Source organism: Sturnus vulgaris, chromosome Z (assembly GCF_052056855.1).
Source record: "Sturnus vulgaris isolate bStuVul1 chromosome Z, bStuVul1.hap1, whole genome shotgun sequence".
In the NCBI taxonomy this organism is placed as follows: domain Eukaryota; kingdom Metazoa; phylum Chordata; class Aves; order Passeriformes; family Sturnidae; genus Sturnus; species Sturnus vulgaris.
Genome location: NC_142283.1, coordinates 849,479 through 1,103,735, shown reverse-complemented (window position 1 = coordinate 1,103,735; position 254,257 = coordinate 849,479). Strand labels below are relative to the sequence as shown.

The window sequence follows — 254,257 nt, the reverse complement described above, 5'->3', positions numbered from 1 at the left end:
TGGAGGGATGCAGGGAGTGAAGGGGATGAGCGAAATGAGGGGGTGAAGGAATTAATTGCTTCCACCAAGCAATAGCAGGCCTAGCCACCTTCCTCTCCCTGCTGCATAAATATATAATGTTGTTACCTTTTGAGGAGGAGGTGCATTGGGGTTAATACGGTCACCTGTGCACTGTTCTTCCTAGGCCATTTCCAGGAGGTGTATTCCAGTGTTCTTTTCAATTACCCAGCTGCAATGTTTCTGTAATTCCCTGTAAGTCTGAGAATTTGGGAGGGGCGCCGAAGCTGTTCTGCTATGCAAATTATTTTTTAATTTAAAGAGTCTATTCAACCATACATTCTTCAGCGGTAAAGTCCTGTCAGGCGCAGCTAAGCCATCCAAGGTAGTGCGTGCAGAATGCACTGCAGCAGGGCGTAAAATCTTTGTTTTAGCTATAAACTGCTGTTTTAAATAGTTCTAGGACTGTTGTGCTTATAGTAAATCACAGCTACTCCACCAGTCTGGAGACCACACTACTCAGGGAGAGCTTCTGTATGCAAATGGTGTGTTGTGATGTGACATTTTCCCAACTGTGCACTTCTTAATTTCCTTGTAATTTGCTGGGTGTGGAGAACTCAGGAGAACCAAAGCTTTTTTTTTTTTTTTTTCCCCTGAAATATTCCTGAGGTAAAGCATTTCTCTTTGTACTTAAAATTCCTGTTAGCAGCCAAGTCTTTCAAATAAATACCAGAGTTCATGTGTAAAGATGATTTTCAGCACTTGTGATCAATTAAATGTTCCATCTAAGTTTGCAGTTTTAAACATTAGGTGTATATATAAGCAAAGTTTTGCTTCATTAAGTTATTCTGGAGAACTCTTAATTGTATTATGTGCTTTGGACAGATTATGGTGCCTTCATAGATTGGTATTTTCACTGCATACATAATTTTTAAAATCAGCTGCACAGTTTGGATGATGCCATTACAGCTACAGGCTGTGATGCTATAGCTCTTATTTAATCACCAGAATAAATAATTTATATAATTCTTTACTGCCTTTTTTAATTTTATTTTTATTTTGGTGATTAAAGCATCGTGTTGTCACCCACCCCTGAGTTTTAGGGGAGGGTTTTTGCACTGTGGAGTGTTCTCTCTAGGCCATTTTTTGCTAACAGTAAATGCATGTGGTAATGAAAAAACGTCACGTAATGTGCATTTCCTTGGAAGCTACAGCTCCTGATTTCTAATTTTAGCTTTGTTTCTGTCTCTCTGGATTATCTTAGGGAAGAATCGTTGGTTTTGAGACATGGCTCATACAAAAAGTGGCTGAGAGGGCCCTGATTTTGCATCAAAGTTGGCAAAGGAGTTACCATGGCTGAAAAAATAAGGCTGAGCAGAGTGAAATTCTGTTCTTGCAGCACCTGGTATCAGCTTGGTCATCTCCAGTCCTGTTGCCAGGGCACTGCAGTAGATTGCAGTGTATGCCTCTTTATCAAGGGAAATGCATCTGCTGAGGCTCTGAAATTACTGGACAAGAAGTCCCAAAGTGAGGGAGTTCTCTCCTCTCTCTCCCTCCCTTTACCTGAAAAAATGCCTCGGGTTTCCAGCTCATCTCTGCCATTCAACAGCATTAATAGACCCGCTCTCTCTGTCACTGCTTAGATGTTTATACACTTAAATGCATTAAAAGGTCATTAGACCATTTAATTTTCTTCTAAAGATATCATTATGCATTTAGAATATATACAGTTTTCATCCGTTGTCATTGATGATGATGAACGACCTAAATCATTGACACAAATACCATGTTTTTATCAAATATCAAAAGGAAAAAATTTTCAGAGTAAATTACTGTTGTTGTAGGAACTTTGTTGATTGGGAATTTTAGAACTAAACTAAATGGAGATCATGGAAAATAATCCTTTGTCAGCAAGACTGAATGACCTCTGAAATGTCTTTTTCATCTCTTCATCCTGCAATCTTTTGTCCCAGGAAATGCGGCTCCAGCCCAAACCCCTTGATCAGTCGAGCAGTTCATGCAGCACTCCACTCTCCAAAGGAGAAAAGGTGACATTACAGCTCTCAGGCTGACAGAATTAACACCATGTACCCTTCATTCCGTGAATCTTCCTCGGTGTGCTTCATCTCCTGACAAAGTAATTCTTCACAGCAACCCTAATGCTACTTCTTACACTTTGTTCTTTTATTACTCTTAATTTCTGACACTGAGTGATGTTGCTAGGACAAAAAGAGATAAGAATTTGTTATTGCCAGTGCCTGGCAGTACCTGTGTTGCAAAGTTTTATAAAAAAAAAAAATAATATTGCCAGGTGGGCCAAATCAGGAATAATGGTGTAGCCAAAGCAAAGTGCTTCTGGGAATGTCATGTGAGACTGCTGGACATCATGCTCAAACCATTTCACTTGTGCTATAATACACAGTTTCTTCATTTTCTGCACTAATATGTAATAAGAATTAAAAATAAGATATTCTACATTTTTCTGTTGTTTGTTCAGGAGACTCAATAGTCAAAATTCTGCCTCCTGATACAACTTGGTAAGTGGGCAGTTACTCCTTTGAAATTGTTAACAAACCCTATTTTCCAGTAATCACTGTAATACCACTCTTCTTTTGTGAGGTACACAAGAAGTGTTATTTTTCCTTTTGCTGGCAGAAAAGGAGGATTGAAGTGACCTGTTGAAGACTGTGGTAACAGCTGGTGAATGGAGATGAATTTTGTCAACTCGTATTGACAGCTCTGTGCCTTCAGCTGTTTGAGCTCTTGGGCCCTGTGACTGTGCTGAAAGTTCAAAAGGAAATAAACTGCGAGGTACACAAACGGCATCCATTTTTCATGAAGGTTTTTGTTCCACTCTAGTGGCAAAACTTTCCAATCAACACTGAAGGAAGTACAGGCACAAGGCAGCAGTTGTTTCCTTCTTTTTTTAGCAATTTTCCCTGCCTTTTTCATTTTACATAAAAGCTGAATAAATCTTTCAGAGTTCAGATTAATTTTTTTCATTTCATTCTCTTCCAGTTACTGTTATTCGTGTTCCTTTTTTTTTTTTTTTTTGTCTCCTATTAGCCCAATGTATATCAAACTTTACTTGAGACAGACTATCTGGGCAATACTGATGCCATTCATACAAAAGGTAGCAACAGCTGAAAGTCTCAAAAGTGTTGCTCCTGGGCAGGGAAATTGAATCTGGGGGGTGTTGCAGCTAATGAGAAGGACTGCTTGATGCAGAAAGATTTTTTTTTTTTTTTTTTTAATTAGCTCACAAGTTCTTGGTAAAAACAGCATTAAAATATCTGTGGACAATGGAGCAAAGGTCATTATTACATCAAATTACAGTAAGAGAATATACTTAGAACTACAGTAAATATATATAATTCCAATAAATAAGCAAGTTAGTCTTTCTCTCTTGTTTTATTAAACCACCAAACTACAATAGCAGTGTCAAGTTTGCAAAAAATTCAGAAACAAGTTCAAAGTGCAGTGTGTGAAATATTTTTGTAGGTGGATCAGAACTAGCATTAATTTTATGCAAATAACATAAATGAAGCCTACTGCTAAGCTCCAGAGTAAATTAGTCTTCTGGTACCTGTCTAAAAAATTCTTCTATCTAAGAAGACTGATCCAGTTGAAGATTGAGAGGGAAATTCCTCACAGGTGAAAGGGTTTTTTTTCTTTTTTTTTAATAAAATAAAGTAGTTCAACAACAGAAACTATCCAGAATCCAAGCAAGAAGTAAAAAAATATTTCTGCATAGATTTTTTTATAGCATTTACATATGCAGTACATGTTGTGTCCCAGCAGGTTGGGCTTAACACGTGCTCTTGATGTCACAGCACTGCATGCACACAACACCCTGCCCACCAGGGATGTATGGGATCTATAGGTTTGACCCCAGGATTTCTGAGGATCACCACAGGCATCATTCCAAGAGTTAGATTTGGTTTCATTTTAATTTCTTCCCTGTTTTCCCCCTTGCCTGTGACACCAACGTGACAAGCCCTGGAGCTTAAGCTCATAGCCCAACTGAGGCCCTTCACAGAAAGGTTGTTGCCCAGGGGGTGTTATCACTCCCTGTTATTTTAGTAACAGCTAATTTCTCTTATTAAAGACCATGAAATCCTTCTCTGACTGCTCAGATCCCAGGAGGAAATGCCAGCTACACACCTAGCAGTGGATTAGCACAGCTGCAGTGTGCTTTTGGCACACTGGAGACACGCCAGAGCTGTGAAAACACCTCCCGATGGCAGCTGGGTGAAAACGGGGGAGGATTCATGGGTTTGGGGGGTCTGGGGAGGGACACAAGGGGGTTTGGGGAGCTTTTGGGGTGTCTGAGGGGGATATAGGGGAATTATCATGGGTTTAGGAGATCTGGGGAGGGGTACAAAGGGGCTAGGGTGAGATTTGGGGCTGTCACAGGGGCTAGAGGGGAATTATCATGGGTTTGGGAGGTCTGGGGAGGGGTACAAGGGGGCTGGAGGAAAATTTGGGGGTGTCAGAGGGGGCTACAGGGGAATTACCATGGGTTTGAGGGGTCTGGGGAGGTGTATAAGGGGGTTAAGGGGAGATTTGGGGGTGTCGGAGGGGGCTACAGGGGAATTATCATGGGTTTGGGGGGGTGTTATGGAGTTTTTGGGGTAGCTGTAGGGGGTGTTTCATGGGTTTAGGGAGGTCTGGGGGGCTGTGGAGTGTTTGGGGTAGCTGTAGGGCGGTTCATGGGTTTGTGGGGGTCTGAGGAGGGCACAAGGGGATGTGGGGTGCTCCGTGGTGTTATGGATATGGGGCACTGTAGGGGATCTGGTAGGGGCTTTAGAGGAATTAGGGGTGCTCCGTGGTGTTATGGATATGGGGCACTGTAGGGGATCTGGTAGGGGCTTTAGAGGAATTATGGGGTCTTTGGGGAGGTCTGGGGAGGCTATAGGGGTTAGTGGGGTTTATCATGGATTTGTGGTGGTCTGGGAAGGTCTGGGGGTGCTATCGGGGAGTCATGGAGGTTCTGGCAGAAGTTCTGAAGGGAATTTTCTTGGGTTTTTGGGAGTGCAGAGGAGTTGGGGGTCTCTGTGATGTTATAGATACAAAGGGGCTCTAGAGAGGTCTGGGGGTGCTATAGGGGGCTAGTGGGGTTCTAGAGGGACAAGAGGGTTAACAGAGAAGTTAAATGGATTGGGGGGCTCTCGAGGAGCTGTGATGGGTTCTGGGAATTTAGCATGGATTTGGGGGGTCTGGGGGGCTCAGGAGGAGTCTGTGGGGCTACAAGGGCTTATCACAGATATGGGGCAGCTCTGGGGGTCCTCAGGGGGCTATAGGGCAGTTATCATGGATTTGGGGAGATTTGAGGGGCTACAGGGGGGCTTATCATGGGTTGAGGTGGTCTTTGGAAGTTATGAGGGGGTTATGATGTGACTCTGGGCTCCTGTACCTTGGAAAATATCCCATGGGCTACGTACATGGAGTTACAATAATGATATTAAACTGCTTTGTGCTGTCAGAGGGCATGCCCTTAACTCTAGTGGGAGTTTATGAATCGCAGGTTGGAACTGCTTCTGTAAGAAATTTGCAAGTTTACTTGGACAAAAATTGTTATTAAATATCTCTTAAGCACAAGTGAATAGCTTGGTGATGGCCTCTCTAGGAGCATTTCAAAGGCACTTGTTAAAATATGAGTTAAATGGGTGCAGAGACTGAGTAACCTGAATCAGGGGATTGTGCAGTTCTCCTTCAGGCCTCTCTTCCCCGCGGAATTCTTGACGTTTTACTACTCTCTAGCATTCTTAATACAACAGTTGTGGCACTGAGAAAATCCCTGTGTTTTAATGTCCTCACCAACATAAGATCATGCCCTGTAACCATACGTTTTTAATATACCTCTTTCTCCCATTTGTTAATAGTAAGAATTTTCTTAACATCACAGAAAATACCTACTGCCTACAGTGGAGAGGCTAGCATGTGCTAAAATATCACCTCTATCCTAGACTTCACCAAATACTCTGTTAAATAACATAAGTTTATTTATTAAACACTCACGCTTTTGTTTTTCATTATTTGGACAAGGCCAAGGACTTTTTGTCCTTCTTTTGAATTACAGAGTCCAGGAATTTACCAGAACCTCCAAAAGTCATATCAGCAATTAAATTAGGGGTATCATCAAGTCCAGATTTGTTTGGGTTTGGTGGGTTTTTTTCCCCATAACAGCTGTATATTTATCCAGATAAAGTTTGAATCCTGCAGCATGCTGCATAACCACTGCATGTATCAAGCAAGATGATCCTTTGAATGTCTCTGGAATACTTTCCTAACCCTGAAACTGCTGACAATTTCCACTGCAGAAGTGTGTGCAAAAGAAAAATTAAAAAACAAGGATTTGTTGGGGTCCAACCCTCCAATCTGTGTTTCAACACTTGCGGTATCAGTACTCTTGTTCCCCCCCGCTAATAATTACCTCAGAATCTCTTACTTTTAGTCCGTGATTCCCAAATGCACTGGCCCACTTGACCAAATTTACCCTGGCACAAGGGTTCGCTGAAGTATTTACCTACAGCACAGTTATACCACACGGGAAGATTTCAGGCAGGGCAGGGGGTAGAGGTTATCCAAACCACTTCCAATCCGCAGCCCCAGCCATTGTGCAGCACTTTCACCAGGTAAATAGTACAGCAGGAATCAAAGGAAGCCAGGCAGGGAAGAGCCTTGGAGCAATCTGACACCGAAATTTGAATGATTTATTTAATAACACTGTGAAATAGCACACTTTAGCTTCAGCAGCTCATCAGCTTTAGCTCCCCTGATCTGTGCACGGCGCTGGCAGCTCCTTAACATAACAATGGGATCCAGGGGCCAAACTCAGCCCCGGCGCGGCTCTGCTCAACTCAGCGAGGCTGTGTCAGAATTCATTCAGCCCAGCAATCACTCTGCATTATCCGAGCTGCTCGTGGGGCTGCAACACCTGAGGAATGCAAACCCAGGTAAGTCCTGCGCAGGACTCAGACTAAGCCTGAAGAGATTTCTCTTCCCCGAGAATTTTCAGCAGCCAAATTCGAGAGACAAAGCCAAAATAAGATGTAAAACTGAACGGTGGATGGCTGGTGTACACTGTGTAGAGCCGTGCGTGATTTGTAGAGGCCGGAGAGGTGGTTATTCTGCATGTAGGAATAGTGGAATGTGCCCCCGAGCACCAATTCAAAGGAGACCCACCCAGCAGCAGCGATCCCGAGCACTGCTTTACCAGCCACGCGTCTTTTGTCTGCCGTCCCGACGCTTTACCCAAATCCCGGTCACTTTCTGCTTAAATCCCTTCTATCCCAACTCCTGGTAACTTCTTCTGTCCCCTCACCTGCTCACAGTCAAGCAACGTGGCTTTATGGATAGGCGTATTTCGTTCATGTAAAAACACACGTCGGTGTTTGTTTGCAACAGCACCTGCAAATGTTGTCTGTCTGGTAAACTATCTTGCCTTTTTTAGGGAAATGTTTACACGCAGAGGTGGCTAAAAGCACCTAGGGAGATGACAGCTCGTCGTGGGTTTCCAGAAGCTGAGGAACAGCTGCTGTATTCTGCTTTATCAACCGGGGAGTTGCTGGGGGCTAATGGTGAGGCTGGTGTCACCCGTTTTCGGCTCTCACCTCCTTCCGTCCCTGCCCCTGCTCTCTCTGTTGCCTTTGGCCGGTCACTGGCTCCTTGCTGCTGTTCCCACCCACCTGCGGAATGAGGATGAGGAGGATAATGGAAGAGGTGTTTTGAAGATCAATTCAGTAGTACTTAAGGCCCTTTCAGACGCTCAAGTGAGAGCATGGGTGTATAGAAAATCAAAGTATAATTATTATGAAAATGTACAGTATTGTTCAGAGTAAAAGGGAAGGGAAGGCAGGATGATGAGATAATCAGACCACTGGAACTGAAGGATTTGGAGACATGATATTAAGTAAGTAAAGAGAAGCATTTTTAATTGAGCTTAGGGAGTGTGTTCCCAGCAAGAAATGTTCATTTCTTTAATTTTTTTTTTCATGTTAACCTTTGAGGTTGGACAAGCCTCTAAGAGCATCAAGTACAACCTTTAACCCAGCACCACATGTTCACCACTAAACTGTGTCCCCAGGTGCCACAATGTTGGTGCCTGAAAGAGAAACGGCAGTGTGGCTGGGAATGGGAAGCTGTGAAATGGTGTTTTAAGGGCTCAAGCCTGTAACCACATTCACCATATCAGTAAATACAACATTACCAAGTCTAGATTTAGGTCCTTACTGTTTTGTTATTACTGGTTGTATTATCAGATAAAGGCTTACTAGAGATAATATAAGTTAGTTATAATTGTGAGTCTTTTCTTAAGAACTGTGTCATCAAAAAGCACCTGAAGATTCACCGTGTTTGAATTTATTAGATATGGAAGGTTCAAAGTGACCCACATTGCCCTCAATTCCTTGGCTGCTCCTAAGGAGCCAATGTTACTTCTGCAACCAGTATTCCTTTTCAGGGGACATGAAATGGAGCTCAACACTGAAAAGGCTAAAGGGTGGCATTTACAAATCTCACATTGCCTCAAATCACATCAGCTCTAACTGTTCTGTACATGATGTAAAGTCAGGCACAAGTGAGATACAACACTCAGAGTGTGGAACTCGTGTTACCCTGCATTTCATTTCTTGAACTTTGTCTGCTTGCTTGGATTCCACAGTATCATGAACATTCCAGTGGCAGCCCTCTTGTTGGGGTTTCTATCTATAGCATTCTCTCTCTTCACTGGATGCCCCTCCACGTTACTTCCAAAGAGGCAGTAATTAGAGTCTTAAAGCAGAATTCATATATCTTTAATAATTTAATTTAGATACAAAATATACTCAATAATCTTGCAAAAGACAGTATTTTTTTAATAACTCTTTACTGTACTGTGAAAGAGGGTGCATTTCTAAACGTTCCTTTTTCACATTTTCTCCTGTTTTCCTCTTATGTATTTGGGGGCTAACAGCCACCATCTCCACAAATTCCAGATTTCACACATGCACATATTTAGCCATAAGGCAATTCTGAACTTTCAAAATTAAGCATACAGCTATTCCCCGTAGGATACAAGATTTCTTTTGCATTCTAAATAATTTCTGTCTTCATAGCAGAACTACTTAGATCTGTGTAGACTCAGACTTTGGCACTGAATTGGAGAGACAGGTTTGAAGGAGGGACTCTTGGATGGATAAGGACCTGGCTGGATGGCTGCATCCAAAAAGTTACAGGAAATCACTCAGCATCCAAGTGGGAACCAGTAACCAGTGGCATAATAAATTAATATCAGGACCTCAAAGGGAGCTGGAGAGGGAATTTGGGCAAGGACCTGGAGTGACTGGACACAGGGAATGGCTTCCCACTGCCAGAGGGCAGGGCTGGATGGGATATTGGGCAGGAATTGTTCCCTGGGAGGGTGGGCAGGGCTGGGATGGGATGGAATTCCCTGAGCAGCTGTGGCTGCCCCTGGATCCCTGGCAGTGCCCAAGGCCAGGCTGGACACTGGGGCTGGAGCAGCCTGGGACAGTGGGAGGTGTCCCTGCCATGGCAGGGGTGGCACTGGATGGGCTTTAAAGTCCTTTCCAACCCAAACCAACCTGTGATTCCATGATTCTACAACTTTGAAGGAAAAGATCAAAGCCAGGGAATATTCAGCAGCCTTAATCCCGAGCAGTGCAGCCCTTAGTGCAGATCTCACTATTGCAGCCGGTGCTGTTGGGAACACCAGCAGTGGCACTACAGAGAAATATTTCTTCCTTCCCATCTCTTGTCGGGCATTAACTCAGGCACCAGTTAATGAACTCGGTGCTGTAATTCTCACTCTGCAACACCCCACAGTTGCTGTGCTCCTCAACAACCCCTGGCTGCCTGTGCTGTGGTGTCCCTGCTCACAAGAGGTGCAGCTTAGAAAGCTTAGAAAGGAAAACTGCAAGTGAGAAGGGGTTGGAATAACAGAGCTGAGTATTTCTTTCTTCTGACTATTCGAGTTTTTTTTTCATTGTGGAAACTTTACTCCAAAATTACCTTTTCAGTGTGTGGGAATCAGACAGATAGCAATTTTGAGAATGTCTTGAGGGAGCAAGGTGATTTGAGTGATGAGACTCATAAGCCTTGTAATTACCGTAATTATGAGACCATACCTCTACAGGTAAGAACTCATAAGTAAAAACATTAGCATGACCATTTAAGAAGCTCAGTAATTTATTCCAGGGCATGTGGTTGCAGTGCAATGCTTAACATAAACTTCATGGCTCTGCTGGCACTTGGCCTTGCCTCTGGAGCATGTATCCATCCTGCAAGTGTGGGTCCCTTTGTCCCGTGCTATTTGTGTGCAATTTTCTAAACACAAGTCTACAGCATCAGCAGTTACAGATGGTCAGACCTTACCCAGACATTGTTTGAGCTGCAGGTTTATAAAGAAGTAGTGGAAACACTGGAGTGTTCTGGCTCATGCAGATTTCACTCTGAGAAATCCATGTTCGAAAGGAGCCCCAGAAACAGGACTTTTCTGTCCTGCGTGTGCTTTACTCCAATCCCGACCTGCTGCCTGGGATGGATAAGCAAGAAAAGCTTGGCAGTGTGAGGAAATGCCTCATTCTTGTCCATTCTGTGCTCTTTTTTTTGTTTGTTTGTTTGTTTGTTTGTTTGTCTGCTCAGCACTTCAGTGCCAGGTTATATCTTCTGTCAGCACGAACGTCACAAACCCTCTCGGTGAGACAAGGCTGGTAGGAAGAAGAAAGTCTCTCCCTGAGCAGACATGCCGAGGCAGAGAGTGTGAAAAACACAGGGCCATTAGACGGGATATTGTTAATATTCTTCAAAGTTTGTATCCATGAGCTATAGCGTGAACTGCCAGCCACAAAGTGATGCTATCGTATGGAAACTGCAGACGATCCTTTTGATCACAATATTTCTTGGAGGTGTGTGCAGGACAAGTTTGTACGAATCAGAGCTTGTTTGGGTTTTTATTTATACTCATTTCCCTGAGTTTTATTTCATGGGGGAATACCTGCATTGCTCACCACTTGCATTTTTAATGCTAAAAAGAATATTTTATCATCCAATGGTTTCTCCATTTCAGTGTCACAATTTTGTTTGGACTTTGAGCCATTCTAGTCACACAAAGTTCCTACTCCATGCTAAAATCACTTTTAGTATCAATCGGTTTCAGTTACCACTGAAATTCATTATTTATTTAACACTTTATCGATGAGGAGTCAGTATAATACTTGCAATCCAATTAAAACATGCTTGGAAAGTTAAAACAAGCTGAAGTTTTCAATCAAATAATAATAAAAAAAATCACTGCATCTGTCCTCCCACAGTCCACCCTACAAAGCAAAACCAGCCTCGTAACCCTTGCATAATCTGTGTCTTTGTATTTGTGCTGATCCTGCATTAAAAGGTTGCAATACCTACTTTCCAGATAAGGTAAGAATTTAGGGGTTGAGATGAACATATTTTCAAGCATTTTCTCTGTTCTGGTCTTCTTTTTGTGTTTTGTTTGGTTTTCGTTTGTTTGTTTTGTGGGGTTCTTTGTTTTTTGTTGGTTTTGTTTGGTTTTTTTTTTTTTTGCTTTTTGGGTTTTTTTTGTTTGGTTGGTTTTTTATTTTGGGGGTTTTTTTGTTTGTTTATGTGCAATAAAACAACTCCCCCAAAATTTTGCATTCCTTACACCCCGAAATACGTTTTCAAGGACATTAAAAGAAAAAAATAAATCCTGAAATGCATTGTTTTGAGACCAGGCTGAAAATTCATTTTGGTTTTATTTTGACTGAACTTTTCTCTGGAATCTTCACTCTGATTTTGGTTCTCCTATTAAGGAGAAGTGCTCTTTAGGATTTTAGGGAAAATGTTAAGGGATTAAAATTATGTTTATTATTTCTTTGCTGCCATAAAATGGAAATTTTCCAGGATTTTAGGTGACCTTCCCTCTAGAAAAGGGGTCCTCTGAAAAGCACCATTTGTATTAGCAAAACTGTCTGTATTTTATACATACTGTACATAAAATAATGTGTTCAATACTCTTACATTTGCAAAGCCTGGTACTCAAAAGTGTCAGAACAGAGAATTTAGCTTTAATTTGTTCATCTTACACATCAGCATTCCGGTGTGGTAATTAGTGGTTCATCTGTTTTGTGCTTGCCCACCTTTTTGAGGGCACAGATTAGATTAAACTCTTTTAATGAGCAGACGTGTATTTTTTAATGCTCTTTTACTCAGTCTCTAATCTGTTGTTGCTGGTCTTACTTAAACCCTGGCTGGAAAATAGAATTATTAAATTGCTTTTAAGGGTGTCAAAGAAAGCTTCCCACTCAGCCAGAGGAGCCTTCACTGTGGGGTTCCCTCACAGGGATGGAGGGAGCATTCCCAGTGTTACTTTGGGAATTGCTTTGTCCTCCCTTAAAAAATAACAAAAAAATCCTTAAATTAACCGATATCTCCTTTTTTTCTTCATCCCTCCTCTTTATTTCTTCCTTCAGACAAAAAGCAGAGGTTGCTCAGGCATTTTCTTGCTCCAAAATTCCTCTCACAGCCTGTTTTAAAAAACAGCAGCACGAGCTCTGTTCCGGTTTCACTCCTTCCCCCTCAACTCCCAGGAACCAGCCAGTGCTCATTACACCCTGCTCAGTTAATTTCTTCAGAGGGAATACAACTGTACAGCCAAGTAACCTGCTGCTCTAACTCCGGCTCCCAGGCTCCCATTATTCCAGTTTACAAAGGTACATTTTTAGAATCTTTTCAAAGATTAATGCAAGCCTGGTGATGTTATATCCAAAAGTGCTGGTATCAAGGTTTAGAAGTGAAACACAGCAAACATCTTCCCCCCCAAAACAGGAAACGTGAAGGACACACAAAACAGCATCTGGACTTTGGAAAGTGTCAGAGTGTTTTTGTAAGAAACTCACCAAAATAAACTTGTTTGTTTAGCCAAGATCCCTATTCTTCTCTTATCAAACTCAACCCTGTGACTACAGATTTAATCTTTCTCATGAGCAGGCAAAAAGCTCTTTATTTTGGGGCACTTTCTACTAGAAAGGTTACCCTTACACAAGGACTGTGCAGCTCAGGTCTGCGCCACTAGTGAGATATAAATACAGACTTCAGTTTACCACTGAGTTCCTCTGCTGGCCATATTCACATTTTGGAGAGCCACTGAAATGCTAAATCCACATTTCACACGCCCGTGTATTCTTACTGCACGTACTGAAGAATTAAGCCACGTGCTAAATGGGTGCTTGGCCTATTATTTAAGTAATTTCCTAATATTGTAAATTCTGCCACAAGAAGGGAAGATTTAAGATTTTGTCCACGGGAGTAACTGAAACTCGGTGTCATGACTCATGACAAGAAGATTGGTAGCCACTGTACCAATAAATAAACAGCTGCCCAAACCAAAACAATTCAAAAGATAATAACCATCAATTGCAGGGGTAAAAAAATTCAGCAATTGTTCCTTCTAGCCTAAGAAATTTCTCTAATGATTGGACAACACAGTGCGACTTTTTGCAGAAAAAGAAGTACACATTGAGTATTTATTGTAGTCTAATCCATTAGGAACTGTTTAACTGCTTATCCAGATCTCATTAATCTAGTTTTTAGCACCTTCATTTTCAAACCTAAATCTATGTTTCAGCTAACCATAAAACCAGCACACCCTCTCTGCTCCATGCCTTCATTAGCACTCTGCTGCTCAGCATGTAAAAACACGACAGAGACACCATAGACCAGATTCCAATTGCAGGAAAGGCATTCTCGGGTTAAAATTGGCATCAGCACCAACGTGAAATTGCTCCTGCACAGAATATCACAGAGATGGTTATCAACTGCACTGGGGAAGAAACAAAAACTTACCATGGAAACTTCAGAAAAACGTGAATTTCGTCGGCATTCGCCATGGAAGAGTTTGCTTTCCCAACTGCTTACTGTTCTCCTCTTTCATTATTCTTTCTGTTTATTTGCACTAGCATAATACTTTTAGAAAAGTAATCCCATACCCATGAGATCTCCGGGACTTCATCACCAGCTCCTGTGGAAGCAGCTGAAGGGTCCTGCAAAGAAGCCTCATGCTTACAGAATATGGCTATTACAAATTTGCCCAGATACCACCCTCTTAATGATAAATGGTAAATGCTGCATCTGGATTAAGAATATGCACTCAGAATGCAGTTAAAATAACAGTAATCTTTGTGTAAGGTATGGAGCAGATTGAAGTTCTGACTAGATTTAGGAAAAAAACTCCTGCTGCACCAGATTTGTCTCTAGTCTCAGTGCAACACCTTCTCTACACTTGCCTTGCTATTAAACTTGCATGGAACAACCCTGCAGGACACACATATACATGTAATATTTGATATTATAGCCATATATAATGCATTTTACATGCAATATATGTTTATATATAATATGTATTACTTGCTTTGTATTATCTGGAAACTTGTCCTCCATCATGGTTGCTGAAGTCTCACCTGCATTCACAGCTGGCAAAGGAGCAAATGTTCAGCAAATTATTACAGGGATTCCAATTAATTTTCCCCAAAACACAAATGTAGAAAATGTAAAGACAACAAAAAGAAGGAGAAAAAGAAAGAAAGAGAGAAAAACAGAAAAAAGAAGCACAACTTAGGCACTAGCACAGTATTTTCCAGAAAGTTTGTAAAATTATTCTTGAAAGGGCAGTGAGAGATTCCTGCTTTGTGCTCAGGCAGCTCAACATTCCAAGACACACCAGTGAGCTTTCACTGCTGTAGTCATGACTTTTATTTTAAAACCCCAAAACACAAGTTACTCACCAGCTGCAACCAAATTAAGTTTAGAGGAACTCAAAATATATCTGACCACCTCAAGGTAAGGAGGTTTGTATGGACCTAAGGAGTCACAGGTACTCCCACTCCACCAAAAGGGAAAGAGTATTCCCTGCTAGTTTAAGACGAATATCTTTCGATCAATCTATAACACGTGTGTTCAGGGTTTTTATTTTTCCTATGGCTAGGATACAATGCACAACTACTATTCCATTCACCGAGCTGGTCAGGATGAGTCTCCTGCTGTCCACAGCCGGTGGGGCTGGTCATGCTGGACCCTGGAGCCTTCAGAGCACTCCTCCTCCTCCTCCTCACACGGCATACACACCCACGGGCGCGTTCCCTCCAGCATCCATCCATCCATCCATCCATCCATCCATCCATCCATCCATCCATCCATCCATCCATCCATCCATCCATCCCTTCAGAGTCGCTTTTCCCGGCTCGGGGACGCTGGAGAGGACGGAGCGGCCGCGGCAGGCAGCGGGAGAAGGGCGCGGAGGGATGCTCGGCTCGGCTGGGAGCAGGCAGGGAGAGATTCCTGCGGAATTCCTGCGGAATCCCTCCAGCACCGCGGAGCCGAGCGAGGAGCAGGAGCATCGCCTGCGGTCCCCAGGCTCTGCCTTCCTCCCGTTCTTCCCTCGGCCGTGACCCCGGGGCTGTGTCCGGCCGTGGCTTGAGGGTCCCGCTGTTTTCCAGCCGGGCAGGGCTGTGCGTGCTGAGCCCTGCCAAGAGTTAACGCTCCTTCCACAAAGCCTTCCGAGGGCTCGGGGGGCACGGAGGGCACCAAGCCAACGGGAAACCACTCAAACCTCTACCCCCCGAAACCTCCCAAACCCTTCGGATTGCGTGTGGAAGCAACTTCAGGGGCGAGCGGGGAGCGCAGCCCCGGCCTGCCCAGCGCTGCAGGTGTGGGCACACCTGCCCGCCCACCCTGTGCCTCCCCGCTCCTGCCCTGCCCGCCTCCCAGCGCACAAGGACGGGCATTTTTAGCACCTCGCTCCCTTCCAAGGTGCCTCCAGTGAAAAGCCCCGAGTGACACATCGCGGCGAGTGACACCCCCTTCCCACACGCGTCCCAGTGTGGAACCAAACCCCTCTAAACAACAACCACAACCACAAAGCGGCTCCAGGAGCCGGCTCCTCCGCGGGCACCGCTCATCCCCATCCCCAGCAGGACCTCCGGGGGGGTGCGGTGGCGGTGTGCCGGGGGAGCCGCGGGGGTTTCGGGGAGCTCGGGGGGCAGCGCCGGCGGAGCCGCAGCCGGCGGCAGCGCCTGTGTCAGCACAAGCCGAGCGGGAGCAGAGCCGCGCCAGGCGCCGGGAGGCGGCGGGAGGCGGCGCGGGGACGGAACAGCAAATGCTATTCAGCCCCAGCAGTTTCAAGCCGCCCATGCTGGGGAATTGCCGGAGCTGCTGCGGGCGCCCCAGCGCCGGCTCCGCGCGGCAGCGCCGGTGCGGGACCGCGGGGGCGCGCCCGGCGTGGGAGCGCGCACGGGGAGCGCGCCCCGCGCGGGAAGGGACGCGGTGGGGATGGGGGGGGGGGATGCCCATGGAACCCCCAAAACTTCGCCTGCCTGTGGGTGCGTGCACATGGTTGGGTTCTCCGAATATGGGAATTTTTATTTTTTTTTTATTAATTTTTTCTTTTTCTTTTTCTTTTTTTTTCTTTTCTTTAAGCAATAAAAAATAAACAAGAGCAGAAACCCAAGCGCACCCCGTTCTGGGGCAGGGCTGACAGCCGGGGTCAAGAAACAGCTGCTGGAGTTAATGTTTCTTCCTCCCACTCCGGCTGATGGCGGTGCCCGGCCAAGGCGAAGTGGGAGCGGCAGCGATGCTCGGGCTCAACCCGAGGGATGCAGGACGGGCCGGGGGCAGCGATGTCCCCAAAGCGGGGTCCGTGTGCCACTCCCGCGGCCGGGCGGGGTTCCGCTGTGAGTCCTGCCCGGGCTCGGGCGGTCCCGGCGGGTTCTGCCCGGGAACCCGCTCCGCTGACCCGGACCCAGAGCCCGGAGCCCGGCCCAGCCCCTTCCCGCTGAGCTGGGTCCGGTCCCGGCGGGAGGCTGTGCTGGCCCTCCTCGAACGCACGGCACTCTTCGGATTCCGAAAATGCTTCCCTGGGTAGATGCTCAGAGGCATGTTTGTGTCTCAAGGAATGCCTGATTCCCAGAATTCCCACTGACACAGCTGCTTGTCTCCTAGTCGGGATGGAAGGACCTCCCTGGGAGCGCCCGTTTTTTAGGAAGTCGGGCAGTATTTCATTTTCTGGGAGGAGAAATAACACGAGTCACTCCTGTTTTTCCCGCGACAAACAAGGCTGCCCCTCGGCTCACGTTTGGTGCACATGGGATCATCCCTGACACCAGCAGAGCCACTTTTGTCAGGAACTGCAATATCCCAATGTCCATCCCCACCTCAGGACTGTTGTGACATGTTCCACCATGTCGTGACACGGCTTCATCCTGTGCAGGTGCTGCACGGACAGTTTGGGATATTTCTGCCTTTGCCATTGCCACAGAGAACCCGTCTATTCATAAATAAAATAAATGCAGTATGAGCACTATTGACACCCTGCAAGTGTGGCTTACGAGGGGCTCATTAAAAACAGAGCTGTCCAGTAAGCCCTGCAGCCTCCTGGCTAGCTGGCCTGTTTCATTCCTTGCTTAATTCCCTGTTCAGGATGGTTCACTATTCCAGTCTGTTGCTTTACATCACTCGGTGGACTCTGCTCAGCCTCCTCCTTTTTCCAGGTCGGTCCACTCTGCTCCTTCAGCTGTATTCCCCACACGGCTCTCTGCCCAACTCCACTACTTCCTGCTAATTAATGCCTGATTTTTTGCTGTCTAAAAAAGATAACACTTTGATTAGACACACACACGCACACACACGCACACACACATATGAGAATTAACTCTTCTCTTTCTGAAGAATAAGTGACTTGAAATCCAGATGCTGAAGAATCGACTCAGAATTCCCAAGGAGTTCAGTGAGATGGGGGTTTCCCATGTTAATACCAGACTTAATATCTCTAACCCAGGTTCATCAAACAGATTGCCCTAATTCAGACTTCCTATTTCAGATCCACCATTGCCCTAACTCAGATTCCCTGTTAAATTCTGTAGTTCTGATGAAACACCTATATGCATATTTTGTTTAGGGTTTTTCTGAGCCAAATCCTTGCTACTGCAACCTATAAAAGACTGAATTACGTTTATCTTTCCAAGTTTTTCTACCACCTGAGGAGAATTAACATGCTTGGTCTTGCTGTTTAGAGAATTGCTTCAGGTTGCAGCTCACAAGAATCAGCTCCTTGTCTTTTTTCAGCCATCTTCTCCTTCTTTCCAGTCAAGCAGCTTCAAGCATTTGCCATCTTCTGTCGAAGGTTTTCTCATGCACTAATAACATGGAACTTGGAAAAATTGCATGGAGTTCGGATATGGAAGAGTTTTGGTTCAGAAACTCCAAGGATCTCTCCAAGATTTCCAAAGGTCATGAAAGTCATGAGAAGAAATCATTCACTTCTAAGCATCGGACCCTTTTCAGATCTTTATTCCAGAGGTTTTTGGTTTTTTTTCCCTGAGCTTCTAAAAGTTAATCCTAACTAAAAATCAATACTTTGAAGGTACTGTTTCCAAAAAATACATGATCTTGTTGATGCACTGGCAGGGCATTTTGGGCAGCGTGTCTGCATAAGGATCACTCTGCCCTGACTTGCCATGCCAATGCTGATTTCATGGTTTGTTGCAGAATAAAAAAATATTGACAGCTTCTGCTCCCACTGTTTCATACAAAGGGAGAGTGGAACATCAGTATTTACAAACTCACCACCAATGAAAGAAAACATTTTATCAAACCGCATGACTTCAGATGAGAGGACACATTGCCACAGCAGATAACTGAGGTCAAGCAGTTTCCAAGCTACAAAAGAAAGCAGAGGGTTTTTTATGAGCAGCCAGAACATTTGAAATCAGAGCAGATAAACTAAAGCAAACATGTAGAGAGGGAGATATAGAACCTTAGGTTCCAAATCTCCCCTCAATCTTAGAACAAACAAGTCAGATAGGGACAGATACTGGGCAGATCGCTGCACATCTCTACTGAGGGCTCCTTCAACTTTTATTGGAAACATCTGATTCCAGCAGCTACTGAAACAGAATAAACACCAGAGAGACCAGGAGACCAGGTCCATGAATGATACACCTATGTTTGCTTTGTACTGAGGAGAATTTGCAAATTAATTAGTTGCTCCAAACTGCGGGGTCATTTCTCTTCAGCTGGGGAATGCCCACAGTGGAGGCACACTTTTAAATTACATTTGTGGCTGCATTTGTTGTTGGTCATTTGTTGGATTTCTGGGGCTGGGAGACTGGGTTTAACCCACTGTACAGGCACCAACAGCAGCACAACCCTGTCCTGTGAAACTGTCTCTCACTTTGCTGGCTGGGAGGGATCATTCTGCTGTTTTGGGACAGCAGCTCCCTCTGGGGCACTTTGCCAAGCCAGGATAAGATATGGACAAGTGACTGTGGGCTGAGTTGGGCTGTGAATTTGCTGCAGTTTTTGGGTTTCCACCAACTCAGAACTGACACTGGTGTCTGTGTGTCATGGTGTCACCCCAGCAATAAGCCAAGTCCCTCATGGACACTCGCTCAGTGGGACTGGGGAGAGAACTGAGTGGGTAAAACACAGAGAACTCGTGGGCTGAGATAAACAGTTCCATAGGGAAGGCAAAAACCATGCACATGAACAAAGGAATACAAGGAATTAATTCCCTGCTTCCCCTTCAGCACCTCCTGGGTGAACCTCACCTGTACCAGTGACTTGGGAAGACGAACCCCAGCACTGCCAGCACCCACTCTCACTCCCAGCTTGATGCCACCTGGTCTGGAAGGTGTCTCTGGTCAGTTCTGGTCACCTGTCCAGGCCACACCAGGGGCAGGAAAACAAAAACATCTCTGAGTTATCAACCCCGGGCTCAACACAAACACGAACACAGCCCCACTGGGAGGCAATTCCCTGTGCCCCAGTTGGAGCCAGCACACCCTGGGAGATTTATCAACCACCAGCCTCGGTCCAGTGGCTTTTTGGACTTGAATTAATCCACAGCTTGGGCTGGTGGTGGCACAGGAGTCACGGCTGGGCACAGGCTGCTGCACTCTGCCTCTCCCTGGGGCTGTTCTCATCATCCATCATCCATCCATCATCCATCCTCCATCCATCATCCATCATCCATCATCCATCCATCCATCCATCCATCATCCATCCATCATCCATCATCCATCCATCCATCCATCATCCATCATCCATCCATCCATCCATCATCCATCCATCCATCATCCATCCATCCATCATCCATCATCCATCCATCCATCCATCCATCCATCCATCATCCATCATCCATCCAAACATCCATCCAAACATCCATCCAAACATCCATCCATCCATCATCCATCATCCATCCATCATCCATCCATCCATCATCCATCATCCATCATCCATCCATCATCCATCATCCATCCATCATCCATCCATCCATCCATCCATCATCCATCATCCATCATCCATCCATCATCCATCCATCCATCATCCATCCATCATCCATCCATCATCCATCCATCCATCCATCATCCATCATCCATCCATCATCCATCATCCATCCATCATCCATCATCCATCATCCATCCATCATCCATCATCCATCCATCATCCATCATCCATCCATCCATCCATCCATCATCCATCCATCCATCATCCATCATCCATCCATCATCCATCATCCATCATCCATCCATCATCCATCCATCCATCATCCATCCATCATCCATCCATCCATCCATCATCCATCATCCATCATCCATCCATCATCCATCATCCATCCATCCATCCATCCATCATCCATCCATCCATCATCCATCATCCATCCATCATCCATCATCCATCATCCATCCATCATCCATCCATCCATCATCCATCATCCATCCATCATCCATCCATCATCCATCATCCATCCATCCATCCATCATCCATCATCCATCCATCCATCCATCATCCATCCATCCATCATCCATCCATCCATCCATCCATCCATCCATCCATCCATCATCCATCCATCCATCATCCATCCATCATCCATCCATCCATCCATCATCCATCATCCATCCATCATCCATCATCCATCCATCATCCATCCATCATCCATCCATCATCCATAATCCATCCATCCATCATCCATCCATCATCCATCCATCCATCATCCATCATCCATCCATCCATCCATCATCCATCATCCATCATCCATCCATCCATCATCCATCCATCATCCATCCATCCATCATCCATCATCCATCCATCATCCATCATCCATCCATCATCCATCCATCATCCATCATCCATCCATCCATCATCCATCATCCATCATCCATCCATCCATCATCCATCATCCATCATCCATCCATCCATCATCCATCATCCATCCATCATCCATCATCCATCCATCATCCATCATCCATCATCCATCATCCATCCATCCATCATCCATCATCCATCCATCCATCCATCATCCATCATCCATCCATCATCCATCCATCATCCATCATCCATCCATCCATCCATCATCCATCATCCATCCATCCATCCATCATCCATCCATCCATCCATCATCCATCATCCATCCATCATCCATCATCCATCCATCATCCATCATCCATCATCCATCATCCATCCATCCATCATCCATCATCCATCATCCATCATCCATCCATCCATCATCCATCCATCATCCATCATCCATCATCCATCCATCATCCATCATCCATCCATCCATCCATCCATCATCCATCCATCCATCATCCATCATCCATCCATCATCCATCATCCATCCATCCATCCATCCATCATCCATCCATCATCCATCCATCCATCATCCATCATCCATCCATCATCCATCATCCATCCATCATCCATCATCCATCCATCCATCCATCCATCCATCATCCATCCATCCATCCATCCATCCATCCATCATCCATCATCCATCCATCCATCCATCATCCATCCATCATCCATCCATCCATCATCCATCCATCCATCATCCATCCATCCATCCATCCATCCATCCATCATCCATCCATCATCCATCATCCATCCATCCATCCATCATCCATCCATCATCCATCATCCATCATCCATCCATCATCCATCCATCCATCATCCATCCATCCATCCATCCATCCATCCATCCATCATCCATCCATCCATCATCCATCCATCCATCCATCCATCATCCATCCATCATCCATCATCCATCCATCATCCATCATCCATCCATCATCCATCCATCCATCCATCATCCATCCATCATCCATCATCCATCCATCCATCCATCATCCATCCATCATCCATCATCCATCATCCATCATCCATCCATCATCCATCATCCATCCATCCATCCATCATCCATCCATCCATCATCCATCCATCCATCCATCCATCATCCATCATCCATCATCCATCATCCATCCATCCATCCATCCATCCATCATCCATCCATCCATCCATCCATCCATCCATCCATCCATCCATCCATCATCCATCCATCATCCATCCATCATCCATCATCCATCATCCATCCATCCATCCCTGCTGGTCCCCAGTCCTTGTGCTGGCCCAGCTGTGCCTTTCCCTAGGGTGAGGAGGAACATCTGGAGTGGTGGGAGAGCCGCTGGAGCTGCTCAGGAGAGACCCCCAGGGCACCCCGAGGCACCCACCCCTGCCTGTGTCCTGGGGGTTTGGTGGCTGCAGTGTCCCAAGTGCCATTGCTGTGTGCTGGCCACTGCCAGGTGATGGTTTTGTGACAAACTGGGAGGTGTTGGAAAACTGCAGCAGCAATTAGGGGTGTGATCATCCCAGAGAGTTTGGGAATCGTGCTTCAGCCAAGCCTGAGCAGAGAGAGAGCAGATTCCTCCACAGGAATGTGATGTTTCTGCTTTTATTGAGTTGTGGTAATTATCCTTGGCATTAAAATAGCTTATTTTGATACTTTTTTCACGTGGTTTTGTGATAGGAAGAGCTCTGCCTTATAAACAACGTCTTCTGCTGGTATTAAAAACTCCACCACTCTCCAGTTAATAATGTGCTGGAATAACTAAAAACAACAGAATATAAGAACCTGTCTCCCAAACCGTCAGAAAATTTCCTGAGGAAGTTCCAAACCCAAACTCTGTCATCTACTGAAAAAAAAAATGGTATTAATTAATGAAAGTTTCTCTTAATATTTGATCCAGAGAAAGTGCTTAAGGGGCTTTCAGAAGACAAAGATTCTCATGCAGCTGATGATTCAATGGAATCAAAATATGCTTTTTTTTCCCCTTTCTTTACAAACATCTGGTAGAAAATGTGCTTTCACAAGATGCTGAAAGACTCTCCTAAATCCCGCCAAATTTTCCCTAATAGCTCCTCTAAGTATCTCCGGAGCTTCAGTATAACCCGGGGAATTTTAATATTATTAAATAGCAGAAAATTTCACATTTTGCATAACTTCATCAAAACTGGGCTTTATTTTAAAAAGCATTTAGAAAACCACCTTACAATTTAGCCCCTAGCTCGGATTTTTTCAGTAGAGCTCTTGATGACTTCTGCTAACATCACATTATTTTTGTAGGAGTCTTTGTGATTATTTCCTTTTGCAAACACCAGAAAAAAAAATTAAAGGCAAGAAGCAACGTCCATCTTCAAAAATGTAGAAGAAAAGGCAATGCCAGAATTCAGGATTTTTTACCTGCCTGGCAGCAGCTGTGGCAGGACAGAACAGTGGCACTGGGGAAGTTCTGCTCACAGGGCTACAAGTGGAATATCTGGGGGTATTTATCAAAAATTATTAAATTTGTGGTTAGTGGAGAGACAAGCAGGAGGGTGAAGCCACCTACTCAATATCTTGCAATTTTGTGCAGCAAGAAGTGGGGGGGAAATTAACAGGAACGGCTGAAAGTCTTGGTGCACGATCAAAACTGCAAGTTAATAAGCATAGCAGGCACTTGTTCAAGTGATTTGCATGACTGGAATATTAATTTGTGAGGGGATAACTTTCCCTGGAAGGGTGGGGAGGGCAGCAGAAAGTGTTCTCTTAAACACCACGAGGATACAAGGTTCATCCCAAGGGAATGAGGATGGGTGGGTTATAACCTGGTGGGTGAAAGTAACAGGAAAAATCACAGATTTTGTGCACTGCTGAAGTAAACTATGCTTTTGTAAACAGACAGAATTGTGTGAAAACACTGGAATTTGGGGAAATGCAGAAATTTAACTGCATCAGAGGTGGGGTAGGAGACCAGGAAAAAAGAAGAAAAAACAGCTTGAAGTTTGAAGCAAAATAAAACAAATGGTCGTCAAGAAGCAATTGTTCAGAAATACACAGAAATGGAGCAGGTCTGAGATATCCAATAAATTTGACAGCTCCTTTAAAATACAATATTAAAAGCAGAACCATAAAGTTTGCCAATACAGAAGCAGGCTAGAAATGAATGTAGCTAAATCAGGCGTGTTTCAATGGCTTAGAACACAAGAAGAGAGTACAGGAAGTTGGAAAGTAGGTCAAACTACCAAAAAAAACAAAACTAAAAGAGAAAAAAAAAAAAAAGGGTAAGTCAGGACAAAAAAAAAATACTAAATACAACTAGGCATTTCAAAGGCATTGTGGTATGAATAAAAAAATCAAGGGAGAAATTTGCGGACCAATTAATAAAAATATTTATAGTCTTCTAGAAGACGACGCTGAGACAAGCAGCAGCCAAGATGGATTTGTCAAGAGCAGATGATGTCAAAACAAACTAATTTTGTTCCAGGAGCAGGGGGAAGCCGTGGACATGGTCGAAGCCTGGACTCAGTGGGTTTGTGTCACGGTGCCACAGAGCTCTGGTGTGCGAGGTAGGGGAAACATGAAATTACTAACCAGCTTACTGAAAACGTGCTTGGAGAGCACAGGTGTCATATCCTCCGAGTAGAAACAGATTATCAAATGGGATTTCACACCGGGGGTTCTTCTCCAGCACTGTACAGCAGGTTTTAGCAACGGCTTGGCTGATAGATGACAAAAGGTTTCTCTCCTCTGAAGGTGACAGCAAGCGGAGGTCAAGTTCAAGGGCGGGGTGATAATTCAAAATTTTGTTGAAAATTAGAGAAACTCTGAAAATCCCCTTGAAATCCAGTTGGTAAACTGAAAATTACACCCCGAGGAAGTACAGAGGGACTGTGCTGGAGCTGTGGAAATCCAAAGTGAAACAAAACTCCAAAAACCTCAGGGTGCTGTAAGAGGAGGTGGACATTATTCAAGGATGCAGAGGAAATGTAGAGTGGCACAGCACAAGACCTCAAATGCCAAAAAGTAGCTGTGAAACTCCTTTCACTGCATCATTCTGCTTTGATTAAACTAATATAATAATAATAATAATATTATATTATAATAATATAATACACAAAGTGCTGTAGTAAGTGGATAAACCCTCTCCAACAGACCAGCAAGTGCTGTAAGTCAAAAAACTCAGGAGTTGTGCAGTTATTTTTCCCCACACACAGATCGTAAGGTTTTAATAAATTTGACTAAAAAAACCACAGGAACTTTTTATTTAAGCTGCTTTTATCAGGCTCAGATGCGTGCTGCAGATCTCTACATCTCATTGACTGTGGTATTTGTAGTAATCAATAAAAACGGTGATGGTATAATGAATAAATATAATAATAAAAATGAAAATATAATGAATAAAAATGAATGAATGAGCCTCTTCCCCTCTCCCACCAGCAACTCAGCAACTCAACCAGTGAGCTACAGAAAATTTACTGGGAGACAAAAACTCTCACATCAGCACCTGCCAGTGTGGCAGAGTATAAAACACATGGACAGGCTGGAGGACTGAAAAAAATATTAAAAATACCCAGGTGCAGGGGATCCACACAAGGGCAAAAGCTTGTTTGCTGTTGGGAAAACGTGATTTTTAATATTTGGAATTTGTGGTACTTCACTGAGTTTTGGCATTAAAATGCATTTAGTCACTGGTGCCTACCGAGCAAGATGGGAGTGAGATTATTTGTGCAGAGGCACTTCCCACCCATATTTAGTCTTGCTGCCTTTCTGGAGCCAGGTAGCAGCTAAAAGTTCATAACCCTGCGAGTTTTGTCTGTCAGGAGGGAGCAGGAGCAGGGGCTGCCAGCAGCTGCCGTGTGAATTGCTTTATTTACCAAGGGTATACACAGGATGAATGGGGAAAAAATAAAAAATTAAAAAAAAAAAAACAAACAAAATACTGTTTCTTCAATCGTTTCAAGTTCGTGATGCTGTGCCTGGCACTTCCTTGCTCGCAGCTCCCCTGACTTCCTGCCCAAAACAGAAATCAGGGATTTCTAATCCCACCTCCACCATCCCTGGGCTACAAGAACATCCCGCCTGGGATTTTCCCTCTCCCTGCTCCTCGTTGTTAAAATTACCCGGCTGCTCAGCCACAGCCGGTGACTTTTGCAGCTTTTTTGGGTCTGCACCAGGTGATTTTTGCTTTTTTGGGTTGCAGCACGCGGGGGATGCTCGGGGCCAGCTGCGCTGCAGTGAGCTGGAGCATCCCCTGCTCCTCATCCCCGCGATTCCGGGAAAATCTTTGGAATTGTGGGGTTCGCTCGGGCTGCCCCAGACCCCTCTGGAGGGTGGGGAAATGTCCCCTCCGAGGGGCTCTGGAGCCTTTCCCCCGGCACAGCTCCGGTTGGAGCCGGGATTATTCCCCGGCACAATAGAGCTCGCTGTCAGGAAGATTTTAATGATATTCAACCTGCGTTTCCCACGTCTTCTGATCACCCCATTATCCCAACTTACGGCTCGTTATCTCCTTTTTTTCCCGGCCCTAGCCCCTTCCCCAAGCCAGCCTTGCCTTGGCTGGGATGAAGGAAAGGATCTCGCTGTCACCCCCGCTATTCAGAGGATGCTGCTGCTACGCCCCCCGTGATGTCATAATTCAGGTAAAAATTAAAAAAAAAAAAATTAAAAAACAAAAAAACCCACCCCACATTCCTCTGTTTTTATTTCTGGCTGCAAAGACCACAGAGCTGAGCCTATGGCCACGCTGAAGGAAAATGAAAAGGCCTGCCAGCACAATTCCAAGGCATAAAGCATGATAAAAATACGAATTTTTAAATAACATTTGATCTTCCAAAAACATTTTTATCATCTTTCCGACTGACGTACGTCTTCATAGCTATATAAAAACCTGCAGCAAAATTATTGGAAGTAGTTTTCTTTGATTAAGAACTCAACATTTGTGGTTTAGAATAGCTTTATAATTTGCTGTGGACAAGACAGATAACGTGATACCTCTTCCTCGACGATCTTTTATTATGTATAGTTTGGCCTTTCTGGATGGTTGGATTGGAATGCGTCCTAAATTACCAGAAGTTAAATCCTTTTATTATACATGCTGAAAAATTGTATTTCCTTTAGAATTGTATTAAAGCTTGGGGTTTATTTAGAATCAAGACAAATCTCCCATCACGTTGGGACAAGAGTTCTGTTTTCACCTCTGATTTCACAGCTCTGTCATGGAGTGGGGAGGATTTCGGGGCCGTCCAGTAACACTGTATATTGAATTTATTTAATTTATAGTATTTATAGTCATAAAATAACACCAGGTTAAAGGAAGAGCATGTGGGCACTACACAATACGTGTAGAATAATCCAAAATATGCAGAATTCAGTGCAGGCATCAGCCCTCCTTGTGCTGATCCCACTCCTGTACTGCCCTTTGCATCTTTTCCACATCAATCCATGGTTATTCCACCTGGTCCTTCCCTGACTGATGGTGCAGCTTTCCCAATGAAACGGATTAGAGAAATAATCAGGGTTTAAGGAGCAGGGCTTGTCCCCAGAGTCCAGCACAGAGCCAAAACAGAGAATGGGGGTGAAATTGTCCCGTGTGAGGAGCCTGTAAATTAATTAATGAATTAATTAATCATTAATTATGGCCACTGAAATCAGACTGTCATGTTAACCATCGGATGACTATTTATTCCTATTATATTATTTATTCTTTACTATTTATTTATTTATATTTTTCTATATTATTTATATATATTTATTATATGAATTTATTATATATATTATAATTACTATCCCTATTATACTATTTATTCTTATAAATATTATTTATTTATACATCACAGTCTTTAGTGATACATATATTTTTTTAAAAATCGATATATGCTGGTTATATTCAGGTATGTTTGAAAAACTGCTGGTTTTTGCAGTCAGTGTGACATGAGCACTGTTTTTATCTGATATTGCATGGTTCCACAGATTAAATGCAGGGCTGTCATCACCTCCTCTTGCCATTAGCCTTGTTTTCCTCATTAATAACTGGCCTGGAGCAGTAAGAGCCACCCCTGAGTTCAAGCATACAAACCAATTCCCTTCCCCAGGCTTTGGGGCTGAGCAGAGTGGGCAGAGACATTTCTGCTGGGAACTGTTTACAGCTCCACAAACAGCAGCTTTTTACTGCATTTCCTTGATTTCACCCCCTCGGCCATTCCAATCCTAACACAATAACCTCATCCATGCCTACCAAAAAACACCGGTATAGCCAAAAATATATATTAAATAAAAAAAAAATAAAAAAAATAAAACCACAAAAATATCCTGGACCTGGAAAATTAGCCAAAAATCCATGGAAAGATAAGCATAATGGAGTGCAGATGATTAAAATTTACATTTAGCAGAACAGATCCCAGCAGCAGCATCTCCTGTTTATTCCCCCCAATTCAGTCCAGTTTTGTGCATCTCATGTTGGGTTATATCTGATGAAAGAGCAAAGCTACAGAGAAGAAACAATGCACAAAGAAATGTTTGTAATGTAATATGAAAATGGTGTTCACAATTTTAATACACTGTAATTTACCGCAGTGACTTTTTTTTCCTGTGAAAAGATAATTTGGTATGAAAATCGTGCAGTACTTAAATAATGTAATTTTGATAATGACAGTAAAATACAATTTCTGTAAGGCAAGTGAATCATAAACTTTTTCTCATTCAAATGAAGTCTGTAATATGTCTGAATGCTGTCACTATTATACATTTTAAAAATAACTCTGCCATGAACTATTATCGAATATTATTACATTTCAAATACATAACAAAAGCTAGCGAAGTCACAATACAAACACGTTGAAATGCCATGTTGCATTTATTGGGGAAGTAATGAATCCTGCAGGAGCGAGTCAAACTTCTTCCTCCAGACAATTTTATTACAGTTGTATTTTTTTTTTTTAGGAGCTTAATCTTAGCAGCTCCCTCCCCACGTTCAGCTGAAAACTGAAACTGGGGTAGGTTTTGACCTTCTGAAGTTAAATTTGAATTCCTATGGATACTCGAGGTTCCCATTGCTCCTCGTGCTGTGCCAGGATTCGCAGACAGAGGGGTTTGATCTGTTCAGGGTCTGCCCAGAGAGGAATTGAACTGCTGGTAAAAATGGATATTTTTTTTAGGTAAAAAAGCAGTTTATTGGTGGTGCTCCTGCTCGTTTTCCACCGCAGCTTGTGGAGGATGCGCCGCTCGTGGGAGATCTCGGAGGAATCGGGACACGCGGAGTGCTCAGAACTGGCCAGAACACAAGAAAGCGTTCCAGCACTTTCTGCAAGTCAGGCTTTTAGAGTCCCAACATTCCTGCTTTCCTTTCCCCTCGGGGCTCGCCCGACAAAGAGCTCCGGAGAGGCTCTGAGGTGTGCCAGGTGAGGATGCTCCAGGTGAGGCTGAGCTCCCCCATCCCCTGCCCACGGCTGCCGCCGACCCGGGGCATCCTCTGCTGTTTCCTCGAGTGTTCCCTGGAAATGGAATATATAGAAAATGTTCCCTCGCGCGGCTCCGTTTCGCCCCCAACGATATGTTTGGTGTCCCGTAAATTCCGCTCCTTCCCGAAAATCCCGGGCTGGGAGCAAGCTGAGGAGGGCTGAGGTGACCCTAATGCCTTTGCCGTCGTGTGAGGTGTGAAATTCGCTCGACTCTTCTTGAAATCCTCTCCACTGGGAGGTTTGGAAGGGTGGGAGATTAAAAAAAAAAATGTTTTTACTTCTGCCAAGAGAGCGAGGGGAAGCAAAGACGATGGATCTCATCTCTGGGACGAGGAGGGAGGAGTTGTGGTTCCAAAAAACATTCCCAGGAGAAAAAGAAAAGGAGTTTGGACAAATATTTTCCTTCTTTTCTCGTCCTATATGTGATGCAGAGGGTAATGGTTTGTTGCACCCCAAAACCTAAAACAAATGGTTGGCTGAGCTAAACTAGATTTTGAAGTAACACAAAAGCCCATGCAGGTTGTCCCCCGCACAAACTTCATAAAGCAGGTGTTTCACTCATGATGGAAACCAGGAACAACAGTTTTTGTGGTGGTGGGTAAAACCATCTTTTTAAGATTTTTAATTTTTTTTTTTTAGGTGGACTTAGGGTAATTTCACTCTCTATTTGAAAATTAGATCCACTCATAGAGGCAGGCATTAAATGTCCCTGGGGTGTGGGATCCACACAGGTGAAACACCTGCCCTGATGCTGGTGGTTTCTGGTGGTTTCTCAGTCATTTCCTGAGCGTGGCACTAGGAGGCAATCTGCCATTGGAGGTGTCCTCCCTCACACACCACAGCCGGGAAAATCGAGATTTTTGGCACCGAAAGGTGACCAGCTCTCTGTCTGCCCTCCCATCCGTCACCTCCTTGTCTCCCATAAACCGCTGTAAAACGGGAGGCTGGTGATGACAAAACACCTTCCTGACACTCCAGACACACATTTGCCCAATAATTCCAATTTCTGACGTGCCCAATATAGCAGCAAGGTGAAATTCAGGCTCCCGCTGCCAGCCTGGCTGAGTGGACACAAGATTTGTTTCCAGGTACACCCAAGAGCAAAGACCAGCTCAGGTAACCTGCACAAGGAATATTTGTGCACCTCCCTCTGCTGCGGGCATCTCTGGGGGAGAAAGCAGCCAAAAAAAGGGGCTGGGGTTGAGAAATGATAGTTTCAAAAATGAGAGTCCAAAGGGCAGGACTCAAGCTTGACTTTGGTGCTTTGCATCCTTTTATTTTTATGGAAGCTCTTCTGCTGTTGTCTGGGAGCAAAGTTACTTTTACATACTTTTATTAATTCCTTAAAGACCAGTGTTTGGAAGTTCTGAGAAACCGAGGCAGAACTAGAAATGTGCTTCTAAAAACGCTCCCGCAAGTGTTTACTGAGACAGAAAGTTGAATTTGACTTGGCTACGTCTGTGCTCCTTTTGTTTACTTTGTGTGAATATTTCAGCTAATAGGTTTACTGTTGGGATTGTTTACAGAAGCTGCACAATTTAAGCAAATAATTCAAAAATTTCACGTGTATTTCAGACTGTCAGACGCAAATGTTCTCACCAGACCCCTAAATAACAAGTCTGGCTGTTTTTTATGTATGTTTTATTACGCAATCATGACGTCAGGAAGGGCGTCTGTGCACACCTGGGTTTATGTTTAGTTAGGAGCTACCAGCTCCTGGTTAAACAACAACTGCTCAGAGGGCACCACAAATCTCCCCCCATCACTCTCAGGAATTCCAGACACTCAGCATTTCCAGCAAAAACACTCAGATCCCCAGATCCGTCCATTCCTTGGGATGCTGCCCTTTTGCAAAAGCTGCTCCCAGGGTCCGTATTCCAGCCACAGGGAAGAGTTGTGATATTGTCGGGCAGATCAAGTGATGCAAGGAAACAGACATTGCACAGTTTCCGAAGAAAACAGAGAAGTTCGGATTGTGGCAGAGGAAAAACCTGTAATTATGTCATTGTTAGTCTGCTTAGTGCAATCCTTTATGTGCAAATTCTCTCTTGCAGCCTTGAAATCTTATCTAGGATTTTGCCTTTTGGAGCCACTCCCCCCCCTCTCCTCACATTTTGGAGAAAAAATTATTAATCCTGTCTGCGTGTCTATAACATAAACACAATTAACAGTGGTGGTATATGGAATTAACGCTGCCTGTGAGCAGAGAGGCTCACAGTGAAATCACAGATTTGCTGCTGTGCAGGTTGAAGATGTGAGCTTGGCTCAGCAGACAGTGGGTTTTTTCCATGGTCCACAGATTGTCATTCCATGTCTTGTGTCAGCACTACTGCATTAGGCAACCTCACCACTTGCATCAGCTCACATTAATATTATTTTTTAAGACAAAATGGTCCTTGTTGTGATGCTGCCACTCATCATCAGAAACAATTGTGCTGCAGAACGGTAATATTAAAGTTAATATATGATAACATTGCCATTTGTTTCAATAATTTCCAATGGAAACAACTACTGTTTCAGTGAGTCATTTTATTTTCTTGCATTTCCTGGCAAGTGCTGCAGGACTGTTTAAGGAACAGAAAAACAAGTTGGCTGCAGCTCAGAGGAGAGGCTGCTTCCATGGGCTGTGCTCGTTGGAGATTTCCACTGAAACCAGTGGTCTACAGTGCCTGGGTGTACAGGATGGGCTCCCTTTATCAGCTGCTAAACTATGCCCTCTTACATTGAAGCACTAATTAAACACGTTAATTAAAACTTCACATTCAACCCAAAGCTCTCAGTGAATATATGCATTTCCAGATCATTCCACATTATGTAATATCTGAAATGTTGAAGCTTACTTAGAAAAGGGAAGTCATGGAAAATGTAATCGTGTTGGTGTATCTTGGGATGCACATCAGATTTTGTTAATAGAAGAAAATTGTAAACTGAAGTATGCAGAAGGAGTTCTAATTACTACCCTATCAAGGATATGTCAGGATAAAAGAATTCAAACTTTCGTAAGTAATTTTGGGCCAGTTTAATGTCTTTATTATTGGCCACTGTGATTTGGGACACTAAACATTTTCACTACTATCTCTTTTCAGAAGGAAGCAAAAACTGACTAAAAATGGATAGTTGTTACTCCCTTCAGACCCTAGTGAGAACCTGAAACCTTTTTTTTCTTTCAGCTCGTCTGGTCTGTGTTTCCACCTAAAACAGAGAAATTCTCCAGCCATTTAAACCCACCCAACCCCATCGACCTCGGCCATACCCTTACCCTGATTTACAGCCTCATTAGGATTTTAATGATGTAAACCCAGGCAGAGTTGGCTCCTAAATCTTCCCCCTGGACCCAGCGGAGTGCTCACCTCAGGGTGCAGGGTGTGGGAGCTCTGTGCCTGGGAGAGAGAGCTCGGGCTGGGCAGGACAGGGAGGGTTTTTGGTGGTTTTTGGTGGGGTTTTTTTTGTGGGTTTTTGGGTCCCTCCTGGCCCCAGATAAGCGGCGGCGCATTCCCGCGCACCTTGTAAAACCTTTAACAGCCCCACGCATGCATGCACAAGTGTAGCACTGTTTTTACAAGATAGACAACAATTCCTGCTCACATATCTTTGTGGTGAGGGCATCGAGTCATCAGTCTAAATATATTTTGGGGTTGTGAGGCTGCAGGAGGAGCAGGCGCTGCCCAGCTCCTGGTACCTGGTGAACAACAGCGGCTCCAGCCCTAAAAAATCTCAAAAACGGGCAGCAAATGAGACAGGAGAGGCTTCATCTATCTATTTGTTTATTTATTTATAAGTCTTTCCTTAAAGCCTCATCCAGAGCTCACAAAGGGGAAAATCTCATTAACGTCAGCAGTCCGAATCAGCTCCTGAGAGAGAAAACACCACGAGTCACTTTCAGCATCTCCTATGATTTTAAACCAGAAAACCTTTATGACTTCTAACACCCTGTATATTAAACACTGCTATGAAGGATTTAATGTTTATATTACACAAATCCCACTGTGTTTAAATGTGTTTGAAGGTGCCATAAGCAGCACGTTTACTCAGCCCCGATGCTCGTTGTGGCTTGGATGTGTTTGCAACTCCTCACACCCATGTCCCCCAAAATCATTTGCCTCCCACCTTCAAAACTGCAGCAGAAAAAAAACCCCAAAACCCAAAAGACATTTGCCACAACTTGCCCCTGGAGGTTAATTTCCTGGAGGTTAATATAATCTTTTCTATGAAAAAAAATATTAGAAATGTAAAGGATGGGGGAACCAGAATGACCCTGGGCAGTTGGTTTGGTGAGTTGAGCCTGGAGTTTACCCAGCCCTCATCATTCCAATGCCAATGAAATTTTAAGTGTCATGGTTCCTATAAATCACTAATGGATAATGATACATATTTATATATATATATATGTAAATGTCATATATTAAGGCACCATGATTGGGGAGTGACAGTCAACGGACACAGATCCCCAAAATCATTACTCCATTACTGCATTCCATACAGGTTTGCATAATCCTGCACAAGAGGAAGGAGTTAATAATTTCTTGCTTCCATTAAATTAGGGCTGCTTGGGTTCTGAGTTTATTTTAAAGCACATTGAAGCTTGATGACTTTTAGTCATAGGTGAAGTGCCGCAGAGTCAAGAAGCAGAAGGATTTTTAAATATCTTACATAACTCCAGTGATATTTTTAAGCATATTAATTGGCAGGTGCTTCACACAAACATGGAGGTGACTTTCTGAAAATACAGATCTGCCCCTTGAGTACAGGAATTTTATCTGGCTGCTTCCATCAACAACTGAACTCACCACCTGTAAAAATGAAGAAGAAGGTGGCACTCATTTTTAGAAAGAAGTAATCAAGAGGAAGTTCTGCTCCCCAAAACAAAAGCTGTGAGTAGGGCAGGGATCAGGAAGGGAGCAGGACCAAAATTAGGCAGATTTCAAGCTCTCAGTGCCCAGGTACCCAGCAAATCCATGGGTGGTGGGCAGCTCCATCCCTCACAGCTGGGAAAGACGTGAAAAAAAAAAAAAAAATCCAAATGCTCAACAGCAGTGCTGAGAGTAGCTGGCTTTTATTAATTTCCACTGTTTTTATGGGCAGAGCCACCTTCAACATGCAACAGAGAGAAACACCCACCCTGCCAGGAGGAGCTGCCCACCTTGAGGGTGCCAGGCACTGTCCCTGTTTATGCCTTAAAAATGCAGAAACCTGCCTTGGCAGAGCTTTTTTTTTTTTTTTTCTTTTTATTTCCCCTTTTTTTTTTTTTTTTTTTTTTTTTTGCTTCTTTTTCTGGGTATCTTAATTCTGCTGATGCAAAGCTGGAGTGAAATTACAGGTGCCCGTCTGTGGAGCAGGATGCTGATAAACAACTCGCCACTTCGCAGTGGCTGGTCACATCTGGAGCCTTTTGGGAAGCAAAAAGTACTGGAGGATTATTGCAAAACTTAGAGGCACTTGCGTTTCCATAACTTTTTTGTTTTTAACCTAAATTTGTGGATTTTTCCCCCCTCCCCTTTACCCTCTGTTAAAGGATTTTTTTTTTTGGGTTGTATTATACTTAAGCATCTACCCAGCTCAGTCAGCAGCGAGGCAGACCTACAGCTCTTGTCAGGAAACTTTTCCAGTTTGACCTTAGACTGAGACAGGCTGGTATAAAACCATGGAACGGTGGATTCTGTGTCGTTAATTCCAGCATATTTTGGAACCCCACAACCCACAGCAGTCCCCAGCTCTGGCTAAGTTTAGCACACACGGTGTTCAGCAGCTCTGTGCTGCCTTGAGAAAATAAAAACCCACCAGAAAAACCCCAAAAAACCAAAATAAACCAAAACAACCCCCCCCAAAAAAACCCAACAAAACAAAAAGCCATGATAAATTTGAATTTTTCCAGCTTTACATTGTCATAATTCTCCCATAACACAGGAAGTCAACACACACAGAGATGGGTGGATGGTGAAGGCTGTGTGGATGGGGGCAGCCAGAGTCACTCTGGCTTTTCCTTCCCTGGGTGATATTCCTGCATGGAATGGATGGATACAACACCCAACCTGATGCAGCCTTCTACCATTTCCAAGGCACTCAGCTGCCCCCTTTGCAGGGGGCTGTGGTGAATTAACACCCACCCATGACATTATTTACCATCCCTGCTCCCATCCAGCATGAGAGGGGGAACAAAAAAAAAAAAACAAAACCAAAAAAAACACCAAACAAAACAAAACAACAGAAAAACCCACAAAACAAACAAACAAACAAACAAAAAACCCCAAACAAACAAACAAAAAAAAAAAAAAAAAAGAGAGAGAGAAAAGGGGCTGGGGGAAGGTTCCGCTCCTCGCACGCAGCGTTTTGAAATCCCTGCAAAATTTCCATCGGGTCACAGTGGTAATAATTATGCATGTATGCAGTTAATGTTCCCTGACTGCCTCTGATCCTCGGTGCCTGTTCCCTCCCTGTGCTCTCCCGTGGAGATCACACGGGCAGGATGGAACACACAGGCCGGTCAGGACTCCACGCCCTGGAAAATCTCTCAGCCCCTGCTCCTGGAGGAAATATTCCAACCAGCTCCAAATAAAAAAGGAGAGCCTACAACCCTCGACGATAATATGCACATTTATTTCCAAACCCACCCCCCCAACCCTCCCCCCAAATAACATTTAGTACATGTTGTGTTAGGAATATCTGAAATGGCTTTGATGTATTTTCTGTGATTATCCACAATTTCCTGTTATGTAAGGTATCTCTCAGGAGACTTCAGGCTCAGGAATAGGTTGCACTGGGAATTATCACTAAGATCTGGCCCAGTCTGGTTTTTTAGCTCACTGAGCATTGCTGTTGTGCACAGCACTGTATTTTTCCTATACTGTTTAGTCTGTTTATATAAAATATTCACTCTGAATCTGAGAATGCTCCAAATTTATCCTCTTGTGGCACACGTGATCTTTCATGAGAATCCAGTTAAATATAGTGGGTTTTGGTCAGGGTTTGTTTGGGTGGTGTTTTTTTTGTTTTGGTTTGGGTTTGGTTTTTTTTTTTTCAGAGAAGATATTGTCAAGTTGGGTCTGGCTTTCTTCCCCCTCCCGTTTGAAGGTCAGTGATCATTGCAGACAGATTTCTGTCATGCACTTGAGGTGCCAGGGCAGTGTCTGCAGCAGGAGACATGCCATAATTCACCAAGCTGCTCTCCATCCCTGTCCTGGTGAGGTGGTGCAGGGAAGCCTGGTTCCATCAGCATTCCCACTGGATGATGATGATGATGGTGAGCACTCATTTCTGTGTGATTTCAGTCTCCAGCCCTGCACACTCCTCCAGACCCACCAGGAATGATTTGCTGTGATCCTTCTTGGCCACGTGCTGGTGTCACCTTTGGGAGCAGCCCTGGGGAAGGAGCTGGACGTGTGCCTTGGAGCCACCTCCTCCTTCCAAGCATAACACAGGACTGAAGATCATCCTCCTTGCACTCCCCTGTGCTTATTGCAGCATCTCCTCCTCGGCTCCACACCTGGCAGTGTCCTTGACTTTGTGCTCTCCTCTCCCTGTCCTCTGACAGCTGCTGCATTCCAAGCCTGCTCTCCCAGCTCCATCCTGCACAAAACAGCCTTCAGCAAAAAGAGTGTGTCTGTCTGTTTGCAAGTATAAGTGCTTCTACAAAGAATTATCAGCATATTCAGGGCTTTTCCCCCATTATTTCCCATACCTTTTTCCCTTTCTTGACATTTTCTATGCACATGAGGCAACTCCTTCACAGCTCTTGGCTCGGTGCAGAAATACCTATGGCTTTCAGATTTTGCCAGTAAAGTGTTTTAAGACATATTTAAACCATTAAATGTGTCAATCACGTTAGATTTCTGTTAACCAAGCTGGCTAATCACACACAGACTTCCTTTGTGATTTCTGCCCTACCTGTCTGGAGACAAGAGGACTCAGTTAATCCCTGCTTTTAGTGCTTTCCTTGTCCCCATCCTCGCACTCCAAAAGGCAGCAGGGATGCCTTCACACTCAAGTTAAAACCGACTAAAATTCCTGTGCTCTCTGACTGAGGCACGCAGAGCAGCACCGAGACGTGGGCACCTTGCAGGGGAGCCAGGCACCCGTGCTGTCAGGCTGCTGGCCACTGCCACACACCCAGACACACCTTCGCATGATGTCACATCAGATTTTACCTGGCCAGTGAGTTTTTTGGCTCTGCTGGCAGCAGTCCAGAGCTCCTCCAGCAGAGCCCTGGCTCAACACGTCCCCAGCACGGAGCGCGGCCCCGTCCTGCACTGTCAGCAGGCAGGGAGCAGGAACCACCAGGATTTACAGCTCTCCAGATCCTGCTGATTCATGGGCAAAGCCAGAATTAAACTGTGCCATATCAGAGCTGTTCACAGCCCTGCCACCCCTGCTGCAGGCTGCAATGTTTCCAGGCTCCTCTCGTGGTGACAGGGGCTGAATGTCACCTGTGCTGCTCGCTGGACACCCCTGGAGCCACCAGCAGCTTCTGACCCACAGCTTCACTCCTGTTTCTGGCTGGGATTCTGCCATGGAAAACTCAGTGAGGGGTGTGGCATCCAGATTTATAGACGCATTTCAGGGAAAAAAAAAAGGTAGGAACTAAGGGCTGCTGTTGAACCAGGATTCATCACGGACTGGCGTGGTGGTGCAGGAACTGCATCCCAGCAGATGAATTTACCTACCTGAATTTTGCTGCTCACTCAGGCAGCTCTGGGATGCTACACTTGACCCTGAAGTCTTTCCTGACAGTGCCTGTGGTACCTCTGTGGACTGGTAAATGATATCATGAACACGGTAAAAGGAGGGGATGCAAGGGTTAATGAGCTGCTGGCACTTCTCCTCTTGGTGGTCTGCTGAATGCACAAAACAACTTGGTGCCAAATTCAGCACGTTCAGGAGCCCTTTTCAGAAAGGAATCTCAACTTGGGCGTGGAAGACTTATGGCCAAGTGGGGATCCCTCCAAAAAGATGTGACTGCAAAGGGCTCAGAGGTGCTGAGACTGTTTGTGGCAGGGACACAAACACCTCTGTGGCTTCCCAGCTCCATGGAGGGGAGCCTGGCACCCATGGCCTGCAGCTGGCAGGGGACACCTTACCCAAACCCTTCCTTTTGGGTACCACCACCAATCGAGCCCGTGAAGTTTGCACAACACTTTGAAGAATTAAAGTGCTCTGCAGTTAGTGCTGGTGTTGGATTGCTCAGGCAGGGTCAGGGCTGTGCTGTGCTAAGCCCTTCCAGACGGGTGGATAAAAAGTCTCTGATCCACAAAGTATACAAGGCATTAGTAGAAATACAAGAGATGAGGCTGAAAAAACACGAGAGAGCTGGGACAGCAGCTCCCAGGTTTTTGCAGGCTGAGGGGCTGGCAGTCATGTCACATGGACAGAGAAGGGGACAAGGAGAGGTGGCTCTCACAGAGCACTAACTGCTACTACAACCACTATCAAAGCTGGAGGAAATTGCTTCCATTTTACTGTTGAGACATACAGAACGTACAAAGCTTCCCCAGCATCCATAAACAGTTAAATATATTAGAAAACAGAGGACAAGAGCTTGCTGTTGTTCTTCAGCCTAAACTTGTATTGCTTCCAGTGGCCACTTCACCTCAATAAAGACAGAAGGATCCGGGCACAATGTTTTTAATTACAAGTGGCATTTCTAAGCCCTCTGTGGTCGGTGCCTAATCCAAAAAAGTGACTTCACTTTGGGCTCTGCCTTTGTGGACGCTCCTTGTAGAAGGCAGGCTGCAAACTGGTTCCCATCCTGCCTTAATAATAGGTTCACCATCCAAAAAGGAACTTTAAACACTTTACTTCAATATTCAGACTTGAAGTTTTCCCTCTGTAAAGGGTTTTATAACCCAGCAATAAAAGACTGCCTTTGAAAGTTGACTTGAAAGGTCTTAGGGAAGCTGGGGTTTTTTTAGATTTGAAGCTTCCAGTACTTAGCTGTTGAACAAGAGGTAAACTAATTGGCAGCTTGCAGGAGCAAATCTGCTCTGACCAGGTGAGAGGAGTCAAAATAGAGTCAGCTTTGCCCAGCCAGAGCATGCAGGATGCTCACACTTCCAGCTGTGCTTGCTGCAGGGTGGAGCAGTGGGGAGGGGAGATCCTGGGATGGGGTTTGCTGGGGCACAGGGCACCAGAACCAGGGGGAAAGGAGAGGCAGAGCACAAGGAATGCCAAGAAAAGGACCAAGAGGAACGCTGAGGTCTGGTTTCTGGTGGCAGATGGCCAGGAGAAATATTTCTCTACTGGGTGGATAAGGGCTCGTCCTCTGCTGAGGTGTAACCAAACCCCACTGAGGCTCCCAGGAGCTTTCAAGGAATTGGCAGAGAGCGGGGGAATCCATGTGGAAAAAATCCCAGTTTTTATCCAAATGAGATGTAAATGTTCTGATGGATGAGCTATTCACCATTTCCTTTGAGAACATTGTTGGACGTTCGCTGTGAGGAGTTTTCCCTTTATTTCAATGACTTATGTATATTATTGATTTCCACACAGTTTGCCTAGTTATGCCATTTTCTCTGCAGTCAGCTATTCTGTGTAAGCCCCAAGGACCTGTCTTTCCCTCAGGAAGCTCCTACTGGAGTCAGCTGCAATATCCCTGAATTGACTGGTAAAAGCCATTTGTGTTTGTATTCTCATGGCCTCTAAATCCTGGGACCTTGCCAAAGCCTCATGGTCGCCTTTTAACCAAGCTATTTTTACTGTATATATGTAAAAACATTAATCCTCTCACGTCAGCATCTGGACATTCTGCTTTGCTCCTTCTCTAAAATTACCTCTGTTTGTCAATACTTTTTTTTTCCAGGATGATGCCTCCAGAACAAGATGTCAAACCACAGCAGAATATTTTATGTAATGCTTCAGTGTCACTTTTTCTGGACGTGGGGGAACAAACCAGCCTTAGCACAGTCTGGAATTTGAGATTTAGTGAGAGTCCTTGAAGAATGTATTGCTCAGAGAAAGGAATTCTTAGGAACTGTTGGGAACTTGGACACTGAACATCCATAAAATATTATTTCTATAGGAATGGAAGAGTTTCCTCACTGCCAAAGAGAAGAGCAGGGCAGAAACAAAAATTTAACCTGAGAGAGGTTTGAAAAGAAGGAATACAAAGTGAGTTATGGAGTGAGGTAGGAGTCACCTCAGAGATGAGGGAGGTGCATGGAGGAGCTGCCTGCCCTGCCTGCTCCTCCCAGGATGGGTCTGGTCAGCCTGGATGGCAGCTCCTTTTTCCTCCACACATCCTGGGAAGTGAGGGGAAGGTGTCTGCCTCGCCCTGGAATCATTCCTCAGTGCCTTGGAGAGCCACTGTGTCCCTCCCCAGACACGCAGGCAGCCCTTGTGTGGAGAAACGGGAACGTAATTGTATAATCATTTCTATGGTGACAAGGAGGGAGAACATAACTTGGAGATGTTTAGAATAATAATGTGCCTAAGCAAGTGCATATTTTAAAACCTCCTGCTCGTGCATGCAAAGGTCCTGGGCAACTTCTGGCAGCAAGGAGAGACAGTCTGCCATAAACCTCGTCACAGCAGCCTGGAAATTAATTTCCAGAAACACAACTGACCACGCAGCAATTTTAGCAGTAGTTTTTGCTGAACCCTCTGTGGTAAACAACACTGTTAGCCCAGCACGGAGTGGCTGAGACTCCAAATGAGGAGCCAGGTCTGCAGGCAAAGGTGGGAACACCACAGTGCCCGTGGTGGGCTCCAGCATCCCTCATTCCAGGGTGCACTGACCCCTGAATTCCCACTCCAGGTGCAGCTCTTGGAAAAGCAGGACAGGTTGTACTCATTCACATTCACTTGCTTGCCTGGACTCTTTCTGAAAAATAAGCCCTAAGATATTTCCAATATGTCCATTTAGAAAGGGGCTCCCAGTCCTCTGTCAACAGATAATGATTGTTTGCCAGCAATAAACAAATGCTTTTGGCAATTTGGGTCTGGATGCAAGTCTTCCTTGGGAAATGCAGTTGATGGGATTCAAATTCAAATTGCAAGAACCAAGACTACATATGTATGTATGTGCATATATATATATATATACATATATATAGACATGTGTATATATATCTGTGTGTTCCAGGAAAGATGCACCAGGTTATTTTTAAAAGGAATAGGAATAGGAATAGGAATAGATGGGAAAGAAATAGAAACAAATAGGAAGGCATGGGGTGAGTCTTGCCTTCCCTGAGTTTCTACACGGCCCTGTATGAACTGACTTTCCTCTTAAACCTTTAAAATAAAGATAATACCATCGCAGAACATGTTAACAGCTTCAGGAGATAGTGAATTCTGTGAAATATTGGCTATTCCTACGCCTTTTGCTTTGCCCTTTGCGTTTTGGTCATTTTAACTGAAGTCTTGACGTGGCTGTCTTCCAATGACCACTGGAACAAGGGATGTAGCACACGCCTTTAACTCCAGTTAAAGTGCTAGTTAAAGTTCTTCTCACTCTGTAAGACATTCTCTGTGTTTCAGATAGCTTGGACAACGCCACCAAGCTTGTCAGATTCCCCTTCTGTTTCTCATAAAATCACACAATACTGCAGAGCTAGGCTTCATCCTCACGCGGAGAAATATCCAGACCCATCCAAAAGATTGTTTACATTGACATCAGAGAGGGTGGAAAACAAATTATGACATTTGTGTTTGTGCTAGGAGCCAGATACCGCTGGAACCATGGAAATCAGGGACAACATTCAGATTGGATGCTAGTATCTATAAATCTATTTTTAATTTCCAAGCAGAACCTAATCTGGGAACCTTGAAACAGTTTATTAGTCCCCTACTGTTCTGACATCCATCTGTCCAAGTACTTCTCAAATGAGGAGAGGGCTGGGGAGTGACTGTTGAAAATCTATAGGTATACCTGAGGTAGGTTCACTGGAAGGGTTTAAAAGAAAGATTTTCTTCACTGTTTCCCTCATGGCCTCCAAAAAAAATTTGAGGTTTGCTGTTTCCTTACTCCTTAGCAGCAATTCCCAGTCCTACACTATTCCAAACTATCCTGGTTTCAATGGGAATCTCACTCCTGAGTAGACAACATGATCAGACTTGCTACAGCTGAATTTAGCATGTGTTGTTTCCCCAGACATAACAACCACCTGTGGAGGCGAAAGAGGATTCATAAAACTCATTGAAAGAAAAAATTCCCATTGTTAAAAGAAAAAAAAAGGAATTTCAAAAAATTGACTTTAAAAATCAGCATGTAGGGAGAAATAGAAATAAAACATACATTGAATTTCCTTATTATTATGCATTTCTTTGTTGGATTATTTTGTCATTTCCATCAATATGCAAGTTACCTTTAATACTGACAGCATTTTTTTAAGACAAGGACTGTGTCTGTCAGGCTTAAATGTGCTCAACCTACAGTGTCAAACCCAGAACAATCCTCAGGAGCAGCCACTGACTGATGATGGAAAAGTGGAGTGCTTGGGAAGCCACATCACTCCTGATTCCCCTTGAGTCAGCAAGAAATCAGAGCCAAACTCTTTAAGGAATGGTAAAAAAGGAAGACCAGGGAGCAAGCTGGCACATGGAACATGAGCTGGCAGATGGAAATGAACTGGTTCCCTGATTCCTTGGAATTCCAGGCAATTTCTCCCAGTAAAGCATTTTTGCCCCCACGATCTTAAATAACAATTTTTTTTTTCCATTCTAAGGTGGGACACTTTTGGGCTTATGAGAAATTTGAATATACTGAGCAGGGAATGCTTAAAATCCAAAGTATGACCCAGGCTCTTGCCAGGGACACACCAAATAATGTCTCCAAAACCACAAATACACATGTCAGGATGCTGGAAAAGCCTGGGTATTGGGGCAGGCTGAGAAATGGGATTGGAAGGGCCAGCTGTGCAGGGAAACCAGGGTGGAGTCTTTGAGAGAAGGTTCATGATCAGGCAGAGATGCCAGCCCCAGGATTGCTACAAGAGTTTTGTGCTGGGCAAGGAGAGCAATAACAAACTGAAGAACTTTTGGCATTTCAACTTTATTGAAAAAGGGTACAAAGGAACCACCTCTGGATATTGTAAAACTCACAAATAAATTCTTTACAGCTGCACGAGGCAAGATAACAATGAGAGCCTGATATTTCATTCCTGGCACAGTAAAAAATCCTATTATGGCCAATGCAGTTAGGGGTGCACCAGCTGCCTCCTGGGAATCCTATATAACTCCTGCCTCTTTCTGCACCAAAACCCCCCCAGGCCAAGGAGGGAGATTAAAAATCCCTCCTCTCCCTTGCCCTTCCACATCCCTGTTTGCTGGTCAGGGTCTGGAATGGAGTGAGATGCCACCATGGGTCAGGATGCCCTCCCAGGCCAGGGAGCAGACTTCCCAGACCTGCCTCCCTGCCCTCAACTCCTAGCAACAGCCACATAAAAAATGCACATCTTCCTCCCTCACTAAAATCCATGCCTTGGGGTGCACTGGTCAGGCGTATCTTGTGCTGCTGGAAGAATATTTTGGGTTTTGTGGGAGTTTTTTTTTTTTTGTAAGCAGAAGAGAACGAAGGGGGGGAAGAAAAAGATGAGAACATGAAAGGAAATGGAAGGAATTAAAACATCTCTGCTTCTCCAGGCCACTTTTAAATCACCAGGGGGAAAAGGGTACCACAGGTCAGGCAAGCATCATGAAGCTGGGCCATAAATTTCGGCCATAAAAGAAGGATATTTTAAATAACACAATTCGCCTTGGATTTCAGGCTCCTCCTCGCTCAGATATCCCAGGAAAACGCCGTGCCAGGCAGCAAGTGTGTGCAGAACTCCAGAGGAGAGAACAGATGGGAGAGGGCTCTGTTTGTTCCACAGCCCCAAGGCATCCTTGTGCCCTGGCTCAGGATTTGTGGCCATCCCTGCCTGGACCAGGGCTGGGCTCTGCTCTCAGACCCACGGCACCACATTCCCAGGGGCAGAGAGGCCACCTGGGCAGAAACCCGGCGGGCTCAGCCCCAAGGACACCTCTGCCTCGGTGATCAGGTCTCCCAGGCACCAAACAAGAGGTCGGAGGAGCTGCCTGGGCTCAGCTTCCCTAAAAAACAGCCCCAGGAATAGACAGGGGAGGGACAGCTCAAAAACCAGCAGAGAAGGCATCAGCAAGGGTTTTATTGTTTTGGTTTTTTCGAAGTATACAATTTATACTCAGAAATGGAGAACCAAGAAACCTTTTGGAGCTCTCAGTTCAGTCCCATGACTTCTGCAGGCTCTCAACAGGATTCCACAACTTTCTGGGTGCCTCCTTTGAGCCAGAAATCCCAAAAAGGGTTAAATTTAAGTTTACCTTAGACCCAGCAGTCTCTGGAGACCCATTTGGGGTTGTCCTCTCTTATCCATCATACTAAATTCCCAGCACTTGGCCGAAATGAAAAATGGTATGAATAAGTCTTTTAATGTAAAATAAATAAATAAATAAATAAATAAATAAATAAATAAAGGCAATGTGCTTAACCTCGGTATTTAACTTCAATTTTTAACTTCAATTTCTCACTGAACTTGTCTGGAACTGGAGCCAGCATGGACCTGAAGTGGATGTACACCACGATACAGACTGGTGGTGCTGGTTATTTCTATTCAGTCATTTGTGCCAAGTAATTCTCCACAAACATTTAGGATTTTTCTTCTCTTAGAAGCCAGGAGGGATTATTTCCATATTCCCATACCTCCCCCTGGCACGCTGGTATCAGGGCACTTAACAAATATTTCAGAAGGGAAGTCTGCAGATTCATGTCATATGAGTTTCTTAGTTAAATAAATAATTGCAGACACATCAATGAAGTGGATTTTTTCCATCCTGAATGTTCACAAGTTGGTGTCATTTGACTCTCACTGCAGTCATTTAGTGAAAAATTGAAAAATTGGGCTCTACTCCTGGTTTGTAGTTCATCCTGGACTTCCACAAAGGCAGTTTCAGGACAGGGACCTAAGCAAAGGAAATGATGAAGCAGAAGTGCAGAGAAGAAAGGAGAGAGAAAGGAGAAGAGTTTGTTCTTTCCATTAATATTAAACTGTCCATTTCCCAGCTGCAGGCTCATGAAAAGGAGACTTCTTGGTTATTACCCAGTAATTCAAACCTTACAAACCCACCTCAGAACACACAAAGACAAGGTAAAAAAGGATTTTTTTTATTGCAGTTTCATGAAATCTGATCCCCAGCAGAGCTCAGAGAATTTGCTAAGCTTTTGAACACATATGCAGACTGGTATCAATTTCTTTTTTTTTTTATTTCTTCCTTACCAGATGAACAATATATATGAACAATATCACGTGTGTGTGTGTTGAGAGAAACAAAACATACATAAGAATAAATTAATGAATAATGCTGTGATTTCCTTTCTTACTTTTAACGCTGCTCTGGGCCAGCTGTTAAACAATCAGTCAGACCTGGCACCACTTTGATTTGACATGTGCCAGTGCTTTTTATCATCACCACCCCCTCCTTGGGCCACAGGTCCAAAACAGTGAAATTTTCTCAGTTTTCAATATATTCTTAGCTGAACACAAAAGCCCCAAGTGGTTCATAAAAAGCAGAAGAAGCTCAAATCTTGGTGTGGAAAACCAGCAGAGGCACACTCAGTTATCAGAGTCCACTGGCACATTTTGTGCTTGCTGAAAAGCAGATCGAGCTCACAGGCAATTGTTTTATTTTCTGTGATTCTGGAGACCCGGAGAAGTTAGCTCCTTGGAATACTGAGCCCACAAAAGAGGCTGGGATGATCTCCACCACACATGGATGGAGGCAGGGAAGCTGCAGAGGGGCTGGATGTGCTGATAGAGGTGGCTGGTGTGGAACAGCACGGGGATGGCACTTAATTCACCAGTATGTGCTCAGTAAATATGTGGAGAGAGAGAGACAGAGAGAACCATTTTATTCATCTTCTGGGGTAGGTATGAACTTCTAATGCAAAGACCTACCCAGAGAATAGAACATCACGCGTGTTTGTTTTATAAAACTGTGCAAAGGTTTGCCAAAGCTGTCACAGTGCAATAGCTTTGGCCATTTATTCTTCCAGATCTTCACTCTGAGCGCCACTGCTTGCTTTGGAGTCTCTTTTTTATGAGCAGGCTTTAATAAATGTAAAAATCCTGAGCGTTCTGAGGAGGTTTTTTTGCCCTATCTTTGGTTAACTGCAGGCTGAAGGGGAAGACTTTCTGCTGTCATACTTGTGCAACACGAGTCCTGCCAGGCCCAGAGCCCACTGCAGGCAACCTCATCAGTGCAGCTTCACAAAATTGCATTTTGACTAATCCTAAACCCAAAAGAAACAAATGTGTTAAATAAGCCCGTTGAAGTCGACAGCAGCCTGCATATGTCAAACCAACTCGGGAATTATCAGCAACTCCATACTGGGATCAACCTTTTCCTGCAACATATTGCTGAGGGTACTGACCCTGAAAATAAAAGCAATTTTGATGCTGCTAATGTGATTTCTGGCTGGGCTTTTTTTTTTTTTTTTTTTTTTTTTTTTAGCACGGCACTAACTGCTAAAAGTGGCAGCTATGGCATTACAGCAGCAAAGTCCTTTGTCACAAATCCCTGCACCCACAGAGTGGATCCTGGATCCACAGAGATGGATCTGCCCATGTGGAGCTCCATGCACGACCAGGGTCCCATTGGGGCTCACATCCACCCGTATCCCCAGTTTTTGTGGTGTTTTTCTTCTGTTTGTTGCCACACGCAGCACAAGGAGACACATTCCTGATGTGACACATCACTGAGCCAGCAATGCTGACTTTCTACTATCCTTCAAATGATTAATAACTAAGGCAACGCACCTTTTTTCATACTTCTTTTTTTTTCCTGCAGACTGAGTTGTCTGGAAAAATATTCTTGCCATCAAATGGCTTAAAACAACCAATGAAATCAGGGAGATCTCACATACTAAGGGTGTTTAGGCAACTATCACCACAAAAAAAAATCATCAATTCCCATTCTAGAAGTAAAAAATATGTGACTGGGGAGAAGAGCAAGACTGGTTTTGAACTTTTCTTCATGAGAGGCAGCACAAGCTCAGTCCTTAGCCATGAGAGTCTGTGTGAGAGAGAGAGGCTCTGACAGCCCCTCCAGTGGAAACTGCACCAGGGGAGGGCTGAAACCACATGAAACACCAGGAAAAGAAGTCGTGGAGGGAACCAGTGCACACAAACGTGTCTTTTTTTTTTTTTTTTTTTTTTTTTTCCATTGCACGGTTCACACCGTGTGGCACTGGGTGCCCTGTACAGATAATTTCCCCATTCTGAGCTGCACATGTGTGCAGGCACAGCAGAGTGAGAGCAACAAACCCATGGAAGGTTTGTTCTGAGCAGGTTTTGCCCCCAAGTGATGGTGTTTGTGCTGCCTCTGGCCCCTTCATGGGTGCACTGTGTGACTGAATCATCCTGGCTCCTCCTGCACAGACAGGAGGGAATTTCTGGAAGCAGAAAGTGCAAGGGGATATTGGGTTATTGGTAAGCCTTTCTCTGAGACCCAGAATCTCAGAGTATCTCAGGCTGGAAGGGACCCACAAGGATTATCCCTCCCTACCCCTGAGCTACCATTACTTTTTTTTTTTTCCCTCCGGGGTGGAGAAGAGAGGCAAATAAAGATTTTGTTTTGACCTGCTCTCTCCATCCTCCAGTAACGATTTAGGACTCATTCAATCACCTGAGCAACCCCTGCTCATCTGTATGGCACGAGAATGAAAGTCTGCAGAACCAGCCCCGTAGTTAGACACTCCACAGGAAGATTAAACATTCTACAGAAGGACGAAGGATTCCTCAGAAAAGGCTTCAAAGCTGCCTCGGTCACGTATCTGTTGAAAAAGACTAAACAAAAGAGTCTCTCTCCCATGATATCTTGCCCAAAAAATCTTCCCAGCTACACAGCAATAAGTATAGATAACTGGAATTAAAATAAGGGAGTAGCATTTACTGAGTTAATTTCCTGAATAGCCCTTTGTTAGGGGCTGTGTGAGACCTGCCAGTTAGATTAATCAATGGTTTTTGAGGATCTACAGAATGGGCAGAAATGCAAAGTAATTGTACATATTACTGTACCAGTAAAACTGAGATCCTGTAAGGTGACATTGTTTAAGTCAGTCTTGCACAGGCACACGAGCAATGTTTCACTGCAGATATCCTTAACATTAATCCATAACGTAACTAGCTGCAGAAAGAGAGAGGGGGGAAAAAAAAAGCCAAACAACCCACCCAGTTTGGAGCTATCCTATATCTCAGACAGGGTGATATAACATAACATATGTTTTAAAATGATAAAGACTTCCAAGAATAAGACACAGTTTCCAGAATAATATTCATACACGCCCAAACAAAAGCAAAATCCTGTAATAATTGAATAATTGCAGCTTTCTGTATCCCAGAAAAAGTTAAAGGAAAAAACAAATCCAGCCCAAACCAGCCCTTTTCAGTGGCTTAGCTGGTCAACACTCTTATACACAAAGCCCAGTGCTCTTCCCTAAAACCGAAGAATTAATCAGCATTATGTAAGAGATTTTTATAACACTCTAAAAATACATTGTGAATTCCTTTCCAGTGTCGGACTGAGAAGCTTTAAAGTACTGCCACCCCTCACTCCCCCTTTTGCAACAAAGGCTGGATCTTCATTTCTGATATTGGAAACTCGAGTTTTGTCTCGGTGCTTGCGCCTCAAATCTCATTAATTACAGCGTCGGCCCCGTGAGATGCGTCTGCTCCTGCTGGGAGCTGTGTTTGTGCTGGGAATGACTCTGGAGCAAGGGCAGGGATGCTCGGGGAGCATCACCACTCCCAGCGAGAATTCCTGGCACACCGCACTTGGGAGCACCTCTTGGGTGTTTTTTTCCGGGGTTAATCTCCCTGCTGGCCAAGCGGAGGTTTTGTCCCCAGTTTTGTGGCGGGGTTTTGGTGTGTGTGACACCCCGGGACAGCGTCCATCCCAAGGCAGGGGTGGCATCACCCTGCCAGCGCCGCTGGCTCCTCTCCCTGCTCGGCTTTCCACACGACGAATTAAGGGCTCGCACCATTCCTGCCTTTTCCACTGAAGGATCTCTACGCAAAAAAATTACAAAGTCATCACCTGCATGCTAATGGTAGCTTGGGAAGCAGAACTGGGGGGGAGAATGAGTTTTAGCATTTCACATTTTTACATTTACCGGGGCCGTCCTGCTCGTGTCCCAGAGCCATCCCCTTCCTCCCCAAATTCATCCCAAACCACAATTTGATCTTCGAACACACAACCCACTGGCGGTCCTTGAGGCCAAAATAAACCACAGGGATGCAAATAAATCACACGGGAAACGGGAACAAAGCATTTTCAGCTGAAAAAGTCCTGTCCTGGGATGCATATCCAAAGGGCATTGCAGCTATCTCCCCATCACATTTTTAGGGAAACACCTCAACATTGTCCTTTCCAAGAGGAAAAATTCTCCCCTTACAGGGCTGGCGCAACAGCCGCCTTCTCGAAATATCCCCCACCCTAAAACCACAAACAAATCAGCCCAAACCATTGAGGCAAACAAAAGGCGAGTTTTGGGAGGGCTGTGTCTCCCGGGGAGGGTTTCGCCACCGTTATCGGTGTGGTGTGAGAGCCGTGCTGATAGCAGGGCAGCCTCGGAGGCGAGTTGCTCGTCGTGTCGGATGGGTGATCCCGGCCCTGCCCCGAGGGCGAGCCAGCATTCCCATGGAGGCTCCGCTCGCCCAGATTCCAAAGTCTTCCAGCTACCTCTGACCAAGGATGTCCACGCTCGTTTTTTCTCCTTTTCTCAGCAACCTTCTTCTTTCCAGCCTCACCCTGGCAGAGCCCTCCTTTGTTCCCTGCCCTGGTTCTCCCTGTCTGTCTGTCTGTCTGTCTGCGCCACGTCCCGCTGCCCGTGCTCGCCCCGGGGGCCACCAGCCCCGTTTGGTGGCCACCTCAGCTCCGAGGTGAGGTGTGAGGATTGCTCTGCCCCAACTCGGGCGGAACGCCTCCCTTTGGTTCGCTCTGCAGCAACTTTCCAGGCTATCCCCCCAATCTTTTACCGCCCAAATTCACCCCGCATTGTGCTTTTCCTTTGCCTCCTCGTTTTCGCGTCCTTCATCTCCTCTGCCGGCTTCTCCTTCCCTTCCACTCGCTCCTTCCTCCCTCTTTTTCTCCTTTCCCACTTTCTCCTCACGCCATAACCCGCTTCCTCTCTTTTCCTGGGTGTAACTCGGGAGCAGGAGCCCCAGTCCCGACCAGGGTGAATGATGTCAGCCTAATTTACTTCCTTCCCTAGATCCACTCCAACCACACTCTCACGCTGTTAATAAATTTTTTTTTTAAAAAAAAGAAAGAAAGGAAAAAAAATCATATAATGGGGGTGAAAGCCCAAGACAGCCAACTTTGGCACGAAATGTCTTTTGTTGCCGCGTGCTTTAATCTGATGAATTATTGCGGTGGGTTCCAAGAGCACGCACATCCCACGCCGGGCAGGGAACTGCCACAAGCACCTCGGATCCTCCAGCCTCTCTCGCTCCTTCCTGTTGTCTCTGCCTACTCCCTCGCTAATTTGTTCCAGCCGCTCATTAATACTCTCCTAATCCCCCCCTCTCCCCAGCTTCACCTCACCAACCATTCCCTTCGCTCCGGCAGCTCAGGATCCAGAGGATGTTTTTTTCCCCCCCTTGCAGCTCCAACAATGATAAACAGATGCTGGTGGTCTACGTCTGGCACAACTTCCCTGCTCGGATTTTGGTCGTTTTGGTTTTTTTTATTTTTTTTTTCATGGCCCTGCTTGTTCCTGACATTTGCCTGCCAACACGGCGGGCAGACAGATGTTGGGTGCGTTTGACCAAAAGAAAAAGAGGGCTTGGCATTGAACACTTAAAACACCCAAATACCGTAAGCCGCCTTCCCACGGGTCACACACGGGAGTGGGTTTACAAGGTTAGGCGTAGCTTAAACATGAGCAGAAATCAATATCTGCAAAATTTGGGACTGGTGGTTGAGGACGAAGAGCGGAAAAATTCCAGAGCTTCGGGTACTTAAGAAAAAAGAGAAATCAAGTAACAAATGGCCCCAGTGGCTGCTGCTCTCTCTCTGCGGAGCACGCAGTTATTGCCATGTAACTTAAAAAAAATAAAAAAAAATTAAAACAAATCAAAGCATTTCCTTTAATTTTTCTTCAGACTGAGGGTGAGGGTTTTTTTCTTTTATTATTATTTTTTTTAATTTTATATTTTTAATTTTTTAAGCTACTCTAAGACACGCTGTTACGGTTCAGGAAATGTTCCCTCCCCACCTCCATCCAGCCCGGTCCGGGCTCTCGCCGTCCTCCGTCGCTGCCTTCCCCTAGGGGGTGTGCAGAGACCCTCGGGGATGCATTTGGGGGTGCGGAGAGGTTCGGTACCGCTCCGGCTGCGGGGTGACACGCAGAGCACCCCGCAAGCCGGCAGCGCTCGGGCCGGGCCGGCGCCACCCGCCAAGTCCGGTCCGGAGTTTGCGTCTCTCCGGCGCGCTCCCCGCTCGGCGGCGCGGCGGCGGGGGGCGCGGCGGGCGCCGGGAACAGCCGGTTGTTTAAAATCCTTCTCGAACCGTTTCTAATTCCCCCTCGCGCGGGGAGGGCGGGCAGGGCGGGAGCGGCGCGCGCGGGGGGGAGGGCGGGAAAGGGAAAAAAAAAAAAAAAAAAAAAAAAGAAGAAAAAAAAAAAAAAAAAAAAAAAAAAAAAAAAAGAAGAAGAAGAAAAAAAATAAAAAAAAAAGGGGGAGTGGCCGCGCCCGGGCCGGATGCGCGCCCCGTCCATCACCGCGCTGAGGGGAGGGCCCGGCCAATGGCGGGCGCGTGTGGCGGCCGTCACCGTGGCGACGGGGCCGGTCCCGGGGAGGCGGTGATGGGTTGACAGGTGCGTGACAGTCGGGAGCTTCTCCGCAGGCATGTACGGCAAAGGCAAGAGCAACAGCAGCGTCCCGTCCGACAGCCAGGCCCGCGAGAAGTGAGTGGCCGCCTAACACCCCCTCACCCCCCCCATTCCCCTCACAAACCCCGCGCGCGCGGCCCCCCTCACAAACTTTGCCAAGGGAAAGGACGGGGGGACAGCGGCCGCCATCCAGGGGGTCCCCCAGCCGGGACGCGGTGTCCGAACGTGCTGTGGGTGCTGGTGGTGTCCCTCCCGGCCGTGCCCGGCTCCGCAAGGTGTCGGGACCCCTCCGGTAACAAAGAGCCACGGGCAAAGGCGGGGGGCTCCGGGGCCGCGTCCCGGAGTCGCCGCCTCGCAACTTTTTTACCGCGGTTCCCCCCCTCATTGTTCGCTCTCGGGGGGCTCCCCGCCGCACAAAGGGGAGCGGGGCCGGTCGGGTTCCCGCTGCCTGCTCAAACTCATGCTGCTTCTCATGAATTTTATTTTTTTTATTATTATTATTATTTCTAATTGCGCATAAGGCGCCCGGGCGAGCCGCGCTCCGGCGTGCCCGCTGCCCCGACGGGGAGGGACGGGGGTGCTCCCAAGCTGGGAAAACGAAGGGGGGAAAACCCAATTTTGTTTTTTTTGTGGGGGAATGGACGGCGTTCTCAAGTTGTCCTGTAGCGGCTGCGACTTGGCTTGAGCGAGCCCGGTTTGGCACGGCGGGGGTGGAGGGGAGGAAAAGCCCGTGCGAGGAGGAGGAGGAAGAAGAGGAGGAGGAGGAGGAGGGGGACCAAGTGTAGCGGAGGTGGGAAGGCCGGGGTAAGGCTGCTGAGGGGGTCCGGAGGCAGAGACCTCCGTCCAGACGCCAGTTTCGCACCTCTCTGTGTCCCAAAAATCGCATCGCTCCAGAGCGGGTTCAGCACCGGGATCTGCGCTCCGGGCACGGCCGAGGAGTTTCCCTTCAGGCAGCTTGTCTTGAACCTTCACCTAAAAGTTTTTTTTTGTTTGTTTGTTGAGTGTTTTTCCTTTTTTCTTCTTTTTTTTTTTTTTTTTTCCTTTTTGTCTGTGTGTGTGAGTTTAGGAATTTTGGGTTTGATAGTTTTGGTTTTTACCTTTTTTTTTTTTTTAATGTTAATTCTTTTAGTGCGCTTTTATTTTTGGTTTTGTTTGGGGTTTTTTTTGTTGTTGTTGTTTTTGGTTTTTTTGTTTTTTTTAAAGACTTCCTAATTCCAGAGGCTGGCATGCACGCTTCCTGCTACAGCAGCAGGCCAGGCATCTCTGTTTCTACAGGAGAGGGGGAATTTAAGGCGTTTGACAATTTCACACCTAACTTTGCCACGGGAAGGTGGAGGCAGCCCTGACGGGAAGCGTTAATTGCTGTGATGGAGCGGGAGACACAACTTGGGCTGTGAAATCTGATCAACTAGTGGCGCTCCTTAGTTCCAGCGGAGGGGTAATTTTAAAAATAATTGCCTAACCGGCTAGTGGAAGCACTGTTTATTTGTCTTAGCAAAAATTAGGGAATTAAACCATTTCCTCGTGCTACATGGTTGCTGGTGTTTGTCAATACCCTCGGTAAATCACTGAAGGGCACAGTGGGATCTCACAGTGGGACTGAAAACAAATCCATAGGGCTGCTGTGCCTCGGATCAAATGAAGATCGTGTTGTTTTAATTCTGCTTTGCAAAAGCTACCCAGTACAAGCCGCACACACTAGTGCTCTGGTCGTGGGGCTGAAACTTTAAACGTTTTTCAGTCGTGTCCTTTCATTGCAGCTGATTCTTCTTCGGGGATCTTGGTGCTGTAAAGCACACAATATCTCGTTTGGTCTGAAAATGCTTAATAATTTTCAGGGCAAGCTTGCCAAACTGACTTATTGCCAAGCAGCAACTGCCCTCCTAAGTAAAGTTGTGAGGACCTGCTAGATGGTGCTGTTCGATTTAAGTACACGTTGTCTCCCACTTCCAACTAACAGCTGGAAATGTGGGCTCCCCACGTGTAGATTATTTTAGGCAAAACACCGAAGTGGTTTGTTTTTAGATCGTGGACCTGACAGGTCAGAAACTTCACGGTCGCATATACTTAAAAGTGAACCCAGCTGGGAGTTAGAAACACCCTCTTTCTCCCCGCTCCCCCTTCCTTCAGTGAAGGGAAAAAAAATAAAAAAGAAACTTTGAGACTTGCTTTAGGATGTGGAATGCCATTATGTATACTCTACATTCCGGATTTTTTGGTGTTTCTTCTGTTAAAATTTCTTCTTTCTCATCAGGTTACATCCTTGCTATTTTCTTATGCTTTCTTTCTGACTTCCAAAAAGCTGTGATTGCATTTTATTTTTTCCTCTTAGGACATTGTTTTACAGCCATGCAATGCTTGTCCCAAGGTGTAATGCATGAGTTTTTGTACTGCTCAAAAAGAAGTGGCTGTCGAATTAAATCTTTTTACAAAAACACAGCTCTGACTTCTGTATGAGATTGTGTTAATTTGGAAACCACAGAGAAAAATACATATGTTTGACTGATACAATAAGTACTTACTTAATCAAGAAGAGTGGGATTATAATTATGTTTAATATCAAAGTTTTTAGAACAGAATATTCAACTGAACACTGGCGTGTCTCCTCAAGATTTCAAGTGCCTAAAATATGTAGCCAGTAGCCAATCTCCAAAATACACTTGTAGTAATTGAGGAATTTTTTTTTTTTAAATTACACTCCCTCAGTTTTGAATGGCCTGATTATGTGGACCTCTTGCCCATGAGGATGTGTGCCAGTGAGAGGACCAGGGTGTGAAAAGCTTATTTACCAAGCGTGTAAAAGATGTGTGTTGTTCAGCTGCTGTTTGTGATATTTGTTGTGATACATTTTACAGAACAGCCCAGTGCCAAGTGTGTCTTCTAGCACCGTGTCTCGCTGCGTGCTGCATTCAGTATTTGTGTCCTCCGAGGTTATGTAATTACTATAAAAACGAACAAGTTTTGGCCAGCCATTTGTAATAGCCCTTGGCAAATTTTCAGTTCCAAGATGGCATTTGTTTTATGGCCCCTCTCTTTGTCCCTTCTGCTTGACCTCTGGGGTAAATTGCCCGTGTTATTTGGCTTCACAACGCATGTAGATGATTTTGGGGGCAACAACACCAAATTTGTGCACAGCTGGGTAAAACACAGAAGGTGAGGCGTGAGGAAGGTGAAGAGACAACAATCACAGGAATCTTTGTGCCCTTCCTCTCATCCTGGAACAGCTGTGCCTTAATTTCAGGCTGTGTCCATCCCAGTTGCTCAAGGGTGGAAAACTTGTGTTAAACAGTAGCTCTGCACCGCTGCACTGGCACCACCTCAGATATTGTCAAAGGAAAACAGACAAAAAGTATCCACACGTCCTCTACTGTTACATCTTCACAGCAATTGTGAACAATCTTTTTTTCCTTCCCCCTTATTCCTTAAAATAGGACTATTTCAGATTAGGAGCTTGGACCTGCCAACACTTCACCAAATCACCATTTGTAAACTTCTAATGTTTGAGAAGAAAAAAGGACCAGACCACACAAGTTCCTTTTACAAATGCAACTGTCTTCCATATCTTGGAATAATACTTTAAGTTGAAAATATGTATGGTGAAAAGCAATTCTAAAAAACATAAGGAAAACTAAATTCTGTGGGAATATATGTTTTAAGTTCAGTTTTCTTCATGTTCCAATGGTCTTCCAAACTAGTCTTCTTCCCAAGAAGCCCTTACTTAGTCTTCTTGAGATTTGGCAGACACTCAGATTTTGGTTAAAAACTAAGTAACTAGAGACTGCGACTTAATTTGTTATAAAAGGATGCCTTATCAAAATATTGTTTCTCTTCAGGTCTGTTTTGAGAGGTTGGTTTTTTGCATGTACAGTTCCTTCGTGTGAGTGGAGTTCTTTGGGTTTCTTTTTTCATGTTTTTTTCCCCCCTCAGATTTGAAGAAATTGCATTGCATGAGTTTACATAGCTAAGTCACCTTTTTCCAGTGCAATGTTTGAGATACGTAAAAATAAAATTCAGATAGAAGTTAACTGGCTTAAGTGATGAATTTGCTACTCATCCCTGGGAAATGGCCAGCTAGTTTCTTAAGTTGCTGCTGGTAAAAGATACATTAATTTCCCACCCCCCCTTTCTTTTGAAGACAAATCTAGTAGTTTAATCCTGCCTGGTTTAGAAAGTTTGGGTTTAACATTTATCTATCAGGCCTAACTTGTAAGAGTTGCAGCTGTGCTGCCCAAGGAATCTGTGAACATCAGAATAATTTAGAAATATTTTAGAAGAATATACCTTTTAATAAACTGTATTAAAGAAGGGAGGGCTCTGCAAGCTATAGCTATTTATCAGTGTTTATTACTGGCCATGTGCTTCAGGTGCTCCCTTACCCTGCACAGGTGTCTTGGGAAAACATGAAAATGTTTCAGGTAATGTATGTGTTTAAATTCCAGGCACATGATTCTGTCACAAGTATTTAAGCAACCAAGATTTTAGTAACTTTGCCAAACTTACACTGTTTGGGTGGAAAAGTTACGATGCAATATTTAAGCTTTGTGCCGATTTATTTAACTTTTTTTAGTGCGTAAAAGCTCGGTTGCAATGTGGCCCGTTTTGAAAATTGGGCAAAGAACAATACGTGTTTTCCAATGTTTTAAAAGTTTTCTCAACTCTTACCGTGGAAGACCAATGATACCCCTCTCTTTCGATACACTTGAAATCTGGTTGAAAAAGAAAAGGATGAGGGATTTGATTCCAGAGATGTGTCTTTCTCCATTTGCATGACAAAGCATCTGAATTTAGCCAGGATACAAGCCTTTTCAAAAAGATGCATTTGCATATGCTTAGGGTTTACTGACTGTAATCGCTGAATATTTCATCTTTGCTGTGAGGCAGCAGATCCTGGGATCAGAGGGGAGGAAAATTGGGGCTGGGTGGGAAGGAAAGTGGAGATGTGAGCAGCTGGAGCCTGCAGCTGTGAGGTACCAGGACACAGGGATAACAGGGAGCACGGAGGAAACTGGGATGGAAATGGCCAGTCTGGAGAGGGGAGACAGAGAACTGGCCTTGGGATTGGGGGTCAGGGATCTGAGAGGAGGCTGCAGCATCTGGACCAGGGACACTGGTGAGAGGGAGCAGAGCCAGAACAGCCAGGAGGCAGGTCAGGAAGTGGGAGGCTTTTGTTGAGTTAGGAGGAACATTCTGTCCCTCCAGGTGCTGGGAAATGGCCATTCCTTTGCTGCCAGGAAGGACTTGAGAGAGCAGGAGCGTAAAATTTGTTGTCTCCAAGGTAAAACCGACCCACACCTATGAGATGGCAGCTGGCCCAGGGGTGTGTGACAGTCCTGGAGCTGTGTCTCAGCGATGTCAGGGCCCTGGGAGGGAAGGGTAGCATTTGCCATTCAGAAGCAGCTGGAACAGTGTGTCTCTGCAGTGTCTGGGTGCTGTACTTGCATTCCCAAAAATGTTCTCTTAACTTGGAAAATGCAGATACACCCTAAGCGTATTTCTCACTTTGCCCTCATTTGCATGTTCACTGATTTTTTTTTTTTTCCCTCCTCTGGGAAAAGAAAGAAAAAAGCTCTGGGGTTTTTATTGTGCAGGGAAGAGCATTGTTTTGGTAATGAGCAGCTATTTGATAATTTGCTATTTTGCTGTCTTGCGGTTTGTGCCTTATGGCTGCCTTGCTGTTTCATAATACGGCTGTTCCTACAGGAAGATTGTGTTGTTTCTTTGGTGCCCAGCTCCACAGTGTCTGAGCTCCACCTCTAAAAATAGGCATCAAGCCACTCCTGACCGACAGCCAGTTTGGAAGTGGCACTAAGATGCAGAAAAACAAAAGACAAAAATGTTCATTAGTTATTGGGTGCTCAATTTAAGCTATGTAGCCCTGAATTTTTTTCTCCCCTTTTTCTCTTTTGGAGTATCACATAAACCAGAAATGCATATAGACAGCTTCCACTGTCTCTCTTGCCACAAGACGAGATGCCAAAGGAGCTTGTAGAAATGTAGTATTTTTGTGAAACTGCTGTCTGTCTTGTGGATACACTTCAAATGGAAAATGCACTCGAAACTGTCCTGGGTGGAGAGCTGCACACTCACCTGCAGCAGGGCCTCTCCAGGCTGCTGTGCTGAGGGAGGGAGACTCACAAATGCGTGGTTCTGTGGTTTGGTTCTGTCACTGAGCAGAGCCACTTCATGCAAGGGTCACTGCCCTGCACAGCCTCCTGTGGTGCTCTGCACGTCATGAGCAATGGCTCAAAACACCTTATTTTAAAGAATTTTCTCCTAAGGCTCCTTTGGGCAAAACCAGATAATGTGTTTTCTCCGTCAGTGTTCAGGAGCTACGTCTACAGAGCCTTCCAGCCGTGTTGCTTGGGGTTAGGACCACTTGTTTCCTGCATTTTTTGGGTGCACAAACATTCCAGGAAGGAGTGCTGGTTCAGGCTCAGTCACAGCTGAGGGGTTTTTCTGCTCAGTTGAGCTACTGACCCCTCACACTAGGTTGTTCAGATAGTGGGCATGTGTTGTTTCAGCTCCTGAGAGAAAATCATCCTCAGCTACCGACAAACGTGTTAATCCAGAAGTCTTGATGACCTCTGTCCATGCTTCTCTGGTTTTTGAGGCATTTCTCACTTCCAGTTCCAGGAAGGGAACAGGTGAGAACATAAAATGTCCCTTTCTAAGAAACTGAAATATGGCAGTCGTCAAGATCATAGAGTGCTAGCTTTTCACTTTCCATCAAATATAAAAATAAACTGAACATTTTTGTGGTGGGTCATTTTTTTTCCCTTTCACACCTTCTGTCGTTCTTGTTTCTGGACTGTTTGTTTTTCTTCTCCATATTGTTAGTAGTGTACTCAGAGCAGAATGAAATAATTACCTTTCATTTGACATAATATAGATAAAACAATGTTGTTAATACTCCCTGGAACACTTGCATGTTTACTGTTGTTATTGTTGGGGGAGTTGTTTGTTTGTTTGTTTGGGGGGTTTTGTTTTATTTAGTTTTTAAAATAATCCGTTTTTGCAGTCACGCGCCCTCCAGGTTCTTTTTGCAACACAGCTGCCTTGCCAATTATTCCCCATTTCATATTTGTGTATTTGATTTCTTAGTCCTGAGCATGGTACTCCACATTTGCCTCTATTGAATTTTCTGTTATTAACTTTCCTCATTCTTTTCCTGTCCCCAGAAGGGCATGTAATCTTTCCTGATTTGTCATGTACACTTCTGTATTTCTACATGCCACTCATTAATGAAAGTCTTTAAGTGGAGTTGGCTTAGGGTAGGAAGAGCTTTGCTGAAACGTTCTGTCTTCTGTAAAAACATGCTGTTAGTGACTCTTCCATCACTTATTTTATGTGATTGTACCCTGATTTTTCATTTCTTGAAGGTGTTTGCTGATGCACGCTTCATGTGATAGGCTAAGAGTCAAAAGTTAGTATTTTAACTTTTCCACCTGTTCCTCTTTGCCCACTGCCCACTCTCCCAGGTGAACCAAACTGACCTCACATTACTTTTTCTTTAACAGGTAATGTTGGCCTCTTGCCTTTCTGTTCTGAAGGTGTTTCTATCCCTGAAGTCCTTCCTTTCCTCTCTCTTTGCCCTGCTGTTCTCTGTGCCCAAAGTGACCTGGGCCTCTCGTGGAGAAGCCTTTGGCTCCTCCGAGCCCCAGCTGCACACAGCTTTGGCATACATACCTCCTCTCTAGGAAAACCAGCCTAGTTTGTGATAACAAAAATTTAGATTAATATAATTTATTTTGCCTTTTTTTTTCTCTAAGCCTTCCAAAGTGCTCTCAATCTTTCTTTGGGCACAAGTACCAGAGTTCTTGAGGTTTTTTTTAAGCTGGAACCACCTGAGAAAGAACACTGTGACACTGCACTTCTCTTGCCCCACCTTGTTTCCTGTGCAAATATCAATTGAAAGTTACAATTTGAGGAAATCCAGATTTCAACAATCACATTAGTGATGGCAGGTATAGTTTCTCAGCTATGGCTGTGGATAGTGAGGGTTGTTTAGGTCCTCCATGCATTGAATTAGTGAGCTGCTTTATCCCATCCTTGTTAGGCTTTATATCTGCCTTTGGTCTTAAGTCTTGGTGTTTTTGGAGTCTGTGTGGGTCTGGTTGAAGTACAGCCCTTGATGTTAACCCCAAACTCTTGATGAGGCCTACATTGACAATGAATTCCTAACTTCCTACTTAGGCTTGACTGTTTCTTTTCTTCATTTCTCCTATTCCTAAATAAGATGCTGTCTTTGAAAGAAATTTCCATCATGAAGAAGAAATTTAAGAAGTTACTGATTACACAATCAGTACTGTGTGCTATATTATTTCCATTTTGTTTCCAATGCCTCCAAGTCTTGGGAGAGATTTCACCTTCAAACCAAACCCAACCCCTCTAATTTTCATAGGAAGAATCCAGTGTTTTGAAAACACAGAAGCAATAATTAATCAATACAAAGGAGTTACCAGCATACGTAAATTCCAGTGCATGCAATTTTATTTTTATATTGCTATTGATAATGTCTTGTTACTAGCAAGTGCATTTTTATATTGATATAATGAGTTTGGAAAGTCAGTAAGAATGTTCCACTGCTGGAATTAAGCATTTTTACAGATAGTAGAAGAAAGTAAAATACTGTCTATGCTTTCTGTGATAAAGACCTTAATGCTTATTAAAAAGTACTGAAAATTTGTTTTAGAGGTTAGGAAAAAATTGCAACAACATCAGTGGCAAACTGAAGTAGCCTGTGTTCCCCTCTTTAGGAGGGATTGTGCTTTCTGAGTAAGATACTGGAGTGCAGAAATGGAAGTGTAATTCCTTAGTAAATATGTTGTTCTTGACAGTGTTGGGACAGAGTGGATCATGCGGCTGGCAGGGTAGGGTGTGTGACTGTGTCATAAACACGGGAGGATTTGTGAGGATCAAGGTGAGGCTGCCACCTGATGCTCTTCAGAAGATGTGCTGCTTTGTCAGATCCCTGCAGCAGCAAGAGCAGGATTTGGGAAGCCAAAGCCCCACCTGATTTCTCCATGCTAGAAATGTTATTTGTGTTCTTCTCCCAGCTGACTCTCAAAGAGTGAGGCCAGCCTTGGATGGCTCGTGTTTGGGTCATCCTGTGAGTTGAGGTGCTGGTGGGGAGGTGCAGGTGCTCTTTGAGTGGTTGGAGTGTGGGTAAGGTACTGACATTTCATCAGGTCTGTCAGGAATAATGAAGCTCCCTTGCCAAATCTGAAGCTGCCCTGGAAGTGAAGGTTATGACTCCTATTGTGTGTCTCTTGAACTGTTTGGCTCCTTTAATTGTTTATTATTTAATATTCCTTGAAATGTGAATTTGGAGAGGGTACATGTACATGAAGGTGGTGTTTAAAAAACTACAAGGCATATATTCCAGCCTGAGGAATTTGATTTTTCCTGTATGTTTGTATGCACATTTTAAAATAATACAAATGTAAGTTGATTTTTTGGACTGGAGTAGAAGTACATGATCAACAAATAAACACACAGAGCTTGCACACAGGACAGTTGGTTAAAAAACACAACGCTGGAAAAGATAGAGGAGGTCTTCTGATCGGGAGATGAAGAGCAGTGTTGGAAGTTTGGAAATGTGCCTCTGGTGATGGTGATGGGATTGACAGCAGGTCTGAAAGGTAAAACACGTTGGTGTTCCTGACTTCCGTTGCACTTCTCAAATCCAGCGTCGCTTCTAATTTTGCTAAATGTACATCTAATTCTTTATGAAAGAAAAATGTTTACAAAATCATTATATGTAGACATGTGCATCCACAAACCTAGTTATATATACTTCAAAATATTTTTAGAAATAATGAGGTATTATAATGCAGCAAAACTCAAATGAACGAGCAACTCCCGACCCCAAATAAAACTATCTTATGCTTCAAATATGCAAGACTTAAATAATTTGTCCAACTGTAGCTGGGGAACATACTGAAATGAAAAATGAAAAAAATGAAAAATCTATTTTGAATGATTTCACAGATTATCCTAAATAGATGATTAGAAACAAAAGCAGACTGGAGTACTGGATACAGATGTATTCCTATAAAATCCAGCAATTAAAAAAAGTTGTTTACAAAAGGTTACCCATATTTCCCAAACAGACCTTGTAAGTATGTAGTACGTAATTCCAAACTAAAAAAAAAAAAAGCTTCCCGGTGTCAGTCTCCAGTTCTGATGGTATTACTCATTTAAGGGAAAAAAGAGCCCAAATAATAGACAGAAGGTTTTTTTGTCATAAATCTGGAAGTATTTTTCCTGTAAAACAATGTAAGTGGATTGAGCAGTTCTCCACTCATATCACTATGTAGTAAATCTCTTACGAAATACTTCAAAAAGTCAGGAAAGGACTCTGTGGTTTTAATACTGCTTGGAATGTGAGCCAGATAAATGCATTTGAAAATGCAGGGTCATGCCTGCAGCAGATTGTGGGAGTACCTGCTCCTATTTCAGAGAGCAGGTTGTGCATAAGGGGCTCCCTGATGGAGCAGCACTGGGGATGATCAGCTGCAGCCACAGGGAAACACACGGAGCTTGTGGAAGTATTTTGGTTTTAGTTTCCGTTTAATTTCTCTTTGCACAGCGTACACATTCAATGGGCAAGGCATAATTAGAGGGGCTCTCTGGTGTGGTGTGTTTTTACAGAGAGCTTTTCCTTCTGCAAATGGTTGTGGGCTGAAGTGAGCACAGGCACTTAATGCTCAGCACAAACATTGGAAATCCTCAGTAATTCAGGGCACAAGTGAAAAACTAATTGAGGGAAGTGTAGGGAAACCTAACCCATGGCAGTGTCAGATGTGCCTCGGGCTTCCTGACACCTTATTCTGAGGCATTCCGAGGGTGTTGTGAAAGGAGCCAAGAAACAAGATTAAAGGGACCAGCAGTGCAACTTGGCAAAGAGGCAGTTGTGTATTCTGCAGCCTCAAAATGGAAATGTTTTCGTGTTCTTCCTGCCTTTGTGATTCAGTTGTGGATTTCAGCTAAACTTCAGTCCGGTTCTGTGAAAGGCAGTTTTTAACAAGCCCGTAACTTTCTTGCTGTTTTTCATTTCCCAGTCCAGGACCATATTTGAAGAGTTAACGTAGCTGAAAGAGAGATTACTGTTGCATTCTCCTAGCACCGTTTTTTCTCACTGTATTGCCTGTGTGTGTGTTTATAGGTGCATATATGAATGTATATAATAATGTATCAAGGGTTAATATCTTTAGAATAGGCAAACGGGCATCACTTGCATGTGTTGAATCACAAAAGCATATTTTTTGGGGAAAAAATAAATAAAAATAAACAGTTTTGATTCAAACATGGCATAAAATTAAAAGGGGCATTTTCAGAGTGAATAGAATAACTGCACTCTTGGTCCGCTTTTGAGCTGGTTCAATGTCAGCCTTACAGCCTTGTCATGTTGCCTGGTATGGAAACACAAAAATTTACTGTGTCCTGCCTTTGGCTGTGTAATGACTGCAGTTACCTCACCAAGGCTGAGTTTATGTTCAACACCTGTATTTACTTGTCTTTAGGATCAATATTCAACACCTGTATTTACTTCTCTTCAGGACCAGCAAAAGGACTACCCAACAACCCAGCTTCTTAAAGCAAAGCATTTGTTTAGAGCAGCGTGAGTAAAAGCCTCTGAAAACAGCAGAAGCAGTCCCTGTGTGTAACTTCTTTCTGCCTAGGAATGCACTACTCCCCTAGTTCTTATTTGGTAGAACAAGCTTTTAATTCCCCCATCAAGCTTCCATCCATGTTTCTCCCTGGACAGCGTCCCCTGCAACTGACACAAGTTTATCCAAAAAAGAAAAGAGTTTTTTCTTACCTTTTAATAGGCCAGTGACCTGAAGAAGATTTTGTGCTCCTAAAGTTTATTCCTTCTTGTTTGTCCGCTTTTTGGTTTGTGGAGTTTCATTTCCCCCTCCAGCTCTGTTGGTTTTACCTAGGTGTATGACAGAACCTCACAGTCTGGTTCCAGGGCCTGGGGGCAACTCTGAAAGCAGCATGAAAATCAGCATGAAGAGTTCTGTTCTGGAAGTGGTGGAGGGATCTCAGATGGGTGGAGAGCTGGTGCTCTTAAGCCAGCTGGCAGATAATTTAGCTGAACATGAACATTTGAAGAGGACAGGACAGCTGTACCACTATTTGAAACAATACAGAAGCCATCTGAAGGATCAAAGTATGCTTGAACCCTCTTTGCCCCACAGCCTTATGGCTGTAATGGTAACAGATAAAAATTCTGTGTGTTCTAAGCTAATACACAATGTGCCTGGGTACTCAGATGTGCTGCTGGGACAAACCTTCCTGTCTCTTCCCTCAACCCATTGTTCAGCACAGGAAGCTTCCCAGAACCTCTGTGAGTCTTCATCCAACATGTAAAATTGAAAAATTACTGTTACAAACCACTAGAAAAAGTTCTTTCACGGGTTTGATACAATCCTTGACTTGGGCTGTGACTCTCCTCAGAGTCCCTGTATAGGAGTCAAGGTCTTTTCCCTTTACATTCAAAAATTCAATTTCAATAAACAATAATTTTCCAGCCCACTCCTACTGTTCTGCATTTGCATGCTAGAGTCCAAGAGTATTTCTTGGAGGTGGCTGGGATCTGAGTATTTCCTAGTGGCAGGTTTATATTTTTTTACTTGTATCACACAGCTTGTAAAATTAAATAAATTTCATCAGTCTCTTGGGAATTCAAGTGATGTTCAGATACAGACTTGCACCAGTATTCTCTTTCTTTCCTGAGTTTTTATTTGTACAAGAAATGGAGATGTTGGTGTGCAGAAGCATCCTACCCTGCCGTGGGATGCTGCAGGAAAGGAGGCGCTGGGGATGACTCTGAAAGGTCCAAAGCCTTTTGAGTGTCTCTGTACAAATGTCAATAATGTGATTATGAAATGGTGAGACTTGTGATGTGCTTTAGCCTGATCATTTCTCTTTATGCAGGATGCTCCATCCAGAATGAAGGAATGGGATGCCATTGTAAACTATTTTCTGGTTTAGTAGTCCCAAGACCCCCTGTTTGCTGTGTTTCCTCTGCAGCTGAGACAAGCCTATCCTGCTCAGCTCCTTTTTTTCTGAGTGTGGAAGGCTGTTAAATGTGGATGGTTTGGGCTTGCTTTTGGATACTCTGCCTGCCCAAATGTGAAAGAACTGGGTGATGTGTGTGTGTCTGCTTGCAAACCAAAGCCAAGCTGGCTCTGCTAGTTCTGGGTTTTCTCATTGGACTGTGTCAAGGTAAGTTTGAGAAATATGTAAGGAATAAAGAATGCAGCCCATGTCTGGAAATATTGTTGGCTGAAAGGTAACTTTAAAATGTCCATAACCCTGCAGTTCCTGATGTAGGTGTTAGGAGCCTTCTGGAAGAGCATCCCACTCACCTCAGGAGAAGGCTCCAGCCATTTACTCGGTGTTGTCACTGTCTCTGGAGCCCTTCAGGAGATGCAGGGGTCCCTCAGGGCAGGGGTGTGTGTGTGTGTGACAGAGCTGTTGTGGTGACCCTTCCAGGAGCTGAGCTGGAGCTGGGAATTGCTGCTCTCCCAGCAGGACTCCTGCACTGGGTTTGCATCCCTGTCCCCCCTCCCCTCCTTCCATGCACTGTGTGCTGCATGTTGAAAGGGGTGAGTCACCTCTTTTATTATGTTTTGAATACTTTCTCCCAAATGTAGTTTATTTTCTGCAGGGAAAGGAAAGAATTTATGCTGTCCTGGTTCCTTATTTTTATCAGAGCTCTTGCTAACAACTTCCAGCTGAGGGAGTTCTTGATATTTTTAGCCTGAGATATTTAGCTATTTGAGCCTCTCTACATGTTTTCCTCTTGATATATATTAACTGGAGGGGGAGGATGGTTCTTGTCAGTTAATATATTCATGAGCATGCCTGCCAAATTGCCCACACTGACTCCCAGGAAACTGAACACTTCAGAGTTGGGGGGAAGTTTGAGTCTTGGTCTGAAGTATTTGCATCAGCTTCATTACTCCTTTCTCTGACTGAAGCTGCCATAGCTGTGTTCTCACTGAAGCTTCCTTTTTATTTTAAGAGGTGGTGTTGGTGTAAAAAATTGACGTAATTGATTTCTGCTTAAAAACATGAAGAAGTAAATAAACAAAAAGTGAAGAATCATAAAATGGGATATTGCATTAAAAATATAATTTCTTTGGAAATCTCTTCCTTCTTTTTTTTTTTTTTTTCTTTTTCCCAAGCAGCAGAATCCTCACTCTTATTACTAATGTTACTGTTTTATTGGTTGTCTGGTCTGTGGTCTGATGAAGTTCTTCAATATTCCAGATATTGTACTTGATGGCACATATTACAGCATTTTCAAGTTTCTGAATTACCTTACCCATGAAACCCACATGGACTCTGTTTTGAAAAAAAAGCATTAAAAATCACTCACGTTGACCTTTTGCCTTTAAGATCCACTTCAGCCTGTTTAACCATAATTCCACAGATATTACTGTCATCAGTTCTTTTACCTTTTACCAACAAAGTTTCAGACTCAAGATGAAAAGCTGTAGATTGGCTGTAGCGATTCCAGCAACTGCTCCAGCATTGTCCCTGTGCTGCCTGGGAGGTGGGGCTGAGAGGGGCAGGTGGTGGGAATCATGCTCAGTTTAAAACGAAAATTAGATGGCATTTGCTGTTGAGTATAAATGGACTACGGCGCCTTTTCTCTGCATCCTCTCCAAGGTGTTTGTTTATGTTAGACAATACATCCCATGGCCCTTGCTGAGTGCTCTGGTTCCAGTCTGCTCTGTGGCAGGAGCTGGAGCTGTATCCCATTAGCTGGGACCAGTCAGGATTTATGCCATCAGCTGGGACCAGCTGGGCACACTCTGCACTGGCAAGCCTGCAGCAGCTCCTCACCACCCAGCAATTCCTTTTGGGACCCTGAACCTTCTGGGACCCAGTAGCCTCTGGCAAAGCTGAATAAAGCCTTAAAGTTGGCACCTAAAATAGTACTGTGGGTGGTGGGGTTAGACTGGGGGGTGTGTGCCCAAAGGCTTTCAGAATTTTTTAATATATTAAAAATTTTAAAAAATTGTTTAGTCCTTCCTGCCCTGCTCCTCCCTGAGAGTGGGCAGTCGCAAGTCCCTCCTCAGACATAAATCTCTGCTAGAGGATGCAGTTCACTATGGGTGATATCAAAACCCCAGTTTTGATTTTAAAGACAGGTTCATGTTGTACCCTTAGCTACCACCTCAGCCTTTTGGCACAGAGGGTGTCTGTACACTTTTGAGTGCATAAATACACTATAAAAGGTGGTTTTATGTGAGCTGCTGTTTTTTGGAGCTGTCAGTCTCCTGCTCCATGATGAGTGATGCTGCTGAGAAGCTGTGGGGCAGCACTGCCACCTCCAGAATGCTGTCTGGTGCGTGTGAGGGCTTCTCCGTGGGACTGAAGGATTAACCAAATACTAATCTTAAGCTTCTTAACACTTAGTGAGAATTCAAAATTTCATTACCTTTAATTGTTTTGTAGCAGGCTAATATAATCACACTCTTGGCATCTTGGTTGGAAATTTCTTTCTCTTTGCAAATCCAGTCCAAATAAAGTTTTTTCAAATATTTTTTTAAACTATATTTTGCTGACTGAATTTCCTGTGCAACTTGTTTTAAACTGCCGTGCAAGTCGCAGGGATCCTAAATAAACTGAGCAGCTGATTCATTATTTTTGCCATTTTTGTACAACTATTTTATCCAGTGGTCCTTCATGAACACGAAAAGTTCTGTAAAATCCTTGCAGGAAAGGGATTTGTTACAGAAAAGCTACAGTGAGTGACTTCAGTTCGTTGTATAAAAGTTTGGTAGTAGTGTTTCAAGCTTATATTTTAAATTTCTTTTTCTGATAATGACCAGGCCAGCTTTCTCTTTGCTGATGAGACCTGACAAGATCATCATCCATGTGATTTTGTTTGTTGTTTTCATGGCAGCCCTCGGGAGGGAAATAACTGGAGCAGGAGTGAAGCTGTGCCCTCCTCCAGAGCAACTTGGGCGCTGAAAACAGCCGAGATTTTAACAGATAAATATGTATTTATGTAGAACGCACATAAAACCCTTCATCCCCAGTGGGATGAATGGGAGACAATCACCCTCCCAGGGGCCAAGTGGAGCAAGATGCACTGGAATTTGGGGAACTCCGAGTGCTCTGTCAAACCAGTTGTTATCGAGTGTCTCCTGTTAATCTTCCATCTCCAGGTCACCGGTTTTGAAATTTACTCCTGCTGCTGTAAAGTTTGCACCCGCCCATTGTTCACCTTGAGGGAAGCGTGAAAAGCACCTCAGGGGGCTGATGTTCCCCCTCTCACCTGCAAAGGTCACCGGGTGCATGAGAAAGGGAAAAGCACCGGCCTCTGGAGCTGCTCTGAAAGGCAGCTTTTAGAATTAACACACAAATACTTGGAACAGAGGCATCAGGGGAACATATTCCCAGTTTAGGGTAGTGTCAGCTCCAGACTGAAGTCACAAGCACTGATTTGGGAGTTCGTGAATGGGATTTTGGGGTTTTTTTAGGTTGTGGTTTGGGTTTAGTTTGGTTGTTTTTTTCCTTAATTTTGGTTTTTGCTTGTTTGTTTTATTTTGTTTGTTTGTTTCTGGTTTGAGGGGATTTTTGTTTGTTTTGAGCATTTTGGGGGTTTCTTTGGGGGTGCATATGTTAACTTGTTTTGAGGAGGGTGATACCACCTGAAGATCTCTCCATGCCATGGTCAAATCCACATTAGTTTTATACTCTATCCAGCGATTTTGTTGCCTCCCTATATGAATACTGCAGGTGTATGAAGTCTGTAACAGAGATTAGTAATTTTCTGAATAAAAACATCACATACTTTATCAACATTTGTTGTGGCAACAGCTGACACATCTTGGAATGAGAACACTATTTTTCTTCTACTGTTTTAAATTAAATAGTTATGTAGGCTTTTGAGTGAAAAAAGCAGGAAAGCACACTCAGGTCCGAGACAAATGATGAAAAATTGCAGCTTCTTGATAAACTTTACTCCTGCATTCCTTATAATTATTTCAGTTCTGTTGGCTAAGGATGAATATTAAAAAAAAATCGTTGTTACTCCTTGTGTTTCCTTCCAAAAAACCCTCCCAAAACTTTAGTATTTGGATGGTTTAATGAGATTATCACTGTAGAAGTGTCATCAAACTCATGAACAAGCTGCAAATGTTGCCTTCATTAATTCCATGTGAGGTTTTCACAAACAGGCAAGCAATGGCTCATGTTTATTAAAGTGAACGGGTAAGATTACCAAAACAGTGAAAGCTGCTGAGAAAAGTTTCCTCTGTTTCAGTGAGTGGCCTTCCAGGGAAATGAGGAGGTGGCAGTTACTCTTTTGACTCAGATTTTTAAGTGTGGCATTGAGAATTGAAGACAGGAAGGGCAAGGCCGGTTTTGCTGAGGAATGTTTGTGGCCAGCGCTGGTGAACAGCCTGTCCCCGATGTCCCCACAGGTCTGGAAGAGAGATGGAGCAGGATCTGGCTTCTCTTGTGGGGTGGCAGAGCCCTGGGACAGCTGCCCAGGGAGGGCCTGGAATCCCCCTCTCTGGAGACATTCCAAACCCACCGGTACACAGCTCTGTGTCCTGTGGAGGAGACTGTACCCCCCTCCTAAAACCCCAGGAGACAAAAGAGGTGTGATGACCATCTGGATTCTCTGCTGTCTGTGTGTGGAGAGGAGGAGTGGGCTTTGTGAGGAGATGCTGCTTTTTCCTTCTTGACCATAACAGTTGTGGTTGTTAAAAGGCTTGGTTTGGGGGTTTTTTGGATTGTCAGGAGGTCTGGGTGTAGGGCCCAGTAAATGGTAAGCACTCTTCACATTGCTCACTGTCAGTCTCAGAGCTCTCAGAGGCTTTGATTTGTTCTGATGGTTGATGCCCATAACAAGCTACCTTCGGAAGATATATTTCATTAAAAATTATTTCTCCGTGGCTGTTGCACCTTCAGGGAGAACTGGGGAAATTGCAGGAGTTCCCAGTAGAAATAATTTATAAGGGTAGGCTGCATGGGGCTCAGATTTCTGTTACTTTCACCGTAGCAAGACTTGTGTACCTCCAGATACTCCCTTTTTTCCTCATGCTGCTCCCTTTTTCCTGCAGTCCCACATTTCTAGGGATGAAGAGAGTCTGACAGACAGTGTAGAGATTAACATTTCCAAGTGCATCTCCATCTCTTGCAGTCTCATGGTTGATACAGTTCGAGGTTTACCCACCTCTTGCCCATTTTCCAAGGGCATTTCATTTTGGGGTTTTTTGCCATTTCCTTTGGGGCACAAGAAGCAGAGTCTCCCTGGGTTTAGGTTTCAGTCACAGTAAGGCTTGTGCTCTCCTGGAGAGAGGGAGCAGTGAGGAACCATAGAATGTCCATCTCCTGAAAAGCAAGGACATTATTTAGGTCAGAAGCACTGGGAAAGGAGCACATTGTGGAATAATGAGTGGTTTCTAACTGTGCTGATCTTGACAGGGTTGTCTTGAGGTTCCCATTGTACTTTACAGATCTTTATCTCAGATTTGCTTGCTAGTTTCTCATTTCCATGCATTTGTTTCCCCCCACCTAAGATTGTTGCTTTGTAGTCTGAGGACACCTTCAAAGCTGTGCATCTCCAGGGACTCGATCTTCAAAGGATTGGATAGCTGCAGGAGAGTCTCCTGGAAGGGTTGTGTTCATCACCCTGGACGGTGCTTAAGACCTTTTTAGTGACTGCAAATCCTGCGTGGGCTGGACTTGTTGACCAAGCAGTGGAAAGACTGCATCACATGTAGAGACATGATGGAAACACGAGGAAATTCTCTGCTATGTTGGCACTTCCATTTCCTTGCTAGAAAGAGAGCAGAGGCTGCTCGTAGGGGATGTTGGCGTTCCTGCACCCCAGTGTTGTCACGCTACAGCTGTGTTCTTTCCTGCTGCTCTCACCACCAGCTCTGCTCCTCGAATCCCCGCCTGGTACCTCTGTCCATCCCTGGGCTGTCTTGCCAAGGATCTGACATGCCACATAATGTGTGTCATCTTGTGGTTATTCTTCTGTGTCTTTCCTAATGTTTTCTTTTACCTGGATGTTCTGTGTTAGCTGTGCTTACTTTTTCCTTACACGTCTTCAAAAGCAACGACTAGTCTTGTCTTCATTTATGAACTCAAAGCATATTTTCTGTTTTATTTAAATTATACAGTTATTCCCTTGTCATCTTTCCCATGGGCATCATATGGGCAAGAACTTGTTGGGTTTGTTTTCCTGTTTGTGCATTCATGTTAAGTGAGATGATACAGAAGGCATAATTTAGATCTGAAGAGGACATTTTATTGTTAAGGACAAGCATTTTTCACATGCACAAAGGGCAGCCTTTACTGTGATTTATATTTCTCATTGACTTTAAATAAATTAGTAGTTTTGAACTGCATGAGTTAATCTTATCCTATGAGCCTTTCTGGTTTTTGTATTTTATATTTCCCTGGTGCAGTGTTTTTTTCCTGAATGAATCCAGACCACTGGGAGCAAGGAGTTAAACAGTCTGTGCTGTTTTATTCCTCATTAGGAATTTTTTTGCATGTGGTCTTACTTGCAGTTGGTTCTCCTGAACATGCTCTCAGAGATGAGCAACACAGGCAACACATGTAGCTCCACTGATATTTTTGGTGTTGATGTTCCACCAGTTTGCTCAGATCTTGTGCTGCTCAGATAAGACGTGTCCCATAAGGAAAATTCCATAAGGAAAATTCTGAGTTTAATCAGAAAAATGCCACAAGTTTTAGCAGTGTTACAAAGCTGTGGTTGATTACTCACTGAGCTGGAGAAAAATCCCAGAGAGGAGAGGTGCAAACAGCAGACTTGAAAACTTAGAGGGAAGTGTTGTTCCCTGTGTCTTGCCACTAAGGAACTTTCCTTGCGTTTTGCTGTGGTGTAAGTATTTGCTTTAAATTTAATGCAGTTCTCACGCAAGAAGAATTAACATTTATGGAAAAAATCAAACCAGTGCAGTGCCAGAAGGAGCCACAAAATGCCTTGTACATGCTAAAACTCTTAACTGATTTTAGTACTAAAAATATAAAGAACGTCAGCTGGTCTGAAAGAGAAGACTGACCCTCAGTTAATGTACAACATTATTTCCAAAGCAGTTGAAAACTAGAGTGGCAAAATACACAGTTTTCCTAAAATTTTCACTCTCTCCTGGGCAAGTAAGGCACCCTAGGCAGCCCTGCCTGGGGTGATCTTGTTAAAAAGAGTATTTGTGAGACACTCCAGCCTACCCAAGGTGAAAAATTAAACTTCTCCAACAGATGCATGACAGAGGTATGAAAAAACTTACTCTGTTTCCCCTAAACATGACTTCAGTTTTGTTAACAGTGCCATCATAACCATTTCACATAAATCTCTGAGAAATCCCCTGCATTAATACTGAATTCTGAGATAAATGACTGACTGTGCTGTTTGGCTACATTTTTATATCCCAAAATGTGTATTGCTGTTAAGTTCTTTATAAGTGGGATTTACTTCTTAATGCAGCAGTTAAAATTCTGCAGACGCCTTCGTTGTGGGAGTAAAGGCCAGTCCAGTCATGCTTTATAGTAAGAGTACATTTATAAATTGTTTATAGAGGGCTAATAAATAATTAATATCTGTTATTAAACAGGTTACAGGCATGAAGAGTGTCTATTATGTATGGCAATAAGCACACAGTAGAAGGTGTTAAAGACAGTGTTTTGTCTAACTACCGCCCTAAAATCCATAACAAATGACCCTTTGTTAAAATATATATTTAACATTTGATTTACTCAATGCAGATTTATAAATACTTTATAGTTAGTACTAAATATAATTCCAGGACTTGACTCCAGCCTTCTAGTAAAACTCCCTGCTGAGGAGGGAATGGCTTTTTGAGGTGAAATTGAAATCCAGAGCTGTGAATGCCTGGTGCTGTGCTGACAAGCTGTCTTCTTGTAATATTCTAATAAAAGGATATTTTAGAAAACTTATGTGTGTTTTCTAAATAGACACAGGACCAAGTCAAGCATCAGTAATTTGGAAGATAAAGCAGAGTAGATGGTTTAGATTCAAGTCTCATTTTGACTCACATTGAGAGTAAGAGATGGTATTCCTAATGAAAAATAATTTCTGTGTTTAAAAAGGCAGTTACATGTTCTTTATTTTTGATTTTAATGCAGCCATCTGCTGATGCAGCTAAAAATGTTGCATTTAATGCAGATCTCTGTATATATGTACATTTCTTGTGAGATTTGTTTCTAGTTCTACCTTTTCTTTTGAAGAGAGAAGCTTTTGCAGATACATTATGCATAACACTTAATTAATATGACAGATATATTGTGAATCTTTTTTTTAATCATGGGTCTTAGTGGTGTGACTTTCCTTGTCCTTTTATCTTTGATGGTAGCTGCTTGATTTTGTTCATTTCAAGTATAGTCTGATTTTCTCTCTTTCAGTCTATCTCCACTAGATGTGAAACAGGACTGAAAGATATCCACCACTTAGCTGAGAACTGAAATTTCTGTGGGTCTTTTTAACTCTATTCAATATCAAGTGAACAGCTAATATAGAAACAAGAGAGTTCCTTAGTAAAATCACAAGTGTTGATTTCCTTTTCACTTTAATGCTATTCATTGCAAGTTTAATACCTTTTTCTTCACTCAGAGTTTTTGCAGTTGTTCAGAATCCTGCACCAATACTTCTTTTTGGAAAGGTATTACAGTTTGATTAGTAATTTTTCTTCATAAAAGCTTTGCGTGCTGTAAACATAGTTTCATAATAATTTGAACATTATGCATTGTAAAAATGAAGTGGTCGTGCCTGAAAAATGGTATCTTCTGCCTCTCTGTATATAAAAGGTGAAACAGGGAGCCACAAATTGATTTATATGTGTACACTGATAAAAAATACATAGTTGGTAGAAGGAGTAAAAGGATCTTAATAGACTTTTGTTCATCAGTTGGTGCTAGAAGTGGCTTGTGCAGAATCTTTGGTGGAGTCTTGGAATTTCTCCCTCCCCTCTCCCACCCCTGGCAGTGCCAACAATTCACCACAACGCAGCAGAGAAAATGCTGGCAGGCTGCAGAAAAAGCAGCCCTTAACAAAAAGTCTCTTTCCCCTTCCTTCTGCAGGTAAGAGTCTTGTAGAAGATAAGGATCAGCAAAGCTAATCCCTGTTCTCTGCCATTTGTAATTCCCATGTGCCGACCTCTTACACCGAAATCTGCTTTTGAGAGTTTCCACAGTAATTCGAGATTAGTTTCTCTTTTACTGCTAAGAAACGGGGAAAAGGAAGAGAGGAGGATAAAGGCAATAAATGAGGCATGGAATAGCAGTGTAATTATTGCAGTGTGCTTGGAAGTGTCCAAGATCAGGTTGGACAGCTTGGTGTAACATGGTACAGTGCAATGCGTCCCTGCCCATGGCAGTGGTGGGGACAGGAGGAGTTTTAAGGTTTCTTCCAACCCAAACCATTTCATGAATCTGGTATTCTGTGTGTGTACTTTCATGGCTCAAGACAGAATCTCTTTAATACCACATAAATATCTCAAGTCAATTTCAGGTAGTGTGTAAACAGCATCCTAAATATAAATATTTGCTGAATCTTAATATTCTATTCATATTTAACTGAGAAGTGAAAAACACGTGAAAGTTGTGTAAGTATTTTTTTTTTTTCTGTGTTCTCAAGCATTCCATCAGAATTCTTTAAAATGTCACTGAGAAGAAATGACAAACTGTGCTCAAGCAGGAGTTTGCACATGAACAATAAGCAAACTGGTGTTTATATTTAATAAAACATTTTTGAGTTCATTTCGAAGATAATTTTTTTTGCACTATTATTACAGAGGATTTTTACATGAAATACTGGAAAATATTTTCTGAAACTCTCCTTAGCAAAACTGCCTGAAGTTCTTGCATAGAGCTCACCAGTATTTTTAATCTGTAAACCTTGGACTCCATTAAGACATCTTCCCTATCTTTTTCCTTTTGATCACAAGCTGAGAGTTTTAAGTACTTCCTTGCTATGCCTGGAGTGCCAGGGATGGTGATCCCCAGGGGTCTTGGTTCTTGGCATTGTGCTGTGGCTGTGCTCAGGTATTGGCTCAATCAGGTACATTAATAAGGCTGCAGTGTTGGGGCACATCAGCTCACTGAAGCATAAACTTCTGCAACCTTAAATTGTCTGGCTGTGAAGAGCCCATCTGGATTTATTGTTCCTTAATTTTTTCCCATTTTTTTCTCTCATTCTTTTTCCTCCCCCCTTTTTTTTTAAACTTTATCTATTTATTTATATTTATATGTTTTACTTTTCAGTGCCATCTCCTAGCATCCTAAAATCTGTCCATGCCCTGTTGAAGTCTCCCATTTGTCTGTTTACCTGCTGCAGAAATTGCTTCTTGACAACATGACATTGACTTACATCCTGTATTTCCTGCCCTGCCTGCCTGTGAAGTTATCCATGAAGTTAACTTGATAACTGAATCTAGTGTGGATTAGAGTATTCTAGTAATACATGCTTAAGAAAAGAGAGAATTTTCTGTTTTCCCCTGTAAAGCAAATGGAAGGCAATCCTTTTTTTAATTGATTATGTCCTGTACAGAAATGTATTTATATACCAGTCTGAGTTGGGTCCTGCACATGGTAGAACTGGAGTCTTTTGCATATTTATGCCCTTTAAATTTTGTTTTAGCAATAAGTGCACAGCCAGGGATTGTGTGACTAATGCTTTGCCTGTTTTCCTTGTTTCCTGTATGAGCAAATACAACACTGTGTCAGTTCTTCTACCAAACATCAGCTGTCAGTGCAGAATCAAATACTTCCCATCCCTTTTCTTTTGTATCTGGTTTCTTCCTTTCAAACTCTAGCCAGTGGTAGCAATTTGGAGAGCTAGAATTCAAATTTTCTAGACTGATAGTCAAACACTTGGTAGTAGAAATTCAATACTGCAAGGTTTTATTATTGCTGAGGTTTTTTAAAATTTTAGTGGGTTTTTATGTGTGGATAAACTCTTTGTGAGCCTGATTTTCAAATATCTTCCTCCTGGTGCTGGTCCTCCTGGGATTCTTTGTTTGGAAAGTATTCTTACTATAAAAAGATTGTGGGAGGATATGGGAAACCACTATAGTTTTTTTATCACCTGCATTTTGAAAGAAAGGTGTTTCTGGTGACTTCCGGTTCAGGATCTAAGCAGATTATCTGTAAAGTTGTAAATTACACATCTTTGGGTGTTAGACCATCCCTTGGGCAGTCTGGGAGGACTGGAGGCTCAGCAAAGTGATCATGTGTAAGGTGTACCTAAGGTTGAGTGCTCCAGTTTATTTGGAGTGGAAATGTTGAGTAATTGGGGGTCGTGGCTGATCCTTCTGGGCACGGTCCAGCCTGGGGGGGCAGCAAGAGATTCCTGTCAGCCAGGGGTGGGCATGAGGAGCAGGCAAGGGTGTAAATCCTTGGGGCAGGGTGACTGGATGTGTGGGAGCTCAGCCAGGTGAGAACTAAGCCAGATGTGTGGGGGCTCTGCAGGTGAGGGCTCAGCCAGATGTGTTGGAGCTCAGCCAGATGTGTGGGAGCTCTGCAGGTGAGAGCTCAGCAGGTGAGAGCTCAGCCAGATGTGTGGGAGCTCAGCCAGATATGTGGGAGCTCTGCAGGCAGGTGTGGGTCTGGCCAGAGCAGGCTGTGTGCAGCTGTCCTGTGGCTGCGGATTGCAGTGATTTGAGGAGAAATCTGTGCTTCAATCATTGCACCTCCAGTTCAGGCGTTCTGAGAACCTCCACAGCTGTGCTTGCACTCACACACAGACACCTTCTGCTGCCTGGGTGACTGCTGTTTTGTTTTTGCTTGTAGGGAAATGCCTTGAGTTCCTCCACCTCAGTCCCCAGTGCAGAGCTTGCCACCCAGCACGAGTGCAGTCTCAAAGCCACAGGTGGTGGTTTATTCCCAGGAACAGCATCCCAGCTCCCCGTTTTGGGGAGAAGCTTAAAGGTTCAGGCAGAGGCTCAGTTGTCATCTACTGATTCCAATACTTGAACGTGCGAATATTGTTGCACGACCTTGCTTTCTTCATTGTTGTTGCAGTCTTTTCTTGGATCACTGATGAATTTTTGGATGCATCCGGAGTCACCTCTTATTTCCTGTTTGTCTTCCACTGATATTTACCATCAATTTTTTAAAATTTAGCCTAAAGCCCTCATGCTTGTCTTGCACTTCTTTTTTCCTGGTTATCTGTTTCACTGAAGAAACTCTCTCCACCAGTTCCCTGATTTTTTTTTACTTCTGAGGTCTGATAGCTTCATTCTGATCCTTTCAGAGCTTATTCTGAAGAAAATTTTACTGCTTCATAATAAGTCATACAAATTACTTCCCATCATTACCTTTTAGGTAGATACTCATGGAGTTCCATCTTGTGTGTCACTATCCCGCATGATTCCCATAAAATTCATGAGGTGACTTGTTGCTGTGTCTTCAGGGTGTCCTACCAAGCTCTAAGTGCAGAGTTTGCCCTTTACAGAGTTTGGACACATAACTGGAGCATGCAGTGAGTGGGGGGAATGGCAAAGTCTGTATTTAACATCTGCATCTGGGTTTAACCAGGATCTGTTGTAAAAGAGGAATAAACTCTTTTGCCCAACGTTATTGATGATACTTACGAGGGAGACCAGCAGTCCAATTCTAAATATCCTGGGATTCTTTGGACAGGATATTAAATGTACACTCTCTAACAAGAGCTGGGAAAGCTACCAGCAAAACCATGGCTCCTTGTAGGAGCCAGATACTCAGAAACCCTGATTTCTTTCTAGGAATGGAAATCAAATTAGGTGCTGCTTGTTTGGTGAGTCTGGTGGGCACTGCACTGCACCCAGTGCAGATCCAGCTCGTCCTTGGGGAGCTGCTCTGTGCATTCCTGCTCCCTCCTCCTCCTCAGCCTTCTCCAGGGGATGCTGTAGACAGTTTTTTTCTACTCCAAGCAAGCAGCTGCTTCAGGAGCAGCTGTAATATTTTAAGATGTCATACACCAATCAGTAGTTCTGTGATTTTAAAGTTTGCATTTTGGTCAGGATTGTATCTCTGCTTTGCTCTCTGATGGTGATTCCATGCCAGCTCTGTGCTGCTGCCTTTGCTTACTGCCAGGGCATGGCTTCAAACTCATTAAATACAGCAAATTAAATACCAGGGACAAAATACCATGTAAAAACCTATTACTATCCCATTGAAAGCAGCAGGGAAGACCAAGGTTACCAGCTTTACTATTAGGAAGAGCTGGAATCTCAAGTATTTTCATAAAAGTCTCAGCTTACACTTTAAAATGTATTTTGTCAGGTAACTAGTTTTTAGCTGCCATTTGGATTATTTTAAATTATGGTAGTATGTGTAGTTTATATGGGTCAAGCCCAAGAAACTACTTAGAGACTACCTTTAAAAATCCATGTATTTTCATGTAATCTGTTACTTTTTTCCCCTAACCATGGACTAGGAAGTCTGTGAAACTACTGGAAATCATGAGGAATATATGTGCCAAACATAGGCATAAAATCTGTTTGAAATTCTGGAGGTCATCAAGAAAATCTGCCTTTTGATGAAGTATTTGGAAATCGATGGAAATTGTCCCATTCAAGATGGAGCTTCAGAGGAGTGTTTTGATTCTGCAGTAGTTTGGATCTGTAGTAATTTCTACAAGCTGAGACCTGAGACAAAAAACGAATATGAAATTCAACCAGAGTCAGATAAAAGCAACGTGGGGAACGCTGCAGTGTGACAGCACAAACCAAGGCATCCTTAGCAGATGAAAATATGTCAAGCCATGCAATTAAGTGCTTGTGGAAGAGACTGCAGACACGAGCAAGGCACACATCTCTGATCTTTCCCAAAAGATCAGTGCATACCAGATACCTATTCAGTGTTTAGTTACACACTGGTGCTTAACTTAACACGTGGTTGGAAATGGCTGTGCCAGTGCTTGAAGTCTGCAGGAGTTTAAGTAGCAAAAGCGTGTGAAATTGGAACACACACATACACACAGACACACACACAAAAAAAGTGAACTGCAAGTATGTGGGTGAACTGAAAAACCCTTCTGTTGTTTATGGTGCTGTCAGAGCAGTATCCATGGGGAGGGTGGCCACACTTCAGGAGGTGAATTTTCGGGACGTTTGCAAGGAGTCAAGTGGGAAAGAGACTAGAGGTGGATCTGCCTGCTCAGAACTGGGCTTTCCCTGTTTGTGAAACTGGGGTGAACAGGAAAAGGATCAGCTTATTTGGGAAGTACCACCAGCTTCCTATAAGGTCCCCATTCCTCACAGGGTGCAAGCCCTGTGTAGATAAACGCAAATAAAGTGTTTCTTGCTTTGTGCAGGGAGAGGGAGAAATACCTGGGTATCAACCACGTTGAACACACTCACTCTTACACTGGCTGTTTCTGCAGGGCACTGCAGGAGCTGTCAGGACACTCCAGTGCCAGGCAGACATCAAGGATCTCCCCCAGGACTGTCTCCTGGGCCAGTGCTTGGGTTCCATCCAGTACCTGGGTGTCCCTAAGAGCACCACTCACACTGCTGATGGGGCACAGAGCACTCACAGGACACAAATCACTCTTGAGCTGGGACAGGGAGCAGTAGAGTGGCCTGAATGAAGCCTCTTGGCACGGGCTCAGTCTGAACAGCCCAAAATGTCAGTGGTGTGTGGGATGTGCAGGTGACCCTGGAGCTGCTGCTATGCTGGGGGGTCCAGGGAAATCCCTGCAGCCTCAAGGCTCATCGTGGACAGCCTAAGCACAGGGAAGAGGTTTCATGGGATTCTCAGATAGTGCTTGAATTTGATCCAAAACCATGGCTTCTCTGGTATCTTGTCCAGTCCTCTCTTGGGTGGGTGGTTGACAGCAGAATGAATCACCTAAATCTCAGGTGAGATGAGTAGGAAAAGATTTTGTGTATATATATATACATATATATATATATATATATATACACACACACACACATAGGTATCTCAAAAATATGATCAGAATATATACTTAAAAAGAAATTATATTACCATATAAATATGCTAAAAACGGGGGGAGAGAGATTACTGTCAGTATGACCAAACAGGCCAGAAAGCATGGTTTGACATATTAAAGAAACTTCCTTAGAACGATTGTTTACTGGTGTTTGTTGAAACTTGGTAAATCCAGCTTGCCTTCAGGAGCTTTGGAGCAGATTTCAAAGTACTGGATTGATTGATTAAAGAAAATTTGTTTGGAAAAACTCTGCTTAAAAAAAATGTGCTAAGATTCAGTGCTACCTGCTCTTGTTTTAGAGAATGGGATTTGTAATTTGGATGTGAGATGAGTGAGATTCCTAGGATTTGAAATGAAATATGGGTTTGAACTGAAGTCTGTAAACATTCTTGAAAACAACAGAAAGGCAAGTTCTCTCTATAGTTCAGAGTAGTAATTTGGGAATACATGAGGTCTTCTGAAACATGGAGAGTAACATTTAAGATCTCTTCTATGAAGTTGCTTTTCATTCTTGCTCAGCTGCTTCACTCAGACTTGCAATTATGTATGGATATTGATTTTCTAGTTCTTTAATTACTGTTTTGAACCCACCAGAAGTTAAATGGATGGTGTGCCATATGCTAAACTCTCCATACAGGAAGAGTTTTCAAAAAATTATGTCCTAACTATCTAAAAACGCTATAAATGTATCTTGGTGATGCTCAGATCTGGAACATTCCCATTATGGATACTTTATTTTTTACATCCAATATCAGATGTTAGCAGCATAAAGAGTCCTGGTGACGGAGGAAGTGGTGGGAGCAGTTGTGTGATGTGCAGTCTAAGTCTTTTGGTTTGGAGTTGGGTGAGTTCACCATGTTTTCGTCAATGGAAATGCTGCTGCAAGGCTTGAGTTGTAAGTTCTCATTAAGCTAATTGCATCTCCCCATCTTTACAATGTAGGAATGACATTTCCACGGCACAGTTAGAGGGATTACTGTTTATTTCCTGGTAATATTCTGATAAATGCCTGACTTGAGCCACTTAAATGGTTATTTTGTGTGGAATTGAGTAGCTGCTTGTGGGATGTAGGAATGCCTTGTCCAATTAGAGCAGGAACTTCAGGCAAAGTGCACCAGGTTAGCAACATGAGTCAGACAGTAACCTTTTTTGTTTGTTAATGGAGTGAATGTATCATCAGGGTACAGATGAATGTGTGCTCTAATTGTCTTGGCAGGGAGGGGGGAGCTCTGGCCTGTGTCATGTCTTTAACAGAAATTACTGCAGCATTGTCATAAATTGATTGGAAATATTTTTTCCTCACATTACTCATGGGATGTCAACAAGTATGCAAATGTGAAAATTCAGCATATGTCTGCTTGCTGCTTCTGCACGGTTTCTCACACCAGTTTAATGAGTAAAAACTGTCTTTTCAAAATGTCACTTCAAACTCAAGTCTTTTTGGTGTCGAAGACCACCTCACTAATACTTTATTAGTGTTGTGCCAGGATGTGAAATAGTTTATTAATTTGTTCATTTTACACACTTGAACTGTAGCCTGGTTTTTGTCTTATTCTGTTCCTCGCCTGTGGTTACAGTTTGTATATTTGGTATTCCTCCGTGTTGCGCCTTTTGGGGCGTCTTTCCCCAGAGCATCAGTTTCCCATTGATCCGTGGGCTATGACACGGTGAAACATTAGTATCTCTGTTTTGATCTCTGCAGCGATCGCATTTATTTCCGAATGAAGCCATAACATTGTTACATTCTGTAAAGACTTCCTGACAGCACAATAGCAAGGGCTGGGGCAGCCATGCAGGCCCAGTGACCCCCATGGGGTTATGCTGTGCCGTGCTCCTGTCCCACATCTGTTGGTGGGAGGCTGTCCCAGCTGTCCTGGCACAACCCTTGGCAGCCTGGGGTTTACCACAGCTGGATCAACCTGGGAGCCTAAAGCCTGGCTATTCTTTTACTGAAATCTGCCACATTTACCCTCCACACCCTCATTAAACACCATTTCATCACTGCGTGTTTGTTTAGCCCAAGAGGTAACAGCACTTGCACAGAGCTGGAGATGTTAACAGTTAGCATCGTGCTTAATTAGCACATTCTGTGTGCTTAGGTCAAAAGTTTTAGGGCAGTCTTTTTGTTGCAGTGTTGAAATACGTTGTGTTTTTGGAGCAGGGACAGTGGGGACAGGCAGGGATGCTGTAGCGTTCTGCAAGTACCCCAGAGTCCTGAGAGGAGGCACAAACCTCTGTGGGCGTTGAAGTCTTGTGCTGTCAGTGTGGGCATCAAGGCGCCCTGTCTGCCAAAGCTTTGGGCCGATGGCAGACCCGAGGGGGTGCTGAAATCCCCCGCAGCAAACCCGGGGTTTGTGCTGCTTCGCTTTCCTTCACGGGGCAGGAAGGATGTGATCACACAAACCCTTTTATGTGGGCTGCAGCCCTCGTGTTTGGATAAGAACAAAAAAGGGACTCTCATAAGACAAATGAGGTGCTTTGAAACATTACTGGGTATTCAGGATGTATTGGCTGTGGCAGAAAAGCGTTTCTTCTCTGTATTTTACATCTGTCTTGTATTTAGTCTACAACATTTATTGCTTAAAATTTGCATGGGAGTTGAACTGGGAAGAATTAAGTTAACTCTTAAAAGATCCTCTCTCCCCACAGTACTTAGAGAGTTCAAACTAAAACTAGTCACATGTTTGAATTATATATATTTAATTTCAGAAAAATAGTATATCTTTGCTTTTGTTGGACAGAGAGCAAAGTAATAAGTGTATGTATTGCATGTACAAAGTAAAAACGAGTAATGAAAATTGTTTTTGGGGAAGGTGTCTCTGAGATTTTAAAATTTCACACTTGATAGGTCACTGCAATAATTACAGCTCCATCAGAGCCATGGTGACAGTGATCACACAGAACATGACATGGGGTTTTGAACAGGAAGACAGATCCTCTCCCTCTCTTCTTTGTGTAGTTATCTACAGGTTTTTGAAAATCAATAATAAGAATGTTTCCAATAGGAATAGCTGTGTATCACTTGGTGCATTCAAATACATTTTACTTCTTAGAAACAGCGCAGATAGCGAATACAAAATACCTCCTTCTCCTTCTCCTTCTCCTTCTCCTTCTCCTTCTCCTTCTCCTTCTCCTTCTCCTTCTCCTTCTCCTTCTCCTTCTCCTTCTCCTTCTCCTTCTCCTTCTCCTTCTCCTTCTCCTTCTCCTTCTCCTTCTCCTTCTCCTTCTCCTTCTCCTTCTCCTTCTCCTTCTCCTTCTCCTTCTCCTTCTCCTTCTCCTTCTCCTTCTCCTTCTCCTTCTCCTTCTCTTCCTCCTTCCCCTTCCCCTTCTCCTTCTGCTCCTCCTCCTCCTTCTCGTTTTCCTTCTGGGAAGCCTGGAGGCTCGCAGACAGGCAGACAGGAGTCTCTGAGGAGTCAGGTGGAGCTGTGGCAGTCGTTTGTAGCTCTGCAGCCACGGAGCCCAGGTCTGGATGAATCTCAGGATCCGTTTTCCCTTCTCTGCAGAGCTGTGGTTGTTCGGCCGTGCTGTTCATCGAGGCTGCCATCGCTTCTCCTCCTGCAGCCTTAAGTTTCCATGTTCTTTGGAGAAACCACAGGGCTATTTTTCAAGTGTGCTAACAGCTTGATACATTCCACATGCTAAAAAAGTTGACCTGGAAAAGCAATCAGTGATGGTGTATGAATATATTGTATTTACAGTAAGCACACTCGCTCAGAGCAGCACTGGGTCACTTGTTAGCTCACTGGGCACTTGTCCAAATATTAAAAATGTTGACATTAAGTAATTTGGGGGCGTAATAATGTTTTAATTAATGGCTATTTAAACACCTCTGGTCAGATTGACCTACATGTCTAGTTGAAAAATTCTGGTGGAGGTAATAGATTTGGCACGCTCAGTACATTGTGGTTTGTGGAAGGCAGTGGGGCATACCTCAAACTTATGATAACCCTTTATTTCTGTAGAAGAGGAGCATATAAATGCACAACACTAAATATTGTCCTTTCTGTTTATTTTTCAGATTAGCACTGTATGTATATGAATATCTGCTCCATGTAGGAGCACAGAAATCAGCCCAGACATTTTTATCAGAGGTGAGTTTTTTTATGTGACTTCTGAAGGGCCTGCAAGTGAAATAAATATGATTTGGTGTAGAATAAAAGCAGTGAGAAGCTTGGATATCAGTTTGCCTTAATCCGCTGTTCCTCATCCTCTGGAACCCAGTTTGCCATGTCATTTTACATGATTTTGTGTAACTATTTTTGCTGTGGTTTGTTATCCCCATTCACTGGGGAAGATTAATCTATTTTCTCTAATAAGTGGGCATGTTGGAGAACACTTCAGTGGTACTCGGTTTTGATGACCTTTTAACTTACTGTTGATATCTCCAATTGTGAATGATGGGCTCTTCTAAATGTATTTTACATCCCACTGTCATACACTATCAGTTCTCCTCTGAAGCACTGCTGATCTCTCTGTGCTCTCACCATGCTTTTAACCACTTCACTTCTTTTCATCTGTTGAATCAATGATGGCCACAGCCACTTAGGTCCTGCTTTTTTAAACACTTTCAACTGCTAATGGATTTTTTACCTTTACACAGTAGTTTTGGGTTTTTTAAGAGTCTTTTCAAAGACTTTGTATGCATCCTTTGAAGGCTGAAGTAAATTATGTCTCCTCAGCATTTTACTTTTGCCCTAGGACACAAATGTATGCTGAACACATTGAAGTCGTCTGGGTTTATTATTGTTTCAAATCTTTGACAAGAACATAAAAGATAATAACAACAATAACAATAACTAATAATAATAATAACAGTAGCGTAGTACTAATAATAGGAATAGTGAACAGAAGTTGGTAAGAAATAGGCAAGATACTGTCCTAGGAAAATTTGCTGCTTTAACTGATGCTTCTCCAAAAGCTAATAAAATTATTATGCTGGTGATGACATTTTGGAGATGGAAGAGGAGAAAATGAAAATCCAGAGGGTTGTTTGCAATGTTTGCACAAAACTGACAAAGCAGAGATAAGGAAAAAGGGTAGAATTGTAGTAGGATCAGTTTATGTTTATAGTAAAGCATGTTTTTGACAATTGTTTTAGCTCTGTGGTAATGCATTGGAAAAATAAGAGATAAAATAATGTAGAGTATCATCTTGGCTTTTCCAAAACAGCTGTCATTTGTAAATAATACATTGCACAAGGTAAATTTTGCTCATGTTGTTTTTATGATCTATTTGCAAAATGAACAGTTGGCAGAAGCATAGCTGGTATGACATCTGGATTTCCTGAAAACGTTAAATACACTGTCTTCAAACTCAGCTTTTAGAACCAATTCAGTCTTGAGTTACAGAGAAGCTCTGAGGTCTGAACAATGAAACAAGAATATACCAAATCTTCAAAATTGAGACCTGTACTTATTAAGAGATGGTCAGCATGGGTCAGGGACAATTAGTAGTGCACAGGAATGAGGAATGAGCTGTGAGTTTATTTCCCTCACTAACTAGCAGTGCATGAGGGTAAATGTGCTGACAGTTCTTGGGAATGGTTCTGTGGCTGCCAGGCTGGTTGCCCTCTCTCAGTCTGGGTGGGTTTAATTTTAAAGTTTAATAGTTCAGAATGAATGTTGGGGCTTAAAAGAAGAGCCCGCATAGATTGTTTGAGCTGTAGGGCAGCCAGTGGTGTCTAAAGGTTAAGAGCCCTCTCTCACAGATCTGCCAGGGACTGTGGCTCAGAGGAATGGATCCAAATTAAAGGAAAATAGAAGTTGGATATCTATGAATCCACTGTGATACTCTATAATTTAGGGATGGTTGTCCTGAGCACCCCTGTGTTTTTGTCCTGCTTTATGTCCAGTTTGACTTTTGTATGCTTCCCTTGAAGAGCTGATCCTTATCCCACTTATTTTCTATCCTGGAAGTCAGATTCCAGCCTTGGATAATTCCACTAACCTGGCTGGACCAGGTTGTTGGGCATTTCCCAGATAATCATTCCCTGGCTATGAGCTTAACCAGTACATTTGACAATGAAGAATTTTTTTCCTCTATAAATAATAATTCTTGGTAAGTCTCATTGATCAGACACAGACAGACCACATCTGCTATGTTAGACACAAGTATGGATATTTTGCAAAAACAAAGCAAAAATCCTTGGAAAGAGTGCCAAATTTCCACATTCCTTTCAGTCTCCTTCTCCCAATCAGTTTCTCAAGATGACATATCTCCCAGGACCCAGAAAAGACCTGAACTGGGTACTTTCCTCACCAGGCCCTGCTTTGAAGGAAACAGTCACTGCTTAAACATAACGTGAATGTTCTTCACAGACGTAATTTTTAGTCCTAAGCAAGTGATACTTCTGCTGCAGGAACCCCTTTTTCATTCTGGTTGTACAATGCATCTCTTCATTATGTCATTTTGAACCTTCTCAGAGGTACTCTGTTCTCGATTATTGATAGAAGTCTTTCCAAGACATTCCCAGGGCACATGAGGAGCAGCTGTGCCCCAGAGAAGTGTATTTGAAGAGTGTGTAATACCTTTGCAGTGGCTTTGACTTTCAAATGTTCATCACTTTTTTCTGCCAGCACTTAAGCAGGAACTTTGTAAAATATGTTTTTTGTGTACTAACTACTGTGTGAGGGATGTTGATTTTCATTCTGTCAGCTTCACCAGTTCAAGTGATAGTGGCTCAAGGTTGTCTTTTATAAACAATTTAAAATAGCAAAATTATTTCTGAATAGTTGTGTTCGTATAATATATCAAAATTGCCTTAGATTTCTTTGTGTTTGAGATTTTCCATATGGATTTTCATGCAAGTCCAAACAACATTTTTAGGTATATGAGCTACATATTCTGCTATTGACAAAACTCTGATGTGTTCAAATTTCCTAAGAATTGGATGTGGAAATCAAGTGTGAGTTGAAAATCTACAGTCTCTTTGATAAATGCCAGCTTTAGGAAGGCCCCTGGCAGCATGAACACTCTATCTACCTTTAATATTAAGCTTTTATGTACTTTTACGTATATGTATATGGATCTACCTCTTTAAATTCCTTTCATATTAAGGCTGTTCAAGCATTTAATTAAATCCTCTTGTCTGCTGTTGCTTCTGTCTCTAAAGAATAGTATGATTTGTGTTTTTAACAACTCCTTTTTTAACAGAGCTGGACAGGAAATGATGCTGTGTATCGCTGTAACTGGAGGAGTTTGCAGTGCACACAGTGCCTTAGATCCACCACGTTCTGACATGAGACATTCTTCTGGGCAGGGTCATGTGGGCTTTATTATAGCCCAAACAATTTAATTTTGGAGTTAAGGACAAGCTACTGACTGGCATTGAATAGGTGGTTGTGTGATTATAGTTTAGGTACAACATTTGGAAAGTTCTGCAGAGAGGCAGATGCTGTTGCTGTAATCGATGTTGGGTTCCCTGATCAACAACAAAAGTTTGAATCCAGGAGGTGAGAGTTCTTAAACTGCATTTCCTTTGGAAACAGCATCAAACAGACCCATATTCCTGGATGGGAAGGAAATCCCAAGCAGTGGAGATGTTGAGGAGAGCTGCCAGCACAGGCAAGCTGGCCAGAGTAGCTGTACATTTTCCCTGGGTGGTGGGAGCTGGGTTATGGCAGGGCTGCTGCCTTGCTTTTGCCACATTACCTGAGACTGAAGCACTGACTCCTTGAGGATTATAAAACACTGCTGGCCCTGGCTGCGGGGGGAAGAGTGCCACCTGCTGAATCCACAGCATCAGTCCTGTGCAAATGGGAAAAAACTGCAGCTTTTAAGGGTACTTTATAATCACTTTTTAAATCGTGCATTTTTGGCCTTAAAATAATACACAATATAGTTAGAATTTTAAAAAACCCATAAAGAATAGAATTCTAAAATATGCTTCCCTAGCATAAGCAGAGCTAATTTTAAGTATCAGCAGTATCAGTAAATGTAAAAAAGTAAATAAATAGGGCATCCAAATTGATGACCATAAAGTATCACATAACCATGAAATCTTCCCTTCCTCATCCTTTTTCTATCTGAATTATGTAATGCTTTTTAGTCATAGTGATCACAAGAATGTTCACTTCTGGTTTTATCATTTTGTTTTAGATAAGATGGGAAAAAAACATCACACTGGGGGAGCCCCCAGGATTCTTGCATTCCTGGTGGTGGTAAGTACCAGTTTTCTTCTCTGATTTTTTTAGAATACATTGATGGCCAGTTCCAGCTGCTGGAGGCAAGAAATTCAGGTGAACACTGTAAAAAGAACGAGAGGATCAGGATTAAGAAGCATTCTGTTGTTAGGGAATAAAATAACAGAAAATTAGATACAGGAGAATTAAATAAGAAAAGGAAATACCAGAAAAAGATACTGGTTATTGGATTCAGAAAAACAGAAATAGTGCATAATGTGTTGATAAGAAAGAAGGTGGACTGGCTTTCCTTCTTCACCGCCTTCCAGCACATTTTGCAGCTAAGGGATCATTCTAGATATCACTTGGAAAGAAAACACAGTAAATACAGAGACTCTGTAGATGTGAGCTTGCTCAGTCTGCAGTCCATAGCTGTGTGTGTAGAATTCTCCAGGGGAGAAGAGTGCTCACAGGCACTGCTGTGTAGCCATGGTATTTATTCATTATTTTAATATATCCAACAAGCCTGTGTTTAAAGGAATGCAGAAGTGCAGAGAATATGCCCAGCTGTCAGGAGTACAAGAATTCACAGGTTTTGAAACCACCAAAATTCCCACGTTTTGGGTCCCATTTGAACCCAAGTGATTTGCACAGCTGCATGGGAAGTGGGGTATCCTTCTTTGACCATTCTTTCACAGCTTCTGCTGCGTGATGGAAGCCTGGCAAGAACGTGTCCCTTTTATCTCCAATGTCTGCATTATCCTTAATTTTGATTGTCTGCAGCAGAGTGCTCAAATTGTCCATAAATCCCTATTATGGTGCTGGACTAAGTTATAGAGGGTTAAGTCTAAACCCGCTATGAAACTCCAACAAATTTTATTATCAAATACATTATTAAGTCATTCTAGCATACGCATGGTTTAATTCCAGAAACTTGGTGGTAGAACTGATTGGTATATAACTCTAGTTGAAGGAGTTTGTGGGGGAAGACCAATGAGATTATGAGCCATAATACCCTTCCTTTTACTCTTTATGAGCTAAGAACCTGCCCATCCATTTTCTATGTTTGGCCAGGCACCAGATCCTCAGGGAGCTTTGGTTTAAGCACAGGACTGGACATTTGCCCAGAGCAGCTATGGCTGTCCCTGGATCCCTGGAAGTATCCAAGGCAGGCTGCATGGGGCTCGGAGTAACCTGGGATAGTGCAAGGTGGTGGAGACTGCATGGGCTCTAAAATCCTTCCAGTCCAAATTAGTCTGTCATGCCATGAACCTTGACCACGGAGGGATTCCCAGTTTTCTCTTTCCTTTCCATATTATTACAAATTCATTCCTTCCTATGCTTTGTGGAAGTCATTTGAGCAGTTGCCAGAGGGGTAAGATTAAATGCACAGTAATACATGTTGTATTCATATATATTAGACCAGATTCTTGGTCTGTAATGCAGTGGTATTAAAGGAGTGCAGCACTGTTTGCCTCAGAGATCAGACAGCAGAACTTGGTTTCTCATAGATGATTTACAAATCTAAATTGTAGAGTGAAATCTAAATTCCCTAGAGGTGAACGTTCCCATGCTGTGGAGAGAAAGTGACGTTTCCGTACAGGAGCATCCATGTGGGGTGTGTGCATGCCCTGAAATGCACATGGGCATCACAGTGACACTCACCACCCTGTAATCTCTTCCCTTGCAGTGTGTTCTGGGATCTCTACTGTGCAGCTCCAGAAAGACGAGAAACATGTGAACACTCGAGTGAAGCAAAAGCCTTTCATGACTACGTAAGTTTTGTTTGTCTTTACCATGGCTTCATTAATTGCATGTATAAATGTGATAGAAAAGTATTTCTGCAATGCAGTGGCTCAAAAACAGAGGTGTTGGTCAAATGTAACTCTCAGCTTTCTGGGGATAATTTCCTTAGAATTAGGAAACTATCTAAGGATCGTTTCCTTTGAATTAGGAGTTCTTAATTCTTTAATTGCCAGCACAATATGGGTGACTCCTGGAAGCTATCTCAGAGATCAAGGTGCTGTCCCACGTGTTAATACAGAATAAGGCGTGTCCTTCTGTCCCCCATGCTGAGGACATCTGAGGCTGGTCACAAAGGCCCAGGGCAGATAGAGGCATGGATGTGGCCTGCCCAAATACCTGTGCTCTGTCAGTGGTAAAGGAAAACTGTTCTATAGATGGAATTATCTCTGGTTTTCTGTCAGGACCACCCTGGCTGAAACCGGGGTGGTTCATATATTTTTGTAACCTGAAGTAACGTCAAGATTTTTCATCCTAATAAAAAGTCAAGCATCATAGAACAAGTTAAATGCAAAATCAGCTGGTCCAAGACAACAGGAGGAATAAAGGGCAGAAGTTTCTTGACAGTTTTGCTGCCTTTGAGGCTTAGTTCAAAACACAACAGGGAGAGTCTTGAGTAAGAGCAGTTCTCACAATACAACTGTGAGCCTCTTTCTTTGAGTCTTTTCCAGGTCTGTCTCACAAATAGTGTCTAGTTACTGCCAAAAGATACTTCTAGAGATAAAACTGACATTAGACTAGCCCCTAGCCCAGTGTCTTACAAACACGGGTCAGGAACAACAGAAATGATCCAGCAAAGTGACCATTTTCCATTTTCTGTTGTCAAAATCTGGTAATGGCTTGGCATCCTGCAACGTGCAAGCTAATGGTGAGCTTGCCTTATTTGCAGTAAACAGCACCTCAGACTGTGAATGCACCATCAGCACAGTCAGAGATGTCCAGCATCTTTCACCAGTGTCTCTTTTAACACCCTGTAGAGGTTAAATTTTGAGGTTGACTGGTTAAGGAGCTTGGACAATGTTGCACAGTCATGTCCAGGCTATGCTGACCAGTAAACATAATTAATGAAAGAAATAATTACCAGAGAACAGAACAAAGTTTAAGGACATTTTGTACCCACAGAGTTGTTAAGGTCAGCCAACTTAGTAAGGCACATTCCTCAAATTATTTTTAAAGTATCTCTTGCAACTACAATAGCTGTGGTCATTTTGTCCTAATCTGTCTTAAATATAAAGTTGTTGGAAAAATAGAACACTTAGCCATTAGTATTAGCTACTTAGTATTTTGGTTCCTTGTTATTAGAGGAAGGTTTAATTCCCCACTCAAGGAACAGTTGTTTTACAGTGTAAGACCATGAGGAATGACATTAGAGATTTAAATCTGGGGAGATTCAAAGCACAACAGTTTACTTCAGTGGGGAACATTATGTTCTCAAAATAAAGTATATGTAACAAAAGCCAAAAATCCTAAAAATGTAAATATTGTTGTGAAACAAAATTGTGAAACAAAATGATCAGCAAGAGGAAATTTTCAGTGAAAAAGTATTTGGAGTCTGAAAGGAGTCCACAAACCTTTAAGCTCAGGACAGTTTAACTGATCAGTAAGTTCACGATTGAGTCAAAATTTGGAGATATACTGAGAATCTGAGTAGGTGAATCAAAGTAGTTAGAAACGTCCTTAAGTATGTTCCATTAGCAGTTCTAATTTCTGCAGGCCTTGGAATATTACATGGCCTTATTGCTCAGTTCTGTCTTCATTTATGGTATGTATTGTTATAATTCAAGAAAAGTGAGAAAATGTGAGTTCTGTGTCCTACAGTTTTGTGATTGAATATTTAACTTATTGTACAAAGTCATATTTGATGAAGAAAAGATAAAATCATGGTATGATTCTATTTGGACATCAAGACAGGATGAACACTTATTTTGGAAACAATTTGATTTATTTTAGAAATTAATTTACCTGGTGCTTGTAAAACTCGTTCTCTCAATATTTTAAGGTGGCAGGAAAAGCTTTGCATTGTTTTTGTCACAGTTGGGATAAATTCATATAATCCCCCACAAGACTCATGATGATCCTTGTTATAACTTAGGTTTTGCTTGGGACAGTCTTCATCATGGTTTTTGTGTCTGGTATTTTAAGGTAGCATTTTAAACTCCTGTCAAAGAAGAAGAAAATGGTAGTTTGTGCAAGCAGATCTCACAGCAGAGGAAGATGAACATGTGTTCAGTGAAATCCTGATCCACACAGTGTCTTGCCATTGACTGTGGAGGGGTCAAAATCCCACCATCAGTGGGGACTGTAAGAAGCTGCTGCTGGATTCTGGCTCCTGCTGAGGCTGAGGGGGCTGGTAAATCAAAACTCTGCTGCCACACTGCAGGTCAAGTAGTAGAGCATTTGTAGCTGTGCTATCACATCTGAAAATTGTTACTGTACGTACAAAACAGCACAGAAGGCTTGTTTATTAATTCATACGAGCAATTCAGAATTTTTTATTAGGCATGTGTTCCACTTGACCTAAGAAAAACCTTTCCTGCTGAAGGGGCGCGTGGTCTGGCTGCTGCAGACATGGCAGCTGTAGCTGAGTGGGCTGTGTTTGGAGAGGAAATAATCTTGTCTTTGCTTTTGTGGAGAGAGAAAGGCTTAGGGATGCTTGATGGAGGAGGAAAGCACTTGCAGATGATTTAATGATTTGGAAATACTGCTGCCTCACTCAACATAGCTGCGAGTCAGGCAGGAACACACAGGTTGACTCATAAAATGAATACACAGAAAGACGGAGTTTCTTTAAGTTTACTTACAAGTTTTACATTACCTGAACTGCAACTGTAAGATTAATGCTGTTTGATTTCTCCCACTCAGAAAGTATGTTGTTGCTTGCAGCACTACAGTGCTCATCGTACTAAAAATCCACTAAAGAGAAAAGCAAAGCCCTGTTCTGGCTTCATAAAGAAGATCTTCCATGCTCATTCTGAGTTTAAATATTTGCAGCTCCCCCATATTTAAAATGGACTGTATGTTTATTTTCTGTCAAGATTTGCCACTGGATGTTTTCTTCTGAGTGAACAAAGTTCTGAACTGATTAAGTACATTTCTCTCATTTTTTTTAGGCTTGAAAAGATGCATGTCATGAATGTGCATGTGCTGGATCAGGGAGATAGGTCCTGACCTGGAATTTTTGAGATATATGATGTAGAATTGGAGATTTTTTCAGGTGGCTCAGGAAAGAAAACTGTTGCTTGCTCATCCAGCCAGTTAATAGTGCAGGCATTTCAGAAGGAGTAGCTTCATTTGAAGCAGAAAAATCCCCATGATTCTTTTCCGGGTATACCTGTTACTTTACTTTTTCCTGGAGGAAAACTTCAGCATGCTTTGAAGTCTTGTGAGAAATCATGTACATGGGTGGTCTGAGGCAAAATTCTGTCTTCAGTGTACAATGGTTTGTGTTTCTTCATGGTGTCCTGAGGAGATGTCTTTACCTCTCTAGTTAAGAGCTCGTTTTTCCACATTTTGAGAACTGCTGAGAGGAGCAAGTTCCAACATGCGTCTCTTTCCACTTCTTTCCAAGCTGAAAACTGGGTCCCAAAGGGGAAATAAAACCTGGATTTTTAGCAGCAGCCCTTCTTCTGATGGCCACAGATGACCATCCTACTCTTCCTCAGGCCTGGCCATTCATCCCCATCTCTGAGTTTGAAGGGGTGCTACCTGAAAATCCTTCCTTACAAGATAATTTCTGTACATAGCAGTTAAGATATTTCTGCTGTCCAGAAAATCCTGTGCTCCTGTTATCTCACGCTCCTGACACTGGAAGTTTTTCCACTTGGTGTTGGTGCAAAGAAGGGGCTCACTGTTTCTCACATGTAGCTGTATTAAAATCTTGATTCTTTTCCAGGTAAGGTTTGATTAGTTCTTCACCCCAGCTCTTTGGAAGATCACTTCTGGTATGGGCACAGGTGTCTGGTTTGTGTTTGTGTCTCCCAGAAGAATTCCATGTAATGCATAGGGTAACAAACCAGAGGCTGAAAAGCCTCATGAGCTGGACCCACTGTCCCTCTGCCCTCTTGGCACAGTTCAGTGCTGAGCTCTGTGACAGAGGGTTGTAAAGTGTGCCAAAGACAATGCTGCCATCAGTTTTGTCCAGATTATTCCTTTTAAAGGTCATAAGTATAGAAAGCTCAATCTCTGTGCACCTCTCTTCAGAAAAATTTGGTCTCTGCATTTATTTTTGTGTTTAAAGGGGAGAGAAATTACTGCTTTCTTCCCTGGAGCAATCTGCCTTCAGAACTAAGAGGCACTTGTACACCCTAAATGCCCAGACCCCCTTAATTAATCATTATCAATACTCAGTATTTGAGAAGTTATGAATGCTTTATGTCTACTTTGGACTACAGGTTACCATGAAAAGCCTGTGAGACTGTCTCCCACAAGGACTATTTTGCTTCTGGTTTTATTAAACTGCTGTCCTCCTCTGCCTTTTGTGCATCAGGGATGGAGGAACTTGTTTTGTTATTGATTGCCTGACCCATCTTTTGCTACTGAACCTTCTGCAGGCAACCTAGCTAGGGCAGCTTTTGCTTCTAGGTTTATTGCTTAAAATGGAATTCTAGGTCTGGTTTCCAGCTATCCAGCTCCATTCTGTGGAGAATGCACGTTAAACTCCTTCTGCTTGAAAGAGAAACTGAGGAAAAAAGTTCCCCATCATCCTCATCCTCCCATAGAAGGGCTGAAGATGGCAAGGTGTCCTGCTTTGCTCCAGGGCTTTTGTACCAGAGGCAATGCTGCAGATCTCAGTTACCTGTTAATTCCTTACCCAAGTTCTGGAAGGCCCTTTGCATGTTTACTGATGATCACTAATCAGTGATTTCACCCTCAGAATATATTCTTCAGACAATTAATTTGTCTGCTCTGTAGATAGTTCCTGTGTCCAGGTAGAGAAAAAGTTATTTCTCACAAGTAGAAGAAATTTATTAAGTGGCCATAGCCGTCTTTTTGTAGTTAATATGGAAGTGGAAAGCATTTCCTCTCATACAATCATTGTTAAAATTGTATTCTTTCCTTTTGTGTAAGTAGCATTCATATTAATTTTGAATGAAGTGGCTATCTTTACTGCTCTTTTCATTCTGAGATCATGTACCTGAACAGGTACATGTGCAGGAAAATATGTTCTTAGATATGGAAGCCAGAAGAAAACCAAGAATTTGTATTTGCTCTGAAATTCCATACCTGAACACATTAAGTAAATCCATATGGTTAAAGATTGCACAACAATAATTAACAAACCATATTTTTTGCAGAATGCTGTTTGGTGCAGTCTCACAAGGTGGTGCATCCTTGACTTCCTTGTGTGTGCAGCCAAAAACGCTGTGAAATGTGGAAAAACTGGGTAAATGTTTCGGATTCTTGTTCTTGGTGTAGGAGCACTGTTTTGTCTGCATGGAAGCCAGTGCTCACTGAGAGGTTTGGGGAGGACAGGGTGGGTCACCACCCCAGGGTCTTACACAGAATTTACACAGGCGAGCTGGGCTGCTTCAGTCTCCCAGCTCCTTAATGTTATTGCTCAGTAGCTGTTCATTAATGCAATTGTGTGGAAAGGATTAGTTGAAGGCATGCTCCAGCTCCCAGAGTCTGCAAACAACATTGGCTGCTGTTAGGTGTTTATAAGTGAATATCGGAATGTACACTGGATCTCCAAGAGTATGAAACTCTTTGCTGTCTCGCCAGAAATTTTTTTTAATTTGAGCAACTGGTGCTTCTCTTGGATTGCAGTTTCCTTTTGCAGAAAAATCAGGATTAATTTCCAGTTTCCTGCTACGAAATTTCCCAGTTGAATTCTCATTCTCACATTTTCATGAGGAGGGAAGATGTGCTTGTTCTGCTCATACCATGCTCCTTCATCATTCCTTCCCATAAATTAGTCGAGAATATAATGCTTGGATTTGAACTGCTCTGTGTCACAAATGTTAATTTTAAGCTCTGATACAGAAATGTGTTGCTTCTTACAGCCAACATAATTTTCTCTTTATAGAGGTAATTTCCCAGGTAATTTTGTGCGTTGCTTCTCTTTTAATGTGAGAACTCAGCCACTTGTTTCAGAGAGAAGAAACAGCATTTCCTCTCCAAAATTCCAATTGCTCTTCTTTGAGTGAATATTTAATTTCCTTGGAATTTAGAAGTAAAATGGTTAATTAGTTTGAGCTCAGTGGAAGCCTCAGACAGGATAAGGAACCACCATTTCCCCAAAGGTAATTTAGCTCCTCTTTCATGGTTCCCAGAGGGAGGCAGTGGACACATTTCTTTCTTTTTCCTCTTTTCTAACAACCATTTTAGCTTCATTTTCATTGAAAACAATGGGAGAGAACAGCCATTTTAATGAGGGCAGGCTTTGGGAACATTCTGTATGAAGAATAGTATTTATTTAGAGTGGAGCACTGCACTGTATGCAGAACCATGCCAAATTTATGAAATGGGACAAAATTTGGTTTTTGTTTGCTTGGAGGAGAGAAGGGGGATGTGAAGGCTCAGGAAGTTAAGGGAGAAGTGAGAGGTTGAAGAGATAATGTGGAATTCACAGGATGAGGCTGAAAGGCAGAAGGAAGTGGCTGGAATGCTCAGGCTGCCTCACAGCCTTCTAGAGTAGCTTAGTTTTTTTCAAAAACATGGGTAAAATCTGGTTGTAAGTTTGGTTTTTTTTAATGTTGATAGGCAGACTGTTAACTTAATAGATACTTTAGTTCATGATAGGTGTCTCCATGGATTTGTTTCTCTGGTTCTGAAGTCAAGGACTTTTTTTATAATTAAAATAAAGCTGAGGTCGTTCTGCTCTGAAGCTGTGACGTGTCATTGCCTGGAAGAAGGCTCCACAGGAAATTTCTGACCAGTTCAATGGAAGTCCCAGGGTACTGCAGTTTCTTTTCCTTTATGGTAGTCCTGATGAACAACTGTTAACTTCAGCCATTTCTCAGACTAATGTTGTTAAATGTATCTTGTGTAAAATGTCTTGCAATTGAATGAACTCTGCTCATTCAAATTTTAATTTTTTCATTTGCTCTAATGGATTATTTATGCTACCATAGTGAAAGCTGTATTACAGTTTAAATTTTAAACTTTGGCATTTGGAATGAATTTAAAATCAAGGTTTCAGAGGAGAGAGGATAGTTTTTTCTTTTACAAATGAAAGCACTTACGCATATACACACTTCATGGGGTGTGTTAAAAAAGCTAATAATTCAATTTACAGAAGTGTAAACCTTCTGGATTTTAGACATTGCCTCAAAAGTTGTAGAAGCTTTGTTTATTTTGAATTTATTTCACCTTTAAGAGTGAGAAGATACAGCCTACTCTAAAATTAAGTATCATTAAGAAATGCCCTGTTTCCAAACTTTTGTCTTAGTAGTTGTATTTAAAAACATTTTACTTGTCACTGTTGACATACAGATCATCGTTACTCATGGCAGAGTGCACACAGTATGTTCTCACAGCACTCCAGAACGCCACTAAAGGAGGTCAAGCTGTAGTTTAGTAACACTGGGAATGTTAAATGGACTAACTCTGAATTTAAGGTTGGAGATTCTCTGGCATTAATATTTAACACTGATTGTACATAATGCCCTACATCAACAGCGTGCTGCACAAGCATTTGATCAATAGGGAGCAGCTGCTGGGTTAAGCCTTACAGAGCCTGCTGCCTCCACACACTCTTCCTCCTCATCGTGCTCTTCCTCCTGATGGCTCATCCTCCACACCAGGGTCGCTCCTGATGTTCATGGTTCAGGGGTTTGCCCTGAGCAGTCCCACTTCAGCTGCTCAGATCTCCTCGGGCAGAGGAGAGATCTGGCTGATCTCCTTGTGGCTCTGCACTGATGCTGTTTGGTTTTTGCCTTTTTTTTCTTTTCTGTATTCTCTGTACTCTTCACACACACATTTGTAGCTCTGTAGTCTGTTGCATTAGTGGCTCGTTTTTCCAGTAATTTTCCAGGCCCTTTCCCTACACAAAAAGACAAATTGCAGAACTCCCAAGCCCCAGGGTGTACAAGGCCCCTGTGCTCTCTTAGTTCTTCCTGACTACTGAGGTTGGGAACAGCTCTTGGAGATAATTTCGTGGACAAAGTGATAAAAAGAAGATGATTTCATGGGCAGCTAGTACCAAGAGGAAGACTCCAGGGAAGGGGCTTGACCTGGATGGAATTCCATCACTTGTCCTCCTAACTGGTGCTTTTCATCAATCATACTAATTTCCTAAAACCTGTAAAATGTCCTCAGCCCTGTGTGGATGGGCTTTTATAGACACCTTTCCATAACTGCCCCTGAAGGCTTTCAAATAAAGATCCACTCTTAGACTACCTCCCTGCTAAAGTTACCGGAGTTTCATTTCCAGACTGGGAGAAAGGCAACAGCAGAGCTGCCTCTGGTGCGTGGCTGTGCCTTTATCTACACCAGGTTAAGCACAGCTGCACTGATGGGAAGCATTTTCCTTTTCCTGTTTGCCTAGGCTGCAGGCACTTCACCTAAATGCAATCCTCTTTAGCCTCATGAAGAGCAAAAGTGAAAGTGAGAGTCTTATGTCCGCACAATATGCCAAACACAGATTTTGTTATCAGCTCGACTGCTCCGTTAATACGTCTAAGTGACTCATTTCAGACTTGCTTAGCACATTTCTGGAAAATCCAGGGACTTACAACTTCCATCTGCTCTCTAATATGATGAAAGATGAATCCTGAAGATCACAAATTGCAGGAGACGTGCGGCTCTTAATAAGAACAGCTGAACAACAAATGCCTTATGAGAGGTGGTGAAAAGTGAAGTAATGAGGAGGAAAGGCAGGGAGGCCTCTGGAGGGAACACGGATATCCATGGCTGACTAGAACTGTCACATCCAAACACCACACTAAATATGAGATGCACATTACATAACACGAGTCACAGGGAGCAGATAATGGTCTTTCTGAATTTTCTGCAGAATTAAGGCCTGGGTGTTACAGGCACTCGTGTTTAAGGGGTCCTTGGACCTGCACAGGATCTAGTGCTTGGGAAGAAACATGCAGCTCTGCAGATTTTAGAGGAAAGCTTGGAAATCTTGATTCTTATTTTGAGATCTCTGCATTCTAAACAAGATAACCCCTAGAAACAGTAAACCATCAGTGTATACAGATAGATAAAATACAACATTTCAACTCCATCTTCTCCCCTCTAGAGAAAAATGGAGGTTGTGGCATAATCAAGGAGAATAAAAAATATTAAACTTGACTTAAGGTGGAAGTCTGCACTGCACTTTGTCCTTGTAGCCTGTTTTATTGTGACCCCTCCTTAACTTAAGTGTACATCTCCAAAGTGCTGTCACAGCAACAACCACAGACTGGATTTATGCCTCTTAGGGAGGATACCTGTAACAAAATTCAGATGCAGCAGTCTGTAACCCATCAGAGGCTCATTTACCCAAGGAAGTAGTTCTGTGCATAATTCACACCAGAAGAGGTGCATGACCTGTCTGGTTTTCTCTGACATAGGAAGTGGAAGACAAAGTTCTCCATAAGGTGGATAATAAATTTTATCTTCTGAGACATTAAAGGATCTGGAAAACATTTTCCAGTTCTGCTTTCGGATCCGATTTCCATATTGCAAACCTAAATTTTAGTTTGAAATGTACTGAGATCTTAAGTAGTAGATAATTAAGGGAATAATTTAACCCCTGAGGTGAATTTTAATGTCTTCTCTGTTTTAAAAGAGTGGCAGAAAAATGCACAGAGTGTGCATATGCATACAGTTGAGTGCGACATTTCACTTAATAAATCAGTTTTACACGAGTAGGATTTCAGTGAGATTTGTAAAAGGAGGCAGTAAAAGCAGTGAGTCCCTGTGGAGCACGACCCCGTTGGCTTGATCCCAGCTCTGCACAGATGTTGGGATCTGCCTGGACAGGTCCGACAGCAGGATCAGGGACTCTGGCCCTCGCCTGGCAAACAATTTCATGGTCGAGTAACATTTTATGTGTGAATACTCTGATTAGAGTCACACATGTTTGCAGTAGCAGGGTCACAGAAAACAGTACAAATGCAGAGGGTCATTGCTGTTTACTGTTCAATTTTAGAGTCACTTCTCTGTACCTAAACTATTAATTTATTTCATCTGGATTTTTTTTTTTGTATTTGAGGCAAAGACACTCTTACAGTTTTTTCTATTGTAAAGAAAATCTCAAACTTTCTGTTTACAAGGATAAAATTGTGAAATTTTGTGAAATTGTGAAAATTGTGGGTGCTGGACAACCCTTAGATATCCCTGCAGAAAGCTTTTTGTTCCATCTTATGATCTATTTTATAGTTTTTTGTTTCTTTTCCCTGTATTTTCATAGTTTTGTGTTACTCTGTGTACACAAGATGTTTACACTGCCAATTGTTTTATTTTTCTTGCTCCAGCTGCTGTCCACCCTTGCTGTATGGATAACATATGTTGAATTTCTTCTTAATAGGAAAAAATGTAGCTACTTGACATCCTTGCTGTCTTATCCTGATAATGTGCAGAATTTCTTCTTCCTGGAACAAGATGGGTATTGTTATTTATTGTTGCAGCACTATAGTATGTGAAGGGTTTTGTTGAAGCTCCTGTTCCCTAGATCATGTTCCTTAAATTGCACAAGGAGCTAAGCTTTCTTTAATAAAAAAAAAAGTATATAGATATCTCTTTTAGCCTGATTATTTAGAAAACATGACCTGAGTGAATGGTAGAAAATAATTAGGTACCAAAAGAAAGAAATTTTCTCAGTAAAGCTGACATTGCTTCTATTTAGCTTCCTGAATTCCAAATTAGCACAAGAAAATGGTATTGAAGGCTAAGGTATCTGGGAGGGTGATTGCAGAAGAGGGCTTTAATAGGTTTTTAGTGTTCTACCCTGTTACCAGATGCCATTTCACACTATAGGGTGAAATGTAGTCCTTGAACATGTATCGTTAATAAATCTACTTTTTTCTGTTGCCACTACAACATACAAACACGTGTAACTTTCCATTTTTGTGCAGGGTAATAGGTTTACAGAGGGTAATCTGTAGTTTAAGATTCTGTTTAAAAGCCTATTTTTGATTGCTTTACGTTTCTCCTAAACTTCAGGAGTTGCAGCTGAGTTGTCTGTCCCAAATACCCATCCATGAAATGTCTCTGTGATGCTGCTGTGGCACTCGGGCACCTCTGGAGCGACCTGGTGACAGAATTAGGGGTTTATGGAGGTGTTCTTTTTATTAAATACGTGTGTTCAGCTGTGTTGTGCCTAAATCCCTTGTAGACACACAAATTTCATTGTGCAGAACCTTTACATCCTTCCAGAGGAGTTTCTTAGATCCCGCCTCAGTCTTTTCAGCATTTGTCAGTGACAATTTTTTGGTTAGTCTACATTTGTGGGCTAGGAAGCCCTCAACAAACAGTGTAGCATTCACGTTTGAGTAGCCTGTGACTTCAAAAAATATAAGAGAAAAAATTAGCACCTTGGTATGCTTATTTTCTTCTTTCTTCTCAATTTTCCCACTACCCAAATGTATAACAGTGATGATTTGTTAATAGTGTCAACTGGAAATGGCCCAGTTAACATTATTAGCACCACGTATAAGGTTTGAAAGGTAGTAAAACCTCTGGGTTTGTTCTGTGCCTTAAAAATACATTTAAGGAGAGCAGGAGCTGAAACAGGTAGTAATTTGTGTTCTGATGATTCTGACATCATGAATTAAATCTCAGCTATGCCTGCCTAAATTTTAGCTACCAATACATATTAATATAAGTACCCTGTCAGTGGTTCTTTTTTTCTTTTCTTTTATTTTTTTGACATAAAAATGTGGAGTCTGCAGCAGCTGTTCCTGACATGAGATGAACTCCAGAGGTGCTCCAGCTGCCATAAATCAAGCTGCCTGTTCAAGAGGCTGAGTAGGGTATTTATCTGTAGTAATAATCTCTTTTCTTAACAAAGAACCTTTTTTTTCCCTTTTTTTAAAATACAGACCTGATATTGGATTAATGAAACTCTGTAAACCAGTCACATAAAAGAGGTGGTATATCCTGGTTTTGTCAGGAACTTCTTAGTTTAGAAAAGTTACAGTAAAACACAGTAATCCAAATTTGATTGCGTGCAGTTTTCAGAATTTCAGGTTGAGGTCAAAGGAAATATTGCAAGAAATAAATATGCATTTACATACTAGATTTATTAGTGACTAGAAGCCACCTTAGGAAATGTGTTACAGCTTTAGTATACAGGGCCTGGAAAACGCTGCAGTTGTTAAGATATTGCCTGGTAGCAGGAACTGAATTATTGTTTGTGGTGGTGTAAGCACTTCTGCACAACCATTGCCTAAGCAGGAGAACAATTCTGTAAGTTAGAATTGTCTTTTTTTGATAGTAATTTCTGTGTTGCACCTTTGCTGAGTAATCAAACCATGGAGCTGTTGGAGCTGCAGAATGTGTCCATTTTTGTTGCATGGACAACACATTTCCTTGAACATTTTAACTCTTGAGCCGTTGATTGTTGCTTTATTTCACCCTGGGGCTTCTAATCTTTATTTAATTTTTTTTTCTCTTTTTTGAGGTCGTGGTGGTCACATTTGGTTCATCTGGTTGTCCTCAGGGAAACTTCAGATGCCCCAAAACACAAAATACTGTTGGAGTTGCTATTCCTAAAGTGTGATTTCTGTAGAAATAAAAAGGCTTAGCAAACCCTTCCTAGTGCTGATTCAGAAATTACATTGCTTGACAGTAGGGGTAGTGCAGGAATACTTGGTATTCTAGTGAATTATTATAACTAATAGAGCTGGTAACAAAACAGAGTGAAGTTCAGTACAAAAGAAAAAAACAGTGACAGTTATGACACTTACAAACCGTGACACTAAAAATGTTTTAAAGTGCCATTGCTCATTTGTCCTGTTTGTCAGAGACCACCCTATAGTAAATTAAACTTGGAAATCTCCAAACATACTTATTTATAAAGAATTAAAAACACAAGAGTTTTTTGCAAGTTCTGTTCGTGGCACAGAAGATGTGTCCTAGAGTCTCCTCAAGTTTTCCTGATGATTTGCTCTGAAACTGGAGTGCTTCTTGCATTTGGGGGTTTTTCCTTTTGTGGGAGAGAGGGAGGTTTTGAACCTACTGCTCCTGGTAATGCTATGGCTCAGAAACTCTGTCAGGTATTTGATGCGGCATGAAAAGGCATTTCCATACTGGTTAATTGGTTTTGCACAAATTGCCAGAATTGAGCTGTAATTCTGATTTAACTGACGAGCACAAGTTATGGGAGTTGCTTTTGGTTGCATCTTCCCCCCATTCCCATGAAGTACTGAAACACCATGACTTCTTGTACAGATCAGGAAAAAACATTATTTAAACTACTGTTTTAAAATTACTATTATTTTAAAATTTATTATTTTGATTTATTTAAACTTAGATAATACTCACACAGATGAGATGACCACTCCAAACACTCTTCTCTGTGTTTGCTGTGGTAAATACCCCAAGGCAGAGATTCTTCTTTTAGCTATGTTTTCCTTGCATAACTCACCATTCCAGACCTGTGCTTTATGTCCCTTTGTTTGAGAGCTCAGTCCTGACTTCTCTGAAGCTGTTTTAAGGTAAGTTAGTTGATGCTTTTATTTTATGTCAGCTTTGCTGTGTGCAGGCAGATATCCCATCATACACTTTAGTGATGTAACAAACCACTTGTATCTTTATAAAAACAGTAAAAAAAGTCTCAAGTATTGCTTTCAAGCATGCTGAAATGTCAGACTTCAAACTGGGTATCAGCCTTGACAAAATACACACATTGTCTCCTCTTCTCAACCCACTGTCACATTGTGGTGGTGATCCTCCACTGATCAGTGATTTTGCTTTTAAAATGTATGTTTCTCTTTTTTTTTTCCCCTTAACAACATGAATTCCTGACAAGCCAAGGCCTCAGCTTTAATTTTTAATCCCAGCCTGACAGACATTCTGATTCACTCCCTGTAACTGCACTAGAATCAAATATTATTGCAGATGTTTGATGAACCATAGAATTGGTTCAAGTCTCATTTCCAGTTACTTGGTTTCTAAATGTTCTCTTTGGGGACCCAAGCAGTGCTGTCAATATTCTCTGTTTCAGTTGCTCAGCAGTTTGCAGCTTAATATTGTCGAGGGGTTTTTGTACTGGAGCAGCTGCTGAAGTCAAAACTTGTTATAGAATGGAAGAAATTTAGAAATGGGCCCCATATCTAGTGGAAAAGGTTTTTATTTTAATTGCTGTGCTAGTTATTGATCAAAACCAACCAATATTGCTCATATCTGTGATCTTGCTGGTAGCTTTTTAATTAAGCAGCAGCCCCAAAAATTAAGAGTTCATTATTATACACAGGAAGTTAAATCTGCTGCCTAAAGTAGCTGACATTGTTTTCTGTATTTCAGTTTTTCCAGTGGGGTTTTTCTTTCCCATTTATTTCTGAAGATATGCAATCAGCACACGCTGTGTCACTGTAGTACTTTTATTTTTGTAGACGCAAAGTGAAATGCTGAATTGTGTTGAGTAATTCATGTGCTGTGGTACTTTTGCACTGGTGTGCTGGAACCAAGCTTTCATTTGCTGATTAGTATAAAACCCCTTTTTTCCTATTAAGTTGCACTGTGTCTGTACATGGTCTTCAAACATTGCTCCCAGCACGAAGCCTAATACATAAAAATTTGTAAATTCATTGCTCTCCAGCAAAATCTGATTTCCTGTATTATAGCGGAGTTCCTGGGAATTTCAGGAGAACTGGGGAAAAAACAAGAACCAAAATTGTCAGGTCCTGATTTGTAAATCTGTTACTGGAGTGCCACTATATGGGACATTTGGAGAGTCTGCTGCAAGGATATTTAGGTACTGAGTACTTAAAAAACCTGCAATTTAAACTCCCAGGATAACTGATCAAGATCCAAGATAATATTTTCCATAGGATAATATATAGAGCTCCTTATAAAAAATAAGTGTTATTGCATCTGAAGTTGAATTTTCCAGGTGATTATTGTAAGAGTAATTTTTTGGAGGTAGTTTTAGGGGACCTTTTCTTAATTTTTTAAATTTTGGTTTTGCCCTCAATAAATATGACATTTATTGCTGGATTGTACAGCAGTGAAAATGAAATTATGTCTGCAAGATATATAAACATGCATACATAAATATATCTGATGAATGCAGGCATTATAATCCATATGTCTTACAGCAGAACTGTCCCTAATTTCAGTTTTCAGTTGGTGAAATAATGTCAGGCCCACCCATATCTTTCAGCAGCACTGGTGCTGAAAGGAATCCCATGTTCCAGAATTTATATTGCTGCTCCTCACCGAGAATGAAGGAGGAGGAGGGTATTTAAACCTGCTGCTGTGTAGTGGATGGGAACAGGAACTGCTTGAATATTGACCTGCTGGAATGTGAAACTGAAGATGGAAAATTCACTGTTCCTGTTGAGAACTTGTGGTATTGAGTGTGGGATCAAAACCACTTCTAGATCAAGGTGGCTCAGATGTGCAGGAATAGCTCATGAGCCTCCAGCTCTGCGTGTTTATACCACTGAGAAACTGGGATTCCCCAGATCAAAGGGGAGATTTTCTGGAGATAATTGATATTTTAAGGTAATTAACACTGTGGTTTTCTGCTTGCACATCCATCATTTGCTTTCCCCCCCCTTGTGCCGTCTGACAGCAAGACGTGAAATCCCCAGCCAGCCCAGCTCTGCAGGAGCAAACACTGCAGGTCCTCACCCTGTTTGCTCTGACTCCTGGGTTTGTCCTCCTCTAACCACATATTTGAACAGAGCTCTTGGGTAAACTGTGCTGTCCTCTCTCTTTTTCCCCCCTACCAACTGCTGTCCCTGGCAGGCTCCCAGCATCCGCTTCCTCCCGCGGGCTGCGGCAGCGCCGGATCCCTGCGGAAATCCTGTGGCCAGCCCCGCTTCCTCTGGACACAGATCCAGCTCCTCTCTCTCTGTCTCTCTCTCTCCAGCTCTGCCATCCCTGCACCGAGCAGCTTCACCTCTCTCCACATCGTCCAGCAGCTCCCTTGCCTCTCTTGGATCTCTGCTGAACTCTTGGCCGTCGCCCCCCCCACCCATCCTTCTCTCTGTATAATTTCACTGATGTCTTACAAATAATAAAATCAGAGCACAGTGACACACAGTGTGACCTTTCCCCTCCTTTGGTCTGCCTTCCCCCCTCTCCCTGCTCAGTTTTGTTGTGTCACAGGTTCAGGAAAGGGTTGTAGCTCTCCTGCTGCTTGTTCCAGTTGTTCAGTTTCCTTCTCTTGCATTCTTTGAATAGTTCTTCCCCTTTCTCTTATTAATTACTATTTCCCCTGATTTATAACTAAAGGTTTTTAATCCTTGTCTATAAGAACATACACATACACACACACACACAAAATATTCTGATTTCCTTTTCCTTGAGCCACATCACTCTCTGCCATCAGCTTTTCACCCCTCACTGCATGTGTTTGGGGTACCTCTTCACAGGCATGAAGGACCTTATCCAAATCAGATTTCACCTGTTTTATTCACATGAAAAGTCTGATCCATTCTTGATTTCATTCAGCCACTCCTTCCTTCAGTGCCATTCATGGCTTGGCTGTGTGTCCACCTCCTGACTTGCCAGATGTTCCTACACTGTTTCCTACAGTGACTTTCCCTCATCTTTTAACCTCTCTCATCTTTCTGCCCCTTTTCCTCTGGGTATATTCACTCTTTGGTCAGTTCCAAACACAAACACAGCTCCTGTCTTCATAACTCTACCTATTCACATCTTCAAAAATGTATTTTCTCCAAATCATTATCCTAGCCTTTCTCTTGCACCTTTCCTTTTGAAGGAAATGAGATAATTAAGATTCCTATTTTCTTCTTTGACTGCCTGGCCCTCAACCTTTTAAACTTAAGGTATCTCCTTTCCCTTGTTCTTACCAGAGCCAGGAATGCTTTAAGATCTGCAGGTATTTCCCATCCATTTTTTTTTTTTTTTCATTGCAGTTTTTCTGTACAGCTGAAATTACTGTCTCTGTGCTTGACCAACATATTGATTATGGAGTTGTGCTTTTCTCTGGCCCTCAAAAATTTGGGGTTGCTGTAGCGCCCAGAGGACCTCTACAGAAATCCTGCCTCTAACTTGGTACTCACTTTCCTTGCACTTTCCACTGCTGATTGTTGATTCTGTGCTTCAGAGATCACACTCTACTGTCACCAGTTACCAATAAAAAGTTAATAACCTGCCATAATACTATTTTTTCCCTTCCTACGTGGTTTTTCAACCATCATTCCAGTCTTGTGCTTTTCCATTCTGTTAAAGAGAAGCTCTCTCAATATTCTCAGGCTTCACTTGTTACCATTCTCCAAATTAATCCTTAAACTTGACTTTAGTGTCAACAGGGAGTTGTGGGGTTTTTTTATTTTTTTATACATTGGAAGTCAGGGAAGTGAGCTGTTAATATGGTTTGCCTGCTGCCTGTGTGGTGGTCAGTATTTTCTCTTTCCTTCCTTGATTTGTCCTGTTTCTCTGTATCCGTTTGTAGTCCTGGATGTTCTGGTAGCTGAAATATTCAGGGTATTTATCTGACATTGTAATTATTTTTGCCTTGTCTTAGGAAGACCAATTAGGGATTTCTTCAGAAACAGTCCTGCTTAGAGTCATTAAGAGGAATATGTTCAGTTCAGTGCAATGTAGTCCTCATTATATTTGGCAGGGCAAAAAATAATTCTGGTCTTAACATGACACAAGGATGTCTTGACTTGCAGAGCTTGGACAACCTCTTTTCCTAGAATTTCCCATCTAAATAGGATCTGTTCCACATCAACCTCAGCTACTGCCCCTCTGTTCCCTGGGGACAAGCCTTGTACTGACACCTCAACCTTCTTTCACATCAGTCCTTAAAAAAAAAATGTTCATTTTGCTCTCTTTACTTCATACATATCAGTTACCAAATAAATCAATAGCAAGACCAAAACCATTGCACGTAATTGTAATCTGTGTATATTTAAACCAAGGGAGTACAGACCCATTTTCAGTTTTTGCAGAAGAGAATTTATTTTTCCAGATACATAATTCTGGAAACATAGTTCTGGATACATAGTTAGTGCCAAATACTCAGTCAAATATATTTGTAAGTGATTGTGTCATAGGTAGTAAATGGGGAGGAAAACCCCAATCTCCTCAAAGGGAGATTTTTGGAGTTTAATGTTGCAGCTCCTTAGAATCACAGAATTCTGGAATGGTTGGGGTTGGGAGGGACCCTAAATCCCATCCATGCCACCCCTGCCATGGGCAGGGACACCTCCCACTGTCCCAGGCTGCTCCAGCCCCAGTGTCCAGCCTGGCCTTGGGCACTGCCAGGGATCCAGGGGCAGCCACAGCTTAGGCTGGAGAGTGAATAAGACCTTATGACCAAAGACTGTACATGGAAAATGTTTAAACTAGGAAAGTTGAATTAAAATAGATCAGAGCAGTCAAACATGTGCCCTATTATATCAGTATGTTTTTGGAAAAAATCAGTGAATTCCCAAGTACCAATGTAACTTGAGTTTGAAGAATTTTAGCTGTTCCTTAGTATGTTTTTTGTGTAAGGAACTTGCTTACCAGTTCAGTGCTGTGTGATGTGGGCTCAAATATGGTAATGGAATTGATTTGGAATTTTACATTGATATCTGTCCAAGATTTAGAAACTTTTCTTAATACTGTCAAGTAGTCTGATTTCTCAAGAAAGTCTTGTTAGTGTCATTAACAACATTATAGAATACAAAGGATACTACTTAAATATATTAGGATATTTTTTCCATGAAACTGATTGCATTTGCCTTCAGCAGTCTTCTCTCAGTTCATTCTTTGCAGCCTCAGGTGTCCTGGTTATGAATCCATTGCTCTGACTGTAGAAGGACAAACTGGTTTTCTCCTATTTTTTTTTCCTCCCAAATCTTTGCCTGCCACTTTTGTACCAATTCTGCCACTTTTATTCCTATTTCATGCAGAGGAAGTGAGGTGATCCCTTATCTCCCAAGGGTGCAAACCTCCAACGAGCCCTTAACGTCCCTCTTCAAGTGCAGCTTCAGTGCATCCCAAACTTTGGAGAGGTTCCACAAAACCTTAACATTATTAGTTTGTTTTCTGTCCTTCCCAGTAGGAAGAGTAATCCCCCTTGCTTAGGAAGGAGAAGCCTATTTTTTAAAGTTTATAGTTGAAACTCATCATGCAATTCGAAATATCAAAGAGAAATTAAAAAGAAAACCTTAAACATGAAGAAGCAAGAGCGTATGCATCTCTTCCTCTCTCATCTGTAAGAGAAAAAGAGTTCTCAGAATTGGATCTGGATAGATCTGAGGAAGAAATTCAGGAAGGATTATTCCCCTTGGGTGCACATGTTTGTTTTTTAAAACAATGATTGAGTTATTTTAATACTCTGGATGTTCATCCTCATGTACTGCACAGGAAAAATAGAATAAACAAAGGAGAAAATATTTTCCACTCAGCATCATTGAAAAAAAAGAGCTGTTTCCCTCTCTATGCAGATTTGGAGGATCTTGTCTGAGTAAAATAGGTACTCTGTAATAGTAGAAAATTCAACTTTTAAATAATAATAATAATAATAACAATAATAATAATAATGGTAATGATAAAGATAAAAAAGGTAGATAAGGTTGTTTGAACATAGCTTTAACCTCTTCAGTTAGCCATGGTACAGCCTGAAAGTAAATTCTTGCCCACAAGTTCAGCTCTGGAAGATTAAATCTCAGGTAATATCTTATTATCAATGTATTTTAGATGAGACATTTCTAGATTTTCCTTCTCTGGGCATTGCTTTCTGTCTCTTTCCTCTCCAAAGGAAAGACCCACCTGAGTAGCAACAAAAGTTTTCTGTTTCTACACTGGTGAGGGAAATAAACTTCTGTTCATTCTAATATAATTCTAATTATTGTTCTGCCACAGAAGAAAAGCAGTGGTAAAGCCACATAATACAGGAATTTAAAAAGTCCTCTGGGAAGCTGTTCCTGGCATTGTCAATGACACAGAATTTTCCAGTTTCAAAGTCAGTCTTTTTGGTGTGTGTGACTGATTTCTTTCATAATTAACCATCAGACTTCTAAGTATCAGAATCACTGCGTTTCATATATTGCAGAAATTATATTTGTCAGGCAGCACACAGAATAAAGAACAGGTATGATTGCACTTACAACGTTTATTTAATCAAAGAATGTGGGAATAAGTTCAGACGGTAAACACAGACAGTGAATGTTGTTCCTGGTCTTTTCAAGTAGTCTGAGTATAAGAATTTCACTAAGTTCTTGAAATAGCAAAACAGCAAATGTTAAAAGCCATAAAGGAGAGCACTCAGAAGCTGTTGAGTGTGGTTTTCAGGTCTTGTGTATTTTGATGAACTCCTTTTCCATCAGCTGGTTCAGAGGTAGAGGGAGGACTTCCAGTGGTTTCCTTCTATTCCTTCCCTTACAGTGCAGAAGGAAAGGATAACCTTGTAGTTATTTATACATCTTTATCTCCACATGGGAGTCAAGTGGGGAGGACTGAGGAAAATTCCACCTCTGGGGAAGAATTCTGTATGAAGATAATTTCTCTCCTCAGGTTCTTACCTGTAAACTGGGCATAACTGTCCGTTTCTCAGATCTCCTGCGTCTGTTTGAAGCATAAATTATCTGCAGTAAAAATTACCTCCTTTTTCTTTATACAACATTCCCCATAATCAATTATGATTTGCCTGAGTCTTTTTTTTTAATCAAACTGCAAATGGTAGGTGATAATAGGCATGGAACTCATTGCAAATAAAAAAAAAAGCCTTAAGACAGGCTGAAATTTATTAGCACCTGCAGGCAAAAGTTAAATAGAGTATAGATGTTTTGGGGCATATTTTCAGATGTGCTGTGTATTTGTGTGTGGAGTGAGAAGTCAGGAGTGGCAGTCAGTCTATAGCTCAAGCAATGCTTATTTTATTCAAGTTGTACTTATTTCTTTACACAGCCACTGTCAGCTGGCAGATTTAAAGCCTCTCAGATTTTCATTCCCAAGTGAAAGAAGCTAAATAAACTGCATAATTCAGACATGAGCCAAGTAAAGGATACTGGTGTGCCAGCAGAGAGGGATGGAGAGTCTGTGCAATCTTGTCTAAATTGTTACAATAATGGAGGATTTCAGTTAGGAACGAAGTGGGTGAATAGTACAAAACTTCAGGTATGTTTTTTCAGTACATTAAAGAACTTTTCCAGAACAGTTTGTTGGAGAGCCAACATTATTCTCAATTTAATATTAAATACCTAACTGAAGTTAATTTCAGATGGAATGGCTGAGCCACCAATTTAATAATAATTACAGTATAATTAAATTCAACATCCTAGGGGGAGATAGAGAACCAAGAGGCAACACAGAGGAGACAAAGCTTTAGAGGAAGTAAAATCAGGTAGTTAATCAGAGAGACACTGAGGTTAAAAGCTGAAGAGATCTAGTGGAGGCATGGTCTGAGAAGAAACCAGCAGTTTCTTAAAGGTCAGTGTTCCACTGAACAGCGAGGACAGGTAAGATGGGATGCTTAACCAATAAAATGTCAAATATGCTTCAAGAAAAACACAGGGAATTCTGAACTGAGGTGATTTTTATAAGGTGAATAGTAAGGAACATAATTTTCAGAGAGGAGTGTTAAAGGGAAAATGAGAAGGAAAGGAGAACGAAACCAATTTCCTTAGTTTATCAAAAACAGCCTGGATAATGAATGGTCTGTTCTTGAAAAATAAGGTGCTGCACTGTCAGAAGAGGTGTAACCGTAGGGGAGAGGGTCTGTGCCACAGCACGTTCACTGGGGAGGATATTTTGCCCTGACTGGTGCCACCACACTGGGTCCCTGCTGTTCCAGGCACACCCGGGGCACTGGAAGCATCTCCATGCTCCCCAGGGCAAAAGAAGGGAAGGAGCAGAGAAAGTGGGGCTCTGGGCACACCAGATAATTTTTTTTTCTCAAAGTGTGTAGGAACAGGACTTTAAAAAAAGCCTTACCTGAACAGCTGCAACACAGTAAAGAAGCCCACGACCTCTTTTGGTGAGTGAGCTCTGTGTTTAATAATCCTGACTTCTTGGAAACAGCACTTAAGTACTGAATAATTCCCAGTTTTAACAGTATAATCACTGGCTACTGCATCTTGTGATGCTCCAGTAAGGCTGGTGAGCCCTTCATGATCAAAGATCTTCATCTATTTGGGTGCCTGTATCCACAGATGGAATAATTTTAAACAATCTCTGTTACGCAGTGGGTGTTGAAAATCATAAATATCCGGTTCATATTGTGTGGTTCAGCATCTTGCATTCTTCTAAAAATTGTCCTTGAAAAATTCCAGTATTTCCAGAGCTTAGTGAAAGTGTTCTAATTGTTGCCATACTGCTGTTTGGTTTGCACTCCTAGCACTGAAATGTGTAATCCTTATATATAAACAATACATATTAATATAATTGCTACATAAATTAATATATGCAGAAAATAATTGTTTTAAAGTATGACAAAATACACCATCTGTAAAAACCACTGCCTAATTGTTCACTTGATATATAAATCCAGGGCTCAAACTAACCAGTTTTTCTTACACAAACCTCTTGTATTTAACATTCTCATGTTGTCTTTGTGAGATTTTTTTTTTTGCACTTTCTCTTTGTAAAAGGTATTTCTGAAGCTGGCATTTGGACAAGTTCTCTCCTTAGTTATAAAAAACCACCATATTTCTCAGTTTCAAATTATTTATGATAACACAGGAAAATAAGCTTGTGTAAGGCTTGCATAATAGACAGGGTGGGAATTGGTATGGAAAATTTTATAAACTCATCACGAAAAATGTTTGTTAGGGCCTCATCTGGCTTCTGTGTGCAATAATGGTCACTGCAACCACCAAGGTTTTCTTCCTTCCAACCTCTTGCCCATACTTTCAAGATAAAAGTGCTTTTTGGGCCATACAGACCCAGCTTTGGTTTGGGATTGCTTTCCAGAAAGGATTCTGAACAATTATGTCAAATGGTACATTTGTTATGGGAAATAATTGCACAATGAGCTAGATTTATAATATTAGATGCTGCTGAATTTTTTTTTTTTTTTAATGAAGAGTAATTGTGATGCTTGTAGGCTGGGTGGGTAATTGGATTTTGAATGGTGAGGGAGGAGGTTAATGTTCTCAAGGCTGTGCATGCAGTGCCTGTTGCTGGTGGTGGCTCAGCTCATTAAATCATTGCTGTTGGAGGGATGGGGTGTGCTCAGGGTTGCCTGTGTACACACCATGGGAAGCTCACAGAAGGCGTGGAAACCTTCTGAGCCAGGGCAAGACTAAATAACCTTAGCATGAGATCCATTTTTAATGTAGGAAAACAAATTTTATAGCTTTGCTGTGACAGTTTTTCATTTAACCCCTGCACTGATAAGTTGCTTGTTCCAACAGCTGATGCCTCTTGAAACCTATCTTATAAAAAAGACAAAATACAGTAATATTTTCAGTCATTCCATTACTCCTGCGTAGCAGCACCCACACTTTTTTCCACTACCCAAAGTTGTGTCTGATCATTTTGTTTTCATGTGAAAATGTCCTTAGTTTAAGATATTTTTACGTTTTAAAATACTCTTTTTATTTAATACTTGCAGATGGCTTTCAGTGAAAAAGATATGGTGAGGTTTCTAGTCAGTGAAAGGACTTCTTTGGTTTTTCATTAAGGTAGTATTAATGCGCAAAACCTCTTGTATAAAGTAATATTTAAGGCAACTGCAGGCAATGTCTTCAAGACTGAGTCTCTTCAAGAATAAACGTGAAGTGATGCAGTGAGAGTGAAGAGAAAGAAAATATCTCTTGAGTATTGATGTTTGGATAATTTATGGGAAAATGTAATTCAGTATGAGTTTGAGTACATTAGTTCACCAGCATTTTATAGCAGGATTTTTTGCTGGTGCTTTACCCATTGTACAGTAATCTTAGTTTTTGGGGTTTGCTTGTTTGGGGTTTTTTTCCCAAGAAGAACATAAGTAGGCATAATGTTGTCTTTTGTGTCCTATCTTTGAGAAACAAGTAACTATTTCACTAGAGTTTATTTTCTGTTGTTACGTAAAATAGAATCACAGAATCACACACAAAGTGGTTTGGGTGGAGAGGGCATTTAAAGGTCATCTCATCCCACCCCTGCCATGGCAGGGACACTTCTACTGTCCCCAGTGTCCAACCTGTCCTTGGGCATTCCAGGGATCCAGGGGCAGCCACAGCTGCTCTGGGCACCCTGACTCGGGGGCAGCAGCAGCCCCTGGCCTGGTTAAACCTCCTGGGATCCCCAGGGGCCACCCCTGGCATGCCCAGCTCCCTCGGGATGCCATCCTGTCCCTCGGGGCTGTCCCTGCACCCTCAGCTCGGTGTCACCATCTGGGGCTGCCCTGGATGCTCTGTCTGTGTCACTGGTGCAGGAAATAAATTAAATATCACTGCTGCCAGCACTGACCCCTGAGGAACTCCCCTGTCACTGATGTCCACCAGGACTTTGGCTTGTCTTCCACTCCCCTGTGGATGTGCCCATCCAGCCAGTTCTAATCCACATAACAGCCAAGTCCATCTGTCTCCAGCGTGGAGGGCAGGATGCTGTGGGGGTCAGTCAGGCTTTACAGCAGTCCAGGTGAATGCCATCTGCAGCCCTCCACGGGTGGAGTCACCCCATCAGAGAAGGCCACGGGGTTGGTCAGGCAGGACTGGCCCGTGCTGAGGCCATGCTGCCTGTCCTGAGTCACCTCCTGTCCCCCTGCCTCAGCAGAGCTTCCAGGAGGGGCTGTCCCAGCACTGCCCAGGCACAGAGCTGAGTTCCCAGAGCCCTCCTTCCCACCCTTTCCAAAGGAGGGGCAGTGTTTCCCTTTTTCCAGTCACCTGGGACTGCACCTGACTGCCAGGACATTTCCAGTACTCTGGACAGTGGCTTGGCAACTCTGACCTTCTGTCTGACAGACCTGTAGAAGCCTTTCCTGTTATTCTGTGTGTCCCTTGAGAGTCTCTGCCCTGCCCTTCCTCACCCCGGCTCCTACACAGCCCACACTCACCTCCAGACTCTTCCCAGCTCACGTCTCCTTTCCCACTGCCTGTGCAATTCCTTCTGTCCCTTTACTGTGTCCAGCAGGTCCCTGCTCCTTGCCTTCCTTCCAGGTTCCTGCTCCTGTGGATCATAGCTCTGGAACCCTATGGAAGTCTTCCCTAAAGAGCTTTAAGATGCTTCTATTTAACACAGAATCAAATAGTTACTGGCATCACATCAGCTATATTTGCTTATTTTAGAAAGCAGCATCATAGATGTGTATTGAAATTCAAGGATATTCTCTTGATTTTGGACAGTTCTTAAGTGGCTCTTGCTGAAATGGAATTTTCCACTTCTGTAGGTGGGCATTAGAAAAAGCCATTTTGTCTCAAGTGCCTTCCCCTAACCTGTACCACAAGTGGGCAGGGTAAGATGCAACCTCCTCACCTTTGGATGAAACCAGATGTCAAGAAAATGCTTGTTTGTTTCTGAACATGATTGCCTTTTCCCTATTTCCCCCTGCTTCCTTTCCACTTTTCCTCAAGTGTTTTTTCTTGGATCCTTAAAACCAAGCATGAGTTTTCTGGGACCTTAAAAATAATAATCAGTCCTGCACACAGGCATGCTGCAGTTACATTCAGTCATGAGTACAGCTCGTGGTTTCAGGAAGATATTGTGTGATAAAAAGGGTTGGATGTGGGTCTGGAAGCTCTGGGGTCCCCTGCCTGCACCTCCTGTTGCCATTGTCTTGTCCTCTGAACATTTTTTTCCCAAACCTGCTGTCCTGTAAAATGGGGGAAGTGAATATTGCCATCTCAAAATTTTTAATGGTCTTAAATATTAAAGAACATATATTATTAGCATTACGTATTGAAATTGATGGAAACAATCTAATTTGAGTGCTAACTTTGCTCTAGTCAAATTTTAAAAAACACTTTACCTTCATTTTCTTTCTTCTGTTTCTCCCCTCTTGTTCTGTGCTGCTGGAACCAGAATTTGACATTAATATTTTGGGACAGGTTTTCAGCCAGGGTAACACAGTGTAGCCTGATTAAAATCAAAAGGAGTTCAACAATATTTACAGTTCTGTTTGCTGGGAATTTATCTGTAGTTATTTTGGTCACAAGAGCCTTTGACCATGTTGCACAAGAGTGTTACAAAATACTGTGGTGTGGGAACACAGGCATGAGCATCTTTAGCATTTTTTCAACTTTTAGGAGAGTGGCAGATATAAAAGAGACTTCTGTGCAAAAAAACCCCAGAAGCTGGAACAAACTTTCTATTAATGATATGTATTTTTGTTTTAATTTATGATTTTGTATTAAAATTTGGGTAAACCAGATGTTATAATCCCACCCCTCCCATCCAAAACCATGAGGGGGATTGCATTTGTTAATTTGTAGTTAATTTTATACAGATCTATAAAGTTTTGCTTCAAAAGATGTCAGAGTCAAAAGAATATGAAATATGAAAATGCTCCGTCTTCAGTTGGTTCTGCCACTTTTCTGAGTGTTCATTGTGAAATTAGTTATGGTTAATAAATGGCCATACAAGCCTGATTAGCTCTCCACCACCATTAATGATCAAACCTCTTGCCACAGTGTTTCTTTAATTCTGTTACAGTCCAAATTAGTTTTACTTAATGGTCACAGTTTTCCATGTCCCAGTTGTGATCTTACAGATCATTTCTGGACTGACATTAGTGTTTTCCTGTGCTTTACCAAAATTACTTCAAATTTCACATTTATGTTTGCTTTCATGGTCTCATAATCAGTCTTTATATATTTATTCTGCCATACATTGATTAAAATATGTATTCTGTTAATTCGTAGGTGTGTTATCCATTTCCCAGTTAACACTTGATAAATTTTATCCCTTTGAGGGTCATCTTGTCCATCTGTTTCCTCATCAGTGATGTTCTGCTCCTTCACTGCTGAGATCTCCAACTTAATAAAATTGTCAGATTTTATTGGTAACACTCCTTCAGTGCCCATAAATGTACAAACACCTTTCACCTTCCCTGTGTTTCCCAGTGTTCCATGGAGGGTTTGCACAGGTCCTCATGGGATCGACCTCCTTAGGTCACAGACGGGCCTGGGTTGGAAGAGCTGTGACAGTTTTCTGAGCTTTTACTTAGAAAATAACTTAAAAATTAGCAGAGTAGAGAAAATGCTCAGTGTTTTCCCAAGCTGAAAGGTGTCACAAATAGAAGGGAACATAATTCTGACAGAGGCAAAAGTTCTTCTTCCTCTAAAATTGCTGTCACCCTACTCCTTTAAAATTCTCAGCCATAATGCAGACTGGCTCCTGGTATCTCAGTAAATGATGGATTTCAAAGCATGAGTTGTTTATTTTCTTAGTGATAATAAAAAATAAATAGTTTGGTTTATATACTAGAAGAGTCTGAATAGTAAGGCCTTAATAATCTAGGTATTTGCCTCTATTGGCAGAAAAAAGATTATTAATGTGAATTTTATTTTTAATTTAATTTAAAGTTTTGCCTAATATTTACAAATGACAACAAAATAAGAGTGCCACAATTAATTAATTTATTTTTAGTCTTATTCGGATGGTAGCATTTGCAGGTTCTGACATCTTTCCATCTGTCCACATGCTTATATTGTACTTTAATCTGGTTTATAATGTCCACCTCCAAGTTCTTCCATCTAAGTAGTTTTTAGCACAAAATCAAGAGAGAAAATCTTGGCCAGGCTCACATCCAAATGTCTCTTTACATCCCTAAGTTCAGAATTTACAGGGATTTTGTACTGAATTCTTACAGCTCTGTCCTTGAGTATCAAAGTCCTTAAATCCAGTGAGATAAGGTTTTAAAGCTCTTCCTTTATGAGATATTTTCATGTCAGAGCCATTGAATCAGTTTCTTTCATTTAATGGTCTCAAAACAAAAAAACAGAAACAAAAATAAAAAAAAACCCCAAACCACAAAACAACCCATAAAGAAGCCTTTGGAGAGGATAAAAAGAAAATTCCAGTTAGTGCTGGCAGGCTGCTGGGGTGGAATGTCCAGTGAGGTCCCAGGTCTGATCAGCTGCACTGGCAGTGGTTGTTGGGGAAAATTAGCGTATTTTGGGACAAGAGGGGTCATTATGGAGCTTTAAAGCTTCTTGGGGGCAGAACCATGGGGGATTCTGGTGTGCACTTCATTTTTCTGCATCATTTTTAACTTATGTAACTTCTACATGCTCCAAATTTTTTTCCACCACATAAAATAGCCACTAATCTTATCTCTTTATGTTTTGTAAAAGAAAATAAGCTTTGCTTCAAGAGTGAGTTATCCAAAGAAATCATATCTGTTAATTATTTAATTTGTAGCTATGAATTTTATTCCAGTGTTTTTATCTTGTTCCTTTCTTCCCAGTGAGATGGGATTTTAAATTCCACCTTGGATGGGATTGGTGCAGTGGAAGCCTTCTGTTAGTTCCATGAAAAACCTGAAATACATGAACGTGTTTGTTACACTTTGCAGTCTGGAGCTCTCCCTCCAGGACTCAGTGAGTCTGAAGATTCTCGTATAACAATTAATTTCCTCCTCTAATTTAAAAATAAAATGACAGTGAAAATGAAATGCACATGTTTTGAACATGTTTTGTGTATTTTCAGTTTGTATGAATAGTGCAAATTAAGTGGGCAAATTATTTCAGAAGTCCATTCTGCTGGGTGATTTGAGCTAAACAAGGTTTGAGCAGAACATAGGAAATTCCAGGTTAAAATAAAGAAAACATTTTATACATCAGCTTTGACAAAACTCTGGCAAAGGTTGCCCAGAGAAGTTGTGGTGTCATTTTTTGGGATACTCAGACCTTGTCTGGTCAAGTCCCTGCTCAGTTGAACCAGCTTTGGGAAGGCTGAAGTAGAGGAATTCCAGAACTCTCCTCCAACCTGAATTACTTGGTGATCCTATAATAATTCCTAGAAATGGGGATATTTGTTCTCAGTGCCAGTAATGCTGCCAGCACTGCAAGCTTTGGAGGGATCAAAAATGATATTAAGGATAAGAACAAACCTGCTTGGAAGAAACTGGGGACTTGGTTCCAAGTCATACAGAATTTATGGAAGCAAAGGGAAGTAGTTACAAATTTTTCCCTTCCCCCCTCCAAAAAAAAAAAAAAAAAAGAAGATCCTTGAAAGAATTACTTTAGTTAAGTAAACGAAAAGTTTAGTTTAGTTTACTTCTGTTGTCTTCTGCTGCCCCACAATGACCAAACTGATGATTCTGGGATAACTTGCCTGATTTTGAGGGATTTTACATGTGTAAGAAAAGCTCTGTCTGAGCAGTAGCAAGAGTTGAAAATATTAGCTCTTGAAGTGGAAACTTTTACAGTTAATTTTCGGCATTAAGAACAACTTTTATAGTAAAATTGTACCTCTGAAGAATTCATAATTACTGAAGTTTTCAGTGTAATGTGTTACTAGGAATAATAGCACAGTGTCATGTTGAACAGTGTGTTACACACAGATATAAATGCAATTATATGTGAATTTTAAAATGAATATACAAATGAAAATACAAATGTAAAGGTACGCATCATAAATCACGACTGGATTGAATGAAAACCACACCATTCATACAGTAATGTTTTATGTCAGAATGACAAATCCTAATTGAGATTGCTGCAAATATTTGCATTAGTCATTCTTGATTTTAATCTCCAGCTCTCGAAACCATTCTGCTTTAGTTATGATGCTGCTCACCTGTGTTCTGCACAGTTACGATTCTTAGGTTCAACTTTGAATGTGAGAGATGTAAAGCAGTGTCATGATTAAAGACCTCAACCATTTCATCAACTCAAGACAGCATTTTATAGGAATCTGAAATTTGGTGAAGGGTCACAAAAGTACTAGGACACCCTGGCTGCATGAAAGATTCATGGTTTTTTCAGAAAAAAAAAAAAAAGTCAGTGGTGTTTCATCTACTTAGGTAGCGCATTTCAGGGAAAATATCAGTATGTGATGGATCTGCAGGGTTGTAACCATGAAATGTGCTCTTGTACTCCTGTAAAAGTACAGCTGCTTTATTGAGTTTGGGTAGTAGAATTTTTTTACAGTCCTTGGAAGTGTGTTTATTTGTGAGAATCTTACATTTAGCTACTGTTGGAGACTTTTCCTCCAAATCAAATCCATGAAAATTTAGAGGGAACAGAAGCAATAGCATCCAAATGCTGTTTGTAGGAGCAGGACTCAGACATTTCTGCCTCTGTGCTCCCTGCTCTGCTGCCTGCCTGGCTGCTGAAATCTGAGGTCACACCAAAAAAAGGGTATTTGCTGGGTTTGATGTGAAATCATCTTGGATATCAGAACATCAAGTCCTAAGTGGTTAAAAGAATCAGCAGGGACCTGCTTATTGATGTAATCTTGCAGTCCTTCCTGAAGGGAACTACTCCTACCATACTTACCTTGAAACAGAGTTATAAATCTTGTAAGTAATCATTTATTACGGAAATAAACCAAATTCCCTGAAAACAGGAGTTGTAAAGTGAGTTGCTATAATGTTGTATGCTGCCATCCTGTCACATATTGTTATTTTGGGTGATGGTTTACCTCATATTCATTATATTTTGTCTCTAGATATGTCCTTTATTTAAAAATACAGAGGTTACAGGTGAGATCAACTCAGGATTTTCTTAAGCCTCGCCAAGGGCTGTAATTTTTCAAATAAATCAGTGATAGGTAGCACAGGTGTAATTAATTTCAACTTCTGAAGACGCAATCTCTAAGTACCATTTAAACACATTACACTGCCATTACTATGGCAATAATGAGCTTTAATTTATTGTCGCTTTAAATTTTGGCTATCTTATGCAGCAGCACACAAAAAAAATGCTCCTGTGTTTAAAAATACTCAGCAACATCTGTTTCTTTACCAGTATGGAAAAAACCATCACAGAGCATCTGACAAGAAGAGGTTTAGATGCTGAATTTTGGGCTTAAATTTGTTCTTTTGATTGTTGGGTTAAAGGCACAAGGAGGTTTTGTTTTAATACTTTGCATAAAATAATGACATTTTGCCTTAATGATTTAAATTGTACAAGGAGTACCTAGGCATGGTGTGAGCTGGAACACAATTAGCCTGGAACCAAAGAAAATGTGTTGGGAAGAGAACTGAAAATATAGATGGAGTTAAATGCAGAAGACAGAAAAATGAATACAAGCTGAGAAGTTTCAACCCTTAAAATAAAAGCAAGGATGGAGTCAGAGGAGTCTCAGTGTATCTGATTGCCATCAACACTCCTTTGCTCCAGATAATTGGCTTCTTTTCTCACTGTAGCTCTCCTTTATTCATTGTTTCTGCTGGATTTGTGGGGAAGTGTCAGAGTTCTTCATTCCCTGTCATGTTGCAGTGCTCGGTGTGGAGCTGTTGAAGACAAAGAGTTTTGGGTATTGTTGAGCAGTCAGTGACACTGGTTTTGGTTTGGCAGCAATACAGACTCTGAATTCCCCAATCACACGTTATTCCAAGGCCAGTAATGTGCACATGGAGCCTGAAATACCACCAAGTTGTGGGTTCCAATCCATGTAGCAAGTCCCACACACTGATTGTGTTCAAGTCTTCTTTGTGTGAATAAAGAAATGGATTTTCCATGCATGATTAATGGTGCCTCAGAGTGTGCATGCTGAAATTCAGGAAAAAAAACAACCAAAACACAAGGTTATCTATCTTCTCCTTTTACGAAAGATTAGAGTGATTTATAACTACTGAGAAGGCCCAGGTTGGAACTTTATTTTCCATAATTCAAGAAACTTCAGAATGTGGGTTTAGTTATGTTAGTTACCATTCATTAAATAAGAAAGATTGTTGAAGGATTGTGATGGGGGGGTTAGAAAAAAATGTCATTTGTTTAAGTATGACCTAAAGAACATCCAGTTTGGATGATTAGCCACAACAAATACATGGTGTTATTTGCAGTATCTCTTAGAATCTTAGGGTGGGAATTCCTGTGAGTGAGCTTTATAGACTTTATAAAACTCAGTAGAAATCCCAAGTTAAATTATCTCCCATTTCAATTTGCTCCATCACAGGCTTGTAAAATTACAAAGAAGTTGAAGTTTTATTTTGCTGGTTTTGAAGACCTGTAAGCAAGACCTGGATAGAATCTGTGTTATTTGGCCATGATGTATCTTACACTTTAAAATTTTTATTAGTCTCACAAAAGTCAGCTGTTGACAGTGAACTGTGTCAGGTTTTCATCTTTTAAGTTATTTATAATGACATTTCTGTTCATGTTCTCACTGAGCAACCAAAATGCTTTTTAACCTAAGAATTAAACCATGCCCACAGAAGTCTGCTTCTGCATGTACAACATCACTCGAGGTTTCCTGAAAGTCCATAGAGAGGGGAGAGGGTTGTGGAGCAGAAAGCCACCATTATGATTATTCATTTTGATAATGACAGTTATTGTAAAAAAATCCAAAATAATTGTATTGAGGGTCTGTGTCTTGTGAGTCCCTTCCATAAATTGTATTTTTTTCTGGCCTTAGGAGTGAAGCTCAGAAGAGGTGGCCTCCCCAAAGCATGGGCAGCCTCATGGGCCACTTCAGTGTGGTTTTGAAAGGAATACACTTGAAATAATCACAGGCTTCGATTGCTAGCAGGCATAGGAATTTAGAGTTTGAGATGAGGTCCAAATTAATCCCCTGGTTAGCAGCAGCTTCATTACCACCGTTGGATTATTCGTTTCTGGGTAAAATACCTGTCAGTGCAGCAAAACCACTGACTTCCTAAACACATGAGAAAGCAGAGTGAAATGTTCATGCCCTAGGAGGGAGCCTGGATTTTTTTCCCCCAGTTGTGCTCCCTATTAGCTTTATTTTTGTGAGACAGGAAAGGTTCTTTGTGGCCATGGGATCAGAGATGCCTTGTGAGCGGCTCCAGATGCAGCATGGGTCACCAGAATAAATTGCATTTAAACATAATCTTATTACCTGCTGATTTTTTTTTTAAAAATTGATTTCTAGGCTTGTCTACCCATATATTTCACAATGATTAATAAATATTTCTCCACCCCCATCAGAGTCTTGAATGGCTCCCCAGTCCAATCATTGCTGCTCCTCTAGCAGCAGGAAGGTTCTTGGATTTTGGCTGGTTTTATGAAAGTTTTTTTATTGGGCCATGCCATGCAGAGTTTGACCAAGTCCAAGTGTATTTTTTGAGTGCCCTGCAGTCAATAAGACATTGAGGCCACTGGAAGGAGTTGAAACTGGAACCTGAGAGTCTTCTTTTCTCTCTGTCTTATTTTCGGTGTTTGGCAGTTTTTTGTAGCTCTGCTCCTGCTTTGTGCAGGCTGAAAGTCCTGATCCTTCAGAGGAATGTTTCTTGGGGCTGTGTCTGCTGGAGCTGGGAGTCGAGCTAGCAGACATCTTCCATTTCCCATTTTCACCATGTTCTTTATAAACACATGGCTGCAGGGATGTTCTTGAGACAGTCTGTAGTTAAAACCCTCGAGCAGCTCCTATTTTATCTGCTCAGTAGTGAGGCTGGTGTTCCTTTCCATCTGCCTGGTTTCCTGCTGCTCCAGGACTGACCTGGATCCGGGCAGTTTCTATCACACGTTTTGCACAGGGCCTCCTAAAATGCAAGGAAAAACATTCAATTTTGCTTTAAATCCACAGGATTTGAGCAAGATTTTTGACATTTTGAATTAATCTGCAGCAGTGTTTGGGCAAAACGTACTGGACACCCTCCAAGTTGTAAAGATTTTGACCTTGGTGCAGCAAATAAATGAAATAAATATAAGCATTGAGGTCCATACATGAAGCAGGGCAATGTGTATATTTGAAAGTCCTGGAAAATTGGCCAAAGGCTGACATCAGATCCTTCTCAGTTTTTTTGGGACTTGGTGATTTTCATTTTTTGATTTTCAGTAGCTTGGTGGTTTTGGTCTTCTTGTCTGGTTTACCATTCATTATCGTGTTTGCCTAGAGATTTTATAACTTTGCATATTAGCAAACACATAGTTTATATATACTTCTTACCATTATTTCGTAATTTGTTTAAAAATTAGGCTGGTTTTAACTGTGCTGAAAGCAGGCCATGCTCAGTATGATGTGACAAAGATTCTATCTCTGCTAATAAGGGAAATATGGATACTGGTATAATTTGGATCTAGAAAAATGCAGTGTACCTTTGGGATAGATAGACTGGTTTCCATGACAACACATTCTTTGTATTTTTTAGGCTAGAAATGATGGGCAGAAGCTGTTTCATTCAGCAGTGGTTAGGTCAGTCTTTGGTTTTGGTTAATTAAACAATGCCAGAATACCCAAAATTGCTTGTCTTATCTCCATGTAACCTGGCTGCAGCAGAGAAATCGATTGGAAGGGCCCAGTCCTAAAGGGAATTGGCTAAATATTGGCAATGGTTTTACACTGATCATTGTTCAGCATGGAAACAAATGGATAATCTTTCTTTTTCCAGTTCTGTGCTCCTCTAATCAATCTTTCCAGTGCAACAGTCAAGTTCAGGGTGAGAGCTGTGAGTGCCTTAAAGCACTGTAAGTCTGGGCTTTTAGTTTCAAATAATCCTAATGACCCAGACTTACTTGTAATCTTTGGCCTTCTAATTATTTTTTAGTCTTTGCTAATCTACTGTAAATTGTTGCCATATCCTGTGCACACACACATATTGCAAAAACAGAAAGTCCCACAATGAATTCTCCTGAATCCTCCTGACTCCATTGATTTATTTCTCCCTGTGGTTGTGAAATTCCTGTTGTTGTTAATGAGGTTCCCATATATAATAAAATGACATTAAGTCTTTTCTTATATAGCTGTAAAATAAATTAAATATAATTATGTAACTGACCTCGTTCAATGAGAGGAGGATGCTAATTTTCAAATCAGTTCAGAGATGGAGAACTGATTTGCCATATTTCAGAAGAAGACTTCCTCCTGCTTTAGTTTTGTTACAAATCCATAATTTCTACAGCTGCAGAAGGTGTTCACCACCTTTAACTCTGCAGATTGTCACTGTGCAATTTTTCTTGTGTAAAATCCGATTTTTTGGGATGTATCCCTTCTCATAATGAAGGCACTTCAGATGTTGTCACAGGTTTTAAGATTTCAGTTTCTTTTTTTAATCTGATCATGGAAGGTGTGAATTGCAGACATGCTTTTAATATTACTTCTTCAGATGAAAAAAAAGAACACCTTTTAGATTTAATAGATTTTCATTGATTTTTGTACTTTTTCCATATAGCCATTAGCACAGCACCTTGGCAGAATGTGATAATATTTTAGCATCAGATGAGACTCTGACTTCAGTTATTTATCAGGGATTCATGTGCTCTCAAATAGTTCTGCAGCCTCTGAAAAATCCAAATAGTAGGTGATAATTAAAAGCTTACTTTTAAAAATAATCTAAAAATAATATAATGTTTTATAATTTTGTTTTTAGGACTTGCTTTTTATAACTTCACGTTCATACCTGTTCAGTTAAAAGACTTAAACAGGTCTTCAAACACTACATTAGGTTTAATTATGAAGAAAAGGCACTATTGATAATTTAACAATCATGGGCGTGTTTATACTTCCCTTTGCATTTTACATTTCCAGGGAGTTCTTTTTGCCTTCCTCTCTTTGGAATTGGAGAAGAATTTATTATTTCATGTTCTTTTCAAGCCTATATAATCTTCATACCTTCACAGTTTATTTTTGGAAAAATATTTTTGTTTACAAGCTGGTTTCTTTGTGTTTAGACCTAAGAACACATCATAGCATTGAATTGAAACTTGACTCAGTAGGATTTCTCTTAAAAAATGATTGTTTAGTGTTTAATTATTTAAGTTTTGAGCCCTGGTCATCTTGGTATCTTCAAAATTTGAAGTGAGTCGAGAATTCCTTTGAAAAAGAAATATTGAAATAAGAGAATCTTTAGGAAGCAACACAAAAAATATTCTTTATCAAACCAAGAGCCTCACTTTGTTTTTGAGCTTGGCTTCACAGACTTATGAGCTGCATGACCAGCCCTGGAATGTCTTTGTGAGGCCAATAAGTATATCTATTTGATATATTTCTGTTCCAAGTGTGGTGGAAAACCATCTCTTTTCAAAGCCTTGCTTGGGTTGCGCCCATTACCCAAGGAAGGTCTTTAAGGGCTGTGTATTTTACTAACATTTCCCACAGTTTTACTCTTCTGCATCAGATGACAGCTATTCATGTAGAATTTACCTTTTTTTTCTTTTTTTTAAGGTGTTACCATGTATTTAATTGGAAATACCTTTTGAAACTAGCAGGAGTCACCTTCAGTGCTTAATTCCTTTTAAGGGGTGTTTATTGTAAATTGAATATTGAGCAAAAGCAATACAAGATCTTGCTAACTGAGATGAGTTAATGCACAATGCACAGACTGAAATACAGGTAGTTCCATTTGGGCGTCACAAGAAGCTGTTTTACTGTGGCAGCAGTAAAAATTAAATGTGACTCCAGCTGCTTCTCCCAGAAGAAAAGTGGTACCTTCTTCTGGTTGTGGTGATCAGCCTTTCATCATTATCCCTGAAGTTTATCCTTAACCCCTCGAATGAGGCTGTTGCCAGGTTTCTGGAAGGAAAACAGAAGTCTGGAGATGCCCCAGTGGGAGGTGCAGCATCCTTCCGTGCTGACCAGGAGCGCCGTGGTCGCTGACTTTGCAGAGAGCCCCTCGGGACCAGCAGTGCTCCCACCTGGGCACGGCCAGGGGGCTCAGGGGGCCACCTGGGGGGCTGCTCGTGGTGCAGAGGCTGGTGCCACAGCCCTTTCATTCCCCCCACCAACACAGCCTCCCAGCAAATGTTTGGAACAAATGAGTGTTCTTACAGCTCTTCTCCAGAGACCCCGTGGGGAGAGGGAATCTCTGAAATGGGTTTGAAACCACCCCAGGCAGGAGCTGCTGCTGGGGCCCCTGGAGGTCTGTCACAGGCTGGTTTACAAGTGAAAAATAAAGGAAAAGGTTGCACCAGGAGACAAACCAGGAGTTTCTCATGAGACAGTGTCGGATTGTTCCTTGGACCTTTCTAAAATCATCCCCCAAAACTCCATTTCAGTCACTCGCTGCAGTAAAAAGGATCAGATGTTCCCTGATCTCAGTTTTGTCTGACCTCAGTACCTGCTTGTAAGTCATAAATTAAATAATTTTGGAGTAAGAAGTTCTTCTTCCAACATAACTTAATTTTGAATGAAATTGACATAAATCTCATTAAGTAGGATTTAGCTGGGACAGATGCAAGCACTGTAGATGACTGTAAGTGCACTCTCTTCCCTTAAAATCGGGGAAGGTTTTAACAATTCAACTTGCTCCATTTCTTAAAAATAACTTTATCCTAGGGTTTATTTCCCTCTTTGCTACCAGGCAGTAAAAAGAGTCCAGCTGTACTTTTTTATATTTACTCCACTTCTCTTCCTCTGGTATTAGCTAGCAATACTGTAATTACAGAGCTTTTGTTTTTCTGCCACCTGAATAAAATTAATCATTTCACGTTCATGATACAGGTATTTTTTCATGTGGTATCTGCAATCCCTGGCATTTCTTTGTAAGAGAAGCAAGTGATGTCCCACCCTTAATGTTTCCTTTCCTGCTGCTGAGGGAAGAGGAAGGAGTTGACAGTTTACACACAAGGTCTCCTGATTCCCCAGAGAAGTTATATCCTGCTTGGTCTGGAGATTTTTTGCCCCCCCAGTACAGACTGCTGATTTCTATTAAGATACTCCTCATTGTTATTACTACACCAAAGAAACTGTTATTTATTTATGTATGTAATGGATGTGCAAGATTGTAGGAAACTGTTAGGAATCATTAAATAACAAGGTGACTTTTCAGGGAAGCTTCACTTGGTCTTTTTGAAAATAAATGTCTGGAAAGGCTTTCGTTTTACTTTGATGATAGTTTCCCCCCGCCCCCGCTTCCTTATTCATTTAATTATTTAAAATTTGGATAGCCATTGCTATGAGGCTGAAAAAGTTTTTACTATTAAGTACCAGTCGCCCAAAGTATTGGATTTAGCTTCAAAACTACCCTGAGCAATGCCTGTATTAGCTGTAAATATTGAAATTTCAGTTCCAATGGTATTATTTAAAGTCTTAACTGCAGCAGTGAAGCTCAGCTGGACTCAGTTTGTCAGAACTGAGATGTCCTACTCCTGGAAATTCAGTTCAGAAGGTTTTTTGCTGTATCATGTGGCTCTGAAACGGTGAATTAGTGCTACATAAATGCTGTGCTTATTCCTTATAAAGGAGTCAAAGTGGTGCAGAACACATGGGTCTCTCCCTGAGGAAAAGTATGAGGACAAAATGAACCTCATTTTAAGTAAGGGTTAAAATATTTCCTGAGCTCTGATGAAATCATTGTTCAGTGTTTTCCCTCTTCTGAAGCAAAAATGGTGCACTCAGAAATTCCAAACTCCGAAACTTGCCAGCTCTGGAGTTCAGAATATACAATGGGAATGAAAAATTTCTATCTTTAGGCTTGGTGTGGGAGGCATTCTTTGAATATTCGTATCTTAATTTCAAAGACGTTGAATACCATCAAGATAAACAGATTTCTGTGCCCAGCACTTTGGGGATCTCCAGGTGAAAGGAAACTTGCTCTTCATATGGATATTAAGTGACATTGTCAGTATGATAGGCCAAAAATGAAAAACTGTATGAGTTACAAATGGATATGAAGTGGTTCTGATTTTCTTTCTTTCCTTTTTTTTTTTTTTAAGCCTACTGGAGCAATTCTTTGAACAAAATGCACAACAGGGCATGTGAAATGAATGATAATATAAGAGTGTGAGACTAATTACTGCTTCATTATTTGGAAGTCCTTTCTTTCCAGGAAGGAAAAAGCCCCTAGAATAAAGTTTTCTTGTTGTCTTTGTCCTCACCTTTTAGAACACTTACATTTTATCTGGATCTAGGGATGCAGTTTGTGTTTTGGGCTGGGGCTGGCAGGCTCAGAGCATCACTGCAGGCCAGATAAAGGGCTGTGCCCAGGGGAATGCCAATGTTTAAAAATTCCTGTGCTACTTAAAAACCCTTTTTTATCTCAGGATAACCTTTAGTCCCTTTTGCAGTGTTTGCAGCATGTTATCAGAAAAAAAAAAAGCCAACAAATAATTCAAACAAAAGCAGAGAAATTGAATGGTTTAGTGCCTTCATTTCTAAATGTAATGTTCATTGCCTTCTAAGTGAAGGAAAAGGTGGTTGTTGAGTAGTAGGGCAACAACTTGGGGGGTTGTGTGAAGGTTAGATTTTGTTCTTGCTTAGCTGCAAGTGATAAGGAAAATTGTGGGTAAACGTCCTGTGCGTTTACAGTTTGGGCTGTTCTTAGGACAGTGTGCTGGTATCAGGAGCCACAGATGCAGAGGGGCTGTGCCTGGAGAAGCTGGGAACTGTTGCATGTTTGGCAGGTGATTAATGACAGCCTCTGTGAGGAGTGTGAAAAAAACACGCTTAAACAGGTAGATTTGTGCTCCAGCTTAGAGTAGGTAACATTCTGAATGTGGCAAACAAATAAAAAACACCACAACCTCTTATTTTTAGGGGGAATTTTTGTTCATTTAGCGTTAATTCCTTGCAGCGTTATCCTGCTTTTCTGTGGAATTAACACGAGCTGAAATTTAACCCTTCACTAACGTTTTGGGGAGGAAGAGACATGGAAGTTTTTGTGCACGTGTGTATTTTTTATTTTGCTGGGAGTGATGTATTGTTTTTGTCCAAGAGTTGTGTTGTGCAGGTCTCCAGCTTAGGTAGAGTTCCCATGACAAAACCTGGCTGGTGGTGCTGGCTTCTGCCCAGCTCATCCTCCTGCTTCCTGGAGAATTCCTCTTCAATAATTTAAACTTGTTTTGTTGTTCACAACGCTCCATAGGCATGTTCAGAACCGTGGCCAAAGGCTGCTAGTTGTGACTGGAAATAATAGCTGTGCTTCTTAAACGGATAAACAAATTTGAAATAAATGTTTTCGGTTACTTTCTTTTATTTTTCCCCCTTTCTTTTTGCCTTTAAGGTGCTGTAATGTGGGCATCACTAACACGGTGTTTGTCCTCAGTGAGGAGCAAAGGATTTTAATCCACACAGGTTAAATCACACATTCCTGTTGCTTCTAAACATGGTTGTGTGTGGTTTCTCTTTAAAAACAGGATCCTGTAATTAAATCCTGAGGCTCCACACACCCCATGTCACGGTGGTTTCTTGATACATCTCAATTTCCTTGGAACACAAAAATCCGAGTGTCTCAGCTCCTGGTGGAAAGCGAGCATCCAGTGTCAGACACACTCTGCAATGTCTCAGTGTGATTATGAAATCGTGCTTACATTTTATCATATCAGCACAATGAAACAACAGATGTATTGTAATACTAGGAGGAGGATATGTAAAGGTAAAATAATGTCAGTCACGCTTTTAATTATTTTGTTTTCTACACCTTTAGGTCTTGTCTGAAATTAAAACTCTCTGATTGGCACATAAAATAATTCTGAGCCATAGTTTAGATACAAAAGATGTTACAGAGTATAGCAGCTGGAGAAACTGTGGCAGGAAATACCTCTGTTCTCGTTAGTTTTATCTTTTTGGATGAGGACTGTGCCTGTGGCATAGACAGGGTACCAGGAGGGATACTTTCATTTGTTTTTCCAGTAAGGGTTAAACTCAAAAATCTGCTTTGTTTTTCCAGGCTCCCATTAAGTCTCAGCAACTAAGGTAAATCAAAAGAGGTAAAAAGGACTGGTGGATCAAGGAATTGGGAGGAGCCTAAAGGAGGCAAGAAAACTAGATGTTTGTTGGACAGGAAGTAAAAGAGAGTGAGAACAGAGTAAGCCAGAGTAAAAAAGTAGATTTTCCAAGTGCTGCAGCTGTCACTGCTGGTCGTTCTAGGGTGGTCAAAAAAGCCCATCTGGAGCTGAACTGCCCTAAATTCATTTTTTTTTGTGTATCTGGTGCTCCTCTGCTGGGCAGGTTTGCTCCCGTGCAGATGGCAAACAGGTGCAAAACTTCACTCCTTTGTATTTTTTTTAACTTACTATGGTCCTCACTTGCATTTTTGCAGAGTTGCCCCTTAAATTACTTAGTGTAACTTGATATAAAAAAAAAATGCTAAGAATGAATTGAGGTAACAACAGTCCAAAGTACCTAATACAGATAATTACATGAAAAACTTGATGATTTTGACACAAGTCTTAATATCAACACAAAAATATTGGCATTCTGATCACTGAAAAAGCTACTGCATCTTTAAAATAGTCCTAAATGTTTATAGCACAGCAGAGTCACTAAGCTTCCATGAATCTGCCATTGGATATTTTGTTTATTTTTCGGCCTCTGGATATTTCCCAGATTGGGAAATCCCTCTGCCTAAAGAACTCCCAAAACAAACCGCACAATAACAGCCCAGATTTGGGGTTTTATGAAACAGCCTCTTAAACGCAGAACAATAAAGCAAAATGAAGGGAGTAAGCGCATGGAGAACGCTCCTTACAAGGAGCAGTTTAATCTCCTGGCACGCTGTCCCAGAGGAAGTGATGGCATGGCAGCTGATTTTGGGTGGTTTGAGCATGGATGGACGAGGCACAGGCAGCGAGGTGGTGCCTCAGGGCAGCTGACCTGCTCTTGCTGGTCCCTCCAGAGATGGGATTCAGCTTTAATCCCGGCAGCTGCTCAGCCCCTGCTTGCTCACGTAGGGCCGTTCTTTATATTAATGTGCCTCTCCTTTATTCAGGAAGTGTCTAATGGCGTTGGGGGGAGGGGAAACTCATTAGCTTCCTTCCTGAGTAATATAATTTTTATTTCCTGTTGTAGCAGCAGCCTCAGCCAAAAGCAACAGCCTAAAAAGTGCATGGGGGGAGGGTTGCCTGTGCTAAACGTTCCCATCTCTGGAGTGAAATGCTGGTTACGAGGATTCTGAGACCCGTGGGCAGTTTTAAGATGCCCTTTGCAGTCAGATTTTGAACTTTCTGCCCTTTCTTCTTTAATTGTGGGGAGGGAGGTGACTCAGAAGTGCACTAATGGGAGCATTTGCATTTACCTTCCCCATCCTCCCGTCCTCCTGAGACCCCCAAAGGTCACCCCAAAAGCCTTCTCCCATCTCCAGGCATTGGTGGGATCTGCTGGGTCAGCCTGGCCAGGTTTGGGGTTTTGGGGGTGCCCTGAGTCTCCATGCAGATACCACACACCCTTCTCTTCACCTCCCAACCGCAGCACAACCTAAATGGGAAAACACTGAGCAGCCTTTCCTTGCCTCCTGTAATTTTGTCTTGGCACTGTATTACAGCAAAATCTCTTCTTATTTTATTATAAAACCTTCTTTTCCGCTCCAAAAGAAGCAATACACTCAAAACTTGAGTGCTTGTGGAGCACCACAGGAATGGGTATGGTAGAGTTGAGGGTTTTTGGGGGTGAGAAGGATTGAACAATTACACTCAGAAAAGTAGTAAGACACTCTTAGGGTTTATTTTTTTTCACAATGCTTTATCAATTGTGCCTTTGTCATTGTCATGCCGAAATGCAGACACTGTCCTGGGCATAAAGAAGGATTTTAAAAATAATTGAAAAACTTGTGTAAGTTCATTCCTGTGGCTGATAACGGTTTGTGATAGTGTTACCTTAGCCTGAGAAGTAAAAAATTCTTTCCAAGCTTGATATCGTATGTGTTTAAACTCAGATATTTGTCACCTTTTCACACATTGTACTGAGTTTTAGGGTGGTTTTCAGTCTGAAAATTACAAGTTGTTTCATGCAGTCTGCTCTGGCTAGACTTTCACCCATCTGAAGCAGTTGTGCTGAATGTGAATTTTGTTACGTGTACAATTGCACTGAGTGTGCTGCAAACACAGGTTCGTACAGGAATAGCATCAAACTGGGGACCCCTAATGGAAAAAACAACCCCTTGATTGTCCTTCTTCTATACAAACTTGGCGCCTTTCTCTTGGATTTTCAGGCCAGAGTGGTAACATTTTAATTATGCAGCAGATGAAATAGAACTGAGTAGGAATGAAATAGTCCAGACGTTTTAAAGAGGTGCCAAGTTGAGTGCACAAAAGTGTGAGCAGCTTCTGATGTGTGTGATCTTGATCAGTAAAATATCCATGCAAATGGTAGTCACAAGGAATGAGAAAAAAGGGTGATTTCTGGAAAGTCCCTTCCATGGAGTGGTACTTGCAGGGAAAACCGAAAGTGTTTTCTGTTAGTTTCTCATGAAGCTGGAGGCACAAGGGACGTCAAGTACACAGGTGAGCAGCTCTAAGGTAATTGCAGGAAAGAAACTTCACCATCCCGGGAATCTGCAGTCCCTTTCATCAGCACTTGCTCTGTGCAGGCTGTTATGGTATATGAAGCAGTTAAATTAAGAACTACAATTATCCACTGTTACCTGGCACTTAAGTTTTGTCAGCTTTTGTAGGAAGCATGAATATCCCTCCCCTGGGACCTTCTGCCTGCAGAAACCTGCTTATTTTTCTGTGATGGGCTGCAGTCCCCAGAGAGTGAAAAGGCTGGAGTTGTTTTGAGGGATTGAAAGGCTTAGAACTGGGAGTGAAGAAGAGGAAATGGTGGAACTGGGGATTTTCAGAGTTCTGTGCCTTGGCTGCTCTTTACAGCAATCCAAATAAAAGCCACCTTTTCCTCCTCCTGGAAAATGCCTCTGCTGTCGTTTAGTGTGGGGAGAATGCTTCAAATTGACTTCAATTCTCATTTTCTCTTGTTTCCAGCCTGTACATTACATAGTTCTCATTTTGCTGTGTTTTAACCTGAGCTTAAACTTAATTCTGAGGACATTGTGGGCCGGGGGCTGTTGAGGCAGCGCATGGGTGACTGCTGCTCTCCTGCAGATAATTTTTTTCAAATAACAGAGCTAAACTGGATCTGTCTGTACTTTTCCTTCTGTAAGCCTCTCAGTGTTAGCTGAGGAGGAAGCCAGTTTTTTATATATAGTGAAATATGGATTATTGCAGCCACTAAGTGCTCACATTAATCTCTGGTGTTTTAGGCCATCTTGGACACAGTGCTGAGGTGAAGGTGACCCTGACAGGTCTGCACTCACAGACTCAGTCAGGGACCTTGGGAAAACAGGCTTGCTTTTGTTTTGGATCAGTGTAATGTGACCTGATTTATTTATATAAACAAGGGGGTTTATACCTGCCTTACTTTATAACGGTTCCTTCACTGCAAAATGTGCATTTTTAGTGAAGATACATACACACATAATTCTCATTTAAACCCAGTCTGTTTCTATATGCAATCTGTGCATGTATAAAACTGTTTATGAAGGCAATTTTTCATACCATATTCCTGGGTTTAGCTGATCTTCTTTTTTCCCTTTTTTTTTTTTAATGAAGTGCAATGAAGAATTACATGGTGAAGCAGAAGTTTCAGCAATCATTCTTGCATCAGCTGAATTTTGAATCTTGTTCCTTGTATAACATAATGTATTTAAAAATACACTGTCAGTGTTGCTGTTTTCTGTGTGGGTGACCCAGTAGTTCATGGACCAGCCAGGTGGGAAAGCCCTGCATGGATCACCATCCCTTCAGTGTCTGTGTGGGCACCTCCTAAAAACCCAAATAATAATAAAATAAGCAGGAGAATAGGATTTTAAATGTGTGCTTAAGAGCTGTAGGGGGTAGTTAACCCTGAAAGAATCAAGCTCTCATTATCACTGCTATGGATTTTCACACCACGGGGTGTAAAATAATTAGTTCCCTGAGGAGGAGGCACCTGAGACAGGTTCACCTGCTCTGCTGTGTGACTTGGGGACCAGGGAGTTTGGTCATGTTTGGAGCCAGGGCTTTTCCTGGCAGGGCTCTTTCTCCTTGCTCCAACCCTCACCAGCCCCGGGCTGCGTGCTGGGCATTCACAAGCTTGATTTTCATGGATTGAGTTCCCAAAGAAAGGGAATTAAGGAGCTTTTTGGTTTTTTTTTCAGAAGGACATCCAAAAAACAGGTCCTTGGAGGACTGAGTCTTGCTCTGCCTCTGCTGTCTATGGAGGAGGGATGGATGGATGGATGGATGGATGGATGGATGGATGGATGGATGGATGGATGGATGGATGATTACTTGAATTTTGGTACCCCCTGGGGCAGGCTGGGGGGCTTCTGTTGCTCATTGACGACTCCCTATAACTCCTTTATAGCAAATAATCACCAGCATGAAAATGTGAGGTCTCCATAAGCACAGTGCCTAATTCTGGTTTAGCACTTAGAGGTGTTAACTCCCTGCTCAACAAGTTACATTTATCCAAAGATAGATATTCAGGCAACATGAGAAAAATGAGATACTTTAGAGGCTAGCTTTCCATGAGTTTAAAATTTATCTTATTTTCTTCAAATGAACACATACTTGTAAGGGAATTAAGTATTTATTCATCAGCACCTGCACACACAAGAAATACCACTGGTTTTAAAGCCATGAAATCCAGCTTAGGGACTCTAAAGTGTGTATTGTGTTATGTGTTACAAACCACTAATTCCATTGATAATGGAGCTAATGTTCAAATAAAACCCCCGAATGGATTCTTCAGTAAGTTTTGTCTGTGAAAACGGGCTACCGGAATTATAGTTGTGAAGGTGCATGTTTTCACATTTTAGGACAGAGAAATAACCTAGGGAGCACAGACTTGGCAAGCAGAGATATATCCATGGCTGGTATCTTAGTAAGTGGTTATTAAAGAGGAACTTCATGACATGGAAGTCCAGACATGAACACCCAAATGAACAATTTTTCAGGCTCTGGAGAAGCAGAGAAGCATTTTCATCATGAAGTAAATTCTGCAGTTCAGGTCCCTCTGAAGTAAAATTTAGCTCTTTGTGCATATGACTCTTCCAGTCAGCTACATATGGAGACAAAAATCCATTTTGAATTGTGAGGGAATTACTGAAGGGTTTTTGGTGTATTTTCCTTTCTGAAGTTGTGCATGTATTTTCAGCATTGCTGAATCACTCCCAGGCGACCTGAGGATAACCCCAAACCAGGCTACTTTGCATTTCATAATCAAATTTTAGTCTTTCAGCTCACAGCATATTTGTTCATTTGTTTCATAACTTGGAAAGGACAGAGAGATACAGAAAAACTTTCATCTTAATAATCACTATATTCCTAAAATGGAAAAGCACTCGACTCATGTGGAGTGCTGGGCCATGAGAACTGGGATACAATACTCTGGCAATCTTAAAATCTTTGGAAAATAAAGTGGGTTTAACAATTAGATTAATTAAATGATTAAAAGACACTGTGCCAACCACTTAATTGCTAGGGGAAGTCGGGGTATGAGATAGTCTTGTCATACTAGTCCAATTAGCACAATTGTACCAACCATGAATTATCTGTAGAGCATGGAAAAAAATGGAAGAGCGTGTTGGGGAAGAAGGAGGAAAGGATGAGCAGCGGCCAGCCCCCTTTGCGCAGCACGGCGTGCCTCGAGCACGGGGAATACGCAGAATTCAGGAGGTGTGGGGATGTTGGAGGGGCAGGCAGGGCTGCAGGCCGTGCTGTGCAGTGGCCCTTGCCGTGATCCAGAGGGAAGCAGGAGGAGAGCCAGGCGTGGAAACGTGCGGAGGATCCTGCGGCTGCCGAGCCGAGCTGCCGCGCTCTCCAGGGAGTCTGGAGGAGGGGTGTAAGTGTCACTGCTGGAAAAGAAGTCATTCTGTTGAAATATCACTGCAACTCGGCTCCAGGCTTCAACAGCAGCAGCGTGCTGTGTCCTCAAGTGCCTTTGGTGGTGGGTCCTGCTGGGGCTGACGGTGCTGCTGCAGCTCGGGAGGGTGCTGGGCTGGACCCTCACCTGCACACAGACACACCTGGCTGGGAGTTCACCTCCAGTGAGTGCCCTCACCCTCCAAGGAATGGGCTGAAAGCAGTGCTGGAACCATCAGTTCTGATGCTCACAAAGAGCTTCCAGAAAGAGTGACTGGGCACTGGGATGGGCTGCCCAGGGAGGTGGTGGAGTCCCCGTCCCTGCAGGGGTTTGAAAGAAGCCTGGATGTGGCACTCGGTGCCTTGGTTTAGTTGATGAGGAGGTGTGAGGTCACAGGCTGGATTTGATGGTCTCAAAGGTCTTTTCCAGCCTGGCTCATTCTGTGGTTCTCCAACTGGGGAAAGCTGGGTATTCTGCTTTTCAGTACAGGTCTGTTTTGGGAAAAAATAAACCAAAAGAATGGGCAGCTATTCAAAAGAACATCGTAGGTTTATTTCCATATCTACAGCACAAATCACTCTTGCACCTTTTTGTCAGTGAACAGTCCATTGATACCTATTCATAGTTCTTCTTTTATTAACTTCCGGGCAATAATGAAGGTTTCTTTTAAATTACTTTTCTTTATAATCATAATTTTGAGAAAACCTTGTCTGGAAGTTATGTTCTAAATAATCCAAGAGGCAGCAGCTGAGAGACTGGATGGAAATGCTGTCTTTTAGCAGGAATTTAAAGTCCTTTTATACACTGATAACAAAGCTTTCCTCAAAATTAATTTGTATTCCAGCCCAGTAGCCAGTTTTCAGCTCTGTAATGCAATTTCTCTGTCTCAGCTAAGCAGGATGAAATCCCCAGACTGGGCACTGGGATTCAAACTGTGATCCCACTTCAGATATGGGGAAGCTTTGCTGGAGTGAGGTGGGTTTGGGGGTAGAATCATTTCTTGGGGAAGAAGGATAGGTAAAGTCTCAGAGGGCATCTTCATCATCATCACCACCATCATCATCAACAGGTCTGCTCTTCCCTAACTGACCATGTCTTCTGCTTTTTGTGTTTCCAAGGAAAAGATTAAATGTGATTTTTTTTTCCATCTGCATTGATGGCATCATTATTTTTATTATTCTTTTACCTGAAAATAAGATGGAATGAAGAGAAATAAAATACCAGAGTCCAGATGAAGCCATAGGGAGCTGGGATCAGAGGAAACCTGAACAGTTGAAAGGAATGACCTTCCACAATTGCACTTCTCAGACTTGTGCTGTCATGTGAATGCCTTCCTGTTACACAACAGAAATTAAGCAGTTTAGACAAATATCAGTGGAGCTACGCCAGGATTTAATTAGGTCTCATGATCCAGACCTTTCAAATTACCTGCCTCTTTCAGTGTGATGAATCCACCTTTTTTTGGGCATGACCTTCCAATCTGTGTTGGCTGCTCAGTCTGGGGGTTTTGGCTTCTTGATGTACAGCCAAGTGTTCAAAGGCTTTGTAAAAGGCACAAAGACTTATTTAAAGTGTTGGAAATTTTAAAAATTTGATTTATTGTTGTTCAGAATGATGAGTAGTTTTATGTTCCATCTTGGAGGAAACGAGGTGGTTGCTAGTGGTTAATCAGGGTAGTTCCTTTAATACTTCTTTAATTTGTGATGGGTAGAAATAGGGAAGGTCTGCTACAGGAACCAGCTGATGTTTTAGAAACACTTGGTAAGTTACAAGCTGAAGGGTTGACAAAAGGAAATTTGGTTGGTTTTTTTTGGTTGTGGGGTTTTTGGTTTTTTTGGTACTGGCTGCAGTATGCCTGCCACTTCAAAGCTATCAGTGACCAGAAATTAAACATGTGGTAAATATGACTGGAAATAGTAATCATCCATAGTTTGTCTTTCCAGAAAAAAAACCAAAACCAACCAACAACTACATTTAAATTCCTTACTTCTCATAATTTCCGCAGTTAATGTACTGGATATTTATCCCCTGTCTCCAGAAAAGAAAAGGAGAAAGGGGAGGGGGGGAAAGCAACTGTTTAAATTTTTTACATTCTTTGCTTTTCCTTCTGACTGTGCTGCTCTCACCAGCATTTCACACGTGGTTGTGGTTTCCCTGCATTGTCCTTCACATTCCAGATTCACTGCTCAATTTGTTTGATTAACCCAATACCAGTGTATATAAAAATACCCTGAGATGCTGATCCTTTCTGCTCTGGCTCGGCTGACTGTGTCTGTACCATCCATGGCAGAATATCTTTGTCTGGAGACAGCGTGCTTTGGTTGCCTGTATGAATATATGAAAATATTATATTTCTAAATGATAAGAGTAGATTTCGGGAGGAGAGTGAGGTGATGAGGGAATTGGGTGCCCACCACTTTTATTTGTAGGATCCAGCTCCTCCCCTCCATCATCCAGTGGGTTACATCGTTTGCCATCAGTGAGACTTCTTAAAATCAGAGCTCTCCCTTGAGTGGACAGATTTAGTAACATGTGGTTACTAAACTGTGTACTTTGGATAAAAATAAGGAAGTCTTACTGTAAGCAAAATACCTGAAATTGAATGTCTCTGTGAAAGAAAGAGCCAGGTGAAGATTTTTATAAAGTCAAGTGATTTCTTTGTAGCATTCCTTGGTTTCAAATGAAAATCTTTGTAAGCTTCCCTCATCAGACACTTCTTGGGATGGCCTCAAAAAATGAGAATTGCAGGTTTATCCCTGGATTTTTATACTTCAGATACTATACTAGTGGAATAGCTAAATGATTTTACTTTACATTTTATTTACTTTGTGATTTCTTTATTATAAAATCCATCCTAAACCATAGCTAGTTTTATTAGTTACTATAATAATTATTTTAGCATTGCCAAGGGTAGCTTGGGTACAGAAGGAATGACTGTGATAAATTTCACTGAAGTACACAGTTTTAATTAATAATTGTAAATTATTATAAATTCATTAGTATAAATTCATTATTTTAGCTGCAAAACCAAATACAGACCTCTATTTTTAAGGAGGTAAGCTACTGTACAAAGAGTTTATACCATCTAAATTTTCCGATTTCATCTTTTTATGAAAAGCAGGGAAAGCAATTTGCAAATATTTAAAATGTCAAACTAATGGAACTATAAATGATGAACATCTTGTAAGGCATGCAAAAGGAGGCCATGGTTTGCTATGGGACTGTGGAAAAAGAATGAATAATTCATCAGGATAGAATAAATAAGAATATTTCCATGCAGTAGTTGCAGGTTTGTTTATTGATCTACCTGGTAGAAGTTCTTAAAAGATTCATTATTTAGCACAAGCTAGAAAATGTAATATACCCAAAACACTGAAAATACTTTATTTCTGGCTTTGGGACTTCATTGCCCATCAGGGAAGAAAATCCCAAACAAACATTAAAACAGAAAAAAAAACTCTGAAACCGTGCATTGCATGATGAAGGGTAGGAATGGATGTTTCTGTAGCACCTGAGAGCTACTCAGTAGCTGCAGAATTCTTACAGTTTTGGAACGGCACTGCAGCTGTCAGTGCTGGCACAGCGCAGGGGGGTTTGCACAGGTGTCTGTGACCTGGGAGGGCCATCCAGCCTCAGACACTGGTAACCAAAACCCACTAAAATCACTAAAAATCAAACCAGCACATCGAGTCCCTCCCTGCCAATCCCTGCTGATTCACCAGGGAGCAGGGCTGGGCTCCTCTGCTACCAGTGCCAGGGGAAATGCAGAAATAGGGGGAACGACCCCACCTCTATGAGACAACTATGAAAATGTTATTTTTAGGTATATTTCTTACAAAGCCTTTTTAGGACAGCAAATGGCTAACAGTTACAACTTTAATCCTTTTCTTCCTCCATTTTGGAATAGTCATTATTTCCCCTTCTATTTTTTAACTAAATTTGCCATTTTATTTTGATTTAAAAATAATTTTCAAAGTGGGAAAGAGCATGAACTGTCAACAGCAAGGTGTGCTGTGTTGTCCCTGTGGGAACTCTTCATCCCAAAGGGCTGTTCCCTCCCCTGTGACCCCAAGGACTGGCAGGGGACTCATCCCATGGCCAGTGAGGAGGATGATGATGCTGTAAGAAAGCCCATCAGTGCCCCTTTAATGTGCTGCTCCTCCTTGGTCAGCCACTGCAGCTCAGGCTCTTTGGGGCATTTGGAGATGCTCAGGCTTTTAACATCATCGATTTTCTCCTTCAGTGGTGCTGCTGTTGTCATCCTTCATCCAGAAAACCTGTACCTGCAGAAGTGCAGCCCACATGCTCCACTCAGACTGTGCCTGTCGTGGGTTTATTGCACGTTGATGCTTAAAGAGCTCATATTCCCTTAAAAAATCCCAAACAGCAACAAACCAACAGCTTTTACTCCCGTTTTCCTTTGGAAATGGAGATGACACGAAAATAATTATTTGACATGAGTGGCAGTGGCTGGCAGAGCACCACCTTTTTGTGGCCACAGCTTCCCAGGCTGCTCTGGCTGCTTTCTGGTGGCCTTTCCCTGCACGATTTGTGGTTATGATTCCAAAGTGTTTGCTGCATCCAGCTCACCTGGCTGGCTTTCCCTGTCAGCTGCAATTCGACAGTGTTTTAGCACTGATCCTTGCATAAATAATGCCCTTCATTAGAGGATTTTTTTGTGGAGCAAAGCCTTGCATTTGTTTTGAAAGCCAGCACCTTTTGCAGACTTTATATTTCAGTGGTACATTCCAGACTTTTCCAAAGAACATTGAGCTTGGATGCTGAATATGTTGCTGCTAGTTGTTCAGAACTCTAATTCTAAAACACAGCTTAAGCTGTTGAAGAAATTTGTGGTGATTAACTGAAACTTTCCTTTCTGCTTGGTTGAAAAAGGTCATCCCTCCTTTTGTGACAGTTTTCAGATCTTTCCAGCACTATTCTTTCCTTTCCTAGGTATTGTGCCAAGCACCTGGAAATACAATTTCCAGATCTGCATCTTTAGGGTATCGAGTGTGAGTGCACAATAAATAGAGTGATAATTTAATATCTGTGTGTTTTGCAGGGCAGGCTTTGGCAGGTCATTAGTAACCTGCCAGTGGCTCTGGGAGCATTCTGTGTGCTTTCATACAAGATTTTGAGCATTTATAGGTGATTCAGCCTCATGCCCTACAGAAACACATTGCAGGAAGGTAGAATGCTAGAAATTAAAAGTAATTGAGGTTCCAACACATGACAACAGAAGCAGTTTGGCTTCTCTTTTCTGTGACAATCTCCTGCGTGTAAATTGCCAGGAGCAATATTCTTTACTCGCTTATTCCAGCTGAAGGATTTGCAAAGGTAACTAATTTCATCCTCTGATTCACTCCTTAGAAATCCCTTTTTTCTTTTCCCTTCCAAAAACGTAACCTGAATTCTTCTAATTTGTCACGGTGGTTATTTTTGGGGTTGGTAAAATCTTGAGCATTACCAGCAGAATCATGAGCATCCCTTCTTGTACTGTTTATAGCAGAGCCCTGTTTTGAAGCTTGTTGTTGTTCTGGAAAAATACTACAGGCTGCTGAAATTATCTTTAAAGTGCTTAGAAATTGCTGATAGAATGCATAAATTACTTTCTTTATGCTCTGTGTATATCCTTGTGCATGTGTGAGACTGTTCATACACATAAGACAAGAAGTATGCAAGTTGCATTCGCATTGGTGCATGTAGAGACACTCAGATGCAACATTTGTAAAATTTAGTCAGGATTTGTCTAATTGGCATGTGCAATCTCTGGCACCCTTCCCCTCAACCATACATTTGTTATTTCAACAAATCATGGTACTTGTATAGACAAAAGGCTGAACAATTTCAAATTACCTTCAGATGAAACAATAGCATAATGACATAATGAGAGAATTACTTTCTGCACTTTGGTCAGATTTGGGTTTTTTTGGGAGGGGTTTAATGCCTACCATGCAATGACAAAGGTTTATTCTCCCTTTGTTCTTTTCAGAGTGCTGCAGCAGCTCCCAGCCCAGTGCTAGGAAACATTCCCCCAGGAGATGGCATGCCAGTAGGTCCAGTACCACCGGGGTTTTTTCAGGTATTCAGAAAAAAAAAAAAATTATGATTACAGGAATTTTAGGATAGAAAATCCTCTGTAATACTGTTTGCAAGTCTGTAGAAAAGGTCCTGTTCTGAACTATGTCTCACTGTGTGGTGCAATATTTGAGAAAACAGAAGTGGACAGGTGGGAAGGAAGGGACCTGACTGAGGAGTATTTAATTTATGAAATAGTACTGCACAGAACAAGAAATGGTGCCAGGTTCTTAGCAGAGATCGAAAATGCTTGAGTACAATATTAAAATAATTTCTTACGATAATACCCATAACATTCCATGGAAATTTTAAAGTCAGAACGTTATTGGTTGTGTTCAGCTCTGTGCTAAGGCCATGGGCCAGATTCCTGAGCTTTTGTGGGAATTCAGCCTGGGCAGAATGCAGAATATCCCACTGAGCATCACCCTGCACCTTCGAGATCTCAACCTCAGTGCCTAAAAAAGTAAAGTCAGGGATTTAGACCATGTGCTGCTTCTGTTCAGTTTTTTCCTATGTGGAGCTGGCAGTACCAGCAGAGGATATGATGGTGGAAGAAATGACATTTTAGTGCAAGCCCAGCGTGCTGTTTGTGACCTGAGGCTGCACTGCTCCCAGGCTGGGCTTACATCTTCTCCTCACCAAAACTCAGTTGTTTTCCTGCACACTGGCAAACTGAGGCTTGATTTGTAATACATGAACGAAAAGACACTTGGAAGTGAAGTGGAAAATATCTGGCTCCTGCCAGTAACAAAATTCTTGGGAGGTGGTAGAACTCATTAATTAATTTATTTCTGCTTTTAGTGCTTTGAACAGCTGGTTAAGAAGGCTCTTTTGCACATGATTTTTGTCTTAATTTTTAGATTATATTAATATTTAACCTTTTTTTTTTTTTTTTTTTTTTACTTTAGCCTCCCACTTCAGTTGTGATGTCAGAGGAATTAACTTTTTTTGTTGTTGTTATTGTCTATGATGACTACTAGGATGGGGAAGGGGCACAGATAGGAGAAGTGTGTGAAGTACAGAGGAGAGAGTAACTATTTTAAAGGTTTTGCAGGAGGAGGATGTGGGAGTTTTGTTTTTAGAAGCGTGAATAGACTTCTAGCCACTCCAGATCTTTGAAGATGTAAGAAAGACAATCTGATAGAAAGTTGAGTGTTGTAAGCCAGTACGTGGCTTGAGTCTGACTTGAAGCCACAACATCATCCTGCTCTTTTTGCGAGGCCTGAGAGTGAAAAGGAACATTTTCCAAGACATTATTAATCCTTGCTGTAGCTATGTGCTTAAGAATACATGTAAGTTTGGAAATCAGGTGTGGTAGTGGGTGTGGTGATGTGTTTGGGAGCAATCCCAGCACGGAGAGCTAAGCCAAAATCCAGAGGGTGTGCAGCCCAGTGAGAGCCTGAGGTGAGTGAGTGAAGCTGTGAGAGCAGACAGCCCTGCTGCTGCAGTGGGTGTTGTCAGGCAGCGCTTGGTGCCAGGCTCTGAAACCTTCATCAGAGCTCAGCCTCACCAAGGTCAGCCTGCCCCAGGACAGGAAAATGTGCTGGCAGACAGAGCCTGCATGTGTGAAACTTGAAAATGGAGGGGCATCATCTGCTGCCGTGAAACGCAGGTGAAATCGCAGGCAAGACAGGGAAACTCGTGGTGAAAACCTCCTCCTTCCTTCAGGGGTGCTGCTGTTCTGGTACACCTTTACCTGCAGAGGCTGTTTCTGCATCCCCTCCTGCAATTCCTGTGATCCCAGAGTAAAGCAAACCACAGAGAACAGGTTCTTCTGTCTTGGTCTGAGAGCTGGCAGCCCTCATTCTTCTCCACCCAGCAATGTGGAGCTGAGACCTGCCCCTCACTCCCAGATTTTGGCAATAGCAGTTTGTTCTCCAGAGTCAGACCACATGGGCAGAGCAGGAGAGAGGTGCCTGTGTCTATATTTAGTGCACTGAGACTTTGCTCCACAAAGGCCTCGTAGCATTTTAATTCCTTTAGCCAGAAATTTATCTGGAAGGTCACCCTGGAATGATGAGGGTGCCTGTTGTTGCTTTCAGGAGTTGTTTGGGTTGGGCTGAGCTGAAGCTGCTGGCAGCCAGCACCTGCCAGCTCTGCTTGCAGAACTCAGGGGTCACAGATGATTTAAATTTCTTCCCTCTTGCTTTTACGCTCGTGTTTTGGGTGGGCACTGAGCACTTGCAGGGACATAAGCAAAGTGGGGTATTGCTGCTGCAGTGGGTTCTTGCCAGAACAGGGGAATGTCACAGTCCAGGGAGGGAAATGTGCTGGGAATGAAGAAACCACCAGCAAGCTTCGCTTTTGGTTGGCACTGCTGACCTCTAACATGATTTTTGAGATGTTTGTTTTTTATAGAAGGAAATGAATATATTTTACGATTTTTAAAACATAATTTGGTCTGCTAGTATAGCACATGGAGGTAGAGAAATACAGGAGAATTGTTGTTTCTCAGACAGTATGTAGTAAAACTCTGCTCTTTGTAAAATAAGGTTTTCTCATGCAGGTTGACCATTACCACTGATGTTAATTAGCAGCTTGTGGCATTTCATGCGTGGTCCACAGAGGTAGAGGTTTTGAAGCCAGCAGCTGAATTTGTCTTCTCTCTCTGTGCAGTTGTACTTTAATACTCCAATTCAGGTGAGGGATGATGGTCACTGCAGTGCTGACTGTCCAGAAAAATGGCACAGTGCAGGGAAGGTGGTGGAGTTATACACACTTTTGTCATCAAAGAAATGAGGTTTGGGGGTTTTGTTTGTTTGTGAGGTTTTTGGTTTTTAAGAGAAATTGTTTGCAGTGTCAAAAGTGAAATTTGAAAAGTCAGTGTTTACATGGAGTTAGGATGTGCCTCAGTTTCCTCCACTGGTGTGTTTGTGTTTGAATGTAACTTTAAATTCATAGACAAATGCTTTTTGTCCTCGTCTTCTCTCAGTCTGAGCAGCAGTGGGACTCTGGAAATAACTCAGTGCGAAAGAGAAACTGAACCTGCTCTTGATTCATTAGCAGCAGCACTTGAATGTGTGGGGCACAGCAGTTCTGCCATACAGGACTCTTTAACTCTACATAATATAACCCAAACAGCTGCTTTGGGCAACAGAAGTCATGAAACCATACTAGATTGCGTAGAGGTGAGATGATTTTATTTATACATGTCTGAAATGCCCAACCAGCCCTAACCTGAGTCTGGAAACTTCATCCTTTTCCAGTTTTCCCATCTATAACATCCTGGACATGGAGCTAAGGTGTGAGGAAAGCACTTAGCTACTGTGATGATAAAATAAAGTAATTTGGGACATGTCATTTTTAGACATTTTTAATCCACATCATTTGTTAATTTCTTCATATGACCAGTCATAGATATCAGCGTGATCTGCTCTTTGTCCCTGGTTCTGGAGCCGTGTCTGACCCTGACATAGTAAGTGAGCAGCTGAAAGACTGAGTAAGATCATAACAAAGAACTACCTTTGGGTCTAATGTTAGTGCATGTATATAATGTCAGCAGCCACAGCTTTACACAAGGCTCTTACTAACTCATTTACAGTGAGTTAAATCTTACACTTGTGATCAAAGAGGTTCAGGTCATAGAATTCACAGAATTTCAGGTTTCCACATCCAGTCTTGCAGGTGCAACTGCTGCTCTTCAGGTACTGAGGACCATTTCCATCCCTCTCTTCACTAATATTTTAAGGCACGTAAACAATGTGAGAGATGTTACATTTCTGTTTTTGCAGACCATTTACTTGATCCTTGTAGACAGTCCCAGTGCTAGTAAGCAAATGAGCAGAGGCCAGAGGGAAGCTTGGGAGCATGCGTTCATTGAGTTGTTGGGAATTTTTAAACAGAATGTAGACTGTTGATTTGACAGGATTTTATTTGCCTTTTAGTTAAATGTCCAGTTTTATCACTCCACACTCCTTTCTGTTTTAAGCTCAGAGTTTAAATGGATGGTTTGGAAGGGACCTTAAAGCCCCTCTTGTTCCCCCCCCAGCTGTAGTTCTCCAAGTCACTGACACCCAGCACTGCCCAGAGTGTGACCCTGGCTGCTGCCCGTGCACTGCAATTAGGAGAAACATTGAAATGTGTGTTTAATTAAACCCCAGCTGCTCTGCTCCGTGGCTGCCCAGAGGTTTGGCTGTGTGAGGAGAGTGGCTGGCTTTAGAGGCACTCACCTGAGAGACTGCTGGGAGCTGTAGGGGAAGCAGGTTGTTTTACAATTGACAGTTCACTTGTTTAATTTGGTAATTCTGTTAAAAGTCAAATTCTAACACTTGTCTTTACCTTTTCACACATAAGTGAAGCGCTCTTTCTTTTAAGCACATTACTTTTTTCAGCACATTTGTTAAAAATCTCTTCAGCTTACCACTAAACATTATTTCCGTGGTGCCTGTGTTTTCTAAAGGGCTTTTCAAGTGCCTGGCTTCGTTCACCAACCTCAGATCACCAGATAAACTTGGAATGGCATGGGAGAGAAGTGTCGACACCATGTTTGAAATACAAATGTTACATATTCCTCTTATATAAAGGGGGAAAAAAAACCCAGCCCAAACCCAGCCCTGCAAATGTGAGCCTGCCTTGCCATCTAGTGGCAGCTGCTCGTGCTCATTTCAGCTCAACCCATATTATTCTCAAATATTATTTTTAGCCTTGTTTGCCATAGTAGAGCTGACCTAATGCTTCAGGAGAGCATTATTATAGTAAAGCACATGAGCAAGCAGGACTTCATTTTCTTGCCTATATAAATATTTATCTCCAAATAGTAATGCTAGGCAGGAAAAAATATATATAAAAATATATATGCATACATGAACATTTATATTGGTTATATATGAATATATAACAAATATGTATCTACCATATGTAAATAAAATAAATTAAAGTTTACCACTTAGTTAAGTGAGAATAAGCAAAGTCAGGAAATTGAAAATTAGTATCATGCATCTCCTGCATTTTGAAGCAGAAATGGTGAAAACTACTTACACAAAAAGAAAATGGATTTGTAAGGTTCATTGTAAGGCTGTAAAGCATTTCTATAATGTACTGTTTTAGTTCATAGTTAATATTCACCATGTTTACAGTAGAGTCATGGCATGACATATTGTTGGAGAATAGAGTTTGTATTCCAGACACAGTAAATGCAGTATTTGGTTAAAGCAGTTAAAGGAAGGAAGATAAGGAGGGAGGAATCCCCAGCACCTCTTTAAAGCCATTTTGGTGTGAATTGTGGTCTGGGGATTGTAATTTGTGCAGGGAATGAGGAATCCCAGTTCCAGCTGTGGAATGGCACAGCTGGAGCCTGATACTGGTGCAGAACCAGCACTGGTATCTCCTGTCAGTCTAAAAACATTTTGTTTATTTTTAAACCCCTTTGAACTCTTTCAGCTCTCCCCTTAATGCTCACACAGTTTCCTGCTTTTCCAGAGTTTCTCCATATTTTATCTCCCCCCTCCCAGCAGCCACACCCCATTATCTGTCCCAGGATCCATCACCCACCTCCCAGTGCTGATCCTCCTCCTGTGTTCCCCATTTGTGCAGAAGTAACTTTTCTGTAAAACCGAGATAGCCACACACTGTAACAGAAGGGCAGAATTAGCTGGAGTTGGCACACGTTCACTCCCAGCCTCGACTGCAGTGCAGCAGTGGGGCAGTGGCAGGGGAAGGAGTGGAAAGGTGAAGAATCTGAGCAGGGAATTGCCAGAGAGCCATCCTGGATTGGGAAAACACGGTGATGGAAGAATGGAACGTCACCAGAGCTGCACATGCAGCTTGTGAGCAAAGAATAGCAGCTTTGGTAGCCCTGGGAAACTTTGAAAACAAGATTTTAAAGAGGATCTTTTTCCCTCGGAGTTTATATAATTCGTGTTGGTAGGAAGAACTGCATTGTATTTTTGGAATCGCCGTGGTTTGTCCATGCACCCACCCCAGTAGAGCAGTCTGGGAAGACTCAAATTCGTGAAATTATATAGCATATAAATCTTGGCAGAATTGGCATATGTGCATTTTTGTCCTCAGCACTATCACACTGCATTTTAAAATAGTCCATTTGTTAAAATTATTTTGACTTGTTGCGCTATGTGAGAGGGTATTACCATCTAGAAAGATTTATAAGTAGTTTGTGTTTTTCTGCTGTTTGAGTTTCTTTCCCTAAATACCAGCAATAAAGTCAACTCCTAAAAAGTAAAGTTGTGCAGGATCCGCTGGCCTCAATAATCCCAACCTGCAGCTGTGGCAATGCTTTTACTGCTCGTAACTTTTGGAACAAATTAAAACTGCTCAGCTTGAGGAGTTAATCAGTTGTTCCAAACAATCAGCCATGTATCATAATCTGGTTTATCTGGGGAAAATATTTTCAGTCATCTGTCTGGGTGATGTGTAAATTCTAAAAATGCAGGGATTTTTAATTTGGGGGGTTTTTACGGTGATACATCTTGGATGTTCTGGCTGTCATGTTTGAAATACTCAGTTTTCCTTTCTATTTGCATTTAATAAAATTAATGTTAAAAACTATTTACTTGGTTTAAGATTCATACAAGTAATACTTCTTATAAAATTGGAAATTCTTTCAAAAATTCTTTTAACTATCATCTGCAGAACTTAGCAACTTTTTCTCCCAATTTTGAGATCTTGAGCTTCAGATAATGATGTTCTCCACAAAGTGACACAGATGTAATAACAGTGCAATTCCTACAGATCATCTCAAAGCAGACCTGGCTTTCAGCATCTCAGACAAGTGTTTAGCTGGGGACCAAAGATTTTGTTTGGGGATTTCTGGTTGTTTTTGTTTGTTTCTTTGTCTTTTTTAAGCACGGAATCATTTTTTCATTTTTCTACACCAGCCAAGGTGTGTGTTGCAGTGTCCTTCCATATGGAGTTCCTTGACCAGGGATAAAACATGGAATTTATTCTAAAAGCTGGTATTGCTGTAACTTGGAATTCTGGATGTGGAAGGAGCTCATCAATTTAGGGAAAAAAATATTTTGCTCTGTATTCTGAATGAAATCAGACCTCTTACTGTTGCTATTTTTAAGTTGTCAGTCTGCTCTTAGAAAACCTTAAATACAGGAATTCTTTTTTAGGGATCTTTTTCTGAAGCATAGAGGAGAACTTACTCATGTAAGCGAGTTTGGTCATCAGGAAAAGCCAGTGTAGAAAGAAATCCTCTCTCAGTGCTGAGAATAACACGTTTTTATGTAAAATAACATAGATAAAATCAGCTGGTTTGGTTTGCACTGCACTGGTAGACTGCAAGAAGTTCACTGTAAACCCAAATTTAATCTCTGAAATACTTCAGCAAAAAAAAATCATTTCAGGTTTAGTCCCGGTTAAAACTAAAATGTGTTAATGAAGGGTGTCCTGAAACTTGGATGATTTGTTACTGCTGAGGGAGATGCCACAAAAAAAATTGTCACAGAGGAAACTGAAAAATGAAAAACAATGAAGTGAAAAGTGAATTGCAGGGTAACTTGGATAAATTCAATTCACACATATTTAATGGTTCCCCATGGTCCTCCTAGGAGGGCAAACCCCCTTTGGTTTGGGAATGGGAGATGTCAGTGTAAAACACCTCTGGAGCATTTCCTAAAACAGAGGAGTCTTAAAGAGATACATTAAAATATTATTTACCCTATAGGAAAATGAAATAAAAAGGCCAGCAGTCTTATATTTTCTAATTTGGATACTAATCCTAACAGTAAGTGATGCCAAACCTTTTAGCCCAGAGTAGAGTTTGAAAACAAAAAAAGGTGAAGATAAATTATATTTTACAGAATGGGTAACTTGGCAACTGATTTTTAAACAGAGAGGAGAACAAAGATTCTTGGTTTGTTTCACTTATGATCATTTAGAACTTTTAAGTGGATAGATGGAAAGATTGGGTCATTTTCAGAATTAACAGAGGAGATGTGCCTTTGTGTCTTGCAGCTTGAACTGTTTTCCACTACTTGCACCTCAAGTAGCAGCACAATTAATTTAAGATCACTTATAGTGTGTACAAATAAGGTCTGTGGTTCCATTTTCAGCTGCTAGGAAAAGTGGTGTTTATGTTTGTGCTGTAGGTGGCTGAGTTAGGAAAATCAATTATTGCCATTTCAGTCCTTCTCCACGCCAAGTGTTGAAGCTGTGTCTCACCATGTGATTTTTAATTTGAGGTCAATATATTTACAGTGAATTAAGTCTCAACAGGAATTGAAATATTCAGGATTACTTCTCTGGGCTGTGGATTATTGTAAATTTTGGAAATTTATGTGAGACAAAACGTGATTGATAAATGTAAAGGTGTGAGGAAAAACAGGATAAAAATGACAGTGCAAGAAACCGTATCTGGAAGGAAGTGCATTACACTCCCAGCTTTTGGAAGGGAAGTAAATTTAAAGAAACAATAGATTTATGGAAGTGTGTCATGCTTAGTAGAACACCACCTTCTGAATTCCTTATTTCACCACTATTAGGTGGAAGTGGAAACTAATCCACATCATATTTTAGAGTCTTCTGAACAACTGAAAAAGAGAGTGAGAGCTGCATGACTGGCAGAGAAATAGCCCAGCCTCTGTGCCTTTATGACATCAGCTTCCTGGTGGATAATTTCTGTAAAATCACAGTTTCTAGCACCAAAATGTAGGCAGTGAGGCCGTTGTCCTTCAACATTGCTCTCTCAAGACTTTCCCACTGAGAAACTTGTTTTCTGTTGTGTTGAGAACTAAGAAAAATATAACTTTGCAAGATTTTGATGTTGCCCAGCACACACATCTCTCAGACCTGCATTAAACACTCAGGTTGTGAGATTCCCTTTGCTCTCCCCATACACAGCTGGGATATTCTTGAGCAGAGAGAAAACAAAAACGTGCTACAACTTCTGTTACCAGTGTTCAAGTTCCTGAATTTGCCTTTCTTTAAAGTGCTTTCAGCAATTCAGCACGAAATGTTGCTGCAAGAGCAGGAAGCTTATTTAACATTTCACATCTTGATTTTATTTTGTGTCATCTCTATTATTCTGGTATTCTAATATTTTCCTCCTTTTAGGTTTCTGGGCTTTTTTTTTTTTTTTTTTTTTTTTTTTTTTTTTTTTTTTTTTTTTTAACTTTCACTGTGAGTTGGTACATATAAATATTCTGAAGTGACTACACGAAGTTTTTCCTTTCTGGCTTCTTTTTCACTCAGTTTAGTGGGAGGTTCCTGTTCCCTTGCTGTCAGCTGCAGGATGGCAGCCTTCAGGACACTTTTTGTGATGCCAAATCAGTGAAATTCACACCTGTGTGTAGGAATTACAATGTCTTGCTGTCAACAGATGTTGGTGGCATCTCTATCTCAGCAGTGGCTTAGATCTGGCTTGCTTGCCTGTTATTGTGTTCTATTAATTTTGGGGGGTTTTATTTGATTGGTTGTTTGGTTGGGTTTGGTTGAGATTTGTTTTGAGGTTGGGGTTTTTCCCTCTTTTTTTGTGGCTGCTTGTTTTCGTCTGGTTTCTTGGTTTTAGTTTTGAGGGATTTTGGAGGAGGCTTGATTTTCTTGGTGTGGATTGTTTTGTTTAATTGGGTTGGGTCTTTTATGTGTCCTTTGGTTTGTTGGGGTTCTTTTTGTTTGATTGGTTTGGGGGGTTTTTTGGTTTTTGTTTTTGGTTTTGTTGTGGTTTTTTGTTTTGTGTTGGTTGGTTGCTTGGTTTGGGGTTTTTTGGGTTTTTTGCTTATTTTTCCTTTGGTTGGGGGTTTTTGTTTGGGTTTTTGGGAGAGATTGTTGTTTTTTGATGTTTTTGTTTTGTTTATTGTTATTGGGCTTGGGTTTTTGTTTGTTTGTCAGAAGTGGTTTTTTTCTACTTTTCTGAACACCTTATCCTGTCTGCCAGTTCTTGAACTCCATTGGAGAAGTTTTTAGCCCCTTTGTCTTCTTCCTACCCCACAGCTAAAGTTGCCTGCTGCATTATTGAATATTTTTCCAGCTTAGTTTAACTCCAAGACAAATAAGGAGTCTGTCCTCCTGAAAATTCAGTGTGAACATCCGTTTAAGGTGCATTTAAAATGCTGAATTTTGAGTTACACAGGGCTGAGTCAGGCAGAAATCCAAGTCTTCAGCGTGCAAACGTTTCATTTTCACCTTCAGAAACAAGATCTGAGTGACCAGTGCAAGGTCTGTGTGCACTGGTTTTAATTTAGTACTGGTATTCTGAGCACAGTACATTCCAGGGGTGTTTGTGCTGCAGGAGAAGGGGAAGAAGAAATTGCCAAGAAGTCGAGGAGAAAGGGATGTGTGCTATAAGAAATGGAAGTCCAGCAATTCCTAATTAAAAAAAAAAAACTAGAAAATACAAGTAAAACTAGTTCAAAAACTAAATGTCAGGTATTCTGGAAATGACAAGGGAAGTGGTGAATAAACACGTGGCATAAAGTTTCTGCTGCTTGAGTTTGTGTCTTTCAGAATCTGGTGCTCAATAATGTGTGGGGGGACTTTAAAACTGATCCCACTGTCATGAAAAGCTGAGAGTATTTAATATATTTTCATTAAAATGTAGGACAGAATTTCTTTGTTGTCTTGAAGCATCTTGGTGGAACCTTTTTGTGGATAAACAATATACAGCTACTGGAGAGGGAGAAGTTCAGTCACTGACAGAAAAATGAGAATATTTAAGTTTGTAATGGTAACATTTTTGTGGTAAACCAAACCATAGGAATTACTTGAAATCTGCTTGTCACTGGTTGCAGTTCCACTTGGCTGTAAGGGGAATACATAGGTACATTAATATTTAAGTATATAAGCCTTGTAAGCTTGGAAGGAGCAGGTTTTTTATTCCTATTTTTAATTACTATTACATAATATTAGTATGCTGTTTCTGCGCTTAAGACATGACTGAATTGAGAGACAGTTCAGATTTCCATGTCCTTGAGCTGCACAGCTGTAAATAAAGTTGAGTTTGGTTTGCTGGAGGAGACAAGTCAAACCCAGCGTCCTCACTGGAGTGGCTGCACTTGGTTGACCTTTGTGGAAATGGTTGAAATTCTAATTTCCTGACACTTCTGCTGTTTCACCAGGGCCTGGCCACATGCACAGCCCTTTCTCTTTCTTATCAGAGGTTCTCACCATCAGACAGTGCACAAAGGAGCCTCCCTCTTCTATAGCACATCATTTCAAGTATCTTTTTATTAATCTATTCACAATTGTTATTGAACTTTCTTCTCCAGTTTGTAAACCCTCTGTACTTTAAATTGCTTTCTAGCACTGCTTTGAGTGTGTGTTTATGTAGGTTACATTATTTCAGCTTTCATCTGATGCCAGGATGTGAAAGGTTTCATTAATTTTTTGATGTAAGATCATAGGAAAAATTCCAGTAGTAATTATTGGTAAAATAATTGCAGTTTCTCCGCTTGCTATTGCTAGTCTAAATCAGTCTTTTTGTCCCTGTGCTCAGTCACAGCATACTTTTATCTCTTCATTTTCTTCTGGAGCTGTAGGTACTCCTGCTTGCCAAAGCCATCCTCTTCATCTTCTGTTTAGTCAGATATTTGTGCCTTTTTCCTGTCAATTTGCCACTCATCTTCTTAGATTTCTAGGCTATTGCCACACTTCGGGGTGGGATGAACAGAAAAGTTAAATGTTTTTGCTCCAGTACCACTCAATTATCAGCCTTATCTGTGGGCTGTGAGGAAGCTCAGGAGTAGCCAAGAGCCACCAGAGCCTCACAAGGTGTGGATGGTGTGCCAGATTTGGGGATAAATTGAGGTGTGAGAGAGGAGATCCAGTGTGTGAGCAGGGAGGGATGGCAGGAGTGCAGCACCGAATAGACATGGCAACTGAGAACAGCAAAATTCTAAATATTTGCATCATGAACTGGGAATCTGTGCCCCTGCAGGTTAAATTTTGTTTGCTTTTTATTCGTATGAAAAAATGAATGAAAGGTGTTTGTGTATTATTTCAATCTTTCCTTACCTCTGAACTCTCCCAAGAAAATTTTTGTTTTCTATTGCTCGGTTCCTATCTTTCCCCCTTTTCCAGTGTAAAGTACAGATGTCTGATTATGGTTTATTCCTCACTATTAAGTTTTCTATATTTTGCACTTGTAAGCACTGAAACAAAACATTAAATCATTTTTTGGCTGCGAACCTCTGAATTTCTGTAATTCCGCTAAGCATTGTTAGCAGTGTTCAGGCTGGATGGGTGTGAGGGTGGCATTTGGATTATTCAGCAGTGTTCCTTTTTGTCCCTGCAGCCTTTCATGTCGCCCCGGTACCCTGGAGGTCCAAGGCCACCTCTCAGAATACCCAACCAGGTAAGGCTGGCCCAGGGTGAGGGTTCCATCCCTGTGTTACTCAATTCTGTGTCAAATGCATCATCAGTCTCTGCCCATCTCTGCTGGACATACAAATTATATTTATTTCACAGTAAATATGGGGGTTATTGGTGAGAAACAGTGCTCTGTGGCTCCTACAGACACTGTGAGCACTTTCTAAAAGCACTGAATTCTCGATTTTCTCTCATCTCCATCAAAGGATGTGCAATGCCAGGAGACAAGGATGAGTAATGAGCTGCTGTTCGTCAGCAGGGACCTTTTTTGGTCCATCTGTGAGAAGAGGGTTCTGGAAGTAGAGAACATTTGTGTTTTCAACTTCTCCATAGTGCAGATAGAGGAGGAGAAAGAGTTGTCAGCAGATGAAAAGTTAAAGACAAGCAGACAAAAAAACATCAGCAGAGCTCTGAGAGGAAAACTAGGTCATTTACAATATTGGGAAAGGTAGAAAGGATAAATGGAATAGGTAGTTTGGTTCAGCTTTGGCTTCCAGGGCTGCCTTTCTATTGTCACACTATACTACAGCCCCATTTCTGCCTATTTTTTGTATTTTTGTAACACAGTTTCAACAAATTTGTTGATACTTCTGGCATACTGTCACCAGAAGGTATGAAATCTAAATTTCAGTGAGCTGGATGTATCAGGTGGCAAGACTTCTCCAGGTATTGCTCTACCTGGTGATGTTTGGGATCAGATTAAGTTACTTGTACCAGGGCTACTTTCTCACCAGGCAGAGGGGAACTTAATTAACCTTGATGAAGTGATCGCCTGTGCAGTGCCATTAGTACTGCACTTCATATTTGATAACTTTTTACTGCTGTAACTCAGTGCATTCCTGGTTTTTGCACTTCCCAATACTATCTTAGGCAGAGGTGTCTGAGCCTCTGAGCCAAGTGTTTGGGTTTCACACCCTCTGTGCCTGAGCTCAGTGAATCCTGGCAGGTGGGATGTGGTGGCTGGAAGCCCTGCCAGCCTGCAGGTTTGGTTTCAGGAGTGTTTTTGTCTGCACACTGTGATATGTTCAGTCCAGAGTGGAAGATAATCACAGAACCCAGTGGATTGCAGCTCTTGCTACGTTCACATTATGCCAAGTTCACGAGTTGCTGCTTTAGCAGCAGTGATGGGCAGGGTGTGCAATAACCTATTGTGCAGCTTTAAGGCTCATATTTTGATTAGGTGGTAGTTTGGTCCTGGGATTGTGGAAAGGGTCCCTGCCCATGGCAGAGGGGTTGTAAGGAGATGGGCTTTAAGGTCCTTTCCAACCCAAACCATTCTGAGATTCTGCTCACTCAGAATATGTTTTTACTGAAAATGTGATGGTGCTTTGAAATGCTAAATAGCACGTCATGGATCAGCTACAAAGATCCATTCATAAAAGTGTTCTTATGCTTGACCCAGCTACAGGTAAAATCCTGTAAAAATGAGCTTTAAACCTAATTCAGTAAACCCAGAGGGCAGATTAACGTGAGGATTTAGAAGCATGTTAACTCTTGACTCGGAGGAAACATCCAGGAATTGGGAGTGAAACGTGTGTGCTGTGTGTTTACCATGAATTTGAAGACATTCTGTGGTTTGATGCTGTGTTTTCCCTGCCTCAGGCCCTCGGAGGTGTCCCGGGGAGTCAGCCCCTCCTGCCCAGCGGGATGGACCCCACACGGCAGCAGGGTGAGTGTGGGACCTCTCCACGGTAGCACCTTCCTGCTTTTCTGTTAATTACAAAGAGATGATCCATTAATACTCGCTGTAGAAGGTGCTTGTGTCTTGCATCATTGAATCAGTTGTGTATTGCCTATATGAATATAATGTATTCTATATTTTATTTGCAGGTCATCCAAACATGGGTGGGCCGATGCAGAGGATGACTCCTCCAAGGGGAATGGTGCCATTAGGACCACAGGTATTTTCTACAGATGGGTTATCCTTAGTGACATATACTTAGTGTATATTCTCAGTCTTTGCTTAGCTTAAAGATGCCCTGGACTTGTTTTCATAATCTCTTTTTCAAACAAACCTCCCATTTTACAAAAAAAATCCATTCTGGGTTGCAGCTGTACAAAATTGAAATGAAAAATCTGTTATTTTCATTAATATTTGGAATTAAAAGAGGAATCCCCTCATTTGCTTTCTTTAGAAAAGTGTATATTGTAATCAAAGACTGACACAGGCAAGGGACACCAGAAGTGGAGTAGGTGTTTCCTCCTCCTCCTCACTGATTATCCTGTTTAGGAGTAAAACATTAATACCCTCTAACTTTGCCAAAAATACCTCTCCAAATTCTGTAAAGTTTTCTTTCATCCACTGCTGACCCAAATTTTGGGGTGTGCAGCAGGGATTTTAGTGTAAAGTGAGACATCCACGTTGCCATTTGTCCCCATGCCCACCTCGAGCATCCGTGTGACTTTATCCCAGCAGAGCTCCAGGGCAGGGGACAAACACAAATTCCCCCTGGAACCCCAGTGCAGGAGGCTCCTCTGTGTTCTGCCAGCACTGCCAGGGAGCAGCACGTGGCTGCTGGTATTCCTCACTGGTGCTGCCCGTGTTTTGTTTCACAGTGTGCTCGTTGTGCCCACACTGTGCATTTTTGCTTTTCCCTTTCAGATAATCTCTCTGGTGGCTTCTTGTTTGAATAACAACTAAATTCTAAATGGTTGAATGGCTTTGCCTTCCAAGTCTGTTCACAACTGTGCAATTTTGGGTCTTCTTGACAAAGGCCAGTTGTGCAGCTCTTCACAACCTCTGCTGAGTGGCCAACCAAAACATTATTAAATATATTTCCTATTTTTTTATTAAATATATTTTCTATTTTTTACGTGGCCCTGAAATGGATTTGCCATTTTTGGAGGTGGAAAGAGAAGCTCTGCTGTGCTGCCATATGAGATTGAGCTGATCCTTTATGCAGCACCATTAGTCACACAGCAGGCAAACCTCATGCCACTTTTTATGAGGATGATTTTTCCATTTTTGCTGTCATTTAAGATCCAGCGTTTTTGTAAGCTTCTTTTTTTCTAGTGCACAACATCCTAACCTACACAAAATTTAAGTCCAGAAAATTTAAATTCACAAATAACTCCAAAATTGGATCACCAAATACCTGGGCCACCAGGCTCTGCAGAGAGCATAACTGCTCTGGAAGGACATCTGTATGGGTGGCCCTAATGGCAGTGCTGTTATTTAGGGCAAAGGAGTACATCTGCTTAGGATTAGCAGTAATTACTGTTGGAAGTTAGATGGTCAGGTGAGACAGATTGTTCTGCTTCTATTCCACTGAACAAAAACAAGTGTAATTTATTTTTTTGTGTAAGTAGTGCAGTCAAACTTTGGTCATGATAGCAGGGCATAAACTCACATTTTATGGGTGCTGGGAATTTGTTAGCATTGCTAGGACATTGATTACAATATTAAATACTGTTCATTTTGATTATTACAGACCTGGGATAGTGGAAAGTGTCCCTGCCAAGGGTGGGCTTTAAGGTCGCATCCTGGGATTCTGTGATTTATTAGAATTCAATAATGGAAAGAGAAATATAATGCTGCATTAGAAAACTTATATAATGTGGTTTAATTTTATACAAATGTAATGAAATCAAGGTAGAAATAATACCATTTGATATCTCAGAATCTTTTGTAGGGGGTTCTGATGTTTAATTGCCTTGGTTTAGAAGTGGAATTCATTATAAAACCTGACCCTTGTTGGCCATTAACTTGAGCTCAATATGTGTAAATAATAAAATCCCCCCTGAAACCATGTTAACCATTCTTAGCCAATTCCTGTTGTTTGTACTGTTTCTCCTTGGGGTTAATGATGCCATTTTTTAGTCACCAGTCAGGGAAGCCTGAAAGCATGAATGGCATGGCCTGTCCTGGCAGCAGTTGCACAGGGATGTCATTAACCTGCTGTCCTTTCTTTCCCCCTCCTCTTTGGTTTTGTTTTTTTGTTTTGTGGTAGTCTGACCCTTGGTTGTCGTTGCAGAACTATGGAGGTGCCATGAGACCCCCTCTGAACGCTTTAGGTGGCCCGGGGATGCCTGGGATGAACATGTAAGCACAACATCAATCCTACTGTACCTAGAAAATGCCATTATTGCATTGCAGAAGGAGCAGTTGGGATAGAAAAGGCAAGGAGAGCATGCTTTGATGACCAGTAAATGCCATTTTAAGATGTGAACCCACATTCTGACAGGAGTCTCAGCTGTCCTAACAAGTCTGTACAAATGCTCAGTTTCTTTCACAGATCAGCCTTCAAATACTGGGAATATTTTGTCAATATAATCACTGATATATCCTTGTTATATAGTTTTAAAAATGAGTTTATAGTATATTTCTACTTACTAAATATCTTGCAAGGAACATTTTTTTCTCTGCAAAATAAATCAGTAGTTAATTGTAGCAAAATAGCCTCTGTCTAGAACTATTTATAAGAAAAAGAAAGACACAATTGATTTGAAAGTCTTCCTAACCTGCAGTTCTTATTTCCTTGACTACATTTATTTCCAGTCTAAACAGATAGAGGAGCTTTACAGATATGAGAGTATTTTTGCCAGTGTTTCTGTGTTTTTCTGGGTCTGTAAAATGGTCTGGTAAAAATGGATATAATCTGAGTTCAGATTTATTCCAGACATGGATTTAGCCATGGCAGGGTGTTGCACCTTGGATCCCTGAAAACAACCCCCTTTTTAAGTGTGCAGAAATACTTCTGATCTAACATTAAGAAGGCAGTAAAGATTTCTGTATGTTCTTCTCATTATATCATAGATACTCATTTTTATTCTAGTTTCTATAGAAAATGTAAATAAGAAATGACAATTTTAATTTCAAGTAAAAAAGTTATCGCCCTGAAGAAGTCAAAGGGGTACAGAAAGACATAATGTAATTTTAAAAATCCACCCTAGCTCTAAGTGGTTTAGATTTCCAGACATACATTGAATTCTTGAAGCAAATAAATAAAAATCTGAAGTTGTGTGCTGCTCTGTCATGGACATCACATATGGGGATTTAAAGACAATTCTAGGAGCCTTCCTGAGGCTAGGAATTTATGTTTTTCAATTAAATTGATGTGGAAAAATATTTAGACATTTGAAATTCAGTGTGAGTCTAGTATAAGCACTGTAGAGGTTTTATACAGCAGAAGGCTGAATTACAAAAAAAAGGAAATTAACTTTCCAGAAGTAAAATTGAGAGATAGATAAGATATTTGGAAACTATTTATTCACACAAATGAGAGTTTGCACAGGAAAAATAAGAAAAGAGTTTCCTGGGTGACAGAAAGATTTCCCGGCCTAGTAGAAAGAGAGAAGATGAAGTACTAATGCTGCTGGGCTTCATAAGCACATTTTATCAAAAGGGTTGCTCTGAGTTGAGATTCTTTGAATTGTATTTTCAGGACATGAGGGTGTTTTCCTACTGTCCGTTTCCTGCTGTCTCTGGAGTTGCAGTGAGGGCTCAGAGTCAGGGCTGGGGGCAGTGGCAGAGGATGGACCCAAATTTGTCCCCTCACCCTTTATCCCAGTGCAGGAACAGCAGTGTGGGTCACCTGTGGAAACCACATTTCAACTCTGCAGAAGGCTGTCGCTTCATACCTGACTGTTTTCTTTACCTGACAATTTTCCAGCGTTCTGTTCTTCTTTTTCTTGGATTTTTGGCAGTGTCAAATACAGAAATGTGTGCTCCCCAGAAACAGCTGCCGTTTAAAATCCAGCTTCTCCTCCTTGGAACGTGCAGAGGGAAGCTGCTTTGGTTAGGAGCAGACTATCTGCCAAATAAAATGTTACCGTTTTTCTGGGTGAGAAAGCCTTCTTTGTGGTCAGAAATGGCAGCTCTTGAGGCAGCATTTCAGCCCATACAATCCACAAACGCTGGGTAAATTCCCTGCTTTGTCATCAGTGACACCATCAGATTTCTGTCGGACACAGCTGATGCCCAACCCGTGCTCTTCCACAGAATAACTTCATTTTAGCTGTAAGCTTCTCAGTTTGGAACTTGGCACAGCCATTTTTAGGAAGATCTCATGTTTCTGCCAGTTTTTGGAACAAAAAGGCAGATTTCAGGGAGCAGTGTTACATTTCACTGGTGATTTTTAACACCCTGTGTGACCTGCAGTGCTGTCTCTAGCACTAAGAATATCTCAGTCTCATGCCTCAGGTTTAAAAAAAAAGGAAGGAAAAAGGTGTGATTTTGTCTTTTAACTTCAATTCACAAACTTGAGTCTAGATATCTCATTTCCTGATGGAATATATTTGCCTCTTGGAAAACTAAAATTTCAGACTTTTCTTTTTTCAAGCCAAGATTGACACTTACAGGACAAACTCTAAAAAAATTGGTCATTCCAACAAATACTTTGTGAAGTATTTTGGAATCAGTGCTTGTATGGTTATGTTTAATGGCTTTGTTGGCGCTTCCAAAATAAATATTTAACAAAAGACAAAAGACCTGCTTGCATGGAATTGGGGGGGAAAAAAGCCATTTGGGGGGTTTTTTATGTGTTTTATAAGCATTTGGCTCCACAAAATCCATGTGGCTTTCTAGCAGAATCTGCTGCAGTGATTTCTAAGTCTATACTGAAAGCAGTCCAATAAATCTGAAAATTTCAACAGCTTTTAGAAGAAAGGTGAGTTCCCATGTCTCAGTCTAAATTTCTGAGTTTCCATATTCCTGTGGCTTAACCCAGTTGTGTCTCTGAGTCAGTACATTTTGCAGAAAAGAGTGCAAGGGTTTGGGGTTTAAGTGTTGTTGCAAATATTACAGATTTTTCTGAAAGAGAGGATCCAATAAACCAATGAAAAATAAAAAAAAATAACAACAAGAGGAAAAAAAAACCAAACTGTTAATATTTCTCCATGTGATCATCAGCAGAGGAGAACTTGCTGAATATTTCACCTGAGGAGCATTTTCTTGCTCAGTCTTTCATTGAATGAAGCAGTAAAGACCATATCAACATTCTTGATTTCCAGCATTCTGACAATAAAGGCAGTGGAAACAAATTTTCTGTTGATTTTTTTTTTTTTTGGAGATAGTTCCTTTATAGTTTCATCAACAATGTAATAAAAAAATAAGGTTCAATATTAAATCCCTCAGGCAGTGTATCCACTTAGTAGTTCTTATTTCTGCAAGACTTAGAAAACTTCCAGAACTCATTAATAAAGGGTGATTCTTTCTCTCTAAGTCTCTCTCCCATGCCTGGTGAGCTGCAGTGGTTAATGTTGCCTTTCTTCAGCTAATGAGGCCAAAATGCCATTGAAAATGTGAAAGTTCTGTCATCTGCTCTGCCTCTCCGTTGTCAGGGCCTTCAAAAAATGATTCAGTCTTGTTTATAAACAAACAGGAGCTCTTGGTGCTATTAGAAATCAATATAAATTAATAATTAGAAATAATTATGGGTTTGAGACATTGTGACTGTAACATGGAGATTTTACCTCTGCTGTGTCCGAGTCCCCTCTGGATTGTTAAAAGATGAAGCCTCACCCTCAAACTATTTTTCTGGGTTTAGCTGAGAGTGAGAAACTTAAAATAACAGCAAAACCCCTGAGGGTTTTCTGGGTTTAATACATCAAATTTATTATCATGGCTGTTGTTGTTATCATCATGGTCATTATTATCATCATCCTCATCACCATACAGGGATCATAGCAACACATTTTGTATGGCTGGTGCTTTTATAAATTAAGTGTTCCCAAAACATTTATTAGGTAATTGCACAACTATACTGCAGTGTTCTAGATCCACAGTAAATGAATGCATTCTCAGTACTTCAGGCATGTGCTTCATTATGTGAGCAAGATTACTGGTTTCATGGCTGAACATTTATTTATTTTATGACTTAAATTTATTTTCTGAGTAGTGAATAAATTAATTCACCAAGTGATTGAATAGAAGTGCAACAACAAAAATTCTGGTCTTGCATTGTAACTTGGTGTATTTATGGTTTGTAAACACACTTTAGTTTGTAAAAAGCCATTTCCTTCCTCTGGAAACAGGTTATGCAGGTTTTTTCCTCAGAGCTGGTCAGAGGATGGGGATGGTTCTGTGCCTCATCATTCTTCTTCTGTTTCAGGGGTCCTGGGGGTGGTAGACCTTGGCCAAACCCAACCAATGCCAATTCTGTAAGTAAACATTACCAATATATTTGACATCTTCCTGTATTTAGGGAAGTATCTTCATGCCAGGCCCTGCACTGTCGTAACATAAAGGCTGTCCTGGGATCCTGCATGAGCAGCAGTGTCTGGTATTTCTCCAGAAAGCAGAAAATCTTCATTTTCATTCTGGGATCATATATCATTAGTTTTAAAATGTCCATTTTTGGCACTTGCAGATGGATAAGGTGGGTCTGGCTTGCCCTCCTAAACAGTTCATCCTGGTTTTCTCAATTTTGACTTTTTAATTCTATTAGTGAAATTCTTCTTCAGTTTTCTTTTGATTAATATGGATATTTTTAAACTGATCGTTAAAGTCTTTTCAGTTCCTGAAGTCAATTGGCAAGTTCAGAAGCAGATTTATTTGTAACAATCATTTGGCTGAAAAGTTGTCTGTAGAGACATTTGTGTTTGTCAGTACAGTTCCTGCTCCCAGAACAGCCCTGGCCTGTATTCCTTTGGAGGGAATAACAGCAAAGGCAGTAACAGAGAAGAAAACCAGATTATTCACAGGATTTCTCTGCACAGTGTACTTAAATAAATAAATAAATAAATAAAAATTGAAAATAAATACCAGTACCTCCTAAGGTGAAAGATGTGGTAGCTTCTTTTCCTTTTATGGTGAAGATTGTAATCAAAATAGCATGCAAAATAACATGCAAATTCAGTGCATGCTTGGCTGACTCTGAAGTCCTGTGCACTGCAATGCAAGTATGTCCTGCCTGAGTTCATAGACCTTACAAACTACATTGCCTTAATAATCTTATACCTTAACACGTTATTATTTTTACAGTCGATATTTTAGAATTGCTGAAAAGAGGTGTTTACTTTGCCGGCAGAGGCGTTTCCCCCATGATTTTAGCTGTGTCTTTAGTTCCCTTACATTGAGTGAGCAGTGAGCTGCCTGGAGCCCACTCCACCTCCATTTCCACAGAGGGAATCACGGGTTTTTTTTCTGTTGGTGTTACAGATACCTTACTCCTCGGCCTCTCCTGGCAACTACGTGGTGAGTGCCTTTGTGTGTGTTCACTGGGCATCTCCTCTCATCTGGGCAGAGCAACAGCAGCCCAGATGTTGGGGGAAGCCCCTGTGCTGGCTGGGCGCTGCACATCTGGCCTGCTCCGAGGTGCCCCAGCCACCTCTGGTGCAGATGTGGGTGTTCATCACCAGGACCATTGTCAGCCTGATCCAAATTGCCCTCGGAAAACATTTATGTTCCTAATACAATGTATTGTCTGCGGTAATGAAGGACAAAAAGCCCCTTGGCTTTCTCAGAGAAACAACGTTGTGTGAGAGCTTCTGAACTTCTGCAGGAAAAAAGTTTATCTGTAGTGCTGGGTTTTGTCTTTGTCACTATAGATTAACTTTGTTTATTATTTTAGATTCTTTATTGTCGTTGGTGTTGCTGTTGCACTCAGGTTATTTGTATAGCTGAGGAGCTCTCCTAAGGCAGATTGTTTGGTCTGCTTTTTTGACGTGCACAGGGCTGGTGTCACAGATTGAGAGGAGAGGATTTTATAATTAAAAACAATTTATTTAGTCCTTTATTTAGACAATTAGCTGTGGAAAGGTAATGATTCTTGCAAGTGTCTGTAACTACAGGCCTTGTTTTGTCACAGCTTAGTGGAAATAGACAAGATTTGCTGTGTCCAAATCAGTTATTTCAAGGCAGAACTTAAGAGACCTTTCTGTTTGGAGGGGGTTTTGTGGGTTTGCTACATTCTGGGAATATGAACATTTTGGGAATATTTGACTTCACAGAGAGCAAATGTTTGGGGATGAAGGTTGGGCTGGAGAGTTCCTAAAAGACTTCTTTTGTGAAAAGATTTGTAATTACTGGAATTACTCACTTTGAGAACCTAATAAAATTAATCTATACATAATATATTAATATATACTAACACATAAACTTATCTAGTAATATATAAGTATATATAATATGTATAAATATACAAATATATACTCTTTATACATAAACAAATATGTATAATAAATATTCTTGGAGTGAAAATAGTTGATACCAAGAAACTCTGTAAGACAAGAAAAAACACAATGAGAGAAAAATCAAATTTTAAAAGAGATGCAAAAGTTAATGAAGACAAGTAACTTTTCTCATAAATTATCGTTTAGTTGTTCCTGCCTGTCTTTATGTGATGTTGAATAATATGCAGAGAGAGCTTTTAAAAGCAATCAAGTAGGTGAGCTTAGTACACAGGTATATGGATAAAATGTATATGGAGAGCCTGTGAGGCCTAGGGAGTCATATGGGATGAATGAAATGTGGGTATAAATTTGTGGATGAAAGTTTATAGGAAAAAGTATGTGGATAGATATCCTGTAAGCAGACAGAACAACCAGACCCTTGTAATCACTGCCACTGAAAATGCTTCCCTGTCTGAAACAGAGTATCTCCTGTTTTAAATCATAACAAAAGAGATAAAGTGCAGTAATAGTCATGTGGCAATGAAAATAATAATTATTACTAGCACTCAATGTATGTTTGATTTTGGAAAGTCAGTATTTATTGACTTTGATTGATGTAGGCATTTTTACCAAAGTGAAAATTGGTAGTTTTTCATACTACCTCAAAGGTTTCAACAAACGTAGGAAACAAGATACTATGTTTCTGTTTTTACTAAAGGATTAGGATGATTAGAATAAAATTCCTGGAGAAATCTTAAAGAATCCTTAAACTCGTGTTTAACAGCCAGAGCATTTTGTGTTTCTTAGTCTTGGTCAGATTCGTGATATGGAAATACCCAAAACTTTAAAAAAAAAAAAAAAAAATTATGTTCCTTGATGTGGGGGCGGTTTTTGTGTGTCTGCTTTAGGTATTTTTTAGCCTTTTAATTCATGCTAACTGACAATTTCTGCTCTCCCCAGGGTCCTCCAGGAGGTGGAGGGCCACCAGGAACACCCATCATGCCTAGTCCTGCAGGTACTGAAATGTACTAGGAAATAACAAAATTATAAGGGATCTTAGGAAGTATGCTAATTATTTTTTAATAAAGAGTCAGCTAACTAATTTATTTGGTCTATATTTTCTGTATCAGTTTTTTTTCCCTATTTGCTCACTTCTCCAGCACAGGCGGGTAGGGAAGTTTCCTAACTGGTCATAGAAACCTACTGCTATAATAAGTATAATAACTTCATTGAATACAATTCCAGGGATTTAAATAAATACAAATAAAAATGAAAACCAAAACAAGTAAAACCCCTTTAAAATGAACAAATTAAAAAAGGCAACCTAAGGTAAAGATATTTTGATAAGTTCTGTTTTCCAAGGCATGAAAACACTTAGAAATTGGCCACCTGTGAGTTTTGCCTAGGAGTTTACTCACCTCTGAACCAACAGCTCAAAGATTCCACAGCCCAACCATCCCCTGTGTGTTCTGACATGACCCAGCAGAACTTGGGGACAGCTGGGGATATGTGTTGAAAAAGGATCTGGTGGATAAAGAACTTTTTGCCTGCCTCATTGAATATGAAAAATAAATTTAGAGGCCAATTTTACTTTAGGCTAAAAGCTTTTCTGTTCCCCATTTTCCCAGATGGAATCTTTGAATATTCTAATGATACGTAGTGCTCTGTATATAATGGAATTATTTGCTTAGATTAATGCTTAGAAAGTCATCTAGGAAATATTAATTAGTAGAGAAAACCCTTAATTTGTCTTCCTGTTGTACACAGACGACCATTGGGTGTGGAATGGGCTTGTGGAGGGTCTGGGTGCAGAGTGCTGAGCTCTTTTTATTCTCTGTGCAGGTACTGATTTTCCAGAGTTGCCAGGTTTTTTTTTTTAATCACACAGTCCCCTTAGGGATGTATACAGACTTTTGTCAGGTCATTCTCCTTTCGTTTTTAGTCATTTTGGGGGTTTTTGCAAGCATGGCACCAGGCTGTACCATAAAGATACATCAGCTAAAGCCTCCCTCAGGAGTGAAGGATTTTGGCACAGTGTTCCACTGAAGACTTGGATATACTCAAAATCATATGAACTTGACAGGGATGAGAGTGAAAAACTGTAACTGTCAGTCTGTGCAAGGAGAAGCTTTTCATCATTTATTACAGATGGAAAACAAATTACAGGAAGTATTGATAACAAACGAACTCCTGTTCTATGGATAATATTGAAGATGAGCAAAGAAATTTAGAACTCCAGGAAACAGGGTTTTAGGAATTAAATCGTTTCAGCTTCTTGGTGATTTATAAACCTTTTAACAGCCATGCATAAAACTAGAGCCCAGAAGTAGTCACTTGGGGACCTTGGCAATTATTTCTTTTCATAGCCCTGTTGTGTGGCAGCAAGGGATAGAAAGGGAATAAAATCTGCCATTGTATTGCCACTGTGTGTGGGATTGAGGCAGTAATAATATGAACAAAATGACAGGAAATGTATGAGGTGAGTAGTTTTACTGAAAAGTGTATTTTAGCTCTTAAAATAATCTCTTATTACAGATTCAACCAACTCTGGAGACAACATGTACACTTTAATGAACGCTGTGCCACCTGGGCCCAACAGACCTAATGTAAATATGAATCTACTTACATCTTTCTTTGAGTAGTGCAGCCTTTTGTGTATCCAAACACTGCCTTTCCAGCAGCTATCATTATTGCTAAGCTTTCCATTTTTATGGGTGGCTCTTCAGTTATGAGCCTCTGGAAAAAAAAAAAAAACACCAGTAGAACTTAGAAATAAATATGTGTCGATTTCCTAAGTCATTATGCAGTAAACTGCAGATTGTTTGGCTATAATGGTAATGTCTTTTAAATGTGTGAAGAGCTAAATTTAAGGTTAATTATGTAATTGGGCAGAAACTGCTCAAGTTGTGGAGGTGATGAGGAGCTTTCTGACTTAGGATAGGTCAGATGGGGTTTGAAAGCTGTTAATTAATAACTGATGGATTTAAGAGAGTTATAAAAGATCCCTATAGCTTCAGTGGGGATAGGGCCGAGTTGCCAGCAGCAGTCTGAAAAGTCAAACAAAAAACATTGACGTAAACAATAAATTATTACTGTGTTGGATTCCATCCTAAAGAGACGACAGTCTCCAAAAATCATGAAATTGACCAAAAAAATTCTGTTTTTTCCGTCCTCACCAGAGACCTTCTCTTAAAGGTCTGAATGGGACTTGAGAGTCTCTTCTCATTCAGACCTGAGGATTTGTCCTTACTTTTTTCTTCCCTTCTCCTGAGGAATATTTTCTCTTTATTATGTTGTGTGAAAAATAATTGTACAGTTTTTAATGGCTGCTCCTTTTGTAGTTTCCACTGGGGCCAGGCTCAGACGGACCCATGAGCGGACTGGGTGGAATGGACTCACATCATATGAATGGATCATTAGGTAACAGGAACAGTAAATATTGCCAAATTGCCAGTGCCAGTGCTCTTTCTGTGGCTAATTCTTGGAGTTCTGTGGAGGACAGTTCGTCAAAATGTATGGGAAAAGTCATATAAACATCAGTAAGATGAAGGGAATTATTGAAGAGGCTGTGGCAATGAAAGAAAAGTCACTGAAGCTAAGTGAGGTTCACTGTCATTGTGAGCAGTGACAATTCGGCATAGGCATCTGTCTCCTAAAGAGAATTATTTTCTTTTAGGCAAGCATGTCCCTGAAATTTTAGGTTACTTTTTGTAGGGATACTTTAACAGCTTTTCTCTACCTGTTACAGTCCTGAAATGGGTGGTTGGTTTAACTGCTAACGATGCACATTGCACTCAAATCAATGAAAATCTGTGTGAGAGGCAGCCACACCTTTTCCTGTCGCTTTCTACAGCTTGAGAATTTTTTCTCCTTAGCTAAAATGAAAAATTAAATTGCAACAGTTATGGGAGGATTTTACATGTACCTAGCACGTAATTTATCCTTTTGGGCAAAATAACTTCTGGTAACATCTTTGTATCTGACATTTTTAGAGAGAGAAATCATATTCCTTCTCAGCTCTAATTTGCCTGGCTGTATGAAATAGCTGTTACAGTCTTCTCCCACAGCTCCCACATTTCTGACTGTTTTCCTGTGATACTCTTCTAGTTTTGTACTCGGTACTCTTCCAAAATTTGTCTTTCCTGAAAATACGTGTCTTTTGCTGCTGAAAAAAATGGTTTTCTGCATTCATCCGTCCTAAAATTGCATTTCCTTTATTCTCTGCTTTACCTGAAGTGAGAGCTACAGCATGTGACAAACACCCTCAATTAATTTTCAATAGTCTTGCACACATTTTATTTAATTTTATTTGATTTCCATTACTCTGCTCATCAGGATCATCTGTTTTCTTCTAAGAGATACTCAGTACATGTAGTGCAGCCAAAGCTGATGGAGCCTCAGGTTGATTGAGTGGATTATTCTGTATCAACTGCAAACTTTTACTAAGTTGGTTATTTTTTTTAAATGTTGATATTGCACTTTTTATTTTCTATGAAAAAATTATTAGATTAGCTTCAGCTCAAAAGTAATTGAGCAATTTTCTCTTTTAATTTCAGGCTCAGGAGACATGGACAGTATTTCCAAAGTGAGTATCTAATAAAATATTTGGAATTTTTAGACTTTCACTCTCAATTAATTTCCTTTGTCTCCATTACGAATATTTTTGTTATGCATCTTTATTGTATCATATTTATATTTTATATAATTACCTGCAGTTCATAAACTGATTGATCATGTTGTAGTCTTTGATACTCTTAAAATAAATTAAACCAGTTCTAGTAATCAGTTCTAGTCAAATATAAATTTGGGACAATCTCCTTAGGGTGTCACAGGATTGGGTTTGTCACCTCTCTAAGGTGATGTTCCTATCTTAATCCTCAGGATAAATTTCTGAACACTCAATTAAGAAGTCGTTTCAGAAGACACTGTTTTGATATCACAACCATTAACAAGTGGAAAAGGATGTGAGTTTAATCTGCAGGGATTTTGCATCTACAAAAATAATAATGTGTCACGTCCGTAAAAATAAAACTGCTATGGATGTGATCATCATTAACTCGGCAGTTAATTAGCTGATGTATTGGGAAAGGGGCATAAATAAAGAGGACCCTGTGTTCTTCAGTTCTATAACATTTTCAGAGTCTGCACAATGTAACATGATGGATGGAAAAGACCACGTTGCCTCAGTTGTGCTGTGCTGGGATTCAGTACAACCCTCCTGTGAGATGACCAGCACACAGCACGTTTTTAATCAAAGTCTATGTTTCTTCTTCAGTATTCTACTGCAAACTGCAGCACTTTTTAAGGGAAAAAAGCGAAAACATTTTCATTTCCATGGGATAATTTTTAAAGCCAGTATTCCACGTACAGCTGTTCAGTATGTGCTGGTACAGGTATCAGCAGCTCTGAAAACTTGGGTCCCAAACAATTTACCTGGAAGTCTTGTAATATGTTAATGTGCATGAATAACTCATGACAATTACATTTGATCTACGTGTTTTTAAATAACTGAAAGAAAAATGCTGTTAGTTTTGCCTGTAAGACGGTTGTATATAGAAAATGGATCCAGTCCTGGCAGAATCAGTACAGCCCTCAGAATTCATAAGTTCCTAGAGAATATTTTGACTAAATTGGCTCAGTGGCAGAACATAAAAGTTTTTTATGAAGTAAGTTCAGATGAGGGTCATAAATGAACTGAAATTGTGCGTGTTAAATAAACATTAATAACTTGTATGTATTGCAATGCCCATGGAATTTGTGCAGGCATCAGAGCCACTCTTGCTTTGGAAAATCCCAGCTGGAGCTATAGTGCTGGAACCCAAGTGGCCACAAAAGCAGCCTGGGGGAGTCACTAAACTGGGAATTTTTCAGGAATTTAGCCCTCTGGGGCTGATGTGCTGCAGCAATATCAGAATGTCAAAGCTTAGTTCTACACAAAGCAACATGGAATAGGGGGAAATCCCCCAGGAATCAGCAAAAGTGCAGGAGCATCATATGACATAAATGTGAGAAGATCTTTATATTCCTGGATGTTAAGGGCAGAGGGAGTGATGTGGTTGTGTGGCCTGCCCTGCTGTGTTACCCAGGCCATGGGCTCCCCTGAATCAGTGCCTGCTGAAGGGGCAGCAGCAGTGGCAGAGCCAAGGCAGTAGGTCCAGCCTTCTCCGAGCTCTGGGTCCCTGAATATCTGGTGTGCTGACTTCCCTGGAGAGCAAACTCGATTAACTGATGCCAGAACCTCGTTAGCCTTTTAGTTGTCTTCGGTGGACGTGTTGTCCAGTGCCCTGAGGATCACAGTTTTGTAAGCAGTGAATTAGTCTGAAGAAAGCAGAAGGGCTAAGGCAGGGCTTTTGACCCAACTCTGAGCAGCATTTCAGATGCTGGTGAAGAATTTCTGCTTGCATGTCATATATGTAATTAGTTTGATATTTATATTTATATTGCATTCCATTTTTCTGGATTAAAAAAAAAGCCAAGGAAAGAGCTGTGATAGATGTAAGGATTTCGTTATGAGGTCCATGGTTTCACTCCTCCCTTTCCCTGACTGCTCTTCCATCATGAGTCTTCTGAGTAGGAGGTGTAACTGTGATGTAAAGAGGATTGCCCATGGCACAGGAATGGCAGGGTACTGCAAAGCAGCTTTGTAAGAGCACCCGACTAATGGCAGTGTGTACAATAACCATGTGTGAGCTATTGATGCACAATAATTTCTGTGACAATTACCTGCTCTCACCCCTTCTCCTTCTGAAGTTGCAAAGGTCACTGTGCACAATTTTTGGAAGGCTTGAGGTTACTATTGCAGTAAATTGTGACCATGATGAGCAGCCCTGGCCCAGGCCCATGCAGAGGTCTGTGCAGACCTGATCCATCTTGTCTTTAAGTACAGCTTTTGTCTGTCTTTAAGTACATACTCATAACTCACATATGTCAGGGCTTACAGACCTGGCTGCATTCAACCACATGATTTAATGTGGTAACAGAACTTCCTCATATCCCTGCTGCAGCCTTTTATAGCTTTTCTTGACTTTAGCAGAAGCAGGTGCTGCCTATAGCCTGAAAATGAGGCACAGGTAAATAATCCCTGCTTCAGGGAAGAGAACATTACTTAACAGACTAAAATTAGTGCCTGAATCATGCAGAACCCTGTGGGGCTGATTTTTCATCCTTGAGAGGCCCAGTGCTCTGCACAGTGCACCTGAGTGCACCAAGTTCTGTGTGGAGCATCCTGGGCACACCTGGTGAGGCTGGGAAAGGAACCAAAACTTTAAGCACTGAATTTATGTTTTGTTTTGTAATCTCATTTAACAGAACTCTCCCAGTAATATGAGCATGAGCAACCAGCCTGGCACTCCCAGAGATGACAGTGAGATGGGTGGAAACTTCCTAAACCCCTTCCAGAGTGAGAGTGTAAGTATTTCATTACCTGGGTTGTTGGATTGCAAAGATGAGGCTGTATCTCTGGCCTTTTGTTTACAAAAAGATAATTTACAAGTTTTATAGCACACTTGTAGTGCAGCACTATGTCCTGCATGTTTTTTAATAGTTTCTGAAAGTACAGTATTGATTTGAATAAAAAGTCCTGTGCAAAAGAGAGCCAAAACTGGAATGGGTGGGAGGCACAGATTTACTGCAGAAGCTCTCTGCACTAGGAGGTCAGTGGAAAAGCAGAGTTTACACTGAAGTATGTGATGAGATTATAAATTTCAGAGATTGCATGCAGATTTCATGTTGCAAAGATGAAGTGTGCCATTACACCCATTAAAGGCAGAGGTTCCCACTAGCGTTCATTCTGGAGCTTTTTTAAAAAGTATGCTTTTAATTTTTTTTTTAAATATGGAATGCTCAAAGCAGCAAAACATGGTGTACACGTTTTAACAGAGCAAGGCTGTGGAACTGTCATGCTCAAGTGCCTGAAGCTGGGTTTCTGAATCCTCATCTAGGTCCCTAAATAGGAGTGTAACCTCATTACCTGTGCCAGTGGTGACCTGCAGCTCAGTAAACATCTTCTGTTAGATCACAGCATAGTTGAGTTCCATGGAAAATTTCCTGGGAATCAGATTTTATAGGGTTTTGAGAGGTTTTCTTTTTTAGCTGGTGAAAAGGAGGAGTCTCTGCCAGTTAGCTGTTGGTGGGCACACATTCAGGTTGTGTGGAGTGTTGAAGAAAACTGTCATACACAACCTAAAAAGAGCAGTGTTTAATATCTGCCGAAATGGCAGCAAGCACAGAACCTCCATGAAATGTGGTCCCTGTTCCTGGCAGCCCTTGGCTCCCAGTCTGGCAAGCTCTGCTGTGCTGAGGGCTGCCAGGGTCACTGAAACGGGGCCACGGGAGCAGGAGGACATCAGTGGTACTCTGCAGAAAATCAGTGTTCTCAGATACTTCTAGATTCTGGCAGTTGTTGTGCTGCCTTGAAGAGCCAGGAGCTCAGATTTCTCAAGGTTTTGTTGAGAACTCCTTTTTGTTGAGGGCAGGAGTGGCACATGCCAGGGGTGTCCCTGTGTGCTCCCAGGGACTGCTGTCTCTGGAACATGGCTTGCTCTGTCATCCTGGGGAGCTGCTTTGCTTTCTCACCCATGTTTTGCCACTTGGCTGCTCAGAATATGTGTTATCATGGCGTCCTTTCTCAGGGAGGTTTGCTGTTCAGTTCACCAGGAATTTTGGTTAGGATGTAGGTAGCAATGCAGGGCTTACTAGCAAGTTGAAAAACTCAAACACCTTGAGACCATGCTTTGATTCCTTTCTCAAAGTGATTCCCCAAATACCTTGGCTTAGATACAAGAAATGCCTTGAGCAGGTGATTTGCCTTAATCTTTGGAACTGATAGTCAGATCTGTGTAATTTACAGGGGGAAGACCCATGTAAATTATTCTTTCTATATGCTTGGACATTTGGAACTGACCAGCTTGGAACTCAAGACTTGGCAGGATATTTAGGGCACATGTGGTTTTGCACAGGCAAATTTATCTTTCCTTTTTCTTCTGTCAATTTTCAAAATGCTGATCTTGTTGCATTTGAACATTTTCCTCTACTTTAGAGGATGTTAGACCAAATGAAGTGTTTTTGCAGTCCACAGTTTTCAATTTAAAAGCAAATGAGGTGTATAGATGTGCATTTCTTCTAGGCACTGTGGTGTGCCATTGATTACTTTAATGAAGCACTGCTAACCTGAGGGTAGCTGTAGCTTGGGTAAGGGCTGCACTTCAGTTTGTGTCACTGCAGTAGTGTGATGTGCTGATTGGATTTTTGGTTCACATAAAGGAGAATGACCACTGGTCCCTGATTCAGCTTACCCCCTGAAATGGCTAACACAAAATAATACAGACCAAAAGCATGATTTAATCACAGCCATACATTTCTTTGTGCCCACAAAGACAAAAACTCCCCAAAATCTTGTGTGGTTCAGCTACCCATCAATACAGCCCGTCTACTTCAGACTAGGCACCTGCCCAGGTAAATTCCCCAGTAGCCAGCACTGGGCAGGAAGGGGTGTGGAAAGCCTCAGTGAGGTTTTGGTTCATCACAGCACCCAGGTAACACTAAAGCAGCCCTCAGGGGAGTTGCCTTTGTCAGCAGAGGCTGTATTTTTGCATGAGAGAAGCACAGCAGAAGTTTTGGGGTCACAAACTGAACTACAGCCCCAAGAGAGGCTGCAGCAGAAATTCAGGAGGGAGCTGAAGGAGCTCTGAACCCAGTGCTGCGGCCCAGGTGTGGATGTGGCTACCTGGGGGCGGGTGGGATGAATGTTTGTTAAAATGTGGATTCCTCTTTTCCAGTACTCCCCTAGCATGACAATGAGTGTGTGACCTGTTCACAAGTGTCGCCATGAAGACCACAGTGAGTTGGCCCTCTCCAGAGAGCTACTGCAGAAGAAAATTATTCGTCCCAGTGTACAGTTTAACTAAAGGATCTCAGACACAATCAGACCCACCCGTTTTGTTTTTTTTTTCCCTACCATCTCCCCCGTTTTGTCAAGACAGTGGGTCCCAGACATGCTTGAGACAACTGTAAGGAGTGGCATGCGACAAGTGCCCGAGGTGGAGCTGCCAGCGCTGTCTGTGTGTGTACATGTGTGGGTCGGCGTGGGCTGTGTGTGTGTGACACACCAAACACACACACACAGACCCCAGGACACTGTAAAATAGGGTCACATCACATCGTACGTAGAAATCAGAAGTAGGGACTTTTATTCCATTTCTTTTCGTTTGTTTGGTTTTGTTTTTTTTTCACGTTTACATTTTAATTATTAAAATTTGCTTTCCCTCTCCCTTCCTGAACTGTTCTATGTTGCATATATCACTGCTTTATAAGTTATTTTTTAAGTTGAACTCAAAGGATAAATTCTTTTGGTTTTGTTAGTGTCTGCCATCATGGATAGGAATAAAATTGCTTATACGAGCTTTCATTACCTTGTGTTTGATACCAGCTACCCTGTGAATCACAAATTGTACTGTCTCAAGAAATAGAAGAAAGCTCATCTTAATTTTTTGGAGAAATTTAATAACTTCCACCTAGTTTGGGGATTTTTTTTGATACTTTGCCTTTAAGAGAAAAAAAAAAAAGCACTGAAGGTTATTTTTCTTCTTTAATTGAAGCCTAATATCTGCAATATCTATTTTAAATGGAAGCCTGAATTTGATACAAGCTTCTCAGTTTATATAGAGTACTATAAGGTTACTGTAAGTGAGCTCCAATTGCTATAGAATCTAGCAATAAAGTGTCAGGGCTTCTCCTGCCCTTGGAATTGAGTTTTCTATTTAGCATGGTCTTCTGTAGGGGTGGTAGTTAGTGGAAATACAATAGAGTCCTTATCACCAAAACATTTTCTAACAACTTACAATTATGTTTCCCATTTTCAGTGATTCTCCAACAAATACGAGAAATCCGTGTTCCAAATTGCAAACAATATTTCCCAAGCACATTTAGAAAATCAGGTCACCCTGCTGCTTGGGTGTGTGTTTTCTGCCATATCTGCTAGAATTAATTTCCACAAAACTTCCCAGTCAGCAGCCTTTTTTTTTTTTTTTTTTTTTTTTTTTTTGAGCCAAATGCCACAGTAAACTTTTTATGACTACTAGCCTTGTTGTGAGGATGTTACCTTTTGCCATGAACAGAAGAGGAACAGAAGTCTGTGCCCTTTTATAAGGAGGACAGGCAGTTAGGTATGAAAGCTGGGGACAGAATGCAGAAAAAGGCCTAAAGGAAACACTTCTGGAAGCATTCCCATTTCTCTTCAGGCAGAGCTCTGGTACATTTACTTAGTTCCTGATGAGTTTCAGCTCACGCAGGAAAACAAAGGGTTTCAGTTTGTAGTGACACAAAGGCTGATGATCAGCAATTCAGGCACAAAGTGGCTCAGCAGAAATTCGTGCCACAGACAAACAGCAAATTCCTCTCCTTGAACTTAAATCCAGAAGAGCCACTTGCAGAGGAGGAGCAGTTCTGGGATGTGGTACATCCATGTGCAAGGGGATTTTCTTTCGTGAGCTTGTGATAAAGGAATATCACCCATATGTGATGGGCTTGTGATGGTAGCTGAACGTAATGGGATGTGTAAGGAATGCTACAATCTCCTAACTCACTTTTATTTCCATATATTATATGTGTATAATATATGGAAATACAAATATTTTATACTTTACTCTCCTGTTAGGGCTATTCAAAGATGAAAGTCTCAGACGATTAAAATTATGTTGAAGTATCAAAGATTTTGGTAGCATTACTTTTAGTAAGAACTACTTGATTAGATGTAAACATGACCTAGATAGTCATTATATGGTTTTGTAGACTGTATTCTTATTGATTATGAAGGTCACATTCATTTGCTTCTCTTTGGAAAACGCTTTGTTGCCGTCTCCAAAGGTGCTGGAAGACCCTGCCATTGGCTTGAGTCACAAACACAGAATCAGGTGTAATTTCCTCAGACCCTTTGCTGTTGTCACTAACACCACTGGTGTTCCCCCAATTAGAGTCCAGGTGTCCTTGCAGCCTGTGTTTGCCACCTGTACTATCTGAGGTAGCCTTCCAGGGACCTGAGGAGTCTTCCTGGCCCAGTTTCAGTCAGATGATGTCTGCTGATGGACTAAGAGAGATGGGAACAGTGCATCAAGTGCCAAAGCCTATTCCCAGGTCAGTGAGCTGTCAGGCACCTTGGGAGGATGGAAGTCTGACCAACAAACCAGTGCATGGAACTGCTGGCACAGATTGGATATCATTATTAAAACATCCTCACTTTTATACAAGAGCATAATGTCCTTTCAGCACATGATTTAGTCATTGTGTCCTGCATTTCTCATACCCAGGCAGCAGCTGATGTCACTAATGCTTTGTCCAAGGCTTCACCCAGCCTCAGCCAGGCTCCTGGAGAGGCCAGGCTCTGCAGCTGGACCATTAGAACACAATCTCATCTGCTAATTACTTAACTTCAAAATTACACCTTAGGGTTATTTTTTCCTAAACATGCACAGGGCTTTTTGCTTGTTCGTTTTTTTTTCTTTTGCTTACAAATCCTTGTAGGATTTTCATGGTATCTGGAGTATCAATATGGGAAGAAAGACTATTCCCAAGCAGTCAGTTTTTGCTCCCACTTACATTTTTTGTGCTCCAGATACCAGGAACAATGTAACTGCTGTTTAGTTCTGTCCTTATGCAACAGCACTGTTGATAATATCGGAACATGTCCAGTTCTGGTAGGAATTTTATTTTAAATGGTGCAAATCTTCTTACACTGGGTTTTTAGATAGATTCTGCTCTTTAGTATAGAAATAAATAGAAGTTGATTCTGTAAATGGATCTTTCAGGCAAAGTTGAAGTAAGCCTTTTTAAAAACAGAAGTGACCGAATCTTAGAGTAGCAGAAATAGAGAGTAAGGAATCTTTTGTGCTGTGAGAACTCTTGCAAATACTCCAGCTTTGTAGAAATCAGCTGAAACTGGATTCACTTGTGAACCTCACAGTGAAACCAGGGTCTTACCTGCTGGAAAGGACCATCCAGATCCAGATGTATCTCCACTTCACCCATATTTATTGCCTTGCCTAAGAACAGGGTTTGGGGCAAGGAAGAAGCTGTCTGAATCAAAGGTAAAGCATGTGGCCTGGCATGCAGTAACAAAATACCTGGATATTTGCATGTAGGGATTAAATTACTTTCTTAACTACCTGAGAATGAGGGAAAACTGCAGTTGCACTTCCTTCTCCCCAGAAATTCTGGTTTTTTATTTGGAAGCCCTCTGGTTGCAGAGCCCTGGCCACCTAATGTGTCACATGTTCAGGGACAGTAACAACTTCCAGGCTTTCAGCCTGCTCCCCATAATGTAGGACTAAATGTTTCATGTCCCAGGACATCCAGCTGTTCCTTTCCCTTCCAACAGGAATACTCAATGAGAAATATAAAGCCTAATCATTTATTTTAAATAATTCCACTTGGGAAGAAGTGAACTGAAGCTTGCTTCTTTAAGGATGCATTAAAGGACAGCTTCTTGAACTGCCTAAAACCAATTGAATTTTCCTCTGTTCTGTGGCTAGCAAATGCAATACTGCATGTGCAAATGATTTGGAATTCGATTTAATGAGGGACCAGCTGTTACAATATTTAGTGTTGATCACTTTATTCAAAATGACTTTTCAGCTGATACATGTTGCACAGGTTTCTATTTCTGTGTCAGTTAATTATTAAGTGTTTTCCCCTGTTCCCAGTCAGCTCTGATCCATTGCTGTTGCAGTCATGGCTAAGTATGGACTGGATTATTTGACCCTTGCATTTCAAGAATGTAAAATGTACCTTAACGATGTAAAAAGTACAGGTAAATGTCTTTTCCTTTAATTCACTGTAAGTGGTAATACAACTGTGGGTGCTGTCACACTTGGGCACACTTGGGCTTGCTCAGGCCTCAAGGATGGGAATCCTGACAAAGCACATATTTCAAATAAACCCCTATAAACTAGTACAACACTATTATCTCACATTGAGGATCCAATTCATGATTTAGTGATTCAAAACAATTTTAAAAATTCAGGAATAAATTAGTTAGGTTTAAATTTTGCTGTATGCAGGTGTCTACTTTTCAGATATTATTGGCACAGTTCTGTAAACTGCTGCTCGTGCCAATTCTGCTGAAACTTTGATGTCACCATTCACATCAGGTCATTTTTTGGGTAGGATTTCACCCTAGTCTGGGTCAAATACATAACTTACCTGTGGTGTCACATTATTTGGTAGATGTACAAACTGAGTACATAGAGCAAAATACAGAGGGTCTGTTGAAATTACCAAAACAACGTTTCAACCTAAAAAATAAGAAAAGAGAGTTTAAAATAGTGCTTTGAGTGCACTCCTGTATGCTGTACCAAACCCAGAAAAAAATAAATGGATCATCTACTCAGCACATGAAAATTCTGATCCTGCCAACAGCTTCACCTTGATTTGAAATTGAGCCTGCACATAGTTAATTTTAAACAGATCTTAGAACACAGGTAGCATCCTTCAGAAAACTAAAAATGTAAGACTGTAGTACTCTAAACTCATGCTTGAACATGGACAGTCCAGAGCTCAAATTAAGTCTTTTGTAAGCAGACATTATTTTACAGATTTTACCATGCAGGAGCATGTTTATGTATCAATAGTCCTGACATGCAGAGCAGACTTGGCTTTCTTCTGTTTCTTACTTTATTAGAGCCTTGTTCACTATTACATAAACTATTTCTGTGAATTTGTTCTTCCATCTTGTTTTCAGTTGTGCAGCCATAGTTTCCTTCCACACAGCCAGCAGCTTTGCAGTTTTAGTCCAAACTTCTGTTTGGTTGCTGTTCCTCATTTAAGCTTAAAATGTGTAAGAAAGCCTCTCATGTAATAGGAAAACTTGCCATAAAAATGTATAAAGGTTTTCTTGGGTACATGTTTTCAAATTTAATAAATGCAGTTTTCGGTTATAATTTGAAATGGTCACTTTCTAGCCACTATTTCAGTTTTGTGTGCAAAAGGAAATGGAGAGAGAAAAAGAAAATCACTTTTTTTGTCTTTATTTTAATTCAGCATTGTAAATATTTGCTGAAAGACATGGTTTGGGGGAAATCAGATGAAAAAAGAGATTTGCTTCCTAGTTGCTATAAATAATACAGCTGGACTTCCTGTTGAAAGCTCCTTCCACATCCCCAAAAGTGTACTGCTTGACACCTGATCCGTGTGACCTTGTAGCAAGCCTGATTCACAAACAGTGGTTTGATTTGCCCGGCCAGCGCTTTCAGTGTGTCTGGTGGGTGATTCAGGGTTCTGTGGTCTCAGAATTGTGGTCGAGCAGGCTTGTTCCCAGGCTCAGGTGGCTCAGGACTGGGCAGTTATCCACAGGAACAAGGTGTTTGTTTGTTTGCTACCTCGCTGTTCTCTTGAGAACTTGCACAACTCTTCTTGCCGTTAGGTTCTGGGGATCCTTTCAAGATTTTACAGTGCTGAGACAAGAGGCTGGATTTTACTAAGAGAAAATTCTGGCAGTTTTAGCATCAGTTTTCATAGGGAAACAGCACAGAACATGGGGATTTTGAAAGGTGATGTGTTCTCAATAGCCTGGGTGAGCTAGGAAATAAGACTGTACAGCCTACGAGTTTGGGCTATTACAGAGATACTGAAGTCATCAGTAATTGCTTTTGATGGGAAAAATTACTGTTGTGGAACAACTGCTCTGATCCCTGAGAAGTCAAATTGTCAACTGGATGAACTGGATATTTTAGGCTTTATTTCTGTTCTTTTAATCTTCATGTTTTACCCTCTCTCACTTGGAGTTCCCCATTAACTGTTCCAGATCTTTGCCCAAAAAGTAAGAGCATTTTGCCCAGCAAACGTGCAGGAAGTTGTTCACATGCTGTAGAGAGTTTATTTCATCAGATAGAGACTGAGTATAACAGCAGATAAGGAGTGGCAGTGCAGCATCCTGAGAGCTCTCACTGCTCGATATCAGGAAAGTTAGCGTTCCTAATACTGGCAAATTAGATGAGATGGTTCCTAACAATGATAGAAAATAGCTTGAAAGAAAAGCTGATTTTTGTCATGCAGATTGGAGGAAAATAAAATCCTAAATACAGGATATATTTAATTGAGTAGAAATTTACTAATGCTCTCTTTAACAGAGGCATGAAGTGCATCCAGTGGTTTAATGGGAAAGCAAAGTGGTGTTATTAAATTGCTATCCAAAAGCAGGTATCAGCTATTTTCATTTTCATTTTTCTAGTCTCTTTTGTTTTTTCTGATTCTGTTGTAGTTTTGATTTGATTTGCATTTACTTTAGTGGATAAGGAAGAGAACACAAGTTCCTAAAGTAGGGCTGGAGTGAATTGGGGCTGGAATTAGAGACATGGAAGAGTGGTGTGAGTAAAGCTGGAGTTTTCTGTTAGTTAAAAATCAAGCAAATTTTTATACTACTGTTTTTCCAGGAGAAAAAGCATCCATACAATAAACTTTGGCTCTGTCATGGCTGGTTGAGAAGTGTGAATCCAATTGCTGTGTGTGCTTGGACACCAGTTTTGAGGGTTTTTGTTTTTTTTTTTTTTTTAAAGTATCCCCTTGGAGTGCCTCTATTCTGTGCATGTTTGGCTAAAACCGCAAAAACAAACCACTTTATTTCTTTTTATGGATTGCTGTACACACATCTGGTTCTGGTAGGAAGAGGAGGAAGATTTGTTAGCTGGTGGGTTAGCATATTTATGTGAATTACTTACAGCATTGGTAAACTACTGTCAACTTTGTTCACATTGCACAAGATACTCTGTGTTGTCTGTTGCTGGTGTTATAACCTCGGTGATCCATGCATATCCTGTAAATTCCTGTAGGTTTTGTGTAAGAAATCTTGCCACCACTGCTTGCTACTGTAAATTCTTGTTTTGAAGCAAGAGGTGGCATTTGACTGTACAGCCATGTGTATTATATACTGCAACAGTCCTTGTTCTGTCCTCTGAACTCGCTGTCCACATAGAGTTGAAGCTCTGTTAAGCACGCTTAGTGGTTTCAGAATTTATTTCAAACAGCAGATCTATAAGCCATTTACAGGAATATTAAATGTAATGTAAGAGAATTCAACCCCGTTCATATCCTTTCCTGAGAGCTTGGGGTTGGATTTGAGCAGGCAGCTGCAGGTTTGGTGTCCCAGGTGCCTGTGCCTGCACACCTGAGAGGTGTCACACCTGTGCAGTGTCCCCTGGCACAGGGGTGCCCCAGGCACAGCACCTGGGCAGGCTGCTGCCTTACAGAGATGTGTGAGCTGGTGTCTTTTTTTACTCCCCAAAAACTGCAGCAGTGCCAAGACAGAAGCCCATCTCTAAGGGCGTATGGGAGGCACAGCACTGCCCCTGCACTGTGTCCTCATCCCCTCCCACCACAGGCTTTACCTGAGGTGGTGTTTGAAGCAGATTTGAACTCTCTGTCTGGTTACCGAGAGAGAAAAATAACCTGAATTCTGGGACTCTGCATTCTTTTTTACAGTATTTTATGATCTACAACAAAGACCTGAAAATGTCTGTGTGTTCTTTGCTGGTTTCTGACATCAGAATTTCAAGTCCTGTCTAGTCTGAAAGGCAATGACGGGAAAAGTGAAGATGCTTGGAAAGTTGAAGGGGATTCTTACTTGGATTATTTTAAATTCTGTGTTTCCGTTGATAGTTTAATTAAATGAGTAGGCTAATCTTTAGAATCAAGGCAGTCTTAATGACTTTGCACCTTCACTCTTTCATGTAAGATTTTGAGAACTTGCAATAAGTGTTCCTCATGCTTACAGTCTGATTTGTAGATAAATTCTCTGTATTTCTAAGATCAAAAAATATTTCTACAGTTACTTCAGCCCTTTACAGAGAACAACAGGGCAATCCCAGTCCCATAGTCCCAAGTATTTGTAGGTGTATTTTAGACAAAGAAATTACTTTCAACAACGTAAATGAAACTTAATGTTCAATGTTCCAGTCTCTGGAAGTAAAGGAAACCTCAGTAATTTTGCAAACCAGCAAGAATGAAACTTGTCTATATAAATACTAATGTAGAAAGTGCATGCAAAACTTGATACTGCCTCTGACCTTAATCGTTACTATTGATACTATTGGGGATCTCACAAATGTGTGTTTCAGAACGCTGTATTTCTCCTCAGTGTGTGCTTCATCCTCATTACCAACAGCTCCTGCAAGGAGCCAGCCCATGCCGTAGCCAAGGCGTGGGGGTGCACAGCTCCCACGGCACCATGGATACATGGACGTGTGTGCGTGCTGTGTTAGGATGAGCACCCACTCCGGCTGCAAGCCCCTGCAGAGCCTGTGTGTAACTGCAGGGCAGCCTCTGGATGTGTGGGAGGGCTGCAGCCCGTGCCCCAGAGCGCTGCCATCCCAGCGCGGCTCCGGCTCTGCCTTTGGGGCACCGTCACGAACTCCAGCCTCACTGTTTAATGTGTGACCAGCTCCTTGCCAGACTGTGGGCTGCAAAGGCACGGATGGTGCGGGTCACTGGCCCAAAGCGTGTCTGGCTTGGAGCCTCAGGCAGGGCTGGGACAGCCTGCATTGTCATGGTGATACTGTGCCACCACATCAGACTTGTTTCCGCTCCATGCTGTGGCCTGATTCATCCTGCCCTAATTTCAGCTGCCTAATTACCTGCCCAGATCTCGTGTGTCACAGGAGGGACACGAGTGGAGATGCCTCTGGAAGATTGCATTATGGCATCATTTGCCCTCACCACTGATGAATGGCCGGAATTAGGTGGGATGAATCCAAGTGTGTACAATTGGCTTCTCACACCTCTACACAAAAGTGTATTTATTTGAGCTTGGAATGAGCAAAAATAATGCAGCTCCTTTGAACCTGAATCCGAGTGACTTACAGATGACTTTCTGAATTCAATCTCAAGCATGAGATTTCTGCCCTATACTGCTATTTTCTTTATTTTTACTTCCATTTCAATGAACAGCTGCAGCTTGAACTTGCAACATTTCTAGAGGGGGTTTCCTCTGCCTAGGAATCCTCACCTTTATTTGTTAAGTGGGCTTCCTTATCACTTCGTTACCTGCACTGATTCTCATTGGAAGCAACACAGGGAGAAACCATTGCATAGATCAGTCAACACCAGCAATAGCATATGCAGCTTTTAAATTCAGCTGTGAGCTTGAAAGTAAGGTATTAATATTCATACCTTCCAGGTGTGACTAAAGATTCCTTTCCTGAGTGCTTTAGGGAATAAATCTAGGAGGTCCTGCTTGAGGACTGTGGGACTACATGTAGTAATGGTAGGTTTTTGGGGGGGGAACTTGCAATAAACGTGTTGGGATTTGATGTGCTGGTTTGGAGATGAGAGAACATCCCGTGTCAGAAAGGGCAGATTCGCAGGCAGCTTTGCTGTGGGTTAGCACAGCCTGCTTCCAGCAGGTTCTTCCTCTAGTTCCCCCAGTATCTTCCTCCATTCCCTGCCGGTACAAAATCCTGCCAGCCGTTGTGCCAGTTGTTGTGGTGAGCTGAGGAACAGCTCAAGGTTAAAACTCAAATGCTGTAGCTGCACCTTTCACCTTCATCAAGCGTCCACCTTCTCAGAGCTGGGCTGGGACAGCAGTCGCCTCCACAGTTGCCCTGTAATTTCATCACAAGATGGGTGTCATTTTTTATGAGTTTAACAGGAACAGTATTGATCCATTCACTTTATTTCCTAAGTTGTGAGTCATTCGCTGTTGGAAATGATACAGATGTTGTGTAGGTATGAATGGAAACCTTGAGATTTGTTTCTTGAAATGAGCTGGTACAATTCCTGCTCTGCTGTTCAATACTTTAGAGTGCTGAAGTTAACCAAAATGCTACCTTCATGGATTATCTCAGCCTCAGCTCTGCGTGAAAATGGGTATGAATTTCCAGCTGCTGTTCCTGGTTTCTCTGAATTCTGAGCCAAAGGTAAAGCAGTGGGAAAGATTGTTGTGGCAGCCACTCACTAACAGCTTTTCAGTTGCATAAAGCCATTCTGTCTGTCATCTGACAGTGCTCCAGTTTTCTCACTGGGTCACCACGTTGTTGTCAGCCAGTGGAGGAAAGGTGGATGAGCTCACCACCCGGGAAGAGTAGAAATGTAGCAAGTAATGAGCTGTGTTCTCCAACAGTCCTTTATTTGTAGAGCTTCATTTTCAATTAACATTTGTACCTTCAGTTATTATTGTACCATTCACTATCTTGAGGTGGTATGAGCAGAAATTTATGAATATATATAATTTACCAGAAATATAGGCTTGTATTGTGCCTTTGTAATTCTCTTCAGCTTCAGTATATATATGCTACAAGCAGACAAACTTCCTCCCTCTTTTGGGGTGTTCTTTACTACAACAGTAGCTGATGGCTTCATTAATATTGGCTCTTTCAGTCTTCTGGGGCTACCATTTCTGTTTTTCTGAGTGAAAATGCCATAGTGCCCTCAGCAGACATAAGCACAATGACATAACACTGCAGTGCATGCCGTCTCTTAGCTTCTCTCTACACGTGCTTGCATGTTGGAAAATCTGAAGAGATGCTGTGTAAATTGCTACATTATTTACCCAATACAGGTGGTTTTCCGCATCCCTTTTTTGCTCAAAACTCCCATTAACTCAGAAGTTAGTGATGGTTCAAAGGGGGGTTTTGGAAGCACAAAGGATGCAGGGAGCAACTCTTCAGTAGTTTACAGGCTGCTATAAATGTCTTTTCAGCAACGAAATGTAGCATTTTAGCAGTAATTTCCTAGTGAAAACACTGAGCGTGCTTATCACTTAAGATTTTAAGAAAAAAAAAAGTGTCAGACTGTGTAATTGTATCTCATATAATTTTGACACTTAACCAGTTTTATCTACGTGTTCATGCTATACCAACCAACACGGACCTGAAAGGTGACAGCCATGTTTTTTGTTACACAAGAAGTCACAGTTTTCCAGAGGTTCTGTTTTGATTTTTTTGTTTCTTTACCACATTTTCACTGCAGAGGTATTTTTCTATAGAGTTACCTGAGGCTTCCTTTCACCAACCAAAAGAGTCTGTAGCCCTCTGCACTGTGAAAGGCAAAGCCCTGTGGAGAGACACAGGCTTCGCACTTGCCCAGCAAATTAGCAGAAATTTCACCCAAGCCATAAAAGCCTCTTATGTTAATCTCTGTTTATGTAATTAAAGCAATTAGGGATAGGAGCTTCAGGAATAATGAGGTTTCTCTATCCTCCATTTACTCTCTCTGTGCTTCATAGGGATTTAAGGGTTCTTTTTTCAAGGCTCAGCTGTGTCTCTTCAAACCAGTGCAGTCTAAGCATCGTGTGAGATGCAGTTTATGGAGATAGCATTGGAGCGTGAAAGATTTACTTCTGGTAGCAAGGAAAAACGCGTGTCCCTGTGGACATGGACACTTGCAAACAAGTCTGATACCGAGAATTAAAACAAATGCGTTCGAGATGGTACCAGTACATCAGACTCTGTTCTACAGTGGGGTTTTTAGCTTTTGTCATTTGTATTTTATTTTGTGAAAAAAGGAGTTGGGGGGATCTCAGATCACATGGGGAATATTAGAAGTATATCACTCAACAATCATTTTATAAAGTCTAACTTCAAAATGCACTATGATTTATTACAAAAGTATATTTTCTTCTGTTTGCCGACATGGTGGTTCCATTTTGTGATAAGTTAAACTCAGCAGTTAATTTGTTGCACTGCCTGGCTGCATGAATTCATCCAGTGTACATACGTACCTGTGCAGCATTACTTTTGGGGTTTGTATTTGAATTTGCAGTATTGATTATTATTTTTGTATTTTACTTTGCCTCTGTTATTGGAATTGTAGTAAACATAATTTATACATATGATTTTACAACTGTTTTGCAACTGAAAAGTCTCCTTTAAATTGTAAAGTTTTATTGATGGATACTCATTAAAATGGTATAAGAATTATATTAACAATTGTTTTGTGTTTTGATGCTCTCTGTACATAAATATATGTCTATTTATCTGTTTAATGGTGCTTGTGTCTTGCAATTTTGGATACATTTTAGAATAAAGTTTCATTTTACAAGAAGTAGTTGTATTTTCACAAGCTGTGTCCCAAAAAAAACCCACACCCAAACACCTTTTTTCTGTAATTAATTAGGGTTGTGAAGGAAGCATACAAAAAATATTTATAACTTCAGGCAGTAATACATTTGTTTCAAGAGCACAGAAATATGCAGTCTACAGAAATGCTTTCCTTTGAAATCATTGCAGTTGATTTACTGCAGTATCTGTAATTAAATAATAATTTTATTTAATAAGAATTTAATTCTAAAACTTAAAAAAATCCCCAAAACAATGCATTTTAGAACGCTTCTTGGTAACTCTAATGGCTTTACTTTACAGATTTATTCACATCTAAGACTGAACTCGTGGTTTATTAACTGTAAAAGATGCACAAAGGTGCATCCACAAAGGCTGCCTTAGGTCCATCTACCTCTGTGATGCCACAGGTGCTGCTGTAGCTGTGCCACAGAAAATACTTTTCAGGTGGGAAACCATTGCAAAGCACAGCTCTCCTCTCTGAACTGGGGCCAGCAGCTTAATTTCTCTTTCTCAGCAGTGAAAGGAGAACAGTACCAATTTGGCAGGTATTACCTGAGCACCAAGAGCTGTAAAACACTGCTTTAGCCCACTGGAGACTGTAAGAAACTGCAGGAGTCAGTTTCAGTGGTTCCTTTGCAGTCCATTACGCTCCTTTAGCTTCTGTGTCCTGTAGCTGGAGGGCAGAGGAAATGCAGCTTGTGAAAGCAAATAATCATTTGGGAAAGCTCATTTTAGAGTGTGAGTTCCTTGGCCACACTGCCCGGGTGTGTCTGCCTTGGGCGCTGCTTATCTGTGTCCCTGTTCCACAGAGGGCACTCCCTGAATGACATGAAGCAGATCAGAGGTGTGATTTTGAGACAACAGCTTTCCCTTGCTCCAGCTGCTTCTCTTTCCCCTCACCCCAAACACGTGGTCCGCCCCACACTGAAGGTTTTTCACTGAGAAATTCTGATTTTACTTTGCCCCCGCTGTGATTCCAGCAGTTTTGTAGCTCCTCATCTCACAGCAAACGAGATCTGTAACAGGCCAGGCACCCCATCACTGGGACTGTGTTTAACAGAGGTGCGGAACCCGTGGAGGAACAACAAACAGCATTATCTTAGAAAATGCCTGAGTGTGACAAGGTAAACCTGAAAACAAATTTACTAATTACTGGCCTAAGCAGGCAAAACGTAAATTAAGGGGTTTTTTTAATAGGAAAATGTTCAGTTCTCTTTACTGACTTTTTCTTCTAGCATCTAGGATCCACAGTGTGAGAAACTGACAATTTGATTTTTTTGTCATCTGGATCGAGCAGTTGAGGAAGGAGAAAACACTGGGTGCAAACCTTTTACAGACCCTCTTCAGGTAGCAAGACCAAGGTGTCTCAGTGCCATGACAGTCTGGTTTTCCCTTCACGGAAGCCAGAGAACGAGAGAGATTCCAGTAATTTTTTTTTTCCTGAAGCAACAGAACAAAAATAAATGTAAGGAATAGCACAACGTGCTGATTTTCAGAGCCAGGATCTTCTGAAATGTAACAAGTGAGATGGTACAGCCATGGTGTTGCTTGATAAAAAGAGTATGTGCACAGAAACAGAGATAGTGCTATAGCAGTGCAGTGATAGTAACAGACCGTGTGGGAAGAGAACCCCTACTGCACTGAGAAACTCTGTCTTGGGTAAAATTCAGATTTTCCTGGCTGTTATCGGTTAAAGCTGGATCTTTAACAATGTTTAAATGAACAAGTGTTCACGATATAAACTCGTGGATGTATGTTTCTGAGAAACATGGGAAGCCCTCTCTGGAAGAGTAACTACCAAGAGGAAAGGCTGTAAGGAAGGGATACAGAAAATTTCTTGCTGCTGCATTGAAACCACGCAGCACAATAGTGAAATACAAGTCTTGCATTCTCTCCTGAAAACCATTTACGGTTTATACCCTCTGCTACATTGCAGTAACACATCTGCCCCACCAGCAGCCGACAAGCCCAGGCGCTGAGGGTCCCCGCACTGGCTGGCCTTCAGTAGCAGTAACACTGTAACTGTGGCAATAATAAAACTTTGACCTTCCCGACAGCTCAGAAGTGATTGTTCCTCTATGCCAGCACTGCTTGTATTTTCACAGTGTGAGAAGGAGCACGTCAGAGAATGAGTTCTCTGTGAGCTCTCAGGCTGTTGACTCCTGCAGGAATATGTGACTGGGGCCGTGGCCACACAGGTGGGAATCAAAACATCCATGCTGGAAGTGCCAGTGGTTCCTTTGCCTCTGGAGATGGGAACGTGTCTGCCCTGGACACATCTGCTGGGCTGTCAAGTTGGTGACAACACGTGAAGGCAAGACTCCAAAAGAGAAATAAAAATATGAGCCAAATTTGAGACATTTCAGTGACAATGGACATAGTAAACCTAGCAGTGGCTGGTGCCAGCCTGTGAGGTGACCTCGGGAGTCCTGGGACAGGGGTGGAGGGAACATCTAGTCCATGGTGTCCTGTACACAACCAGCACCCCCTTCATTGGAGCTGCTCAGCTTGGAGAGGTGAAGGCTGCAGACATACCTTAGAGCACCCTCCAGTACCTAAAGGGTCTAAAGAGAGCTGGCAGAAGGGGAAATGGCCTCAAACTGAGATAGAAAGTGAAGGTGGGATACTGGGCAGGAATTGTTCCCTGGCAGGGTGGGCAGGGCTGGCACAGGGTGCCCAGAGCAGCTGTGGCTGCCCCTGGATCCCTGGCAGTGCCCAGGGCCAGGCTGGACACTGGGGCTGGAGCAGCCTGGGACAGTGGGAAGTGTCCCTGCCCATGGCAGGGGTGGCATGGATGGGATTTAAAGTCCATTCCAACCCAACCCATTCCCTGATTCCCCTCAGCACTGGCACCCCACCCTCTCATCCCCAACACTGCCTTACTCTCATCTCTTTTCCCTCACCCCTGCCACCCCTCAGCCCACTCCTTTCCCTCAGCACCTCACCTCTAGCCTTGCAACCTCACACGCCTTTTCTCCTCATCCCGGGCCTTCCTTACCCCAAAGCCCCGTCCTGCTCTTTCCTTCATCCCAGGTACCCCCCAATCCCTCATACCGGGCTCCTTCATCCCCTCACCCCATTCCCTCTTTCCCCTCACTCTGTCTCTCCTTTCCCCTCACCCCGTCCCCCCTTTCCCCTCACTCTGTCTCTCCTTTCCCCTCACCCCTGGCTCCCTTTCCCCTCACCCCGTCCCCCCTTTCCCCTCACCCCGTTCCCCCTTTCCCCTCACTCCGTCTCTCCTTTTCCCTCACTCCGTCTCTCCTTTCCCCTCACCCCGTTCCCCCTTTCCCCTCACCCCGTCCCCCCTTTCCCCTCACCTCGTTCCCCCTTTCCCCTCACCCCGTCCCCCCTTTCCCCTCACCCCGTCCCCCTTTTCCCCTCACCCGTCCCCCCTTTCCCCTCACTCTGTCTCCCCTTTCCCCTCATCCCGTCCCCCTTTTCCCCTCACCCCGTCCCCCCTTTCCCCTCACCCGTCCCCCCTTTCCCCTCACTCCGTCTCCCCTTTCCCCTCAGCCGTCCCGCCCCGCAGGAGGCTGGCGGGGCCCATTCGGTCCCGTGGCGCGGCCGCGGGCGGGCCGGTCCCGCCCCAGGCCGAGGCTGAGGCGGAGGCGGCGGCCGGCGCTGGCCGCGGTGCCGGGCGGAGCGGGGCCAGTGTTCGCCCATGGCTGTGTGCATGTGCCAGGCCGTGCTGCCGGCCCACGCCGGGCCCCGCGGCGAGCTGGGCGCGGGGCCGCTGCTGCGATGGATGGACGCCGCCGCCTGCCTGGCAGGTACGGCCAGAGGGAAACTTGAGGGACGGTTTCATCCCCTGGAAGGGAGAGAGGGCTTCGGAGGTTGCACTGGGTCACAGGGTGGGTGAGGCAGGGTGGAAGGGGTCACTGTGGTCATCTTGTCCCTTATCGGGGTTATCCCAGAGCTCGGGGCACAGGGGCGCGTACAGACACTGCTGGGACGGGCCCGGGGAGCTCCGCTGCACACCCTCTCTGGGCAATCCGATCCAGTGCTCACTGAAGAAGTTCTTCACCGTAAAATGACAGAATACCCCACCGGAATCACCCAGTCCAACCCCTGTCCCTGCACCGACACCCCAACAATCCCCCTGTGCACCCCTGGGAGCAGTGTCCAAACGCTCCTGGAGCTCTGGCAGCCTGGGTAGTGCCCCACGACCCTCTGGGGGAAGAAACTTCTCCCAAAATCCAGCCTGAACCTCCCCTGCTACAGCTCCATGTTCAGGTGGAGCTTCCTGGGCATCATTTTCTGCCCTGTGTCTCACGTCGCATTGCTGGGCACCAGCGAGCAGAGGCTGCTCCAAGCTCTGACACCCTTTTGGATATTCGTACACATGGATGAATCCCCTCTCACCCATCTGTTCCCGAGGCTGAGCAGACCCAGATCTCTCGTGAGGAGGATGCTCCAGTCCCCCAGTCATGTTGGTAGCCTTCACTGGACCCGCTCCAGGAGCTCCACATCTCTCTCGAGGAGCCCAGGAGATTTGGGGTCCAGTTAGGAACAGACACCACGAGAGTGAGGCGTCAGATGGCCCGGGAGAGCGAGGAAGGTGATGGGAATGTGAGGATGAGGAGAAGTTAAAAAAGGAGCAGCAGAAGGGAAGAGGTGGGGAAAAAGATAAGTAAGAGAAGGAAGAAAAGTACTAATTTAAGACTATTGGCATGCATGTGCCAAAAAGAAGGAGAGGTGCCACTGCCTTGGCAGGGGATTGGACTAAATGGTCTCCGGAGGACCCTTCCAGCTCTAACTATTTTGGGATTCTGTGGAACAGCCACGAATCCAACCAGCGTGCAGAGCATCTCGGCTTCGACAGCTTCTCAAAAACCCCCTCGCTAACTTTTAGAAGTGATTTGTGCAGGCGGCAAGGGAAGCAGGGTGAGAGCCTGGCAGCGAGCTGCGCTCCCGGTGCATGCACCAGCAGCCCAAAGGAGGCTGGCGGCGTTCCGTGGCTCCTGCCGGGGTACCGGGGTACCGGGGTACCGGGGTGCGGGGCTGGCTGTCTCCTCTGCGGTGACCGTGGGCTGCCCGAGCGGGGCTCCCACCGGCACCCAGGACCGCCTCGCCTGGGGCAGCTCCCCCGAACGAGCAAGCCTCTTCTCTCAGGCTCATAGGGGAGTGATTCCATTTCATCTCTTCATGTTTTAACCCTCAGCAGTGCTTTTTTTTTGCGGTTTCCCCTCGTATTTTCAAACGGAACCCTTCAGGTATTGATACGAAACCTCTGATTTCTCTGAGCTCCTCTTGTGATGCTCACTAAAATTACGGGGCTGCTTGGGAGTGAGAGCTCCTGCCTACTGTGCAGGGCTATTTTCCAGGCTCCCTGCTGGTCCCCTCTCCTGCCTCTGTCACTCAGGACTTTGGAGCAGAGGTTCTCTGTGTTTGTACTGCTCCTAGTTCACTGGAGATCTACCTTTTGACTGGAAGCTCTGGGTGCTATGGTCAAATAAAATATGATAATAACTTGCTATAAAAACTTAACTATCAGGCGATTAAATATTAACAGTAAATCAGATGTTTATCTTTTCCAGATTAGCTTTCATAATTAATACAAGAAGCGTGCGTTCTTTTTCACAGCCAAATGCATTCCAGGGAGATGAACAACAGTTCAAATTTGGGTAAAAATATTTCACAGCAGGTGAATTCTGGTTTTGAATTTTTAAAATCTTGTTTGTCTTTGTTTTATGTAATTCCTGCATTTTTGGTGCAGCACTAAGGACAACTACTTAGCTGCTGTCCACCGTTGTGACTGCACTAATAAGCTAAGGTTTTTACCTACTACTAAGCAGGTTTTTCTCCTGTGTCTCAGAATCCTCAGCTGACATACACCTTCCCCACTGGATTGCCCTAGCTGATGCTCATGACATACTGTTTTGAGGGAGAATGATGAGCTTTCTGTGAGCTTGCTAACGCTTTGTGGCTCTTTCTGTCTTTCAAAATGCTTGTTAAGGCTCTCTCACCAGAATGCTCATTTTTAGACAAAGACCTTCAGTAGAGGTTTTCAAACTGAGTAAGATAGTTGCTATCATCTAATCTGGTCTCCTGATGTTACCCACCCATAAATACAAACACCCTTTACAACAAAATCATGATAAAAAATATTAACTTTAATCTTATTCAGCTCTCTTTTTTCCTAAGGGGCGCAGTGCAGAGTTGCATTATGGTGTTCACAGGAAGAAGCAGGACCTGCTGTGTGCAGTCCCTGCGTATCAGGCACCAGCCCACAGGTGAATAGCTCCGTGCAGGTGCAGAGTGGTAACTGTGTGCCCCTGTGTCTCTTTTGAAGCTGAGAAACATGCTGGGGTGTCCTGCGTGACAGCGTCCATGGATGACATTCAGTTTGAAGAGGCTGCCAGGTATACAAACCAGCTGACAGCAGTCAGATGTTTTCATTCTGGAGATTCTTATTTGGCAGAGATAAACAAACCCAGGCATTATAAAATGGGAGATAGCACACTCGTGAACTCACCGCAGTCACAGGGCTAAGTCTCAAAATTGTTTTATTCTACCTGTGATAGCCTGACCCACCCAGAGCACAGATCCATTCCAGAGGACAGAAATAAGCTGTTGTTACCTTGACTGGGCAATCGAGATGCCTGGTGAGAAACTGATGCCCCAGTGCTCTCTGGCTGTAGTGAATGGCTGCAGGCCATTGCTTATCTCTGTTAAATAAGGAACACGTATCTATAAAACTTACTGTTATTAGTGTTTTATTGTTGCAAGTTCCCTTTTGGTTCATTTCCTAACAACTTTTTCTTTCAGCTCTTCTAGAAAAAAGAGAAATGTTTTACATTCACTGAGCACTGAATCCACGGGGTTTACAAGATAACACAGGACTGAATTTGTTTCAACCATTTTTCATGCTTTTCAGTGGGATAAAAAACACTGTAAGAGGAAATAGAACCTTTATTCCTAAACTATATCTTTACCAAACCAAACCCGCGGCTTTGTGGGTTTTGTGTGGGTGTGCACAGTGCAACCTGGGAATTAATGAGTGGTTCTATGGGATAGACCTGGCAGCACAGAGCAGTGCACATGCAGTTGTGGCTGTGAACAAAGCAGCACTGGCTGCCAGAGGTGCAGCTGATGGCTGTTTAAACCTGTTCATGGCATAAATGTAAAATAAGCACCCACTCACACTTCAGACTGTTAGAGCAGTGTCCCTTAGTGTAAGTGACAGAGAACACGATCATACCAAATCTGGAACTCCACAGAGAATTTCTTGGTCTGTTTCACAATATTGAATGTTTGTCCTGCCTGGAATTGCTCTGTGTTTTTAATTTTGTCCTTAGGAAAACACCCTGCCTGTGAAAACTAATCGAAATCAGGGTAATGTTTCCCTCTCAGGTGTAATACTTCACACTTAGTAGCTTCAGAGCACTTTTTTGTCTTGTTTCTTGAGAGCAGAACGGAGCTTCTGGAATCTGATGAAAATACTTTTCATTCCAATTTTGTTTCCAAATATTTCTAGTTCTTATTTCACCTGTAATACCAATGTTTCATTTGTTACAAGAATTTCGGGTACAAATCTTGTAACTGTGAAAGAAATCATTTAAGAAATTATTTTTCTCTGTCAGGTCATCCCTAACATCCTTCTTGCAGCTTACTGTGCAATTTTCTAAATTTTGCCAGATCTAATTCAGGTTGCATAAATAAAAGAGTTCTTGTTGCTCTCCCTGATAAATTAATAAGATGTTTTTTAAATAAGTGACTTGCTGTAAGGTTTATTTACCTAAACCAGGTTACTAAATCTTCTGCAAGGATTAAGTCTTCTGTGCTCATTTCAGCTGAGATGTAAACAGAAATTGTCACAAATCCATATAGTTCAAAACTTAGATTTATTCCATGATCACCTCTTCCTTTTCTTGTAATACACAGCAGTTCAGTGGTACTGATTTTCCATTACATCTAATTTTAAATTACATTTATTTAAATTTTATGAGTGTTCTGTATGTGAATCGCAGTCAGCTCATTCTGACAGTTTCATTCAGTAAGTTTCTGACAGTTTAAAGTGGAAGTGTGGTGGTGTGTGATTCCTGTCCCTGCATATCTGTAGTTCTGAGCACTCTCCTTTCTGGAAGGGAGCTGGTGGCTGGGGAACCACTGCCTTAACACTTCTGCTTTTTCTTTGCAATGAACAATGCAAGAACTGCCTCTGAGCATCCTCTGCAGAAGCTAATGAGGGCTGTGCACCTGCAGATGGACACTTCTTTCCACTGACCATTTCCCCTGCCCTGCCCACCCAAAGGTTGCCACCTGTGTTCTTAGGTGTGAACAGGAAAGAGAAAATTGCTGTGTAGTTTGATGTTCCTGTCAGGTCCTGTGAAGGAGCAGGTTTCTTATTTCCTGTTTCCCATTCTAGTTTTGCAGTGGAATAAGCAATTTAAGTAAGTCTATTTACCTTTAAATGTCAAAGCTTCATTCATTTAAACTAGGAAGCTATTATTATTATTATTTTAAATAAACTGGGGTTTATTTAAATATTTAAAATATTTATTTAAATATTTTAAATAACTGTGCAAAATCCTTTGCTGAGAATGTTTTGTCAGTACCCAAGTGGTCTGAGTTAAATTTTACTTCAGTCTTGGCTATAAATAGCTCCACTTTGCTTGCCCCAGGACTGCTTTTCAGCATTTGTAGCTCAGTTTGAATTCCCTGGAGGCAGTGGCCTGACACCCTTCTGTTTTGGCTGTGGCTCTGGCTTACCCTGCACGTTGTGTCCTTTTGCTTCCTGCTCAGTGGGAGAACTCCAGGGCAAACTGCCTTCCTTCTCAGCATAGCTTAGGGTTGGGATTTGAGGGGTTTGGAAACAAAGTTTGTTCCTGTTGTCAACATGGAGCATTTAGGAATTCCACCAGGAGAGAAAATATTTCCTCATTTAAATTTCTTTTGAAGATACAATAAAGAGAATTTAAAAGATAATAAAATAAATAATGTAATTAAAAAAATATAACAAAAATAATACATAATGCAGTGAAATCACACTAGATAATACAATAAAAATTCTGCTTAGATATTTTATGTTGGTAAAAGGGGAAGAGTAGTTTTCAGAGGGACAGGCAATCCTGTTCTTGGTCAAGACTTGGAACATTAACTCTTTCCCCATCCTTTAAAGATGTCCAAGAGCACTTTTTGTCCTGGGGTTATCTCATGTGCACATACCTGTGTGCCAGAGGTGCACAGGTGGAGTGTGTCTGAGTGCTTTTGCAGCTAGATGTACTCCTTGATTTGGTGCAGGATGTGCTTTTGAGCAAAAGCCAGAATTTCTGGGTGTACCTGGAGCACACCTGCTGTCATGCAGGCACCAGCAGAGAGAAGGAATGTTGCCATTAAGGTTATCAAGATCTCTGAGTGGCTGTAATTTTACTGACCCAATCTGACTGGTGAGTAACAGTGTTAAATTGAAAACAGTGAAAAATTCACTTTTTTCAGTGGTTTTTCAGTGCAGTGTGGAAGACACAGACTGATCAATGAGATGTTCTTCGGTACTTTTAGGAGTACACAGAGAGGCAGATTCAAGCCCTTATAAAGCTGCATGTTTGCATGCTATTAGGTCTTACTCTTCTTAACAGGGTTGGACAAATTATTGCCATCAAAACAAAGGTGAACAGAGCATTCAAAACCAGCATGGAGGTAAGAAATAATCACTCTTTTTTCTAAAGATATTTAAGGAATAGAGCAGAGGTGGGAGCAGCAGAGGAACACAGCTTGAGCCCAGGTTTATTTGTTCCAGATATTTGCAGATATCTGAACAATAACACTGCCTAATGGCACTGCTTTCAGAGTGTTACAATTTGGTGTTTCCTGTAAAATAATCCATGTCAGAATAGCAACTGGGTCCAAAAGAATTAAAGCCTTTGGGAGGTGCAGTGGACAGGATGGGATAGGTGATATTGGTCCAGGCCAGATCCACTGAACAGGTGGAGTTCAAAGCATTTTTAAAACTTCTGATACAAATGTTATCTCTCAGGAGTACACATGATGTTAATCTTCAAAACGTAGTAAGGATGCAATGCCTTGCCCAGTCACTTCAAATCAGAACTGAACTTTGGGGGTGCTTTTTGTGCATTGTGCTTATGTCTAATTCCCATTATAATTAGTGGGAGTGATGCATCTCACAGCTAATGTCTTCCAAAAGTTTCTGAAAATTAGAAAAAACCAGAATTTTTATGTATGTCAGACCTATGCCACAGGATCAAATCCACTGTTCCACGTTCAAGTGTTCCATTGTGTTTGCACCTCTATTTTTTTGCATGTACAGATCTTAGAAACTGATTCAGATGGGAACTCCAAATGCCACAGACGTAAATGGAAGGAAATATTCATAAAACTACATCCAAATGTCTTTCCTGTGTTTGTAATTTTACCCTACAAGTGATGCTAAACAAACATTAAAGTTCTTGTACTAAAAAGTTGTACTAAAAAATCTTTCAGAGCTGAGTTAATACCTTGATGACCAGAGAAGTATGATTGGAGCAGGTTTTTTACCTTTTGTCCTTTTAGGTGTAAGGGACTGATGAAAACTGCACTGATTTGTCTCAAATCAGTTGACAATGATGTAAATACCTTTTTTGTCTCCTTCCTCCACCACCTTCTTCCTTTTAGGTTGGCATCAAGGTGACTGTACAGGATGTTTTGACTAATGCTGAAAAGATTGTGAGTGTGGCATATGCAACATACGTGGCCAAACCAGTTGGTGCTGGAAAGGTATTCTTCCTGTTTTCTTCTCGGCTTGGAGTGACTGAGTTTCTGTGAAATAACCCAACTTTTCCAATTGTGAAACACAGCAGAAACACTTTGTTCTGATCAATGACAGGAAAAAAGCATGAAGTCCTGACTTCAGAAAGGCTTTTGGTGTTCTTTTTCCACTTCACTGCTCTGACATGGTTAGGTTGTTGTTATTACTATTATTATTACTGTAGTAGTAGTAGTAGTAGTAGTAGTATTACTATTATTTCCATTTCCTATTGCACATTTGCTCATTATAGAAGTGGGGTCTTTGTGAGGGCTACAGTATTGACAGAGGCAAGCAGTGGAAGAGAGATCCTTGTGATTCTCTCTTCTTTTCAGAAGTTGATTCCCCGGTGGGATTTTTTATCCTTCATTTCTCCTCTTGGGAAGGTTGTTCAGACATCACTGTTCAGACAGAATACATTATTTTTAAGCTCACTTCCAATCTAAATTGGAAGCCATTTATGTTGATTAGTTTTCACGCCAGGGCTGTTTCTTCTCCCCAGTGTTTGGCTCTCTGGAGGTGTTTGGAAATCAGTCACGGTACCATTGGCCTTCACATCACTGTGCCAGACAGGCACAGTCCTTTTAGTTTTATTGTGAGGAAGGCCAAACACTCCTCAGACTCTCTTAATAAACTCTTTTGCATGTGAAATTCTACTTTCTTGATTGCAACTAGCATCATGGATCCGACTTTCCTGTCTCACTGAATGTGTTAATGACAGCACATCTGGCTGCTAAACATCCACTAGAGACTGGCAGAGTCATCCCATGAGCAATTAATACATCCAGTCACTACTGCTTCCTCCTCTGTGAGGATGTGGCACACTTTGGAGAAGAAACAGACTGGAGCAGTTTTACTACAACTAAAGCCCAGCTCTTGTCTAATGGCTAAATTGCTACCCTGACAGTACTAAAATATTATCAAGCTAGAATTGTTTGTTTGATATCATATTCATAACATCAACCTGTTTACCTCTTCCCCAGATTTCTGGAGAGATTAATTCAGGATTAAATTGGTGATGATTAACTAAGATTAGGCTTAAGACAGGAATGTCCCAGAGGGAGTTTGAGAGTTCAGTTCAAATTCCATCACAAACTAAAGTCTCAGAGACACTGAAGAATAGTTTTTTCAAATCCACTTTTCTGAACAACTGTTTGTAAAGCTGTACAGAGAGAATCTCAATATACCCACCATCTAAATGTTTTAACTGGACCTCTGGGAAAATCTAGGAAGCTCTGGAAAAGGACTGGAAAGGAGGCAGTGAATCTGCAAGAGGGTTAGAGGGAAGAGTCAAAAGCTGAGAAACATTAGTGGCAGCACTGCAAGACACAAAATGTTGAATTTGTCTTTGGTGCACTGCTTTGTGCATTATTTTAACGTTTCTGAGGCTGGGCCTTCTAGACAAATCTGACAAGTGATTGGTCAGTGACACCTGTGCTGTAATTATCCAAATGTAGTAATTTTCTTAAGCTAGTATAGGTTTGGATGCAATTAGTCATTGAGCTGAGATACACAGGAATTTGCACTGACGCCACTGAGCAATGCAACTGAATTATTTTTCTGGTTCAAAAATTTTATCCTCAAACAGTCATATTAAGTTTATCTTTTCCTGTCTTTTTTTTTCTCTTACCTGAGAACTATCTTAATGTCCGTTTTTCTTAAATGAACGCTGTGTGCTTTTATGGATGTTTGTATTTAAAAGCTGAAAGCACTTTGCCATTGAGTTTCAATAACGGATATATAAAGGATATATATATTTATATAGGATATATATAGGATTTATATTTAATAAAGGATAATGCAGAATCTCTTGAGCTTTAGACTCTGTGCTTGTAGTATTAATAAACTTGTCATCTTGGACAACTGATAGCAAAAAGTTGTAGAAAATGCTGATGCCATTTTAAGTTCAAAGTGCGCTTTGTTAGGATTGTGACATTCAGAGCTGTTGTGTTGTTTTCCTCTCCTTTTGCCCAGGTTGAGTTAAAACCTGTGGAGCTTCTGTCTGCAGAAGACCACCTGGAGCACAGCCTGGCTATTGAGAGGAGAAGAATCCGTCTGGGCTATGTCCAGGTCTTCCAGAAGCTGATGCAGGAGAGCAATAAGGAAGGTGATTGCTGTAGTCAGCATGGAAGGTGGAACAAACATGTATGGGCAGCTGGAAGGAAGGAAGAAAGGAGACAAAACATCTCCCTGGGTTGTGATGTCAGGTAGAAAAGTCTGTGCCAGATTTGTGGCCACAGGTGCCACAGGCATGTTAGGCAGTTTTTCTAATAGAGTGGCATTTTCTTTGTCTCCCAGAAATTCCAGATTTAAAAATGCAGGGTTGAAGGCTAATATATGCATTGTATAGATGTGAAATGCAGATCTTCACGTAGGTTCTGTGTGTGGTTTCATAGGTCACTCTGCAGTAAACTTCTGTAACACCAGCTGTGATATAGACAGAGGCATGAAATTCACTCAGGCCATGTCTTTGCCAGAAAGCAAAGTCAGAACTATGTTTATGTCCCAAGATGATTCCCAACAAGCAGAAGTTTCATTACATGGAGGTCAAAAGAGGTAAAAAAGTTAGAAAAGCTGAGCAAAGAAACAGGTTCTTTATTTATGGTAGTAATTTCTGTTCTTAAAGAAAGTTGTGCTCAAAAGTTGTGTTCCTGCACAAAAGAAATTACTCAGAGCAGTTCAGAAAATATGCTGGTATTTGGAAAGTCTGAGCTGTAGCTCCATGTATAAATAACAGGCATTATGTGGTTTTACTGAGGAGAGATTAAACCTGTTATAAACAAAGATCTAGCCTTAACAGTTTAGTAAGACTTCATAGAACTGAAGAGTTTTGTTTGGTACAAGAAAACAAGCTATTTTTCTTCATGGTAGCTGTCTCACAGGGTACAGTTTAATAACCTGAGTGACAAATCAGAGGTTGATGGGTTTTGTCTCCACTGCCTTTCCTGGAAACTTCTTTGAAGGATATTGTAGCACTAATTCACCTCCTTAAGGAGACAGAGCAAGCAGAGTGGGAGAAGAGAGAACATTGTGTGTAAAGGCTGCTAGGTAGCAGTATGTGTACAAATCATACCCTGAAAGTGAGGTTTATTTGACGAGTGGATCTTAGGGAACACCTTGAGTGGGTCCAAAGTACAGGTTAGTCATATGTTTCCACACGCTTACATAATCACAAAGTTAGTTAATTGTGGCATAAGTCAAAAGTACCACTCAGGTCAGGCAGCACAGATAGGCACTTTTAAAATTACTTGATGTAATCTCATGCCTAAATCCTTTGCTGTGAAACAATCACTGAAAAGAATTGAGATTAGAGTGAGGATGCATGGCTAAACACTTGAAAGTGACATCAGAAATGCTCGGGTAGTACAGGGTGATCACTGGTTCTGATCCTCATTTGTCTCCTCTGTTTGGTGTTGTCTCAGGCAATCACAAACTTTGTAACAAGATGAAATAATCGTGTCCTGCTCTAACCTTAATTGAACACGTCTGTACAGGTGCCCATCACACACAGTGCAGTCTTGGACAGACATTTGGGTCGGTGCTGAACTGCTCTGTCAGCTCCTGATGGGGCTGTGCTGGCAGCCCTGAACACCCTGAACAGCACACCCTGGGGCTTTGGGAGCTGGAACTGACCCTGACACAGGGACACAGGGACACAGGGACACAGGGACACAGGGACACAGGAACTGCCCCTGGCCCAGGGATGTGGGCATGCACTGAGGGCTGGCAGCAGCAGCTCCTGGGAGAACAGAGCAAATGTTCAGCCTCTTGTTGCTTCCCTTGCAAACCACAAGGCTCTTCTGTGCCTTTGTGTTTTTCTTCTTTTCACCGAGTCTGAAGCAAACTGCTCACTTCACTGGGCGTGTTTTCATCTGAAAGCACTCATTGATACATTGGTGCTGTGTTTCAGATACTTGTGAAGAGAAAGATGCAGTTTCAACTGAGCATACTCACGTACAGAGCACTGAGCTTGTCCTGCCTCCTCATGCAAACCATCATGGAAACACTTTTGGTGGCCAGATCATGGCTTGGATGCAGACAGTGGCAAGCATTTCAGCAAGGTACTTCCCTACAGCATTGTCTCTGCATGTGGTTCTAAATGGATGTGCTTGTAATGTTAAAAGTTTCACAGGGATTTATTTTATGAAGAATACAGACACAGACCTTTGTGACTTTTCTTCCTCCTCACATTACAGGAGGCCTTTGAACTATTTACATGGTACATCTCCCACAGCATGCCATGCCACTGAGACTCAGCCATTATTGTTACACATACAGACCCTAGGGCAAAAGAGGCTGTGTTACCTTCCTGGGAATCTTTGCAGAAAGCCAACACTGGATACAGGAACAGAAACCTGCCCTCCTTGTGTTTTAAAAACAAAGTTACTTGTTTAATCAGGATAAAACCAATACTGACCCTGTATCAAGTGACATCCAAGAATGAACAGCCTTCTAGAACTTAGTCTGCAGATATTCATGATGCCAGAAGAAAAATAAGTTAAAGAAAAAGGACCCACATAAACGGGTTCAGTTTTGTTGGTGTGTGCACGGAATGGATGCATAACCCTCAGCAAGTCACTTGACCTTTCAGGCCTTCTGAGTTGCACATCCGATGGCTTGCAACAATTTTAGCAGTTTAAAGAGCTCGGGCATCTTCAGGTAAAAAGAACAAAGTATGTTTTGTGATGCTGCTTGTCAGTGTGACCCAGGCACATAATCATTTAATTCCTCTTCCCTGGAGTCAAACTGTTGTTTGTCTCGCTTCCTGTTCCTGGACACTGTACAAAGCTTCTTTGTAAGCAGCACTCAAGTTTCAGTCTGAATTCTCCTTGCATACCAAGTGACCTAATTCACTGCAGGGACGTTAGATATGTTCTCCCTTTTTATCTTTAATAATTGAATTACTTCTCCATTCATTATTCATATGGTTTTGATTTGTAGCCAGTGGTTGTACTGATAACAACAGATTTTCTGTAGTGGTTGGATAAACAACTTGTTTTAGTAACATCAGAGTGCACTGACCTTACCAGTGTGCAATTCCAGTGGCTTGAAGGGACTGTTGCAGATTTTTGCCATAATATGACTCAGAATATTTACTTGTTTTCATCTGATAAGTTTTACCTAGTGTGAGACACATTTCGATTTGTAAAAGGAAGGGAAACATCAGCAAATGGAGAATTGAGCAAGTTGTCTTCAAACTAATTAATGTCAAACGTGATTACTCATGTTGAAAATTTCAGGAATAGTGGCTGGTGTGAGAGGCTGGTTGAAAACAGGGATGTTGTAGTTTTTGCTTGAGAAGTAACTACACTCACTATGGACCTTTCGTGAGGCCACTCAGAGTTGGACCCCACCTTTCAAGGTGCCAGGTGGGAGTTTCTATGGCCACAGGCTGTGATGGAGGAACAGAAGAGGAGGGATAATCCTGGAAAAATAAATTTCTGCAGGCATTTTAAAGGTTACTCACTCTCCTTCTCGCCTCCCCACCACCTTTTTTTGGCTGTCCAATACATGAAAATCTTGCAGATAGCAATAAAACCATTTTAATATTAGTAATATTAGCTTGAACTTGATGTATACCTACTTATTCCTTATATTTGCAATAAAAGCACTCAGGACATACTTTTCCAGGAAGAAATGAATATTTAAGCCTAATTTCTGATTTGTTCCTCTCCTCATCCTTATTGTGTTTGCATCTTTAGAGTGAACATTGTAAATAAAATCAACGCTTAGCATTTTAAATCAGAAGAGCAAATTATTTTAATTTAATTACAAAGTAATTCAAATGTATTAGACTGTTGAAGAGATGTACCAGTCAGTTAATTAGCTGCAGATAATTGTGTGCATTTAACAATACTGGTACATTAGTTTTCAAAGTGCAGTTGAATTAAAAGCTAGAAGTGCTACAAAACTGTATTTTCAAATTTAGAAAACTTCACCATGGAACAGCCTATCCTAGATGTGCACGTGGGCTCCTTACTGAGAGCAGTGTGTTGCTTCAGAGGCTGAAGATAAATGGCATATGTTGTGTATTGTCCCCTCTTCCTGTGATGCACAGACATCCCAGTAGAAAGTGAGGGGCTTTGACTGCATGCAGAGCTGATGAAGAAACCTGATTTCTGCCTGCTCCAGAGAGCCTGGAAATGAGATTCTGTTTGCACAGACTGCATCTTGTAGCCATGCGAGGGTTTTTTAATTCTCATTTCGTATCACACTAGCAGAGAGCATCTAAAAACAAGCGAAAAGTACAAATATTAAGACTAGATAAACTGACATGGTATTGCTTGGACACTGTCCCTGGTGCTCGGCCTTTCTGCTCAGGTTTCCTTTAATTGTTTAAAGTCTTTAAGGTCTGGCATTTTCACACTGCAGAAGAGCCTGCCCCCCGTGCAGCCCTACAGAAATTAATGAAACTGTGAGGTAAGTGGTTACTCTGTAGGTGAGGGATTCATGGTCTGGCTTTAAGTGAGGGCAGTCTCAAGCAGTGAGAATTAATTGGTGTTTGTAAAATGTGTTGGAAATGAAACAGCATGACATAAGTGGTATTATGATGGCTGAAGCTCGAGTTACATGCTCTTGGAGGTGAACATGCTAACATGGGATAGATCCGTGTAATTTAGCGACCTTTCAGGTCCCGCAAATCCTGTTCCTGTAGTCAGTAAGGCAGGCTGTGCTTGTAGCACAGCTGTGTGATCTGGTCTCTGTCTCTGGCTTTCTGTTTCAGCCGCCTCTGTCGTTCACACCCCATCCTGAAGTCAGTCAACATGTTCAAATTCTGGGGGCCGTCCTTCGTGGGTGACCGACTGGTCTTCAATGCCATTGTCAACAACACTTTTCACAACAGGTAAAGCTCCTCAGCTCTTGTCCCCCTTGGCATCTCCAGCACCAGCCCACACTGTGTGTTTCAGGTTTCACCAGTAGGATTTTCATTAGTGAATTAATTGTTTTTCAGGTGTGACTTTCAGGGATGTGTCTATATCTGTAACTGCCTGTATGTGCCTTTTTTTTGTTTCACTTTTATCAGTGGAGGTTTGTCAAAATTATTCTCTGACTTTCGGTTTAGAGATCATTTATCACCAAATCCCACTCCAGCAAATACAGACAATAAATATTACTCTGAAATTCAGGGATTTTCAAGGGGTGAGTGGCTCCCAGAGATCTGATTCTTCAGAAGATGCCAGCTTCTCGCCAGGATCTCCCCATCTTGGCATTTGTTGACAGATCTGGGTTCTATTTATTGCTCATTTTTGTTAATGCTATTTAGCTAGTGCCATCCTTTATTTTATTTCAGAAGTGTGTCTGTCCAGACTGAGTAACTGATTTGCTATGCTACAGAAGGTATTTGAGTCAGGCTTCCTGCAGACCTGGAGGTACTGCAGTCCTTTTCAGCATGTCTCAGGGCTGCTTCTGCATCACCTGTGGCAGTTCAGTAATTTATTTAAACTTTCCTTTCAGTGTGGAGGTTGGTGTCCGTGTTGAGGCTTACAACTGTGAGGAGTGGATCAAGGACCAGCCACGGCACATCAACAGTGCATTCCTCATTTTTAGTACTGTGAATGACAAAGGGGAGCTGCTCACCTTCCCCAGGGTCAAGCCCACGACACAGGTGAGCTCTCAGGATCAGCATGGTCACCACAGCCTTCCTGGGGAGCCAAGGACCAGGCAGGGCACTGCAGTGCATCTTCTTGCAGGAGAGGAAAGCTCCAAATGGAATGTTTGCCCTCCAGTGAGAGGTTTGTTATTGTTAGCTTTAGTCTTCCAAAACTGAGAGGCTCAGTGGAGAGTCCTCATGACTAGAGATTCTGTGGTTGATGGGCAGACAAGAAGCAGCTGATGTGTTTGGAGATTTTTCCACTTGTCTATGACTTGTGCAAGTTCCACTGACTGTAGATGAAATTTATAAGTATTCGGTGAATAGCTATTTTTATAAACTCTTAACAAAGACGAGAAATGGAGTGAATAAAGAAGTCAGTGAGAATCAAATGCCATGAGGTGGGTGGGCTTTTCAGTTCCTTTGACATGGAGATCTCAGTTTGTGTTTCCCTGAAAGTGGTCCATGAAACACTTGAAGCACTTTGAATGCTATTGTTGAATTATTTGCTGTGGTGACACCTGTCACTAATCTCCCTGCTTCAGTTACAGGAATTTTAGAGAGCCAGTGTAGGCAGAAATGAAATTATTTTTTAACATCAGGGACCTTGTTTTTTATAGGGTGGGAAGTAGACAAATGAATCAAGGTGTGCTACGTACTCACTGGGTCAGTAAGTTTCAGTGCTGCCCATTGTAGACTGTCCCAAGAGGAGAAACTGACGTTGAAAATTAAAATTTTCCTTTGTGCTTTGAACATCAGATGATGATAAATTGGGTTACAGTTTATTTGGTGAGTGGCACATTTAGAAAGAACAGAATGTGTGTGGTGCACTGCCCAGCTGCCACTGCTTTAGGACCAAAAAGCACTTAGGAGGAAGCTGCAGTGATACAACTCTTCTATCACATTGGGTTTTTTTCAAATTTCAGAGAATATTGCTAAGGCAAAAAGTAAACCTTCAGTTTACTTGGGTTAGCCTGTGGAAAGGCCATTGCACAAAGTATTATTCTTCATTTGCTTGCATTACTGCTCTGACATTTGCCTGCCTGTAATAAATAATTTTTAGTTGGTTTTTTTTTCAGGCTTTTTCCTAAAATAATGAGATGTGTTGCTCTGTGGTTCAATTTTCATGCAGGATGGTGTGAGGAGGTACCATGGAGCTATTGCCCGGAGGAGGATTCGACTCACCAGGTATAGCTGGGCCACTGGCAGATCTTGATTTTGAAAACTTAATTTTATAATCCTCTAAATAAAATAATTGAACTCTCCCGAACATGTATATGACTCTTCTATGGCTTACATTTATAAGTAATTTTGTTTTCAGTGGCACTGAAATTATTAGAGGCTACTTGTCTCAAAATTACTTTGCTCGGGAGGTTATTTTGTTTCACTGTCTTTCTCGGAAAGAAAAAACAGTTATTGCAAACAAAAAATTGATAAAGTACCTGTATTTAGCAGACACATAAGCCTATAGAAAGTGATTTTTCTTAGCATACACAGAAGTAAAGAACCAATTTATGCTACTATGTCTCTTTTTAATTATGTTTTAGAAAATGCATTCTATCTGCTAAAAGAGACAAGCCCTCTGATGCCTGGGAGACAAGCAACCAGGTAATCTGTAGGTTCATAAAAAGCTGTATTTGAGCACTTTTTGGGGTGTGTTAAACGGCTGTTCAGGCTGTGGCAATACAGGTGGACCCTCTGAAATGTTGTGGCAGTTGTGAGGAATGGATGAATGTGTAACACAGTGAAATTTATTTTCTAAAAAGAGAGAGTAGATTATTCACTACTGATGTAAGAGTAAGTTCAATACAAAGGATAAAAAAAGTCTTTAAAACAGATGCATGCAAGTGATCCCTTAAAGTCTCCTGAAGATTTATCTCTCAGTGTCCCCAGCTGTTATAAAAGCTGAATTCTCCTGCAGAGGAAGTAGTTTGGGGTTTTGTTTTTCGTCTTTATCCAGCCATGGAATGTCTGAAAAATTCCAATGAGGGAACCATCTAGTAAGTTCTAAAAGTGGAGAGAGAGATAGCAACAGAGAGATGAACATTGGAACAGTACAAACTTTGCTTCTGTGGAATGAGAGGTGAAATCACGTTTGTTCCCAGACTCCCTGCACTAGGTGTCTCTGGTTTGGACACGATGGACCATTGACTGTGCCTGTGAATGGTGTTGAACCTGAATTTAGGTGGATTTATAGACAAGCTAAATGTTGTTTCAGTGTCCAATTTTTGTGGCTAAAGCAGCTTTTTTTTCTTTCTTTTTCCCCAGAACGACAAATGTAAATATGCACAGAATGATAAAAATGGCTTGATTATGATTTATTTCCTGTGAAATCAAAACCTGTCATAAAGACTCTAAGGCAGTATTCTCTTTATAGAGTGGTTAAATGAGAACTCCATCCACTGTAGCCAAGCATAAAGATTGGATATATTTGCACTTTCTTTGCTGTGAGCCTGCTGTGTAAAGCAATTGCCAAGATGGACCCAGCTTGGTAGCAAATAAGAGGTTAATTTTCGAGTAGATTCTATTTATTTGAGAGAAAGATGGACAAAACCATTAGTTCAGTGGTCTGAGAGGTTATCTGTATTGTCTCCCTGGTGGTCAGAGTTGTTCTTCACACCTTTATAACTGAGAAGCTGAAAACAGTGTTTTGCTGTCCTTTAATTAAGATTGTTTTGCCAACAGCCATTGAGTGCATCAGGAAGCCACTGGAAGTGTTTTAATTCAGAAACTACTGAAGTGTGTGTTCACTTATAAGGAAAATAAACGTCTGTTTGCAGTTAAAGCATAATGATTGAAAAAAGAGCAGCTAATTTTTGCAATGTTCAGTGAAATGTATACCTTTACCCCTGCATTTTCTTGTGTTTCAGGCATATTTGAGTTACAGCAACATAGCTGCACTGACACACCTGGCAAGAAAACCGGGGTGGGACATAACCAAGACTCTGGATAATGTAAGTGTAGAAAAGAAATTACAGAAATCTGAAAGCAAGGCACCTCCCTGTTTGTGAATTGATGGTATAAACCCAAAACGACCAATGACAACCAGTTCTAGCAGAGGAAGATGCTGCTAGGAAAAGCAGAAGAAAGTCAAGGGTTAGCATGTGGCAGTGCACGTTCTCCAGACAGCACAGAGACATCAGGCATCTGCTAAGGCTCGGTTTCTGACATGTGGGTAGTGACTGGCAGTTTACCAAAGATCACGTCAATCCAGAGGTGTTTTAGGACAATAAAAGACTTTTGCATTATTTTAGTCTGACCTGTGCGTCACAGGCTATGAAACATTGCTTAGTGACTCTTGCATGTAGACAGTAAGATACTTTAGTAAGAGCAGATGCAAATCATAAGGAATTCCAGTGATGCCAAAACTGCCAGTGCCATCTGTGTTCCAGTGGTTAAAGACTTCCAGTAAACACTGCTGTGCCAGATAAACAGCAGACAGCACTGGTGCTGGGAGAAGCAAGCTGGAACCAGTCGTGGAGACAGCCAGAGAGAACGACTGGGGTTGTTCATCCTGGGGAAGAGAAGGCTTTGGGGACACATTGGAGCACCTCCCAGTACCTAAAGGGGGATTACAGGGAGTCTGGAGAGGGACAGCACAAGGGGGAATGACCCTAAAGTGCAGAGGATTTGTTCCCTTTTCCCTGCGGCTGGAATGGCCCCAAGCTGACTGATAGTTTTTGAAGGTAAAAAATGCCACTCTAATGTCTTTGACACAAAACCACAAGACCTGTAAGCCTGTAGAGATAATCCAGCCTTGCCAATGTTCGCTTAGCAGAGAGGAGTTTTGACAGCTGCACCTCCTGCTTTGTTTTGTGATTTCTCAAGTCTAGAAGACTCCTAGAACAACATGATTTCTGTTCTGTGTCTTAGAGAAATGTTGATGCAGACCTCCTGTAGATGGTATTTAAAGCTCTTAAGCATTTAATTTCACACCAAACCTTACTTCAGCAAGGTGCTTGCTGGACTATGCTGGGTATTATTTCCTCTTCCAAGATAAAGGAGAGAATCCAACCCAGAGAAATACAAAATCTGTATTGTTGCAGAAATGCAGTATAAAAAAAAGATTGTTAATTTTTGATGCAGCCAAAAAAACCAAACAAACCAAACTATATCTTAACAGTGATGATGAACCTTAGGAATTTTGCATCACTTGGAAATGAAAATCTGTTATACTTCTCAGGAATTGGGAAGCCAGAAAGCACATGAATTTGGAACTAAAATCCTCTAACTCTAAACATTCTATTGTACCCATCTTCTTCCATTATATGGGGTTTGTGGGAGGTGCCAGACCCTTTTGTGTTTGCATTGTTATGTCCAAGTTATTCCTTTGGAATTCTCTGTGTTGGGATTTAGGCCTATGAGTAGAAAAAGACCCAAAATAATCAAGGTATACAGTACAGTATAGTACAGGTGTGGGACAAGAGATACAAAACTATGACTTTAACTACTTTGTTTCAAAATATCGTTAGTTTTGGGTGCTCTGCTTCACAGAAGAGAGTAAGGGAGAAAAAGGAGGGTATTTTGGAAAGGGAAGTGCTGGGCTGCCCTAGGGGCAGTGGGGCTAGGCCAAGCTGTGGCTGATTTCTGATTTTCCTGGACAAAGGCATGTGGCATTTCCCAGGAACCCCTGAGAAAATCTGCTCAACTCCCAAGTGCATAACATTTATGCATCTAAATGTTTACAGTAATCATCCTTTGGTTTTAATACATGCTGTCTTGCTTTTCTGTGGTCGTCTTTTTTTTTCCCAGGTGAAGATCTGGACCCACGAGGAGGGTGCTGTGCTGTCATTCAAGGTGGAGATGCAGGTGAAGGTCCCATCCCACGTGGCCTTCTCCCTCTTGTCCGACTTCAGCCTCCGCCAGCGCTGGGACAGACACTTCCAGTGAGCCCCTGCCCCTCCCTGCCTTCTGAACCCCCCTGACCACCCCTCTTCTCTGACACAGACACCTCTGATGTGCTGGCACTTCGCTGTCCCCCTTAGGAAGAAAGTGTTGCAAGAATTTTTGAATGTCAAACTTAAAAAAATTGGTTTGTGCTTAATCTGGTTCCAGAATACAGAGTGTTCTGTCAAAAGAGAGGGATAGGACAGAGGTCATCTTTTTCTTAAGCGAAAGAGTTCCAATCTAGTTCCAATCCTAGACGTGAATGTTAAAAGTGACAAAAACACAAAAACGAGTCAAAAAAGAGAAAGCTAAAAGTAAGAACTGAGGTGGATACATTCTGCATGCTCGCTTTTAAAATTAAGGAAAAGCCTGGATTCCTTCATGTTTGTGCTCATGATGCTGAGTTTCACTCTACAGTCAAAGCAAGAAATCAAGATATGGGGTCCTTCAAAATGCATATTTTCAGAAAAATAGTATGTTTGAAAGTCTATATGATTCGAAACCGGTTTTGGAATGGCTCTGAAAGGTCTTTCAGGTTTTTTATGTACCTTGTATGGTGTAGAATAGTCATTAGAGACAGTTGAATTGAAATTATGCTGATTTGATTTGGTGAAGCATTTTCAGTTAGTTATTCCATCCTGAAAGACTTTTACCAGAGGGTGGAAGTGGAACCTTAGGAATATTTGAAAATCTGAAAACTCTACTGATAACTTACAGCTTGTGACAAACAGAACCTAAGGAAGTACTGTTGATGAGGTGTTGCAGAAAACCTAAATTTCTCAGTCTCTCTGCCTTGCTGCTGGAACATGAAAATTAAAGGTTCAGCTTCAGGATGGAGTCCGTTGGCCTTGAGTTTGTTGAAGGAGCTGCTGTTAAACGTGCGTGTGTGTTAAATGCATTCACAGGACGTGTGAGATTCTGCAGGCTGTGAGTGAAGAGGAGAAAATCTACCACGTCACATCTGCCCCCATGACAGGCCACCAGCCCAGAGACTTCGTCATCCTGGTGTCTCTAAGGCAGCCCTGCAGGCCACAGTGAGTATGGCTCTGATTTTAACTCTAGATTTTTACTCCAGACTTGAGGGCCACAGTCTGGAGTCCTGTGACCTTGATCTGTCACAGGGTGACAAAGATAGCATTTTACATTCTTAGGAGTGAAATTCCTTTGTTGATGGCTAATTTGCATTGCAATGTGAAGGTGCAATAAAGTAAATCCAGATCATCACAAATTTTTAGCATAGTCTAGTGTGGATTCTTTGATAGTGACTCTTTGGGAGTAGTCTACCAGGAGGGCAAATAGACCAGAATTTTGAATGGGCAAATAGGAAAAAAATCATGTCCCAGAGAGCCTGTCAGTGGGTTGAAGCACCTAGCTGGGAGTTTGCTTTTTGTTTGTTTGAAGTGATTTTGTACTCCCATTCTGTGTAATTACAGAGTTTTTACTTAGTCAAGGAAGTGCTGGAAACCTCACACATTTATTGTATCAGTAAATTCTGCCAAGTCACTTATCAGTTTAACATACCCTGCTTTTTAAAGTTTTACTATTTTTTGTTAGATTTCCTTTTGTTCCTACATAGTGAAACATGGGCAAATGGAACCTTGTGGTGTATCTTACCCTTTGTTATTCTGCTTCTTTTCTAACATTCAGTAATTCTTCTAGTTAGCACTAAAAGGCAGTATTCTGTGCTGTTTTCCTGTGCTGGTTTCCCCCTCCACGAGGGGATTGAATGAGTTTGGATATTATGGCCACACTGTGAACCCTTTGGGTAAGGGCTGTTCCCTGATGCTGTAAACGTGGGCTTAGGAGAGCAGGGTGAATTAAAAAGGTGGGGAATTGTTCTCTGGCTGGCACAGAGGTCTCCTGGACTGGAGTCCGTGCTGAAGCCTCACTGAGACTCAGCAGGGCCCAGGCTTTGAGCCGGGATGAACACACGCGAGCTCCTCTGCCCTCCTGTGGAAATGACACGTTGTGGTCACTTCCCTGAGCGCTTTTAACAAGAGGAAGGGTGTGATGCTTGTCCTTGCCCTGCAGGGAGCCCTACACGGTGGCTGTGAGGTCCGTGACCCTCGAGGCGATGCCCCCGAGCCCGGAGTTCTGCAGGAGTGAAATCCTCTGTGCTGGGTTCCAGATCTACAGCAGCAGCAGCAGCTCCTGCACCGTGAGTAGCCCTGCAGGGCCCAGCTGTGCCCCCTGCCCTGTGCCCCATGCCCTGCGGCTGTCCCTTCACCCTGAGCTGACAGTCTGCAAAGTATCTCCCATTAAAAAAGGTCAGTCTGCGTGTGTGGAGTCTGTCTTGCCCAACTTTGGCCAATCTGAACTGTTAGAAAGGAGCTCTAAACCGAGCACTGGAGGCTGCCCTGCCCCTCCAGAGTCATTCACTGAGTCCTAAAACACACCTCTAAGGGATGTGCATTACACTGGTCTCTGGTGGTGTGTCTCTCTTTTCACTGACTACACAGGACAAGGAATTAGTTCAAATTAAATTCCTGACTTGAACTTTCATATGCCACGAATCACACAATCTGATTCCCGTCTCTGGACCCACGCCAAGGGAAGGCTAAAACTTCTCCATTTAAGAAAACACATTTCTGAAAACTTTCAGCAGCTCTTGGTGGCTGCAGTTCCTTCTTTCAGGCAACAGCTTTTTTCACAAAGCCCACATATTTAACATGTTATACACAGTGTTTCTTGCTGCACTGCTCTGTACATTTACCTGCAGATGCTGGAGGATCTGAGAGCAGCGAGGACACCCAGCTCACTGGAGTGCTGTAGAAAAGGCATGCTTTTTGCAAAATTATTGCCTTCAGTTTCAGAAGCACCGTGTGCTTCTATTCACATCCATAAAAACTATGGTACTCATCCAGGCTCTGCAAAAAAATGGCTAACTTGCAATCCATAGGCTTTTTGTTTCATTTACTTTTGTTCAAACAGGTGTGTTACTTCAATCAAGTGACATCAGGAGTTATGCCTTACTTAGCTGCAAATCTTACTGGCTCATCAAAATCCATTGAAGACACTGCTCTGGAATGTATAAAGTTCTTAGAGCTGAAAGACAGCGAGTGCTGAAGTTAAAAACAGATTTCTGAAGGGACATCTGAGGATTATCAAGCAGTTCTGGCTTAAATTCCTGCAAGGATGTCGATCATTCTTCTGTAGGTTACTTGCTTCAGATCATGTAGTCAGTATTGGGCTTCAGCCTGAAAATACCTGGTACAAGCATTTTCTATCAAACCAAGCTTAGGCCTTAGGCTCTAAATTCAATCTTTAATTTAAAAAAGATTAAGGAACAGATTCTGCTTCTGATTGCATTAATGAGTTTTATATAAATGGAGGCAGAGCTTGGCTCAGTAGAGCTGTAGTTCATAAGACTATTTCAATATTTTAATGCTACATTGAACAGAATGGCATCCAGGCAGTTTCAAAATATTTGTAATCGGCAGAAACCAGTGCTACCAAGTAGCTTTGCCAGTGCTCTGACCTGGCTGTGCAGGTCCTTGCACACCCATTATTTATAAACTGATTTCAGCCCACGTCAATTAGTGTGTGCTAATGTCTGCACTTTATTATTTGTCTGTTTATCTGTGACTCCCAATAAATTATTGTTCCTGAGGTTCCAGGCTCGCCACAGATCTCATTACAGTATTTTGGGGGTGCAGAAGGCACCTGCAGTGCTGGTGCGTTCTGCAGGAGAGCTGTGAGCTCCAGCCTGTGTGCTAGCTGTGCCAGGCTGCAGCAACTCACAACTGCAACTCCTGGATGCACTCTTCACCAGCACACACATCACCCTGGAGGGGACAGCTCCAGGGGCTGTGCTGGGGTGTCTGTCGTGTTTGCTGCTCCTGTTTGAGCTCAGGGAGGCCTGTTCAGAGCCATGAGCTAGCTCATCAGCATCTGGATCCTGGCGAGGACCTGGGCTGAGGGGAACAAAGCACAAGAGCTGCAGCACTGCCTCTCGATGTCACTGCAGTGTCACCACTGCCAGGTGAGCACACCTTCAGCTGGCCCTGCAGCCAGAGCAGAGCCTGCTGCAGTCATTTATTTACAGGTTGCAGAACCCACCAGCACAGTTTGCAGGTGAGAAGCGTGGCAGGGCAGGCACTGAGGGGTGTCACCTCTCCAGTGTCCCCTGGCCTGAGGCTGTTTGGGCACAGCTCTGCCTGCTGAGCCACACCACCGGGCTGTGCTTCACCACAATGCAGGAATGCAGGGAGAGACACAGCTCCTGGCTCAGCAGCAGGAACCACAGATCCAGCTCTGAATCTGGATCAGCATTTCCTTCACGTGGATAAATGCAGCACCTCACTCTGGCAGCACGGGCAGCCCCCTCCAGAGCTCAGAAGCCACCAAGGTCGTGCTTGCCACCTCCCAGCTCAGGAGGAGCCAGCTCTCTGCTGGCAGCAGCTGTGTCCCCGACCCTGCCCGTGTGCAGGTGACGGCAGGGCTGCACAGGTAACCCGAGATCCCAGGCTGGTGAAGAGAGACCCCTAATGTTGGCTCTGCACACAGGCACCGGGGAGAGCCAGCAGCACGCACTGTACATGAACCCATTTACACCTTCTGCAGGTGCTTTCCAAACACTTCCTGCACTTCACCCTCCGGGAAATACCAGAGGTGCATCTAACGAGTTTTGTCCAGCAGTTACAGATCAGATGGCTCTGCAGGAGCTGGAGATGAGCCCCTCCTGGGGAGCTCCACAACCACAGCACACCCCACTGCCTGCACCAGCCCTCACTGGCTGCACGGGTTCCACGAGGACAGGCCAAGTCCACGGCCCCAAGGCTCCCAGAACACATTACAAAGCCAAGGAGCTGGGAAATTATCTAAAAAGATGCATTTAAAACTTATATATAAAAGTTTTTTCCCTTTCTATTATGTATATCCATACCTACATATATAAAACTTATATACATGTATTTAGAAGATATACTTACTATATTTTTTATATATATATAACTAATATACTTAGTTCATAGAGTAGAAAAGGAAATGCTTCTTAAGTCTGTTGCCAAAATGTCCACATTAAACTGACAGCTTTGAGCTTTTATCCATAGTTAATTAAAACTCCTTAATTAATCCTTGGTTTTATTCATATCCACTCATCTTCCCCATTTAAAAATGTGCTCTGATTAATACAAACTGAACATACACCCCCTATCTCAGTTTCCACAGCAGCACCAACAACCCTAAAACATGACGTCTAACCACCATATTCTTTAGCAGCATTTTATTAAAAACAGTTACCTGTACAAATATAAAATTTCATTCCCCGTATTTGTTTTTTGCTGCAAGAAAAATATGTGAAGGGAGCTCAGGATGCACTCCTCCAGGAACACTGGTGGCTGCAGGAACTCTGAAGTTGGTTTCCTAATTTTTCTTTTTCATATCCACCATGTTTTTTAAGGCTGCAGTCTCCATTTAAAAATAGTAAGTCTGCCTTAAAGCAGGCAGGTACAATACAAAGAAAAGTTTACCCCCAGCTCATCAAGGTGTGGAAACACCACAGATTTTTTGAGCATTTTCTTTGAAAAATAAGTAAATAAACTAAGAAAGCTTCTCTTGCTCTCCAATTCTTCAGGGGTGTGTTTCCCCACAGGTTTCAGAGGAAGGGTGTGATTCTGTTAGTGAACATACTCAAGTGACCCAGCGTGTGTGACCCATCAGGTTAATGGCTGAGAATAACAACCACAACCACCAGCAGCTGCAGCCCAAGCTCGGCAGCCCTCAGGGCTGATCTGTAACTTCACCACCAGGCTGCTCAAGCTGGAACATAAGGAGGAATAAGTGCATTATTCCTGAAAGAAAAATGCAAAACCAAACTGGAATCTGAGAAGATTCTTTAAAGAACACCCACAATTCCTTTAATGAAACAGCCACTTGCTGTGTTCCTGTTGTTCCCAGCCTCACAGTGAGCCAGGCAGCGTTGGGAGGCGAACTGGGAAAATGAGGGGAGACAAAAAACCAACAATTCCTCCGCAGGCTGCGTGATCTTCTGGATCCTCTCTGGAGTGCAGCAGTGCAGGAGAACTGTTCGGGAGCCAGGAGGCCTTCAGAAAGTGACAACTTTGGGTCGTTTGGGCTGAGCCCTCTGCAGCGCCGGCGCGGCCGCGACGTCCTCGTGGTCAGCGCTCAGGCCGGGGGTCCAGCGCCCGACTGTCACCTGCTCTGCAGGGACACAAAAAGGACACAGCAGTGACAGGGCCAGCTCTGCCACCTGCACGGCCCGGCATCTGCCCCAGCAGGGCAGCACAGCCAGCACTGCCCACAGGGAATGTTACCCACTGAAGCCGGCCCGCTCTGCCCGAGGCAAAAGGGCGCCGCAGTGCCTGAACTCCTTTGCCAGCTCTCACCTGTCCTCCTGCACCTGAACACACTCTGCATAATGCTCACTTGTGTGGTCTCAAAGAGTATCACAACTCTTGCCAATGGTGTCACAGTTCCAATTAACTCGGCTGTTTTTAACCACCAGCACTAGTTTTGAAAGAAGTCCCTTAGGGAAATAAGCAGCACTTACAGTCCTCATTACGGATGTTAAAGTTACCAGGAAAAGATTGAGAAAATCTAGTTACAGGCTTCTAAAACATCAGTCACCCAAGTGGGTGCAGCCTCGCTACTTGCAGATGAGTTTGGGGGAATTTCAGAGCCTTCTGGTGTCATAAACTTCTGTCATACTAATTCCAACTGAATCTGACCCATTCTAAACAGGCAAAGCAGCCCACACCTAGAATCCTACATATGATCTCAGACCTAAAAGTATCATAAATATAGGATCAGATATAGAAAATGCCATATGTATTTCTTACATAAACTTCACTAAAGTGACTTATTATTAACTGGCACGCTAACTAAGTGTCATAGAAACAAAGTAGAAAAATGCACAGGTGTGTCTCCACTCCAGTAACATGGTTCATTCTTCAAACCCTTGTTTGATGCTTTGCCTCCTGCAGCACAGTGGGGTTTTGGGGAATCTAATTTAATTTTTCCACCCAGATGGAAAGCTGCAGAACACATAAGAAAGCAGTTCATTAGCTGTGAATCCAGCTGGACAGGTCTCCTTAGTCCCTGTCCTGGGTGCCTGACACACCTGCCTGCACACACCACCACCCTGCACCTGGCACTGGGCTTCAGCTCCACCACTTCACACTGAAATCTGCAAAAAGCAGCGGCCAGTTCTGCTGGACAGCTGCCAAACTGTGAACAGCAACACAAATACTGGCCAAAAAAAATACAGATTATTTCATACGGCCTTCAGATACACATAAGATGAAGTGTCTTTTCAAAAAAAACCAATTATCTTAGTTTTGCATTGCAACTTACTGCCTCCTCCACACCCTCCCTGAGTGTCCCAACAAAAAGTCACCTCTGCTGCTTCCAAGTTCTCTTCCCGAAGCCTTTTCCCTGACCACAGTCATGCAGAGCAGTAGCTGGACCCACACCCACCCCACACCCCCTGCAGCTCACCTGCATTCTGCTTCTCTGGGCAGTCTTTCTTGAAGTGCTCCACAGAGCCACAAAGTTTGCAGCCCCCACCTGTTCACACAGAAATTTGTTACTCATCTCAGAGGAAAAAAAACCACCAGAAAACACCCAAAAAACGCAACGCAACACCCTTCCCGTGTCTGTGAAGGACAGAGCTGTTTGGGATCGCCCTGCTCTGTACAGCATCACACACCACAAATTCCAGACACTGCCTACTGGCTATTTCTGATTTGCTGCAAGCTCTCTTTTTGAGAAACAGGCCGAATTCTGCTGAAATCCATACTCAAGGGAACTTCCAAAACTGACAGGGGCTCCTGAGAGGCAGGTAATCCACCTGAGGGTACTGAGATGTGAAATTCCACACAACACAAAATTACACAACACAAACACTTGAAAGCAAGCTGATTTTTGTTCCACTTTTAACTGTGCTGCAAAATCACCTTCTGGAGCTTGCCAAGACCCCACGTTTGTTCTGGGAAACACCACGAGACAGAATGCTGGTTGTTGTAGCCAATGGAGAAGTGAAACCTTCCAAGTCAGACCCGAATTCCCATTAAAGTTACCCAGAGTAAAGATACTCTCCCTTCAGTGGGTGCCTATTTTGCCACCTCCCAAATTATGAGAATGTCCTCACCACCTGCTGGGGTGCACATACATGTAAATACACACTGCCTACACTCACACAGGATTTTGTTCCCTTTGCACCACACTTTGCACCTCATCCCATCATTTCATACTAAACTTACACTTTAAACAGAAATCCCCAGCTAATTATTTGACAATGAACTCCACAGAATTACTCTGCTTTTACTGAAAGATACACAGGAATTCCTTTTAGCCACATTCTCATTCACTTGCAGTGTTCTGTATCAGGTAAGAAGGACATATAAATTTAATTTTACTAAATTAGTGGATCAGTACACTCACCTTCAGCATACAACCCCTTGGGATTATCCGGACACGACCTTGACAGATGCCCCATCTCACCACAGATGAAACATTTTGCATATGGAAACGGCCCTGCAAAATCCCACAGGGTTTATGATCCACATCAAAACCTTTGTGAAGCCACAGACTCAACACAGTGCAATGACAATATTTTAATCACTTCACGCTATAAATTACTGTCAAGCTCCTCGTTATCATACTGCAAAAGTTAAATTTCTAACCCACAAAGCCTCAGAGTCAGCAGTCAGATAATTTAGACCCGATCACTTCACAACACCACAAATTGCTGAGACCCACCAGCAGCCGGGTCCACCTTGGCCCTGCATTTGCTGAGGTCGTGCTCCGTGGATCCACAGCGGTAGCAGATCCCCGTCCCCATGTCTTGGCTCTCCAGCACTGCAGGACAATCTGCCACACCATGGCCAGGTTCTCTGCAGTGGAAGCACACCTGGGAAGAGGAAAATGCAGTGATTCTGTGAGTGGCACTCAAAACCTGGAAATCCCAGCCCCACAGGGCCTAAAGAGTAAACACAGTTTTGTCCCCAGGAAAAAGCAGCCAGGAAGAGACTTTGTGCTCTCTAAGATTTTGGCTCTTTGTGCCAACAAGCTTTGCTCTGTGCCATCAAACCACGTTGTTATGGGCACTTTTCTCCTTTAATCAGCAACACATAGTGTGATGAATCACACATGGAAATTACCTGAGTTATTTTCACCCAAGAACCAAGAGAGGGGCTGGGGACTCCTCAAAGGGGCAGGGGGAACAGTGCTGAGCCAGGAGAGCCAGGCTAAAGGCCCCGACTGGAGCTGAGAGCCATCTTTTCTTCCACCTTTTTTTGAAACATCCTTTTGTTCCAAACTTCACGTCTTTCACACTGTGCCTGTGGCAGGGGAGGGCTGAGCTCCTGCTGAGCCCCACAGCAGCACCAGCACAGGGAGAGGCACCTGTGCCTCCCACACGGGGCTCTCTTTTCACAGTGTTGTGGGAAATTGCAGGGGAAAATACAGCGGCTACTCCCTGGATGAGACCCTACACACACACCACAATCCAGGCAGGGCCAACAGGAGGATGGAGCGGGGCAGAGACCCCACAGCTCTGCCAAAATCCTCACAGAGGAAGGAACCTGGTGGTACCTCGCAGCTGATCAGCCACGGAGCAGCTGAGATGAAGGAGGATGTTCTGTTAGATCAGCAGCTGTGCTGAAATCCCTTTCTTTGAGCTGACCCCATGCTACCCCAGGGTTACCTCAGGTGCTGTCCTGAGTGACCCACTCCCAGGGTACGACCACCCCTAACTGAGATGTACGACTGAAGTCACTGAATCTCCACCTACATGTGAACAAAACAGTATAAACGTGAGTCAGGAACGGGGAGAAGTTTGGGAAGACTCCACCACAACCTGTGGGATCACCTGAACCTGTCTTTTCCGCACACAGGGCCACACTAGGGGAGCTGTGCTCTGTGTCACCTTTACTAGGAGTTAGAACTTGTCTGTGCAATGCTTTAATCAGATTGTTTTAGACACTTTAGCAGCCAGATGCTGTCAAGAGCATCCCTCCAGCCTTAACCCATCACATTTTATTACAAACCCTGTAACTGTGTGAGACTTCCAAGGGCGCTGACACCCTCCCCACATGTGACGGCTTTGAGAAAATAGGGAGATTTTTCCCTTTTTTCCCCGTGTCTGCGGGGCAGGCCTCACCATGGCGTTCTTCTTCCTCTCCTGCCTCCTCAGCCTCCTGCTCTCCCTCCGCCTGTCCTTCCTCCGCGCCTCCTCCTCCTCCTCCTCCCGGTCCTTGTGCCGCTCTCCGAACCCGTTCACGTCCTGGTTCTCGTACTCCTTTTTCCTCCTCCTGGCCCTCCTGGCCGCCCGGGGCGGCTCCGGCTCGTTGCTCAGCTGCTCCCAGGGGGTGGCGGGCAGAGCCCGGGCCTCGGGCGGGGCGTTCCGCCGGGCCCAGCGGGTCATGGCCCGGCACCGCCTGCGGAACCGGCCCCGGTACCGACACACGGAAAGGCTCCGGGCCCAGCACTGCCGGACCGCGCGCGGTGATGACGGCAGGGAAGAGGAGGAGGAGCGGCAGGAGGAAGAGGAGGAGCGGGAGGAGGGCCCGGGGCTGTGGGAAGGACGGCGCCGGGAGCGCGGAGGAGGCGATGTGTGAGGGGATTGAGGGGAGCCGGGCACGGCAGGGACACTTCCACTGTCCCCAGTGTCCAGCCTGGCCTTGGGCACTGCCAGGGATCCAGGGGCAGCCACAGCTGCTCTGGGCACCCTGTGCCAGCCCTGCCCACCCTGCCAGGGAACAATTCCCAATTCCCAAGATCCCATCCAGCCCTGCCCTCTGGCACTGGGAGCCATTCCCTGTGTGCTGTCCCTCCAGCCCTGGGCAATTGTCTCTCTCCATGGTTCCTGCAAGGCCACCCTGAGCTCAGCCCAAAGCTTCTCCTGTGCAGGTGAACATTCCCAGCTGTGCCAGCCTTTCCTCCCAGCAGAGCTGCTCCATCCTCTGCTCATCCTGGAGCCTCCTCTGCCCTGGCTCCAGCACCTCCAGCTCCTTCCTGCTACCAACGACCGTGTAAATATTGTAAATACTGTCTTTCACATTTATATATCAGCCTTTACAAGTCGTATTAATCATAATTGTTATAAATGAGAGACAAAAGTCTCGCTATTCAGCAAAACTTAGATTGCTTTATTTGGTATAGAAAGAGCAAGCAGCGCTGGGGAACGTGAGGGGTCACCGCCCACTCCCCACTCCACCCAGCCTTGGTTTGCAGCCTCTTCTTACACTGTGGGTTCTCGTTGTGCACAAATTCACAAAGCCTTTGGGTGATAATCAGTCACAGCCACCCGGTCCTTGTAGGTGACCACCAGAGAAGTTCTGGGAGTCTGGTTTTTGGGATAGGCAGTATTGATCAGACAAAGGCAGGAAGGGCTTTTTGGGAAGTCCGATTTCGCAAGCTGGCAGCCGATACAACTTATTTGAAAAACATAACATAACATATTATAATGTAACATAATACAACATAATATAACATCACAAGGTGATTTTAAACAGAATTATTTAATCAAATAATTTTCTGTATCTAGTGTCCATGCTTCACTTTAGAGCTTAGTATTCTGGTTTATACAAACCCTAATGCTTTTGTGATTAACACGAATCTTTTCTCAATTGTCACATGACGATTTTGTTACAGATTTGTAATCCCTTTTAACTGCTTTTTAATATAATCTCTCAGCTTTTGTATGCACCGTATAGCTTACATAAATAGTAATGTGATAAATGCTATAGCTTTCGCATAATATTAATATAGAGGCCATAGTCTCTATTGTTAAATATTAATTAATAAATAAATGCTTGCATTTCTGTAACTAACAAACAATAATGAAATAGATAATGTTAACCAAGAGTATTCGTAAAAATAGCTGAAATATCTATAAGATAACTTCAAGAGAACCAGACACATAACACTGAAAAAGCAAAGCAGGAATCTACCACTGACCCTCAATTATCAATAACTGTGAAACCACAGAGCAAGGGGGGCCTTGTGAGGAAATAAAACACAAGACTCTCAAAATCACATCTGCATTATAGCACATACTCTAGGAAGATGAAGTCAAATAAACTAAAATAAAAAATTCCCAGAACATAAAAACTCAAAGAAATGTTTGAATATGTGTAGCACCCATTAATACGCATTTAACCAATGCAAAGAAAAAGTAATATATAAGAATAGTTATAGTTAATGGTGTGCTTTTGTTTGCCAAAGCATCCCAGTGCTGGAAACTGTCCCTTTTATCCGTTATTAAACTCTTAAAAATTCTAAACTAGGGGTGACCTGAGCCAGGGTGGGTCCCCGGGGCGGCGCTCTTGGAGGAGGCCACTCAGCAGCCTAAACAAATATTTATCAGCCAAATAATGCTTTCCCCCCCTCCCCAAAGTCAGGCTGCTGCATCTTGTTTTTAGCATTTCACTTGATCCCCAATGACACTTCCTGGTTGATGTGGTGAAGGATTGTGCTTTATACCTACACTGTATAAAATATATACAGAATGTTACACTTTCTCTAGTAGCTGTCGCTCCCTAGCCTGCGTGTCCCTGGAGGAATTCGTGGGTTTTGCCGATTTTCCGGGGTTTTGAGCCCACTAGAGGGGAGTGTGCACAAAGCCTGCTTTAAACTGCACCGCTGCCAGGCGGGACCGGCAGCTTGTTCTAATTGTCCAAGAACAATTAGCGCTGGCTGCAGATAAAACTGACTGATGAACGAACGCCAGGAAATAAAACCAGAAGGGACCAGTATTTTAAAATTGAATTTATAAAATTAAAAGCGCCTCCTTTGCTGATGTGGTTACTTACAGCTCAACCACAGCATGAGGTCCTGGCTGCTCCTGCAGCTGGCTTTATTTTCTGCTGTGGTGAAGTCCTAAATGTGCTGTCCTATCTTTCCCAGCCTGAATTTTTATGTGTGTCTGTGTCTAGGCAGGATCAGCCCCCCTTAGGATCCAGCTTTGCAGGCAGTGGGAAAGAGTGATAACACCTTCCTGCTAAATCAGTCAGACAGCATTTACCTCAAATATCACTTGTATGGCAGAGGCCACACCTGCTTCAATTTGCCCTGGTCTGGGATTTGTTCCAGGTTGGAAGTTCCTGGGTTGGGAGCTCCCCTGTACCTGGGCACCAGGTGAGTTATGAGCAAGAGAGCAGCAGTGCAAATAATTGTAACATTTTATGTCGTTTTTTTCTAGATTTTCCGAAGAAACAGCAAATTATCTGAACACATCACCGTGTTCTTATGTTCATAATCCTCATACCCCAAAAAGGAGTTTTTATCTGCTGAAGGGGTACCAGAGGCTTTGGTTGTACACACACACAGCTGATGTTATCCTTGTTCACTCTTTTTTGCCTGTGTGGTTTGGGAAGTTAATACTACTTGGCAGAGTGTCAGGGTGACATTTTCCTGGTTGTTTTAATGTGAATATGAGCCTGGGGAGAGAAAGGAAAATTAGGCCCTGTTCCCTCTTAAATTCTGTTACATCTGCAATAATCTGAGTCTCCTGTGCAGGTGGTTCACTTTGATTTATTCTCCATAAGATCAAGAGATTGCTTGATTTACTGCTTTGCTTTCTCATCACTGTTAAATGATTACCTCTGCTATATTTGATCTTAAATATTTATGGATTTTTGACTGCTACAACCAGGGCAGCATCCCCCTCAGTGAGCCTGCTCAGCTGACCAGCTCTGGATGTCGTTTCCACCAGGCTGTGTTGCTCACAGCTGTGATTCCTTCAGGAATCTCACAAGAGCCTAAATGAGCTGCCCCACCACCTTCCGTTGCTGGATCAACTCAGATATTTATTGGTTTATATTCAGGCACATGTTTAAGTGCCTGGGTGAAGTGAAGCCTTTGAAGGTTAAGGCCACTGGTCAGTTATTTTATTTTTACTTTCTTAGTGAGTTTGGGGTTTTTTTTACACTGCAAAGCTGCTGTTTGTTATTCTTGTGTCAAAATGACAATCTGAGAAACGTGGCTCAAGTAGGAATGTTAGACATGCACTGTCAGGGTAGCACAAGAATTTCACCGGGTTTTAGTTTTGGTGGCTGCCTGCCCAACAAACTCTCCTTTCTCACAGGAGAATGTAATTTTTATTTTTTCAGAAATCCACAGTAAGTGAATGAATTTAAACTTGGTTTGCAGAGCACTTCACTTAAGCTCATGTCTTCAGATCACAGAGTTGTAATTTCTAGGGTTGAAGGCATGAAGGAACAAAGGAAGAATGAGTTACCCTCCTGTGTTTGGATACAATAGCCTTTCCTGCAGTATTGGCTGCACTTTGAGAAACTGCTGCATTTCACAGAGAAAAGGAGAAAGAACAGGCTGAAACAGCAGGCAGCAGCAGAGGTACAGATTCCTTGGGCAGAGGGATCACCAAGGGAGACTGCTCTAAGTCAGATTCTTACTTCAGATATTATAATTCCAATTCAGTCTTACTAACTTCTAATATTCCTCTCCTTCAAGAAAAGGATAAATTCCTCATTTCTATAGAAAAGGAGGGGGGAAAGGGTTTAAAAAAAAAAGTAGAGATGCCAGTAGTTCATGCAGTTATGGCCGAGTACCAGGTAGATTATCAGTAATTTCAAAGCCCAGTTGCTGGTTCAGAAAGCAGAGCAAAAAACTGGAGTCAGAGCTCAGACAGATACTTCTTAAAGGTGTAGACTAAAAACTTATAGCATTTTCAAACCAGAATAAACATGAGTTAAGAATTAACTGGCATAATTTGTTAACTTCTTTTTCCTTCATGCTGAGTCCACCTGAGTTCCCTGAGCAGTGGGTAGATTAAAAAAACCCACTTTCATTACCCATGTTTACTGATAGACTTATTACTGTAATATAACTGATACTTTCTCATTAGGAGCCCAGTATTTGTCTGTAATAATTTAGAGTGAATTAAAAATGTGCTGTCAGTCATCAGCAGTAGGCTTGGCAGTGGTAGGTGACTCTGTGCCCTCTGGGAAGATTTGGCTTGGTAGGACTTCTGTACCATAGTGCATTTTGGTGTTTCCCACAGGCATTTTTGCAGGCAAAAGGAGTGACTGTTTAAGTCTTTAAACTTTTAATTAAACCTTAGGCTGAAGGCAAACTGCAGGAGGCATTGCAGGAGAAAGATGAGCATGCAGGTCTTAAACTGCATTCCAGCGAGTCTTAATTAGTAAAGTAATTTTGCTTATAAATATTAGCTGTAACTCGTTCCTCACGTTATCTGCTCCCTTTTGGTTGTGATGTTTCCAGAGAAATGTTAATGTCAGGTGTGCATTGATCCTGTAGGAGTGACAGTCATGAGCCTGCTGTCAGTTTTTGCTGGGGCAGCCAAGGATTTCAGGTGTGAGGTGTCACAGGTGAGATCAGTTACAACTGTTGTAGCTACAGACTTTACAGACAGATTTGGGTTGGGAGGGACCCTAAATCCCACCCAGTGCCACCCCATCCACGGCAGGGACACTTCGTCTGTCCCCAGTGTCCAGCCTGGCCTTGGGCACTGCCAGGGATCCAGGGGCAGCCACAGCTGCTCTGGGCACCCTGTGCCAGCCCTGCCCACCCTGCCAGGGAACAATTCCTGTGTAACATCTCATCTAAAGTGCCCATTTTCTCTGGTCTTGTAATGGGAAATTCCTGCCCAGTTCTCACCCTGCATGAACTGCCTAATGGAGCACAGGGCTTTGATGGATTTGGCCTCTGATGGAGCTTGACCTGAGAGATTATTTCTGCTGATCCCTAGTTGCTTTGTCAAGGGCATTAGAGAAGTGCTTGAGGCATGACACATAGCTCCTGGGGCACTTAATCAAATACATTTCAAAGATTTATAGAGAATCAGTGTCTATCAGAAAGGAATTTTATTTGGCAAAAAGGGGTCTTGGCAGTCCAGTACTTGTGGCGTGGGGAAAATAAATATGAGAAACAAGAACCAGCATTTTATGTCAAGAGCTAGTGCACTAGCCCAGCTTTTGATTTTTTAATATTTCCTTGTTGGGTCATTATCTGCCATTATCTGTACGCTTTTCTTTCTTTGTGTGGGCACAGAACCTTTCAGGTTGTTTGTTTCCTGCTGCAGCCATTCTCCTGAGCATATCCACCTTCCAGCTGCCCCTGGAGGCACTGAGGGGCACAGACCCTGCTCCCCACACCTCAGCCCCACAGTGGGCTCCAAGCAAACAGAAAGCTATCCTCAGCATTGCCATGAGGGAGTGGGACTGAGCAAAGACATCCTGCATTGACTTAATAGGTGTGTCACTGTCCAAGTCTAATTTAAAATATTAACTGGTGATGTGGAATGAAGAATGAGAATACACCATTCATATGAAGCAGTTGAGTTGCTCTTGGTGGCTGTATAGAGGTCATGGAGAAAAGGTGACAGAAGTGGAAAATGTAGGTGACAACAAGCTTTTGCAAAATAATCCATGTGGGGAGGAGTATTTTGGTTGTGAAGGACATGCTTGGAGGCCAGCAACACAGAGAATGCTGTGTTTGGAGCAGAGCAGGGAGTGAGTCACACTTGGGTGTCCCTATTTTGTGCAGACTTGAAATTCCCTGCCTGGTCAGAGCACAGGATGGCCAGGGCATGGCTCAGGGTTATTTGCTCATCTCAGGCTCTTTGCAGTGACAGATTCAGCCAGGGATCACACTTTGTGTAGGCTGGAGGTCTGCAGGTATCCTATCCCAAAACCTGCCAATCCCCCCCAGCCGCAGTGTGGATCACATTATTTAGAACCTTGTTCCCTGAGTTTTGGGTGTCTCTGGGTCTGTTCCAACATTTGACCACCTCTGTAGGGCAAAAGGCCTCTCTGATAGGTAACAGGAATTCCCCATGTCCTGGGTCTGTTGCCTCCTGTCCTGTCACTCTGCATCCCTGTCTGAGTGTGCAGCCGAGGCCGTGCCCAGCAGTGTGTGCTCTATCCCAGCTGTTCACCCAGCTGTTGCAGTGTTCTTTATCTTGCCCACAGCCCATCCTCCCTCCAGGAGATCTCTCCTGTTCATGGCCATGCAGTCCCAGGGCAGGGCTGATCAAATTCCATCATCCCATGGGGAGATGCTCCAGCCAGGGCAGGAGCCGAGCATTTCCTACCCAGATCAAAGGGGAGATTTGGAACAGCAGAGCAGCCTTTTCCCACTGGATCCCAGAGGAAAACCAGAGCCTTGCACATCATCCCTGCAGCTTTGGAGGAAAAGTGCACCTTGTGCAGGAGCCCTGCTCCAGCAGAACCACATCTGGCACTGCAGGAGGATGCAGCCACCATGGAATGGGACTGCACCAACCCTGCCTGACTGACGGGGGCACCTTGGATTCTCCCTCTGCCCCTGCTCTGGGTTTGTTCTCTGCAATGCTGCATTGCTATTGGCATTGTCCTGGCAAAGAACTGCTATTCCTATTCCCATATCCTTGCCTGAGAGCCCCTTAATTTCTAAATTATAATAATTTGGAGGGAGGAGGTTTACATTGTCCATTTCAAGAGAGGCTTCTGCCTTTCTTGGCAGACACCTGTCTTTCAAACCAAGACAGCCTCCAAGGAGAGTCTTGAGCCTGGTTTCCCCTGATGCAGACAGTGGTGGACATCACAGAGATATCCTCTTAGCATTCTCCTCCCAGGCTGTGCCTCTGCTGAACCCCATGAGGCTTCCAGCAGCCCACTCCCACTGTGAAATGCTCTCTGAGGAGCAGCCCTGCTCTCCAGCTTTTATCTAGTACCATCACTGGACTAAGAGATGCACCTCCAGGATGTTGTTAAGGGCACTGAAACAGAGTCCACAGCCCCACACCAGCCCCTCAGGAATGCTGTCAGCAAGTGTCAGCCTGCTGGACATCATGCTGCTGCCCATCAGCAGGCTTGCAAATCAGCAGGAAAAAGCAAAATACAGGCTCAAATCTGAGGACACTTGGCCCACAGTTGGATTTTGTGTTGAGCTGAGAGTTTTGGAGAGCTAACAGTGAATTCTTTCCAGTTTTGCTTATTTGCCTTCTATGTAAAATCAGCAAAAGTCTTCCTCCCCCAGAATTACTATTATTAACCACCATTTGGAAAGATAGCAGCAAAATGCTAGGGAATGTGCCCAGCATAGATGAGGAAGTGACAGTAATCACATGGAAGCTCCAGCCTCCGTTACATTCAGCAGCTCTCCTTCTGAGCCAGCACACCATGCTGCTGATTTTCAAGAGCAGCTAATTCACCATCTAGCTCTCAATTAGCTTCCAATTGTGGCTTTTAAAGTCTGTAGCCAGTTATGGGCCAGCTAATCCAGCCACAGCTCTGCAGATATGACTCACCCAGGGACCTTCCTGTGTTCTGGCTGTGAAACACTCTGTTTCCATATGCAAAACAGAAGCAATCAGTGGGATTGTGAGCGCTTGCTGGCTTTTTCCTTTCTGCTGTGCTGCTGAGCACATGGGAGCAGGGTGAGCGTGGAGATGTCCCTCGTGTGGCAGCACGTCCTCAGGCACTTTGGGAGGGACCGCTGAGCCAGACCCCATTGCCTTGGGGGCTGAGAGCTGCAGGAGGGGGCTGCAGCAGGCTCTGCTGGGCACCTTTAGTGGGATGCAGAATATCAGCAAACTGATTTGCCTGATGGTTTTTGGGCCAGTTTGCTGCAGCCCAAAGGGCACAGGGCAGAATTGAGCAGGGTGCTTATGGGAGGCATTGTAAATATGTCCAGAAGTGCAAGTGCTGCACAGAATTAGAGATCTGTGCTTTTTGCACACCTGAAGTGAGTCTCTTGTTATCACCCACCACGAAAGGGGAGCAGCCCCCCCAAAAAGAGCATCCCAGGGTGGTGGTATGGGTGCACCCCAGTAAAGCTGCACCCAGACCGGTTTGTCACAGTGCAGGCAGGCATGGAGGAGACCTCAGGTGTCAGGGAGTGTTTTATTACACAATTATTTTATACAGAGATGTACAGGGGTGCCTTTCCATCAAAGCGGCAGCCACGTTTACCCTCAGCAGCGACTTCATCTCCTGCTGAACTGGGGCAGGGGGGGTGGCACCTTGATGTCTTGGCCTCTTTCCAGCTTCTTCTCGCAGTCAACGAGGTAATTGACCCCATCGATGACAATCTGGACAAGCTCCACCTACAACAGGGAGAAAATTGTATTAACAGAAGGTTTAGCTGGTCTGTTAATAGAGGGGTGGGAAGTTGGCTTGTGCTGTGACAACAGCAGGCAAAGCTGCAAGTGAGGAGGGTGACAGATACCACCCAGGGAGTATGGGCTGTGCAAAGCCACAGTAATTCCCTTCTCCTGTTTGCCCTGAGTTTGCACCACCAGCAGCAGAAACTTTTGAAAGGAATGGCGGATTTGTCTTTCCAACAAGCTGTGGGTCTGCTGGTGGATAAAACCAGCACTGAGAGGTAAAAGAAATAATGAGATGGATTCCACTGATTGATGAATGGAAAGAGATATTTGCCTTTTTACAAACAAACTGTAGGTTTGCTGATAAATCAAATTGGATATTGAAAGATGAAAGAAGCAATGAGGAAAAACTATGAATTCTATAAGAATTAAAAATTAAAAGGGAGGGTTATACATTAGAGGGGAATCTCAGGTTTCAGGTGTCTGGGAAGTCTGCACCTCTCAGGTACCTCAGCCAATGGGGAAAGAGAGAGGGAAATGTGAATAAAAAGGGAGGTGAGTCCTCCAAAAATTTGAGAGATCCCAGGGGAATGTCCTATGGCCTCTGCCTTTATTCGAATAAAGCAAAAGGGACTCCTCTGTCTCCTTTTTGGGCATAAACCTGTGGTGTTTGTGGATTAATTTTCCTGACACATTCAGTGTCAGGACACTTTAGGTCCCTAAACTGTGCTCCCACAGGAACAAAGCAAGGGGCAGAAGTCCCTGTAGGCAGTGTGGAGCTGAGGGAGCTGTTTCAACCATGACCCCCAGGAGGGTGCAGGGTGCTCCCCAGGTGATGCTGAGCAGGGAGGTGTGGCCCAGAGTGTTCCCTGTTGGATCCCTGGCCACTGAGAATTTGAGACTTTCTGTTCTAGCAGGGACTGGCCCCCAGGAAAACACTGCATTTGACCCGAGGCCATGGAGAAAGCCTCCAAAATTGAGTGATAGAACTGGGGTCATGGGTGTGTAATTGAAATAGAATTGTGTACTATCACATGGTGGAAAACTTGGAGTTTAATGTTTTAGAATATAGTGATATATATATATAAAAAGGTGACGGTTTTAAGGTGGAGCTTTGTCCTTCACTTTCTTCATAAATCTAGGTGATATTGTGCGAATAAATAAAAAAGTCCACATTGCAAGCCACAAGTAGTTAGTTATTAAGTTAAAAATAAAAATAGCTTAAGTAACATTTCATAATTGAGTAATTTACCCGTAAAAGGTCCTGTAAATAAAAACAACTCCATTTTCAGTTTGTTAGCTTAAAGTACTGTAAAACACACAGTTTATGAAAATGTAATATAAATAAAAGCTAACAAGCATCTAAGTCCAAACAAAAATACCATCTCACTCATTCAATCCCAACCCTAAAAAAAAAATAAACCTGAGCACAGTGGTGCAGGAGGGTGAGGACACAGAGCAGCCCTGCTGTGAGTGCTCAGCCCTGCCTGGCAGGGATTGATGGAGCCCTGAAGCCCTTGCTGTGTCTCCCCAAACACCCCATGCTTGGAGAGTGGGCACAGAGAAATGGAAATTAACTGGGAGGGATGCTGGTGCAAGGAGAGCAAGGAGGAGGCTTGGCCTGGTTCACATCAGCCCTGAGTGCTGCGGGGGGCTCAGGGTGTCTGTGTGAGTGTGCAGCCCAGGCCGTGCCCAGCAGTGTGTGCTCTATCCCAGCTGTTCACCCAGCTGTTGCAGTGTTCTTTATCTTGCCCACAGCCCATCCTCCCTCCAGGAGATCTCTCCTGTTCATGGCCATGCAGTCCCAGGGCAGGGCTGATCAAATTCCATCATCCCATGGGGAGATGCTCCAGCCAGGGCAGGAGCCGAGCATTTCCTACCCAGATCAAAGGGGAGATTTGGAACAGCAGAGCAGCCTTTTCCCACTGCATCCCAGAGGAAAACCAGAGCCTTGCACATCATCCCTGCAGCTTTGGAGGAAAAGTGCACCTTGTGCAGGAGCCCTGCTCCAGCAGAACCACATCTGTCACTGCAGGAGGATGCAGCCACCATGGAATGGGACTGCACCAACCCTGCCTGACTGACGGGGGCACCTTGGATTCTCCCTCTGCCCCTGCTCTGGGTTTGTTCTCTGCAATACTGCATTGCTATGGGCATTGTCCTGGCAAAGAACTGCTATTCCTATTCCCATAGCTTTGCCTGAGAGCCCCTTCATTTCTAAATTATAATACTTTGGAGGGAGGAGGTTTACATTGTCCATTTCAAGAGAGGCTTCTGCCTTTGTTAACAAACACCTGTCTTTCAAACCAAGACAGTGTCCTTGGTGTGGCTGGGACTGGCAGGGACATTCACAGAGGCTGAGGAGTCTCAGAAGAGCAGACCTGGGTCCTTCCCCTGCAGTTGGCCACAGCCCTGCTGGGGAGCATCCTGCCCACCCTGCCAGGCTCAGCACACACAGCTCAGGAATGATGCTGGCTCTCCTGTGCTCCCAGCCCCCAAGTTGATGCCTTAGGGTTTGGGTTTTATATTTTTCAGATCCTGTCGTACTGCTTTAATGTATAACTCTAAACTCCATGGCCTGTCAGCTGCTGTTCTCCCATTTCATTCAGGCAAAACAATTCCTCTCTATGCCAGAAACTCAAGGACACCTCACTGCCTCAGGCCCTGAGAGATGGAAACAAAAGTGAATTGGGGGGAGCAAACCTGGAGAAAATGACTTCATTACCTGAAGCTATAATTGGACAATTACCTCCTGATACGCAAATGCATCAAAATTATAATTGTGTGAAAAACTGATGACCATTGTCCATCTTGGGTGCAGCCTCTGGTAGACTTTTGACAGCCCAAGGTGTATCTATTGAAGGCCTTTAATAAATGTCTGATTTTATCCTGTCAGTTTTGTCCAGCCTCTGCTCCAGGTGGCCACTCCAAGGCATCAGAGTGACACTGCCAGGGGTGGGGTTCACTCCAGGCCCAGAGCAGCACCAAAATTCATAATTCTGTATGGCAGGGGGTGGTGGTGGTGTCTTTGTAAACCTGTTTCAAAATTGCTGGAGAACACAGAGGGCCTTGTCCCCAGCAGACAGGTGACATGTAAGGAGCACAGACCCTGTGGCAAGATAAAGCTGACATTTCTTCATCTCCATTAAATGGTTCATTAGCAACCCTTAATGACTGGCTTGTTAAAACCGAGTGTGAAGACTAAATCCCATTGTCCCTTTATTGTGACAGTTGCTGATGTTCAAGGGATTTGTTTTTACTATAAAGCGTTTTGGTGGCTTAGCAGTTTATTTTATTGTCTTTTAAAACTAGCTGTGTTGGGAATTCAGAGGTCTGAATTTGCAGCCTCCATAAGAAAACAAAATTTCATATTAAGTTTGCATTGACCAGTAACTGAAACAGAGCAAAAATACAAACAGTTTTATCTTACACCTTTGGGAACATAATTCAGTTCTGCAAGCACATTGACCACATAATGGAATTTATTTAATTAGGTACTGGAAAAATTTTATGGTATAATAGAACTTTTCTTATCCCCTTGAATATGTCTTGTCTTATTTAGATTTCAGAATCTCCAAGGTAGGGCTAGTGTCTTATCTGTTAATCTTATCTGCCTTAATCCTTTGGATCCTTGCTGTAGGAGGCATCACTGACTTCAGTGGAACTCTTCATATAAACTACAATTTGTAGGCTTAGTCTGTCAGCAGGACTGAATTAATCATGCTGTGTAATCCTTTTTTTATTATTAATGTTACTTTAATATAAAACACACATGGTGATGTGTCAGGTGCTAATAGATGTCTTTGTTACAGGCTGTTTTGGCAAATAATACAGCTTTATACTATTTTCTTATTTTCTTATTTCTTTTGTTCTCTGTGACTTATTTTATTCTAGATCCAAAGGAAAATGGATGCCTACATCAAAGTTCAATAATTGGAGTTTCCAGACATCTGTCCGTGGCTGTGGGGACATTGAAAGGCACATCTGGATCAGAAAGCACAGGTCACCTGTGGGCTCTGTCCCTGTGGCAGGAGAGCCGGGAGGGGAAGGCACTGTGGGCCGGGTTAATATTGTTATATTTCTATTATGAAAACCTGCCTAGAATGAGGCTGGCCCGGGTCCTGGGCTGCAAGAGCAGGACCAGAGTGCATCCATATCCAGCCTGCCACAGCCTCGGGGTTTGTCTCAGCCAGAGCTGCGGGAGGAGGCTGCAGCTCCCCAGCCTCGATAGCTGTGCTCGTAGGAACTGCTCTGCCTCAGGAAATAGTTAATGCTGAGGCTGGAATGAGGTGTGGGACCCGAGCTGGCAGGAGGGCAGCAGCTGCTCCAGGCTCAGGGGCATTTCCAGGCTCTGGCACTGCAAATGGTGCTTCTCTCTGATGGCTTTGCAGTAAATGTCTGAGCTGCACCCGCCTTGCTGCAGGCTGTGCCCTACAGGCAAGGCTCAGGGCTCACCATTAAACCTTTGCCCTGATTTACATCTCATTTTTAAACACAGCTCTCTCGTGTCCTGTGCTGAGAGCCACACAGGACAGGTGAGAACATTCCCTGTGGAGTGGGAGCTTTGTGCTGCTGTGTGTCTGTGCAGGAAAAGGAGCACAACCCTCCTCACCTGGCCTTGCTTTAGTGCCTGAGCCCCTGGGGGGTTCCTGTGTGGGTGTGTAAATGTAAATGACACTGATAGAACTGTGGATTTAATCAGCATGTGCAGCTTGATAACCAGGATGCCTTGGCAAGAGCAAACAGAGCTCTGACTGCAAGAAGATTGGATCAAATCTGGCTGATGGGAAAGAAGATTGAACTAAGTAGAAAGGTAAAGTTTGTCTATGTGATGTTTAACTAAACGATTGTAGTAAAATATTACTGGCTTTCCTGAAATGGTATATAAGCACGTGTAGTGCTCAGTAAAGTTGGACTGTGATCACCATCCAGTGTCCCCTCTCTCAATATTCTTACACATGCATGAGAGGAATGTCAGATTTGTCTTTACAAAAAGCTGTGGATCTGCTGGTGGATAAAACCAGCACTGAGAGATAAAAGAAATAATGAGATGGATTCCACTGATTGATGAATGGAAAAAGTTATTTGCCTTTTTACAAACAAACTGTAGAGTTGCTGATAAATGAAATTGGATATTGAAAGATGGAAGGAACAACGGGGAAAAAACTATGAATTCTATAAGAATTAAAAATTAAAAGGGAGGGTTATACATTAGAGGGGAATCTCAGGTTTCAGGTGTCTGGGAAGTCTGCACCTCTCAGGTACCTCAGCCCATGGGAAAGAGAGAGGGAAATTGGGATAAAAAGGGAGGTGAGTCCTCCAAAAACTTGAGACATCCCAGGGGAATGTCCCATGGCCTCTCCCTTTATTCGAATAAAGCAAAAGGGACTCCTCTGTCTCCTTTTTGGACATAAACCTCTGGTGTTTGTGGATTAATTTTCCTCACATGCATCACCCTATGGAAATCCTCTATCCTGGAGATCCCATGGCGATATTTGTGCAGCTTGCTCAGTGCTGGGTTTCCCCACTGCCATGACAGGAGCATTTATCCAACCCTTCATGCACATTAACAATTCTCTTTCAGTGAGCATTTCCCCTGGGCCAGACTCGCAGAACCTGCGAGGTCAGCAGAGGGAAAGTGCCCCGTGTCAGGACAGATCTCAGCCCAAAAGCGAGGGCAGGGCAGGGAAAGGAGCCCCAGGAGGAGCAGGAGGAGCAGGGTACCTCTGAGCGACCCAGGCGGTCCAGGTTGGAGATGTCGTAGATGTCAGCCACGGCTGCCGTGTCCACGCCGCCAGTGCCACGCTTCTGCAGGCGCAGGTTCTCCAGGATCTTGGAGAACCTGGGGTCCTGTCAGGACAAACAGCTCTGAGCCACTGCCTGCCCTGAGCGGAGTCTCTGTGGCGCTTACAGCGCTGCCACAGGGACAGCCAGAGGAGCAGGGTTTTCCCACTCCCTCCTCACAGCCCACCTCTGCGGCTGCCCTGCTGTAAGCGGATGGATCTCCATGACAAGCACAGCGACTTGCAGAACTACAGCACGCTGGCTGAGCCCTGCACTACCCCCCGTTACACACATGCTGGCAGCGTGCATGGCCACGAGCTGTCACTTCTGCTCTGCCATTTCCCCTCTGTCCCTCTGCACACCGGGACAGCTGGCATTTGTCACTCTTGTCACACCGAGGTGCCGTGTGTACCTTGCTGAGCCTGGGCAGCTTGACGTGGACTCCAGCACGCAGCCCCGTGCCCAGGTTGGAGGGACAGGTCAGCACGTACCCCAGGCGCTCGTTCCACATGAACTCCCAGCCCCTCTCCTTGATCAGCCTTTCCACCTGCAGGGCAGCACAGAAACAAAAACAAAAAAGGCTGAACAATCAGGTGTCTTGTCAGGTGCCAGTGGAGCAGCAGGAATTTACACCTGGGTGCAGCGTGGTCTGGATGTGATTGATATAAATGTTTGCACTCCTCAGGTACCACAAGGATTTCTTCACCACCTTCTCATCACCATTGCAGAGTCTTGGTCACTTCATCAGAAAACTCCCTGTCATGGTGTTTTGGTAAAACCTTAGCCCATGGAGACACATTCTCACTTAAGAGTTATGGCTTTCACCATATGTTTTTAACAAATTAATTTTGAAGCAAGCTTTCAGCACAAGACCCCAAAGGACTCAAGCACTGGGAAGCAAAGAAGGAGCTGAACCTGAGTTTTGTGTAGTTTTCCAGCTGATGCCAGGACTCTGTGAAGAGAACATTTGGCCTCTAAATGCCACACTTCCATTACAAGGAGACAACACAGCATGTAGGTGAGAGTTCTCATTAGTAGGTCTCTGAGCAGAATTGACAGGAGAGTGAAATAATTACCTGCAGGAAAATCACAAGGCTCCATTGCTCTTTGAATAACCTGGCACTCATCTATGCTGATGCAAACCCAGGACAATTTCAGTTCAGTTCTCATCTCCCCCTGAGGAGAACTGGATACATAAACCAGCTCATGCTCACAGGACTCCTACAAATACAGCTGAATACTTCAGCTCTCAACAAGGACACAGAATAAATTACTCTGCTAAGATAAGTTCTGTATTTTGTGAGGATAACACAGCTGATGGTGGGAAGCTAGACCTGATTTGCAGCCCCAGACACCTGCTGAGGGCACAGCTCCCAAAGCTGCCCCACCATTTTCCATGTCCACAGGTTGGCATGAGCTCAGCTTAAGGGCAGAGGCAAGGCTGGGAACAACACCTGGGAGCTGTGTCACCTGGGCCAGCACCTGTGCACTGCTCAGTCCCACAGGTGTGCCTGGAAACCCACTCTGGAAACTCTCAGCCACCACCTTGATGCCAACAGAGCAGAAATCTGATTTTCTGAGCCCCAAAACCCACTGCAAACCCTAACCCTAACCCAAACCATTCCAGAGTTCCTGGATATTACCCGTGGGACACAGTAAAGTTCTATTTCTCTGGTAAATCAACTTCTTTGTTTTTGCCAGAGCAGCTCAGAGGGCTGCACTGGGCTCAGACCCAACCTGAGTCGTACCTGGACTGTCTGGACAAAACTGTTTTAACCCACACCCTGTGCCAGGAAGCCTTTATTATCATTGTGATTTTCTAGGCCAAAATAATACCCTGACTATCAGTTCTTAGTATTTTAATCACAAACCCCCATATCTCCCCAAAATAGTGGGTCCTAAACCCTGAGCCCTGTGTGCAGCCTCAGCAGCCTGCACTCTGCTCCCAGCCTCAGAACTGAGAACCAGGAGGATGGGCCAAATAAAGCCTTCAACCAAACCATCCAAATAAAATGCTTCATTTATGATTTCCCACAGTCTGCAGGCACAAAATGGGGGGGGAAAGAAAAAAAGGAAATTATGCTCATTATTTTTTCCCTACACCTCAGCTAGCAAGCTGCCCGTGTTTCCTGCTTTAGCTGTGTTGATGTGGGTTGTTGTGTGGACTGATGTGACTTCAGTTCATGGCCCCTGGAGATGCTCAGCATGAACCCCAGCAAGCAGGGGTGACTGCAGTGAGCAAACAGGGAGAATAAAGTCATTGAGACACTACCTCTTTTAATCCACGGCAGAATCTTTCAAAGACACGTTTCATGTTGCCACCCTTCTCCATGGAGATCACCCTGGTGTGATCCTCTTCATTAATCCAAATGAGAAATGTCTTCTCATTGTTGTGCCTAGTCAAGAGGGGCGGAAAAAACCGACAGATGTAAAAAGGCAAGCCCTGGGAAATAATTCTCAGCATCCTTAGTTTTAAAAATCCTTAAAATCCTTAGTTTTATCACAGTCTTTCCAAGCAGCAGAGACGTTAAACATGTCATAATGAAACCGTTTTCTGGAGTGAGGGTGTGGAGTGGTTCCCCCACGGGATCCCTTGTGCCTGTGGCATTACAGGGTCTCTCGGGCTCAGTGTGAGCACAGGTTTCTGGTCACATCATGCTGCTGTGCAAGGAAAACATGTGGTGCTCCAGCAGGAGCAGGGCTGGGTGTAAGAGCCAAAAATGAGGGATAGGGGCTCCAGGAGGCTCTTTAAAATGCTGTTTATTGTATCCAAATGATACAGCAATTTATTTATTATTTTAAATGCTGTTTATTGTATCCAAATGATACAGCAATTTGTTTATTATTTAAAATGCTGCTTATTGTATCCAGAGGATTCAGCAATTCACAGGTCCTGGGTGACAGAGCCCAGCCCAGCCTGTCACCTCAGCTGGGGGTTTGTCTGAAACCATCTCTAGTTCTGGTTACAATGCATTATAAACTTTCCATTGCAGAGCATCTTAATACATGACAACCAATCAATACCTTTACTGCAACCTACAGCCCATCATAACTACCAATATCACCATATTCATGTTACTATTCTGCAGTCACAAAAAGTCAGTGTGTTACAGCTTAAGCTAGAAGTTGTTTTTCAGTTTCCTTGTAGTGGAAAATTCTGAGATCTTTTCTCTACTTGCAACTTTGGCTTTCTTGTTTGCTTGTGGAATCTTTTTGCTTGGTAAAAACATCTTTTGTTTGAGGTGGGTTTATCCTTTGCTCTAAGTCATAAAAACCCCTTCCAATTCATTTTACCCTTTGCTTTCTAGTTACCCAGTCAGACTGGCTCAGCAATTCTTTTCTTCTATATCAAAACTTGCTTTCATTTCTATTCCTTCTTCAGATTCTACATTCAGAGATCTTTGTGTTACACACACATATCTGTGAGACCTTCCTGTCAAATCCTCATCCTTCCCAACAGCCGGGGATGCAGCCAAGGGAGAAGCCAAGCCCTGCACCCTCTGTGCTCAGGGAAGGGTTCTATGGCTCCCAGAAAACCCAAACACCCTCGTGGTGCTGGGAGCCCAGCAATGTTGCCTTGATTTTGTTCTCGCCTTCCTCAGACCCCAGCAGCACTGGGTGTCTGCACCCCTCAGGGATGTGTCTGGGCTGCTCAGTGACCCTGCTCTGCCAGGCAGGACAGAACCCCTGGAAATCCACTCCTGCCTCAAGCAGGCGGGCAGGGCTGGCTTTGTTAAGTGCTGGGTCACTTTTCCTGGCTTTTCCTCTACTTGGCCAGTGTCCTACTGCCTTCCTACAGCACGGAGGAGCTGATGGATGGGATCAGACCCATTTGTGCCAGCAGTGAAATATCACCAGGCTGAAGACACGAAAGTGAAAGTTCAAGATCACTGGGAGCCTGACTTCCAGCTGGTGTTTTGCTGCATCTCCTTTTTCTCTCTGCAGTTGGAGCTGGGCAGTGCAATGCTGAGCAGGTGTAAACATCCTGTGCCCTGACACTGGGGTCAGGCCAGGTCCACTCACCTCCTCCTCAGGCACGCACAAATGCTGGGGAAGAGTTTTATAAATAGCCTGAGTTTGGCCTAACTCACCTCCCCCTTTAGTTAAAAAAGTGTCCCCACTGCTTTTGGGACACTTAAACTGTGTCATTGCTGACAGTGCTGCTGGGGGAAATGGTCCTGCAGCCTGTAACAAGGACAGGATCAAAATCATCAAAAGCAGAATGATTTCCACAATGTGCACGCTTTTAGGCAGCAATTCTTTGCACGAGAAAGGCAGATTTTCAAGATGTGGCTTACAGAAGTACTTCCAATCACCCTATTTTTTTTTCCATTCTTCCTGATATTCCACATGCAAAAGAAGCCAAAGCCCAGGTCTGCTTTATTTGGGAAATCCCTGGATAGTAATTTTGCTGTTAGTAGTTCTGGTTGTTTGCAGAGACAATGAATGAAGGATAAATAAAGTCTCAAGCTTTATCCTTTTCCTCTTCCACAGACTTCAATGAGACTAAAGAACCTGCACCTTGTGGAACCTAATAGGATTGTTGAAATAAAAAAAAATCCTCACAGTTTTCCAGCAGGTCACTGGGTTTTGTGGGTGATGAGGTTTCACATTATGCCTCAGAATGCTTTTTTCCTGGTTTTTTTTAGCATTACATCACCTGGCAATGCCTACAAGTGCAGCTGGATGGAGGCAGACACTGTGCACTGCATCCTCTGCTGTTGGTTTGGGCCTCACCTCTGAGTTTGGGCACTCATCCTACCCCTTTATCTCCACAGCAGATATTGTATTTGGGCCCAATATCAAGTCTGCTGTGACAGTAGAACCAGACCTAGAGCAGAGCAGGAAATCCAACTTCCCTGTCTCCTTCTGACCCAGCTCAGGGAAGGGAAGAGTTGCTGTCATCCCCGGGAATTAAAACATTTCTCTTTTGAGAGCAAACTGGGCATGCTGTGAGTGTGGGGCCAGAGTTGGTGCAGGGTTAGCTCAAGCAAGGAGGGTTGTAAGACGATCTTTGGGCAGGACAGAGCACTCTGTGCAGGTCACACCACGTACCAGATTCCTCTGGCGTCCGGCCAGTCCCGGGCCATCCCAGCACATGTCAGCAAGGGGGACACTGGCTTGTCAAAGAGAAAGTGGTCCTGGGCACCCAGCAGGGCCAAAGGCAGACAGAGACACAGAGGAAACAGAGCAGAACTCCAGTTTATCCAGGAGGCACTGTCACGCTGTCCACAACTTCCTTTTTTTTTTTTTTTTTTTTTTTTGGTGAAGGCATTGGGAGCACAAGCAAATCACTCAGTACAGCCTGGTTCCTTCGCCTGCAAACTAAAATCTCTTTACCCAGGTGATTCTCTTAAGTCTTGCAGATGCTCACTGACATGTTTTGCACACAAATGTTTTTCCCAAATGTAGTTAGGGATGGGAGGTGGGGCCTAAATCCACCCAAAGATGCTTTGGAGGACCCGGCTCCAGAGATCTCAGCATTCAGACACATCTCAGCATAGGAGAGGACAGTGAGTTATTAAAGATTGGAAAAAAAAATACAACCAAAACCCAAACAATAAACAGTGCTAGTTCTAAAAATATATGATTCTCCAGCATGGATATTCAGATATTTATTCTGAGCATGAACTCAGAGTAGGAATTAAATCATTGCTGATCTCAACCCTTTGGAATCTCAGGCTTGTTATGCTCCTTAACAGAGATGCTACTTGTGACTTAGTAAATGCAGCACTTGATGTGCCACCAACCTGCCCCATGCCTGACACTTTAGATTTTTCAAAATTAATTGTTTTGGGTTTTTTTCCTCCAAAGAAAATAAGTGTTTTATATTGATTTTCGTGTGTGCTAAAAACCTAGTATTTCTTAATTCCTTGGACACTGCCATATCAAATGTTGGGAGTGTTTTGCTGGCAATGTTGTTGGTTTTATTCTCTTATTTTTTTTTATACTTAGGGCTTAATGAGAATTAGTGAGGCACTCTATCCAGAAGGCATATGACGTGGTAGACACATTGATATGCTTTACTTCATTTTTCCCTTAATGAAGAATATAATAATTATTGTTATAGTCTTCATTTCACTTAGGTTTTCATCTTTGAATGCTTTTTGTAATGGGCACGGTGCAGCCTGAGCTCCAACCATGCAGGAAGAAAAGGTGTAGAGTTCACTTTGTTCTTCAAAGGGACACAAAATTTCCTTCCTCAGCTTGCTCCAAATGGAACAAAAATTCCCCTTTTTGCAAGAAAAGAGCTGCTAGTTTTCCTCACGAGCATATGGCCCCAATCTGCAAAACAGCAAATGCCTTCTGTGCTGAGTGCAATTCAAGTAGCACTGATTTATCTCACTGAAATAAACTTTGATCTTGCTGAGCTCAGATGGTGCCTTTTAGAAGCTGGCAGGAATCCCACAGAGGTGCCAGGTCCTGGAGGGGGTGAACAGTGGTGTGAGGCAAGGGATGGATCTCAGGTTACTACATCAGTGTGTGATCTCTGTAAATCTGCATTATCCATCGTGAAACCAACCAAAATGAGATAAAATGCTGAGTCAGTGACACCTTACTCCACTTCCCACAGGATTTAGCCTTAAACCATGAAGGAATTACATTAATTACATTTTCCACACTCCTGTTTCAACCTCAGCTTCCTGAGGAGCTGTCTCCTGCTGAAAATAAAACCTGCGATAGGTCATCAACATCTCGTCAATAAAAATATTACCAGGGACATTCAATTAAAAAAGTTACTGACCTTACATAAATTCTTAACTCCTGGTTAATCCAGACACCTGTTTCCAGGGTTATAAATAGTTACCTTACTTCATCAGCTCCCCTTTGGTTGATGTTATGGAATAATGTGCCATGAATATAGCTAAGAGGGTACAGCCATTCCTTTGGATACTTAAAATGCACATTTCAAGCTTTGTTTGACATGTCACATGCTGTGACAAAATCCATGATGAAAATCCTTGTGTTTCCATCTGTGTGACAATGAAAACTCTTGTTATAGGCCGGGTTCTTCAACTCCTTAAACACAACGACAGGACTGGGAAAAAATTCACCTGGGTGCAATAAGCTACGGCCACTTCTGGGAAATTAGAGCTAGCAGAGTGTTCGCTTATGGAATTGCGGCCAGATTTTGGGGAATCAGAATTAGTGTCATTCCAACGGAGAGAAACCACAGCAAAGCCCCTCCACCCCCACAGCATGGAATGCAGGCAGGGTGTAATAACTACTGCGGTGTGATACTTTTAGTTAGAATGGTTAGTCGTATAGAAAGTCTCAATCTTTCAGTGTAATTTAGGAAGTAGCAGTCTTTCAGTGCAACGTAGAAAATATCAATATTTTGGTGTAATATGGAAAATATCAATCTTTCAGTCTAGTATGGAAAACATCAATCTTTCAGTCTAGTATGGAAAATATAAATCTTTCAGTCTAATAGAGAAAATATCAATCTTTCTAGGTCCAGGAAATGACCAAGGAAAGGTGCTGAATTTAACCCTTTACTGGTCCAGAGAGGCGGCAGCAGCCGCCTGTGTTTGATTTGACCTCGCTCCCTGGAACATAAATACAAATACAAATCCACGCTTCAGCCCTGCGGGGTGATGCACCTAGCAGAAATACCGACCCTGGGTGCTGGCTATCCCGTCACAAGCATCACGTCCAGGTTAGTGGTGCGGTTATCCCTGCCGGGATTCCCCGGGGAAGGCGGAGGTGATGCTGGCTCGACTTACATCGATGAGCTGCTGCTGCTCCCGCTCGGTCATGCTGGTCAGGCTGTAGTACTTGCCGGACAGGTCGCCCCGCAGGCCGGACAGGGCGGTGACCACCACGTTCTCCACCTCCCTGCGCTCGGCGCGGGTGCAGGCGGGCGGCAGGCTGAGCCCGCGGATGCTGCGCCCCGTGCGCACCCGCGATGACAGCACGTAGCGCTCGTCGAACTGCCCGTGGGTGATCTGCGGGCAAACAGCGGGCAGGCCATGGCTACCGGGGCAGCCCCGAGGCCGCCGTGCAGGGCGAGGGGCGGCTCTGTGCCCTGGAATGCCGTCCTCGGCATCCCTGGTCTCTAATGGCCAGGGTACCGGGAGCCCTCTGCGCACCTGCAGTGCCTCAAGGCTTAGCTTTCACTTTTTCTACATTCTGTACTGCACTAGGATATAACTCTGAACTCCACACAAAGTGTTCCCAGCTCTCCTCCCAGCTCAGGCACACCAAACAATCCTTTTCCAGCCCCACAACCAAGGACAGCTGCAGCTCCAGCCCCAAAAAGTGCAAAGAGCAGAGAATGGAGGAGAGAATCTGGGAGGGTGGGACTGCAGAGCCTGGAGCTGGGATTGGACAATGAACCCCAAGGTGGGAATGGACCCAAAGTGATCCAAGTGTGAAACTCCTGACCCAGGCTCCATCCTGGGTGTACCCATGGCCAGGCTCTTGGAGTGCCCAAAGTGAATCCTTGGAAGGGCTTTTAATAAATCCCAGTTTATTCCTTTTAATAAACCCCAATGTATTCCTTTAACTCTGCCCAGCCTCTGCTGCAGGCAGCCTCCCCAGGCATCACCAGGAGGAGCTGTTAGCAATAACACCTTTCTCTGGCTGAATGGATGTGTGGGAGTAACCAGCTCCTCCTTCATGGTCCCCAAATATGAAGGAGCCCACATGGCTTTTGGGAAATATGGATATGGGCACAGGCAGAGGGCCAAGTAAGGAAGGTCCTTTGGAAGAGGGAAGTTCAAAATGAAATAAACCACACTGTAGCTGAAGTATGAAGGAAATACTGAGCTGCACATGAAGTTTGATCATGTGTATGTGAGGGGACTGGATTCAACTCCTGCTTTCACTCCATGCCTTAGGCCCATGCCAATCACAGGAATTGCAGCCCAAGGAATTCCATGCACACCAACAGGTGGCTTCATCAGAGAAAGATCTCCACAAAGCACTGTACGTGGGGAATGAGGAGGAGGGGTCAGATGTGTGCATGCCAGCAGGGCTGCCCTCACTGCCACCATGGGGACAGGGAGGGACACTCAGCTGTGGTGGAGGGACACAGGCTCCCTGGGAAGGCGGGCAGGGGAGATGAGGAGGGGGTGTCACCCTTCCAAGTGGTGTTCAGGTGAGTGCAAGATCACTCTCTGGACTGCAGGAGAGCAGACCTCAGCCTCTCCAGGGATCTGCATAAAGCCCTGGAGGGAGCAGGGGCCCACGGATGCTGGGTAACATTCATGGATCAACTCCTCCAAGCTCAGGAGTGAGGCAGCCCAAGAAGGAGGGCATCACACCAAACATTAGGAGGCCTGTGTGGATGAGCAAGGGGCTCCTGAACAAGCTCAGACACACAAAGGAAATCTACAGAGGGTGAAAGCAAGGACAGGCTTCCTGGGATGGGAGAGCAGCTGAGGCTGTCCCTGGATCCCTGGCAGTGCCCAGGGCCAGGCTGGACACTGGGGTTGGAGCAGCCTGGGACAGTGGAAGTGTCCCTGCCATGGCAGGGGTGGCATGGATGGGATTTAGGGTCCCTTCCAGCCCAACCCGTTTTCTGATGAGTCTGATCTGTAAGCTCATGAACAGACCCACAGTGCCCAGTGAGGCTGTGTCCCAAATGTTTGGTACAGCTGGGGCTGATTCCCTGCTGAGAACGAGGGATGGAGCTGACAGGGCCGTGCCATCAGCACCCCAATTTCCTTAAACATAATACTGGGCCTCAGAGCTGGATCAAGAGAAATGGAAGCACTGTTGCCTTTCTTGTCAGCCTGTTGTATCTCGGTCCTACCTTGGATGCATCCAGGTCCGTGTGATGCCTCATTGTCCGTGGGTCATAGCCATTGTGTCTGGCTTTAATGACAGGGTCAAAAATCTCAGCAAACACCTGCGGAGTCAAGAGAAGCTAGACAGAGTCTGCAGCATCACAGAAACACAAACACAGCCTCTCAGCAGCCCCGGGCAGAGGTTCCAGTCTGCACTCACCACAGACAGGGACCAGACAGCCAGGCTGGGGTTTGGGGTGTGAACACACCCCCAGAGCCCCACAGCCACTTCCCTCTTGGGTCTGGGTTGTAAGAGCCAAAAATGAGGGATAGGGGCTCCAGGTGGCTCTTTAAAAATGCTGTTTATTGTATCCAAATGATACAACAATTTATTTATTATTTTAAATGCTGTTTATTGTATCCAAATGATACAGCAATTTATTTATTATTTTAAATGCTGTTTATTGTATCCAAATGATACAGCAATTTATTTATTATTTAAAATGCTGCTTATTGTATCCAGAGGATTCAGCAATTCACAGGTCCTGGGTGACAGAGCCCAGCCCAGCCTGTCACCTCAGCTGTGGGTTTGTCTGAAACCATCTCTAGTTCTGGTTACAGTGCATTATAAACTTTTCATTGCAGAGCATCTTAATACATGACAACCAATCAATACCTTTACTACAACCTATAGCCCATCATAACTACCAATATCACCATATTCATGTTACTATTCTGCAGTCACAAAATGTCAGTGTGTTACAGCTTAAGCTAGAAGTTGTTTTTCAGTTTTCTTGTAGTGGGAAATTCTTTTCTCTACTTGTAACATTGGCTTTCTTGTTTGCCTGTGGAATCTTTTTGCTTGGTAAAAACATCTTTTGTTTGAGGTGGGTTTATCCTTTGCTCTAAGTCATAAAATCCCCTTCCAATTCATTTTACAATTGCCTTCTAGTTACCCAGTCAGACTGGCTCAGCAATTCTTTTCTTCCATATTAAAACTTGCTCTCATTTCTATTCCTTCTTCAGATTCTACATTCAGAGATCTTTGTGTTACACACACATATCTGTGAGACCTTCCTGTCAAAGCCTTGTCCTTCCCAACACTAGGTGAAGCAGGAGTGCCCTGAGCTTTCCCTGGTTAGAGCCACCTGGCTCAGGTGTGCCCCAGGAGCCCCAGCACAGCTCCCTGCAGGGGAGCAGCAGTGGCACAGGCACACCAAAGCCAGGAGCTGGCACTTCTGGAGTGCCAGATGTCCCAGCCACCCTCTCTGGGACACTGGGGAGGCTGCAGAGGACAGGCACCACTGCGGGTGCACATTATGGGATCAGTAACAACGAGATCTTTCTTTGGTTTTCTCATTGCAGAGCTGAATGAGCTGCCCACCCTAATGCTGCTTGTCTTCAGTTTTCCTCATGATGCAAAGGCTGTGGCTTGGTGGTGTCTGGCACTGCCCAGAAAACATTTCTGCCTCACCTCTGCTGCCTCACAACGTGATTTCCACATTAGGTTCATTTGGTGTGCCTCAGAGTTGGATGGTCGTTCCATAAATTAGGTTTAGTGGCAGGAAGGAAGGCAGCTGCTGGAGGCAGGTTTTTTATTTTATTACCTTCAGCTGCAGCAGAGGGGGCACCTGTGGAGATACCACAAGTTCCTGCTTTTCCTAACGTGGAAAAAAATTGTCTACTGGGAACCTGCCTTCATTTGATGGGAACAACACCACTGCTGGAGTGTGTGAAATAGAGGCCTCTCTGAGTTACTCAGAGAGAGATCAGAGTGCAGGAATCAAATTAAAACCTTTGGATGGATTAAAGTATATTAAGCCACTCAGACATGAAATAGAGGTGTAAGCTTGAGGTTTAAGTAAGTAAGTTTAAGTAAGTAAGAATATGTTTTAAGTGCCTTAAAAAGCAAAAGCCTTAGAATCTGGTGTAAAAAAACAAGTTTCAAAAACCAGCTGTAGTGAGAGCTTAAAAATCTAGTTCTAGACATAATAAAAATTTAGTAAGAATAGTGCTTACGTTTTTCAAATAGAATAGATAGGCTAAAAGCGCATATTATACATAAACTTTCATATTAAAAAACTGGAATTCTAATAGGTTCAGAAGAAATGCTTCAGATTTGTGGTTTTTAGCTCACAGGGTAATTTGTGAATAAGAATCTGCGTATTGGAGCGGGACCTCTCTCTCTTTTTCCACCATCATCATCATCACTGCCACCACATGAAGAAGAAGAGGAAGAAGAGGAAGAGAAGAACGAAAGAAGGAAAGAACGAGAGAAGGAAAGAACGGGAGAAGGAAAGAACGAGAGAAGGAAAGAACAAAAGAAGGAGAGAACCAGGGAGCTTCTGCCTTTGCTCAGGACTCTGTGCTAGGCTGCAGCTTTTGCTTCTAATCAGGACTCTATGCCAGAAATGCTTTCACACAGACTTTACACAGACTTTTGGACTCTTTGTTTCTTGAGACCCAACAAGTTCAGAGCCCCAAAACCCAGCGCCCTCCCAGGGAATGCTCTCACCTCGTAGGACTCCTCGTCCCCAGCCACCATGCCCACCGTCTTGATGAAGGGGTGGCCGGGGTTGTCCACCCCGGTCTGGATGCACTGGTCCAGGGTGTATCCGTTGGGGGTCATCTTGTCGCGGAGGCGCGAGTAGATGCCCGGGGTGAGGCACTCGGCCATGCAGTTGTTGTGCTTGCGCAGGTCGGGGTAGTCAGCGCTGCAGGGAGAGGAGCCCCGGCCCTCAGTGCGTGCCCTGGGCACCGGCCCGGGCTGGGCTTTGGGAGGCTAAAGGTGGTTCTTGGCTTGTGTGCCGCGCTGCTTTTCCGGCAGGGAAGGAGGGCTCTGGTGCTGAGCACACTCTCTTTGTAAGTATAACAAAAGTGAGTTGGGGAGGAGTGAAACTGGGGGTAAATGACTTCATTACCTGAGGCTGTAATTGGACAATTAACCCCTGATTTGTAAATGGATACCAAATTTATAATTGCGTGAAAATCTCATGACCATCGTCCATCCTGGGTGCAGCCCCTGGGAGGCTTTGACAGCCCAAGGTGTATTTATTGAAGGCCTTTAATAAATACCCAGTTCATGGTGCTCTGTGCTTTGTGCTGCTCGGGGAAATGGAGCACAGGGAGAGCTGGAAGGGCAGAGCCCCACTGAGACATCTCAGCAAAGAGCCCTGGTTTGTCCAGTTAGACTGGGATTGAGGTTTAGATGAAGAGGGGCTCTAGGTGGCAGCCCCAGGTGCTCTCACCTGCCAGCTGGGCAGTGCTGCTGCTGAAACACCAGGGCTTGGCTTAATGGCATCAGTATTTCCAGAAAGCAGCAGGGGAAATAAAGATGTTAGGCTTTAGCAGGGGATTCTTCAACTCTGTCAGCCCTCAGCTATCTTGTACTGCTTTGTACATCTGCTTTATGTACAACTGTGGTATTCCTCTAGCAATATATCTTAGCTACGATTGTGTAAGTCACTTAAATAATAAAATGACTCTGTCAGAGCCTGATCCACATTACCTTTGCCAAAGCCAATCCACAGAGAAAAAGGCCAGTAATTGATTTCTAACCATCAGCCATTCAGTTTGTAGCAGAATTAGGAGAATTTCCAGTACAGCAGTAGTACAGGGATTATTACTGCTCACATGGGGAAAATATTTTCATATTTCCCTGTAGCAGAGCCCATACAATCAGCAGGTCCAGTAAGTGGATCTGCAAAGCTGTTGTTCAGTGGTGAGTTAAATAAAATGGTATAGTAATAAACCTGAGGCATCTATTGGGCTTGTTATCATTCAGCAGTGTTGGTTTTGGTTGGTTTGGGGGCATTTTTGGGGGGCTGATATTATCCCACTGATGCTTTGGTATTTAGATTTTACATTTTTCAAATCCTGTGCTGCAATAGTGCATAACTCTGAACTCCATATGAAGTGTTAGTTAAATGTCTTCACATTTTGGTCACACAAAACAATCCCTCTGAAACTCAAGGACACACCACAGCCTCAGGCCCCAAAAAAACATAAACAGAAGTTAACTGGGGAAAGCAAACTGGGGGTAAATGACTTCATTACCTGAAGCTCTAATTGGACAATTAACCCCTGATATGTAAACGGACCGAATTTATAATTGTGTGAAAAACTCATGACCATTGTCTATCTTGGGTGTAGCCTCTGGGAGGCTTTGACAGCCCCAGGTGTATCTATTGAAGGCCTTTAATAAATTCCCACTTTATTCTTTTCACTCTGTCTAGCCTCTGTTCAGGGTACCCACTTGTCTTGGGGTGACTTTCTCCCAGGAAATATTTTTCCCCGAACCAGCTGGGGTTGGGACTGCTTGGATCTATTTCCCAAGGGGACCCCATTCGGAGGTTTCCTCCCAGATTTTCCCTCATCCAGGACACCCCTCCGAGGCGCCCCTTGCAGCCCGTGGCCCGGCAGAGGATGCCAAGGGTGGGGGATTGCAGGTGCCTCACCTGCCTGCCCAGCGCTCACCTGGGGGGGAAGAGCTTCCTCTTCTCCTGCACGGCGGCGCTGACGTTGTTCTGGCCCAGCAGGTAGCCCGTGGCCATCACCCCCGTGCCCGCGGCGGCCAACAGGGCGGGGGCTGCTCGCCCGGCCAGGAGACGGCAGAAGGTGCCAGCCATTGCTCTCTGCAAGGACACAGCCGGGGCCACGAGTGAGACTGCGCCCTGCCCCCTCTGAAATTATTTATTTCTCTTTTTTTTTTTTGTGATTATTTAATTGCGGCTTTATTTGTTTGTTTGTTTGTTTGTTTAATTGTTTAATTATTTAAGTATTATTTTAAAAATCATTCCTATATGGTTTGTCACCACCTTTGAGTTGCTTTTGCTATAGTATATATTTATAGTATTTCTATAATATAGTATATATAGTATATATATTCACACACTATAGTATATACAGTACAATATGTATAGTGTATATATAGCATATATACCATAGTCTATACAACACAGTATGTGTAATATATATATTACATATATAATGTGTGTATATATGTTTTCACACTATATATAGTATATATACTATGTATATAGTGTGTGTATGTGTGTGTGTATATATATGGTTTGTTAGTACCCCTAATCCCTCTGTGGATTGCATGTTTTAATAAATCTATTTATTTATAAATAATCCAATCATTCATAGGTTTAAAAAATATTAATATGTATCTATATAAATATTAAAATATAAAAATATAAAAATATACATGTATACATATATACATATACATATATAGAAAACATAAATATATAAATATTATATAAATAAGATAGATAAGAAAAATAATAAATACAGCTTTCCCTGTTGTGTATTGGCTTGCACAATTTTTTGGGTGATTATTTAATTTTAAATTTGATTTATTTATTATTTAATTCTTTAAGTATTTAATTATTTTAAAATTATTTTTATATGGGTTGTCACCACTTTTTAATTGCTTTTGCTATAGTATATATATAGTATTGGTATGGTATAGTATATATATGTTATACTATGTATAGTGTGTGTATATATATGGTTTGTTAGTACCCCTAATCCCCTTGTGGACTGCATGTTTTAGTAATCTATTTATTTATAAATAGTTTAATTATTTATATCTATATATCGATATAAATATAAAAAATATAAAATTATAAAAATATAAATATAGACATATAATTATATAAATATAAATACTATATGAATAAAATAAATAACAAAACCAATAAATACAGCTTTCCCTGTTGCGTATTGGCATTCACAATTTTTTTGGTAATTGTTTAATTGTAATTTTTATTTATTTATTATTTAATTACTTTTAAATTATTTAAATATTTTTAAAATAGTAATTATTTATTTATTTTTTAAATATTATTTTTATATGATATGGCTTGCAACCACCTTTTAAGTACTTCTGGTATAATATACATGGTTAGTACCCTAATCTTTGTGTGGATAACATGTTTTAACAATCCATTTATTTATAAATAATCTAATTATTTATATATATGTAAATATATAAATATGTAAATATTAAAATATATAAATATGTAAATATTAAAATATAGAAATATATAAATATAAAATATGAAAACATATAAATATATAAATATGCATCTATATAAATATAAAGTAATACATAAAATAAATAATAAATATAAAAATATATTTATTCATATATTTATATTTCTATTTATTTCTCTTTCTCATTCATATATATTTATTTTTCTTAAATAAAGACCTAAAATTTGAATATTTATATAAATATAAATAATATTATTATTTATAGAAATAGAAATATATTAGATTTATAATATATAAATACATATATTGTATAATATAAAGTATTATATTTTATATATTACATATAGATATGAATATTTTTCTGTTGCAAAATATCAAAATAGAGACTATCTGGTGTGTATTGTAACTTTAATTGTTGCAAAAGCAGCTAATGCCTTTATTCGTCTTTATATGTTTGTCTTTCTTATTTTGCCTTTATGTATTTAACTAACTGACCATGGTGAGAATAGCCCAGATAATTTTATAAAGTATTTATTGTTGATTCAATGTACCGGTGGAGTATCTTGCCTGTATGATAACTTTGGAAAGAACCAAGTAAATTAACATCAGAATTAAAAATGAGAGGAGGGATCTTCCACTGACCCTTTGGATATCAAGAACTCCAAGTCACAAAACAGGGTGGGCCTCGTGGAGAAATAAAATACACGAATTTTATGTATTTATAAATAATAGAATATAATTTAATAATATAATTTAATACATTAATACATTTAATATAATTTAATAATATAATTTAATACAGCTCACCCCACAGCAAACTCATCTCCCTGAGCAGCTCCTGCTCCTCTGGGGCGTTCAGGGAAATTTGGGGATTTTTGTTTGTGCTGTACAAAAAAGATTGGCCCTGCTTATTCCTGGTGGGGCTGTGTCTGAGGTGCGAGAAATGGCCCAGAAATTTTAATTTCCCGTGGGATTCTGGAGGAGGCAATGCAGGTTTTTCCCTGCAGGAATCAGATTTGGGTTAGGATTGCTGGTGACGGTGAGCTCCTTTTTTTTCCAAAAAAGGACAATTCCGTCAATCTGAGTTCCAGTTTGTGTCCCTGACGGAACTGGACTCGCCTTTGGGAAACGAGCATGGAAGATTTATTTAAAAAAACAAACAAACAAACAAACAAACAAACAAAAAAAAAACAAAAAACAAACAAACAAAAAAAAAACCCCCACATGACATTTCTTCCAGGATCTGCTGCTTCAGTCGTTTCACCAGAAGTTCTTTCAAAGATTATTTTTTAGGCAGCCTCCTCACCATTCTTTTGGAGGTTATTCCAAACTCCTCAAAGCTTTTGATTTTATTTCTAGCGAGCAAATTCCCAATAATTTTACTTATTACTTTACTTATTTGCCTTTCTCTCTCTTGACCAAAGACAAATGCAATGTTGTCCCTTTATCTTCTCACTTGGTAAAGAAGTGAGAAGACCGAAATAAAACATTTTACATATTTTTTAAATAAATTAAATTAAACATTGCATGTTTCTATGCTGCAAAGCAGTATTTTCTTGCTATGCCAGTGAGATGAGGAATGGGATGTGTCCCAACTTTGGGGTCATTTTTTTCATGTCCTCTCTTGTGCTGCAGCAGAATTTTTTTTTACCAGAATCTTTTCATTCTGTCTCCTCCATGCCTTTGAAACACAATATCCAGCAAATAAAGCCAAAAAAAGAGAAAGGTGCTGACTGCTTGGCAGAAATTCCAGTGTTTTTCCACGGAAAGGTTCTCCCTGCATCTGTGAATTCCTCGGTGACCCTGCAGGTCGGGTCAGGCTCCTGTGCCTGCAGCCGCGTTTCCCCTCCCAAAAACGCCTTTGAGCGGGGTGACCGCGGATAAAAACCAAGCCGGAGGCTTCTGTGGAGATTTTCCTGACGACTTCTCCCCTGGGTGTTGAGCACATTTCCCGTGCCTTTCCACAGCACAGCACCCTCATCCCACGCCCTGCAAATATTTCCTTATGACCAGTCTTTGCAGAACTATTGTTTTTCCCACGCGTGAAGCCCCGGCTGTGTTCCCGCAGCAGCTCCGGGTGTTTTTTCGCTCTGTTTCACCATTGCAGGAGCTGCTGGCAGCCCAAAAGCTGCCCTGGAAGCAGAGCCACAGCCCAGTCCCCGCTGCAGACTCTGATATTGTGAGTTCAGACAAGCCCAGGCGCCGATCTGCGCCTCCACCGGCGCGGAATTTTTGGGAATTTCCGAGCCCTGTGTTGTCTGAGGGGCGGACACGCTCTGCCCAGCAATTAGAGGGATGCTGTGCGGGCTGTGCCTAGGACGGAGCGCCAGGCTGGGATCACCTGCCAGGGATGCCCAGAGCAGCTCCCGGGGCTCTGAGAGTGCCCAGGCTGGGGCAGGAGCTCCGCCTAAGCTCCTTAAGCCCCGCTCAGGCTGCAGAGACCGGAGCCTGCGGGCACAGAGGGAAACGCCACAGCGGGGAAAGCGAGCAGCTGAGCCCTGGAGGAAAAGGCGCAGCCTGGAAAGGCTCCGAGACCTTCCTGGCGGCCCGGAGGGCGCAGGCTTCGTGCCAAGCCTGCGGTGGCTGAGCTGAGAACCTTCCTCGCCCTCATTTGTGCCTCCCTGAGCTTTAATCCCCGCAGCACAGCGAGCTCATCCCCGCCGGACCCTGCCCCAGAGCCCCGGTGCTGTCCCTGTGGGCAATCGATGTCCCGCGGGCTCATCCCCAGGACAGTCTGGGTCACAGAACAAAAAGCTTCTCCTGACCCTCAGGCAGGCTCTGCTTTACCCGACAGAAGGTTTTTTTCACCTGACAGATTTCTTTTACTTTTTTTTTTTACCTGACAGACACTTCTCTGGCAGTTCCTAGAAGCCTCCCACACTGGAGACGCCACAGACTGAGCAGGTTGTCTACCTAAAAAAACCCAAAACATAAAACAGGGTAAGAGAGAGGTATTTTTCCCTCTTTTTTTTAAAAAAAACCACTTAACTACACACCTCTTCTTGCAGTGTAAGGTACGCCCCTCTGATGGCAGGACTGCCATCATTTGTGACTGTCTAATGCCAAAGGTCTGGGGGAACATTAAAGTTAGGACAAGGAACAAAGATCAT

The 254,257-nt window shown here is 42.7% G+C and overlaps 4 protein-coding genes across 8 annotated transcripts; 2 read left to right on the top strand and 2 right to left on the bottom strand.

Annotated features, from left to right (window-relative positions):
- The first annotated feature begins 52,294 nt into the window (after positions 1-52,294).
- Positions 52,295-175,599, top strand: SSBP2 (single stranded DNA binding protein 2). 4 transcript variants are annotated; one of them, XM_014886514.2, is made up of 17 exons: positions 52,295-52,507; positions 84,418-84,490; positions 88,497-88,558; positions 90,210-90,294; positions 142,929-143,018; positions 155,205-155,264; positions 156,881-156,947; positions 157,109-157,179; positions 159,253-159,320; positions 163,330-163,378; positions 164,379-164,414; positions 166,292-166,346; positions 167,867-167,937; positions 168,673-168,751; positions 169,888-169,916; positions 172,640-172,738; positions 175,108-175,599. In XM_014886514.2, exons 1-17 carry the CDS (start codon positions 52,449-52,451, stop codon positions 175,135-175,137), a joined length of 1,083 nt encoding a protein of 360 aa, XP_014742000.1. In that variant the 5' UTR covers positions 52,295-52,448; the 3' UTR covers positions 175,138-175,599. The 4 variants fall into 4 exon arrangements, with proteins under 4 accessions (XP_014742000.1, XP_088013453.1, XP_014742002.1 ...); XM_088157327.1 differs by having other exon boundaries at positions 52,320-52,507; positions 159,229-159,320; XM_014886516.2 differs by lacking the exon at positions 142,929-143,018 and having other exon boundaries at positions 52,321-52,507.
- Positions 175,600-190,987: 15,388 nt separating this feature from the next.
- On the top strand, positions 190,988-214,200 carry ACOT12 (acyl-CoA thioesterase 12). Its single transcript, XM_014889976.2, is given in 16 exon segments — positions 190,988-191,141; positions 193,664-193,733; positions 196,950-197,010; positions 197,983-198,084; positions 200,087-200,219; positions 202,023-202,173; positions 204,837-204,956; positions 205,568-205,718; positions 206,836-206,891; positions 207,251-207,311; positions 208,574-208,657; positions 210,456-210,589; positions 211,496-211,624; positions 212,622-212,748; positions 213,522-213,650; positions 213,653-214,200. Coding segments are annotated over 16 exon segments (1,641 nt in total). The 5' UTR covers positions 190,988-191,032; the 3' UTR covers positions 213,677-214,200.
- A 1,599-nt stretch (positions 214,201-215,799) lies between these two features.
- Positions 215,800-221,064, bottom strand: ZCCHC9 (zinc finger CCHC-type containing 9). Of its 2 annotated transcripts, none has more exons than XM_088157324.1 (5): positions 220,714-221,063; positions 219,312-219,462; positions 218,994-219,086; positions 218,049-218,117; positions 215,800-216,752 (listed from the first exon to the last, which is right to left on the bottom strand). In XM_088157324.1, the coding sequence occupies exons 1-5, from the start codon at positions 220,975-220,977 to the stop codon at positions 216,637-216,639; spliced, it is 693 nt and encodes a 230-aa protein (XP_088013450.1). In that variant the 5' UTR covers positions 220,978-221,063; the 3' UTR covers positions 215,800-216,636. The 2 variants fall into 2 exon arrangements, with proteins under 2 accessions (XP_088013450.1, XP_088013451.1); XM_088157325.1 differs by having other exon boundaries at positions 216,568-216,747; positions 220,714-221,064.
- An 8,342-nt stretch (positions 221,065-229,406) lies between these two features.
- CKMT2 (creatine kinase, mitochondrial 2) lies at positions 229,407-249,769 on the bottom strand. Its single transcript, XM_014889965.2, has 9 exons — positions 249,618-249,769; positions 247,657-247,855; positions 245,168-245,263; positions 243,135-243,356; positions 240,463-240,548; positions 237,680-237,803; positions 235,820-235,954; positions 235,348-235,473; positions 229,407-229,623 (listed from the first exon to the last, which is right to left on the bottom strand). Exons 1-9 carry the CDS (start codon positions 249,767-249,769, stop codon positions 229,504-229,506), a joined length of 1,260 nt encoding a protein of 419 aa, XP_014745451.1. The 3' UTR covers positions 229,407-229,503.
- Positions 249,770-254,257: the final 4,488 nt, after the last annotated feature.

Bases quoted from the DNA above. Each gene is read 5' to 3' on its own strand.
- SSBP2 (XM_088157327.1), top strand. From the start codon at position 52,449: ATGTACGGCAAAGGCAAGAGCAACAGCAGCGTCCCGTCCGACAGCCAG. The intron at 84,491-88,496 runs GTGAGTTTTTTT...ATTTTGTTTTAG, and splicing joins CCCAGACATTTTTATCAGAG to ATAAGATGGGAAAAAAACAT. The intron at 166,347-167,866 runs GTACTGAAATGT...CTCTTATTACAG, and splicing joins CATCATGCCTAGTCCTGCAG to ATTCAACCAACTCTGGAGAC.
- ZCCHC9 (XM_088157324.1), bottom strand. From the start codon at position 220,977: ATGACCCGCTGGGCCCGGCGGAACGCCCCGCCCGAGGCCCGGGCTCTG. The intron at 219,087-219,311 runs GTGGGTCTCAGC...GGGATTTTGCAG, and splicing joins CAAGGTGGACCCGGCTGCTG to GGCCGTTTCCATATGCAAAA. The intron at 218,118-218,993 runs GTGAGTGTACTG...CTGTGTGAACAG, and splicing joins CAAGGGGTTGTATGCTGAAG to GTGGGGGCTGCAAACTTTGT.
- CKMT2 (XM_014889965.2), bottom strand. From the start codon at position 249,769: ATGGCTGGCACCTTCTGCCGTCTCCTGGCCGGGCGAGCAGCCCCCGCC. The intron at 247,856-249,617 runs GTGAGCGCTGGG...CTCTCCCTGCAG, and splicing joins AGGAAGCTCTTCCCCCCCAG to CGCTGACTACCCCGACCTGC. The intron at 243,357-245,167 runs GTAGGACCGAGA...GTTTGCCCGCAG, and splicing joins CGGACCTGGATGCATCCAAG to ATCACCCACGGGCAGTTCGA.